General features: G+C 41.1%; 3 protein-coding genes and 1 pseudogene across 3 annotated transcripts; 2 read left to right on the forward strand and 2 right to left on the reverse strand.

Moving 5' to 3' along the window:
• The first annotated feature begins 54817 nt into the window (after nucleotides 1–54817).
• On the forward strand, nucleotides 54818–211705 carry LOC135702830 (calcium-activated chloride channel regulator 1-like). Its single transcript, XM_065223870.1, has 3 exons — nucleotides 54818–56318; nucleotides 207059–209102; nucleotides 209171–211705. The coding sequence occupies exons 1-3, from the start codon at nucleotides 56079–56081 to the stop codon at nucleotides 210754–210756; spliced, it is 3870 nt and encodes a 1289-aa protein (XP_065079942.1). The 5' UTR covers nucleotides 54818–56078; the 3' UTR covers nucleotides 210757–211705.
• On the reverse strand, nucleotides 111085–112871 carry LOC135702828 (uncharacterized; annotated as a pseudogene).
• Nucleotides 211706–222765: 11060 nt separating the features above from the next.
• Nucleotides 222766–232877, forward strand: Rnb (R and B). Its single transcript, XM_065223873.1, has 4 exons — nucleotides 222766–223093; nucleotides 223203–224022; nucleotides 224084–225246; nucleotides 231904–232877. Exons 1-4 carry the CDS (start codon nucleotides 222845–222847, stop codon nucleotides 232870–232872), a joined length of 3201 nt encoding a protein of 1066 aa, XP_065079945.1. The 5' UTR covers nucleotides 222766–222844; the 3' UTR covers nucleotides 232873–232877.
• Nucleotides 232878–233089: 212 nt separating this feature from the next.
• LOC135702833 (uncharacterized protein C2orf42 homolog) lies at nucleotides 233090–235588 on the reverse strand. The gene is made up of 5 exons (XM_065223874.1): nucleotides 234870–235588; nucleotides 233874–234810; nucleotides 233744–233809; nucleotides 233527–233688; nucleotides 233090–233469 (listed from the first exon to the last, which is right to left on the reverse strand). The coding sequence occupies exons 1-5, from the start codon at nucleotides 235505–235507 to the stop codon at nucleotides 233098–233100; spliced, it is 2175 nt and encodes a 724-aa protein (XP_065079946.1). The 5' UTR covers nucleotides 235508–235588; the 3' UTR covers nucleotides 233090–233097.
• Nucleotides 235589–243559: the final 7971 nt, after the last annotated feature.

Consider the following 243559-nt stretch of genomic DNA (forward strand, 5'->3'; position numbering starts at 1 on the left):
GGCCTAAGCGCGAACGAGTTGACCGAATCATTAGCAAGGGCATGTGACACAACTATGCCGAGAAAACTGGAGCCAACAAACAGGCGGCGTCCAGCTTACTGGTGGAACGAGGAAATTAGCACCCTCCGTGCTAGTTGTCTTCTAGCCAGAAGGCGTGCTCAGAGAGCAAGAACAGAACCAGACAGAGAGGAGCGCAGGGTGGTGTTCCGAGAGGCCAGGGCTGCACTGAAACGAAAGATAAAGCGGAGCAAGTCAAATAGTTTCAAGGAGCTGTGCCGCGACGCCGATGCCAACCCCTGGGGCAACGCATACCGAGTCGCGATGGCGAAGATCAGAGGTCCAACGATGCCGGTTGAAATGTGTCCCAACAAGCTGAAAGTCATCGTGGAGGGACTTTTCCCACAGCATGACTCAACGCTCTAGCCACCTACACCATATGGCGAAGTAGATGAAGACAACGTTGAACAAGTCTCCAACGAGGAACTCATAGCAGCAGCGAAAGGGTTGAAAGCGAATAAAGCTCCCGGCCCGGATGGAATTCCCAACGTGGCGTTGAAGGCGGCGATCCAGACGTTCCCAGACATGTTCAGGATGATGCTGCAGAAACGTCTGGACGATGGTCAGTTCCCTGATAGGTGGAAGGTACAAAAGCTTGTGCTGTTGCCGAAGCCCGGAAAACCGCCGAGGGATCCTGCATCGTATAGGCCAATATGCTTGCTGGATACTGTCGGAAAGCTCTTGGAGAGGATCATCCTGAACAGGCTGACGAAATGCATGGAGAGTGAACACGGATTGTCGGAGAGGCAGTTTGAATTCCGGAAAGGGAGATCGACGGTGGATGCAATTCGGACAGTGATTGACAGAGCCGAGAAAGCTTCCAAACAGAAGCGGGGAGGAAATCGATACTGCGCCGTGATTACGATTGATGTGAAGAATGCATTCAACAGCGCCAGCTGGGAGGCCATCGCCAAGGCGCTACATTGCAGACTACCTCTGCAGGATTCTGGTCCTGGTCTACGCGACAGACACGGGGCAGAAATCGCTAAGAATCACGGCGGGAGTTCCACAAGGTTCCATTCTAGGTCCCACGCTGTGGAATGGAATGTACAATGGCGTGCTGATGCTCAAGCTGCCCAAAGGAGTTGAGATCGTTGGCTTTGCGGACGATGTCGTCTTGACGGTAACCGGTGAGACGCTGGAAGAAGTGGAAATGCTGGCGGCCGAGACGATAGATACGATTGGTAACTGGATGCAAGGAGCGAAGCTGCAGATAGCTCACCACAAAACAGAAGTGATATTGGTCAGTAACTGCAAAGCAGTACAGCAGGCAGAAATCACCGTTGGAGAGCACACCATTGTTTCGAAGCGCGTGCTGAAGTATCTGGGAGTGATGATCGACGACCGGCTAAGCTTTAACAGCCACATCGAATATGCTTGCGAGAAGGCGGCGAAGGTCATCAACGCAATAGCCGGAATCATGCCGAACAATTCTGGTCCAAGCAGCAGCAAGAGGTGTCTTCTGACTAGTGTGTCTTCATCGATACTAAGGTACGGAGGTCCAGCCTGGATTGAAGCGCTGAAAACGAAGCAGAACCAAAGAAAATTGAGCAGCACGTTCCGGCTCATGGCCATGCGAGTCGTGAGTGCGTACAGAACCATTTCGATTGAGGCAGTATGCGTTATCGCCGGTATGATCCCAATCGGCATCACCTTGGCGGAGGACTACGAGTGCTATATGACGAGAGAAACCAGATAAGTACGAAAAATGGTGAGAACGGAGTCGATGGCTAAGTGGCAGCAGGAGTGGGATGCAGCAGAGAACGGTAGATGGACACACAGGCGAATACCGATTCTTTCGACCTGGATGAACAGGAAGCATCGAGAAGTCAACTTCCACTTGACGCAGTTCCTGTCTGGTCATGGCTGCTTCAGGAAGTACCTGCATCGGTTCGGACACACAACGTCACCCTTCTGTCCGGAGTGTGGGAGTGTGGAAGAATCACCAGAGCACGTGGTCTTCGAATGTCCTAGATTTGATGCTGTGCGAGAAGAGATGCTCGCCCTTAGCACGGAGAATGTCGTCGAAGAAATGTGTCGAGAGGAGGGCACCTTTAACACCGTCAGCAGAGCAGTAACGCAGATCATTTCAGCGCTGCAGCGAAAATGGCGAGAGGACCAGCTAGAAAGTAGTAATATGCTCACACAAGTGCGAAGTGAAAGCCGACGCCGAGAGAACTCTCCGTCAGAGTAGGCTGAATCCACCACCGGGGGTTAGCCGAGTAGATCGCGACGCTGGGAGCTAAATGGCTCACAAATTGGAGACGATCTGCAAACTGAAAGCGCTAATTAGCTGAAGTAAAATTAGGTGCGTAATGCACGACCCCCTCCGAAGTAATACGACAAGTGGTTCCGGGGGAAAAGGGCACCTGTGGAAGCGTGTTATTGTAATCAATGTATTAAATTTTTGTTTGTGAGTTTAATGCAATCGAGACGTCATTTGAATCTGTCAAAATAACAAGTCAGTAGAGAGCTGTTCAAACTATTCTGTATACTATACAGGGCGTTTCCGAGTAACTGTCACCGATTTCACATATATGCAATTTGCAAAGGGTAAATATATATTGTAGTAAGTTCAAGTTTTAAAGTGTGTACAAATGTGTTGATAGATGATTATAAATTTCATTCCTTTTCAATTTCAAGCATCCATGGACGTGAATATGGAGGATGTTAGAAACCTGTATACATTCGTGAGCTATCTTCTAGGATCTAGAAACTGGAATCTCCTCGAGTGAATGATTCATTTGGGTTTAAACGCATCGCCAGGACTAAGTGCTGGGACTAAAACGTGACAAATGGTGGCAATTAAAGGTAAAGGGAGAAAGTTTTGAATTTAAGTGCTCTAAGTTGAACGTTCTATTTGTAGTGTACCTGAAATATATTGATATCAAAAATTCATGCAAGAGTTCAACCTTATGAGCATTTCTTTAAGTGATAGTTACTCCGAATCACCGAAATCGAAATCCGTAAACAAACCCACAAAACGTAAATATCGGATCAATTTGTACGATTATCAGCCAGCCATTGACGGGAAACTAAAAAAAAACCAATGGTCATCCTTCCTTCCGACCATAATTTCCGCGTGAAGGGAATGGAACTCGAACGGCTAGCATATGTGCAACATCGACGGCACACACCGTCTAAAGAATCAACCTCCAGGAACATACGCAAACATCAAAAGGTACCGCGACCAAAGGAGAATCTTTATCGCATGCACCTTGCGCGCACAGCTGACGGCAATTATGCCCTTTATGTCGGCTACCGGAATTTTATGCTCGGCTTATCCCCTTAGCATTCCCAGCCCTACCATATGTACCAATGTTTACGCAAGATGCGAATGCACAACTCGCAACAAGTGCTAACCTGACATGACTGTTCTCGGTTAAGAAGAACCACACGTCGTCGTCAGCCACTGTTGAAAGCGTGCAATCAAATGTGCATTTATGCACTGAAAGCAATTGATCCTTTAGTGGATCATTGTTATTATAATTGTTGCTAACCCGTTCGTTTTTGCGGCTTCCTTTGCTGTTGAGCAGTGATTTCTGCTGCCGTTGACGGAAAACGGTTCGTTTTTTTTAAGTTATATGCGCGTGAAAAACTATGTAGGTACACCGATGCAGTTACGGATGTAGGGAAGTAGTTACAAACGGCAAAAACAAACTGCAAAATGCCGGTTCATGTTTTCACGTGAAGCGTAAGCTTACAATAAACGCAAATACGGTATGGCTGAGAACACGGGTGGTGGATAAACAATACCGAGACCAGTTGGAAAAATTATGCTGCTGGCGTGTTTCAATTAGGCTGAGAACCACCCTATCGCAATTTTATTCCTCTTTAAATGCATGCATTTTTCGCATGCATTTGTGCACTTTATCCCCATTGGAGAGAAGCTTAACGCTGCTGTAGTAGAAGTTCTTGCTTACAAAGTGAATTTTGATATCGAGTATTCAGTTTTTTGTTTCGCCGCCACCGACTGTTTTCGAATGCTGAATAGCACTTTTGTCGTCGTCGTCGTTGTCGTCGTCATCGCTTCTAAAACAATATGTGTTCAACATAAAACGAGCAATCATGACATCAATGTGGAGGAATGTTTTTGCAACTTAGTGCAAGCGTGGTTTGAGTGCAGCAGACTATTTTGTGATTCCACGTAGAACAAGTTGGTAGGAATATGAACTAGTTTGGCTGCGAGCACACATGGAATACATGATTTAATCGGCCTATGACAAAATAATGAATTCTTCAGCGCCAATTATGCATTTTATTATTATTATAGTCCATCTGACTTGGTAGACTCAATGAAACACTTAATTCTAAATGTGAACACGCATTAAAATTAAAAATTGGCCTACGCCAAACGATGACGAAATATATATAGAGCTTTCCCCTGAAAAACGTGTTGCCTACTGAGTTCTACCCACCGCTTTGTCTCGGTGGGTTTTCAACCAAGCACTTTGATTTTCTGCGAGTGACTAGTTCTCCATTGGCACTACTCACATGCAAAAAATCAGACCGACTGGTTGAAACCCCGCGAGAAAAAGCGGTGGGTACAACTCAGTGGGTAACGCGTTCTTCGGGGGAAAGCTGTATATATATATTCTACTAGATATTCTACTTATTTCTACTTTATATTAAATTACTTAATCTAAACTACATAAGCTCAAAAGCTTTTCGCAAGCTCTACCGAATTGCGAATCACTTCTGAGTAAGTTCCGCAGACGTAGGCGCGTTGAATCCGACAGCCGCGAAAAGTTAAACATGCATCAATATCACATAAGGAAAGATCGATTTTACAGTCACGTAGGGTTTAGTTCATATATTAACATTGACTGTTGTTTGCAAATGTAAGTACTTGAACAAAAAGAAATAAGTTAACTCAAATGCTTTAACCGTATGTATCAGAGATTTCGCATATTGAAAGAATAATATAAGTAATCGAGTAACATAAACTCAGGGGAAAACAAAACCTACAAAAGATTAAATGATATCTATTGCCACATACCTCTAATTTTTATTATTTCGTAACCTATTCCTCTCCTTGTTAATTTGCTCAATGCAATTGGTCTGCTTGCATTTTCATATTGAAGTTCAAGGCTAAATAGGAAGATGTATTCTACAACTTTAAAGGTTATGTATCGATCAGGAATTTTGTATAAATTTGTATATAACTTAATAGGTTTAAACTGTTTGAATTAAACTCTTTAGTGTAGGCAGTAGGAAGACACAAGCATTTTTGCTGAAATCTTTCCTAAGAGGGGTAATTTAATTTATGGATAAAGTAGGAAAGGGACAGCCGCATGATTAAACGAGTCAAGTTATTTACCTGTCTTTAGATTCACGATAGGACACGAAGAGTTTCGGGAAATGATGGTCTTCCGGTTCGTCCGAGCTTCACTTTTGACGTAGGACTACGTCTTTCATTTATATATGGGGGTACACTTTGTGTTAAACCGAAAATAGAACATGAAACAAAATTATGAAAGATTTTGAACATTAATAACTCGGCTGCCCATAGACCAATTTCAAAAATGTTATCACCTATCGATCAGAAATATTTCTACAAATCTTTATCAACTGATGATTTTTAACAAGAAGCTATTGAAAAAGTGGTAATGTCCAGCGTTGTCCAATGTACACATAAAAAGTGATCATTTTATCACTGTCAAACGTTCTTCCAAAACCCAGTCCTCATAGTCGAGTACCACTTGGTTGCACATCATTCTGCTTTAACCTGAAAAGATATAAAGCAGCGCTGCTGTCTAGCAATAGCAGCAGCAGGAAGGTGGTGGCTAGTCCACTCTTGTACAACCCAACAAGCAACAATTGACTGGTCGTGGCAAAGGAGGTGCCAATCGTCATCGCAAATTCTTCGAGATAACCACCATCCGTCGTCTGGCTCGCTGTGGCGGTGTCTGACGTATCTCCGGTCTGATCTACGAGGTGTGCTGAAGGTGTTCCTGAAAAATGAGATCCGTGATGCTATCACCTACACTAAACACGCCAAGCGTAAGCTGCCATGGATGTCATCTACGTTTTGAAGTGACAGAGACGCACTCTGTACGGTTTCGGAGGTTAAATCATCACCAAATTTGGCATCAAAACGGTCCTTTTCAGGGCCACCAAACTCATTACAGTAAAGAGTAGGAATAGAATTCGTCTGCCTGTTTGTCCATATTCAGAACCAAACGCCTCCAACGACCACACAAAATGCTCATGTAACCAAACTGGAAGCAGGGGTTCAAATGATTTTGATCAACTTTGATCGATATTTAACCCAGGCCTGCTGGGGTGAGAGGTATCTGTAGTAGATGGGATGAAGGTTAGAAGAAATATTCAAGTGACCATTTCTTCTAGCCTTCATCCCATCTACTAAGATGGGATGAAGGCTAGAAGAAATGTGCACTTGAATATTTCTTCTAGCCTTCATCCCATCTACTACAGTATCCACGCTTACCACTACACAACCGGCGCCGCTAACTTTCCAGGTGTTATAACATTGGCAAACTGCGCAAAAGGAAAGGAGCCAGTGTCGCTACTTGATAGCAAACTACTCATGATGGGAGGAGTCTTTGTAGCTCACCGGCGTTGTCATAATCGAGTACCACTTGGTTGCACATCATTCTGCTTTAACCTGAAAAGGTATAAAAAAGCGCTGCTGTCTAGCCTCAACTCATACACAAGCCTGGCAAAGATCCTACCAGTGCCAAAAGCTATCGCCCCATCAGCCTCTTGTCCTCCATCTCGAAGCTATTCGAAAAATTGATACTCAGCTGTCTGCTGGTATTTTCAAGTGATAATAACATCTTTCTCAAAGAGCAATTCGGGTTTAGGAAAGGCCACTCTACCATCCACCAGCTCGCACGGGTTACTAACATCATCAAGCGGAACAAGTCCGTTTCCAATACATCTGTCATGGCATTGTTGGACGTCGAGAAGGCGTTCGACAATGTCTGGCATGATGGTCTAGTGTACAAGCTGCATCGATACAACTTTCCGATCTACCTCGTGAAGATCATCAAAAACTACTTGTCGGGCAGATCATTCCAGGTCTACTTGAACAATGTCCCCTCTGATACGTTCAACGTTGATGCAGGGGTCCCTCAGGGTAGCCTGCTTGGGCCTATCCTATTCAACATTTTCACGTCAGACGTTCCTCGAGGGTCGAGTGATCCGTGCTCTGGCGAGTAATCAGGCCTGGATGTTTTGTCCGACTATTTTAAGAGCTGGAAGATTTGTATCAATGCAGCTAAAACACAAACCATTCTGTTTCCACACTCGTATTCACCTCGGCTTGTTCCGCCTGCTAACGTCAAGATCCATCTTGATAGCACTTCCATTGAATGGTCGAGTGAAGTAGTCTACCTTGGTCTCACCCTCGATAACAAATTGCTATTCCGATCCCATGTTTACAAGACATCCACCAAGTGTAACATCTTGATCAGGTCGCTCTACCCTCTGATAAACAGGAAGTCCACCCTGTCCCTCAAAAACAAGCTTGCTGTCCACAAACAAATCATTCTGCCGGCTATTGAGTATGGTATGCCAATCTGGGAGAGTTGTGCTAAGTGCCACCACTTAAAGCTTCAGAGGATCCAAAACAAGATCCTCAGAATGATCCTTAACAGTCCACCGCGAACTCGTAATTCTGAGTTTCAACATCTGGCCGGTTCTCAAAAACCCGAGGAGCGAAAGACTTCCACGCTGGAAAGGTTCAGAGTCGCCTGTCTGCGATCAAACCACCAGATCATTCGTGATTTGGCAACCTAGTTTAAGTAGTTAGGTGCTCAAGTAAGTAGGTTATCAAATTTTTAAATTCAAACCAAAACAATCCCACAAAGGGTATCCTGTAAATTAGCGCTAAACGCAATCATCACATTAGAATAACCAATTAACTAGAACAAAGATGAAGAGCCAAAGGCTAACCAATTGAAATGTTAAATCAAATGTTGAAACCAGTGTTGGAAAAGTTCGCGATATTTCACGAAGTTCACCAAGGGAAAAGTTCGCGAGTCATAGTGAGTTTTCGCGAACTTTTCCATCACTGGTTGAAACATAAAAACCCAGAAAATAAACGTAAATTTTACTACTTACTACTACTAGCCTCAACTCGTTTTCGCTTCGGACGCTGTGGTGAGCAAACTTGGAAGCAGGGCTGGAAGTTATTTTGACTGATTTTCTTCATCAACTTTCTCTTTGAAAAAAAAATACTACAAATTTGGTACGCCTACAAATCAAAAAAGAAAACAGTTAAGATAATAGATGATCGATCAATTAAAAGAACATATTCTAAAAAACACAACATCAGAAAAAGTGTAATGATATCCGATATGGATCCCAAACAATCCTGGTGATACGAGCAATGGCATATAACGAATTTTCTTTTCACTTCCAGATCATTTGCGGTTTTTTTATTGAACATAATAAAACAGCCAATGTATGTTTGAAAATCAGGATAATCATTAATAATAATAAATAATAAATAATTTTGCAATTATTTTACAAAAATAACAGACGTTAGCACATCACTATGTCCGCATACTTTGCACCACTCTGAGTGTAGAACTCTTTTTTTTTTTCAGATGTGGAAATCACATAAGGTTTACGTGAAACGCACATAGAAACAGTGTTTGTCAAAATCACGTAAATTTCATTGATTAAGTATGTGCGCTTAACAGGAATTCCCTTTGATATTCAAGGGGTATTACATACATTCTACGTGATTCATGTAAAACTGAGAGGAGTGGAAAAAGAGAGAGTTTACGTGATTTTTCACGTAGTTTCAACGTGTCGATTATTTTGAGTACAGGATTCTTATGACCTATGCTCGTAGTTTTCGGTCATAGGGGAAATGCAGGTAATGTCGGCCTAAGTGTCCCTAATTTGGGCCCATACATAAATTCAGCAATAAACTAAATTTTCAATAGCAACCAAAAATATCCATTAGTAACGTCCCAATAACGCGTTCATCTAGATAAAAATGATAAATAGCAGATTTTTAGCGATGGGCCCAATCTTAGATCCATAAGTCATCATTATAGACATTTCCCCTATATTCCACTTCTACGTTTGTTTTGTTTTGCACGATCCAACTTTAGTGTTTCCCGGTAACGTTTAAGCACGGTATTTGCAGTCAATATTGAAAATTTGAGAGCATTTGCAATCATTCCTCCTGATCACGTTGGATTTTGCACGTTTTGCAATTTTTCCACGTCTGTCACGTTCCATCTTCGATAACTTTTGAACAAGTATATGAAACCTGATTAAATTTTCATTACTAAATAAACAATCCTTCCGGATCAAAACGCTGTCAATAGTTTCTTGCTACGACAACTAGATGCGCTACAGTAATTCAAAAGAGGCCAAATACTAACTGGAACAGACTTTAGTCTGGCGGATAGAACTTCGGGGACCAATTGAGCTGTCAAATAGCGGAATGGAACAACAACCGAGAAGAGCACATCACATCAAATCTTCGGAAGTTATTTTCTTGTGACTCAAGGCTCGCCTACACAAACAACAGCATCATTAGATTGGGGAAAGTTTCACCTACCCGATGAAGCTGTTCATGTGCATTCGGTTGGCGAAGAAAGAACTATCACAGTCTTGTTATAAAAATTGATAGTACCTTTTCAATTGTTGATCTACAATATGTTGAATTGGTTCCGCTTTTTGATATATCGAATTTTTATCCGCTAGACTATAAATATAGGACTATAATCTTTCCGTATCTCCCTCTCTCCTCTCTCTCTCTCTCTCTTTCTCATCCCGTTCCACCTCCTCTTCCCGAACTCGCCCGTATGTGGAGTGTTGATAAATCCATCATTTCGTCTTGTCTCTGCAGTGCACTCAAACCCTACACCAGCGTTGCCAGATATACCGATTTATCGATATTTATACCGATTTCCCAACTAGATACCGAAAAGATAAGGTTCCACAGAATACCGATTTTTGCGATTTTATACAGATTTTTTTAAATAATCAAAATTATTATTGCCTGCCCGCGCTCGAATTAAGGAGAAATTCTTTTTGAATATCTCATATTTTTTGAGCCTTCAAAATTCTAAACAATCATCTCTAGAGATACCTTTTGCTTGATACTCTTTCGAATAATATTTGCAATTCCTCACCGTTCATCACTACCCATCAATCGAGAAATAGTCGATGGCTCTTCCCGGTAGTTCCTAGGGAATTGAGAAATATTTTTTGAACATTATTAAACTTCCGGAAGTTTTTATTCACTTTTAAACTTCCGAAAGTTTCATCCAACTTTTCCTGGAATTTTCGTCCACCTTACCTTGGGAGCTTCTTCAGCCTTCGCTCGAATGATTCTTTCATCTTCTCCCGCCAGTTTTTTTTTTTTTTCAACTTTCCCGGAACTTCAAGGATGCTATCAGATTTTATTGCGGATCCACACTAGCTGCCGGAATATTTTAAAAGTTCTGAAACTTCAGAAAAGTCCAGACTTTTGTGTAAGTTTCGATAAATTAAAGGCGGTTTCATTGAGTTCTGTTAACATTCGAAAACCCGGAAATTTCAGAAAAGTCCAGCAAACTGAGTTCCGAGAAAGTCAGGAAATTTCCGAAAACTTCAGCAATGTCCTGAGGGACTCATGCATGTTTAGGAAACGTAAGGGAAGTTACATGAACATTATATTGTTGTGAGAACATTTTATGGGAATCTATATGCTTTCTAATAGCACTGTCGATAACTATAAAAAATTAAAAAAAAATCGGGAAGATCAGAGAACTTCAATTCTGATGTTGCAATAAATTCAAGAAAATTGTGAGAGCACTTAAGAGATTTCGTAATCTTCCAGAAAGTCCAGTGACCTTCAAAGATGATTGGAGAAATTCCAGTAGTCTTATTATAATCAGGGAAGTTCCGAGCGCTTCGAGGATGACCAGAGAACTCCAAAACAGCCCCTAATTTCAGGAAAATTATAAGAACTTTTAAGGAGTTTCGAGGAATTATGAAATATTCCTAATGCATTTCAGGAACTTCAGGGAAATTTGGAAGTCTTCAGGGATGGTTTATGAATATCAGGAATTTTTTTCTGGATCATTAGAACATCCCCCAGGAATATCTTTCTTCCGGAATTATGTCCTTGTTTCTTTCGACTGTTCCGTAAGCGCTCTGGCTTCCGACTTTGTTCAGATGTTTCTTCCAATCTACCTTAGGAAATTTCTGCCAGCGTCTCCAGGAAGTTTCTTTCGTCTTCTCCAGGAAGTTCACTTAATTTTCCCAGAAATTTCTGTCGTCTTCTTCTGGAAGTTTGACCATAAGCCAAGGTTTTTTTTTTGTTCGACTTCCATTTGTAGCTTTTTCCGAGCTTCGTCTGGCTTTCCCTGGAAATGGATACTTCACCACAAGTTTCTCAATTCGTGTCGTGGAAGTTTACAACTTTTCTTAGATCTTTTCTCGAACTTCACCCAGGAGTGCTTCTTTCGTCCTTCTCTGGATGTTCAGAAGCTAATTCAAACATTCCCTGGAGTTTTCTTCCGGAATTTTCCGATCATAGTTCAAAACAGTGTTGGGACAATATCAAAAAATCAAATCTCACCAACGCCCAAGATCAGGCTTGATTTTAGTAGACAAAAATCAACAAGCAAACAACTGCGGTTGATTTTGCAAGCTGTGATATCGCAGACCGGAATTTCAAACTAACAAACAAACTGTGGTGAGATTGAGTTTAATGATTTTTGCTTTACACCCGAATGGAACCGAAACTTTCATAACGTCTTGCAGCAGTTCCTTCGCGTCTGCCATCGGTGAAGATTAAAAAGAGATAGCAAACTATGCTTTCTCTTTCTAAGAAAACGATATGCAATGGAATCATTTTTGTGTCGTGTGAACTCTCAGCTTGATTTTTGCACGTTGTGAATAGTCTCGCAATATCATAGGAGCTTGTAATATCAATATCAAGCATGATGTTTTGTCATATTGCGAGCGCATGAGAGCGGAAAAATATCAATTGATTTCTGGTTTTGCCAACACTGGTTCAAAAGCAAAAAGTTGGAAGGGTTGTATACTAGATACGACCGCAGGGTTGGCGTTGGATTACGTCTGTTATGTTTTGTACTTAATTGTGTATATTATATTTTAGGAATATTCCTTAATAACTCTTTTGCGAAAGTTTGGTGGCCCTGAAAAGGGCCGTTTTGTTGGGCTGATGTTGTTGACAATGATGGAACGGGCGACCTTGTTGGACGCTTATATAGTAGAACAGAAAATATCAGAGGTGTCAGATACTCGTATCTGATGTCTCGGTTGGAGAAAGTATAAGAATATAAACAAATCAATCGATTTTCACCATCTTTAGACAAAGGTTGACTTTTAATCATTTTTCAATAGTTTACAGAATGAAATCAATAGTTTTGAAACATTCAGCAAATTGCTAGAAATATTTCCAATCGATTGATGCCATTATCTCGTTAATCTATCGAGAGACGGTTGAGTTATTATCAAAATCTTTTAATTTTTCGTAACGCATCCAAAATGACTGTTTTCAATTTTGTACCCCCGTATGTTGCCGAAAGACGTTATCCAACGTCAAAAAATTTGCTTTGATTAACGGCTTTCTCGGTCTTAAAACATTGCAACGACTACGAGGAAATCTGCTCGACATTTCAGTCATGGGTTGTGGCCTTTTACAAGGGAAAATATTGTTTGTCGTTATTGTCAATAGTTTACTCGTTGTTGTGGATGATTTTCCATATTTTGGTTTCATTTAATGATATTTAATTGAAACAAAAAATTAAAGGGTTGTGTCCTCGATACGACTGCAGTATGACGTAGAACCACGCAAAATTGATGTTTGTCATGCATTTTTGACTATTATTGGGTTAACTACCCCATTTCCGGCCTATTAAGCACAACTCGCACTTAGTCTTTCTTAATCTAGCGCAGTTTAGCACCAAACGAAATGTTATTATTACTGATGACTTCCAAATTTATTTACCTTTCCGTACGTACCGTAAGATTTGCTAAAGAGAAACCAATAGTTGAGATATTGTCAAAAGTCTAACACTGCTTTTTAACGCCAAACTCGACCTACGGATTCTCAACTCGGCCTAACGCATTGAAACGCCATTGAAAGGCCAATGAAATCTTTTCGGCCTGTCGGATAAAGATAAAAATTGGTTCGTTCGGAGCGCTTCTTTTGTTTTTGGGAATAATGGGTGCAAACTTTCATATCACGCGTTCTCATTGACTTCGTTCGGTAGCTTATTAGCTAAAGTATCATACCAAATGCATAATATTTGTTGACTCTGAAATTATGGATTTATTTGAAGTTTTCTGCTCGATAGGCCCAAAATGGGCAATTAGGCCGAAGTAGTTCTCTACCCTACTAATTATTATGAATGGGGCGGGGCAGAATGTTTCCTTTGTGCAGAATATGGAAAAAAGGATGGACTTTGGATGTTAATCTAATTACCTCTGTACCAGAAATTTTTTACAGTCGAATGTATGTCTCCTCTTAAGCAATTTTTTTTAATTTTGGCTCTGCGTGTAAAAAATTGTTTTTACCTATGAGGGATTGTTCATAAACTACGTAGCCAGAGTTTAAGGGAGGGAGGGGGTTTGCAATTATCCACAGCCCATACAAATTAAAAAAAAAGTATTGTCCACGCAGGGGGAGGGGGGTCGAGAATCCCAAAAAAAAACTTTCTACGTAGTTAATGAACAGCCCCTAATTGTGGTTTGCTTAAAATTTATTTCCCGGAAAAAAAGTGATCGTCAATGTCTATGTCTTTTTCGGGTTGTTTTTAAGGGGGTGGAGAGGTTGTTGTTAAGGGGGGAGGGGGTTTTACATACACAATTTTCCAAGTTTCATTCCTCATTGTGGTGGTCATGGTCACGCCGTGATCCACAGGACCTAGTACCACGCCGTCCGAAGCGGTTATGAGCAGAGTCAGGAAAGCAGCGCTGTTTTATATTTTTCAAATTCAAGCAGAATGATGTGCAACCAAGTGGTATTCGTTTATGATGACTGGGTTTGGGGAAAACGTTTAGTTCATGAAAACAGTGATAATATTATCATTTGCGCATTTTACAAATGTTTTCTGATTAAAAATTGGTATTTATTTCAGTAGATTCGTTAAGTAATCCTATCGAATGGCTTATTTGGATTTTAATTTCATCTTTAAATGACAAAGCTACAAGCGTTCAAAACCTAACACTATTTCACCACACATATTTTTTGATTTGTGCCCCAGTATAGTCGAAAAAGACGTAGTTCTACGTCAAAAAACTACTTGGTCACAATTTCGATCACCATTTAAGGACAACGATTATTTTAAAAATTAAATGTTTAAAGACTGAGAATGCCGTCAAACAAAGCAATTCCCCTTAAGTCCCAGTCGTCACCATTGTTAAAAATTTTGCTTTCAAAAACGGCAAAAATATAAAATTAATTCAATAGTAAATACCGATAAATACCGATTTTTTAATACCTTCGATACCGATAAACTTTAAAACGATCTTGCAACGCTGCCCTACCTATCGACCCATCAACTCATGAACAGGGGACCAACGACTTTACTACCCTTCCGAAGGAAGGCGCGATCAGAGATGTTATGCCTCAGAACATCCCGGCAGCGCCGACTGGGATTAAACCCAGGCCTGCTGGAGTGAGAGGTAATCACGCTTACCACTACACCACTGGCGCCGCTAACTTTTTAAATGTTTGGGATTTTTAAAATTGTTCTATTTTTAATGCTGGGGTCTTCTCTATTTAACAAAGCTCCACAATCATAAAACTTTTGTTAATACATCAGTCTCTTTCGGTCCTAGCTTTAATTTCACCACCTTGCCTTGGACGTGGTCTTGTAGTATGCTCTTTGGTATTCCAAAAGCCTTAGAGGCACGCTTCACAAAAACTCCACTATCGATTGCGACCTTTGCAAGGCTGAGCTGCTTCTGGCTCCAACTTCCACCAGAGGTTTTCCTTTTGAAGTTACGCGGCATCTATTAGATAAAATGGACAGTTTAGTTTACCATCTTTAGGATATTCAAAGAGCATGCCGGTCTTACCCCACTCAGCGAGTGACGGTCTTACCCCAACGGCACAAATTTTATAAACAACTCGATAATCAATTAATTATTGCTCAAACTTACCTTTCGTTGAAATCCGTTAACAATGCAGACGAGAATATGTAGAGGTTCAAAACTGAATTCTTAACTTTGTTTATTATAATTTGCTTAAGTTCTGTCAGCGAAAAATTACATCCGGATGCGTCTGGACGATGCTCACATTTGTTTTGATTGTTTTCTTTGCATTTGACAGTTCACAGTGGGTTTCAAAATGTCAACAATAATAAAAACTAACATGGCCTGTGCTCATGAAGTTTTTCAAAAACAATTTTCAGGTAAAAGTGCAGGGGTGACGGGCTTACCCCCAGTTCCCCTTTGACGAACTGGTGAAGAGTCTGGATCCGTTTGTAATTCAAGTCTCAAAGGCGGACTTTCTGGAGTAGGTATCGCCGTTTCCAACTCAATGAATGCTGCTGCAATCACTGTTCATCCAGTTTCCCGACCGGTGTTGTATCGCATCACTCATGGAGGTGGAGCTCCAGTTTATGAATTTGAACTGGGAAATTCTAGAGCTGCACGAAATTTTCAATCGTCTGATGCACCGAATTAAGGTAACTTGTACTTCAACCAACAAAACGCTTGTGAAAGTTTCAAACCCGACGAAATTTTGATGATGCTGCCATCCTTTGCTGGGGAACCTCACGAAGATGTGTACCATTTTGTACCTGTACTGAAAAATTCAAGACGAGCGCTGTTTGTGAACGATTTTGTCATGAAGCTAGTGGTTATCAAAAATATCAAAGGTAAAACTCTAGCCTGGTTACATTCATATCCGGATTTTATGTTCAAGGACTATGACGAAATAATAAAAAACTTGAAGGAGATGTTCACTATACCTGTGAATACGTTCGACCAAGGTTGTAAATACTCATTTCTGCTAAAACAATGTTTTTTTTTTTATTTATGAAATAATTAGATGCTATGATCATATTTTGAATAGGTAAGATACAAGAAGAGATTGCAAAGAATGTGTTTGACATATTAAACCTATTTATTTCACTTCATGAGAGTCACAATCAGCGATTTTTCACACACTCACTCAGCGATCAGCAAATCGCTGATTGTGACTCATAGAAAGCAAAATTTACAGGTTTTATGTTTCAAACGCATACTGTGTAAGCTCTTCTTGTAAGTTACGAGTAAAACATGTCATCATACCATATTTTGGTTTTATTATTCCGAAAAACATTATTTTAGCTGAAATGAGTATTTGCAACCTTGCGTTCGACGTTTGGAGAAGTGCATCTGGTCTGGAAGAGGTGAATCTTTGGCCATGTATTGCCAATCAAAACGGATACTGGCCCAGAAACGGAAATTATCTGCAGGAGAACTTTTGGAGTACATCGTTCTAAGACATTGAAGAATCAAGCTCGAATGGAGAATTTTCGGACCGGTTTTGATGCTATTCTAGCATTTGAAAAACCGCCAGAGAAATTCTGGATTTATTTGTGCAGAATTGCTCGTCATGTAACGGAGGAAGATATATCCGAACTGCTAAAAAATGCCTACAAACCCAACAACCTGTCGATGTACGGAAGCTCGTGCGTAAGGACACCGATTTGAATCAGCTTGCATTCATCTCGTTTAAAGTTGGTGTGGACATGGGGTTGAAAGAAGCAGCCATCGATCTGGCCTAAGGGGATCTACATCAGGGAGTTTGAGAACCTACACGCCTCTGAACCACGATGGACCTCCGACGAAATAAGTAAAACCCTCAGCCGTCACCACAGTTTGCAGACCACGGAACGCACGTCAAACAGCATGATGGAAGGCCCCGAGCCACCCGACACAGTCTAATTTTGCCGTTCTACATATTCAGGAGCCTGTTCCAGCCTTCCAAGTCGTTCCGTTCCTGTGTTCGGAATTGGTGAGGGGGCTATCCAGCTTGCTCACGATTTTTTTAGAGCTTCTTCGAACCCTGAATTCCATCTCGTTTGCAGCACTATTCTATCGCATCGTACTACAGCTACTCCTACACCAGTTTGCCATACAGACGGTAGTCACTCGAGAATCATTCATCTTCATTCATCACCGGGACGCGTGGTTTCTACAAATACAATGGAAGCCCCTAGTTCCCTCAACGCAGTCGCGCTTTTCCAGCCAGCGTACAACAGTCGTCCCGGGCCTGTGTTTGAGATGGACGATGGGGTCTTCCAAACTCCAACCGAAGGCAAGTACAATCAAAAACGGCGCCGGTGGTGTAGTGGTGACCGTGATTACCTCTCACCCCAGCAGGCCTGGGTTCAATCCCAGTCGGCACCGCCGGGATGTTCTGAGGCATAACATCTCTGATCACGCCTTCCTTCGGATGGGAAGTAAAGCCGTTGGTCCCCGGTTCATGAGTTGATGGGTCGATAGGTAGGGTCCAGGTGTGGGAGCTGCCTTCCTGGCACGTCGGTAGCATTGGTGCTCAGCACGGAAAACAAGATCGACGGAAAAAACAAAACCAAAGGAAAAAAAAAGTACAATCAACCCTGGACGTCAACTCTGCCTGATAATATTTCGGTTTCTAGTGCTTCCGCTACACTATCGGCTCCCGAACAACTGTGTTTGGTCAACGACAACAGCGCTATCCCGACAACACGTAACGATAGCAATGTTCTCGCAGAACAACTTTCTTCTAACGCTAACGAGCCAAAGGGTGATGTGTTCATCGTTTATTATCAGAACGTTGGTGGTTTAAATTCTCGTTGTGTCGATTACTTGACCACCAGTTCAGATTGCTGTTATGATATTCTTGCACTAACTGAAACGTGGCTCAATCAGAACACTATTTCGAGTCAAGTTCTAGACCGTCAATATGAAGTATTCCGTTGCGATCGTGGTCCGCTTAATAGTAATAAAGTTCGAGGTGGTGGTGTCCTCCTAGCTGTTCGTCGAGGCATAAAGGTACACTTAATTGAGAACGATGCATGGACTGCGGTGGAACAATTGTGGTTAGCGATTGAACTCGTAGATCGTACTCTGTACTTGTGTGTTGTCTACTTTTCTCCTGACAGAACGCGTGACGAATCATTGATTGAAGCCCACACGAACTCAGAATCAGACGGGCTTACAACGACGACTCAAATCCCAAATACAATCTTTCTGGGATTATGTCAAACAGCAACGTAACGAGTGTGACCTGACTTCTTCAATGAAGTGGAATGGGACCCTAGCCTCTGAACCACAAGCCATATGTGACATGTTTGCCTCGAAGTTTTCTAGGATTTTCTCCAACGAATTGCTATCCGATAGACAGATATCATCAGCATCTAGTAACACACAGCCGTCAAAGATAGCTATGCCTGAAGTCACTGTCAACAATGATGCGATTATGGCAGCTGCACGTAAACTAAAAGTGTCAACGTGCTTAGGTCCCAATGGAATTCCGTTGGTGTTGTTGAAGAATTGCATTGACAGCTTGCTCGAGCCACTTCAAGTGATCTTCAGCTTGTCGCTTTCATCCGGAGTGTTTCCGTCCTGCTGGAAACGTGCATACACGTTCCCTGTACACAAAAACGGCGATAGGAAGAATGTTGATAATTATCGCGGAATATCCTCGTTATGCGCTGTTTCCAAACTCTTTGAGCTTGTTGTGATGGACCAATTATTCTTTCATTGCAAGCAATTTTTAAGCCTAGACCAGTATGGTTTCATTCCCGGTCGTTCAACCGCGTCAAACCTTTTATGTCTCACTTCTTACGTTACCGACAGTATGCTTGAACGAGCACAAACGGATGTACTATATTTGGACTTAACCGCAGCATTCGATAAGGTCAACCATCAAATTGCTGTAGCGAAGCTTGAAAAACTTGGAATTCATGGAACTCTTTTGGATTGGTTCCAGTCCTACTTGAACGGTCGTCGCTCGCAAGTAGTCGCAAGTAGTCATCGGTGAATCCACTTCAGCTTCATTTCCAATCAAGTTAGGGATTCCGCAGGGAAGTCATCTTGGACCACTCATTTTCCTTTAATACTTCAACGATGTCAATGCAGTGCTGGATGGACCAAGGCTTTCGTTTGCTGATGACTTCAAGCTATATTTCAAGATTCGTTCTGCACAGCAAAAAAATAATTTTGATATCACGTCAAAGTGGATGCACTACAATCATGTCGAAAATATGGTGTAATATTACTTGCTAAAAAGGACAAAATTATCATTAATACAATGCATGAACTGACATTACGCTGCTTTTACTGCATTTGTTTATTTATGTGGTCATAAAAATTACATGAAATTTTCGACATGATTGTAGTGCATCCACTTTGATGTGATATCAAAATTATTTTTTTGCTGTGTGAGGCTGACGCTCAGTTTCTATAACAACAACTTGATGCATTCGCTCATTGATGCCAGATGAATCGTATGACCGTAAATCCTACAAAATGCTCAGTTATTACGTTTTCTCGACTGAAAGATCCAAAACTCCACGATTATTCATTTTCTGGAGTACCACTGTTAAGAGTGAACGAAATCAAGGACTTGGGAATTATCCTCGACTCCCAGTTGACCTTCAAGCAGCACGTGTCGTTCGTAGTGAATAAAGCTTCAAAATGTCTAGGCTTTATCTTCCGGTTAACAAAAGAGTTCACGGACATTTACTGTCTAAAGGCGCTCTACTGTGCATTAGTTCGGTCAACATTGGAGTACTGTTCGACTGTTTGGAGCCCTCAGTACCATAATGGAATTGAGAGAATAGAATCAGTGCAACGGCGGTTTGTTCGATTCGCACTTCGCCGACTACCATGGCGGGATCCATTTCGTCTCCCAAACTACGAGCACCGATGTCAGCTAATTCGTCTGGATACACTTAGTACACGAAGAGACGTTGCTAAGGCTATGCTGGTTTCTGATGTCTTGCTGGGTCGAGTTGATTGTCCTGACATCCTACAACGAATCAAATTGTATGTGCGATCAAGATCTCTACGGAACAATGCGATGCTACGACCTCAACCTCACCCTAGGCGAGTAAGAGAGGTGACACAGTCGGAAGAAGTGTTAGTTTGTTTACTAAAATGAACCATTCCCATTTTGTTATGGCAAGTTTGCTATAAGAAATGCTCCTCGTGTTTATTAGCGAAATTCACATCAAGGATTAATTAATTGCGTAGGAAATTAGTTTGGCACGGCATTTGTGACCAGCATTTACCTGCCGGTCGTATGAAACAGGTCAAAAACTGTCCAAATCCGCCCATAAAAAAATTGTTTTGAATTTCTGTATGGCAAAAAAGTAAACTTTTCGTGAACATTAACCGAGACGGCTAATACATAGGTGTAACAGTGGGAAGAAGTGTTAGTTTGTTTACTTAAATGAACCATGCCCATTTTGTTATGGCATGTTTGCTATACGAAATGCGCCTCGTGTTTATTAGCGAATTTCACATCAAAGATTGATTAATTGAGTAGGAAATCAGTTTGGCACGGCATTTGTGACCAGCATACACCTTCCGGTAGTATGAAACAGGTCAAAAACTGTTCAAATCCGCAGATAAAATTTTTGTTTTGAATTTCTGTATAGCAAAATAGTGAACTTTTCGTGAACATTAACGGCAAAGAACTCACCAACACTGGGAGACTGTGAGTTCCTGCCCACCTGTTCATTTTCCATCGTGAACATTAACGGCAAAGAACTCACCAACACTGGGAGACCGTGAGTTCCTGCCCACCTGTCATTTTCCATCTCGAACCTCACCGCACCAATTACGGAATGAACAGTGCCATTACTGGGATGCAGAGAGTTTTCAACCGGGTTGCCAGTCAATTTGATTTGAACGTTTCGCTTGACTTGCTACGTGCTGAATTTCTTAATGTTTTTAGATAATTTGAAACATATGTGTAGTTTGTACACAACTACAACTATTAGTTTTAATGCATATTAATTAAGTTCATTAGCAACAACTTATCCATCATTTTGGCCACGAAGCCTGTTGATGAAGAAATAAATAAATAAATTTTGTATGACAACAAGCGAAGTTTCAACTAGTTCAATGAGACCAATCTGATGATTTTCCTGCAATCAACTCGGACATGTATCTACTGTTTGTCGCCTCAAATCTAGGGATGCTGATCATCGAAATGACGTCCATCGTAATCAAAAATCAAGCTCGATCAATGCTGTTGTTAAAAATTCATCTGACTTAGAAATTTCAAGAGACGGACATGACGGACTGGTAGCCCTTTTAAACCAATGAGGTACAGAGAGAGGTGGCGCAGATCGTGAAATAGGGTTGTATTAGTAAACCAAAAAATCAACGTAAACGCAAGTAGTGACGTCACTACTTGCGTGTACTTGCGTGTACTTGCGTGTATCGTACAGTGGTTGTGTGAGTGATTGCTTCACCTTGGTAATCCAGCTCATTGCTTTTAAACTACCATGAAGCCTGTACATACACACTACATGTGCTGTTCCAAAAAGCCATCATAGCCTTCCCTTGCTATTTCCCTTAATTGTAACTAAATTTCCACGATTCTTTCCTAATCCTAAAAATATTTCTACCACAGAAGAAGCAATATTCTTGCAATGGTTTCATGCAATGGCTTTAAGGTATCCTTCTTACCAAGATACTCGTTAAATGTACAAGCGCCAAGACTACCTTAGCCCATTGCTCCACACAAAAAAGGCTACCAAATTTCGGTGATGAAGTTTGAACAAATTTACATTAATGCCCATCAGCCATCATCAGCAGATACTCCATCACGACGCGTTGCTGGCTCCATCAACCGACACGGGATACCTATATTAAAAATATGCTCTCGCGCTCAACGTCATCATCATCAACATCATCATCGTCTTCATCTTCGTCTTCAAAGAAACCATCCAAAGTGGGATGGGAAAGAAATTGAAGAACGAAATTGTGAATTACTGGTATCCGGGATCCATGGGCTTTCATCTTTTTTTTTTTCGTTCGGTTGTGTAACTCGGTTGTTGTGCTGCAGCATTGTTGACCTCTGCCGGGGCGGTACTGGTCGCGGTTCTCCACGGGGAGCCGCCTTCTGAATCCGGTGAACTTTACTCTCTGGAGGTTGAACCTATTTAATGGTAAGTCTTAGACTTAACAGCTTCCCTTCTCGCCCAGATCAGAATGGATGGATGAATATGAAATGAGAAGGCTGAGATAATGATGGCTTCAAATTACACAGTTCGATGTGCGTTTATGGGGTGGAATTATGTTAAAATCTAGCATTATTCAATGTTTGCGTTCGTGGAGTGTTAAGTAATCCGAGTGAACACGTAATTATTTTTATGGAGTGATTTGAGCACTTGTAGGTAATCATGTTCTGACCATTTCAAAATAGTATTAATACTGAAAGCATAGATTCTGAATAAGTGCCTTCGCATCAAATCAATCCCAAACCGTTAGCTGCCGCCTTTCGCCACCAATTAATCATTTTGACTGATTCGATGAAATTGAGTTCATCCCGGGCGGCACCTTAAAACTGTATCCCCGCGCACTTCATTATTCTGCATGTTCTCCCCTAATGGATGGTCGCTCATCATTTCCTACTCTCTCACAGTGCCCCGTAAATTGAAAACGCTATTCATGTTAATAATCAATTATCATTTCCCAAAAGCCAGATTCACCCCCTCTCCGGCTAACCCCCTTCCGCCAGATCCAAGGTGGAAAAAACTAATTTCGGACCTCATATTCGTTCCGCGATCGTGCGCGCCAAAGTCCGCAGAGCCGCGTAGAGCGCAGCGATGCTCCAGATATAATTAACATGACGGATTAGGCACCTTCTCTTTTCACCTCAAAGTGCCCAAGTCAGCGCCACTCTATTGCAACGATCAACTGAACCATTCCGAGCGAAAGACAATCTGTTGAGTCATTCGAAATGTGATGCCCACTCGCTCGGCCGAAGAGAAACAGCCGCTAACCGTTGTTTTCAAATCGAATCACGGCGTTAAAATCAATGTTCTGGCATCGGTGATCTTGGGATGATCATATACCTTCTGGTAAATCGAAATTGTGATCGTAATAACAGCATGTCATTCCTTCGCAGGTATTGTTCGGCCACATCACGAATTGCTGTTCCCCGGTGGACGTTTCGTGAAAATCATGACATCCCTTCCAGATAAAGAATCAAACCAAAGCCGACGATGACGGTCGGTCGGTGGTTCTCATCGCGATGTCAGCAATTTTCTTGGTCTAAATGTGCCGTATATTGCTAGAACCCGATCGGTTTCCGAGTGATTAAATGGTTGTAAGCCGGCGTGAAAATGATGCCTCGTGGAGAGTCACGATGTGGGCCGATACCGGACGATCGATCGTTCTGAACGGTCCAAATGTGGTACGGTGCCATTTGCGGTGGATAATTAGATCAACCGAGGATCGAATTGGAGAAATGGCGGTGAGAAATTTGAGACTTTTTGGGACGGTTGAAGCAGCTATGCGGTTAGGGGAATTTTATGGGAAGCTTTATTGAATGTTATTGATTTTCTGACTCGGAGAAGCAAGGCAAGTGTTCCGTTTTAGTGCGACACCATTTTGGCGATATGCTATAAACTATTCTGACTTTGGATGTGGACCACAGGATTATGAATATTGGTCTATTATGAAAACAATTATGGGGAACTCTAACGGAACTTTTAAAAATAAGATGCACGGGATTGTACAAATCGTGATTTCAGGAGTGCTTTGGGATCGCAATCTTCGAAAGAGGCTTAAATTGTTATTTTCTATACCTTCACACTTAGAAATTATTACCGACTTCGGTAATGTTTACCGAACTTTCAACAGCTGAACTCTTCGGTAAAAATTAGTCCTTCTAATTCATTAGCTTTAAAGCATCGAAACAAGGAAAACTTCACCGCAATGAAAAGACTCTATTATTTAAACAAGGCTGACAGTGTTTTGAAATTAAAATTTATTAATACAGCTTTTGAAAGGAGGGTCAAAGTTTTATCGAACGTTCAGCTGCTGAAAGGTCGATAAAAAATTACCGAAGTCGGTAATAATTTCTAAGTGTCTTCAAATTTATTTATATTCGTAAATAAGACTTAACTCTTAATTTAAGGAGTGTTTCAAGGGGTATTCAACTCTGCACATCCCAATCTATGCCGAGTCAGGGATGGAAAATCATTTACATTAATTTCGTGCATTCATTTACATTCATTTGCCTCTAACTTTTTTCATCAACAGAATTCTATAAAATAGTGTTTGAAAGTTTTGTAGACTTTGATGTTAGCTACATCTTTTGTAAACAACTTAAATCTGTATGTCTTATGCATGATGAGTCAGAGTGATAAGAACCCACCTTTGTTGTTCAGTGAATGTAAATTGCATTCACTGAAAAACAATAACATGTTCTGCCAGCTCTATTTCGTCATGCATAAGAGATACAGATTTTAGTTATTAACAAAAGTTGTAGTTCATATCAAAAACTACAAAAGCTTCATACATCATTTTACGGTATTCTGTTGATGAAAAATTTAGAGGCAAATGAATGTAAATGAATGCACGAAATGAATGTAAATGATTTTCCATCCCTGTGCCGAGTACTTTGTCTATGCCAAAAGCTAGACCGTTTGCGTTTTGCTGAACGTGCCGAAGTGTGGCAATCAAGCTATCAGTCTCAGTAACCCATGAGTTTGGCAACCCTGTGTGGCAGTCGAAGATTAGCCTCTCCGCGAGAAGGAGAAGGGTGACTGATGACAGAAGCTGTCCATCCAAGAGAAGACAGTTCTCTACCGTGCGTCATTGTGGCAGACGTTTGCCAAAACCAAGTACCCAACCGGCAAGTGGAAGATGAATCTTGTCTGCAACATCATCATGCTACTAGGGCAATGCTACAATCAGAAAAATAAGAAGGACTCGACCTAAAATGCCCTCCGGTGGTAGTAGTACCAGCAATAGACCTGTAGTAGCTTCCCAGTGTCAGCAGTCGTGATTAGGTACTAAATTCGTCTGACTTCCCCCTCCCCTTCTATGGGGGGTCAAACTACTTCGTTCATGGTTTATCCAAATTTCGGTCCAGAATCTCGATACAGGTTGCAGTTGTTTGATGATTACCTCCTACTTGTATCTACCTGTTGTTCCTTCATATGTTTATCCTTGGTAATGCCGGAATCGCGTATTATCTCCCTGAAACTGCTGCCGGTTCCGGTTGCGTTCATTATGACCGCGATTCAGATTTGCTCTGTAACCTCCGGTGTGGTTACCTTCACAATTCTGTTAGAAGCATCTTTGTTGCTGTTGCTATCGGTGATACGAACAGTTGCGAAAGAGCGTAAAGAGATCTCCAAAGTTAATCAAATCCGAGTTCAGTTCATAGAATGAGCTATACAGTATGACCCATAAAAAAATGCGACATGGGACATTTTTTCCAATTAAATGTGATTCCTTCTAAACTGCTGATTGAAACAAATATATTTTTGCTTTCCCATGTTTATTTGACATGTTTTGAATACATTTATTCAATGTGTCCTCCCTGGTTCTCGATCACCTGCTCCAGGCGGGGTCGAAATCTGGAACACACGGTCGTAATATATGACGCTGGCATCGAGTTCCATGCCTTGCGAATGGATGACTTGAGCGAATCCACACTGGGATGGGGGGTTTCACAGGCCTTAGCCTGAACATAGGCCCATATTGAATAATCCAATGGATTCAAGTCCGGGCTGCTGGGGGGCCAAAGCTCCTTCGACCAAAAATTCAGGTTCTCGGTGAGCCAAGCTTGGGTCCTGTTAGAAGTATGGCAGGGCGCTCCATCCTGCTGGAAAACGACTAATTGGTCTTCTCCAAAGTTGACCTTAATCCATGGCATCAGATGGTCCTTCAAAATGCCGATGTAGACCTCCGTATTCACTTTTAGACCCTCTTTGATGAATACCGGAGGCATTTTCAAGCCGTTGGACGCGACTGCTCCGAAAACCATAACTCCTGCAGGATGCTTGGTGGTAAACTTAAATTTTATGTTCTCAGGAACCTCCTCGATCTTCTTCGGCGAAATAAACCGGTCAGTGCGCGTGTTGGACACCGGATCGATGTTGAAAAGTTTTTCGTCAGAGAACACGATTATTGGTTTTTTCTTCTTCAAGATGGAGAGAAGCCGCTTAGATCTCTCAAGCCGCAGTCCCTTAATCCGGTTCGTTATCAGGTGGCGCTTCACTCTAGCCCTAGACGAAGCCTTCAAGTCATCTTTGACCAACCGTTGCATCGAGGTGTTGGAGATATTGGCTTGTTTTGCCAATTTCCGGATCGATCTTACCGGATTCACCGTTATTTTTCTTTTGACCGATCTGATGACCCCTGGAGTGCGTGCCGATCGCGGACGTCCACTTCCTGGCTTCCGTGGATGTGGTCCAGCAAGGAGAGAACGTTTAATTCGATGAACAGTGGACCGGTGGCATCCTACGATCTTTGTTATCTCTTTCACTGACTTTTGGGCGAGAAGCAAACTGGTAACAATTTCTTTTGCGTACATTTTTGCAAACTTTTAAAACGAAAATCACTGTTTTGTTTACATCACTTGACAGTAGAGATTCTAACGAATACTCGCATATAAAATAGTGGTAAAAACAGTTTTAAAATAAACCCAAAAATAAGCTGTAATCAATGTCGCATTTTTTTATGGGTCATACTGTACGGCTGACTGATTGGTGACCCATCAATCGTACCGGGGTGTTCTGCGGGAGAAACAGCGGCGATTGCAGATACACATATGAAGAATGGTTGGATCGTTCGGCACCGAGGTGTTTTTAACACCGTACATTTTCGCTGCAATGCTCCTTACCCATACAATTGATTCTCGGTCCGGATCGTATGGCCATCGAGTTAATTCTTAATTCTGGCCTATTCTGCGGGGCGTGGTGACTCTGACAAGTTAGTTTGGACTTCCCTGAAACTATAGACATCTCTCATTAATGCATGGGCCCAAAGCCATGTAGACTTTCTGTAGAGGATCATCTTCAGTAGGCATAAGGACAAATATAGTCTTGTCAATTAAACAATCTCTCAAAAAAAGACAATTTCGCTGGAAAATGGTACTGTCAAAAAAAAATCCCTTTCCCCCTTACTTTGAAGTAAACGAATAAGTAAACCCTAGAAACGATTGGCAAAGTGTCAACACAAAACAGTTATGTCATTTCATATTATATTTTGTGTCATACTTGTCATCGTGTGCCATGACGCGCCGATCAGTGTGCCACGATGTGTTTCGGCACAATATGCATAGTTGGATACCTCGGAGATGAACTAGCCATAGGTTAAAAATCTCCTTAATAAAGAACTAAAAAAAATAGTTGGATACCCCTTGGAGTGTTTTTAATTCGTATTCTCCACTGTATTTATCTAGAGTAAGATAGCAGGCTGTGCTTTGTTGTTCTAATTTTTATTTTCTCTACTTGGGTGCTGATCGAGTGAAATTTTTTTGAGGCTTTGGCTCTACAACTAGAAGTCAAGCAAATAGAGATCTGAAGTTTGTGTAGTGTGAATCTGAACCGTGAAGTCTGAGCAGTGATACTCAAATTGGATGGATCTGCTGTGATGTTTGTCTAGGCTGGTCCCACATTTCCTTTGTGGTTCGACTTCCAAAGGGCTGTATTGCAATGGCTACTTCGGAGCCCCGGGCAGCATGTATTTCTACAAGCGGTTTTAAAACCAAGGTGGAGCCTCAAACAAACTCGTGACTTCCCGATATTATGATGAAGGTGTGACGGATCGCTGAACCTATCAAAGGAAAACATTACTCGGAGATTTTCAAACAGATGAACCGGAATGGTACATGGTGGTTCCTGACAAGAAGTGGACCATCTACAATTGGGATTGCTACCAAGAGGTAATCAACTCTGCCCACTGTGTCGAAACACATCACGGCACACTGATCGGCACGTTAGGGCACAAATTGACAAGAATGATAAATAATATAACATAAAACGGCATCACTGTTTTTTGCTGACGATTTCCCAATAGTCGCTAAGGTTTCACACTTTGTTGACAGTCGTTGATCTTCGCTTCAGGATGAATTTAAAAATTCATCGGGCTAGACGATCAGATTCCGGATTAGAAGTGGGACTTTGTTCAGGTCCCTCCTGTAGCCAGTACTTCGTTTAATTCCCTGCAAGAGTTGTTAAAGTGTGATGATAAATAGCAGCAATAACTAGGTCACTCTCAGGGTCATCCACTTTTGCAACCAACTTGATTGCAAAAGTTGCTTGTCGGTTCCGATAGCGACAATATCGAGGATCACGGTTTACATGGGTCAATTCCACAGGAATGGTGGCCAGATACATAGCGTCATACAAATCATCCTCCTCGGATGAGCGATCTTCATAGCCACCGGTAGCTCACCCTGTTCCGTTCCATAAATTTTATGATACCCTATTGTGCAGTCTTCGACGTATTAGATAGGCTTTCTTTAAACATCCTCCGCTTGCAACCGATTGAACAGTTCCATCTCACAGTTGTTATCACTGTCGTATTGTTCCGTAATCAACTCAATGGATGAAAAACCACATCCAGCTTGCCGGAATTCATTCTACGGAGTATAGCTAAGGAAACCGGCATGAACCATAATTCTTTAATAATATGATATAAAGCATAACGAAATTCGGTTGAAAGGATGAGTACGAAAAAGAAGTAATATTTGAAATTTAGAAAAGACTTGTTGATCAGAAATCCATATCAAATCCTTCTTAATAGCAGTTGTTATCGTAGCCGGTGAGGTTGTCGCCGGGATCGAAACGTAGTAACCACAAGTCAAACGGTAACTTCGCAATTTTTTTGTGATATAAGGAGCTCGGTGGCCTAGTGGTGACCGATTCTGTTTATCGATCAGAAGACCGTGGGTTCAAACCCAAGCTTCTTCGCGATTATGATTCGTTAGGACATCAATTCAGCATATCGCTTACCAAAACGAATCCTGCTTCAATCCCAACCCTGTTAGCCAACATCCCAGTGATTTCTCGTGAAAGTGCAGATGTGTTCTCGCCTTTAACTAAAGCGAGTATTATGTCTACATATACCTACCCATTCCTTTGTTGACCAGCATTCAGTGGTCATCACTGATATTGTCTAGTTTTAGATCACCAGTATTTACACATTTAGGATGATTTCTAGTCCCAATCAACGTATGTTGGTCCTCTGTGTCATTACAACTGATTTGCCAACAGATTTGCATTGGTGGTGGCGTAGCCTGGGCAATGCGGCTGATCACCGTCCTAGTGCCAGCGTGGGACTCTAAACAAAGCTGTGCACGATGGTCCCCCGGTGAGACAGGGGGTTGGGACAGGCCCAACAAGCCGCCCTAGAAAAAAACATAAAGTTGCAAATACTGAAGAAAGAATAGATAGGTTAATCTATGACCTGCGGACCCTTTGCAGACTACGAGGCTGGCAAAGTGTGGCCATGGATCGAGTAGAGTGGAGACGACTTCTTCGGACAGCAGAGGACAACAAGGCCTTAGCCTGATTGGTAAGGTAAGTGTTGTTTGCCCAAATATAATTCAGCATTACGCAGAAAAGATCAATCCTACAAAAATCAATTAAATCGATGGATCGATTCTAGTGCCGTAAACTTGATGTAAAGATCGCCCAATCCAAATTTCAACTTCAGAGGTGATCCACAGGATTTTGAATGTGGGTGATTATGGAGACAATTTTGGGAAGTTTTAAAAGCAAGACCTCTCGAAGAAAGCTTCTGAAAGCAAGATGCACGCAATTGCACAAATAGTGCTTTCAGAAGTACTTTGGGATCGAAACCTTGAAGGTCTAAATTTATTTTTTAAGAAAGAGTGTTTGAATGAAGCAAAAGTTAAAAAAATATACTTAAAGTTGATGTTGTACGATTTAGGTAATTTTTTAAATGTCCACTGTGTCCATTTCATAAAGCTAGATTTATATAAAAGCTTTAAAATAAACATAAGTAAAAAAATCTAAAAAATTATACTTTTCTGATAATTAAGCTAAAACAGTCGTTTAGAATATTCAGCGTATATTTCTTTTTCAATGTTTCCTGTAAGGCAATCCAGTCTAATCGTTTGTTCTTTACCTCAAAATATAAGTATCTCGGTATATATAGCAAAACTCTGGATTTATGGAGTGGTTTACAGATCGTAATCCTTAAATGCGTAAATAAGGCCTAAATTGCAATTTATCAAGTGTTTAAGGTCAAGGTTAAACCAGAATTTAACAAGAGGCTCACCGCCCGATTTTGTTTCTGGAACGATATGATTTTTCTTAAAATATTGAAAAATGTTACAACAAACCGGATTTTTAACCCCATAAATTCTTAAGAAAATTTACATGTAAAAAAATGCTATCTATCTTATTTAAAAAAAATGCACTGAAATCAAAACCGAAAGGTCCATTTTTTGCGATTTTTCAAGTTCAACTATTTGCTATGATGACGTAGAAAAAATGTTTGTACGCGTAAATTATCTGTTTTTATTTTCAGATCTTTTAATCTCCATCCAATATTTAAAGAAAAATCAGCACATTTTTTATGGTGATAGGGGCGACCCCGGCGTAGGGGTTAACATCCATACCTCTCACGCCAAAGTCACGAGTTCAAATCTCACCCCCGGAAAAGTCACGAATGACCCAAGAGTGTTAAAGTGACTATAATAAAAAAAAAAAAAAAAAAAATCATGGTGATAAGGTTCTGTTAAGGGGCGATTTAGGGTTCGAAATCTTCATCGAATTTATCTTCGTAGGCCTATGGTTCTGAATTCCGATTGATATTATTATAAACAAATCAATATTAACTGGTTAACATCGATCTATACTTACGCTCCTCTAATAAAAACAAAAAAACATAAGGAAATGTATGGACCCCCTTACTGATTACTATGCGCTTATACAGGGTGTACGGTTCGTTAGAGTAAATATTTTAAGGAGTTACAGAACATCATATTTGATGAAAAACATTGTTCTAAGCATATCATCAAATCTCAAAGATAACTGAGTGATTGAACTTTTTCGGTTTTGAGCTATGCTTGCCATAAATTAGCTCTTACTGAAAAATATACTACTTAGCACAAAATTACTGTCTGCATTGGACAGCTAAGAAAATGTCCTACTTGATAGTGTTCTTTTAACTTCAAGTAAGCTACATTTAGTTACAGTTAAGAAATATGTCTAAAATTGGTGTTTTTCTACGTTTTTTCCATTATAATTTCAAAAGATACGTAACAAATTGTATTGCTTTGTCCAACCAAAAGATGCTTATCAAAACGCTCTACAACTCTCTCTTTACAACCAACTTTACATCTCGTTTAGTTTTGCTGCAATTTTGTTTTGAACGCATCATGTTGGGTCGTTAAAAAATACGAACTTAACCCCACCGTGTGTTACTGTTGGGGTCTCCCTTATCTCCGTCGACAAAGCACAGCTACAAAACAAGACCATGCTGAAGGTGGATGGGTTCGGTTCCCGCTCCGGTCTAGAATTTTTTCGACTTCCCTGGGCATAGACTATGATTGTACTGTCCACACAATTAAACTAATGTAAAAATGGTACAGGCATCGAAAGCTCTCAATTCATAACTGTGGAAGAGCATCGCTAAGCTGAGAGCACTCAATAAGCTAACAACAATGCTGCTGACAGTTCAATTGAATGCATGATGAAAATTGAAAACGTTGCCCAATCGTTGCAGAGGAGTACGACGCGGATGATTAGGACTTTCACTTAGAATTCCTAGGCCGCTCTCATCGTCACACCCCAACTATCCGCTAGAGAAGTTGGAAGTGCACCGCGAAAAAACTCTGATTACAATAGAAATCAGAGCATAGAAGGCCGCCTAATGCCGGAAGACATTAGTAAACTTAAGCGTTAATTTGAGATTTCTATCCCCTAGCGCGACATGCGAATACAGGGAACCCGAATTGGAACCGGAAGCAGATATCAAACTGATAGTTCCCAGCTCCGGTTCGGATGATTTTGATCCGTCGTTCAGCGAATCCGATTCAGATTCGGATGACCTGCTTCAAGAACGTACAGAAGCCCCATGTCACGCAACCCTTCCCACTATTACAGCCAGGAAAACATTACTTACTTACCTGATAAAGCTTTTCAAATTTCAAATATATGAAATTAGCAGTAAATTTATATCGATTTTGGAACTTGAACATTCTAGGAATATTCCACATTCTGGACGCACACCTGGAATCAAACCAATTCTTTCAAACATCTCAAAAAGAAAAACAAAGCTTTCTAAATTCACACGATTCAGTAACATAGCAAATATTTATCAACTTTTTTTTCGAACAGGTGGCTGTACGTGTTATTGATCGTGACGTTTGTTTTTTTTCCGTGGAGTTTTTGTTTCTATAAATAGTAACTGATCTGGTCAAAACCAGGCTCAGGACACGATTTCTAGTTCCTCAACGAGTTCACTTCATTGTCAGTTCAGTTCATTCCATCATTCCTAGATAGAGCTGGAATTAGGGCGTAACAGCTTTTGTAAACAATGACTTTTCTTGTTGATTTCTCGGAATTCAAGGCACGCCTACACAAACCAGCATATCCATCGGGTATGAGAAGTCTTCCTCTACTCGATGATGATGTCGATTTGCGAGGGAGAGACATTCATTCCGAGAAATCATCGAGAGAAGTCATTGTTTATAAAATCTGTTACGCCCTAATTCCAGCTCTATCTAGGAATCATGGAATGAACTGAACTGACAATGAAGTGAACTCGTTGAGGAACTAGAGCTCTATCTAGAATCGTCTCATCGTTGAGTCGCAGCGCTGAACCTGACTAACTTCTTCTTCTTCTTCTTCTTCGCATTTCAAGCTTATTGCATATCGCATATTAGCTTATTGCGTGCTCTCAACTTAGTGTTCTAGATGCACTTCCACAATTATTAATTGAGAGCTTTCGATGCCTGCTACCATTTTTGCATTGGTATAATTGTGTGACAAGTCCAATCATACTTCTATACCCAGGGAAGTCGAGAAATTTTCCAACCCGAAAAATTCCTAGACCGGACCGGGAATTGAACCCAGCCACCTCCAGCATGGTCTTGCTTTGTAGCTGCGCCTTTACCGACTGAGCTAAGGGAGGTCCCGAAACCTGACTAACTACTGACCACGAAAAAGCTCAATGAACATCAAAAATCAACTATATCCGAACATCTTTTATCTCAAATCGAGGGAAGACATTCCGTGCAAACTCTACTACAAATCAGACTGATTAGTGTTGGTCTTTTTTATGTGGGGACCGTCTACAATTTGGACTTCTAAATTAACACATGTCAAGCTGCCTTTAGGTTCAATCGGCTATACTAGGGAGTTCGTTCCTTTTTGTCAATTTTTATCTTTTCAAGCCAGTAACGCTGGTAGATCACCTTTTCGCAGTGCGGTGCTGGTATAAGATCGATCACGGAACCCCACGGAATTTCAATCTAGGGGAACAGGATTTTTCAGTAATCAAGGGAACACATTTTGGTTCTTGTCATTGTGCATGCCTTGTTAACCGACATAATCCTAAGCCATCGAAACTTCCTCAAAGTACCAAGGCTGCAAAATGCGTGTCGATTCAAGGTTGGCATGGCTGGGTATCAACAATGCACTGATCAATTGTTATGATTCAGCCATCATTCGAAAGGTATGGCTATCTACTTTCATATGTATCTAATAGAAACCAATTTAAACCTGTGGTTGACCAGCCGGAACGGAAAAAAACCCGGAAAAGTCCCGAGCAAAATACGTGTCAATTCATGTTGACATGACTGAATTTGGTTACCACATCTTAAAATTGAGCCACTACTTGAAAGGTATGATTATCTACTTTCAAAAGTAACAGACAAGGAACCGATTGGAGTTGTGAGTCACCAATAGGAACGATAAAACCCGTGAAAGGTAGCTCTATGGAAATTCGGATTTACCGGGAAAAAGGCCATTTCCTGAAAGTAGACCTAGAGATCCGCGATTTTTTATTAATTGCATATACACTGGAGTCGCTTTTTACGCGGTTTTTTTTTTACACGGTTTTTTTTTACGCGGTTTTTTTTTACGCGGATTTCGGAATTTACGCGGTTTTTTTTTACGCGGATTCCGGAATTTACGCGGTTTTTTTTTACGCGGATTTTGGTTTTTTTTACGCGGATTTCAGAATTTACGCGGTATATCGCTTTTTACGCGGTTTTTTCTTACACGGTCTTTTTTCACTTGGTTTTTTTTTACGCGGATTTCGGAATTTAGGCGGTTTTTTTTTACGCGGATTCCGGAATTTACGCGGTTTTTTTTTACGCGGTTTTTTTTTTACGCGGGACGTATCACCCGCGTAAAAAGTGACTCCAGTGTAATCATGAGCATAGAGGAAATATAGCATCACCATATCGATTCTGCTACCAAGTGGCTAGAAAACGGTCCTGTGGATATCCGGAATCAGCGGGAAAATACTCAATTCTTAAGAACCCTTAGTTGAGAAGATATATCTCAGTGCCATATTGATTTGCTCCCACAGTGGTTTTTGAACGCCCTTCAGGATATCCGGGTTCACCGGGTAAATGGCCAATTCCGGAAAGTAGACCTAGAGATCCGCGATTTTTTCCACACCTTCAGATGATCTTTAGTAATGAAAAGAAGTTCAACCTTGATGGTCCTGATGGATTCAACGAATACTGGCACGAGGAAGGAAGAACAATATTTCTCCACTCGGAACTTTGGTGGTGGTTCATGGATGATGTGGGCAGGATTTTGCGCACCCGGAAAGCTCACAATAGCTTTCACGTCGTTCAAAATGAATAGAATGGACTACATTCATGTGCTGCGATGTTCTCTTATGCCTTTTTTGCACAAATATCGTTGCAAAAAGTTCACTTTTCCGCAGGACGACGCCACTATTCACATAAGCAAATAAACCAAACAGTGGATCAAGAACTGGCCAGCTCACTCTCCGGACTTGAATCCTGTTGAAAACCTTTGGGGAATCCTCATGTGCAGGATTTATGCTGGGGGTAAGCAGTATGCTACTGTAGATGAGCTCAAGTAAGCTATTTCAGAGGCTTGGGAAAATATCGTGAAATCTGTTCTGCAAAACTTGGTTAGCAGTATGCCAAACTGCAAGAATGGAGAAGTTACTGACTTTACTGACTTTACGTGGTTAAAGCCCATAAAGTAAGATTTATTTATTTATTTATTTGGAGGGAAAATCCCACACTAGTGGGCGCAAAACCTCATCATTTCAGTACCAACATGGAATCCAACAGATACATTTGCTTGAACTAAATCCTAAACATATAAAAAGAAATTAATGTAAGTTATCATTAACTTAATTTCAATACAGAAAACAGAAACCGTCAGGAAGTTAAAAGTACATTATAAAACAGATTATTAAGCCTAACGCGGGAGATATTAAAATCAAAGCAGTTATAACATGTGTTGAAAATCTTGCATATGCTAGTTAACGGACGGCTCATTAGCACCGTAGTTTGTGCGAGAAGCCGGGATGTTGAAAAAATAATAAGAACGTAAATTTACGCGTCTGATAGCCTTAGAGACGCCTCGGCGAACACTAAGCAATTGTAGGAACATCAAATTACAGCGACTTTGATAAAAGGAGCCCATACTACGGAACAGTACTCTAATGTGGAGCGGACTAGCGAACAATAGAGTGTTTTCAAACAGAAAATGTCCCTAAAGTCTTTGGCGAAACGAAAAATGAAACCAAGTTGAGAAGATGCCTTAGCGGAAACATAGGTCACATGGTCCTTTAAGGTTAGTTGTGAATCAAGTAGGACGCCTAAGTCTTTAATGGTAGATTCACGGCTTAATATTTGCTCCTGCAGGCTGTAAGCATAACAGCATTTCCTGGAAAACGTTATAATGGCACATTTAGAAGCATTTAATACCATCCTGTTCTTGTCACACAAAACAGTAAAAACGTCCAGCTGCTGCTGAAGAAACAATGCATCACTTCGATCTTTGATGACAAAGTATAGTTTGAAAACATCAGCATAAGACAGCTTCAGGTATTGGATCGAAAAGTGAACGTCATTCAGATACAATAAAAAATATGAACGGTCCCAGATGACTGCCTTGAGGTACACCAGAAGAAACAGCGAGCGGTTGAGAAAAATTATCTCCAATCTTCACTGGATATGTCAAACGGTGAGGTATGAGCGAAGCCAATCAATAAGGGAACCGTGAAAGCCAAGTAACTCTAGTTTGGCCACTGTAATCTCGTGATTGATTTTATCAAAAGCAGCCGAAAGATCGGTTTCGAGATAAGCGGATGCGACCCAACAGCAGAAAGTACGGGAACATCACTTACGGCGGCTACGATGTGCTCGTTAGGTAAATTTTCTTTGACGAAGACACTGCTGAATTGTGACATGAACAGGTCAGCGATTATCTCCGTATCTGATTCTTCTTGATCCGTATTATACATGGTAGAAGGTAAGCCCGTTTCCTTCCGTTGATCGTTCACATGATTCAAGAAGCTCTTGGAATTTGCTTTGAGAGTTTGTGGATGGCGCTGATGGGCTTGATAAAGTTGTATGTTGAGTCGCTTATAGTGTTTGTTAACGAGGTTGTACTTCCTCTTCGATGCATCCGTTCGAAGTTTACAAAATGTCTTCAAGGCAACTCGTTTGGATGACTTCAGTCGCTTGAGTCGGTGGTTGGTCCAAGGAGGGTTACTAGATATGGGTGGTGTTGTCATGGATACAAACTGGTCGATCGCATACACGACATTATTCGAGAAAATAGAATAGGCAGCATTCGCGTCACGATCTCGGAGTTCATCGTCCCCGGTGATGATTTCGAAAAAGGTTGTCATTCCCCCTTATTCTGCGAGTCACGTGACTCTCTCTCACCGGTGACACATGGACATTTGATTTACATGGAGAGTCACCTCACACGAGGTGACAATTGTCATCTCACCGGTGACAGAGAGTCACGTGACTCGCAGAATAAGGGGGATTCCCTTGAAGTCAGTCCTACGGTAGTCATACGATACGCTGTCTACGGTAACCCGAAAAGTGCAAGGTGGATGGTGTCTACAACGTTTAACTAGTGGTTCGGGTGCCTCTTGAACCAAGCAATTAGAGGCGAGTTCACGGCTAAGGAAACATTGTCTATGATTTTCATTGGAGATCCCGTTCCGTTGCAGAAGCTAAGCAGTATTGTAGCAATCTAGGAGAGATGCTACTAGATGAGTAATATATGAGCCATTAGAGCGAGGATGAAAGAACCCTGTTTCATTCAATGACCAGTTGACTGAAGCAAGATTAAAATCACCAACAACAAGGATTTCGTCAGTCGCATTCATCTTGGATACAACCCAAAAAAGTGAATTATTGTGTTGATCGATCAACTCAGAATCGCCGAGTTGAACACCCAAATGAAGACCACTTTCAACGGTAGGGTAACAACCACCCGCACCTGTTCGAAACCTGAGCTATTAAGTGGATTTAAGATTTAAGATTTGGTCTTATAGTAACTAGGTAGATTAAATAAGTAAAATGATTCCCCAAAAATGAATGTTTGATATATTTTAAGTGAATTGGTTTCAAATAAAGCATATTTTCAGCACTCAATAATTCACGGAAAGCTTGATTCTGTCTGTCTGTCTGTCTGTCTGTCTGTCTGTCTGTCTGTCTGTCTGTCTGTCTGTCTGTCTGTCTGTCTGTCTGTCTGTCTGTCTGTCTGTCTGTCTGTCTGTCTGTCTGTCTGTCTGTCTGTCTGTCTGTCTGTCTGTCTGTCTGTCTGTCTGTCTGTCTGTCTGTCTGTCTGTCTGTCTGTCTGTCTGTCTGTCTGTCTGTCTGTCTGTCTGTCTGTCTGTCTGTCTGTCTGTCTGTCTGTCTGTCTGTCTGTCTGTCTGTCTGTCTGTCTGTCTGTCTGTCTGTCTGTCTGTCTGTCTGTCTGTCTGTCTGTCTGTCTGTCTGTCTGTCTGTCTGTCTGTCTGTCTGTCTGTCTGTCTGTCTGTCTGTCTGTCTGTCTGTCTGTCTGTCTGTCTGTCTGTCTGTCTGTCTGTCTGTCTGTCTGTCTGTCTGTCTGTCTGTCTGTCTGTCTGTCTGTCTGTCTGTCTGTCTGTCTGTCTGTCTGTCTGTCTGTCTGTCTGTCTGTCTGTCTGTCTGTCTGTCTGTCTGTCTGTCTGTCTGTCTGTCTGTCTGTCTGTCTGTCTGTCTGTCTGTCTGTCTGTCTGTCTGTCTGTCTGTCTGTCTGTCTGTCTGTCTGTCTGTCTGTCTGTCTGTCTGTCTGTCTGTCTGTCTGTCTGTCTGTCTGTCTGTCTGTCTGTCTGTCTGTCTGTCTGTCTGTCTGTCTGTCTGTCTGTCTGTCTGTCTGTCTGTCTGTCTGTCTGTCTGTCTGTCTGTCTGTCTGTCTGTCTGTCTGTCTGTCTGTCTGTCTGTCTGTCTGTCTGTCTGTCTGTCTGTCTGTCTGTCTGTCTGTCTGTCTGTCTGTCTGTCTGTCTGTCTGTCTGTCTGTCTGTCTGTCTGTCTGTCTGTCTGTCTGTCTGTCTGTCTGTCTGTCTGTCTGTCTGTCTGTCTGTCTGTCTGTCTGTCTGACCCTTATAGACTCGGAAACTACTGAACCGATTGGCGTGAAAATTTGTTTACAGGGGTTTTTGGGGCCGTGGAAGGTTCTTATGATGGTTCGAGACCCCTCCCCCTTCTGTAAGGGGGGGCTCCCATACAAATGAAACAGAAATTTCTGCATAACTCGAGAACTAATCAAGCAAATGGAACCAAATTAGGCATGTGGGGGCGAGTGTGGGGGTATAAGGAGATAATCATAGGGGGTAGCCCCTTAGATAATAGTGGAGGGGGGGCTACGTACAATATAGCATGCTTTTTTTAATCGGTGCATAAACTCAAGCTAATATTGAATCCCGAGCAAGACCGGGCACACTCAGCTAGTTTATATATAAAAAAGGATCTATTGGATCTATTTGAAATGGGAAAACGTTTTTGAACGCAAAAAAATAGGTCCAAACAGTTTCATAGAGTTGATGCACTTCATTTACGATCGATCCATATGTATAAGACGTTCTAGGTTCTCCAAATGGGATTGTAAGTCAGACTAAATGATGTATGTCAATCATGACAATGACAGCGATCCGAGAATCAAGAACATGATATATATGGAAATTGATCATTGTCCTTCCTCATGATTTTCACGGAATCCTGCTCAGGATTCTAATTGAATCTTCCTCGGGATTGTAACGAGAAACCTTGCATTGTCACTTACGGTAATTATCTTTTCTCTCCACGATAGATACCATCACAATCGACTCACAGGAAACAGTCACATTCCATCAAGATGAAGCATTCCAACGGCCACATCATTAAACACATCGGAAACAAGGCTTTCTCAACGATTCATGGTTCAATTGTCAACCCGTCCGATTATTGTGGGGGGACACTCATTGCGGTACAGTACTTTGTCTGCATCGTCTACGCCACCGAACCATTGACCGTCCTGAAACTTTAGAAAACTAAAATTTGAATACAACAGCCCGAGCTTTGATAGAAGTTGCTACAGGAATACTAATTTGTATCTCTCTATCTCTGAAAATCCTACAAAGTTGAATGAACAACTCATCGGCTACCGATGTCTCGATACGTACGAGACGGTGCATTGCGTAGTACCTGCACCGACGGAACAATGCGGGACAGAGGCAACGATTTCTTCGAAACTTGGAAAGCCGATCACTGTGCGAGTTTTGCATTTTTGATTAGCCTCTGCCATTACTCATTCGAAGTGGAATTCCGTCTGTCACTGCTGCTCTGTGAAGTGTTCGAAAGTATTGGACTAATAATCGAATCAATCGGCACGTATTTCAAAGCTGGTGAAGTTTTTTTTTTTTCGAACCGAGATGTGTGTCGAATGCCATGCGTTGCTGAATCTGACTGCCAGTCCAGCAGTACTGCTTATAGATCATAAACCACAAGCAAATTTTTCGATTCAACCAGTAATTGAGCTAGGGGAAAACCGACATTATTATTCCCCTTTCCCGGAGTTGGCATGCAGGGGGTAACCATGTGAGCGTGTATTATGGTAATAATTGCAGCATAAAGAGCAGCTAGCATTTAAATGCGTATAGAACCGAGCATCATAATGGAATATGATTGCTTCCGGGACGAGTCCACTCTTTGTTGGTTACATTCTAGTTACTTGACTCGATAGCAGTAGATGTGAGCACACCTGTGCGAGATTTTGGAGCTCCATGTTATCGATAAAGGTCAACGATCTTCCAAAGGGCTTCTGGAAAAGGGGAGATAAAACTTTGAAAATTAAATCAGACTGTCATCCAAAAAATCTAATTAATCAGCTTTACCGAAACATTTAACAACCTGAATTTAAGCTCTGAAAAGCGATCAATCTAGGTGACCGTCGAAACTTTCACAGCAAGAAGTGCCTACCTTCCCCAGATCCCCCTTTCCGTGCCCGGGAATTGTTTCCCTTCCGCAAGCGCGCAGCTCAATTCCCAGGAATCCAAAAGGGCCCGCAGCAGCTTCGCTACTCCAAAAAAGAGCTTTCGCTTTATTGAGTCGCTTCCTTCTCCGGGAGCGGAGATGTGGTGTGGCGCAGTGGTTGCGAAGCACCCAGCGGGTAGCATATTAAATTCAGTTCATTTCATTTCGTTACTTCACTTTGCTCTATGTGTTCTCGATCCGTCAGAGTGTATAGAGACGTGTGTCTTACAGAATGCTTCTTTTTTATTTCAAACGAAGCCGAAAGGCATAGGATACCTTACATTGTTGCTGTTCCGGTGAGTGTTTTATATTTGTCTGTGGACTTTCTTTTCACTGAACAAACTTTTCTGTTCACACACAAAAAAAAATCTCCCTCTGTACATACTTTCAAGGAGATAGCATGCTGCCTGTTTTTGGGAAAATCCCTCGAACAAGATGGATTTGGACGTGCTTCTTCTGCAGCGGTGGCCCTATAGTCGAATCAGTCAAAGGAAGGACATCTTTCCCGGCAAGATTTAACCTGTAGGGCAACAAAATGAAAAGTTTCCTAATGCAGTTCCTGAATGAGATTTGCTTTGCTCCAATTGCTTCTCTCAATGAATCCCCGTGTCTTGTAAGACGACTTGAACTCCCGTTGCCATCGTGTTCGTCGTTGCCGGGTTCAATTCTCCTCTCGTCATTCAGCGACGACGATGGTAAACGGATTTGAAAGTTTTCCTTGGTGAAATCTATATCCCTCATCCACGTCCTCGCTAACAGCAGTGGTTCGGGATGCATTGCTGGTGCATTCTAGGCAGCTGTTCTCATGTGGAAGCAATCTTGTTGGGATTATGGGCTGCATGTTCGTGGGGGGGGGGGGGGGGGGGTAGCGTCCAATAATGGATACTACTCAAATCGATAGTCGATGGTTGTCCAATAATCTCTCTTTCAATGAACATCCAGGCAGACAAGATGGTCGGAGAAGCAGAAGCAAATACATATATGGGATGTTCATGGTGGTACGATTTGAAACATGCAATCCCGGATCGAGTGAAATGATTATTCGGAATGTCATATGCAGGATCAATGGAGCATTCACTTGATAGGTTTTCACTAAAATAATTAAAACATGACATTCGAGCCCACATCAGTAAGATCTAAAATAGCCAATGGAAAAATGGAAAATACTCTGAGGTGAGATGTGTGATACGAACGATCCACCCACTCATGATTTATGGATCTCAAAGTGTTGTCTTATATGAAGACTGTGCCAATGTTGTCCTTTAACCTATCATGATAATAATAAGACCTGTTGTAGGACAGATGAAATGAAGCTCCGATCACTTTTTTAAATATAATTTCCATCAGCTGTTCTCGCTCAAAACTGAAAATATTGTTCTATGACCCATGTCAATTCTTTTAACCTTACATGAGCAATTTTTGCTTCAATTTCTTCAATAGCTTTTGTGTGTTTACTTATCTGTGAGCGATGTATCGAAAGGCCTTTCATTTTTTATGGAAGCATTCTTAAGTAGTTTCCGAACCACCCTGAGTTTATCTTCTGCCCCAATCTCAATCTAATAGGTCCCTACAATTTGGAATATTCTAGAGTTGTCATCAAATCCCAGTGAAGATTTATTTAAGTGCATCTTGAGTTATGCTTGAAGTGGTCAAGAGACCCTTTAAACTTGTTGACATACTTGTGAAGTTTTTTATCATGCATCAAGGCTTTTTCCGAAGGAAACAGATTACAATTGAATTATTCTAGAGTTGATACTGGGCACAGTGGTCCATGGGAATTTCAGCCAGAATAGTTGTCCTAGAGCTAAACAAAAATTGATATTTAAAAACTAGCTTTTTTATTTTTGAAAATAAAGGCATATGTTGCTCAGCAAAGTTTGCTGAGTTAACCTCAAGCAACTTTGTACATTCAAATTGGCTTTATGTTACGTCATACGCGAAGTTTGCGATTTTCAGAGGTGGTTGGAAATGCTATCTGGGGCCTCCCTTAGCTCAGTCGGTAAAGGCTCAGCTACAAAGCAAGACCATGCTGGAGGTGGCTGGGTTCAATTCCCGGTCCGGTCAAGGAATTTTTCGGGTTGGAAAATTTCTCGACTTCCTTGGGCATAGAAGTATGATTGGACTTGCCACACAATTATACCAATGCAAAAATGGTACAGGCATCGAAAGCTCTCAATTAATAACTGTGGAAGTGCATCTAGAACACTAAGTTGAGAGCACGCAATAAGCTAATATGCGATATGCAATAAGCTTGAAAAGCGAAGAAGAAGAAGAAGATGGAAATGCTATCTAACATGAAGCTTTAGTGTGATAATTTATTAGCTAGATAATGGTCTTAGAAGAGCGTAGGTGGATAGTACCCTTAGAGTACGGTAGTATGAAAATTGAATAGAAGCTGAAAATGAGCGAAGGGCCATTAATGCGACAGTACAAAATCAAATGTACACTTCTAACCCGTAGGATGTACGTGGAGATTTGAAGTATGTCTTCAAATCTACAGGCAAAAACTGTGCGCCCGCCTTTGCCCATTACTGTCTGCGGCTGTGGAATAGTTCTAGCGACGTTTCATCACTACCTAAAGCCCCACGTTGCTGAAAGCATTGTGTTCCTCATCTAATCATGACCAACGTAGACATTTTGACGTAGGACTAGTCTGTGATTTCTATATGGGGGTACAGTTTGTGAAAACCGAATAAGGAACATGTAACAAAATTATGAAAGATTTTGAACGTTAATAATTCAGTTGCTCCTGGACCAATTTTAATAATTTTATCACCAATTTGATCAGATATATTCCTACGCATTCCTGAGCAACCATAGAAGGAGGAAGAAACCGCACCGCTATTGATCGGAATCAGTAGCTCTTCGTGAGTCGCTGTGGGCCATCTATATCAAGCGCGTCACACTAAAGAGTATACACAGAGAGAACCCTGGTCAAATTCCTATTCCTACACAAAACACAAGCTCCTGCTGCTGTTAACAAATACGATTTATTATATAAGACCACGTAGTCCTACGTCACCATTGCGTACAACCCAAAAGGGCTTGCCCTTATAGTTTTGACGTAGGACTACGTCTTTGATTTCTATATAGGGGTACACTTTGTGAAAACCGAAAATGGAACATGTAACAAATTAAGAAAGATTTTGAACGTTAATAACTCAGCTGCCCCTGGTCCAATTTCAATAATTTTATCACCAATCGATCAGAAATATGGCTACGCATCGATAACAATGCCTCCGAATGTTGATTTTCAACAAAAAACTATTGAAAAACTGGTAAATGTCCAGCATTGTCCAAAAGCGTCGAATTAACTAACAAATCCACCAATTACCGACATGCATATGCTGCTTCCCCAGCACAGTCGTCAGAGAGTAGTAAGTAGACGAAACAAGTCGAAGTGGCATTCGCCTCCCATCCTCGGTCGCGTGCGAATAGGGAGGATGGAATTGCGTAATACTTTGCACACTCATCGCCATATTCAGAACCACACGCTCCCAACGAACACACAAAATGCTCTCCAGAGTTGAAATCTTGTAACCAAATTTGGAAACAGGGGATACACTCAAAAAATATATCACATATATAATGCATGAAATCCATGTGAATTTCACATAGCTTTCCAAAAAAGGTTTCCTCGTTGTTTGCCGTTGAACGGGTGCATCGCAACTAATGCGAACGCGCAGTTAGCTACCTGTTATATAGACAACCAGCTCTGCCGGTACCATCCATCCTCGTCGTCTGGTCCCTAATCTTCCACCGCTACCTCTCAACAACAGTCAACGAGCCGCCCATTCAGCTCAGCATCGCCTCACTGCTGCTGCAGCTCTGCCAAATCAAGCTTCTGCCTCGTCACCTGGAATATCGTATGCCCGTGTTGCCTCAGGTGACTCAGTTGACGAATCTCCGTTAACATCAGAGGAACTAGTAACGCTGGTTGCCGAGGTGATCGTCATTTTGCGCACCTGCAAGACTCGATCTGAATAGCTTCATGCTGCCTTGTCACTCGTCAGCAAGTATGGACCGTGAAGCTATAAAAATTGCAAATTGGAACGCTTACTCACTGACGAACAAGCATAGAGAGCTACTCGATTACCTCAACACCATTGCTATCATCACCGAGACGCACTTGAAGCCCGAACTGAACGTATTCCTTCCCGACTTCGGGCTCGTCAGACTTGGCCAGCGAGTGGCCATCGCTACAAGACGGAACATCAGTTGCCGGCTGCTACCTGAAAACAATTGAAGCCATCGGAGTGGAGGTGAGCACATCACTTGGCCCGACCACCATCATCGCGGCCTACTGCCCCAAGCAAACCAACATCAGAGACGGGTCGTCAGTGGCCCTCCGGAAAGACATCATCAAACTCACCCGGAGGAGCGGGAACTTTATCATCGCTGGCGGGCTGAACGCAAAATACCAAGCTTGGGGCAACGGTCGGAGCAATAGAAACGGCACCATCCTGAATGAAGACCAGCAAGAGGGCCACTATACCATCTTGGCCCCGGACTCTCCCACCCGGTTGAGTCGGTCTGGGGTCCATGCGACCATCGACATCTTCGTAAGCAACATGGGACACAACGTCTGGCAACCTGTGGCATTCCAGGAGCTGAGCTCGGACCACTACCCGGTGGTGGCCGAAGATGGATCCTCGGTAAACCGATTCGAAGCTTCCCGGTGCAACTACCATCGAGTCAACTGGGCGCTATATCAACACTGCGTCGACACAACCATCGACTACGATGTCCAACCGGGGAGGTCCGAAGATGTTGACCGGTGTCTACAAACCATTGAGAAGGCGATTTCCCGGGCCAGGGAACAACACGATTTTGCTAGTAAGATCTGCTCTCTCCCAGATTGTGCTAAGTCCTTCTGGAAACTTACAAAAAATCTTAAAAACAAGCCTATTCCCATTCCACCACTGACCCCACTGGATCGTCCCGGCGACCCAGTGGTTCATCTGATAACTCCTGAAGAGAAGGCTGCCGCTATAGGTCAACACTTCGTCAGCTCCCATAATCTCGGACAAAACATCGTCAGCCATCATGAAGCTGAGGTTGCTGAAAAAGCAACCAATCTTCTTCAGATTCCTAACATTTTTCCAGAGGAATCTGAGATTACGACTGACGAACTGTTGGCCTATATCAAATCATCTAAAAACATCCCAAGTAACACAAATTAATAGAATTATGTTGAGTAAACTGCTTTACAACCAAAGCCAGTCATATGTAGGTTATATAAACTGATATTACGACAACATCCTGAATCTGGAACTCAAACACTTGAGTTCCAGATTCTACAACCATCTGGCACTGATTTTTAATCAGTGTCTCAGACTTGGCTACTTCCCCTCGTGTTGGAAGCCGGAAACCTGGGAAGGATCCGTCCTCCTCTCCTTCAAGTTATCGACCAATCAGCCTTCTCTCAGGGTTATCAAAACTGTTTGAAAGAGCAGTCTACCACCGGCTCCTAACATCTGCCGCTGAAAACAACTTGTTACTCGAGGAACAGTTTGGTTTTCGGAAAGGTCGTTCGACCGTCCACCAGCTGACTCGAGTGACAAACATTCTCAGACGGAACAAGTCTGTTTCGAAAACATCTCCCATGGCGTTGTTGGACGTTGAAAAAGTGTTCGACAACATCTGGCATGATGGCCTGGTGTTCAAATTGCAGCAGTATGATCTTCCAATCTTCCTAGTGAAGGTAACAAACAACTATCTATCAGACAGGACGTTCCAAGTCTCTCTGAATGGCATCACATCGGATGCTTTCAACATCGATGTTGGGGTTCCACAAGGAAGCATCCTTGGCCCCATTCTATTCAACCTGTTCACCTCCGATATGCCGGCTCTCTCTGATGGTGGATCGTTGTCTCTGTTCGCAGATGACCTATCCATCGTCTACAAAGGTAGGGTCATCGGAGCTCTGACTGCCAAACTTCAGAGAGGCCTGGACGTCTTGTCTGCATATTTCAACAGCAGATTGGTATGAACGTGGCAAAGACCCAGGTCATCATCTTTCCACAATCTAAATCTCCCATACTTGTTCCGTCAGAGAATAACAAGATCTGCCTGAACGGCACAGTGGTGGAATGGTCCAAAGAAGTCGTGTACCTCGGGCTAACACTAGACAGCAAGCTTCTTTTCAGGGAGCACGTTGACAAGACGAAAAACAAGTGCAACATCTTGATAAGATCTTTGTATCCACTTATCAACAGAAAGTCAACTCTGTCCCTGAAAAATAAGCTTACTGTCTACAAGCAAATCATCCTTCCTGTAATCGAGTACGGTATGCCAATCTGGGAGAGTTGTGCAAAATGCCATCACCTTAAACTCCAAAGGATCCAGAACAAGATCCTTAGGATGCTTTTAAACAGTCCCTCGCGAACTAGAAATTCTGAGATCCACCTCCTGGATGGAATTCAAACATTAGAAGAACGGAGAGTATTCATCCTGGAAAGGTTCAGAGACACCTGTCTGAGATCAAGTCACCAGGTCATACGTGATCTAGCACGTTACGTTAAGTTATGCTTGTAGTTAGGTAGGTTATCACTTTTTTTCCAATCCAAACAAAACGCACCCCTTAAGGGGTATGCTGTAAACTAGTTGCAAAACAAAAATATTAAATTAGGATAACAAATTAAACAAAGATGAAGAGCTGGGTAGGCTAATCAATTAAAATATAAAACCAATGTTCAAGCATAAACAAACCGAAATAAACATAATTTTAGTAGAAGCCGGTACCATATTTTCTCACTTCTCATTGGTTACTGTGTAAAGCCAATAGGAAGCGAGAAAATATGGTACCGTCAGAGCTGGTTGTGTACATAACAGGTAGCTAACTGCGCCTTCGCATTAGTTGCGATTCATCCGTTCAACGGTAAACATCGGTGTCGATGTCATCGTGTGATAACATCCAGGGCCTGCCATTCGTTGTCTGGCTCGACGTGGTGGTGTCAAGCTCATCTTCAGTCTGATGTACGAGGAATCCCGAGGTGTGCCGAGAAAATGTGATCTGTGATGCCGTCACTGAATACGCAGCTGCCTACACGTCATCATCATCTTCCAAATGCTATAAACCTGTACTACCAACGGACCTTTTCAGGGCCACCAACATTTTCCAAAAGAGATAATTTTCTGAACATGTCCCTACTAAAATTCATATCAAAAGGTTCTTTTCAGGGTAATCATAGTCATACTAAAGAGTATAAACAGAGAGAACCCCGATAAAATTCCTATTCCTACACAAGACACAAACTCGTGCTGCAGTTAACAAAAATATTTATTATATCATACCTCGTAGTCCTACATGACCATTGCGTAAAACCCAATAGGGTTGTCCCTTATAGTTTTTCTTTCTATCTCTTAACGATCTCATTTTAGAGCAATTTTACAGAATTGAAGTAGGGTTTACCAAATATTATAAATTAACAATATGGTTCACTCTTCTATTATCCCCGAAACACGATTTTTCCCGACGCTAACGGCTCTAGTGACGCGAAAGGTGACTAGTACACTGTAAATTGAGCGTAACAAGGCTATCAAAAGCAACTCACAGTTGAGTTGAATTTTACTCACACGGTTAGAAAAAAATACCCCCTTGAGGTATATAATCTCTGATTACGAAGGGTGCATGTGGAAGCTGCTTCCCTGGTGTCGGTAGCATTGGTACACAGTACGAAAAAAAACTTTATTTCAGCCAACTAGGTACTAAAGTGTGGGAAGCAAAAAGTAAGTAAAGTCCCATGTACCCAATTAACCATGTTTTGTTGTTTTTGGCATCATCCACATCCAGAGGGCCCGTCGTTTTTGAATGTATGGGAATGGATGCATGAAAATTTTCAGTTTTTATTCATTATCGTCTTTATGAGCAGTTTTAGATGCACAAAAATTGCACGAGTGCATTATTATAGTGATAAGGTAAAAACTCGTTAATTTGTTTCCTTCTGTGAAAGCATGTTTAGTCACAAATCGTGGATTTTCTGATATTCTCCATTCTGCAAAAATGATTTTCCTACCAATGAAAGAGCGACATCTCTCGGATCTTCAGTATAGCTACTACTCAAATCATATAATAAATTTTAAGTACTCGCAACAAAGCGCTTGGATGGGTAGAAATTACTGGATGGTTGGAAGGAATGAATGATGTTGGACGATTATTAAGCCTGTGTCTTCACCACTCGTTTGTCAATACTTCGGAAATCGACCAGTCTTAAGGCATATAAGAAGCGTTTTTTCACGAAATATGTTAAATTTTACACATTAATGTGTTTACGCTGGTTACCGTGTAAGCTCTATCAAGGTGATTAATCATGAGTTTTCGAAATGGAATTCAACATTGTATTCCCCAAGTAGGGATATCGTATCGAATGCTTTACCATATATGTGCTTTTGAATGATTTTTTGTAAATTGGTTAACAACCAACAATAAACATTGGCCGGAAATGCACTTCTGTTAAGAATCAAAAAGATTTTCAAAGTTCAGTAGCTTATAATATACTTACCAACTTCCAGCTGGTAGCTTCGCCTTCGGTAGTTCCTTAGCTGTTAAATTTTCAGCAGTACCGTGGATCCCCGGTAATCTGACCGTTCTTAATTTGTATGCTTCTTAGTTCTAGCCTCGCTGTCATCTAGAGCATGGAATAGAGTATAGGCCCAAACGCAATATTGGCGGAAGTGGAACGGAAACGGCAAGTTTGACAGTTGTCACAAATGACATCAAGATGCTTAACCGGAGTCGATTTGGTTCTAAATAGTTTTCAATCCGACAAGTAGGTTTACTCAGATTGGGCTCCACAACACTCAATGATGGTTTTGACGTATGATAGAGAAAGTTAGTAACTAGAGAAACATGTAAAAAGGCATATTTACTAAATGTAAATATGTACTCAATCTGTCAAACCGACAGACCGACCGAGTTAGTCCTGAACTATTCTCTTCCAGTTGCAGTATAAAATTCTTGACCAGGAAGCTGTTTGAAATCAGCATTTGCAGAATTTTAATAACCTGGTTTTCTTGTTTGGTAGCCATCTTAAAAACTAAATGCAAAATCCCATAGCCAATCGAAAAGATTTCGCATACCACACACCATCGAAAATCAACGTTTGTTATTTCTTAAAGTGCACGCTAAATAGAGATCACTAAATTTGAGTTGACTACTTTTTGAACGTTCCACCCTTAATCATCGAAATTCATGACCTCAGCATAAATTTGTAAATTAATACAGTAATTTTATGCTCGATTCCACTATATTTCAGTTATGTCTGTAAGTTTCAGGTATTTTCAAAACCCTGAGTTTTTTATCTGAATTTGGGATCACGCTTTTTTCCTCTGTTTGGAGAATTTTCCTGAATTTCATATAAGATGATTCTACTACAGAGAGCAAAATTAAGAGAAGCTCAAGAAACTTCATTCAGAGTATTTCAGTAGCCTCAGATCTTATAGTATCTTCTGTGCCTGATGTTCCTTATTATTTAAAGTGATATTGGGACTTTATTAAAATAAAATTCTTAGATTCTGTTAGAGTTTTTTTCATAAGTGCCATAAGTATTTAATTTACAATTTATTAGCGAACCTATTCAGACTAATATAAAAGGGTTATAAATATGATTTTGTTTTTTTTTTATTCTGAACATGCAAGCATAAAATCTAATACAAATGTTCAATATTTTGGAACTTTGACGAATTTGTGATACCTGGCTAAGAAAAGTATCCATAAGATTCTTAAGTTGCTAAACTTTATTAACATCCCGCACTTGATCAAATGTTTCATATACTGGCATTAAGGTAATTGTTAATGAGCTTAAGATAATTTTGCTGATGCTAAACTTAGTTTTTAGAGCTTGAATTTCGAGCTAAAATCAGTTTATTTTTGTCATTATTCTAGACTTTGAACAATCCCCAATATTAGGATGTTTATAATTTAGGGAATTTAATAGTTGCGAAAATTTTGATGATTCCGGACAGAGGCTTTTTTAAGTTCTCAGTTCTCTAAAAAATCACAATTTACGAAAATTTCAAAATATCTCGAACTTCAAACTTTTGGACTCATTCATTTTGGTACTACTTTGTTAATCAAAATACCCATGTATTAATTTAGATGAGTTGAAATATATATATAACGCTTTTTATACATAGTCAGATCCAAAAAAGTTGATGACAACCAAAAGAAATCATTCATGGACATTACCGCTCAGTTTTTTTTTATGGAAATTATTGTTGAACAAGCTGCAAATGTGAATGATTGACCTTTGTTATTGTTATGCAAAGTTTCATGCAAATCGGAGAAGGTTGAGCCTGATTTTTTTTATTTGCCGTCAACATGCTGTAATGAAGTAACGCATTGCACAGTGGGCAAAAATTGACATAACCGCGACTAAATTGAATATCTCAGTTGCCAAACGGTTTCAGTCAACATGTTATACACATTCTCAAAGAAAAAACTCTGCTGAATCGATTGGTGGTAATTTCATTGGCCGGAGACTTTTGCGTACCGAGATAGTGGGCCGGGATCAACCCAAGTTCCCGGTAAAGTAAGAAATGCCACTATCTATCGACATAAATTTACACCTAACTTATCGTATATTACTGAAAATTGATAGTACTAAGTATATATGGTGTAAAAACACCATATACGCCTTCAGGAAAACTCTACGGGTCTAAAAGAAGATCCGGAACGACCGATAAAGTGGCCACATTATAAGAAATGCCCTAGAACCATGCGATTTTTTCTATGTTGTTCAGAATCAAGAGATCAAAGCGTAGATATTTAATATGGAAAACTTTGGTGTAAAGTGGCCATATCCTGGTTCTCTGGATAATTTGGATTGACCGATAAAGTGGCCACATTATAAAAAATTTCCCAGAACCTTGCGATTTTTTCCCATATTTGTTCGAATCATGAGATCAAAGCGAATTTAATAAATAATTGAAATTTTGGGATAAACTGGCCATATCCTGGTTCTCCGGATACTCTGGATTGACCGATAAAGTAGCCACATTATAAAAAATGTTCTTTATCGGTCAATCCAGATTATCCGGAGAACCAGGACATGGCCACTATATTCTAAAATATGTATTCCAAGTTAAATACGCTTTGATCTCTTAATTCTGAACAATATAGAATAAACCGCTAGGTTCTAGGACAATTTTTATAATGTGGCCACTTTATCGGTCAATCCAGATTATCCGGAGAATCAAAATATGGCCACTATACCCCAAAATATAGTTTCAATATTAAATACGCTTTGATATCTTGATTCTGAACAACATAGAAAAAATCACAAGGTTCTAGGACATTTTTTATAATGTGGCCACTTTATCGGTCGTTCCGGATCCTCCTTTACGCCAGTAGAGTTTTCCTGAGGGCGTATATGGTGCCTTTACACCATATATACTTAGTACTATCAATTTTCAGTAATATACGATAAGTAAAGTGTAAAATTATGTCGATAGATAGTAGCATTTCCTACTTTACCGGGAACTCAGGTTGATCCCGGCCTCTATCTCGGTACGCAAAATTGTCCGGCCAATAAGACCACTATCAATCGATTCAGCAGAGTTTTTTTCTTTGAGAATATGTATAACATGTTAACTGAAACCGTTTGGCAGCCGAGATATTCAATTTAGTCGCGGTTTTGTCAATTTTTGCCCACTGGGCATTGGAACAAACGTGTTTTTGATAGCTATAATTAATGTTTTCTGTTCGATAGAACGAAAATGAGTTACACAGCAAATCCTCAAAACTCTTAACGTTACAGTATGTAGATAAATGCAGTTTGTTGAATTGTGTTCATTAGCATGTTGTAAAGGGTGTCCCACATTAAAATGCATCACGGAAAAACGCTGTACAAAATTAAACATTGGGTATTTTCTCTTGAAAATTTGGGTAGAAGTAGTTTACAGTGTATTGTTTACATTGTATTTTTATTGCTGTCAGTTTTTCTAAAGTTGCAAAAAATGGCGTCACCCTAAAAGCAACGTTCCGAATTGATTTTGTGCAAGGACCTGGAAAATCCTCAACTCTCTCATCGGGACATCGGAAAACAACTGGTTACTTGGTTGTACAACCAGATGCTGACGAAGCCCGAACTAAGGCCCATAGAAATTTCTGGGCTATAATGAAGCAGGCACTATGGAAACATCCCAAGGAGGTCAAATCTGAGAAAGACATGAAGAAAAAGTGGGTTTCCGTACAGAAGAAGCTGTAGCCAGATGTTGTACAGAACCTAATGAGTGGAGTTAAGCGTAAGGTGCGAGCTTACAGCTATGGTATAGAAGTTGAATGAAATAAATATGCCAAAAGCTTACTATTGGATTAAATTTTATTGTCTGAAAGTTTGAAAAAGATCGGTCAACTAGGTAATTTTCTATAGCGTTTTTTTTTCGTGATGCAATTTGACGTGGGACACCCTTTAATACAGTACAGTCGGTATGTAAGAAATAAACCATGTTTTTTTCTGATCTAACGAGACTAGGACTTCTGACGATCTAATTTTAACTATTGTAATTTGCGAATTTTGTAGTAGTTCAATTTTGAAATAGAATTGGGTTCTTTAATTTTGAAAAATGTATCGTTTTTTATACATCTTCTGAAAAAGCTTCGTTTTCTGAGCACAGCGATATTTTTTTCGAACCCACACACTTTCATCTCGATTTTTAAATCAAGATTTAAAGCAAAATAATAACTTCACTGTTTGACACTAACCTAACAAACTGACAGCTCGCTTCCATACAAAGTGACACCGAGGGGCGCTGATAAGGTGATTTTTGAAAATATAATCGTACTTATTTAAAATAGTTCCAGTGTACCAAAAATGTTGAAATTTTGGGTTTAAGTTCCATTTTTAATGCAGATTACGAAAATGCATTTACCTCAATACCCTTAAAGAACCCGATTCAGCAATATTCAGTGCATAAGAATCAAACGGTGAACACTCGTGTTTATTTTAGTTACCGTGGCGATTTTCATTCGAGTATCGATTATCGAACCGAAAAGTAAAACATTTGTAATCGGTTATACAATGCCGATATAAGCATTAACATCTCCAGAGGAGAATCACCGATCGTTTCAAACATGTTCTGCACTCTCATTGGTGGGAAAATGGCAGCACAGCGAACAAAAAATAATCGATTAGTTGTTAATCGAGTAATTAAAAAATGGGACATTGTGTGATTGTTTTGATCGAAATGAGCGCAAAATTTCATCTCTACCGAGGGGGCAGCAAAACCACAAAATTACCTTGAATACGGGGGGTATTCATTGGATGAAAGGGACCGTGAAAGAGGACACTAAAATAGAAAGTTTTTCTTCCGACAGTTTCATCTTAGTATTCTTGGTATCTTGGTAAGAATCAAACACCCTTAATTTATAGGGAAATGCCCTTTAATTTAGTACACAGATGAAAGCAGTCAAACTTTTGGATAATGATACCGTACTTTTAAAAGATGTGACAGGACTCTTTTGTCACGGTGTAATCTAGATTCCGAATTTAGTTGTCCGATATAGGAACATAAGCCATTGTTCGATACTGCTGCTCTAATCGATAGTTTTCTAATTTCATCAACGCAAGATTCACAATCTGCTTCAGACAAACAATCGCTGTACGCCGACGATTTAAAAGGCTTTAATTTATCCAAAAAGCAACCATTCACCATTCATTCATTCTTGTAAGAAACAACCACGCGTTCAGGTGCAACATGAACAATGTTGCATAAACCCCATCAACATGTCGCACGACATGCTCCAGAAGTGCGTTCATTCCCATCCCATCACATGAACACCAACACCGGACCACGTGACAAACACCGCATCATTCACCCGAAGCTCTTCAATGAACATGTTCATCCACCTCGCTCGGTCAGGGGTGACTTCATCGTAGCGCATCATCACCACACAGCCGAACTCCAAATGCTTGACCGAGAATCATTCACAGACCGACGAGCATGAACCCCCACATGCACATGTAGCGTTCATTCATGTTCCAATGTTGCACAAAACAACAAACCCGTTTTCACCACCCGCTCTCACAGACTCGCTGCTCTCTCCCATTTTATTTGTGTCTTCCTCCTCTTTCGCTCTTCGTTCGTTCCCTGAGGAGGCGATCGTGCGCGCACATTGAATGTTGTTTTCTGGAGGCGGTTGGTGAGGGTGGGTGGTGATCGCCGATGCTTCTGATGATGAAGCGGTAGTTCACTGCTAGCTGCAGTCATGCTTTCCGTTTTGCTGGAGCTTCTTCCCATGATTGTCGCTCTCTCTCTCTCCCTCGCTCTCTGTTCTTGCCGCGGTTCGTTCATTTCGGAGTTTAGTCCGCCTTCGACGTTTGCCGCAACTGCACGTATCCGGCCTCTGTTTGTCCGTTCGCCGGCCGTTTAGATCGCACGCGTGTGTCCTCTTGGTCGTGTTGTTACGACGACGACGTAACCTACCGGTAAAAACATTCTGACTGTTCCGTGTGTGCGCGCTGTTCACCAGACCGTGTAGGAAAAATAAAGAATCGCAATTCAGAAGCAGAAAAAAAGAAACACAACCGAATGATGAATCGAATCTGAAATCGAAGAGTGCTAAATTGAAAATTGCCCGGTCGGTCGGTCGGTCCGTGTGATATGGTTTCGTTGGTTTGGTGATCGAGAAACGAAATGTGACCTAGCTGCACAAGAATCGGGAGTATTGTTTCGGCGATAAGAGAAGTTGAAGTGAGGAAAATTGAGTGATAACGAAACAAGTGAAACAATTGTCTCCGAGTTGGCGACAACACGGTAGACCGACCAGCAGAAGTGGCAGTGGTGATGAACAACCATCATCCGGTCGTCACGAAACACAATATACCGTAAACAAAACAAACAAAAAACGAATTTTCACCTGCGAGCGAACCGAAAACGGAGAAACACAGACCAAAACAGAAACGCAACTCGATTGTCAACAACTGAGTGTATGTGTGTTCGTGGGTGTGCGGGTGGAGTTCTCGTATGAATATTTACCCAATTATTCTGCATTCAACGCGAGTAGTTCTCCCAGAACCGGAAGTGGCCTAGTGGAGCATGAAGTCGTAACAACTCCGCGTTCAACAACCGAAAAGCAATAAAGTGGCGCGTGTATCGCACCAACCGAAAAAAAATCAGATAGCAAGATTCGGTGCTTTCGGCGAATGTGTGTAAAATCATCAATTTTTGGCGCATTATTACGCCGATTAATCACGGTTACGGCCGATCCGTAGAAATCGACAACAGCAGTTTAGGTGCGAGCTGAACGCGGAAACCGTGGAGGAAAACAATTCAATTGAGAGTTGTTTTTTGCTTCTTTTTGTGTTTAAATCGACGAAGCAAAAACAACCCAAACAAAACCTGAATCGACGAAAGCCCACGGTTTCCATGGTGACTTTCTTCAAACAAAACTTGACAGCAGGGGTATTATCGATTTAAGCCAAAAGACCTCCATCTATCAGGTGGATGTAGGTAGTGATTACTTCTTCTGTCAGTATTTGAATGATTCCATCCGTGCGGATTCGGCATGAAAAGAGCTTTCTAGCGAAAGTGAGTGTCAAATTTTTCGCAAAGTAACCCAAGTGTCCCAAGTGAAATCGTGTACATGTGCTGTGAGGAAAAGAAGAACCCCAAAGTCAGAATGACGACGACGACGACGACAAAGACGACGACGGCTCGAAGGCTTGTGTTGCTTCTTTGGGCCTCGCTTTCGATCCTCCAGACGGCAACCGGAGCGCACTCGTCGTCGGTGTACGTGGACAAATCGGGCTACAAAAATATCGTCGTCGAGATACGGGATAACGTACCGGTGGAAAACTGCCAAACGATACTGCACAATCTAGAGGTTAGTACACGATTCTCGGAATTTTTCCTTGGTATACAGAAGCGAGAGGCGTACCTACTTATCTGGTTGTTGAAATCTCGGAAAGGCCCTAGGGCTGGTTCTTTGGAGATTCGAATCAAGGTTTTTTCTTTTTTTTTTCTGCGGGGGTTGAAACTGCGTTGGCGTGGGAAATCGGAACACGTTTTTTGGGAAGGGTGGTTGGAAACGCATTCTGATAGAGGGCAATTGAGCTTTCTAATTTGCTACAGTGTGGAAATAAATGGGAATTTCTGGCGATAACACAGCTGTCGAATTCTCCGGAATATTGAGGCTGATGTGGTCAAGTCACGCAATGTAGTTGGACATTTCTGGCTGTTTGGTATGTTTGGATGGATTCAATCTTGGTAGGACATGGATTAGAAACATTTTCAGTTGACCCGGTGAGGTCACACAGTGGCACCGATTTGGCATTAGATGACTTGATGTCCCACTCTGAATTTGGACAATCAGTAGCAATATGGGAAATGGATCCTCTGAGAGCATGTTTAAAAATCATTGGATTTGCTGAAAAGTATTTGAATTTCTAGTCATCTTGAAATGAATTGATCAAGATTAATTAAATCACAATTTGTAAGAGTTTTAATATATATGTGTTCCAGCTGGATTATTCTCAATGTAAAATTTAATATTCATTAAAATTAAATAAATTAAATTAAATACACCCAACCGGAAAATGTAGGATTCTATTTCAGATTTGCATAAGAGGTATACAGATTTAACATTTTGTCTAGAAAATCATCTCGTGATGGTTTCATACAAAAAATATGCATTCTGAAAAAAAAAACTTGTTTGTACGCTGCAATCCATCGCAAGAACTACCATTACAGTTGTCGTATGAAACACATAATGTAATAAATCCTATCTTACATTGGATGTAAGAAAAGCTTGTTTGGCGCTTAATAACAAGAAGATGTTTTAAATAACATCATAAATTAAACAGATTTATGACTGAAAGATAATCATAGAAATTGAAAGTACCCTCCCCTTGGCTAGTTTTTTAACCTGGACGTTGGTAGGCGGGCCTAATCTTATGCTTCATAGTGGAGCGTTGGAGACGGTTGGTTTAGGTCCGGCATCATTGGCTCATGCCGTGACAGAATAGCGTCATGAGCATGCGATGAGGATTACTGAGCTTCTCCTCTCCGATGAATCATTGCATAAGAGAACCAAAGTTCTAGCCTGAAGTGATAGTATCACACTTGTTACTCCTTTATTTGAAAGCCGCGTTGTAGTACGCTTACGTATAGGCACTGACGTTGGGTGCGATACTGGCGGGTTTTGCCGCAAATCACTCTTATTTTATTTATTTTTACGCAGATAGATTTATTTGGGTTTGCACGGGAATTATACTATTGAAATATTTCCGAAAGTGCCCAACAGTGCTCCTTCTACTTGCGTGACAAGCTTTCGTTGTTGTTTTCATTGAGGTATTACTCAGGAAACAATGTTAAACATCATTTTTGTACATGGTATTGCAACTAATCTTCTATGTGCTTCATTTTGATTTGGGATAAGTGTTTGAACTATGGCTCGGGATTTCCACTGTGACGTGCTTCTATTGTGACATAACCATACGTATTTTTGTGGTGCGACATAGTGGAAGCGTGTGAGCGTAGTTGCAGCATATACCCTATGTAATTTAAAAATCAGCTAGGAAACTAACTTCAAAGTGAAGCATTTTAGTCACTTGAAGGTGTCACCTGGAACGAACTAATATATATTAAATATAGGTCAAAGTCAAAAACAACTTGAAACACGTTAAATTTTAGATTACATTAACAAGTGCAGGTACTTAATAAAGCCTGGTAGGTAGATTAGAGATTTCAATTATTTATTAAATTAGACTAGAGATATCATAATCATCAAACGAACATAAATATGAAAATTTAGACAGCCTAGTAGTATTAAGTGGATTAACAGAAGAGTTAGGATGCGGAGGGTCCGCTTAGGGAGGCAACTAGCCTTTAAAGCAACTGGCAACTAGCCTTTTCATGTATTGTTTGTTTATTTTGATTATTGCTTTAAAATATCAATTTGGTATATATGTGAAAGGATGAATCAGTGGGAGATGGATTTTCGGTTTCTTTACATTTAGCATCACTATGTGTCATTTCCTCAAAACCCCCCAATAACCGGCCTCTTCAATCCCTTCCTTTTCCCATGGCGTTCAAGTGGTCCGCATAGACTATTCAGCCATTACCCGTCCTTTATCCTCGGCTTTGGATTGACTTGCGCTCCCATTGCCCCACCAAACGCTGCAAAATGAAAATGAAATGAAAATGAAAGATAATCATAGAAATTGAAAGTATGCATGTCAGAAAAATAAGAATTCAGACCGCAAACCCTCGAAATCAGCAATTTCTCCTATTGAAATAATTAAATTTTAGTTAACCGTTGTCATACTGAAGAAATGAAGAAGGTTTCCCAGCATCTTTTTAGATTTTAAAACTAATTAATTTCGTCTTTTTAACCTGCGCATATCCATGTTTTTTCGCCTATAAAATAAGATTGTTCTCCCATTTCCTCATTTCATGACCGATTTCGATGAAACAAATTCCAATCGATCAGGAATTGAATCTAGTTGTCGATAACGGTTGGGCAAATTTTTGCTAAGCTATAAAAAAAAACTAAACAAAAATTGCGTGTGACAAAACCATTCAAGGTAATTTGCTGTGAAAACCTAATTTCTGATTAATCTTGAAATATCAAGCACACAAATATTAGCTCTTACAAAACATTCCACAACTGGAACTGGAACTCCCCGTTTGCTCTAGTGCTGCAAACAGGGAGTACCAATGTCATGAACGGTGTTGCAATAGTGTTCGAGATTTGTGCTCTACAAAACTGAAATGATACGGCATATCAGTCATTATAACGGTCATTTATGAACTTTTCAAGGGGTCACGTTAAAAAGAATCATTTTGACTCCAAGATTTTTTCTAATGATTTTTAAATAAAACAAAAATCATCCACCCCCTTTCAAGAATCTGAAACTAGAAGTTCTCGATCGGCTTGGAAGCTGTTTCATCAAAATCGGTAAAGAAATGTCAAAATGGCAGCAAAATCTAATTTTTAAGCCAAAAGCTTGGCTACGCAAAAGTTAACATTTATTTCATCTCTAAGCAGTGTTTTAGTGTTTTGTTTCGTTTTTTTAATTTATTTATTTGTACAGGCTCAATTGAATAAACTTAACAGATCCAAACTATCTTTTGCGTTAGACTTTATTAATGTCTTAAATCTTAAGTTAAAGGAATTGAACCGATTCATGCAAAATTGGTAAACATTGTTACTTGTTTGATGATTCTTTTTTGTGTTAAATCTCAGCTTCAAAATCTCAGAACCTATGAATTTTTCTAAGAACAGGATCATGAAAATAAGTTCGCTATTGAACTAAATACTGCCAAGACGGCAAAGTGACGTAAACGCCACCATGTTTGCAGGGTGGCAATTCAACCAGGAGAACCTGGAAAACCGAGAAAAGACGAGAATTTCAATAACCTATCAGGAAATAAATCTAGTTTCAATAATTTCAACAGTTTCTGAATTTCACATATGAAATATGGGCACAAGTTTCAACACTAATCACTTCGTTCAAACAAAATCGTTAACGCAACTTAAAATGTGATGCAATTTGAACAGGATCAGTGTTAGCAAAATCATCAATCAAATGATGTTTTTCCGTTTGCATATTGCAACAAAATATCATGCTTGATATTGATTTTACAAGCTCCTCTGATATTGCGAGACTATTCACAACATGTAAAAATGAAGCTAAGAGTTGACTCGACGCAAACATTATTCCGTTGCACATTGTTTTCATAGAAGGAGAAAGGATGATTTGCTATCTCTCTTTGCTGTTCACCGATGGCAAACACGAAGCTACTGCTGCCAGCGGCGACGGTAGTATCGGGTCGCGTTCCGGTATAAAGCAAAAATTATGAAACTCAAACTCACCACTTTTTGGTGAGAATTTAAGCTGGTGAGATTTGTTTGCTTGATATGCGTAGCTACGATATCACAGCTTATAATATCATCCGCAGTTGCTTGCTTGTTGAATTTTGTCTACGAACATCATCATCGTGATCTTGGGATTTGGTGAGATTTGATTTCCCAACACTGAACAGGATGAACTTCAAGTAAGGATTTAGCAACTGTATTTTGCGTGTTTAACGTTCTTTTCAAGACTTTTTTTTCGAATGAATTGGTTTGACGATAGCGGTGTGCTTCGTTGATCGTACAATTGAGTGGAAATTGACAATTGAATATGTTGTGGCAAATTTCCGTGTCACTTTTAAGTTTATTTACAGGTAGCTAGACATATCAAATCAATCCCAGCTCCCCGCATAATTGTGATGCTGGTATTGACATAGTGACAATTACTATGTTTTGTAGATATACTCAATCCCATTGCTTAGAATCTGAGCCAAAAACGACTCACCAGTGCTGTCATGGTAAATTTAGAACTGGTTGCTTTCAGATTTTTCAAATGTGCGCCCCCTTTAAGGAGCGCCCACACTTGTAATTTCGGAACGTACACACAATTAAGTTTCCCCTAATTAAAACCAAGATGCGAGCTACCTTGTCTGCTATCAGCTCCCCGTGAAACTTAAAAATACTAAATTTGTCTAAATTACTGTTTTAAGTTTAACGATGGATCAACAATGTTTTATGGCCGACGTTTCGAGCTTTGAAGTCCATCTTGGAGGGATACAATGTTGTCCCGTCTATCATGCAGTGCCAAAATGAATAAAGTAAAACTAGTCTTGATGAAGATTCCAACTCCTGGATCGAGATAAAAAACAATGATAAAACTGTAATCTACCATTTTCTAGTAGAATTAAAAGCGAAACCAAATGATTAGTCATTATTCAAGATCTTTTTCTGAAGTTTTCGGTGCTTACTTGAGGAGATTGGAGCTGCTCTGAATCACAAAAGATCCCGCAAGTTTAAGCTCGTGGAACTTTCTTTGAAATCTCTTAACTTACCTGAACTTTTTTCCGGAACTTCTCTAACGTTCAAATAATTTTCCAGATAATCATTGAACATTCCTGAAAAATTTGCAAATTTCTAGAAATTTTAGGATCATTCTTGAAATTTTTGGAATGTTTCACAATTATTGTAACTTTTTGAAAGTTCATACATGGGAATAATGAAGCTGCTTAAATATATCGTCTGACGTTCTGTGGGCTTCCCTGAAACTCTCAAAACTTTACTGAAGTTCCGGAAAGTCTTTGAGTTTCCTCGAACCTCTCGAAGTTAAGTGAACTGCTAAGAAGATCTCCAGCTTCCCTGATGTTCATGAAGCTACCCTGAAGTTCTTCTGTCATGAAATGAATAGAACTGTCTTAAAAATCTTTAAACTTTCCTGAAAAATTCTGGGCATCAGTAAAGTTTTCAAAATATGTCAATAGCGCAGCCATCTCATAGTAAAACGGGATAGTGGTTCTCAGAATTTCGTAAAAATGGTAGTTTTGTTATTTATCGCAAAATATTAAACCGGTATTATTTTATTCTGTCATTCGGTTGACCAGTTATCGAATTTTGGGTTTCCGCTCAATACTCCTATGCAACTAGACCATCTTGCGTCTCCATTGATGTAAAGTGACTGTAACATGGTCACGACGCATGATAGACTTGTCGCATAGGAGTATTGAGCGGAAATCCAAAATTTGATAACTTCAAACAAATGTAACTAAAAATCGAAAAAAAAACACCATGCTCATTTTGATGTGTTGTGTAAAAAGCCTAAATTTTCAAAGAAAACTATAAAAACATATTGCGCCCTCTGTCTACATACCATGAAAACCATTAAAAACAAATACAATCAATGTTTTCTAAACAACATCTTAACTTTTTAATATAATTATATTTTTTTTATATAATTAAAATAATTTTTGAATACCTTTCATTTGATATTTTGATCTTTGAAATCATGATGGTGGTTCAAAATCTATAAATATTTGAAAAAAAAAAGTATTTTTGAAATAAAAAAAAATGATTTTTGGACCATCCCAACATGAAAATGGTCACCTTAAAGACTAAATTAAAAATACGGGTCTAATATTTCCCGATAAGGGACAAAACTACCAATTTTTAAGAAATTCTGAGCTAAAAAGTGCGGTAGATCTCAGGACTTCCATGAAATACCTGGAACTTATTAATGAAAATAATAAACCACCCATAAGGGACGAAACATTTTTGAACAATTTTAAACTCCTCGCGCTCCCCTCGTATCATATTTGTCCATACCTTAAACATGGTCGGTCACAACTTCTAATCTCTCAAAATTTTCCTGAATTTCATATTTTTCTGAATTTAATGGAACAGCTAATGAAAAAAATTCGAAATTTACCTGAAGCTATTGAAACTACCTTGAAGTTCCCGCAATTTTCCTGATCATGGACCTGGCTGAGTTCTTAGAACTTACAAAGTTACGTAACTTCGCTTACGATTTTTAAACTCAACTGAAGTTTTGGAATCTTAAGTAATTATCTTGGCGTAATGGAACTACCAGAAGCCCATAGATCTTCACTGAAGTTCTTAAATTTTTCCTGAATTTCCAAATGTTCCTGTTTTTCTGAATTTAATGAAACTGCCCTAAAGTATTCAAAATTTACTTGAAGCTATCGGAACTTCCCTGAATTTCCCACAATTTTTCTGATCATGTTCATGATCATGAGTTCTCAGAACTGCCCGAAGCTACGTAGCTTTCCTTACGATCTTTAAACTAAACTGAAGTTTTGGAAACTGCCAGAAGCTCATAGATCTTCACTGAAGTTCCCGAAATGTTCCTGAAATGTTTTGGAACATATCAGATCTCGGATCTAGAAATTCTTGAACTACCCTGCAGTTTTCAGAACTTCATTTAAGTTCTTTGGATTTCCATAAAAAATCCCGCAGTTTTTAAGATGCTAATGGAACATATGTATATAGCTCCTACAATTTTTCTGAAGTAAAATGGGCGCACTTGAAGTTTTCAATGTTTTCCAGAAGTTTTCTGAATTTCCCTCATGTATCCAAAATATTTGGACATTCATGGAACTGACCTGAAATTTTTAGAACTAAAGATCTTTGAAGTTGCGTGAAGTATTTTGAAGTTTCTTGAAGTCTCTTGAAGTTCTTATGAAACTTCTGTACTTTTCCTGATGTTCCTGCTTTCTTGAAATTTATGGATCTGCATTGATATTCTCTGAATCTACCCTTGAGGATTTATGAACTTCACCAAATTTCTGTACTTCACTGTACTGCTTCTGTGCGACATAACAGTCCCATTAGCGAAAATCAGTTATACATTGGAATCGATTGTCGAGTACCATCACTTTACAATGTACACAAAAAGTTAAAAGTGCATAGTGGACGTACTTACTACTTTTATCAGAAATTGTCGCAAAAAATACCAAAACTATGTTGTCTCATCCACAAGAGACCATGGAAAAAAGGCTTCAATAAAGTTTTGCTCAGCTTGCTGTTCTAACGAATAGGACAACTATGCTATAAAGGGCAGTGCACCCAAATAACCAACAAGCCCGCTAATTCACCTTTTTGCAATATAAGGTTAATATGCGTCTAATATAAAGAATATAAAGCTAAGCATGCCCTATGTTAGCCGTATATCAGCCTTATATTGCAAAAAGGTGAATTAGTGGGCTTATTGGTTCCTTGGGTAGTTGTCGAAACTTTTCTAAGGTTTACCAAAGATCTCTCAATGATACGGATTTTCCTAAAGTTCATGGAACATCACTGAAGATTTCAAAATTGATCGAAAAAGCTCTGAGCTTCCCTGGTTTTTGCTGGACTTCCTTCATACATGTTGAAGAAGGAAAAGCTCTTTTCAGGGTTCATATTTTTAGCTTCGTCTTGATCATATTCATCGCATCAAATCAAATTTTGGAAAACATTACGAGGTTTAACATAAATATCTGCTTTCTGAACAGTTCACCAAGTGGATTTACGTCACATTGTCATCCCACGGCAGAACACCGAAGTAACAGTTTTGGCTTTATCATGGTTGTAAAGAGGTTGATAATGTTTAAAATAGACTTGAAGACCATAATAAAACCGGAAATGTTGCTTGGGCATTAAACATTAAACATTGCATGCTTTATAGAGGTTTAATAGCATTCTACAAGTCAAAGTTATGGTCTACAGAACCCTCATAAAACCAAAATTGTTACTTGGGTGTTTATCTAAACCAATGAATTTTCATTCCCTATCCTTCTTTGAGCCTAACTCATGGGTGTTAAACCCTTATATGCGTGAAGATTTTGAAGCTTTTTGCTACATCTTGATATTCAAATGGGACCTCAGGCACTTCTTCTTCTTCCTCGCATTTCAAGCTTATTGCTAATCGCATGTTAATGCGTGCTCTCAACTTAGTGTCCTACATGCACTTCCACAGTTATTAATTAAGAGCTTTCGATGCATGTACCATTTTTGCATTAGTATAATTGTGTGGCAAAGTACGATCATACTCTATGCCCAAGGAAGTCGAGAAATTTTCCAACCCGAAAAATTGCTAGACCGGACCGGGAATCGAACCCAGCCACCTCCAGCATGGTCTTGCTTTGTAGCTGCGCCTTGACCGACTGAGCTAAGAGAAGCCCTCAGGCACATAACCGTTAAAAACGGTCTATATTTAAAGGGATGTAAGATATTTTACATGAAAATAAAAACTAGTTTAAAGTGGAGGTCTCGTAGGTCCATTCCTCTTTTGATTCTAATCTGTGTATTTTTACGTTCCACCTGAAAATTAACCCTAGCCTAAAATCAGAATTTTTGAGCATTTCCATAATAACATTTAATATTTGAAGCTGTCCGAAATTCGAATCATGACGGCAGCCCAAGCTTTCATCTTCCAAAAGACGACCACACGATGACGATGCGACACTATACATCTCTGACCCCTTTGAACGAAAAGAAGAAATCGAAAGAAGAAAAAAAAACTCGCTAATCTGATCTGGTACGCGCGTGAAAACATATATTGAACGCTTTCACCTTCTATATCGTCGCTAGGTACCTCTACATGCAATCCACCCGACCGACCCGCCAAACAAAGTGAACGAAATGAGCCCCGAGGCTACGCCACCACACACGGCGCAGTGGGAGCTCCATGTTCGCGTGTCCCTTTATGTCTATATTCGAAGTGGACACGTGAACCTCTGCTAATAATTCATAACCATTTTCTGTGTAATTTGTGTCCAACCCATGCTTTGGCACCGTAGCACACCATCCGACCGACGTCGTCGCCGTGGTTCAGCTTTTGGCCCAAAGTCAAAACTCAAAAGTTATAGCTCCCTCAGGATGACCCTACCGCTCCACGATTTTACTGGGAGTTCATTTACGCAAACCTGTCCCACCTCCTCCCTCTGCATCTTCCGCTCCATTGCAACGACCGCGTCTACACAATGCCGAAAGCAAGCAACTGACCGTGACACGTTGAATATGTCGGTTCTCTATGGTCACTAACTGGTGGAAGGCAGAACACACCGTGCCACACCGGATGATAAATGCATTCTCTCCGGATTTTTACGGCCTTTTGGGCACTTTTTCCACCGAACGCTGAAGGCCTACACGTAGTTAGAATAGAGTAGAATACGGTGGCTGGTCTGCATCTGATACGGTTGAGCTGTCTCTACTACTGGTTGAACTTCTGAGCGCATTTCGGTGACTTTTGATGGCTAAACGCATCGCTCCCCCGGGGGGAGGAAGCTGGCATCATTCGGTTGGTTTCCGGTAATCCAGAGCTACGAAAACATTGCAGTCCGGTTGTCATTTTATCTAGCAAATTATTAGCAATAACAGTTAAACAATTTGCTTTGTCCTTTAAAAAAAACCTGCCATCCGAAAACAAACTGTGCTAAACGCTGCGACTCTTTCCCCACTCTGGAGCGGATCTTCGCAAGCAGCTCCATAAAGAGGATAATGTTCATTATTCCTCCTTCAAATTCATTTTCAAAGCAACTGTCTTCAGCAGGTTCGTGCCTCCGCATCTCGTTATCTCTGGCCTTTTGACTGTATCCATTATAAACTATACAGTACCGACTTCCCTTCCACCTAAAAAAAACAACATTCGACGACAGCCGTCCGAAATTTAGCCCGGCTCTCCCCCTGCTGCCACCCTCCGCGAAACATAGCGCACATATTTAAACATGACAAAACAACTATTCGTTTCATTTGCGTTTCATCTTCGTCTGTGTGCATTCCGTTGTTTGCGACAAATTTTCCTCCTGAGATGCGACGACCGACATAAGCCTCTCATCCCCCGTCGTCCCTCCCCTAGAGACCGACGAGAGCTCGCAAAGCGGCTTATAAAGAAAGACTTTTGTCACGAGTTTTATTACCTATTTGAATATGAAAGCTCATCCCGCGCGCCCCGGCGATGCGTCCGTTCGGTCGTTCGGCCGTTCTTGATCCCCTGACGGTGAGGTCGACGTCGTCGTCGTCGAGTGGATAACAGGCAAAGCGATTCTTATGCTAAGAAGGTCTCTTCGGCCGGTCTTTGAGACATGTTTGGCATTGCCAAAAAGTGTGTCGTGTGCACAAGGCTGTGGGGTTGTTGGAGATGTGGAGGATGGACGATTTTCGGGGGCTTCTTTTAATAGGTTTTCTTTGGAGGCGGATTTTTGCCGGACGAAAACGGATGAATTGAATACTGCTGGTCGCCTCTATTGCTGAGTCAGTAAAAGAACGGCCATTCCATGCCGAAGACGGCGAGTTCGATTCCCTGTTGGATCGAAATGGTTTCCGCTGCGGTATAGCCACTGGGAGTCTCTTTAATAAAAACAATAATAATAATAACTATAATGAAAAAAAAACTACGAGGAACAGCCCTATGGGGTTGTACGCAATGGTGACGTAGGACTACGTGGTCTTATATAATAAATCTTATTTGTTAACTGCAGCAGGAGCTTGAGATTTGTGTAGGAATAGGAATTTGAGCAGGGTGTCCTCTGTTTAGTATGACTCGCTTGACATAGATGGCCCATAGCGACTCACGAAGAGCCAGTGCTGTAAATTCTCAAAATCATTTGAACATTTTTGATGAAAATGAGAAAAGTAGCTATTCGCTATCAAAGGGGACCTCCTCCGAATGGGTGATATCAGTTGCTTAGTCATTTGACGAAGGCATGGATCATTCTCATTTGAGAAACGCTATACATCATTCGATTGAGTGTAACCTACACACAAACGGAGCTCTGGTCGACATTCCGGCGAAAAAGCTAAGCCAACCCGACACCAACCTGACTTCTATCAAACCCCAACCCGATGTTGACCCGACATTGACCCGACATTGACCCGACATAAACCCAAAATTGACCCGATATTAACACGACATTGGGTCGACATCGACCTTAAATTAGCCTTACATTGATCCGACATCGGGTCGACTTGTCTGTTCGGGACCATTTTCCTGGATTTCTTCCATACTCCACTGTCGTATATCAAATGATACTGAGTGACTCAATTGACAGTGACAATGAGCTTCGAATGAGAAAGGGGCTCTTCAAATTATGGTCATGTGAGAATTCGTTTACACAGAATTGATTGAATGGTTGTAGTGGTTCACCTTCAATCGAATGATATGAAAATTTACAGCACTGCGAAGAGCTACTGATTCCAATCAATAACGGTGTGGCTTCTCCCTCCTTCTATGGATGCTCATGTTGGCTGCAGCTCGCTGCTTGCAGGCAGCCTTACGTTGTGTATTGGAGAACAATGTTCAACGCCACGCGCCTAAACCACTGCTGCTGCTGCTGCTACTAATGATGCCGATAGCTAGCTGCTTCCGGGGAGCCTTTCGTGGTGTACTGGAGATCAGCACCACTCACCACGCGGTGATTGAATAAACACCAGGCAATCGGTGTTAATTATCATAGCAACAGTTGCACATTCGTGCAATTTTCAATAGTGACATTAAAAAAAAATGATAAAGTCTTTAACAGATGCGTAGAAATATTTCTGGCCGAATAGTGATAAAATTATTGAAATAGGTCCAGGGGCAGCTGAGTTATTAGCGTTCAAACTCTTTCATAATTATGTTACATGTTCCATTTTCGGTTTTTACAAAGTGTTCCCCCTATATAGAAATCACAGACGTAATCCTACTTCAATAATAATAATGCGGTATAACCAACAATCAATACGAAACTAACGATTTTAAATTGGCTTACTACTTGACTAGCCTATTGGTCCCAAGCAAACTATTAACGTACCCCATTCTAGTCGAAATTCTAGTACTACGCAATGTTTGTTTTGATTCGCTATGAAAGTTTGACAGATAAAATGAGGCGTTATTGGTTTTTCCTATGTTTCGAGGGGTGAATCGATTAGCTTGGGACCGAAGAGAGTACCAGAGCTGAGCCAAAAAGTTGAGCACGTTATTTCGGGACCTTCTAGTCTTAGAGCTACCTCTATGGTATAACCAAGCATTTACTGAAGCTCAGAGTGCACACATAATTGCAAACATTCCTTACTTAGGCGGTTTGACTTAGTACACTAGGTTCAGGGGGGATTTAAAACTATTGGATGGTTTTTTAGACTGGTAATTAATTGTTCAGAGCAACTTTGATTAGAACTGTTAGAATCGATCCCTTGAAAAACTTAGGGATTTTTCTTTAATCAGGGAACTTTGTCAAACTTCAAAAACTTTCAAGAAGTTCAGGGAACATCGTAAAAACTAACGAAGCTTTCTAAAAAATTCTGTGCACTTTATAGAGCTTCCGAAAAAATCGTAGAACCTCAGCTAGCTTTGGAAAAGTTCTGGAAACTGCGTAGAAATGGGAACTCTATTTAAGTCTTGAGTTCTTCGTAGAAGTTAAACATTATTTAATTTCAAGGAACCACATTATTGTCCGTGGATCTTCATATTATTTCAGGATACTTTTGTAAAGCCTTATGAGCTTGGAATAGTACAAGTACAAGTTCATGAAATGTCATACGTGGAACTTCGCGGAAAATCAACGAGAAGCGTAGAAGTGCAGCAAACTTTGTAGAAGTTTTGGAAATTTCGTAGCATTGTAAGAAGCTGCATTAAACTTCAAATAAGTGCAGGGAATTTTGTAGAAGATCTAATAATAGTTCGGCAATCTTCTAAGATCTTCAGAGATCCTCGCTTCAGTTTAGAAAACTTCGTTTCAGTTTGTCAGAGATCTTACTAAATGAACTTCTTGGAAGTTTTGGTAACTTCGTTACATTTCAAGGAACTTTCCAGATGTTCAAGAATATATGTAGATGATAGGGGTCTTTCCAGAGGAAGTAGAATTAAGAGAGTATGTAATTTGGAATAAATTCAGGAAACTTCGTAGCAGTTGAGAAAATTTTGTAAAACTTAAGGGACTTTTGTGTAGATTTTGAGAGAACGTTTCATAGGTTAGGTTAAATTCTATTCTTTTAGACATCGATCCTAAACAGCCGGTTATATTCAAAAGATTTCCAGATAGACGAAAATATTAGTAAAGTTCTTTGGATATTTTATTCAAGACTTTAGGTTGATGAAGTTCTGAAGATCTTCAACTGTTGGAAAATACAAATGAAGTCTCTCATATATGCTTTCCAGACTGCAGGTTGATCAGAAAGTATTCAAAAGTACTCCAGCTTATAGAAACTGATGAAATCTTGAATGATGAATCTAGATTTTAGGAACATGATTGTACATTTTCTATAGGGAAGACTGGTGATTTAGCTATTTTGTCAAGAATTAACACTATAGTGGCGCCGGTGGTATAGTGGTAAGCGTGATTACCTCTCACCCCAGCAGGCCTGGGTTCAATCCCAGTCGGCGCCGCCAGGATGTTCTGAGGCATAACATATCCATAGCCCTTGGTCTCCAGTTCATGAGTTGATGGGCCGATATGTAGGGTCTAAGTGTGGGAGCTGCCTCTCTGGCGTCGGTAGCATTGGTGCTCAGCACGGAAAGCAAGATGGACGGAAAACAAATCAAGGGAAAAAAGAATTAACACTCCAAGATAGTGTGGATGGTTTAGAACATTAATTAAAATTTCCGTCCTATTATGTTTCACATCGGAATGTTTTGGAGCTCAGGCAGCTCCTAGTGCTTATTAGGAAAAGTTGAAAAAGTGACTGGGGTTCCAAGATCTGCAAACTTACACTAAAAGGCATTTTCTGGTAGCCATTCGCAGATTCTTTCGAATGAAGACAAGGCCCCCTGCTTAGAAGTGCAATGTAGTTGACATTGTGTTACATTGTGTATTCAACTATTTGCGTGCCGAAAAAACACCATACCCATGAACTACGTACAAGCTCGCTACTCACTCATGCCATAAGTTGCCCGGTTGGCGATTGTCTGTAGTAGTTGCAGTGGATCCTTGCACTGTTTATAAACTGACACAGTCGACACTGACTTTGAACATGGTTGAGGATTGTACTGTCTGCCACCAGAGTAGTTACAAAATATCATAAACATAAACAATCACCACACCACCGCTGCAAGCTGCCGTGGTTGTTTATTGCCTGTTCTACGACACACCGAAAAATGACACAAACAGTGTGACAGTGTCTTGCCCATGGCGCAGATGACGTGCTGTTTTCAGGATCCAATAGCTCCGAACGAGAATCGTTACGAACATATATGTAACTTACTTATTGTAGCCAGTTCACACGTAATAGGATGAGAAAATGAAAACAGTACTTACGGCGGGGTGAAAAACTAACATTTGACTCAATGCTCGTTGATAATTAACCTAGAAAGCCCCGATTCGACTAGTCGAGACTAACTAGTCCATACAATCCAAACTCGGAGAGAAATTCACCTCCAAGTCGACGGCCGCCGCTCGGCAGGCGGTAATCTTCGGTAAAGTATACATGGTCGCGGAAACGGCCATCTGTCGGGCATAATTGATTCCCACACTGGGGCTCCACAGTCGAACCGATGCTGAGTAGGGTGTTGCAAAACTGAAGAGCACAACTTCACTGAAAGCCTCCCACCAAATATGCTTAAACGCGCACGTACTATGTGCGGGGCTGATCATAAACGTAACAACCTATTCCGCTTCCAATTTCGGACCGGTAAATGGTGTGGCAGGGTGTAGCACACGTGTTGGTTGCTCTTTAGTGCAGAAGTCTGGTTCAGGAGAAATACAAAAAAAAACGGAAAATGCTACTCACTACAGTGTTGCGGCTCGTCGTAATCATCGAAAGCCTAACTAAAAGCATCATCACTCCCGATGATGTTTCCGAAAACAGATGGGTGCCCACCCGGCGCACTGGATGCTGTGGAAAAAGGTAGCGCAAAAATGGGTTAGCCCAAAAGTAAAAAGCACTCTCTGCAGCCGCCGCTGCCGCCGCCAAGCTCCGGTTGCTGTCGGAGGAATTCCGGGCCATTTAATGGAATCGGAACTGGTGTGGCCGTAAAAAGTGAAAGGTTCACGAATATGTAGGCTCATCATCGCCGACCGGTCGTTGCTTAAACGCCTTCCACCGGCAGCGGCACCACCACCACCTACGACTCGTGAGTTCGTGCAGCGGCCCATTAATGGCTTTTGGGGTTCTCTCGCCATTTAGAGTACGCGTGTAAATCAATTATATCCGAAACAGCAGAATCAATCAGGGGACGATCTTTTTCTTGCTCTTTGCTCCATCGAATGCCGTGACTACAACATGCGTGAACCGTACAAAGGCGCGTGGGTTGCATGCGGCAATCACCTACCCTTGCTCCGGTCGTTGCACAACGGTTGTGGGTGAGTGGCGTGTAGTTTGAACGAATTTCCTTTTTCCTATCCGCAGCGTAGGTTACTGGCGAGAACCTTATTGGACTTGTTTAGATGATTCTCTACCGACCACTAAGAAAAGTTTATGCATTTTGTGATACAAAATGCCTTCCAAATTCTAAGCAGTGATGCAAATGTCAGCCATAACAATCCGAGAGGATCCATGTTGATGCAATACCTGAATAGTACAAATTTTGGATTACGAAATACAGAAAACGATATGCAGAACCATTACGGTATCATCTAGACGTATTCCGATCTTAACACGGATGTAATCAGAAGAATATATCTCTGATCATAGATAGAAATGCTTCGAACAGTTGAATTCTACTTCACAGACTTTGATAGACATTGCCAGATTACATCTTGGAGGGACTTCTGGCAGTCCATCGTACTAGCTCTTGAAAATTAGCGTTAATTAATGTGCCACATGCCTATATTTTAGTAGAGAGAAAAGTGATCTCCAGAACCGGATCCCGGGATATTTTGAAACTGACCACTTTGACCAAACCTCAACTAGAAGAGACGTCCAATGTCTACTTCGTCGGTCTTACTTTTTAAAAATTATCGAGCATCAAATACGTGGCCTGAGGTGGTTCAATGTATGGCTGCTCTTGCTCTTACACAAATGCTTAAGAAACACGCGCAATTTTTTAAAAAAATACATGAGCAAACTTAATCGAACTAAACATTTTCAAACATGAATCCTGATGAATGTGGGCGTCTTAGTGGAATACCTGTATAATGAGAGAGAGAAGGATTAGTATTTTCCATTTAATTCCACTACTTTATTTGCTTATCCTTGACAGATACGCGTATTTCGTCTACAATGTGCAGACTTCTTCAGTGTCTTGTACTAATACTCGACTAGTCGAGTCGTCGAGTATTAGTACAAGACACTGAAGAAGTCTGCACATTGTAGACGAAATACGCGTATCTGTCAAGGATAAGCAAATAAAGTAGTGGAATTAAATGGAAAATACTAATCCTTCTCTCTCTCATTATTTTCAAACAATTCAAACTTGTGAATGTTTGGTAAGAAATTAAAAAAAGGGTTTTGTCGATCTATCAACTGTTTCAATGAAATCTTATCGACAGTTACTTACGCTTGCCAACGTTGTTTCAACGTAAACAATTAATAATGCCTTGTAATGATTTTACCCTCTTGAAAACATGCAACGGCAACGGTGCATTTGAAGCGTCCTCCTCGATAGACAACAACAGAGCCCAAAGCATGACCACTTCGATAGCACTATCACCCCCACACAGTAACTGGAGCAAAGCAAAACTTCTGGACATGGACTTCCTCAAATGACACCAAGTTGAAGCATAGAAATGAAACCCCGAGAGAGAAGGAGAAGAACGTTGACGCTGACGAAGACGACGACGACGACGACGTCGGTGAGAAGGCGGAAGATCAGATTACAACAGAGTACAGTGTCGTTCAGAGCGCTCAAGTCTTGAAGTAACACTACTAAGGCATTGTTCCGTTTTCGTTTAGGTAAATTTGCTCATTTCCTGCCCCTAGCAGCAGTAGCACCAGCCGGGTTACACACCAACTACATACAACAAAAAAAAGGCAGTTTTGTCCAACCAGGTTGTTTCATGCTTTGGACCGAAAAAGCGAAGGAGCACTTGTGTTGTGTATTTTGGTCGTAATTTGCACTAATCCGGTTTAAACGCGGAGGCCTTTTTTGTCCGACTCGGACCAACGAGAATGTCATTGGAACTCGAGAAGCGCTCACAGTGATCTGAGGGAGGATAAAAAGCTTTGCTCATTACGTCAACGTCGTTGTCGTCGTCGGACGGAAGCTCGTGTTGAGCAAATAGCTTCGCTGTCATTGCTTCTCGCGGGAAAATCACTCTTCTTCTTTTGGCGAAGCAAACAACCTGACGAAATTGATTGCGCTTCCCGCGATAGAAAAACCCAGAAATTCTTCAAAACACCATCTGCCATCGCCATAAATCACATCAATCATGAATCGTCGAAATTTGTCCGTTGCGCGGCCGAAAACAACGCAGTAATTCCCGCTTCGATTGGGCAGCCCAATTTGGAGGGAATTAAATCCCTCCAATCTATCTTGTAGTCCATCTAGTTACAAGAAGATATCAACGGAACGGAAAAGACCAAATTGAAACCGCGTGTACCGATTCTCTGCTGCCCGCAACCCAACACCTGGATGGAATAGCGGCAACAGCAACATCAGCAGCAATTGAGATAGAGTTACTGGCGACGATGATTGAGGGGCGGTGGCGGTATGGTTAAACGGCAAAACCTCAAGACCTCAAGTCACAGAGCCACGACAACGTCTTGAGCCCACACCACGGTTCTCGAAACGAAACCGATGACGACGAAGATGATGAACGAGATGGAAGAGCATAAGCGTGTGAAGGATTTCGTTTGAGGTGAAAATGATAGTCCTCAATTTTAAACTCTGTATTTGGAGAACAGAGGTTACAATGTTTCGCGACTTGAACTTATTCTGTAATTCGGTCGTCGGAAGGTTTTTAGGATAATCTTGTAATTTTTATAATAGCTTATTTTTTTAACAAAGTTTGATTCCCCAAATGCATTGCGTCGAGAAAATCATCTCGTGAAGGTTTTATACAAAATATGCAGTCTGGAAAAACTTGCTTGTACGAACTGCCATTACATTTGTTGGATGAAATATATGCACAGAATGTAATAAATCCAACCTTACATTGGAGGCATTTGTAGTGTGTGTATATTAAAAATTAAACTCAAATACAAACCAACCCTGTGCACACCACTGGCTCTCACAACTAGAACACAACGGCCAAAGCCTAATCGAGTGGAAAAGTTTTGATCAACTTTTGGGCCTGTTTCATTATTCTGTTACACGCATCTATCTTTCTCAACTTACGCACCGTCCATCATTTTGGCTTGTATCCAGGGATGCCAGATTAGGCGATATGTCTACATTTTGAAAATGTGTGAAGACATTCGTTTTTCACAGACGCACTGAAGACATTCCATATTTTACAGATAATTTTGAAGACATGAGAAGGTACTTGAAGTAGACCTTTGATGATCCAAAATGGCCGAATATTTGAAAACGTGAGTGCAGTGTTCGGAAAAACTCAAAAACTCAAATCTCATGCATGAGTTTATGCACCTTTGAGTTTTGCCTTGCAAAATTCAACGTCGCAAAAAACACCGATGAGTTTCCAGGTTCAAAAATTCATTGCTTTATATTTTGGCGTTATTTGTTGTTATTACTATTGTTTGTGCATCAGGGGTTGAAAAACTAACACAACATGCATAGGCATCATATCAATTGACGTTTGAGTGGTTTTTTTTTATGATTTTTCGGCGTTGTGAGTGTGAGTGCGTGAATATGCATGAGAATCTCAAGCGTGAATGTTGTTTGCCGCATTCGCACGCGAGTTTATTCTTGCAGGGAGGCTCAATGAATGAGATTTGAGATTGATTTTCCGAACACTGCGTGAGTGATTTCCATAACACATAATTATACAAAGTTTCATGCAAATCGGAGAAGGTCGTGGTTTTCAACATTCAAACGGTTTTCCTGGTTTTACAGGTAGTAAACATTCTTGTTAAGTAAATTTTTCAAAAATTTTAATATAATTTTTTTAACTTAAAATATTCAGTTACATACACAATTAATTTTATAGATCTCGCTGATGACTTTTGCTAAAACAAAAAAAAAACACCTGGCACCCCTGCTTGTATCGGCTGCGAAGACAAAGATGAGCGACGGTGCGGTCGGTTTGCTGGTGCTGCAACATGATCTTGGGTCGTCATATCGCTGTACTGTGCGGCCAATGAACGAACCATATGGCGTGCGCGGCGGACGAAGAAGCCCAACAAGAAGGGAAGCACAAGTTGATGTGTGATCGAGAAATTTGATTAACCTGGGCACTTCTGCTGCTGCCGTAAACTTCGGCATATGTAGCCACGAACAATATGGACATACGCTCGGGAAGTTTGAACTCGATTTCCCTTTTCATGTGACTTTTGGAGCCGCTGGTCAATGTGGGGCCTGCCGATGGAGAATGTTCTCGTTAGACAGCTTTTGTCGGTTATCCATCGACATGAGCGAATCAACGAGCACAGCTTGGGACTGGGGAGCGGAGATTGGATTACATCGAACCCGGCTGATGGGTATGCTGACGACATGGACTGGCGGATAGTGAGAATTTGTGGCACTATATGATTGCGGTCAAATAGCATGTGCCATCACTGAGATAGGTTTGGGAAATCTTCTTGGAAGGGGCTTGGAAGAAGGAAGTGAAAAAGGTGACAAGAGTAAGATTTCTTGTTGCCGATGGTGGTCACCATTGAAATAAGCATATCGATTTGTGGTTTATTAGACTCATGATGTAAGACAGCGTTTCTTAATCTATGGCGACGCGCCCACCGTTGTGTTGCGAGCTGTGCTCAAATTTTAATTCTTGAATATAAATCAATTTGGTTTTTAGCTTTGTGTTAGTAATAACGGCTTAATGATCAAAATTATAAACAAAATTTCATAAAATGTTAATAGATTTAGAAAAAAAAAGTTATACAAAGCATTTCAAATTTCTTATAACAAATCATCTTTTAGTGGAATGCTTCATATTGAACTAAAATGGGACAAATGGTCAACATAAACTCAATTGGACAAAAGGTCGAAAGGACACCCGAGTAGCACACTTCCACTACAATAAGTTGCAGCAACTTGTTTATGACTGAAATAAGTCGTATAGAAGTTTCCACAACCGATTAGAGACAAGCGTGCTACTAGGGCAAAGGATCGAATGGATAAAACGTCGAATGAAATGTTCGATAGCTTTTCTCCGGCAAAGAACTGCTCATGTTATAAAGAATGAGTCAAAGTTGGGTTCTTCATGTATGAGATTAACCATTCGAGTATAAGACCGTTCATAAACCACGTAGACACCTTAGGGAGGATAGGGTGGTATGGCAAGTCCATACAAATTTCCTAAATGTGTATGGAAAGCTATCTACGTGGGGGTTTGAATCTCTAAAAAAACATCAACGTAGTTTGTGAACAACCCCCATTTTCAGTTGAATCTATGACAAAGGGTTGAAAACAAATGGTCCAAAGGGCAAATGGTAGAAAGACAAACATGCAGAATGGACAAAAGTTCGAAAAGAGGTAAAGGTTGAAAGGACAAAAGGCCGGAATCCCAAAACTGTTTTTTTCATTCAAAATGAATGGATTTTGGATTTCTTAACAAATTTTTAAATCCTTAAACTCACAAGTTTTCCAAAATTCAGAGTGTACATTTTAAATCTCAAAACCTTAGGCCTTAACAAATTTCAATCACAGTATCACAAATAATTTTCATGATTAAAATTTCTAAGAAGGGTATATTGAATGGATAGTAATTTTTATTATATCATTCAAAATTACAGCAAAATCGATGCAAACCAAATTTCAAAGAACCAACAGCTTTCAAAGACGGGAAAATAGTATAAAATCATATTTTACTATTGAGAATTGAGAATTTTTTTGAAGTCATGACAAATCAAGAGCAAATTTTCATTATGTCGTAAATAACATTCGCACCGATCCGAGAAAAATAAAGTTTTGTTTTGATGACCGAAAAGTTATTCCTATTTCCAATTAAACACGTATAATCTCATAGTGATAGCAATGTTTAACATATTTAGCCGGGTTTTAATCATACAAAGGCAAATCGCTAGCTTTCATGCTAAGAAATACTGGTTTTTGAGTCAAAAGTTATTATACGTCGTTTAGTGGCCCCTATTGTTACTCAAGTCAAAGTGTATTTACCAGGATATTCGGGAGAATTATCAATTACGTCTCCTTACGTGCAACCCATTCATCATTTTAGGACCACCGAAATCATCTTAGCAACAAACAGTTCGATTTATTCACTTTAATAATGAGAAAGCAAAACGACAAAAGTACACTTTTCACGGGTTTCTCAGTGCTGTTACTTAAGGCAAACGGCATCTCCATAGAAAACGGGTGACTTAAGTAACATCGAAAACTATTTTGATCGAAAGGTGATTACGTCAAAAAGCAATTCGACTGGTAAATAAATTTAAAAATGGGATGTGATCCTATATTCGGACAGTATATAGTGTAATAGCAGGAGCATCGATTGACACTGATAGCTCGACTTTGTTTACCTTTGTTACATTCGATGTAATGAAAATTTGCTCTTGAAATCAGCTTTTGGCCATTTGCCCATTTGACCATTTGTCATTTCGACCTTTTGACTATTTGTCCTTTCGAAATTTTGTCCCTTTCGATCCTTTGTCTTTCGACCTTTTGTCTTTCGACCTTTTGTCTTTCGACCTTTTGTCTTTCGACCTTTTGTCTTTCGACCTTTTGTCTTTCGACCTTTTGTCTTTCGACCTTTTGTCTTTCGACCTTTTGTCTTTCGACCTTTTGTCTTTCGACCTTTTGTCTTTCAACCTTTTGTCTTTCGACCTTTTGTCTTTCGACATTTTGTCTTTCAACCTTTTGTCTTTCGACCTTTTGTCTTCCGACCTTTTGTCTTACGACCTTCTGTCTTACAACTTTTTGTCTTCCGACCTTCTGTCTTTCAACCTTTTGTCTTTAGACCTTTTGTTTTTAGAACTTTCGTCGTTCGACCTTGTCTCTTTCGACCTTTTGTCTTTTGACCTTTGGCCTGTCGACCTTTTGTCTTTCGACCTTTTGTCTTTCGACCTTTTGTTTTACGAACTTCTGTCCTTCAAACTTCTGTCTTATGACCTTTTGTCCGAAAAGGACAGATTCTACATCTTTTGTATTTTTTTAAATTTTGTGATCCCGTAACTTCGACCTTTTCCATTAAATTTCATTTGCCCTTTTGTCCACGCAATTTTATGTTCATTCAACGTTTTTTTTTTTCTTTAAATCTTATTCGATATTTCGTCTCTTTGAATTTAAATCGACCTTTTGTCCATTTAAATATTTGTCTAGTCAACCAATTTGTCAATTTGTCCATCTGACCATTTGTCCATTCGACCAGTTGTGCATTCGAACATGGTCCAGAGGTCGAATGCAATGTTCAATAGCTTCTACCTGTAAAAACTGCGCATCTTATAAATAATCAGTCATGGTTGATTTCTTCAAGATTAACTAGATACATCTAGAGCAGTTCCAGGAAAATTAGCGAAAAAATATTGAATTATCTAATCAACCAAGTTCGAGTTGTATGCATTTTTGCATAATTGTTTGATATGGGCAATAGACTGATACAAAATTTGAAATTTTCGCTCCACAAACGGTGTTCAAACGGTTTCAAATCGGGTCCTGATTAGCCTCCGAAAGTTTAAACGCATTTGATAAGAAACTGACTTGGCACAAACCATTTGAACTTTATATGGAAAAAATCGTTTTTCAGCCAAACGTCAAATTAAATAGTTATTAATTGTTTAGAAGATTGATAATCTTATGGCAAGATTAGGCAACTGTATTGTGTGCAACACTGTATTCTGTATTGTCGTCTATTCTACGCGCCATAAACAGATTAAACCAAAATATCTCAAAATATACTTGTCCGATTTTTTAATTTATTTAGTAAGAAAATCTTATAGAAAATTAAAACTTTTGAAATATTTAAAACCATGGATTCCTGAAAACTGTCAATAATCGTAGAACAAGAACTTTTGAACTTCGTACGCTTATTGAGTATTTTTCACAGAAAATTATTTGAAATGTCTCAAAAATTGTTTTCTGACTATAAATTTCATTAATGGTTTTAACAAACAGTTCAAAATTTTGACCAATAAAATTTTAAGCAATTGTCCATAATTTTAAACATTCCAAAAGTTTCCATTTTTCACAAGCTGTTTTAAAACAAATCAGTAATCGGCAATAGACATTTTAAGATATTAAGGACCTCCCTTAGCTCAGTCGGTAAAGCCACAGCTACAAAGCAAGACTATACTGGAGGTGGCTGGGTTCGATTCCCGGTCTGGACTAAATTTTTCGAGTTCCCTGGGCATGGAAAAAATAAAAAAAGGTGCATGCATCGAAAGCTCTCAATTAATAACTCTGAGAGTGCATCTAGAACAGTAAGTTGAGAGCACATAATAAGCCAATATTTGACAAGCAATAAACTTGAAATGCGGGGAAGAAGAATAAGAAGAAGGAGAAGATTATTTTTCAAATGTGTACTTGAAATTACTAAAAACCTTTTTTCCTTGAAAAACTATGTATTTCTCTACAAATTTGTCTCAAACGTCATTGCTATCAAAAGTGTCGTGTATCCGTGCTACAAATTTTTGAAAAATTTCAAAGAATTTTAGTGAAAATGTGAATCACTGCGCATAACAAACAATTATGCCAAATTTCATGCATAGCGGAAAACGTCGAGATTCGTCTTTCGGCGTCCAAATAGTTTTAGAGTTTTCAAGTAAAAATACCAAAAAATATTAAAAGCCTAAAATCTCAAAATGTCCTTAATTGATTTTAAAATGTTATATTTAAAAAAATGCTTATTAAGCAAACATTTGAGATTTTTAATACTAAGGTAAGTGTGCCAGTTTTTGGCTTTAGTTCTTTTCCAAATTTATTTTGATGCAAACTAGGAACATAGGGGAAATGGGTGTAATGTCGGCCTAAATGCCCCTTATTTGGGCCCATACATAAATTCAGCAATTTACTAAATTTTCATAAGCGATCAAAAATATACAGTTGGGCCAAAACTTAGATCCATACGCCAACATTAGGGCCATTTCCCCTATCTTTTGCCGTATATCTACGCATGTAAAAACAATGAAAATTGATTTTAAATTTGAGTTTGGCCCTTGGGAAATAATCAATTGAATTGCAAATCTTTTCGCGGAAGAAATTTATACAAATGTTAAAACAGTGTTTCCCATTCACCATGTAGGGTACAGATCTCATTTCCGTCATACTAAACATAATCCGCACTATATCTCGCATTTTATTAGCGGGGTCGAAAAATGTCCATGCGTACCGAACGAGTGTCATAAATTACTCGTTTGATATACCTGTGGCATATCCTATGTACCTGTGCTCGGTAGACTAATTTTATAAATTCCTATAGGTACCAATGTTTTCGGCAGTCAAAGGCCTATTTAAGCTCACGCCGGTAACTTGATTACTATCCCTTTCCTCCTGAGCTCCAGGCGACTAAGAAAACGACAGTCATTCAGCTTGGCAGATCTTGACTAAATCCATCATCAAACCATGGAAAAATCCAACCGAGGAGCGCTGCTTCTTCATCGTCCCGATCCAATTTGTTGCCAAAACCGAACCGCCTCCCGTTAGGCGTTCCGTTTCTGGCAACAAATTTAATAGAAATTACAGTGGTTGGTATCTTTACACCATTCGCTTGCATTTAGTTTGTAAGTTTGACTAGGGTAAATGTTGGCTTCGGCACCCATTGACTGTTTTCGGCAACCAAAATTTAAACGATAATTTCACTATGTTTTCCCATCAACACACTTCCCTGAATGTATTCAAACGATTCTTTAATCTTTCAGCTTCAATCTGATTATATTTGTACGACCGAACAATCCTATTATGCCAGATTTTTCTTCAAATGAAGTATACGCACTACAAAATGGGGCTGATTTCGAGTTGCCGATAATAGAACAGCTGGTTAACACGCAGTTCTAATGGGAAGGTTGCCGAAGAAAAAGAGGCTGCCGACAATAGTCACACTCACCTGAGAAGTTTGGAGCGTTGTAAAATCGCTTTCAAACCGGTTTGAAAAATTCTGTCGATTGGAATGGATAGAGAAGCAAGCAGCAGATGAATGTTAACAAACAGACACGTGATATATGTGCGTAACGCTGACAAAATGCTAATAGAAGTGCGGACGCTGCTTAGATTGACGAGAATACGTAAATTCCCCTATGACAAATAAAGGCATACTCTGAAACTTCAAAATCCATGTTCTATTTCTGAAAGATCCACCCCATCCAAGTTCGAAAATTCCACCGAAGCAGAACCGTTCCTAGCGACGAACGACCGGAGAAATCTCATATTACGATGAAATATCGTTTTAATAAGGAAATGTAAGAAACTACCCGTCTACGACGGCGTCAAAACGTGCAAGCTAGTGGGTACCAGCAGCAGCAGCACCTTCACATCAGCGAGAGAGAGCGAGTGTGAAAAAAAAGTGCTAAAGTACAAAGCGTTCCGTTCTGGCTCTAATGTAACACGGCACTAAAATTTAATGTGACATCATTTTGTACCACACTGACTGGATAAAACTGACGTCGGAATCATCCCCCCTGAACGCCATGGAAGATTGTGTTGGGATTTTTCATCACTAAGGAACTATCTCCCGGGCGGTATCTGGTTGCGTTTTCGTAGTCCAACCATATGGCGTTATTACCATCCTTAGCCGGGGAAGCTTGCAATGCCAGCAGCACACAAGGAATCAACTAATAAGCGTCAGCGGATGAATTATGTGCTACCCAGAATGGCGGCCGGCGTCCGGATGAAGTTGTGACAAATTTTCCCACCTTGTGGGAGAAGAGCGTTCTGGTTATCCTGTCTGTTGGTGGACTTCCTCCAGGAGGAAGCCTGTGAGTGATGAGCTGCATCCGCACTGATGGAGGTAATTAGTGCATCATCGGGTACTCACCTGGAAAGGAACAGAGAAAATGTGGTCGTTAAAATTACGTCGATTTAAATGCAGGAGGATTTAACGGTCGCTTAATTGCGGGATGAAAATTCATGCAAGTTTCCAGTGCCAAAGAGGATGCTCGACTCTAACGATTTCGCCTCGGAGCACTACAATATCGTTAGCATTAAATTTAAATGCTGTCAAACTTGCTTGGCTAGGGGATGGCTTTTGGCTACACAGTCCCGGGATCGGAAAATCTTTGACCTCGATATGCAATGCCAAATAGTTCTGCTCCGTACAATGCAGATAAATTACGCTTTGAACCATGGATCCCATTAATTTTCGTTTGCGATGATGCTTTTTTTCTTAATCCACTTACATTTTCAAGAGGGGGAAAAAGTCAGATTCAATTTGAAGTTTCTTGCAAGCGATGGCGGGCTGTGTGATAGCTTAAAGGGCGGATGCAATTTGCAAACATCTTTAACAAACGCTTGTTTTGGAGTGAATTAGCAGCAGTTCCTTTCGGAAAGTAAATACACGAATGTACCTGACCGCTTTGCCGATTGGAAGTGACGTTGAAAATTGCCTGTGGAGCTAGCAAATGTGTTCATGAGAGCATAAAGTTTCTGCCTGGAATAGAGTGTCATTCAACCCGAGGAATGATTTGGGTTAAAACAGTGCAAACAGAGTTGGTGAAGGATTCTGGCCATCTAGGAAGCTATTGCAGGGTTGACGCGCATTTTGTACGTTTTTATAGATCTGTGACGCGGATTTTTGTAGCGGTGGTGAAAACGACCCACGCCAAGGGTGACGTGTAGGAGGGGCGAATCCAGCTAGTTTTATTTACTTACTGTTGTATGAATGCACTCCAGAGTCACAGGGGCAAAGCGAATTTCAGTTCTTATGTACCATGAAAATCGATTTTCAGAATTAAAAAAAAAAATGATACCCCATAATTGCAAAACATATCTGAGATTTTGAACAACGAAAAAAATATGGAGGAGGCTCTAATTTGGTGGAATAAAAATAGTTCAAGTTTTGGCCACATAGATGGCGCAGCGATACAAACTTTTTTATTTCGCAAGATAGAGGTTTGCTGTCTTCGGCTAAGTTGTAGAACGTATTTTCTTTTTCTGAAAAGTTGTCAAAGACGTAGCTGTGCATATTCAAACAACTGAGACACACGAAGTTTTATAATATTTGCCTGAAATTCACGTTTTCGGTATTATATTTTGAAGAATGGTTCACAAGGATCTTTTTCGGGAACTATCTGCGTAACTGCTCACAATACATCGGGAGAAAACCGCCTGAAAGAACCCTGGATCCCACAGCGCATCTATTGAAAGATAAACAATCTTTGACGTTTATCTTTTTGCAGGCAACTTTGCCTCGATTAATGCTGCCATAAATCTGAACGGGTTAGAATCAAGCAAAATGGTTTTAGATAAAAACAAGTCAGTCTGCGAGATTTCTTCATAATAGCCATTTTAAAACTTTATGAATTTGTTAAGGATTTCTTGAAAGCAAATCAATTTTTTCACAAATGACCCATGAAAATCAACTTTTATGCCAATTATTTATGTTACAATTATTTTGCTTGTTTTTTACAATCTTCGATTTTCAATCTATGTTTCCTTGGATTTAACTATATTTTGGTAAATTAAGCAATGAGCAAACATTTAAATACGAAAATAATTTAAAAAAATCTCGGCCTAGCTCGAACTGAAGATTTTTTTTTTTTTTCAATGTAAAATAATTAGTCAAATCGACGTTTTACGAGGGCGAACTTATCTTTTTCGATGTTCTCAGGTACATTTCACATGACATTTATTAAGGCACTTAAAACTAGGCCACTTAATGAGAACTATTGTAATAAATTTGGATATTCAACAAGATTTTTATACCATCAATTTCTATTTTAATTATTTTGATAAGATCGGATTCATAAATCCTTTTTTATCTTGATTGATGCTTTATTAGTGGATTTAGCAAGCGGCTAGGGGAAATGGCATGGAAAGGGTTTTTAATGTTGCTAAATAGCTTTTGTTTAAGCTTTCAAATGGTTCTCAATGCGTTCGTCATACAACCTTTTGAATTAAATCAATCTTGAGGAGCTTCGAGAATACACCCTTCAGAACCTTCCCAGGGTGGGCCAACTAGACATATTCTAGTCTTAATAAGGTTTTGGTTGAGGCATTAATGACAAAATAGCCTTGACCAGGGTTTTATGAATGTTGTTTATAGTTGCTTTGTAGTATTTCATAAAACTTAAAATGTTACTTGGGTTATTTAATTAAATAATAATTTAAAACCTTCGCTCTTCTCACATAATTTCCACCATCTCGGATAGGTCCACTATCGCAACTTCTTCCTCTTGCACCGCCTCACAACTATTTTGCCTGCGATGTGGTGACATCCAAGAAGACGACACGCAAGATAACGATGACAGTGATGGTGGGGAGAGAGACACAACGAAAAAAAAATCCATCGTCATCGACGACGACGCCGAGATACCAACTTCGCTGTGCACCATATAGCAGCAACACGACGATAGTGGTTGGTAGGTACGTTTCAGTGGTAACTTGAGAGAAGCAACCTTCGTGATGGTTGCTTCAGTTGGTATACAGTGCGTGTCAGAACAATAGAACCAGCTAAAATATTGCCGTCGCTAAAATCATTGTATCTCTTTTGTTTATCAATAAATTTTGGTGGAATGTTCAGGGCTAGTGACTAATAGTTTTAATGAAAATCTTTAGAATGTTTGGTGAGTATGTAATATTTGACAGCTGTCACTTACATAACTAGCTGTTTCTCTTCGTAATGCCAAGTAAATTACACTAACAGTTTCATTTATTTACTACTAGATATTATTTCCTGTACGCTTGAATTTTTTTAAATTTTTGCTCTGAGATTAAATTTGACGATAAATTCATCAATGTTTTGATCATTCCTGGGTAATTTTTAGTAGGTCAACATCATGAAGACAAATAACTTTTCCAGTGAGGGTCATCCAATATTACATGTTCACCAATACCTCAGGAGGTTTACATTCAAATTAAGTCTTATTCTGCGCAACGATGACATTTTGGTCATAGGTCCCTAAAATTTAATAATAGTTGGTTAACAATCAACAGAAATACAATGTTTTTAATGATCATAAGATTTAAGGTGGCTCAATTGTTCCGACACGCACTGTAGATGGTATGGCACACATCCATCCGAGAAGAAATAAGCCAGATATGGAAAGGAAAAATAAAACTAGAACAGTAATCGGAGCGTGTAAACACGATAATTTATGCATGTGACTTACTAAACGGTCACACGACCTGCCTACATATGGGTACCTACTTAGTAGCGGGACTCATCAAGCCACAACCAGTCTGTTGCTGGCTCAAAGATATAACTGAAAGGGACTTGTAGGATTGGTCGATCAAAAGACGCAAAATCTTCAAATCCTTTTCTTCGGAATTAGATGCCATGCAATTTCCCTTCAGACTGCCATATTAATATGGGATCCGTAAATGGTTTCCCCCTATCAATCGCTTTCAATCTATGAAAACCGGTTGATGTATATATTTTCCATTTTCCCTGTAGATGCAACGAGCTCATTCTGCCCGCTTCTCAATATCTTCTCAATAAGGTGTAATCCTAAATAAGAAATAATCATGCTTTGATTCCTTCTGCACTGATGTGGGAATCACCCCCAATGGTACTGCAGCTGCCGTTGCTCAGTTACTTGCTCTGCACCGCGAATCAATCTATGAAGCAAGCAATTTCTCCAGTCAATACCAGTTTCGAAGTCGCGAGTCACGCCACAACCTACCATCTACGGATTAATCAATCCCCCGTCCCTTGTATAAAATTCGCTCTGCTAGCTCGTATTTCCATCAGGAAGATATGTAGGTAGCTCATTGTGCAAAAGACCCAACACAAATCGTTGGGGATCAATGTTGATATCAATTTTTATTTGCCATAAAAAGCAGCAACCATATGACGACGACGAAAAAGGAGCATCCTTAGCAAGAGTCAGCTTGTCTGCGTCGGAGCGACAACAGCAGCAGCAGCAGCAGCAGCATCAGGTTGGATTGACACAAACACTGGCTGCTACTGGAACTAGCCCAAAAAGGGTACATGTGCATCAGAAAATCATGCAATCATAAAATACGGTCCTATTGATTTGTATCTTGTGTACCAAGAAGGTGGGCAGATTTGCGGGAAAAAGAGCTTACCTCCAAGAATAGGGAAATCGACAAAGCACAGCACTACTGGTTGAGGAAAAATGTAATCAAATAACAGACAATCTCACCGACCCCCTTCCCTCCGCGTGTTGGAACGTTGCCAGAGCCTGAGGAGATTGATTTTCAATATATAGACAGACAGTGTGTCTTTGAGGTTGTCTAGCTTTGAGCTTACAAAAGAGGATGATGATGGTTTAAAGGAAACCGAATAAGGAAGGCTTCGGTTGTTCGCTGTTTTGTTATGCAACCAGTATTGGCGTTGAAGACTGAGTCAGGAGACTGTCTGTACTCCAAAGGTGTTTCTCATTTACGTGTGTGAAAAAAGCAAACATATTCTCTCCTTCACTATCGCACTCAGAACCGCAAACTAATAGTGAATTTGTTTATTATTCAGTTCCAACCTGGATCGGGTATCAAGATTGGGTCTACTTGTTTTCTTGCAAACGTCAGCTTGATCGTTTGTTTTTAAAACCTAGCTCAGGTTGAGGTTCGCACTGACAAAAAGTTCGGTTTCGCACTGGGTTGGAACTGGTTCCAACCCCGATAATAAACAAATTCGCTATAAATCAACACACTCGTCAACGCACATTTTAGCGATAGCGAGTCCATGACAAACCTTTAGGGTTGTGCGATATTATTTTCTTCGGGAAGGATTGAAAAATTCTCGCGTCCCGTTTCAATAGATCCTGTCTAAAGGGTGTCCACGATGAAATTGCCACACTATGAAATTGCTCTAACTTTTTAACCGTTGGGTAGAATTTAATGAAAATTTGGGTGGATTTAGTTCATAGTGCATTACTTACATCCTGCAAGTTTTAAAGTCCTGTGATCAAAACTCGCGGAAATGGAGTCGAAAGAACAGCTCGTGCGTGATAAAATCTTGCGCATTCATCACGAGAACAAGGATCTCTCGCATCGTTCCATCGCTAAAACGTTGGGAATCGCGAATTCCACGGTGTCGCGAGTGATTAAGCGGTTCGAGGAACGGTTGACCACCGATCGGAAGCCCAGAAGTGAAGGAAAAAGTATTCCGTACAACACCAAAAATCACAACCGCGTAGTTGGGGCCTTCAACCGAAATCCGAACGCCTCCGTTAGGGATGTGGCTAAGAAGCTGCACCTAAGCCGAAGTTTTGTCCAGAAGGCCAAAACTAAGGCTGAGCTTCGAACGTTCAAGGTACAAAAGGCCCCTAATCGCGACGAGAAGCAGAACAAGTCCGCCAAAACCCGTGCCAGGAAGTTGTACCTCAACATGCTGACGAAAGTTGAATGCTGCATCATGGACGACGAAACATATGTGAAGGCCGACTTCAAACAGATCCCCGGCAACCTGTTTTTCACGGCCAAGGATAAGTTCAGCGTTCCGGAGCATGTCCGCACTCAGAAGATGTCCAAATTTGCGAAGAAATTCCTGGTTTGGCAAGCCATCTGCACGTGCGGGAAGCGGAGTGCACCTTTCGTGACCCAGGACACGATGAACGGACAGGTGTACATAAAAGAGTGCCTCCATAAGCGGCTGCTTCCTCTTCTGAAGGCCCACAACGTCCCAACAATCTTCTGGCCGGTTTTGGCCTCATGCCACTACTTCAAGGACGTGCTGAAGTGGTATGCGGACAATAAGGTCAATTTCGTGCCGAAAATGTTCAACCCTCCCACCACTCCGGAGCTCCGCCCCATCGAGAAGTACTGGGCGATTATGAAGCAGCACCTTCTTAAACGACCTAAGGTAGTGAAGACAGTCGAGGAACTGAAGAAAGTATGGGTTTACATGCAAAAACGGTTGATTCACAGGTTGTGCAGAATCTTATGGCCGGGGTTAAGGCCAAGGTGTGGGCATTTGCGTATGGACTGTAAATAAAATACGAATAAAATGGTAAAATGAAGTTTAATAGTTATTTCTCAATCCCTGAAAATTTGATGGCAATCGGATGAAAACTCGAATTTTGCGAATCAATTTTGTGTGTGGCAATTTCATCGTGGACACCCTTTACATTGATCGATTCACTGAATCGACGGCCGATAAACAGCCGACAGCTAACACGATAAATACGAAGATGAAGAGAATCGATCAATGTTAGATTGGTCTATTTGAAAAGTGACGCGAGAAATCGGTTTCTACAAGAACTGAAATGGAATCGGTTATCAAAACTTAGCGCATACCACTAGATAACCGAGTCATAAACATCGATTTACACAAGATCGACCTATCCTACGAGCAGACCGAAAGGAGTAAGGAGAAGTGAAGTAGCTGATTGTGTAGGATTCGATACTGCTCGGAGGAAGATTAATAGATTATAGAGCTTGTCAGATTGTTCGTTACGGGCGAGGTCTAGAGAAAGTGATTATCGAGTGGGAGTGATTGGGAGAGATTATAAATTGATACGTTTGTTTATCTTTGTGCAATCGGATAAGTGATGGACATAGGCAGTTATGAAATTGATTACGTTGGTTTCCTGCGGTACGTAATACGTGCTTGGTGGCCTCTCAATTGAATATCGTATGGGAAGCTCGATCGTCGATGTCATCAGAAGCCGAAATCAACAGAAACTCGAAAACGTAATTTTATCAAAAGATTTCGTTCTAATTTGAAATTTGTGCTGCTGTACCTGGATTTGCTTATTTACGTTAAATGCAGGTATTTTTAAATCATGATGAAAGGCAGTTTGTTGTCTATAAAGGCCAACGATGTTATTGAAATAAGCATCATTTACTAATTTTCGTATCGTCAAGATAATATCTACTAGGATGCTGTAATCCGAGCAAGGTTAGTCGATTGCTGAATTTATGTATGGGCCCAAATTAGGGACATTTAGGCGGACATTACATCCATTTCCCGTATATACAATACGCTTGTTTACGTTGGTATCCCAAGACATTCTTTCCTTTATAGTATTCAATTAAATGTTATTGTGACGGAAAGGAGCAATGAGCACAGGAGGGAGGTAACAGAAACCTTCAAATGTTGCTTTATCGGAAACGCAAATAGTGACGTCATTGTAGGGAGCGATGCTGATGTTGACGTTATGTTCGTTAAATTTACCAAGCAGTCTGGGGTGAGAGTAAATCGTTTTTTCGATGTGATAACAATTACAAAATTTAACACCTACATTTCGATTTGTCGATCGATTTGTTCGATCTTTCCGTGAACAAAGAATCGATTCGAAAAATCGAAAATCGGGATGAAAAGATCGCATCGCGTCGCGTCGCGTGTCGCGTCTACCCTGGCTGCGGCCTAAGATTGTCCACGAGACAGTTGCGATCAGCTGACGTTTTTGTTTACCAAGAACATTTGACAGATCACAGTAGAACTGGAAATTTATTCTCATATGAATTTCTGCTTTGTTTATGTTTACATTCAGCACCATTAACACCAGATCACTCACACACTCTAGATTTAGAGCTGTCAGTTCCACTGAGAAACGTCTCTTGGATCACCTTATACGAGGCTAATAAGCTGGATTGCCAAGCGGAAGGAAACCATTACGTTGCAAGTGCGTTTACAAAGTGAAGACAAATTCGGATGGATCGTTGAAGCGATACAAAGCCCGCCCAGTCAGCCAAGTTCACCTGTTGTTCGGTACGCCACCATTCGTTACCTTGTGTCAATGGCTGCAAAAATGGACTTCAAGATTCACCAAATGTAAGGAAATCTAGATGAGGAGGACATTTACATGATTCAGCTGGAATGATTTTTCGACCCTACTTTACCCAGGAAGGTTTGTCGGTTGAGGAAAGCATTATATGGCCTTAAGCAAGCCAGTATAGAATGGAACCAGAAGTTGGTTGCTGAGATGAAACGCATTGGTTTGAAACGATCCGCTTACGACACATGCGTGTACTTCAAGATTAAAGGCGGAATGGTTCTGACTGTTGCTGTGTACGTGGACGATTTGCTGGTATTTTCGAACAACCAACAATGGGTGGACATGTTGAAGAATGATTTGATGACGAATTTTACAATGAAGGACCTAAGTTTAGCCAGCAAAATCTGTGGAATGCGGGTGACCAGAGATCGTAATCAAATGACGATAGATCAGGAGTATCAATAGTATGCTGCAGCGTTTCAATGTTGCTGACCCAAATCAAAAGCTAACCAGAGGGGTGTGTCCAAACAACGAAGAGGAACGTAAGCCGATCGAAAATGTACCATTCCGAGAGCATTTGGGGCAATCTGCAAGGCCTGATATTAGTATTGCAGTCAACATGGTCAGTTAGTTTTGTCAGAACCCAGGAAAGGCACATTGGATAGCAGCGAAAAGAATCTTACGATACTTGAAGATTTATTTTCCAGGTGATTCTGGATATCCAGAGGACCGTTGTTTGGCCACCCGGTAGCAGAATCGATAAGGTGATGGTATATTTTCTCTATGCTCATGATTGTATGCAATTTAGAAAAAATCTCTATGTCTACCTTCAGGAATTGATCATTTGGTCGGTGATTCCGGATATCCAGTGGACCTTTGTCTGGCCACCCGATAGCAGAATCTCTACGGTGATGGCAATTTTTTTCTGTGCTCATGATCAAGGAATCTAAAATAGAAAAAGAAAAGCGATCACCGAGCCGAACGATAACGCTTTGTCATAAATGGAAAGCAATAATTATATAATCTTCTCCATTTTTTCACATGACAATCAGCGACCAAATTGTTGGAAAACTGCTTCTCAATTACGATCAACCTAAGTAAACAAAAGTTCCGATAAAAGGCTATTTAAGGCGTAAGCAGCTTGCTTGAAGATGGTCTATAGGTCTAGGGTTCTATAGACTATGATTTAGACTTGTAGAATGCTTTAAAATCTCGATAAAACTTGCAATCCTACTTGGGCAATAACGCTCTGGGATTGCATCCAATCGAGTTGATGTATTGAGTGAAGCTTCTTGGATTAGTTTGGACTAAAATGTAATGGCCACAAAGGTGGCGCAGCGAAACAAACATTTTTATTTCGCAAGATAGAGGTTTACTATCTAGGGCTACAACGTAGAATTTTATGTAATTTTATGCAACAGCCCTGAACCTTGCGGCACTTCATTTAAAATGATTCCGCAGTTTCCTAATGTTCCAGATGTTCTTGGATTTTCTCTAAAGTTCTTGGACATTTCCTATCTTTCTCTGAACTGCCGGAATTTGTTTAATGTTCTCTGGTTTTATCAATTTTCCTGAAATTTTATAACTTTCCTGGAGTAATTTGGGTTTTCCCTGAAATTTCCGGTAATTTCTAAAGGTTCCCACTGTTTTTTCTGAAATAAGAAAAAAAATATTAACAAAGTTCTTAGATTTTTTTATGAGGTTTTCGATTTTTTTCTGAAGTTAATGGAACTACCCTTAAATTATCAAAACTAATTCTTTAACGTACTTTTCTGATAATATTAGAACTGCACAAAACATTTCCAATCTTCGCTATGTTCTCTTGACTTTCTCTAGAATTTCTTGGATTTTTTTAAAAGTTCCCGCAATTTCCGGTAAGTTTTCTAAAGTATTGAAAACTCCTATAAAACTCTCTTATCTTTCCCTTAAAATATCTTATTTCACATAACTTCACTTCTTCGAAGATGTCTCTTTTTGACGTAGGACTACGTATGTGATTTCTATATGGGGGTACACTTTGTGAAAACCGAAAATGGAACATGTAACAATATTATGAAAGATTTTTAACGTTAATAACTCAGCTGTCCCTGCACCAATTTCAATAATTTTATCACCAATCAATCAGATATATTTCTACGCATCTGTAAAAGCTAAGACTTTCTCATTTTTCACATTGTCCCTATTGAAAATTGCACGAATGTGCAATTGTTGCTTTGATAGTTAAAATTATAACTGATTGCCTGCGAAAAGCGATTATCCTAACACAGACTTCAAAGTTGAATTTCATCCGGTCTCACCAAACGGTGTTTATTCAATCACCGTGTGGTGTTCTCCAGTACACAACGAAAGGCTCCCCGCAAACAGCTAGCTATCAAGACTGGCCACAACCGCTGATCGGATTCAGTTCCAATCACCGTGTGTGGTGGTGTCCGGTCGTCGGCATCAGCAGCAGCAGTGCTTTCGGCGCGTGGCGTTGAACATTGTTCTCCAGTACGCAACGAAAGGCTGCCTGCAATCAGTGAGCTGCAGCCCACATCAGCATCCATAGAAGGAGGAAGAAGCCGCACCGCTATTGATCGGAATCGTGAGTCGCTGTGGGCCATCTATGCCAAGCGCGTCACCCTCATTACAAACAACATACAGCTCACCAGCCTCGTCTGTGTTGAACACCCACAGCATTACTCAACCATCACGACAAAACGGTCCTTTTCAGGAGCACCATAAATTTGTAAAAGATTATTTTTTGGACAATTGTCAGTTCCCATAGAAGATAGAGCTGGAATTAGGGCGTAACAGCTTTTGTTAACCATGGCTTCTTTCGATGATGTCTTGAAATTCAAGGCTCGCCCACGCAAATCAACATCACCATCAAGTAGGGTAAGTCGTCCCCTACCCGACGGTAATGTTGGTTTGCGTGGGCGTGCCTTTAATTCCTAAAAATCATCGAGATAAGTCATTGTTTACAAAAGCTGTTACGTTAATTCCAGCTATATCTAAATATGTTTAAATCTTACATACCATGTACTTTAAGGCAACATTTGGAGTGTGATTTCAAAAACCAAAGTCGGTCGCGGCATGAAAGTGGTCTGATTTTGATCCAGAGATGATGGATTTTAATTCTTAATACGCCAATCGATAGGATTTTTTTCTACGAATCTGTTAAAATTAAGGCTTTATCATTATTCAAAATGTCACTATTGAAAATTGCACGGATGTGCAACTGTTACTATGATAGTTCAAATTATCACCGATTGCCTGCGAAAAGCGATTTCCCTAACACAGATTTCGAAGTTTAATTTCATCCGGTCTCACCAAACGGTGTTTATTCAATCACCGCGTGGTGAGTGGTGGTGTTCTCCAATACACAACAAAAGGCTGCCTGCAAGCAGCGAGCTGCAGCCCTCATGAGCATCCATAGAAGGTGGAAGAAGCCGCACAGCTATTGATTGGAATCAGTAGCTCTTCGTGAGCAGCTATTGGCCATCTATGTCAAGCGCGTCATACTAGAGAGTATAAACAGAGATAACCCCGCTCGAATTCCTTTTCCTACACAAAACACAAGCTCTTGCTGCAGTTAACAAATAAGATTTATTATATAAGAACACGTATTTCCTACGTCCCCATTGCGAACAACCCCTAACGCTACGGCAATTTTCTTGATTTTCTCCTTAGAAGACCACACAATGTTCCTGGAGTTTTGGAAAATTCCTGATCTTTTTGGAATACCTCATTCCTCGGAACTCCTTCAAAGTTCCTGCACCTTTTTTTCCGAATAATTATCTAACATGGGACTGCTGTGAAGTGCTTTGTGCATCCTCGAAGTACTCCAACCTTCCCTGAATATAATGAAACTACCTTAAAATCTCTAATATTTCTAGAAGTTCTGTAAACTGTGAAATCAATGCAACTTCAAGGCTTTGATCTTCGCTGAAGTTCCTGCATTTTTTTATGCTCTCGAAACTGCCATGCAAATCCCGGAATTTTCCATAAAGTGTTCAATCAGGTGGTACAATATCATGGAGTTGTCGGAAGCATGCTGCAGTTGCTTTGTCTACTATGGAGGAGGAGTATATGGCTGTTCCGAAGGAAAAGTTAGAGCTCTTTGAAATTTCATGGAAAGATAAAAAATTTACAATGTATTATTTAATATGTCCAGTCCAGTAATGTAAGAGGAAATGTCACTACTCTTCCATTGTGTGTTGTCCGTTGTCCGTTGGCTAGTGTTAAGAGTTCAGTCCATGCAGCCTCTGGTTAAAGGCGGTGTCAATAGTCTTTTTTTAAGTGTGCTACTATGGTTGACCGTTGCTGCAATTCCTTTTAAATTCTTCGAACATAACATCCAAGCAGATATAATTCCGAAGCCATTTTTTAAATTTACTACAAATCCACAAACCGTTCCAATGGAACAAAAGCAAAACCGTGTCATATCCAAATTTAAACCCCAATCTCCGTTTCCCCCGAAACGACTGCTCTCCCAAGAATGACACTTTTTAGCTCTCGGTGAAAGGAGTTTTCAACACCCCAAGTTGCATCTTCCGACACCGACCGACCTACGTCAGAAAGCCACTGAGATAAGCAAGCAATATTTTCCCATGGGTTAACCATCTTCACTTGACCCATAACGGGGGGATAAGTCGACGACGACGACCGACACCGCACCACCGCGATGCTGTGGAAGAAGATGGGTACGCAATATATAATCGCTCGTAAAAGCAGACTTTATCGTTGCTTCGACCCAAATTCCGGCGGTTAATACTCGCACACACATCGCACCCGAAAAAAGATGCAATTACCCCCGCCACCAAGTCAGTCAGAGCCTCTACCAGCCTACAACTAAAATTTAATTAGCAGTAATTTTTTCATCCCAATCACCAGTGCATCGCTGTTGGAGGGTAGCACTTGCTGCAATTTCAAAGTTTCAAAGAAAAAAAAAGTTTCACTTTCTTCATAAAGTTAGAGACCAAAATTGAACCGATCTAAACGAAAATGCGAGCCCCATCTACGTGACCGGAAAGAAAGTGAATCATCTTTTCATCGATCGACACCGTACGCCCAGACCTTGATCATAATGAACGGATCAGTCTTTAATTTAATGTAATTTGTTTTGTTCGTTTTTTTCGGCGTTAATTTTTTCATCACCTTTTAAAGTTTCCCACCCCCTATAATGGATGGGTGAAGGAAAAAAAAATAAAGTTGCCCGATCAATCAACTCCACCGCGGCGCAGCACATGTACAAGAGCAGCTCGTGCTTCGATTTTTACCTCCCCAGCGGCCTTTAGCGTCTGGCGCTGACATATTGCTGCACTTCCTTTCGCTTGCGAGAAGCCATCAGAAAGTCAAATTATTTCCCTATACAGGAATCCCCCGAATAGCGCGGTGGGTGGTGCTCCAACCGATTGAGCTGTTTTTTGTAGGCGCTATTCGAAGGATTCCTGTACATACAGTTGAAATTAGTTTTTCTCCTCGATTAGTGGAACGCGACGACGACGACGACGACAACGACGACGGCGCGTTGGATGGTTGGTTGGCGACGAGATGTATTAGAAACTAATTGAAACTCGTTTCTGGTTTGTGCGCGAGATCTGAACGTGATACCATCCTCCGATCAGTTCTTTTTATCTCTCTTTCATATTGTGCGATTGGGTGGTAGACAAATCTTTGCGTGATTACGAAGATTGAAGGGTGGAAAAACGGGCCGGCGAAGGGAAATCGATCCAGCAAATAAGATTGATAATTGCATTTTCTTTAGCAATCTCCCCCTCACCTGTGATTGAATGGTTCCGTGTTTTGCTGGGATTGGACTCGTAATCGCTTTGCTTTCTTTCCTATCGATACCTCTTGGGGTGTCATCAGGGAGGTATCAGCGAACGAATCCAGTTGCGGGCTACTACTGAGCTGACTGGCTGACTTTAACGACAAAGTATTGTTGGAAAAATGTTGATGAAATCGAGAGAAGCGGAACGGAGATCGGCAGATGTCACGTAGATGCTGGGATTGTCGTAGTTATCGGTCGAATAACTGACGAAGGGTGAACGGTTTGCAGTGGATTGAGTAATGAAATTTGCAGTGATTTCGTTCGCTTCAAACTTATCAGATTTCAGCGAAGAGAGTGAAATCGGAAGCAACAAAGTGTCTTTTTACGTTCACTTTGATCCGGTAATCGGATAAACGGGAAATGAAAAGGAAAGGTCTTTCGTGCCGGTTGATTCGAAAATTGAAGAAATGTCAGTGCAAAACAGTTGGACATTGAAGAAAAAAACACCTTAAAACTTCCAATACCTAATCGGTGGTTGCACGTGCTTTTATCATAATGGTTATGTACGAAACTATTCGTTTCGATTTTCACATAACCATAGCATTCACCAATCATAGGCAAATTTTTCAGAACATATTTATGCATCAAGGAATTCATAAGAGATTCCAAGGACAGACTTCTGGAGGTATCCAAAGTGTTCTTTTGGTACTTTCTCCGATGCTTCTGAATACTTCATCAGGTTCAGCTTCCGGAATCTCTTAAACTTCAATATTGACTTCGCCATCACGAATATATTTCAAATAGCTTATACTCATCGCGCTGAGCATTCATTTCAGTTCATCACTGTAGCGTTGTTAGCGGGTGACTTTTTAGTGAATATGTCACTTTTCTGAAGGTGGTCACTTCAAAGTCCCTTTTTACCCGGTGCTTCCGAATATCCAGATGACTATTTTCTGACCACTCGATAGCGGAACCGATATGGTGATGACATATCTCCTTTATGCTCATGATTGAATGTAATTCAAAAAAAAAATCACGGTTCTGTTGGTTTTCTTTCGAGAATTAACAATTTTCCCGGTAAATCTAAACTTCCGCAGATCACCCTGTCACAGGTTTTCCCGTTCCGACTGACCAACCACAGGTCCAATCGGTTCTTTGTCTGTTCCGTTCGAAAGTATATAGGCATACCTTTGAAAAAGTGACTCAGTCTTAAATCAAGCATTTTTCTCGGGGCTTTTCCGGGTTTTTCCGATATCAGACTTAAAGTGAACATTTTATACGATAGATGAGGTGATGAAAATATAGAATTGAAAGTTCTAACAGCAGTGTGAAGATTGTATATAGAAAGTAGAAAGCAAGCAAAGCACAGTTTTGAGGACAGTACGAATCGGATCGAGCATCCCTTTTATTAAACTCACCCGTTGGTGAGGAGTGGTGAGGGGTATTTCCTCTAGCCTCCAATGGCAAAAGGAATGATCGCCGATTCGCTCATGTGCCTCTGATCTATCGATTGTTACACATTCAAGTCGTCATCGGAGGTACATAAGCGAATAGGCGACCATTGCTTGTGTCAGTGACGCCATGAGGAAATACCCCTCACCGCCCCTCACCAACGGGTGAGTTTAGTAAAAGGGATGCTCGATCCGATTCGTACCTTCCTCAAAATTGTCCTTTGCTCATTTTCTACTTTCTATGCAATTTTTACTCTACCGGGGTCCAATCTTGGCAAATAATCTAATTGTGCGGGTGTCTAACAGTGCCAATGGATGTGCCCATGTGTGCCAAATCTGTTTTTGGCACTCTGTGTGGAGTGGCCACCCCCTTGACCCTCTGTACCTAATACATCTGGACCAACAATAGAAAAGGTCCTCAAAGCAAAATGTAAACATTGTGTAAATTGCATTAGAATTTATGAAACTAGTTTTGACATCCTATTTTAAGATAACAATCAAAAATTTTGAAAAGAATCAAGCCATAAGAAGCCAATCTATGTAATCTATGAATAATGTTTTTGATTTTTCGAAAAAAATCACTTTTCAATAGTTAATTTTAATAAAATATGCGTAAAACCCTTTTTCTATATTCATGCTGCATTGAGCCCTTTTGACAAAAGCCTTTTTCCATTGGGTCATTTTGACATGTGCCTATTATGGAGAAGTGTTTGCGGTTAGGCCCTATTTTCTATATAAAAGTTGGCAATAATCGAATGGATCCGTTTGAATTGAATAACATTCAATCATAATATCGATCCACCATAAATAAGAATCGGGGTTCTTTTGTAATTTATATAAAATAACTAAATGGAATTAATGATTCAATGAGTTTTATTTGGTTAAAAGCAGCATCTTAGTTAGCATATAGTTATAATAAAGGTATTGTATAAAGTTTACAACATTCGTTCCACATCTTCCAAGTATTCAAGCGACCAGGCTTCTTCCGGGACATCCATCGAAATTATTATTTTCTTCAATCAGTTTCCTCCTTCCACGCTTCGGGGCTGTCAAACTCTTCAAGAGCGTAACTTAATATTGTTTATTCGAAATGTAAGGCATGAGTTTTTTTTTCAAATCATTGAGCTTTTCCTGACTTAAAGGAATTGGACTAGTTTCTATTGGATTCAGATCCGGCAGAGGAGATTTTGTATCCTCGAGAATTGTGAAACTACGATAATCGTGAGTGGGATTCGTTTTGAAAAACACTTTTCCGATTTTTTTGCTGCGGTATTCAAAGACTTGTATTTTATTGAAACGCACCTGGACGCCTTCATCATTGAGCTTTGGTCGTTTGAATCTTTTGTCCAAATTTTTCAGAACTAGGAACTGTGACTGCTTCATTGCGATAACATCCAAAGGTGTTTTTCTACGAATTTGCGATATTAATACAGCGTAGTCACGTGGCGTCTCGATATTCATGGTTGTTCTTTTCTTGGATTTATCAATGGAAGCATGAATTAAATCTACTTCCATGGGAGAATGCCAGGATACCATAAAATTATGTTGAACAACCACGTCTTGATTGTTCTTCGAGCATTCCTCGACAAAGAGTGCGAGCGTCATGCAAATCACTATGTTGTGGTTTTGGCCACTGCATCGATCTGAATACAGATTAATGGTTTTCAATTCGCGCTTCATGAGTGATCTGAGATACAACAACAAACATGATCCAACTTCCTGCGATCCACGTCTAGCCTTCGATTCGTCCCATAGGTAACAGCGCCCAATATTTGCGTCACGAAATGTTTCATAAATCGTTAGATTCAACGTATACAGTTGTCGACTCTAAAACGCTTGGCACATACTAAGTGAGGAGTTGGCAAACATTTCTGCAGATCAAACGAGGCAGTACACACTGTTTTATCGGTTTTTGCAACCTGCACATCACGTTTTTTTTTCTATCGTATACCTGCTGGGCATTCGCTTGGTGAGCCTCGAGATCTGCCTGTAAGAGATTTTTTTCATTTTCCGAAGAATTTTTCTTTATAAGCACATGTAGCTTATCGCAATCGCAACAGGCATCGAGTTGTGGTCTTCGAAAACTTATATTGAAAGTTCCATACGAAACGTGTTATAATGAACTGACTGACATTTCTCGTTCGAACACTTCTTCACATACAAATCATATATTTTTGTTATGTTCAAATCACTTGACAAATATAATTTGTCAGATTTTGCTCGACCCTAATGTGAGGTATAAAGCGGAAATGATTTGATATGATCTTCAACTTTCTTTTTGGCCTCGAGCTGATGTGTTTATGCGAAGAATTCGTCATTCGCCCATCATCAGGGCACGCACCGGCACGTTTACTTTTCTTGGTTGCCAAAACTCTGATTATTTTTATCTGTAACGTCAAAAGTTGCGAGGAACATAGCTTTACAAACATGAACACTTCCCCCGACGCCTGGGAGATAGTACTTTCGTGAAAATGAGCGTTTTGAATTGAGGATCTATAAATAGAAAACCATAAAAAAAGTTAGACGGCCTTAATATATTAGGAAATCTTTTAACTTTTATGCTGACGGTGCTAGTTTCAGAAAATTAGTTAAAAGTTTTTTGCGTATTTCATGGTTGACCTTTGTGGGGCACTGTCGTTTCCAACAAAAACATGCTGGTTTGACGCGCTGCAACTTCCTTTCCGTTCGGTCGTGTAAATGCCTCTTCCCTCACTTTAAGATTCTTGTTCTTCACAATATCGTAAGATGCAGTACGTTTTTTAGTTTTTACCATGTTGCTCTCGTTCAGTTCTTCATATCCAAAATCGTTACCAGGTGCAGCATTCTCGGCATCAGTCTTGACTGCAGGGTATTCTAGGAAATATTTAAATTAATAAAAAAAACACTTATTTTTCCAATAAAAAGTTTAATAACTTACCTATTAAATCTTCAGCATCAGAATCGCCTACAATCACCGAATCGATACGATATGGTTCAAAATATTCCATCATTGAAAAATCGTTCAACAGCTCAACCTCACCGTTACCAACACTATCGTCATCGCTGTCTTCTTCGTCAAGAGCGTTAGTTCCGGGATGATCTACGTCGGTTGCATTAAGCTTTCTATCAATTTCAGGTATTTCTGCCGACCTGTTATTCAGTTCATTTGGCTGCGGTTTGCCTTGTGTAACACCATTCTTACCATCATTTCCAGAAATTAAGCCAACAAAATCGTTTTTAGAATGAGCATTATGACTATCCGGGTGGCGTAGCACATACAGCATGAGCATTTTCGCTGTTTTCGTTGAAAACAATATCTGCTGCCTCTGAAAGCAAAATAAAAAAAAAACAACATCCATATTTATCTAAATCGAAATTCGTGAAATGGATGTGATTTCGTTCTAATTACTCAATTTGGTGTAAATTAAACCATTTCTGATCACAAATGTTATTACTAGGACATCGTTGCTTGCTATTTTCAGAATTCATACAAGCACAACACAGCAGCTCTTATTATGAGAAAAACTAAAATACATGCATTCGTGACGGCCTTCGGCGACAGTGTCGTACGACAGAGCCTGTTGTATAACATTTTGAAGAGAAAGTACGAAGGCCGCCATGTTTCACGCACAGTCTGACGTTTGCTTACGGGATATTTCATAGGAAAGAAGAGCTACAGAGTCGCCGTCAACGCCAATTCTATCAAATAGCGGATAAGTGAGCAAGAAAACGGTTGACAAGTTGCAAGGGTGTATTTTACTTTATGCTTCTTTCCCTTCGGAATCAGACTATACTCTAGATTGTAAAATTCGATTCTGAAGGGAGACGTAGAAACTGTACCGAATTCCGTAGATTTTGCCTACGGCTCCGTATTTCCGTAAAAAATTGTAAAATCCGAAGATCTACGGAGATTTCCGTAGATCTGGCATCTCTGCCAGCAATGTGTGTGCAGTTCATTATTCGTGTGCGATCGCTTATTTTGACGAAGCAATTCGTGTTATTTTGTTTCTCCCACCCTTCCCTTCATTCGCTGAGTGGCCACAGGCACCCATTGAGCATGGGTCACTCACTCTCAAATTTCCAGCAACACGATCCCAACAATCGCTCTTCGCGAGCGATGCCACTCGTAAAAGAATACAGCCGGATTGATCCTCTTCATGACGAGCCTCATTGCTATTATCGTTCCTGAACGAGGCTTTGTGTGGTTGCTTGTGATGACGAGTGTCTTGATTTTGATAGTGGGTTTACGCAAGCTAGTGCAAAAGGGAATGTTTTTTGTTTCATTTACACAAACATTAATGACAAACATCGTTAGAGAAAAAATAGCTTCCCGACAGAGAGACGTTGTCAGGGCCCCAGGCGAGAAAGAGAGGTGCCACAGTCGGAAGAAGTGTGAGTTTGTTTACTCAAATGAACCATGCCCATTTTGTTATGGCAAGTTTGCTATAAGAAATGCTCCTCGTGTTTATTAGCGAAATTCACATCAAAGATTGATTAATTGCGTAGGAAATCAGTTTGGCACGGCATTTGTGACCAGCATACACCTTCCGGTCGTATGAAACAGGTCAAAAACTGTCCGAATCTACAGATAAAAATTTTTGTTTTGAATTTCTGTATGGCAAAATAGTGAACTTTTCGTGAACATTAACGGAAAAGAACTCACCAACACAGGGAGACCGTGAGTTCCTGCCCACCTGTCATTTCCCATCTTGCATCGGCACGCACACTCCTCACTCACCGAGCATTCTTTATGATTTGCTCAAGCGTTTTGCTGAGATACCGATGCTTCGAGTACCGTCGCATACCAAGATGGGAAATGACAGGTGGGCAGGAACTCACGGTCTCCCAGTGTTGGTGAGTTCTTTGCCGTTAATGTTCACGAAAAGTTCACTATTTTACCATACAGAAATTCAAAACAAAAATTTTTATCTGCGGATTTGGACTGTTTTTGACCTGTTTCATACGACCAGAAGGTGTATGCTAGTCACAAATGCCGTGCCAAACTGATTTCCTACTCAATTAATCAATCTTTGATGTGAATTTCGCTAATAAACACGAGGAGCATTTCTTATAGCAAACTTGCCATCAGGGTTACTTCCACTCACTTGCTATAAAAAGATGTTTTTCGGAATTGTGCAATCAGTAGATGTAATAATGATATGTTGTACTTTTAAGTAACAGGAAGAGGGTGTAAAGTATGTGTATGACTCATAAAACCTGTCAATTTCGCTTTCAGAGCGTCACAATCGGCGATCTTATGATTCGTGAGCGTTCACTCTGAGTGAGCACTCACGAGTCGTAAAATCGCTGATTGTGACGCACTGGAAGCAATATTGACAGATTTTATGTGTCAAACATATACTTCATGACCTCTTCTTGTAACTTACAAGTACTAATGGGCATTATACGATTTCATGATTTCATAATTCCCAAAAACATCTTTTTATAGCAAGTGAGTGGAAGCAACCCTGCTTGCCATAACAAAATGGGTATGGTTCATTTAAGTAAACAAACTAACACTTTTTCCGACTGTGGCACCTCTCATACTCGCCTGGGTCGCATACGATGAACGAATATAAGAGAAATGAAGCGAACATCATGGCTTCACCGGAGCATGCACGTCACACTCGAAACGAAAATGCCAGTCTATCCGCTCCTGGCAGGATCAACCAAGGATCAAATTCCTGGGCAGGAATTTTATACCTTGGTTGGCCGGAAGAATAGTAAATCAAAAAAAAGTTCAAATTCCTCAAAAAGTTCCTTATCTGGCAAGCAATCTGCAGTTATGGGCTGAAAAGCGAAAATTCCGTTACTTCTGGGACCATGAAGCAGCAAATTTACCAGGAGGAGTACCTACGGAAGAGACTATTGTCTTTTTTGGAGCAGCATGAGGTGGATTGGCCATTCTGGCCGGACTTGGCAAGCTTTTACTACCAAACTGTGATACAGCGAAAATGGCGTCGCAGTGGTTCCCAATACTAAAGAGCCTAAATTTATAAAGAGGCGACATGTCAAAATTGGAACAATCGATTGTCTGTCAAAGTCATAGGAAAAGTCATTCCAATCGAGCAGAAGACCTGTCAAATTGATAAGATGTCGTCTCTTTATAAATTCAGGCTCTTTACCCAATACCTATGAATCCAGCCAATACCTCGGAACTAAGGCCAAGTGAGGAATACTGGTCAATTGTGAAGCACATACTGAAGAAAAAAGGTGGAACTGCAATTGACCTGAAGGATTTCTAGTAGATATGCAATTTGGCAGGCAAACAAGTGGGAAAAGGGCTCGTACAAAAGATTATAGGCCGTGTACGAAGAAATATTCGAGCAATGGCCTATGGTAAGAAGGAAGACTGAAACAAAGGTCTTACAATAAGCATAATACCCACTAATGAATATCTGCTACAATGAACTATGACAAACAAAACGGATTTTTAAACCCCAACAAGATTTTCGTGTCCAGATGTTTTCGTTTTCAACCTTTACACCCGAAAGAGCTACCGCTCTTTGAGTTTTTTATCCGATACTGTAAATATCAGCTTTTATTCGTTAAGCAACATGCTTCGGATAAGAGTTGCTTATTACCAATTAGGGCTGAAAGTCTCCTTAATAAAGATATAAAAAAAATATTACCAATTATTTATTAACGGTGAAGAATCTTGCAGACAGAAAAAAGGATATAAATCGACACGGAAAATATGCTTATGGTAATTTTTAACTTGCAACATTGTCAATTCACGATATTTGGTTTAAATTTACATGGATTATCATAATTGTTTGCTGTGCTGATTCAAGATTTCATCATTGAGCCTGCTTACTTGCCCTTTCTGGATTTTACATTTGGCAATAATTTGCCTCTTGCCGTTGATCTTGCTCTGAAGATCATCTGAACTTGACCCGCAAATTATCCAAAATCGGTAAAGTCTACCGAGAAGGTCTACGTATTTTACCCTGAGATTAATTTGTACATACCCATGAAAACGTCTACGATTTCCCTTAGGGTGCTCAGAGCCAGTGTCAGAGAGCCAGGGAAACTTCCATTTGAAGATCCTCTAGATAAGCTAAACATAACAGTGTAAGTACTCGAAAAAAAAAACTCTAAACAGATAGCAGGATCCAGTTCGCCTTGGCACATAACGAACAAAGAAAAGTAAGCATTATCCCTCCAAGTTCAGTGAGAACCGACGGATAATCCCAATTCAAATTACCAAGTACAACTTCCAGGAAACCGAAGCAGCAAAACATTATCGCTCTTCTCAACCCTCCTGTCTCAGAATTATTCCAACTTCAAAGTTTTCCACTCTATAAAGAATAACTTCCCAGTTGCAGGCGACAAATTCCAGCACGTCATCAATCCCATTAGACATTAAATTCCACAAAATTGAAAGCAAAAACCTCCGACGTTGAAGATTTAGTGCAAAAGCGTAAAAACCGTAACTAATTAACGGCAAAAGGCGATCGTCCTTCTCTCGGCGAAGCCCTACAAAGTTTCCTGGTCTAGCCGTGCATCGGCTCAATTCCTTCCCCGCAAAGTCACCATAGTTCGAACCGTTAAAAGAAAGTTCAATTTGTTGTACCTACCTACCTTCAGTGTAGAGGAAGGAAAAGTGAACATATAGGGGAAAAAAGAATTATTGATTTCATTTAACGCACACACACACATATGTGTTGATGGGTATCTACCTCGCATCGAGGGAAGAAGGGGTCGCGCGAGTCGCAGGTGTAATAAATTACGGTTTGAAAAGAAGCACATCGAGAGCCTTCAACAAAAGAAAAGGGTACTCTTTCGGCCTTCGTCGTACTGTTGTGCTTCGGTAAAGGAGGTGTGGGGGTGATTGAACGATTCTCGGATCGGTTTCGGTGCGAAGGCTTACGACTTGGCGTAATTCGACGGGTATAGAGACAAAAGCCTCCAGACGCAGCTTGCGACCACCATATCCAGAGGCATTTTGCTTAGAAAAAGAAAAGAGCTAACCAACCTTTCTCAGAGTAAAGGACAGGAAGCATTTTCCTTCAATATTTATTTATATATCCCCGAAGGTTGCTTAATGAAGTTCTTGGCACATCTTCATCTTCGGAGAAATCCGGGTTGATGAAAAATTCAATTACTCGAACATAATGGAGGAAAAGGTCTTGCGGCAGGGGAGTAGACGTACGTACAGATGTTGCTTATTCATCGTGCCAACAAATCTTGTCTTATTGCAAGGTAACATCCTTCGACAATCGAAATCTTGTAACGCCGTAATGGGGCCCACTTTCAACACACAGCGCTCACGAGCGGGCGGAAATGCGTTCGTTTGTTCGCACAGGAAACTCCATTTAATAAATCTCCCGCTCGCTCACTCATATTTACATGCCGAGGCTTAATCTAATATTTATGTTTGCTTCACGCACATTTACGGTTTTACGACCTGTAACGAATGACACAATACCCTCTCGTCTTGAATGGGCATTTTTGTCTTCAAAATTCGAATTTGACTAGCGAGAGAAAGATGTGCCTATGCCTATGCTCACCCCAGGAGGTCACAACAATATTTCCTCCCTCTCAGCGATAAGAAACGGGACTCGAGATGAGTGTCGGAGGAGATGGCGTCTGTTTATGGCAGCACTTCACAAGAGCCCTCGAAGCAGACGATGACGCCAACGACGACGCCGGACCGAGAAGGAAGGTCACTCTTCCGATTGTAAATGGATTTGTGCTGTTTAGTTGCTTGATAGTGCAGAAATAAGCACAAACTCGTCGGTCGGTCGGTCGTTCGGTCGGTTGGGTTTCCGATCTTAAGCTTTATGGCACCAGTAAAGAAAAACACGACAAGCTTTTCGTTTAGTTTTTTTTTTCTGCCTTCATGGTAAATAATAGTCGGATTGTTCTAAAGTGCCACTCGCAGGGATTAAAGGCTGAGAAGAGGGAAATTGCATTAAAGTGTCACCAAGGTTCGGGATGATGAGTCAGGTAGAATGGCATCCATCCATCAGTTTCCCATGTCACTGCGCCGGCCCAAGATTACATCCCATTGATTGCGCCAAGGGTCTAAGGGATTTTCAAAGAAGATTTGTTTTTTATGATAAGCAGAAAATTTTGCCAGTGCCCAGGAACAGCACCACTATCCGATATGTTTGTGAAAAAATCTCACGTTCGCACTGTCTACCCGGATTCCCATTTGAAGAAGCAACATAGTGTACTGATGAAGGAATCGGAAATAAATCAAAAAGTCATCCCCGAACGCAGTTTTCATTCGATGATCTAGCGTGGCAGATGTGCGTTTTGTTCTCTCCGATCTGCTGGCAGCGTGGAGAATCACATGGGCCCATAAAACCGCTATTAAATCGATAATTTCACGCCCGGATTTACGAGAAGCCGTGGGTACGTCCAGCATTAGGCACAACATATGCCTTCTTAATTGTGTAATGTTGATCGTTATCCTGAAAACGTTGTTGCGGTATGTGTTCTATGAGGGAAAGCAACTGGCAGGTTGGATGAGGATCGTTGAGTATTCAAATGTACTAGTAGTGGACGCTCAGTCCGCATCGTGCTCTTTTGCTGTGCAGATCTATTTGCTAGGAAGTGTTACTACTACCTAAAGCTACAAAAAATTTAAACAGCACTTTTCAGTGCTCAACCTGTAACATTTCTACCTTTGCCATCTTTTATTCCTCTTCGATCCTTGTTTGGACCCTACCCGAGGTAATCCTTCTTGAATATCGATTTGGAAAATTTCTCTTGGATCCTTCAGATTCTTACAATAATCTGCTTGGAGGTCGATTTTGATAAAAAAAAAAAAATTACTGCCGCCATGGCGCCTAAGAAAAGGGCAACTTCTTGACCCCCCTTCTGATGTAGCCGTGTATTGGCTGGGCGGATTTAAATGTCTTCTCAAGTATCTTACTGAGAAGCAGTACAAACTTTTTACTTACGACCCCAAAACTGAAGGTTGTCATGAAAGGACTGCCCAGTGGTGAATCCCTGGATCAGATCAAAGATGAACTGGCAAAATTACTTGGAGTTGTGCCACTCCAAGTAATCAAAATGAACGGGATTCAGTCCTGGCGATTCAAGCAACAGGATTTCTAATGAGTTTTATTTAGTTCACTTCAAGTCTAGTGAACTAAACAGCCTTAAGGCCTTGGAAAAGGCTAGCCTTATGCTCCATGTCCGAGTGAAGTGGGAACACTTCAGAAAGACTGGAGGAAATTTCCAAAACCTCACCCAGTGCCGTAAGTGGGGTCACGGAACTAAAAATTGCTACATGCCAGCTAAATGCATGAATTATGGTGATTCTTCTCACGCAAAGGACCACTGTCCTGTGAAGGAAGATCCCAAGAAATTTAAATGTTCAAATTGTGGCGAAAACCACAAATCCAATTTTTGGGAATGTAAGACTCGCAAAGCGATCCTACAATATCGTTCTAAGCGACAGGTAGGAAACGCACCACGTTTCCGACCAGGTACAAATTCCTCTGCTGTTAACAACGGTCAGCGAGGAACAAATTCTACATTCGTACCCGTAGGTACAAATATCACCCCTGCTTCAAATTTTTCAACTATACCTACTCCCCTCACTGCTAACAATGTTCAGCGAGTTAATGGAGCTACCTATGCTGCTATTGCAGCGGGTAAAAATCAAAAGACTAGTAACAATTGGGTTTTATGAGGGTTCTGTAGACCATGATTTAGACTTGTAGTGTGCATTAAAACCTCAATAAAACTAGCAATGTTACTTGGGCAACGTAAATCTAACGGAAGTTTTGAAAATTTTGACCTAGCAAGCATTACTGCTCATAAAATGGATTTTTTAAAGAAATTATTAATTGAAATGATTACTGATATGCTTAAATTTAACTTCATGTTTGATGCTATTCAAACTGGATTAAAATTTGCGAACAATATCATCATGACTTTGAAATACAGTAATGGATTTTAAATCATTAAATATTTTAAATTGGAATGCTCGATCACTTAAAGATAATGAAGACGAGCTATTTAACCTTTTGAGAGTTCATAACGTGCATATTGCCGTTATAACTGAAACGTTCCTTAAACCTGACCATAAGGATAAAAGGGACGCAAATTATTTCATTTATCGAAATGATCGTCTTGATGGATCCTGTGGTGGCGTTGTCATCATTGCTCATAGACGAATCAAACATAAAATTCTTTCTTCATTTGAAACCAAAGTTTTTGAAACTTTGGGAGTTTCTGTTGAAACAAAATTTGGACAACTTACGTTTATAGCTGCCTATTTGCCATTCCAGTGCGTAGGCCAGCAAAAGAATTTTCTCAAGGGAGACCTTCAGAAACTTACCGTCGTAAGTGATTGGTGATTTTAGTGCAAAACACCGCTCATGGAATAATGCTCAAAGCAATTCCAATGGTAATATTCTGTTTGATGATTGTTCTGCAGGTTATTACACTATTCAATATCCAAACAGCTCAACATGCTTTTCTTCTGCAAGAAATCCCTCAACTATTGATTTGGTCTTAACTGATTCATGTCATCTTTGTAGCCAATTGGTTACCCATGCTGACTTCGGTTCTGATCACCTTCCAGTAACTTTTGAAATATCCCAAGAAATAATTTGTAATCCCAACAGCTCTACTTTCAATTCCCATAGAGCTGATTGGGAGCAATATCGAACATTTATGGAATATAACTTCGATCCAAACATTCCTTTGCAAACCAAAGATGAAATTAATTATGCTCTTGAATCTCTGACTACTTCTATAATTGAAGCAAGAGCAGCCTCAGTACCAAAATGCGAGGTTAAATTCGATTCAATTATAATAGACGACGATCTTCAGCTCTTGATCCGTCTTAAAGATGTCCGTAGGAGACAATATCAAAGAACACGCGATTCTGCCATGAATGTTATCCGGCGGGATTTGCAAAAACAAATTAAAAAGCGAGTCCCTGCCCTGAGGAACAAAACTTTTGAAAATAATGTTTCTAAATTAGACCCGAGTTCCAAACCCTTTTGGAAACTCCAAAAAAATTGAAATAACCTCAAAAGCTTATTCCAGCACTTGAAGAAGGTGGTAAAATTGTGATCACAAACTCAGAAAAAGCTCAGAAACTTGCTAAATAACACGAGAATACCCATAATTTCGGATTAGGTCTTACAAGTCCCATTGATAATCTGGTCGCTCGGGATTATCTGAATATTTTCTCTAGGGAAAGTATTTTTGATGATTCCTGGGGGACTGATTTGGACGTAGTAAGACCTATAGCTAAAAAGTTTCATAATATGAAAGCTCCAGGTGATGATGGAATATCCTCATCAAAAAAACTCCCAGAGAGAACCTTGTCTTTCTTGGTTAAATTATTTAACAGATGTTTCCATTTGGCATACTTTCCTGATAAATGGAAAAATGCAAAAGTTGTTCCAATTTTGAAGCCGGATAAAAATCCAGTTGAAGCTTCTAGCTACCGTCCAATAAGTTCTTCAAGCTTTCTTCAATAAGTAAACTTTTTGAAAAGATAATTTTAAATAGAATGATGCTTCACATCAATACGAACTCAATTTTTGCAGATGAGCAGTTTGGATTTCGCCATGGGCATTCAACTACTCATCAACTCTTAATAGTTACCAATTTATGTCGTTCAAACAAATCTGAAGGCCACTCAACTGGAGTTGCTCTTCTAGACATAGAAAAAGCATTCGACAGTGTTTGGCATGAAGGTTTGATTGCTAAATTGAAAAAGTTTAATGTTCCACTCTATATTATGAAATTAGTTCAAAATTATTTAACTGACAGAACTCTGCAGGTAAATTATCATAATTCCAAATCTAATCGACTACCTGTTAGAGCACGAGTTCCTCAGGGTAGCATTCTTGGGCCTATATTGTATGAAATATTCACTTCGGACCTCCCTAATTTGCCTAAGGGTTGCCACAAATCTTTGTTCGCTGATGACACAGGCATTTCCGCTAAAGGAAGAAGTCAATACAAAAATGGAAGATTTCTCCCAACGCTTTCAAAAACCCAACTTATAATATTTCCACATAAGCATAGAGTTTCCTTTTTGAAACCAATGTGACAATTTCCTATTAAGACTGGAGAATTGTCAGATATTGACCTAATGTCGTTAAGATATCGGCAAACCTAGTCAATTTACCGTGCAAATTATAGGCATCGATATTGCGGAAGAGAACAGTGGTTCAAAGTGTAGTACCACACTGCTCTCGCTCAAACTTTTACTCAGGCCGGCTAGCCACTCACAAATAGAAAGGTGCACTAGCAACCGATGGACTAAATGCAAAGTGAATTCAATTTCATTGAAGAAAGATTCAATTATGGCACGGTAATGTAACGTGGTATTTGTGGCTCATCCTACCTCTACTACGCCTAACATACATACATTAATCTCCTCTCCCAGGACTTCTTCTTCGTTGCATTTATCGTTGGGGGCCCCGTCAAACCTTCACCTGCATGGTTGTTGCGAATTTGTTGCTGGCCTTTCTCTCCAGTTGTTCTGCAAGCGAACTGCATTTATTTCCTCCGAGGCGTTTGCAGCTGTTTCATTCTGTCTAGCGATGTTCTGCTGAACAGCTTCACGTTCTCGAATGTCCAGTGGGTTCCAATCTTCCTCCTCCTCTGGGTTTAGTTCTACCATGTTGACCTGTGCTGCGTTCACTTTCACGTTCCCTTGACACTTCAAAGTATTTGCAGACGGTCACTGCTATGGCTCGAGAAGCTGCGGCTATCGGAGTGTAGTCCGCATTCAGGTGCGATTTCACGATAAACGGTTTCTCCGACTCCGACATCGCTGGTTCAACTATCCCAAAGGCAGCTATTAGGTCCCTGTAGAACGCTGTGAAGGACTCGGATGGACCTTGGAAGCGTAAGTAAAGGTCTTGCTTCATGATCTCGGAATAGTCCGGTGGTAGAAACTCTTGCTTGATCTCTGATTTAAACACTTCCCAGCTCGTCAGGTGGAGATAGGAGCGAGTGTACCACTGAAGAGCTCGACCCTTGAGTAAATGTTTTATGGAACGGACCAGGGTTTGCTCATCAATGCCTTCAGTGTCATCGTAGGTGTTCACGTGATTAAGGAACTCACCTAACTTAATGATATTAGGTTGACCAGTGTACTCAAACGGCCATTTGTGAACCGGTTGTGTGAACCTGTCTGCTGTCGGTTGTTGACTAGAAGTTCTAGGTGTGATGGGCCTACCTTGAGATCTCAAAAAGCGCATGAAGTCATCACTAGGTGAGGGGGAATATGTTCCAATTCCGGTACATGATGTGGTATTCCTGATTGATTTTGGAGGTATGGATCCTAATAACCTGGAATCGTGTTGTTGTTGTGAGGTCCCGGTACTGGAACCTGTTGTTGCCCTCGTAACTGCGTTTCAATCTGCTGTCGCCGGATCTGTTTCTGGTGTAATTGTTGTTCCAACTGCTGTTGTTGATACTGCATCTGTGTCACCAACTGTTGAAGCTGCTGTTCTTGCCGTTGTTGTTGTTGTCTAAGCTGCTGTTCTTGTTGTGATTGCTGCTGATGCTGGCGTAACATCTCTCGTTGTTGCTGTAATTCCTGCTGCTGTTGTTGGATTTGCCGTTGAAGTGCCTGTTCCTGATCCTGCTGCTCATCGGGTATCGTCGGATCTTTCAGTTGTTGCAACTGTTGCTGAAGTAACTGCTGCTGGAGTTCCTGCTCTAATTGTTGTTGCTGTTGGGATGCTTCTTTGATACTTGACTGCAGCTGCGCAATCTTCAGTCTCTGCTGAGTGTCTTGATCTCCGGGTGTTTTTTTAATGGATCGTGGTTGTCTTCTTCATGATCGGGATTCGCACATGCCAATTTTACTAGAAATTCATCAATCTTTTCCAGAGCTGTGTCGATCTTGGCGAGCGTTTTCTTGGCGTTTACTGTGATCGTCGGATCCGAAATGACGGACAATCTGAATCTGTAGTGCAAAAGCCTGGATCTGCACATCCTTACTTGACCATCGTCGTTTTGCCGTACAGCTGAATCCAACGCCTGACTAATTGGTGGTAGTTTCGCTTGGCACTGGTATATGCTGTCGACGTCCGAAAGCACATGTGAGGACGATGTTGGTGCGGCTGCTCCTCCTCCGTTCTCCTTGCTCATCAGTTGTAACAGCCGTGACGTCTTCCAATTTCGGTCCTGACCTCTCAATCCTTTTGCTGATCTTACCGCCAGTTCGAAGTCCAGTTTCTCTGTGACGAGGTGTTCCAAATCCATGATAGTTCTGCTACTTCACACTCGTATCACCAAATAATCACCGATCACTCACTTGACCGAACGCGAATTACTGTACGCGAAAGTGGTTTTTTTTGTCTGGGCGCCAATGTCACATAGTCACTATGAACGGAGTTCCAATTTGTTGGTCAAACCAAGCAAAATATCTTGGGTTAGTACTTGACCAAAAATCAACTTTTAAAGATCACATTGAGTCAAAAAAAAAACAAGTCAACCGGCCATGTTTATGCTGTGCCAATATGGTCTAGTTGTTGCACTACCAGGAAAAAAGCACTTCAAAGGATTCAGAACAAAGTTCTGAAGATGATGTTGAAGGTGCCTCCCTGGTACAGTACTATCCAGGTACATAGAATTTCGAATGTTGAACAAAATAATTAATAATTTCATGCAAAAGTCGTAGCAATCCTCAATCGCAATGATTAATTCCCTTTATACTTAGATAAGATTTAGTTTAGTTTTAAGTTTTAAGAGTTCAATTGTTATAGAGCATTTCCAGCCCAAAACGCAAACCGGTTGGTCATGAGTGTTTCCGATTTGAATGAAACATTTCTCACGTGTTCGCTGCTACTAATGGTTGCATTTTTCATTTAAATATGATTTTTTCCTCCAGAGTAACTTTTGAAAAGGGCGTATAAAAAAATGGATAATTTTTTTTTTCAAAAAATCATAACTTGAAAACTATTGATCTGATCAAAATGGCATATGAGAAGAAGTTTTAGGTAGTTAAAATATCTTTGCGGAAAAAAATACACTGAAAGAAAAACTTAGTAAATTAGTATTTAAAAAACTTAAAACGATGATTATCTCAAAACACCCCCCCTTCGATCTTTATAATTTTTTTTTTGAAGAAAACTGAAAAAATGCCTTTATATTTGGTAAAGAATGTATGCTGGTAACTTTCTTAAAAAAAAATTTATAATTTTTGAAATTTTTGTTGGTTTTTACAAGTTGGTGAAATTGCATATTTTTTAGTAAAATAGTAATTTATTTGGATTCTACGCATAATTTTCAAAAACATTTTATATAGAAACTTTTTTCCTAAGTCCAGCCGTTCTCAAGTTAATGCAATTTAAAAAAAAATAATTATAATAATTTTCTACATTTTGGGCCATTTTCAAATGTTAGTCGTGATGTCCAGCAACGAGATGTTTTTCCATGAATATATATTAAAAAACAGACAATTCATTCTCAAATATGGTAGCTGTCAGACTTACCCGTTTCTATTTAGACGCAGCGGAAAAGAAACAAGTTTATAAGTAAATACTCTCAAATATACCCAAATAATCAACAAACCCACTCATGTGCCTTTTTTTCTGTCCTCTATTAGTTGTATACCTGGATAGAATTGTGTATGTCATAACAGAGGCTCAAAACATAAACAGGTAAACAAATATGTTATTAAACCTGTAATTGAGATAAATTCTCTAGGTACTTCTCTGACGTATACCATATTGTGCCTTAAGAGCTCATCCCGCGATATAACAACTACATAAAAAGGCACCCCGTGGAGGCTTCTTACACTCACACTTAAAAAAGTTTGCTATAATCAATTGTACCTAATGAAGATAGGTATAATGTCAACTTTGTAATTATTCAGCTACATATATATATATATATATATTGGGACGATCTTCACCTGTTCCATTCAGTTCATCTCTCTTAGCGTTTCAAGTTAAAAAGCAAGTAGTTTTTTTACGATGGATAACAATTTCAAGTGTTGTAAACCTCCACCTAAATCAATTTCAAAGCATGACACAGTAGCAGTTCAGTTGTTTATCTCAAAATTATTAGAATTTTTAAAGTAAGTAAGTAGAATTTTTAAAGTAAGCAAATAACAGTCCAAAAGTGTATTTTTATGTCAAATGGAGCAGCATCACAATACAAAAACATAAAAAAATTTGCTAGCATTTGTGGATTTAAAGATAAGCATAATGTAGAAATTGAATGGCATTTTTTTGCAACTTCACACGGCAAAGGTCATTGTGATGCGATTGGCGGTACCCTTAAGAGAATGGCAACCAGAGCAAGTTTAGCTAAGCAACACGAGCACCCTATAATGAACCCTTAACAACTGTACGACTGGGCAAATAGTCGAAAAGAAGATCTTCAAACAAAAATGTCATTTTGTTATGTTTCTACGGAAGAATACAAAAAGGCTGACACGGAATTTGATCCAATTTTTAAGAAAGTGAAACCAATTCCTGGAACTCGAAAATATCATTGCTATATTCCAGTTTCAAAAGATTTCATTTCAATTCAAAAGATACACCCAAATTATTCAATGTACACTGGAGTCGCTTTTTACGCGGTTTTTTTGTACATGGTTTTTTTTACGCGGTTTTTTTTTTACGCGGATTTCGGAATTTACGCGGTTTTTTTTTACGCGGATTTTGTTTTTTTTACGCGGATTTCAGAATTGACGCGGTGTATCACTTTTACGCGGTTTTTTCTTACACGGTCTTTTTTTACGTGGTTTTTTTTACGTGGTTTTCGGAATTCACGCGGTTTTTTTTTACGCGGATTCCGGAATTCACGCGGTTTTTTTACGCGGTTTTTTATGCGGTTTTTTTACGCGGGACGTATCACCCGCGTAAAAAGCGACTCCAGTGTATTCAAATAATATGAGTTGTAAAATAAAATAATAAATATATACATACTGTTTTTTATCTCAACAAATCTTTCATTTGACCACATCAACGTGCTCCTCTTCCGCTGCCTCTAGATAGAAACGGGTAAGTCTGACAACTACCATATCTGAGAATGAATTGTTTGTTTTTTAATATACAATCATGAAATAAAATCTCGTTGCTGAACATCTCGACGAACATTTGAAAATGGCCTAAAATGTTGAAAATTGTTATAATTATATTTTTTTAATTTGCATTAACTTGAGAACGGCTGGACTTAGCAAAAAAGTTTTTGTATGCAAGGTTATCGAAAATTAGGCGTAGAATCCAAATAAATTGTTATTTTTCAAAAAAAATATGCATTTTCATCAACTTGTAAAAATCAACAAAAGTTTAAAAAATTATAGATTTCTTTTTAAGGAAGTTACCAGCATACACTTCTCACAAAATTTAAGGGTATTCCATCAATTTTCTTGAAAAAAAAAATTATAAAGATCGAAGGGGGGGTGTTTTGAGATAATCATCATTTTACGTTTTTTAAATACTAATTTACGAAGTTTTTTCTTTCAGTGTATTTTTTTCGCCAACATAATTTAATTACCTAAAACTTCTTCTCATATGCCGTTTTGATCAGATCAATAGTTTTCAAGTTATGATTTTTTGAAAAAAAAATAATCAATTTTTTTATACGCCCTTTTCAAAAGTTACTCTGGAGCAAAAAATCATATTTAAATGAAAAATGCAACCATTAGTAGCAGCGAACATGTGAGCAATGTTTCATTCAAATCAGAAGGGGTCGAGACAAAATTGACATTTTTTTTAACGATTTGAGCTAGAAATGCTCTATACTGACATGCAGGTTTGAAAAACCTGTTTAAAATACTGAATTGCCAAGGCAGGAACAATGTAAAAACACTTAGATATATATTAATATAATATAACATTACCATACCAGGGGGCGACCCCGGCGTAGTGGTTAGCATCCATACCTCTCACGCCAAAGTCACGAGTTCAAATCTCACCGGACAAGTCACGAACTACCCAAGAGCGTTAAAGTGACTATATATAAAAAATAAGGCTGGTAAGTTACTGTAGTAGCTGAAGCACCTGGGTTAAATAATTATGCCATCCCTGATTGTACAGAACATACATATAAGAACATAATAATACATATTTACACGTTAGTTATAACCGTTTGCATGAACAATACCAAATTGATTGTCATGTGAGCGGAATTACAACCTGCGTGCAAACAACTCACGTTCAAGGTAATTTACAATATTTAAAAATGTTGCATTTTTCATACACTTTTTATATGAAAAAAAAAATGCTACAATTATTTAAAACATGTCAAACACGATATTCTGAAGAAAAAAAAAAATAAAAACGAACGAATTTCAGCACACAGTTGAATGATTGTCCACAACAAACAATCATACAAAGTTTCAAGCAAATCTAACAAGGTCAAGCCCAAGCAACACACATGTTCTATAACAGTTTATATAACCTTTATGGGTCATTCCAGCTCAAGTGGGTTCACCACCTGTGGTCAATGTCACCGATTTGAACTTGGCCAAAACGCTTATTTTGGCATTCCCCCTTTTGCTCTGAAGTGCCAAGATCCCTCTCGGCTACAACCCTGGATTTTCGAGATTTTTAAAAATTTAATCTTTCAGAAGAGATTACTCCACAACCAAATCAGCTATTTGTGATCTTAGAACGTCCATTTGAAGGTTTTTAATGTGGATTTTTATAGGTGTACCCATATTTTTTTCCTTGAATTCCTTCACGCCGATGGAACAATAATATATTTATGTTATTTTTCACATGTTCTGGGCAGGATTTTTTTTTCCTTTGGTTTGTTTTTTTCCGTCGATCTTGTTTTCCGTGCTGAGCACCAATGCTACCGACGTGCCAGGAAGGCAGCTCCCACACCTGGAACCTACCTATCGACCCATCAACTCATGAACCGGGGACCAACGGCTTTACTTCCCATCGGCTTTACTTACATTCCCAAGGAAGGCGTGATCAGAGATGTTATGCCTCAGAACATCCCGGCGGCGCCGACTGGGATTGAACCCAGGCCTGCTGGGGTGAGAGGTAATCACGCTTACCACTACACCACCGGCGCCGTTATGTTCTGGGCAGGATTCACACTATATGAAATCATAACTAGCTCATTTATATACTTCTGTCCATAGTTTAATTGTGGTCCTAAAAGTGAGAAATACAAATATCTAGCGCTTTAGAGTAAAATCAAAAAAAGGCGTTTGTTCAGAATGCCAAAATAAGCGTTTTGGCCAAGTTTGGCTCAAATCGGTGACATCGACCCCAACTTTTTTTGAATTCTGTACTCACTTGAGCTGGAATGACCCTTATGTGAATGGTTTTGGTTGTAAAGCAGTTTACTCAACTTAATTCTATGAATTTTTGTTACTTGGAAGCATGCTTCGCAAGTAGCAATTCTGCAATCATTTGGCATCCACTCTGATTTATGATGGTTTTATAATGGCAATTAATAATCCATTTAGTTTAAATACAGCATTTCACAGTGTAAAACGTTCCTGCTTAGTAGTTCACCTTTTCGCTGTTTTAAAAATCTTTTACAGTCTGGCGAGAAGTCAAAAATTGTCTTGTTTTATAATTAAATTTAAAGTAGTTCTCAATCCTACCATAAAACTGTTCTATAAATCAATCATAAACTGCACAACTGCATTGATAAAATACTCTATAAACCTATTCTATCATTATAAAAGCAATCATAAAACCATCGGGTTTTAAATGAGAGTAAAATGCATATATTGTTGCCTTTTAGGCTTTTAAAAGTGTATCGTAAAGTCTCCTCTGTTTATAAATTGAACTTTAAGGATGGATCCTTAAATGAGTGAATAAAAACCAAATTTATGACAAGGATATCTCGAAAGATAAACGAAGTTGAAGGAAACATTCAAGCGATGGTAACGACCGAAGGAAAGTCGATTACATGTAAAATTTAGCTCTTTAGAAGAACCAGCGCGTCCGGTACCATCAACGACTGAGCATCTGGTGGAGAAGAGTGTAGTGAGCGTGGTCCTCAAATTCGTAAAACATTGTCAAAACAGTCTGAAAACAGACCAGCCTTTTCCAGACCTTGCGAATAGATGAAGATCGGACTAACTTGTGTCAGTTCCGACAGCAAACCACTGAAACTGTCAGTTAGCGGACACTAGTTGGTTTCCGATCCATAGCTGCGATTTTATTCGGCGAAAGGGTCATCACTTGGAAAAAAAAAAATCATTCAACCGTACATGGTACAGTACTACCGAAGTACATAGAATTTCGAATGTTGAGACTTTAGCACAAATGTCCAACAAAATAATTAATAATTTCCGGCAAAAATCGTTACAATCCTCAATTGCAACGATTAATTCCCTTTATACTTAGATAAGATTTAGTTTTAGTTATTTAGTTTTAAGCTATCAATTGTTATACTGACATGCAGGTTTAAAAAACCTGTTTAAAATACTGAATTGCCAAGACAGGAACAATGTAAAAACACTTAGATATATATCATAACAATTAAGGCTGGTAAGTTACTGTAGTAACTGGAGCACCTAGGTTAAAAATGAAATGTAATTTATTTTGAATTTGGAACAAATAAAGAGTTAAAAAAAAAAAAAAAAAAAAAAAAAAAAAAAAAAAAAAAAAAAAAAAAAAATTCAACCGTACATTCCTGCATCGTTTGATGGTGCACTTCCAGAACCATCCGGACGAAAGGGGATCTTTTCGGGAATCGAGGTTACAGCTGTGCAAAATGTTGTGAACACTTTCTGAGTAACTGCTTCCAAGCTATCGGGAGAGAATCGCCTGGAAGAACGCTGAATCGCAACGAACTATCGAAAGATAAACAAACTTTGACGTTTGACATTTTTTAGGCAACAGTGCCGCCATAAATGCTGCCATAAATTGGGATTGGGATCAAGCAAAATGGCTTTAGATAAATACAGTTCTGTCTATAAGTTTTCTTCATGAAAGCCATTTCAAAACCTTATGAATTTGTTGAGGATTTCTCGAAAGCAAAATAACTTTTTCACAAATGGCTCATGAAAGTCAACTTTTATGCCTCCGCCATATTACAATTATTTTGTTTGTTTTTTACAATCTTCGATTTTCAATCTATATTTCCTTGGATATAACTTTATTTTAGTTAATTTAGCAATGAGAAAATATTTAGAATGCAAAAATCATGAGAAACAAAAATCTCGGCTAAGCTTAATGATCGATCTGAAGAAAATATTTGTTTTTTCTTAATGTAAAATAATTAGTTAAATCGATGTTTTCCGTGGGCGGACTCAAGTTCTTCGATGTTTTCACGTACATTTTACATCAAATTTTATATGGCACATAAAACTGGGCCACTTCACGAGAATTATTTTATAATTTTGGAAATTCGGCAGGATTTCTATACGATCAGTTTTTATTTTAATTATTTTGATAAGATCGGATGGTATTTATGAATCCTTTTTTATATTGATTGTTGTTTTTCTAGTGAACTTAGCAAGCAGCTAGAGTAAATGGCTCGGATAATGGTTTTAATTGTTGCCAAATAGCTTTTATTGTAGCTTAATAAATACGGTTTAAAAATGGATCTCAATGTGTTTATCGTACAACCATTTTGCAGTAAATCAATCTTGAAGAGCTTCGAAAATATACCCTTCTCCAGGGTGGGCCAACTAGACAGATTCTAGCATCAATGAGGTTTTGGTGGATTCATCAATGGCAAAGCAGTATTGACCAGGGTTTTATGAATGTTGTTTTATAGTAGCTTTGTAGCATTTTAAAACTTAAAATGTTACTTGGGTTGGCATACACAGCATTGGTCACGAACTGCGCATTAGCTAATAACTTTGCACACAGTTGACTAAACATAGTTCTTTTTGATCTACTGCTTCAATAGAATGGAGTTAAAGCTTATTATAGATACGTAACAAAAAGTGGATTTTAATGCTAGTAACAAAACTGTATTTGTTTTTGGATTGTAAAAATTAAGTGAGAAATGCACATCTCAGACTTTAACTGTAAAAATTCATTGGTGTTGATTCAAATGTTAAGTTTTACCTACTCTTTGCATATCTTGAGTAAACTATGATATTAATCTGTCAATTACTTTAAAGAAAAACAAATTTCAACAACTGAGTGAAAAGTTAGTAACAAATGAGCAGTTGGTGTGTACAAATGTGCATGGCAAGCATGCTTGAAAGTCTGACCGATTCTTCAGTTGGGGTGGAACTGCTCAATTAGGTATGGATCTTTTCGTCCTAATGAATGATAGGTATAGGTGATATCAAACAGGGTGGTGTTCTTTGGAATTTTAGATAACATTGGAATTGATCGTAGAATATAAGAAAAGAGCACTAACGTCTTGCAAGAGGAAGGTAGGGCTAACAATGATCGAAGCACATGATGGAAGTACAGATGACGCTCTGTATCAGCATAATTTTTGTCAAATTGCCTCGCAAGATGAAAAGCAGTAAAAAAGACTTTTTTTAACAGATTAAACAACCTGGAAAGTTAGAGTAAATGTTTGCGTTTTAAGAAGGACTTCGGTTTATCGAAGGGGTGAATAACATTGGATTCCGATACCTCATTTCAAATTCCACAAGCCAAACCTTATGCAAATTTCTTACACCTCGCCTAAACGTGATAGCAACCGCGAAAGGTGAATCCCAAACCCCGCAGCTGCAATAAAGCAAAATCCTCATTGTTCTAAATATAATAAATGCAAAGGTTCGTTTTTCTCGAAATTGTCCCTCGCCTCAGGACATCACGAATCTTCCTCGCAAAAACAAAAACTTCCTACACACAGGTTGACTGTACGTGATGATCGATTGTTCGTTTATCGAATCGCCCGCGCCCCTCGACACCAGCCATGATCTGCTGTTTAACAAAACAAAATTGCAGCTGTATAGAGCAACATTCTAAGTTGCACCGACAGGGAATCAGCGAAACCCTCGCTGTATAATTTTGCGATTACTTTGCGCGTTTTTGCCCCGCAGGAAGAGCTTTCGTGTCGAATCGGTCCAGCGGATTGGCGTACCAGAGCAAGTTCTGTCCCCCTAAGGGGGACAACAGAACATTCGTCCAAATCGCCATGGATTCTTGCAGAGGAGATGAAGGAAAACTTTTTTTTTTGTATCTATGTTATTTCGTTTTCGCCTCGTCGTCGTCGCCGTCGTGGGAAATCTCCTACGAGTTTTATCTCCCACAGGGGTAAACATTAAAAAATTTAGCATATGGTCCATTAGGGTCGTTCAAATGTTGCAAATATTCAAAAATTCTTGCTTCATGGTAATTGAGGCACTGCTAAATTTGGAGTGGTGGGAGCTAGGAGTTAGGAATTCCAAAATTTGAACGACCCTAATGGTCGGAGGCACCGACAGTCGCACGAAGACTGCTACAGCATAAGTTACTATGGGATAAAGTTTTCGTCGGTTTTGGTCCAGTTGAAAACATAAAAAAAAAACTTTTTCAGTTTCATCTACTTTTGAAAGGCTTTTTTTTTTCCTGGATGCGCACCCGTAATCAGCAGGATCCCAACCTGAACTTCGCTATCGCTTAGCATATCACAGAGCTGAAGCGCAAACGCTCATCGGTTGAACGAACTTCTCCAACTTGTGTTGTGCCAGTTTAGTTTGGTCGCTCGGTCGGTCGGTCAGAAGCATCAGCCAAGGAAAGTAAACATAGCATCTCACTGTTAATTAGTTTAATTAAAGCATTTAGGTTCATCTCGTCGATAGTTGAAGAAGTAGAGGTACTTTCTACAACAGCTCGACGGAGCAGTACTTTGGCCCCAGAAAAGGTGCGTTTTGGGAGCAAACTCGATCAAAGTAAGAAAATTCCCGAGAGATGGAAAATTGGATTTTATGATCCGAGTGTTGGTACTTTTAATTATCTCCGCAGTTTTCTAGGTGCGTCAGTGAGTGATATCTTTTTTTTTATTAACTAAGTAGATGACAACCAACACTCTGTGAAAGTTTGGTGCTTATCTTTCTCGGTTTGGGTTGGTTGAATGTGCTTGCTCGCGCCGCTGCTGTTAGAGTGAATGGAGGGGAACCGAGCAGGTGGCCTCTGTCAGTTGTAATAAATAAGGTAAACTCTCCCGGTGCGGGATTCAGAAATCTCAGAGGACGCTAATTAACGGTGAGGCGGGAGAATTATAGCAAGGTTCGTCATAATTAAATAAAGCGACATCCCTCCCGAGAAGAAGGGGCTAGATGGGACGACGGTACTTTTTTCGTGGAAGTGTTTCTTTCTGTTGTGGCTATTTTCGGTTGTTGAATGTAAGAGAAAAAAAGATGTGAAGATGCTAGTGAACCTTTTAGAACGGAATGTTTCCGGTGCTCTAGATTTGGGTGAGTGGTGGAGCATGGAGCTTGGAGTCGGGAGTTTTTTTTTTCGATCCGTATTTTCTAGGAAGGTTTATCGCTACCGCACGGGTAACTGACTTGACTGTTTGGAAAGCTGGGTTACTCAAATGAGACTGGTTATTAACTTGTTTATCGATAGGACTCTTTTGCAAGTGGCGATTGACTGAGAAAGTCCGAGATTTGGTGAGAAATTTAAGCAATATTTGGATTTTCGGTAAGCAAATGAATAGGATCGTTCCGTTTCCATTCAAAATATAAAATTCTCCTGCAAGATTATAACCAAATCTGTTAAAATTTTGCTCAGTTGTTGGGGACCTCAACACGCATTGAGTGGGAAGCAGGGGGTTGTAAGTTGACAAGAGTACATACCGTAGACCCCCATTAAATTGAACGACACTTCGTGCATATTAATGAGATTCAGATTTAATTTGAACTTCTACTAACCCTACGAGCATCAGAAAAGCTTGTTTCTGGTAGCCTCATTTGCTGTTTGGATTTTATTTTGCATTCAGTTTCGCATCGTTCCATTAAATTTTACCCCATTCCATGTATTTCTTTATAATAACTTTATTGTTGAATGCTAAATGACATTTCAGTAATTTTTAGTTAGCACGGCGTGGGGTGTAACGGGGTTCAAAAAAAGTGTTCAGATTAAAAACACTCGCAGCTAACCAGCAAGATAAACCCCTTAAAAGATAATGTTAAAAAGTAATTAAAACGTGCGTAAATCATCAAAACGAAGAGATCACGATTTGCTTCCTGCCGTAAAAATGTGCATATTTGCGAGATTATTCACATCGTGTACAGTTGAAGCTGAGACTTGAATCGACGCAAAAATAGTTCCGTTGCACCTCGTTTTCTTAGAAAGAGAAGGTATAATAATGCTATCTCTTTTTTCTCTTCACCGCTGGCACGCAAGCGTGATTTTAACCTTTGGTGAGATTTAATATTTTGATATTTTCCCAACACTGTGTTCAACTGTCAAAAACTTCCAGTTTTTTTTTTAATATTTTAAAATATACAGAACAAAAATAAATCGAGCGAGTGGTTCTCAACACGTCATTTCAACAGAATCTGTTAGCATTTAAACTAAGAACCTACCTCGTAAACAACTACTTGGATCACCATTTAACATTAATATTTTGGAGTGAAAAGGTGTTGCACATGTAAAAACAAATATTCTCTGCCATTTTCAAGCACTAGTGTGCACAGGAATCTTGTTAAGCAGGGGCAGTTTTTTTTCTATTGTGCATTTAATCTGGGGATGGGGAGAACTCCAAAGTGCATGGGAGATGGTTATATTCACCCACCACTGTTTCCCTGCGGTTTAATTTAGCTAATTTTATTTATTTTTTGATCCGGTGGTGGTTCATCTTCTTCATTGCAAACTGCTTTCAGACAGCCAATGATGCCGATGATGAACCGTCCCAAAGTACTACTACAAATTATTCCCGGAATGATCGAAATAATCGGTGAAATTTTCCTTAAAATCCCTTTGGAATTTCACTCAAAATTAAATTTTCTCGGTATTTTTTTCGGAATTATCTTGGAACTATTTGCAGGACTCACTAGAAATTGTACGCAGAATTTTCTTGGAATACTCCCCAGAGATCCTTTGTAGCTGTCCTCAGAATTCAATATCCTTGAGGTTCTTTTCCGATTTTTTTAGAACTCTCCTGAGAGCTCTTTTGAAATTCTTCTCAGAAGTCCACTGGAATTATAATTAGAACTCTTAACGTTTTTTTCTCAAAAAAACCTTGGAACTGAATGAGCTAGAAATTATCCTCGATATTCGCTTGAAATTTTGCTTAAAATCTCTTTGGAATTTCACTCAAAATTTGACTTTCTCGGTATTCTTTTTGAAATTATTTTGGAACTATCTGTAATATGCACTAGAAATTATCCGCAGAATTTTCTTTGATTTCTCCCCAGAAATATTTTGGAACTGTCATAAGAATTGAATATCCTTGAAGTTCTTGGCGGAATATTTAAAAAAAAAATTTCTCACAACACCTTGGAACTGAAATTCCCCTAAAGTTATAGAAGAATTTCCTCTGCATTCTCCAGAAATTCTTCCCAGAATGAGCTTGAAATTATTCTCGGAATTCCCTTGAAATTATTCGTAGAATTTTCATGGAATCATCGCCAGAAAACTTTTCTTTTAGAACCATCCTCAGAATTCAATACCCTTGAGGTTCTCCTCGGAACTCAAGTTTAAGTTGCCCGCCCATTCACCATTTCTACAAGAAATGTTCAATAAAGCATGTCCCTCCATTCACCAGAACTGTGCAATTTTTACATCAGGAATTATCAGTTTAGATTGCCTCTCCATGCAGCAGATTGTTGCAAATCTCACACGGGAAATTTTTAATACAAACTTGCCCCCATAAAATTTTACACCAGAAAATTTAAATTGATCAGAACGATGCAAATTTTCCACCGTTAATGTTCGATAAAAATTGCTTCTCTAATCTTCTTATTGGTGTAGATTTCCTTTTTCCATTTTTCACCAGACATTTTCAATGTAGCTTGCTTCTCCTATCATCAGAATGTTCCAGGTTTTCCACCAAATAAAGTTTGCTCCTATTTTCACATTTTTCATCATAAATTTTCAGTAAAGCAGCTTCCCTCCAATCATCAGAATGGTGAAAAATTTTCTCCAGAGATTATTATTGAAGTTTGTTTCTCCATTCAGCAGAAGGATGGAAATTTAAGACCTAAAATTTTCCAAAAAATCTAGCCCATTCGTTCACCAGAACGGTTCAGATTTTGCACCAGAAATTTCAATATAGCTTAATTTTAAATAAAGCTTGTGCCTCCATTTACCAGACCAGTGCCAGTTTTCCACCAGAAATTTTCCGTTCATTTCATTTATCAGAGCGATGCAAATTTTGCCCCAGAAATTTTCAATAAAGCATGCTTCTCCATTCACAAGAACGGTGCACCAAAAATGTTAAGGGAAGTTTCTTTCTCCATGCACCTTTGTAGTGCAATTTTCAGGCACCATCCAAAGGAATTGACACAATAAAAGGTCCTTAAAGTGCCCTTATTTTATGAAATGAAGTAATTTTACCTTCAAATCAAGTCATCAAGAAATCAATTTATTTTATATCATTATTTTGTGAATGTTGAAATAAAAATCTTATTTATAAAAGGTTGAAATTGCCCCCACCTTGCCCCACTCTGTGCACGCCAGTGTTTTCAAGTCAAATTCAACTAAACAACAGCCATATAATGTTTTAATTACAGAAATAGTTGTGCGTGGAAAATGGGGCAGCAGATTTGTTGGTGTTCATATTTCCGCTCATATGCATAAAAATTATGTCCATATAGAATGTCATGCAGTGCAGCTCCGAAAACTTAACAGACGCTCTAGAAAAGGCGAGGAAAGGTTCAATACATACATAGTTCAGCAAATATGTAAAAAATACATTCTACCCAAGTAACAATAATTCAAGCTGAACAGCAAGAACAGAAGCTGATTATTGGTTGATTTAAGGTGTACAAAGCTGATTAACATTAGGCTGCATATATAGTTGATTAGTAGTGCATGAATTGTATCCCCATAGTCTAACCTCAATAAGTTAGCTGATCTAAAGATTGAACAAGCAATCTTTATGCTTAACAAAACTCCACAAATCAGCAATGCGTTACACATATTTTGATAGCTTGATTTGTTAAATGTCGTCAATATCTGTGTCACCCGTTGCATTTCCGGCATTTTAGTTCTTCTAAATTCACTACCTAACTTTCTCATTGCAAGCAGTCGCAAAATTATTACTTGATTATGGCACTAAAATAGCATCCAAATGGCCATCGAAATAAATCAAGCACTTGTGTCTACATTGTATTAACTGCACTTGAAAATGAGAGGAATGTTTTACTGTCAGCAGTTGTTGTTTACAATACTCTTCCGATTGCTGTTATTCAACTTAAATTTGACGTGCTTCAAGTCAATGATCATACCTTTTGCCTCACATATGCTTAACTGGTCCAGGAGGTATGGTTGACGTGTGTGAATCTGCGACTGCCGGTTCGAATCCCAAACTGCAAAAGTAATTTTTAGACTTATATTAACTATATAAATATGTAAATCCAATTACTCAGTAACAAGATAAAAACAGTTCGCATAAATGCATAAGATATGAAGCGGTCTTCCATTATTATTTCTGAAGTAGAACTAGAAGGCTGAACAAGGGATGAAAAATACTGTTATTTAATGCCTTAAAAGCATAAAATGTATATAACTGTTAAGTTTTTGGGTGATTAAAATCAAGCTGAACATTGCATTAGGTCCTAAGTAAAATTGATCGATTCTCTTCGTCGACTTTCTCTTTCGTTAATAACTTGATCACAGAACCGTTTCTTGATGTGTTTGTCATATTGGATGCTAGATAAAAGCCTGGGAATGTCTTTACATGGCCGTGGGGATGCAAAGAGAAAGTCGACGAAGAGAATCTGTCAATGTTACTTAGGACCTAGATGTTTAATAGCTGAACAAAGGTTAACGTGGCCTATGAACAGCAATTATTCAATCTAAGGCTGGATTAAAATCGATTAATCAACACTTGTTCAGAATCAAATTGTTACCTGTGTAAGGTAACAAGTTTAATTGCGAACTACGCCGCTATAGGTGCTTCAATTTTATATGACTAATGAGGGGTGATCATGACCATATGACAAGTTACCGTTTTGGGCAAAGTTGTTCAGGTAACCAAATCTGGATGGTGGCCATACTAGTTCAGAACTCACATGTATGTGTCCATAAACTTTCTCCACAGGCTGTATCTTGAAATCCTGGCTATATGGAAGGTTACTATCTTCGTCTAAATTGTTTAGGTGACCAATTCCTGTCGGATGGTGGTCATACTAGCTCAGTATTCTCTCACTACGTGATGCTAATGTTCATGCGAACTTCCTAAATGTGCTATGTCTGGAAAGCCTGCCCATATAGGATGTTGCTGTGCAATTTTCGAAACAGGGGGTGACGTCTAGAGGTAAAAAATCGAAGTTGGATGCCATTTTGGAATCCAAGATGGAATTCGACGAGAATACCGGGAAAATGTATTGATCATACCATAGGAACAGATTTTAAGCCAGAATTTCAGAATGACCCAGTAATATTTCAAATTGAATTTTGTCGTGAAATATTGAAGATGCTGGACTTTGGAAACAAATAAATGTAAAATTATTTTCCGGGGTTTTAATTTTTAGTTTTCAGTACGAAATCAAAATAACCATGCAATGTTCAGAGTTGGTTTGAAATGCTGTCCAACATGAAGCTTTAGTGTGATAATTTATCAGCTGGAGAATGGTCTTAGAAGAGGGTAGGTAGATAGTCCCGTTAGAATTGAACAGAAGCTTAAAATGAGCGAAGAGCCATTAATGCGACAGTACAAAGTCAAACGCACACTTCTTTGCCTAAACCGTAAGTATGTCTTCAAATCTACAAGCAAAAAAGTGTGCGCCCGCCTTTGCTCATATACTGTCTGTGGCTGTGGAATAGTTCTATCGACGTTTCATCACTACCTCAAGCCCCACGTTTCCAAAAGCATTTCCAGTTGATGGTGTGTTATCATGCAATTCGGCAGTGAGGGCGTAAACGCGATGATCGATTCTCTTCGTCGATTTTCTCTTTTATTAATAACTCGCTAGATTTAATGTTTCTCGGTGCGTTTGATGTTGATTTTGATATCCAATACAACCTGCTACAACTCTGCATTGAACAAATTCTAGAATATTGTTTTGCTTAGCTGTAGCTATGAAAAGAGAAAATCGATGAAGAGAATCGATCATCGCGTATACGCCCTTATGCATGCTCACTGTCTAATTCTCTTTACCCAACTATTGTGCTGCTCCTCTCGTCATGACCAACTTGGTCGTCTCAGAGAGAAAGTAGTAGGGTGGTTGTTGCGTGCTGTACCATCATCAGCGGCTACTCCTGCCTTGAGTTGTTACATTCAAAGTGTTTTTATGTTACTTCATAAGCGAAGTTTGCGATTTTCAGAGTTGGTTGGAAATGCTATCCAACATGAAGCATTAGTGTGATAATTTATCAGCTAGAGAATGGTCCTAGAAAAGGGTAGAAAGATAGTTCCGTTAGAGTACGGCTGAATGAAAATTGAATAGAAGTTGAAAATGAGCGAAGGGCCATTAATGCGGCAGTACAAAGTCATACTAAGGCTTCATGTAGCATTTCAGAGTGTTCACTTGGCTGTCGACAGAAGCAGACCAATGTGTGTCACGCGATCGTCTGTTTACTCGGCAGCGACCATTGTTTGGTCCTCCTCATTGTTCTTCATCAGCAGTAATTTCAGTCGATGCGTCGTCGACTTTGGAAAGCAACCGTTTCGTGATGAATGTGTGAGTGCTGACCACGTTTTGCGCCCATTGCTGCAATGGAAGCGCTCTGACCCCCGTTGGCGAATCTGCCATACAATAAAACCATTAGAAGCGGCTCCCGTTCTGGTCGAGGAGGCTTATTGGATTGGAGTTTTAAAGTGTATTGTATAGTGAACAAGAACCGTCGGCTCTGTAAAGTTAATTCGATTGTGCCTTATCAAATAAATTAATTTAAAAAAAATGATAGGTTTTCCAACCAACTCTGAAAATCACAAACTTCGCATATGAAGTAACATAAAAACACTTTGAATGCATCCTATTTTATTCAAAATTCTCATGATACTAGTTCCAGAATTAATTTGGCATTCTGCTCTTTTTTTTCCTTTTATTAACGAGACTTTCAGCCTTCACATTCCGCTCTAAATTATTAAGGAACACTTCTGAAATTAACCAGAAAACGCTTCGCGTAATAATCACCGTTGAATTCTTTTTGGAATTTCCTTGAAACTCCTGAATTTGATTGGAATTCTTTTTAAAATTCCCTTGAACCTATGTGGGACTTTGATTCCTTTGAAACTCTTTTCAAAATTTTCTTTTAACTCAATTCAAAACAGCAGAAATCTTTTGAAATTTTATTTATAAGCTTCTTGGAATATTTTGAAAAATGTCTTTCTAATTATCAGAAATTTGCAATCAATTTTGTTGGAGCTCTTTGGGGAATCTTTCTCAGTAGGGTTGAAAATATCCTTAGAGCACGCTCAAAACTCTGTTTCTTGTTGAATTCTCATCATAATTCTCTTTGAATTCTTCATTTTCCTCACGATTTAATTTAGATCTTGCATTCTTCTCCACAGAAATCCCTCCAAATTTAACTAAAAATTTCTAAAGACTTCATGCCAGCATAATTATGGCATTCTACTCAGAACTTCTCCTTCGAAAATTATGTGAAAATCCTCCTCAATATTTGTTTGAAATCAACACTTTTAATACATTTAAATTTTACTAAAAAATACAGGGTTTGTCCACGAGATTCTATGGATTGTTCTGTAATTGGTTATCATCCTTAAAATGCTTCCAAGTCTCAGAGCCTTGACAAATATGACTCTCCGACCCATAAGTATGATATTTTTATTTCAAATGTGTGATCAAGAAACAATTTCAAAATTTCACATATTGTTTTTTTCCAAATCCTGCATAACAAAGATTTTGTTGTGATACACAAATGTAAAAGCCCCGGAATCTTGGGAATCTAGTATCTAGTCTTGGGAAATGTTGGTCTATTGGACGTGGATATTAAATTTTATGAACCATGTTTAACTTCACGTTGATCAAGTTCCAAAGTCAGTAGGTTTTACATATTTGTCCGTGTTTAACTTTGTAACCCGGGAAAAAACCGGGAATTTCAAAACGAAAATGCACTGGCCATCCTGTAATACAGTAATGACCCGATTTTGACAGTCGCCTTTTTGAAAATCCTATCTAATGTTCTTCGAAACCCATGCACATTTTTAGTGGTCCTATTGCACCATCCATCTGATGATGTATGAGAAATATTTGAAATTACGGATGTGTGAATGTATTGAAAGATAAAATTCTGATGCGCTGAAGGGGTTGAAAAAACCCGCTTCATTGCAATACTCCATACCTGCCTCTTTTCACTTTACTGCAGCGTGAAACTAATCCATGCATTGATCTTCTCTATTTCTTTCAGGTGAGTCCCATCGATGGAACTGTAGGCTTGCATCAGGATAAAATCCCAAAAAGCAGCCGAGCGTGAGTCATGCTTATCAAACTCTGAAACCCAACATCAACCAAGCAGAAACAACATTTAAGGACATCCTAATCCTTAAACCATTCATTCTATTCCCAAAAAGCGATTACGATTAAAATTTAAAATCCCCAACGTGAATGCCAGATACCGTCGGTGGTCCTGTTCAACTACTTTGAGAATTTTCCGGGAACGAAATATCCCTGCCACATTCCACTTCAGCACGGAAGCACGTCCATCCCGCACGTACCCAGCCTCGGCGAAAATCGATAGTCCACTTCCTGAGCTTTGCTGCTGCTCTTGATAGTGGCGCAAAATCCCAGTTCAAACAGAATCCCACAATCACGGCAATATCGTTCCGTTTAGGTCCAGAATTCAATCAGAACCATTACATCATCATTACAAACACTCGCACCCGGTTCACAATGAGATGTGCGAACCTTTTATCAAACGGAGGAAACCCATTCCCGTCAACATCAAACGCAAACGGACTTGAGGCAGATTAGCTCGGCAGAGGGCTGCGTATGATTTCTAGCATTACTAGGAACTGTGGCTAATAGGTAAGAATCCAGTCCAGTCAGGGCCATCCACTTTTCGAAAAAAGCGATTGTTGGGATTCGTGAGTTACATCCCCCACTTGAGCACACCCGTCAGTGTAGAATGCTTCTCCCGCGATAGAAGATTCGCTTCTAATTGCATGCGGTGAATGGAATCGTCCGTCAGGGCGGCGTAATCATCCCAGCAAATCGAAGGGGCCTTCCACGAGTTTCAAGCAGTTTGCTAAATCCACACGCTAGCTTTCGTGTCTAACTGGGCTCTATCGCGACTAACCCACAGTCTACTACTACACGGATCAGGTGGTGGTGGCGGTGGTGCCATCACAGTCAGTACCGTCCGGAGTGCATATTACCGATGCAAATGTATGCCAATGTGCGCGCGATACTATCCGCTCCCCCCCACCGGTGCAGTTTTCAAGTTCTACTGATCAGCTCACGATAGAAAAGTGAATAGCGAAAAAATAGCTTCTGATGAATGTGTATCTGCACTGCATCCGGCTGGCTGGCTGCTTGCTTGCCTACTTGCAAACATGCAACGAGGGCTCGATTGCAATTCTACCATCTCATTCCAACGAAACGGAACGGATCGCGGATGGCTCGTTACTGGAATGCTTAGTAGGGGGAATATTGCTGCTGCTGCTGCTGCCGCAGCACTCGCCATGATTGATTAATTAGTCACATCACACCGGACTCAGCCGAGCTGAATACCTGACAGCTCGGGGTGCCCGACGGGTGCTATGAGGCAGGTTGAAATTGAGGGAATCGTGAGTGTGGAATGAAGTGTGACTCGATGAGACAGTGCTGCTCGCACGATGTTGGAGCGATTATTTTCAGGCCTATGACAAAATCAAGGCCGTCGAGTCGAAGCTTCGCAGATCAGCTGCTTGATAGCTTTAGATTGCCGACGGAGGGTTTATGCTGGATGAGAGCCGATGTGCTTGGTGCATGATCTTTGGTACGATGAAGTGGCTGCGGCAGTAATTTGAATATCAATCATGGGGTCTAGGTTTGACAGATTAAGAATACACACTTAGAAAAATTCATGTGAATTTAGGTGCTCTGAGAGTGACATATGCGAGCGACAATTTTGATATAAATTTGAGTCATAATAGACGCGAAATATAGCTAAATCAAACGTACTTTTCGTCGAGCAACGAACTTTTCAGTCTCGGAGCACTTAATATTACATGAAATGTTTGTTTACGTCTCATCTTTTATGTCAAAGATGGATTCCATCACGTGTAAAATTAGTTATTTCTAAGTGTATAGCTTGTGAAATATGTAATCACATGAGCAGAATCCCATTCCTAATTAGTCTAGCATAATTTTTTAATTTTTTGTCAAATGAATTTCCATGCAGGGCTACATCATAAATTTTGTCATATTTCTACGCGAATAAAGCCATGAAAAATTATTTCAAATTTGAGTTAGACCCTAGGGCCAAACACTGAAGCACTAGTGCCATAGCTGGCACACTTACCCTACCGTGTATATTTTGCTAAAACTACGTCTTTCGGCAACATATTGGGGGTGCAATTTCAAAAACCCAAAAATGACCGCATTACGAAAAGTGAACCAAATGGAATATAATTCTGTCAATAGTGGATGGACAGTTAAATGTGTAACGGGAAATTGGCAATGTTTGAAAAATCCTTGCAGCAATTTATCGACAGTTTTTAAATCAATTGATTCTGAAAAAAATCTTTATAGTATTAAGTTTCAAATGGTGCCAGTATATTTTAAATTTGTGAATAAATGGCTGAGCTATGATTTTCCAAACATTGCAAGTTTACCGTCACACATTTTACCGGAGGCATCGTGTTCGGAGTGTTAATGGGTCCCTACTGAAAATTACACAAATGTCCAACTGTTGCAATAGTGATCAAAACTATCACCGTTTGCCTGCAAACAGCGCTTTCCCTAACACAGATTTCAAAAGCGAATTCCATCCGGTCTCCCCGAATGGTGCTTATTCAATCACCGTGTGTGGTGGTGTCTGGTCGGTCTTCAGCAGCAGCAGTAGCAGTGCTTTCGGCGCGTAGAGTTGAACATTGTACACAACGAAAGACTGCCCGCAAGCAGCGAGCTGCAGCCCGCATGAGCGTCCATTCATCGAAGAAGGGGGAAGAAGTCACACCGCTGCTGATCGGATTCAGTCGCTCTTCGTGAGCCGCTGTGGGCCATCTATGCCAAGCGTGTCACCCTCGTTCCAAACAACATGCAGCTCACCAGCCTCATCGGTGTTGAACACCCTAATAGTTCAGCATTACTTACCCATCACGACAAAACGGTCTTTTTCAGGGACACCATAAATTTGATAGAGTATTTTTTTGGACATTTGTCAAGGTCATCAATTGGATGTCAATTCCCATAAGTTTAAATCTAACATACCATGTATTTTTAAGGCAACAGTACAATTTGAGAATCCAAAGTCGGTCGAGCCATAAAAGTGGTCTGATTTTAATCCAGAGATGATGGAATCTAATTCTCTTTTACGCAAATCGATAGGGAGTTTATCTTCGAATCTGTTAAAATTAGGGATTTATCATTTTTCTTAATGTCAGTATTGAAAAATTGCACGAATGTGCAACTGTTGCTATGATAATAAAAATTGTCACCGATTGCCTGCGAAAAGCGCTTTCCCTAACACAGATTTCAAAATTGAATTCCATCTGGTCTCACCGCGTGTGGTGAGTGGTGGTGTTCTCCAGTACGCAACGAAAGGCTACTCGCAAGCAGGCTGCCCTCAACCGCTGATTGGATTCAGTTGCTCGTTGTGAGCCGCTGTGGGCTATCTATGCCAAGCGCGTCACCCTCGTTCCAAACAACATACAGCTCGTCAGCCTCAACCGTGTTGAACACCCTAATAGCTCAGCATTACTCAATCATCACGACAAAACGGTAATTTTCAGGATCACTATAAATTATTGTCGTTTTAGAGTTAATTTACTTTGAACGTTCGCTCACCCTGCTGTCCCGTTCGCTCACATAGCCCCCCAAAGCTTTTTGATAATGTACCCCCGTGATAATTTGAGTTTGAAAATGGGGGATCGTCGTCATGCAGCCATTAAGGTTTTCTCCAGGACGCTAGAAAAAGCAAACAAATCTCGAATTTATTAGACTGATCACGTATATCTTGCAATCGGAAAATTTTAAGCAAGAAATTCCTCCAGTCAATTTTTGCTTTTTTTTTTGACGTAGGATTACGTTTTTCGGCAACATATTGGGGGTGCAATTTCAAAAAACCAAAATCGACCGCGTTACGAAAAGAGGTCAGGTTTTGACCACTTATAACTCTGTCAATATCGAATGGATTTTAATTCTAAACAAGCCAATAGATTGGAAAAATTTTCTACGAAGCTGCTAAAATGAATACTTTATCAATTTTCAATACGTCACTATAAAAAAAATACACAAATGTCCAACTGTTGCAATGGTGATCAAAATTATCACCGATTACCTGAAAAAGGTGATTTCCCTAACGCAGTCGCCAAATATTTAAACCGAGCACGTAATCGTACGTTAAATCTACGGTCGTGTCTTCGATACAACCTCTTACTTATTAATACACCATCAAAAACGAGGCGTTTCCGTGATGGGAAAAATGGTTTCCCTAACACAGTCGCCGAACATTGATACCAAGCACTGATCGAGCCAAACGGTACCTAGCTTTATGCCTTATGATTTGAAAGATCAGAGACGTTTTAGAAACATCAGACCACTTGAAATAACGTAAGAAGCTAAGGAAAACTGAAATAAAAAAAAATCAGATAAAATCAGATAGAAACTTAAAGAGAAGCTCGAAGATGTAAGACAACTTCTGGGAGCTCTAGAGATATTTTGGGAGCATCAGTTGAATTGAGTGATCATCAGGAAATGTCAGATGGTGTTATGGAATGTCATAGTTTGGATCTTCAGAGATGTGCAAAACATCTCGAAGCTACAAACAGCACTAGCGTTTATTCTTAATGAGCAAATTCTGGTGATTTTAAGAATCTCATGCAATACTAGCACCGCAAACGTCTCAATGCAGTGTAAAACTCGTGTTATTGGAAGCCAAAACGTCTTCTGCACATCACCACGAGCATCACAGGCAGGCATCGTCTTGGTAAACGATTTTCTGCTGTGTTTAGAGGAAAAATGCGGACCTCAACTCAGTAAAGAGGATTGGGAAAGAACTCACGATCTTCGGCCCAGTGAGTAAAAATGGTCGCCACTAGTCCATTGAGCCCCTAACATCACAACAAACCACTGCGATTGATGATCGTTCTAGTCCGGCATAAAGCTATTCTAATCTAATAAATGTAAATCTTCGGAAGGAGTTGATGATGTTCTCAATCTTGCATGGCGAGGATTGACATCTTTCCAACAGAGGAATAGTATTTCCAAGTTGGAATCATGAAACAAACTAACAGAATCTATTACGGGATCCAAAAATCCTTCGGATCAGTTCTCATCAGCAGATGAAACCAGTTTCCATACATAGTTAGTTTGACTAATAAACCCTGCCATCTTCAATTGGCCTCAAGACATGTGTTCAAGCCAAATTGATGCAATCTTATCTCCACATGCCTAACATACGAAATCAAAGCAACTTCTCAAGTATCTCATCAACCCAAAAAAAAGACTACCACAAAAAATGAAAACATCCAATCCGAACATTCGACTCTAAATCATCTGCTTGAATCTGTCACAACTCTGATGTCATGCATAAATTTCCCTCCACTCCGTACCCCGTACGAACGGCAAAACGCGACAATATGCTTTATTCTTCCGCTTATTTGTACTCAAAAAACACTAATTTTCGGGCCACTTGTGCGTTTTTTTGTGAGTGTGTGTGTGTGTGTGAGTGTGTTGAACCTCTTTGAACCACCATTTCTCCACACTTTGTCTGTCAACAGCACAGCAACCAACAGCGACAGCAGAGACGACACGCTTGGAAAACTTCCGGAAATGTGTGCGCACTGAGGACTCGAGAGAATTGGGCCAATTGAAGCTGCTGCGGCGTCACACATGTGTGGTTGGTTCTCATTTTTTTTTTTGTTCTAAGACATTTTCTTTTACTGACCCGCTTTTTTGCATCATGAATTTAGTTAGTTTTGGTTTAGTTTAGTTGGGAAGTGGGTGCGTCGTGTCTATTTCTGCCTATTTGCACACACAGCTCTCTCTAGAGACATGAATTGTGCTAGCAGCAAGTGATAGTGAAAGTGCAGCTGGGGAATGATGGAAATGTAGGTCCCCTTTGCTCTGTGCAGCTCCAACTTGAGCAGCAGGAATTTATAGCAAGAAGAACGAGCGCCAAAGTTCTGAGGACACATGAATGGTTGATGGAGCCAGCTGATGGCACTATGCAAACACGCAAGTGGCTCTGCTGCTGCTGCTGCTGCTGCTGCTGCCGGTTGGTGGTGGGTTTCTAGGTCCTTGTAGTTTCCATATATATTTTTTTTTTTGTCGTTTACCGATGCTGACGACGACAATGACGATGAGGACGTGATGGGAAATAGAGTGCAGGAAGAAGCGCATCTGGTGCGAATGGTTGCATATTTGCATATTGTAGCACTTGGAGTTTGAGTTTTTCTTTTCGAATGCGGGAGTTTGTGGGATACGAAATATGGGACGTTGTGTTAATTGCAATGATTTGAGTGGATACTGCAGGAGGCAGGAGGCGACTTGGTAGCTGTGACCTGTGATCCTATCGTTTTCAATTTCGTTTAGCCTTTAGTTGAGTTGTCAAATTTTGGGTGGGAAAAGGGAAAGAATTGTTTTCCAATAACGGTATAATTGTAGCCTTGTTTGTGGTTGGGGTATATGATAGCTCCCGATTTAGAGAACTGATTTCACCTGCTAGCAATGGTCGAGCTTACGTAATCGTCACATAATCACGAGCGATAGAATCTCTCGATTATATATTCGTTTGTCGCAACGCAATTCATTCACTCGTGCAGGCCTATGGCCATACCGTCGTGCCGTGGCTATTTAGATCGGTCAATGTCAACTGGTCACCAACAAACTCATTAGAATCATAATGAATTTAATGCACATAATCTGGTTATTGCTGTACCACTGATGATGGTCAGGCTTTGCCGTGGCGACGCGGCCGTGGATTTTTGCATTCATAGGATGTAAATGAGATGAAATTGAACCCCCATCTCCGCTCCATGTTTGTGTCTCATCGGAATAATTAATCAAGATGATTACTGAAACTAAATTTCATGCAACATACTTGTATGCCTCTAACTTCGATCGAACCACTCCCTCCTTCGACGACGACACAGTTGCAGCAACGACCTAACGATCGAATACCCATCAACGTTACCCACGGCGGAGTATGACTAATACTAATAACTCGTTTAATCTTCGTTTTATTAGCATTACAATCAACTCGCTATGTAGCTACCTTGCACAGTCCCTCCGATTCGATTCGCGTTCCTCGCTTCCATGCCGTAAAACAGCGGAGCATTTGTTTACCTTCTCCCCTTTGTTGACGACATTTTATTACTAATGGAAGTAGGTAGGTAGTTAGTAGGTACCCAGCAGTTGCAACTGCGCGACACAAATTTTCCCAAGAACTTCCATAATCGAAAAAATGTGTGCTTGTGTGTGATGCCAAGCCCCTTCTTGGCTCAATAACATCGATTCATGGAATTATGTTGTTTTGGAGCGTGGGTTCGTCTCTCCAACGAGTGCAGCAATCATGCGATCCGGTCATCAAATTTGTTATTCAAAAAGCTATTCGTAGCCATTCCCCCACCGAGCCAAACTTTTCCACCCAAACCAGAATCGGAAGCATAAATTTATCGGACCAAGCCGCAAACTAAATAAAAACAGATTGACATTTCTCTCGCGGGCATCAGCCTAGCAGCAGTAGCAATTGCATGCATATGCAAAAGCCCATTTCATGGTCCGCTCCTATTTGTAATAAACATTGACCGAAATAGTGCGCGCTTCAGCAGCCCACCATCAACGGTTGTAAGCTCGTCCGCTCGCATGTGTAGGTCACTTTTTCTGCAATCTAGTGTTTTGCTAGTGATGGCTAGATGCAATATTTACAAAAGTGATGTAGTACAACACCCATCACCGTCAACACAGTCAGCTAGAGAGAGAGTGAGAAGGTTCGCACTATCTCCATCATGGTGTACCTAACGAGCGCTACCAACCGAAGTACAAGTACTAATCACACCCCGGACGAGTCGAATTCGCTATTCACGATGGCACTAACGAGGAGTGTGATATGCGGAATGCATGAAACCCTAGCATCCGGCGTTTGTGAATACTTTATGTTTGGTTTTGTGTTTTAATTCGCACTTCAGAGCTGTAAGCCAGTTGGTTCTATTACTTATGGAATGGAAGTCATACGGTTATTTCAGTTGATTTAACCCACTGGTACTATCTGTCAATTTCGACTTTTGGGTCTGAGTTTTTTTTGATGTAGGACTACGTCTGTGATTTCTATATGGGGATACACTTTGTGAAAACCGAAAATAAAACATGTAACAAAATTATGAAAGATTTTGAACGTTAATAACTCAGCTGCCCCTGGACCAATTTCGATAATTTTATCACCAATCGATCAGAAATATTTCTACGCATCTGCAAAAGTTAAGACTTAATCCTTTTTTCAAAATGTCACTATTGAAAATTGCACGAATGTGCAACTGTTGCTGTGATAGTTTAAATTATCACCGATTGTCTACGAAAAGCGATTTCCCTAACACAGATTTCAAAGTTGAATTCCATCCAGTCTCACCAAACGGTGTTTATTCAATCACCGCGTGGTGAGTGTGATGTTCTCCAGTACACAACGAAAGGCTGCCTGCAAGCAGCGAGCATCCAGTGAAGGTGGAAGAAGCCGCACAGCTATTGATTGGAATCAGTAGCTCTTCGTGAGTAGCGCGTCATACTAAAGAGTATAAACAGAGATAACCCCGCTCAAATTCCTATTCCTACACAAAACACAAGCTCTTGCTGCAGTTAACAATTAAGATTTATTATATAAGAACACGTATTTCCTACGTCCCCATTGCGGACAACCCCATAGGGCTGTCCTTTGTAGTTTTTAAACAATGCGTTTATTTTTCCAGGCTCATTTGCTGCAGCTTTGCAGAGCCGATATTCATTGCTTAGATAACAAAATTACTTAAAACTAACGTTAGTAAAGCGGGGGCCGATTACTCGCGGCAATCTCGAGGTTAGGGGTAACAAATGGATGGTAGGGTAGGGATTGAGAACACAAGGTTTGGAGAGTAATGTGCTCTTGATCTCGAGCTAAGCGACATACTGATGAAAAAGACAAACACGGAGATGGGTCTAAGGTTCAAATTATTGCAATAGAGCAGTGGCACGCCAAAAAACGAATCGATCTGAATCAACCTTATCCGATTTGCACGAAAATGTGAATAATTGTTTGATATGCTCACTTAACTCGAAAACGTCACATTCAATCAAAATGATGTCTGAGACAAAGTTGAAGAAAGAAGTATGAGGTTGTATGCAAGACACGACCGTAAATTTGACGTTGCGTTACGAAAGGTAGTTTTGAAGTCACAGCAAAAGTATAGTAAATATTAAATTGATTTCTTAGCTCGTTATTAGTGAAAAAGTTCGATAGGTTGAAATTCGGAAGCAATGTGAGAGTTCTGTTTGTGAGGTGCTCTGTCGATGTCCATGTAGTAGAAGCCAATCCTGGACGATTGTCTTGGATACAAGCTCTTAAAGAGTAAACTCTTTTAACAGTCATTTGTGGTCCTGAAAAGGACCGATGGGTTGGAAGCTTGGATGCCAGTTAAGAACAATGCTGTGGAATTTTTTCCTCGATGTTCTTGGAGATGATAGCGGTGCGGAAATGAAATTTAGGGCTGTCACAAAATTTTCTAAATTCTAATCCGCGACAAAAAAAAAATTAAAGGGTTGTGCCCTAGACACGACCGTAATATGACATAGAACCACGCAAAATTGATGTTTGTCATGCATTTTTGACTATTATACTTATTATTATGTATGGGGCGGGGCAGAACGTATCTTTTGTGCGGATAAGGATAAAAAGGCTGGACTTCGAATGTTAATCTAATTGCATATACAGAGGTACCAGATATGTTTTACAGTCAGTTGTTGGTAATTTACCAACATAATATCATGAAATCTCTTCGGATTACACCTTATTCAGATGTGACCGCAGTGAATTGACCAGTCAGTACTCGCGTGGAGGAGGAGTGCTCGTCGCGGTCAAAAACAACATCGTTTGTGAACCTGTCACTTTGCCGAACTGCGACCAACTGGACCTATTCAGTTCATGCAAAAGCAGTTCAGCATATGTCAATCCGTTCTTCAGAAGGTGACATTATTCTATCACTGGGTGACTTTAACCTGTCGAATTGGCGCTGGCATTTGGATGGTGATATAAATGGTTACATTCCCACAAATGTTTCTTCGAAACACGAACAATTCATCATCGAAAATATGTTTGTTAACGGCTTCCAGCAGATAAACAGTTACGTCAACATGAACGGTAGACTTCTCGATCTCGTGTTCGTCAACCTACCGGGCATCTGGACGTCATCGCACCCTCAACTCCACTGTTACCCGTTGACAATCATTACGAGCCATTCATTTTACTACTCGACGAGAGCAGCAACGATCTGGCTGCAATGGACGACCAAGATGAGACGCGTTTGCTGGTATCGACTGGGATCTTCTACTGCAGAACAGAACAGTGGACGAAACACTTGCAGTTTTTTATGAAAAGCTGTACGAAGTTTTTATCGAGCATGTGCCTCGGAAAAGGCGACCCATTACCTCAGTTTTCAGCAAACCATGGTGGACTACCGAGCTGAGACATCTCCGGAATAATCTCAGGAAATCGCGCAAACGGTTCTTCTTAACAAGGACTGATAGCGACAAAGTTAACCTCCGCGAAGTGGAAACGTCGTACAAGGAACTTCTTTTCTCGTCATATAGAAACTATGTATCGGGAATTGAATCTTGTGTGAAACAAAACCCTGCATCTTTCTGGGATTTTGTTAGGAAACAGAAATCTTCCATCCGGATTCCATGTAACGTTCATTACGACGGAACTCATGCTTGCACCAACGCTGAAGCTGCTGACCTGTTTGTTCGTTTTCTTCAGAGGAAATTCAAAAATCTCTTGAAGATGTAGAAACGAACAAAGGGCCTGGGACAGACGGCATTCCTTCACTGTTATTGAAAAAATGTTTGTCCACACTAACATCTCCAATCGCTCGATTGTTCAACCGTTCGCTGCAGGACAGGACTTTTCCAACTGCGTGGAAAACGGCATCAATAGTACCAATCCATAAGTCTGGCAGCTGTAATCGGGTGGATAATTATCGTGGGGTGTCTAAACTTTACTGCCTAAGCAAGGTTTTCGGAATAGTTGGTCCACAAGGTCTTATATAATGCCTCTTTCTCGATTATTTCGGAGAGCCAGCACGGGTTCATGAAACATCGGTCTACAACAACAAATCTGATGTGTTACGTCACCAAACTGTCTCGTGATTTTGCTAAAGCGTTCGATACTGTACCGCACATTCTAGTCACTGATAAAATGAGGCACATAGGATTCCCCGATTGGATAACAGAGTGGCTTTTGTCGTGCTTATCGAATCGAAATGCTTATGTGGTTGTTAACTCTGCACGATCCCATTCACTCAACATCATGTCTGGTGTACCGCAAGGTAGCGTTATCGGTCCTCTAATCTTCAACATTTTTATTAACGACCTGTGCATACTACTTTCATCATTCAAACTTTCCTTTGCCGATGATCTCAAAGTGTATCGCATCATTGCCTCGTCTTTAGACTGTGACGCTTTGCGGGAGGATATAAACGTCATGCTTGTCTGGTGCGGTGACAACGGCATGCGCGTTAACAGCAAGAAGTGCAAGATTATATATTTCACTCGCTGTATCGGGTAAATTCGATCTGCGATCTGGGAGTCACCATCGATTCAAAGCTGAGGTCATGTAGGGATTATATCAGCCAAAGCTTTTTCGGTATTAGGATTCATCCGTCGACACGCTTCTGACTTCACCGATGTATATGCTCTAAAAACACTCTACTGTTCGTTGGTGCGCAGTATCCTGGAGTACGCTGCACCAGTTTGGTCGCCGTATTACGTAACACAGACTCTGACGATCGAACGTGTGCAGAAAAGGTTCATAAGATTCGCTCTGCGTCAACTTCCTTGGAACGATCCAGAAAATCTTCCTCCCTATGTCGATCGATGCCAGCTGATTAAACTCGAACCTCGTTCTGCCAGGCGAGTCAACATGCAACGCTTGTTTGTCTTTGACCTCATCAAAGGATCCATCGATTGTCCTGCACTTCTCGAAGAGATTCCACTGAATGCTCCACCCAGACGCTTCCGCCACTCGCCACTCCTAGCGGTTCCTTATCATAGGACAAACTACGGCCATAATAATCCATTCGACTCGTGTCTTCGAGCATTCAGATTCGTAATGTAATATCCTATCGATTGGTTTATTTGGATTTTATTTTCATCTATAAATGACAAAGTTACAAGCGTTCAAAACCTAACACTATTTCACCAAACATATTTTTTGATTTGCACTCCAGTATAGTCGACAAAGACGTAATTCTACGTCAAAAAGGGCATCGCGAAAAGTACGTATATTGTTTTGGTGGGTCGTGCATTCAAAAAGTTTGGAAATCTCTGCTCTAGTGGTACTCGGGAGAGCATCTTCATTGTTTCCAACATTGATTCTGATAAATCAAATCCAAGTGTGAACTCCTTTAAGGTCATTGAAGCAATTTTGAGATCTCCATCGGTGCAAAAACAAAAAAAAAAGCTACAGCCTTATTTTTATGACCGATCGAAAATTCTAAATCTTAATATTCAAATAAGGACCACAAACGTCTCAAGTGACTTATAGCTCGAGATCTTCGTTATATACCCTGAATATGTCCCCGTGCTACCAAACGGTCCGCTAATGAAATTTAATCAACTCCCATCTCGAAATTTGTTCGCCCCGCCTTCCATTTTGACCTCCAAAAACCGTTCCCAACCATCCTCACCAAACAGGCAGGAGTGAATTACAATCACAAGTTTCATTGCGCCAGATCATATCTCAGTAACAACAACAACACACGACCAAAAGGCGTCACAAACCAATTGACAGCGCATGTTTATAGTATGAAATAAAACTATTCTATTATCTGGCATCTGCTTCCACTCTCCACATCCAAGCGGGGGGAAATGATAGACGCACACGGCGACTTTTTCCCGTTTGCCGTAGCTCAAACTAAGACCATAAATCTTTCGCTTATTCTGGCTTGTCCTCCACCGTTCTCCCCGTCCCGGCATCAAAGTGGATGTAATTTAAAACACATTTTTCATCGCGCAACAAAACGTTTTCCGTGTCTCTTCTCCCCACTTCGGGTGCAGAGGGGGGGGGGGGAGGTGTGGCGGCAGATGGACGACGTTAATCCAAGGGAGAGTAAAGTGATACTCATTTTTATAGTGTTGAAATAAAGATAAAGCTCTTCTAGTGCTAACGCATACAGTTGGACGGATGGACGCACTCAGTCACGCGTTTGGGGGAGCTTTTGGATGACCAACGGCGACGCTCCTAAGCAGTCCGTTAAATATCCGTTGGGATATCTGGGAATCAGATCTCATGATCCCTGTGCAGCAGTCGTTTTGATTGAATATACAGGAAAAAATAAAAACAAAAACCCAGGCCACCATAGTACGGTACAAACATTTCGTGAGTCAATAAAAACTTTAATTTGAACTGAAACTCGCAAATGATCTCGGAGGATCTTTCGGGGTTTATTTTCGCGTTCGCTAAAAGATATTATGTTTGTAGCACCTTCTTCCCGGAGGGTGCCATGACCCACCGACATCATGATCGCGATGAGAGCGCATCATCTTCCAGTCGGTAGTGAAAAACCCTAAGGGCATCATCCAGCTTCGACGGCGACGAAGAAGATGAGACGCGAAACATGCTAATGTGTAGCAAAACGTGACTTTAAATCACGACAGTCATTATTATTTCACTGCTTGCCATCCAGCCAGTCTGTCAGTTGGCAGCGGTGTGTGGGTCACGGGTTTTTAGTTGGCAGAACGGAGTGAATGGTGATATTTTACCTTTCCTTCCTCGTCTGATCCCTGTTTGACGGCAGATAGGTCCTTGCAGCGGTGGTGGCTCTGCAACTGCACTAGAGTTCTGTCTTGTTGCATCTTCCTACCTTACTGGAACTGGGATGCTCTCTCATAGGTGTAAGCAGGATTTGCCTTCAAGGGGTAAATTCTATGCACCCTTGATCAGAAAAACCTACGCACACCCCTGCCCAGGTGTGCAGTGTTTAGCATTCCATCTGCTGCTGCAGAGTGCTGCGAGCGCAACGGAACAAAGTTTTGCTCCTTGAATGTCACGCTCTCCTCCCCCGCACACGAACGAACCTTGCTGTACATATCTTCGGGCGATACTGCACTATGGTGTATTATGGTGTCTTGGCGGAGATAAATGGGTGCCACAAATCTTTCGGGTTTTCCCCCTCAGCAAAGGCGCTCCATCTTCCTCCTTCTTCTGCTGTTCTGCACTCGATTTGATGTTAATCTTTACAAGTGGGACGAAGGTTTGTACAGTTTCCTTGTGCAACAAGCTGTGCAGCACAGTCTCGAGAGCGAGAGAGAAGATTTATGTCTGACAGGAGCTCGAGCTATTCAATTCCAAAACGTCACCGCAGGAAGCACCTGACTTTTAACGGGGGTTCGTCACTGTCCGCGTTGATGTCTCCCGATATGAAAAATTCATAAATTTCGGTCCCAAACCACCATCAATCACCGACCGACCGTCCTGTTATGATAAGAAACTTAATTTTATAGAGTGACCACAGAGTGTCTTAAATCGATTAATCGTCAAACTAAATTGCCACAGCCAAATCGCCTGCTCAAATTTCAGGCTAATTTATTTAGCCCATAAAAGCGCAAACAGCACTTCCTATTTCGAGCCGGTTGGTACCGTAATGCGCCGAAATTCCGGACACTTTTAAAAGTTGATTATCAATGCCTACCATGTTTTATGTTGCAAAGTAAACATTAAATGTCCGCATTACCGAACCGTCCGCCAATCGCAGCATTACGGTACTGGCATGGCTGGGGTGTCGTCTCGTACCGTGCCGTACCGTACACTGCGATATGGGGGTTGATTAAGTTATAAATATTTGATTTTGTCCACCTGAGCCGGTCCAAAGCGTGAAAACTAGCTAATGCAAACATGGGCCAGGCTCTGCTGGGCCGTCGCCGCCGCCGCCGCCGCCGCCGCCGCTTGCCTCGTTCGTTCGCGCCCATTTGATGGTTCGTTTTGACGAACGCCGCCATAAATTAGTTTGGTTAATTTGAAATCTTCGCGGCTCAAGCTCCAACCCTGGGGGCCGTTTGTGTGCAAATGGCACAATTCTGAAATGTGATATTGGAGCCTAGCCATCCATCGATGCTGGTTGGTTGGTGGTACATTTCAAAATTGTTTAATCTCGAACAGCACCGATCCGATGATGATGATGATGATGCTGATGGCGTGCTGGGCATCGATTTCGGACGAACGCAATATCATCATTTCGCTCATTACGGTGATGGTCTTCGATTCGATTATCATAAATCACTCTCCTGCTCGTCAGTCGCTGACTGGCGGACTGCAGAGGTGGACTGACGTGGCGACGTGGGTATACCGATCGAGAGATGGATGCGTTTCGGATTGGAGAGATTGCTCCAAGTTCAGTTTATTGATGGATTAATTCCGATAAGAGCTTGTGTTGGCTTGTTCTATTTGTAGGTGTTTATTTTCAAGTGATAGCACTCAAGGGATGAGCTCTGGATTGGATTTGTTGCTGGTGCATTATCAGATTGGGATACGTGATCCATTTGTCTGGATTTGTCAAATTATGGGAAGCGTTTTCGAAAGTTTGAACAGCAAACTAAGCAGTCCTGAATACTCACACTCATATAAAACTTATTTACATTCAGTTCGTCATAAACTTACCTGAGGGGAACAGAGCTCTAAGGAACCTGGCCCATCAGGAGCTCCCCCAGTGTTAAGACTACATTGGACCGGAACCAGAGGATGGGCAAAACCAAGCCTTCACGTTGACCTCTCGGTTGCTAGACTATTCCAGGCTGGTAACAACTCACGAGAAATGCACGCATACGTGACTGAACTGCTTCGTACGAAATACTCCGACCACCACCACAGTGATATACGGATAGCTCTAAGACCTTGGGAGGAGTCGGACTCTGTGTTCTCTGCGGAAAGTGCGGCAATCTTCCACGCCATTACCATGCATGCCAGCAAACCGCTATGTATCCATTCGGACTCCGCAAGTGTTCTAACAGCTTTGGAATCCCAGACATCCAGATATCCTTGGATCCAAGGGATCCAACGGGAAGCTCCTTCGAATACTACCTTTCTATGGATCCCCGGGCATTGCGACATCCGGGGGAATTGTGAAGCAGACCATCTTGCGGCTATGGGCCGATCTGGAAGGCTCGCTACTAAAACCGTTCCAGGACCTGATATCAAGACTTGGATGAAGTTCAAACTTCGGAATGCTTGGGCCCAGAAGTGGGCCAGCAAAAGGGAACCGTTCCTCCGTAAAATCAAAGGGGAAACCACCAAGTGGCAAGATTAACCCAAACCGTCATTACCAACTAAATTTTTCTCGTCTCCGCTCAGGACATACTCGGACGACCCACAATATGGGACGTGCGACTTCGTTCCGAAATCACTGGGATATTTGCAACACAACGATGACGGCCCAAGTTTCCAAGGAATTAGGGATCTTTATGGGATCCCGACGAACATTAGAAACGCCTTGGCCAATGACCCTTCAACCGCAGCAGCTGTTATATGTTTCATCAAGGACGCCAACATGTATAAGAACATTTGACCTAACTCACAGACAAGAACCAACCATAACTGACCCTCTGTATCGAACCAGGACCAACCTCTAAAACGGACTCTGAATACACCACCATAACAATTAGCCGACCAAATGCACCAAACCAGGAACATCTACTAACTACGACAGTACCTCGACAGCCAACTCTGATAAACAAATACTCTGTTACTAGGAAGGTCTCTGTCCATTCCTTTTAATTATTGGGTCCCTTCTGGATACCCCGACCTCATTCCCTCTATAACTAGGGGGTCCCTTCTGGCTCCCCACCGCTATTTAAAACTCTGTCACTAGGGGGGACCCCTTCTGGATTCCCCAATATTCGTCAACCGTAAACTTATCTGAGACGTAGTTCTCGGAACTGTTCAGAAGTTCATGTAACTGCCCTTAAAATATGTCAACATTTGTGAAATTTTCTAGACTTCTTCAAAGTGCTAAGGATTTCTTAGCGTTTTTCAAACTTCTTTGCAGTTCACTGAAAGTCATTAGAACTTCTTAAATGCTACACAAATTTCCTGAAATTAATGGAACTGCCTTGAAGTTCTTCTAAAGTTTTCGAAAAAAAAAGTTATCATGCTCACGGTACTTTCCTGGAAATTTTTAAATTTCCCTGGAATTCTGGACATTTCCTAAACAATTATGTATCATGATGTATGTATTGAAGGTTCTGAAGTCTTAAAAATTTCCATGCAGTTCTAGAAACTTATTTTATTTTTTTGTAATTTCCCTGCAATTGATAGAACTGTCCAAAGGTTATCTGATCTTCTCTGAAGTTCTCGGAACTTCTCCAATGTTTTCAAAATTCTCATTCTTTTGAGTTCCCCAAAATTTTCAGATTTTTTTAAACATCTAGGGTAAATGGCTCCAATGTTGGCCTATGGGTCTAAGATTGGGCCCATCGCTGAAAATTTGCTATTTATCAATCTTATCTAGATGAACGCGTCATTGGGACAGTACTAATGGATATTTTGGGCCACTATTAAAAATTTAGTCGATTGCTAAATTTATGTATGGGTCCAAATTAGAGGACATTTATGCCGACGTTTTCTGGAATTCTATGAAATTCTCACAGTTTTTAAACTTCTTTAAGTCCCCGAAATTTACCTGAAACGGGAATTCTAAATATCATTCTAAGATGTTTACTTAAGTTCTCAAAATTTTCTGAAGCTCATGAAAACGCCCAAAAATCAGAGATGTAAAATATCACGACACTCACTCGACACTCGTCAACGCATCAACCGACTATCGCTGACAGAACATTTTGTCAAGCAGTGAGAGGTTAAGCACCAGTAATGGTTGCTGCTCACAGGCAAAACGTAACACTCGCTGCTGATGATGTAAAACATAACGAAAACAGTGAATACTTCTGCAGTACGATGATGAGAAAAAGCGAAACGACAAAAAATGGAAAACAATGTCTACGCATTCCAAGTTCGTCTCGGCAGACGCGACTGTGTGAGTTACAAACAAAGCAGGCAACATTATACGGAAGCTGGTGGGCTCACTCGCCAACACACTCACATATGCAAGCAAAGCAGCAACTGCTTCAAAACAAGCACAAATGAGTGTCGTGATTGTCGGGAATGATCAGAACAGTGATGGATCAACACCGAAGACGACATTCACCAGTTGCTTTTTACTTCTTTCGTCAACTTGATGGATGGTCATGGGGAGTGCTTCGACAAGCACATCGATAGGAATGTATTAAGCGTTACTACCATCAGCTGTTTCACGATCGTGATTGTGATAGGTCGCAACTCTGCCTAAAATTATGAAAACAATATTAAACATAATTTTAAAATCTCTCCGATAATGATTATCCTGATGTTGAATACTAGCTTTCAATAACTCATTGCAGTAAAAATGTTGTTATTTTTTTGTAAGATGCAGGAAGAAGAGTTATTGTTTGAGTATGATTCATAAGACATGTAAATTTCACTTCGAGAGTGTCACAATTGGCGATTTGCTGTAACGATGAGCGCTCACTCATCGCGATTGCTTATTACAGCTAAAACCTCTGATTGTGATTTTTTGAAAGCAGAATTGACAGGTCTTATGTGCCATATACAAACGTTACCTCCTCTTCCTACATCTTACATATAAAATATATTAGTATAATTTATCAAAGTTTCATGATTTCTAAAAGTAGCATTTTAGCAGTAATAAACATTTGCAGGCTGGGTTCATATGCTTTCCTTATGTTATTAGGACAACCAGAAAGATCTCTGAACTTCCCTAAATTTATCAATATCATATAATTTTACTGAAGTTAATTTAATTACCTTGAAGTTCCTTGATATTCATTGAAGTTCTCGTAATTTTCCATAAGTTTTGAAAACTTCTTAAGGGGGTAGTACACTTTGAACGTCCAAAAAGTAAGGCATTTTCGTTAATTTTTTTAAGCAATAAAACACTCAAGGAGGGCAAATATGTTATAACCCATTTATTAGTCATCCTTCGAACTACAATTTGCATTTTTTTTTTAACTCGATTGGCGTCTCCCCGTGGCCAGTGCACCAGGTCGCGCGGGCGTCCTCGCGCGGAAGTCGGAAAACGGTGTGGGAAAATATTCCTTTCCATGTGATCCTGGAACATAAATCGAACACAAATCCTGATTAGTAATGAAATTTGGGTTAGAAATACGTATTCCGATTTTTTTTTAATTATTTTTTTCAAAAATTGTGGCCTTAGGAAAAAAAAAGTCTATTTTTCACCCTAAAAATGCTTACAAAATCATGGATTAAAAATCAATTTTTGACAAAATCGAAAATGTGGATACGTATTTCTAATCAAAATTTAATTTTGAACAAGAAAACCTAGGCGATATCCAAATTTGATGATAACTGGTTAGAGTTATTTCCCACGCCAGTTTGAAAAACCCCGTTTCGAGATAAACGCGTTTAAAGATAAAATTGCTCTCTCAGCGCGCCGGCACATGTTTTAGGAAATCGCATCGTAAAGCGGTAAGGAATATTCTGGCGGACTTGGAGTCTTTTCTAAATTAAAGTATACATCCCAAGGAACATTTTAAGCCAAAAAATGCATTTTTTTTAAATCAAAGTGTACTCCCCCCTTAAAAGCTCACGGAACTTCGCATAAAAATTATAATATTTCCTGAACTTCTCTGGACATCCACGAAGTTTTCTTATTTCTCGGAATATCTCATAATTCCTTGGAAATCCATGAAACTTGCTGCAATTTTCCTTACATTAATGGAGCAGCTCTGAGGATCTCTGATCGTACTTGAAGTACTCGGAACTTTTCTGAACATAATGAAACTTCCTTTTCAGAAGTTCACTGAGCTTCGCTGAAGTTCCCGCTATTTTTTAAGTTCTTGGAACTACCATGAAAATCACGAAAGTTCCGTAAAATCTGCTCACTGCTTCCTGATGTTCATGTGTCTTTCCGACATTTTAACGAAACTCTCGGAGCTTCATAATTACCCGGAACTTCTTTATATATCCCGCATTTTCGTTGAATTTGATTGATCAGCCATTATAGGTTCGATGATTTGCCTTAATATTCTCGAAGCATCCCTAAAGTTCTCTAAATTCTCCTGAAGTTCTTGGTACTACCCTGAAATTAATGCCACTGTCCTAAAAATCCATTAACTTTCCTGATGTTCTCCGAGCATCTTTGAAGTTAACGAATTTTAAGTTCTCTGGAGATCTCTGAACTACTTTGAAAATCTCAGAACTTTTTTAGGATTCTCTAAATTTTCCTGAAGTGCATGAAACTTATCGGAACTTATGCTTTCAGAACTTACGCTAACGATTATAACTTCCCCGAAAGTCTGGACTTTCTTGTAGTTCTCGGAACTTCTCTTAGTTTATTTAAACTGCCCATTCAGAGGCAAACCAGCCTTTAGGCTGAAAGCATATTTTTTTCCTTTTGGTTTGTTTTCCGTCGATCTTGTTTTCCGTGCTGAGCACCAATGCTACCGACGCCAGGGAGGCAGCTCCCACACCTGGACCTATCGACCCATCAACTCATGAACTGGGTACCAACGGCTTTACTTCCCTTATTATATATAGTTAATTAAGCTCCCTTGAAGTTTCGAAAATGTTCCAAAATTTTTCGGAACTTCCCTTATGTTCAGCGCTGTGCAGTCGGATGAAAATCGATCTACTCCGACTCCGACTCCTCTGATTTGAAATTAACCGACTCCGACTCCAACTCGTCGATTTCAACTCTTTCACTCCGACTCTTCGACTGCGATTCCAACTAGCCGTAAGCATGTTATTTTGCCTTTTTGCGAAGACTACAAATCAAGAAGACTGGCAACTGTTCCCTTCTCCCATACAAATGTCAAACGTCACTAATAACAGTGCCTCGGACAATCAAAGGTGGAACTTTGAAGTACAAGTGTTAGTGGGACTGCTCATTAACAGTGACTGTGTGGGTGTGACCTAATATCAAACGAATAATCATAACACCATAGAGGTAGCTTTAAGACCCGAAGGTCTCTATACGGCCCGATAGCACGGTATTCGTTGTTGTTTTTGTTTTGCTCTACAAAATTTCACGGCAATTTGTATCCTAATCCCAGAAAGCCGGTGGTTTTCCTACTCCAAACCGAAAAATGTGTCATGGTGGATCAAGTAGAGGATTGAAACTCGGATCGATACCTAGGAATTTCCAACAGTGTCCGATTGGCCAGTGACATTCAAATGGTCAGCGAGTACTGTGCCAAGTTGCCGAGCGTCACAACTTAACTCCCCCCGTTGTGGCCAGGCCAAAGCCATGCGGAACGGACATGCATTTTACTAATGCACCATGCGAATGCCCATAAACCCGGAAAAAATAACCATACAATTACCATAAAATTAAATACAATTACAAGCAAATCTATTGCCAACAATCGATGTTATTGTGCGTATACAGTACACGAAATTTTGACATATTGTTATTACAATAGATGTACAATACGTCCTATTTAGTAAGAGTTTTCAACAATAGAATAACAATAGAATTGATGGTAAATGGCTCAATTTGTTCGGGAAAAAGTGACTTTTCGTATGGTTAAGATACATAACAACCCTCTTGTTATATTATATATTCCTTATATATTCCCCCATTTACTTTTGTTTAACTTGAAATTACTAAAAACATTTTTTTGTATATTTTCCCAGAAAAAAAAACATTATTTTTCTCATCATCTTTTTCTTATACGTCATTTTGATCAGAAATGCCGTTCCGTTCTACAATCTTTTGAAAAAATTTAAAGACGCCATTTCGAAAATTTTACAAGATCCAAAATGGCTGAACTTATGCAAAACTGTCCTTGTTAATTACCCAGATCAAACAATTATGCAAAGTTTCAAGTAAATCGTAGAAGGTCAATTTTTCCGATTCGTCATTTGGCGTGGAACTGCTCCATAGAGCTTTACGCAATTTGCAAAACTTCTACAAAGTTTGATGAACTTCTGAGTTTCTCGTTAATTTTCCGCGAACTTTTACGCACGAAATTTTTGGAACTCGTACGGAATTAGCTGAACAATTTCAACACCACTAGGCCTTTAAAAATTATAAGAGGCCCTGAAAATATAAGGTCGCCGATCATTAATGAGGTTCCCTGAAATTAAGCAATGTTCCCTTAACTTCTACGAAGATCCCCAAACTTGTATAAAAATTCCATTTCTACGAAGTTTTCTGAACTTTTCCAAAGTTCCCTGCGCTTCTACGGATTTCTCTGAAGCTTTACAAGTTTCCCAGAATTTCTACTAAGTGATTTTTAGAAGTTCCTGAAGCTAAAGAAACATCCCTGAACATCAAAGAATTTCACTGAATTTGTATAAAACGCAATGAAGCTTAGCTTAGCTTAGTTTAGCTTAAACTGAGTGAACATATCAAATGGTTGTTACTCCGTGATTGATCAGAACCAGTGAAATCGCACAATGAATCAACTGAATAGAGTTGGGAGTGACCTTCCATTCTCATTGTACAAGTATCAGTAGCTCCAAGGAATATTAGAGCCACCTTTGTTGTTTTGGGGACCGTGCATACCTCGGCATCCCCACAATGGTCACAGGAGAGATATTTTGTTAGTAGGTTGGGTTCGTTGGATCAGCATTCACCTTGATAAGTGATGCGATCGTAGTTTTGATATAATGAATTGGTTTCCGAAATTGACGCGAATAAGACTTGCGATCTGTGGAATAGCTGGAAGGTAAATGAATGGACCCTATCAATTCAGTAATGTAAAGGGGCTTGGGTGCTAATCCACGGTGTTCTGCACAGTAAACAAAAACGGTTAGCCTAGACAACCAAGCCCCTTGCATAAAATTACATTACATAACCAACGACGATTGTTTATGTCCGGCAGCATGAAGCTATTCAAGTGAAATGATGTCCCGCATCAAGCATATGTCATATTTTACCAAGAAAACTATATTTTCGCCGAGTTATCTCATTAACGAGTGTCTACATACCGGCGACGACGGTCACAAAATAAACATGAGCATGAGCATTGACGACCATACGAGTAGCAACGGCACCGGCCACGTCCCTTAGGTCGTCCTGGAGGAAAATAATTGTTAGTTCGATACCCGTTGCTACCAGAGACCGTAGACCTGTTCATTATTGCCCCGTCCTGTCCACGTAGTTCCTTTAGGTTATAGTTTTTGCAGACAGATCGGAAAGCGAAGTCCTTGCTAGTTGGATTCCTTTCTGATGAATGTCTAGGCCAGGGCTTTACATTTTCGAAGCTCTAAAATGAACTCGAGTTTTGTTTATCTCATACAAACGTGTTCAACGCTTCATTTCTATAACGCCTAGCTAGACTATCAGCAAGAAACGATAATGAAAAAGAAGCACGCTTAGAAGGAAACGCTGGCTGTGGATCTTCTCGTCGTTGCTTTGCTCATCGCTTTCAATGCAAGTAACGTTGATTTTCTAGTTAAACGAAACCTCATTATGGCTTTTAATCCCCTTTCACGAACACTCTATCACCGCTCTTTCAATTTGTTTAAAATGCGTTATGTCCCGTTTTCGTTAATTTTTTTTAGATAAATATGTGGATGAAAGATAAATTAAACATATTACGTGTAATCTTTCAGTGTTTTCACGTGAGAAATGCTTTAAATATGTAATTTCATTTTCCGTCATATACGTCATGAAACCTCTGTTGATGTGTTTCATGAAAGAGAAAACTATCAAAGTCGAGCGCTCTTTCGCTCATCCGTTTCACCGAAGCTTGAAAGGAAGACCAATGTAGCGACGGGAGAAAGAGACACAAGCGATTGAACATTTGTTTGTGCACGCCGACTGAGGTTCTAGAATGCTGCGAAGCTGTTCGACTTTAACAGAAAAAGAAAGCCAGCAGTCTCTTCGTCGCATCGATTTGGTCGATAGAAGCTGATATTGTGACGCCCTGGTCTAGGCATACGGTACGGGACAAGGAGACTGCTCGAGAAATGTGCAAGGCACTGGAAGATACATAGGCGAAGAAGTCTGTAGCAAGTCAGACCCTGTTGCGGAATCAGTTGGTCAGGCTCCGTATGAAATAATGAACTTCTATGCGGCATCATTTTCAACAGTTCGACGATATCATACGTCAACCTCAAATTGGCAGGCGCGAAGCTCGAAGAGAACGACTTGGTATCGCAATTATTTCTCATCCCTCCCGATAGCTACGACTCCTTTTTAACACCTCTAGAAAATATCAACGAGAATGACCTCACATTGGAGACTGTGAAACAGCGGTTACTGGCTGAAAAATCCAAGCGGTCTGATAGGATGGAAGATTCAAGTGAAGACAGAAATAAGAAGCAACGAAAGTTCAACGGAAAGTGTCATCGATGTGGCAAAACTGGCCACATGATGAAAGATTGTCGTGTCAAGAAGACCGATTGTAACGTCACCGCAACGGTTGGAAGCAAATCAGTTTCGTTCATGGTGAACCAGAAGCAATCGAAGGTGCAGAACAAGCGAACCATCTTCTACGTGGACTCCGGATGTAGCGACCATCTGGTTAACAGTTTAGATTGCATGCAGTCGGTCCGGAAGCTCAAACAACCTTTCGTTATTGATGTGGCCAAGGATGGTGTATCGATTGTTGGGAAACATGAAGGCGAAGTCAAGGGGATTTCCAAAGAAGGTATTCTGCAACCTGAGAGGCAACCTGCTTTCTGTCAAGAAGATGTCCCAAGCCGGGATTGATGTGTTGTTCACAAGTCGCGGCGAAAAACATCAGGCGCTGACGAAGCAAGGTGATGCGGCGATCTGAACGGACCTACAGCAAACAGTGATGCAAAATATCATGACTCTCACGTGACACTCGTCTACGCATCAACCGACTATCGCTGACAGAACGTTTTGTCACGCAGTGAGAGGTCGAACCATGGCAAACAACAATCACCAGTAATGGTCGCTGCTCACATGTAAAACGTTACACTCGCTGCTGATGATGAAAAGCACAACGAAAACAGTGAAGACTTCTGCAGTACGATCATGAGAAAAAGCGAAACGACAGAAGAAAATGAAAACAATGCCTACGCATTCCAAGTTCGTCTCGAAAGGCGCGACTGTGTGAGTTACCAACAAAGCAGGCAACATTAAACGGAAGCTGTTGGGCTCACTCACCAACACACTCACATAAGCCAGCAAAGCAGCAACTGCTTCAAAACGAACACAGATGAGTGTCGTGATTGTCGGGAATGACCAGATCGGTGATGGATCACAACCAAAGACGACATTCACCAGTAGCTTTTTACTTCTTTCGTCAACTTGATGGATGGTCAGCTGTTTGACGACTGTGATTGTAATCGGTCGCAACTCTGACAGCAAATCTCTGCGCAGCGGAGTTCAGCAATCTCTGGCGTCGTCGTTTGGGTCACGCCAGACAGACCACGATGAATACGTTAGTTCAACACAATATGGTGGAAGGTCTTGGCCCAACAGTTGATTCAATTGGACTCTGTGACACATGTGTGCTTGAAAAGCAGTGCAGAGAACCCTTCAACGGAACTCGTGAGCGAGCCAGTAGATTGCTAGAGCGGATACATTCGGATGTGTGCGGACCAATCGATCCGCCAGCTTGGGATGGATCGAGATATTTCGTCTCCTAAGAACCTGATGAAGAGAAAATCCGAAGTCTTCGTACATTTTCAAGAGTATGAAGCCATGGTAACCACCCAGTTTGAAAAACGAATTTGCAAGATAACTGTCGACCAGGGACGTGAATATTGCTTCGAAGAACAGAAAGCGTACTACAAACGAAGAGGAATTCAAATTCAGTCAACCGTTGCATACTCGCCTCAACAAAACGGCGTGAGAACCATGCTTATCGACTCAAATATGCCAAAGTTCATGAGGCAGCACTTACTGGAACGCACTTGTTGAACCGGTGTCCTACTACTCCACTGTCAGATAATCGTACACCTGCTGAGCACTGGACAGGTGCGGAACCTGATCTCTCCAAGCTGCGTTTCTTTGGATGTAGATCGTTTTCGTGGGTTCCAAGCCAGCTGAGGAAGAAGTTGGACAACAAGAGTCGGGAGGCGGTCATGCTCCAAATGGCTACCGCTTATGGGACAGAAAAGCAAGAAAAGTATTCATCTCTCGTGACATCAAGTTCGATGAAGCTTCTTTACCATACGCAAATGAAGAAGATGAAGGCTCGAAGGTTCCCTTAGTGATTCCCACGCTGTATCCGGCAGAGGGGGACAATTCGTGGGCCGAACAAGAAGCAGTAGCTGTTACCGAAAGCGAAACTCAAGATGAATCCGGATCCGGATACGCAAAGTACCGTTGATCTGGATGAAGAACCAACCGAAGAAGCTTCATCCGAAAACCCTGGGGCGCTTCCTTCACAACATAGAGGTAATGACTATTCAGAGTCTGACACTAGGCGCAGTGAACGGAAGCGCTGGCTCCCAGGTAAGTTACTTGACTTCTTTACTGGGTTTAGAGCAACATCTGCTGGTAAAATTTCAACTCTCCCAGATCCCCCGGAATCGAAGATCGAGAAAATCAATCGACAGCTCTGGATGGCCGCAGTTAGAGACGAGTTAAAATCTCTTGAGTAGAATAAGGTGTGGACGACGGTGGAATGCCCTGCCGATGTCAAGCCCTTGCAGTCGAAGTGGGTCTTTCGCGTGAAAGGGGATGAAGAAGGTAACCATGTGCGATCCAAGGCAAGACTGGTAGTCAAAGGTTTCTTGCAGAAGGCTGGCCTGGGCTACAATGAAACATATGCGCCCGTTGCGAAGTTGACGGCGATTCGAAATTGTCCTGACCGTTGGCGTACAAAGGGGATTCCAGTTCCATCAGATGGACGTCAAGACGGCGTTCGTTCATGGTGAGCTACACGAGAGAATCTTCATGGCTGTTCCGGATGGCGTCAAGGCATACCCTGGGCTACAGAAATCGTTGTATGGTCTGAAGCAGTCTCCTCGTTGTTGGAACGAATAATTCAATCAAGCGCTGCTGAAGCTAGGTTTCACACGTTCCAAGCACGGCTATTGTCTATACTCCCGTATCGACAAGAGGGGAAAAGACGTTGTTTTCATCGTGCTGTATGTCGATGATCTCCTGATAGCAGGTATGCAGCTGACCACCATAATAAAGCTGAAACGCGAACTGTCGGCGATGTTTGAAATGAACGATTGTCGAGAGTTGACTCACTTTCTTGGGATGAAGATACGGTACGATCAACAAAATGGTAGAATGATGCTGTCTCAAGAAACCAGCCTGGAAAAGATCTTGCAGAAGTTCGGCATGGCGGAGTGCAATGCAACAAGGATGCCCATGGAGAAAGGATTGAGATTGGATCGTCAAGCGGCCGAAGGTGTTCAAGAACCGTACCGTGAATTATTGGGAAGCCTGATGTACGTGATGATGTCCACAAGGCCGGATATTTGCTTTCCTATCGGATATCTGGGAAGATTCCAACTTCAACCTGAACAACAACATTGGGCAGCTCTGAAACGGGTTGTTCGACACTTAAAAGGATCGATAGAGTGTTGCTTGACGTTTACTCGCGACAATCAAGCGGCGCCACTCATCGGGTTTGCTGATTCAGACTGGGCCACCGATACTGACGACCGGAAATCAGTAAGCGTGTTTTCGGATGCACTGTTGCGTGGTCAAACAAGAAGCAAACAACAGTTGCAACTGCTTCAAGCAAAGCTAAATATGTAGCGTTGAGTGCTGCAGCATCTAGGCGATCTCGGTGAGCTGAACGTTGAACCAATCACCATATACGAGGACAGCCGTGGATGCATTGGTATGACCAAGAACTTGGAGAGTAAGAGAGCCAAACACATCGCCATTAAACACCATTTTCTTCGTGATCATGTCGCTGCTGGTAAGCTATTGGTGGAGCCGATTGCCAGCAACAACCAGTTGGCTGACTTCTTCTCTAAATCGTTGGACGTCGGACGATTTGAGGAACTTCGGACGATGCTGGGACTATCCAAGCGAGAGGGGGTGAAATCAATGTAGTCATTCCAATTCAAGAACTCGATGTAAGAGATTCAAGTTTGCTTTGATATAACATTATTTTGTTCGTTATGTCTCGGCCTGTTCATTATTGCCCTGTCCACGTAGTTCCTTTAAAAGCGATATTAGACACGTGAGTCTTAAATTATTAAAAGGATTCATTAGATGTTTAAGCAAACACCGGAAGCTCTATGTAATGTTGCTATTTTAACAAAATTTGGCTCCATTTAGGCATACATTTCAGCCCGAAGAAGCTTCAATTCAGCTGTAACATCTACAAAGAACAGTACATTCACATGAAATTGAGTTTTTATTTTTCAATTGTTTGAATTTGTAGTCCAAATTTTATTAAAACACTTGATAAGTCATACAGTAGATGCCACCAGATATAATATTTTCTAAAGCCAAGTAAAATATAACCATGTTATGAATCATTTTGAGTTGAGTTCAGTAATATTTCTCCATCAATCTACCATCCATTTGGATTTAGATCGTCATGCTCTGGTTCGGTGGTTTAGGCAAAACCACACAGCTGCAATCGTATCGACGCTCCACTGAACCCGTTGGACTGCATTACAGCACATACCTACCGTCATCATAATCTATGAGATGATAATTTTCACATTCAAATCCCAACTCGGTCCCAACTCAATGCAAATGAACAGGACGACCAACACCTAGATACCTACGAGCCTTAGCCTCTGTGGCAGGGGACCCAACGGACCTTCAAACCTCGTCGAATGTCGTAGCCATGGGAAACTCGCAATTTCGGTCACGGCACACAGCATCCCGGCAAACTACGATGACGACGACAACGACGACGACAACGGCGATTGAAATTGAAATCCCAGCGTGGATCCCAGCGCATTGTGCTTTGACCATGCATCCGAATGTCTTCTGTGTCTTATTGGGCTATGTGCTGTTGCCTCTATTGAAATTGTACTGGCAGGCACCACCGTCATCATCATCACTAGAGACCATCCTGGTCGCCCGGCAGACAGGCAGTCAGCCAGTGTGATGAATTGGAAATTATGATGCAAATTTTTCTCCCTCGGCGCAGCCGAGTACCAGAACTCATGGAAACCGCATCGTAACTAAAATTGAATATTGTCCCGCCGCCGCAGAATGCATTGGTTCAATGTCGTGATGGTCCACAACAGTTGCTGGCACACCGAGGGACGACGACGACGCGTGAAATGCCCCAGGATTGAATCGTGCGGTTTTCGTTGCCTCCATCAGCTTCAAACGACCCTGCTGCTGCTGCTGTTGTTCGTGTATAGGCAAATGGTCGCGATTTCAAAGCAGCCCCAAAGAGAAAGAGAACGCGAAGCTGCCTTTGACTGCTGCACCAATTGAAAATGTGGCATTCGCGAGAAGGATCGAATGGCCCAGGAGAGAGGCGAGGCGCGGGACGCTATAGAAGACTATTAGCATTTTTCTTTGCTGCAGTAACGACGACCGCAAGCGGCACAAGTCTCCCTCTCCTTCCCAGGGTGAGCGCGCGATGTGAGTGACCTTTAAACGACTTCACCTAGAAACCGCAGAAAAGCCACATAGGCCACGATGGGCCACGGAGGACGCTCTTCACGATATAGTCTCAGAAACAGCAGCAAAGCTGAGCGCTATGGGGTTTTGGTGGAACATAATGACATGCATATACGACAACGGCGACGGTGCACTTAGAGTCCCCATCGAAAGCGCCCATTCGCCCGGGAACGCGGATGCTTCGTGTTATTACCTGTGAAAAAAAACGGAGAAAAGAACCGTGTGATACTTGTCTTGAACTTTAACGGAGATTTGCTGCTGCTGCTGCTGGAGTGTATGCTGATGTGAGATACATCTTCAAGTGCGATGGAAGAGGGGGTACTTCATGAGCATAATGAGATTTTCCAAAATCGCACGGTGACCCGTAGGCAACACGATTCACGGCCTGGAACATTGGCATTGGATGTGAGACGATGATCCAAACGGAAATGGCTGGGGTCTTGAGGAGAACAGAGGGTTAGGCTTTTAGAGGGTTCTTAGGAGATGTTCTAAGCAACGAAGGAGAACGGAGAAAAACTCGTTAAATTAACTCAAGAACAGAACGCCATAGTTATGGGTTCCATGCTGCCGTTGAGTAATCTCATTAGGTATTTACATCTGCAGATGACCGAGTAAGAACGTTCGATAGGGAGCAGCAGTTCCACGCCAAATGATGAATCGGAAAAACTCGACCTTTTTTAGCGTGTATTTATTTCAAGATTGATTATTCTTTGCGTGGTGACGTTTAATCGTCTTTCTATACAGGATGCCTACTCATTTTTCTGGATAAAATTACATGAGTTTTACATAGTTGAAGATGCAAATTTCAAATAACAGACTGTAGTGGTAATTTTTATACGATAGATGGAGTAGATGAAAGCATAGACACCCCTCACCATCCCTCTCCAAAGGGGAAGTTTGGTAAAGAGAGATGAAAAAACCGATTTGTACCTTCCTTGAAAGTTGTCCTTGCTCGCTATTCTAATATCTATATGCAATCTTCACACTGCCGTACTCTAACGGAACTATCAACTCTATGCTTTCATCTACTCCATCTATCGTATAAAAATTACCACTACAGTCTGTTATTTGAAATTAGCATCTTCAACTATGTAAATCGTTAACTTCACGTAGAAGTAATACTAAAATATATAGTCAAAATTACATGAGTTTTCCAAGTAAATAATTTCAAGATCTAAAAATATTGAATGTCTTGAAGTCTCGTATTCCATGTACAAGTTCAAGATATTGAAAATATTCAAAGTGCCAGAATTAAGTAAAAACATAAATGTTATATTTCAAGTTCATAATTAACATTATGAAAGATTAGAGATCTTCAATGCAGTCCCATTTACTTTACAACAATTGTAGGAACTTCTTCTTGTAGAAGTTTGGAGGAATGAAAGGAAATGCTGAAAATTTCAGTGAAGCTCTACAAACATACTGCAGGAACATAAGGGAAGTTAACACGCTGAAAATATGGGAAAACTTACTGAATGCTGTAAGAACCTCAAAGCGGTTTTTTTTAGCATCCGAGACTTTTCAGGAACATTTATGAAGTTCCTAAAATTTCAGAGAACTTCACAGGTGTCAAGCGAACTAGAGAAATTAAGAAATCTTGAGGGGTATTGTGCAAATTTTTAAGAAATTCTAAGCACCTTGGAAAAGCTAGATCTAGAGATCTTTCGGGAATTTCAGATCTTAAGAGCAGTTCCCGTAACTATAGTTCAGACTATTTGAGCAGTTTAAAATCAATAATCGATGTGCTGAAAAACAAATCGAGAAACCCTTAAGATGTTCCGCGAATTTCAGGGAAGTAAAGAGACCTCAAGAGAATTTATGAACACTTCAGAAATATTTCAGATACTTCACAGAAGTTCAGAGAATTTCAGAGAAATTTAAAGGTGTTTACGAGAATTCTATTTATTTCCGAGCAAAACTGAGATCTTCAATAGAACTAAGAGCTTTATGGAAGTTTCCAGAACATCAAAGGGCAGTTCAAATAATTTCAAGAAAATATTAGAACGCCTAAAGAAGTTTCGAGAAACTCAGTGAATTTCCGAAAACTTTAGCAAAGCTCCGAGAGATTTCCTGGAAATTTTATGAACATCCGTGACGTGAGAGTATTCAAATAAAAAATCATGGAATTTTCAAGAACTTAATAAAATGCGAAAATTTAGCTAAGTTGGTAAGAGAACATCAACGAAGTTCCATAATAAAAAAAGCAAGAACTTTTAGCAAGCAACGATATCTTCAAGAAATTCCAGAGAACTAAATTACCCTGGGCTTTGGCAAAACCTTGAGGTAGTTTAATTAGGCTACCAGGTCCCAGGGCTGATCTGAATATTTACCACATTGGAAAGATGCACACTAGTGTTGCCAGATCAGTGTTGATGCTTACCAAAAGTGCATTTGAACCCGCTTATAAAAGCATATTAACAGATTAATCATCACCGTACATTGTTTATTGTTCTGTACTAATAATAAATGATTAAGCACAGCATTTGATATTTTAGTAGGAATGCTGGATTTAGTCGCAGAGGAAATCATCTGTTTTTTAATCCATCCTTTATTGAATTGGATTTATTTCTATGGGTATGCACGTTTGGAAAGTATCATCACAAAGATTCTGCACTCGGTCTACAGCTTGTGGGTGGGAAGCATTGTGTTTGTTTTTTTTTTTTCTATTTATAGAGTCAATTCTTAGAAATACGAAGCGAAAGACAAATCAAGCATTAAGCACAAGATCTTCAAGAAAACTAACAACGCGAAGTCTGGAAATGGCAATGTTTCATTCAAAACGTCAAGTATTTCAAGAATATCGGGTGAGACCAATCTTATTGTATTTAATCTTATTTTTGTGTAGTAGGATATTGAATTGAACCGCTCCGGGTTATTATGAAGCCCTCCCCTTGGCTAGTTTTTAACCTAAACGTTGGTGGGCGGGCTTAATATAATGCTTCATAGTGAAGCGTTGGAAACGGTTGGTTTAGGTCCGGCATCGTTGGCTCATGCCGTGGCAGAATAGCGTCATAAGCATGCGATGAGGATTACTGAGCTTCCCCTCATTGCAAGAGAGAACCAAAGTTCTAGTCTGAAGTGACATTATCACACCTGTTACTCCTTTTTTTAAGAGCTGCGTCGTGGAACGCTTACGTAAAGGCACTGACGTTGGGTGCGATACTGGCTGGTTTTTCCGCAAATCACTCTTATTTTACTTAGGGAGGCAACTAGTCTTTTCATACACACTTAGATTATTTTACCGAGATCTGTGAGATTTATTCGAGGTGGTTTTTCGCGGGATTCCTGTAAGTTTTCACAGATATTCGGTGAAAAATTACAGGAAATCTGTGAAAAATCACCAAACTGTTACCGAGCGTTCGGCTGTTGAGATATCGGTGAAATTTCCCGAATTTCGGTGAAGTAATCTTAGTGTGTATATTGTCTGTTTATTTTGATGGTTGCTTTAAAATATCAATTTGGTATATATGTGAAGGGATGAATCAGTGGGAGATGGATTTTCGGTTTCTTTACATTTTGCAGCACAAATAGTACGATGTGTCATTTCCTCAAAACCCCCCAATAACCGACCTCTTCAATCCTTTCCTTTTCCCATGGCGTTCAAGTGGTCCGCATAGACTATTCAGCCATTACCCTTCCTTTACCCTTCCTCGGCTTTGGATTGACTTGCGCTCCCATTGCCCCACCAAACGCTGCAAAATGAAATGAAAAATGAAATTCCAGAGAACTAAATTAAGATATTTTTATATAGTTTAATGATATTCAGTAATGTTCCGAGCACTTCAAGGACGTTCAGATAGCTTCAGAATCAGGGCTGTCATCTGATCACTCAATGTGCGCAATGTACGGATTTTCTGAAATAAACAAAGTGAGAACCAAGCAAACCCAAACCCTTCGCAAGTGTAAAGCAGCGGAGAAGAGAAGACAGACACACGCCCAGAAATATCGAAAGCTCAATGTGTAGCCATCGCTCCGACGACTCCGACACAAAGAGCGCCACTCAGTGTAGGGTTGCAAGTGGGAAACCCAGCAAAAAGACAAAATTCTTCTTCGTTATGCTCTTCTTCATCTCCGACATGCATGCAGTCGTGGTGAGCAAAGTCTGTAAAGAATTCAAATAAGACATTAGCGCTTGTTGTAATATATTCGCTCCCTGAGCCGCACGGAGTGTACCGCTCATTGTGTGGATCGCTTTCTCACAGATTATAGTTGGAAAAGAGTGTGCGAAGTAAATGGGAGAATCACACACTCTTTGTCGAGTGCCGTGAGATGCATGCACCAAGTTTCTTTGCTAAAGCTCTGAGGTGCTTTCCAGCCCTGTTCAGAATAATCCCATTAACTTAAGCAAATTTGCAGCGACTTACCAGGAGCAGTGCTGAGATTTGTCATTGTCATTGACAGACTTTTGCGCGATATTGACAAAATTGTTTTTCACATAGTCAATGATAGACTTGATCTTCAAAAAAATCTTTGTCAAAATCTCATTCATTTTTTCGTCAATGACAAAGATTCACCTGGTAACAGAAAGTGTAATTTCTTGAATTCTGAGACACATTATTTTTATCCAAGCGGTTCAGGACGTAGATGCTTATTCACTTTAATGGCTCCATGTAATTGTTTTGCTTAAGCCATTTTATTTCATTTCAAATTTAGCTAATAAACAAATCAGCACATGTTCGTCACTGACAAAAATGCTACTGACAATTGACGTGGTTTGCCTTGACGATGACTGTTAGCTCAAACGAGTGACCAAAGCAGAATTTTGAGTATCACCGTGTATTGTCGAAATTTTGCAGCACTGACCAGGAGTTCCGTGGAATTATAGGGTGTTTCAAGAATTCTATGATAGATCCTAAAACGTCAGAAGCATCAGCGACTTATGAATATATATCGGAAAATTTTCTGGATTATTAAACAAATTTAGAGAACTTCTGGTAAGCATACAGCTGTGTTCGATAAAATAGCAGCGCATGCCGATGTTCATACAAAATGGTTAACTTTGACATGATGTAACTTTGTTAACTTATGATCAATTGAGCTGAAACGTTCGCCAAAGAACTACAAATATCCAAATTGAACACATTTTTAGTTCTTTGGCGAACGTTTCACCTTAATTGATCATAAGTTAACAAAGTTACATCATGTCAAAGTTGACCATTTTGTATGAAAATCGGCATGCACTGCTATTTTATCGATAATTCAGGGAAATTTCAGGGAAAATTAGCGAGTGTTATAATACTTAAGGAACATTTTCGAAACTTCAAGGCAAATTGATTAATTTCAGTAAAGTTGCGGGTTCCTAAAAAAATACTGATAAATTCAGGGCAGTCTAGGCACCAGGAAAGTCTAGAATAAGTTTTAATTTATTGTCGATAATTTAAGGGAAGTTTTATGAACTTCAGAAAAATCTTGTGAACTTTAGTGAAAATCTTAGAACTATATTAACTATTTCGTTCCAATTCCATAAAAATTGCGGGAGCACAAAAGTTCCAGAAATTTAGAAAAGCCTTCGAAAACTTCACAGAAGGACAGTCGTCTTCAGAAACACTACTCCATAGAAATTTATGGAGCTTAAAATGAGATCCGTGAACTTCAGAAAATTTTATGAACATTAACAAAATGCGGGGGCATTTAAAAGATGTTTAGTAAGCTCCGAAAATTAGTTTGAGAAAATTAGTGGGGAATTGAAAGCAGTTCCCAGATATTCAAATAACTTCAGAGACGTTAAAAAGTTATTTGAGGTCTTCGCATAAGTTCAAAAGTTCACTGAAGCTTAAACATTTTTATAGCGACTTAATTAACAACAAGCTTCATGAGAACTGCAAAAACTTAAGAGAAGTTTTGAGAATTTCAGAAAAGAACAGAGAACCTCAGAGCAGTTCCGTCAACATTAGAGAAGCCACATAAATTTTAAAGAAGTTTAGCGAACTTCAGTGAATTGCTAAGCCTTTAAAGGAGATCCATGATCGTTGGAAAAGTTGAGGAAACTTTAGGAAGTCCTATAAAGTTCCGCATTTGAGGAGAAGTATTGTGAGCATCAGGCTAGTTTATCAAACTACAAAATAGTCCATTCCATATTCAATGGAGATTTCTTCAATATCTTGATGAAGCTTACTTACCTTACCAATCAGGCTAAGGCCTTGTTGTCCTCTGCTGTCCGAAGAAGTCGTGTCCACTCTACTCGATCCATGGCCACAGTTCGCCAGCCTCGTAGTCTGTGAAGGGTTCACAGGTCGCCTTCTACTTGGTCGATCCACCTTGCCCGCTGTGCGCCTTTTCTTCTTGTTCCTGTTGGGTCACTTTCTAGAACCATTTTCAGTGGGTCGTCGTGCGGCATTCTCACGACGTGCCCAGCCCACCGTAGTCGCCCAATTTTTGCAATGTGGACGATGGATGGTTCTCCCAGCAGCTGGTACAATTCGTGGCTCATTCACCTCCTCCACGTTCCGTCATCCATCTACACTCCACCGTAGATGGTACGCAACACCTTCCGTTCGAAAACACCAAAAGGGCACGTTGGTCCTCCACGAGCATAGTCCAGGTCTCGTGGCCGAAAAGGACCACCGGTCTAATCAGCGTCTTGTAGACAGTCAACTTCGTGCGGCGGCGAATTTTATTCGACCGGAGTGTCCTCCGGAGTCCAGGCACGATTCCCTGATACCGTCTGGAACTTCACAATCTTTCGGGGAAAAATCATCCTCATATCGAAAACTGGAATCGCAGGAATCACACTGCACTGAGAATGCTGACAGCAGCTATCCAAGTTAAATGATAAACGTGAGAAATTCACAACACTACCTGCGAGTGTTCCATTTGCCTACATTTCTAATACAATCCATGTCTTCATTAACATTTAGCACATTATCAACATGTGTGGTTATCTTTTATTTGTTTAGCAGATGATTGAATCCTGCTATCTTTCGCAACTCAATCATCATGGCTCAATAATTTAGCCTTCAGACAGCAAAATCCAACAATGCCGTGATTAATCTCCTTAATTGAACGCGATTTCCGACCCATTACAATCGCCAATCAAATTGCACCAAACTTCTAATTGACCTGGACCACCGCCGTTCAATTGCAACCCACCAAAGGAAACCGCAACCAAATCAACACCTTCCTCCCGTCTAGGTCGTATCGCTAATCAGTAATGTTAGTCGGCTAATTAGCCAAAAATCCACAACCTCTGCATTAACCGACTGACCTCTTCTTAGTACCAAGGCCGAATGATGCGCCGGCAGGCATCGCACCCAACTGCCCCCTTGCGTATAATATTAGATATGTCCGAGCTACAGCACACACACACACGTCCTACCTAATTTTACTAGCCATCAACCCTAACCTCAAATTCGACATGAATAATCAACGGCCATAAGCGGTCGGCCGGGCGAGATAGCATCTTCAGCAGTGGCTCCTCTTTTCTCCTCTGTGGTCGGCTTTCGTTTCGACCTACTGTTCTAGCTCACACAGTTCAGCAATCTCAGACTTATAGTTCACCGGAGCCGATAGTTCAACACGAATGTTCCACATTTTCCCTCGGCTGCGGCGAAGCCCATTTCTAATTCCGGAATCGTTGCTGTCACGGCAAGAACAACGTCCACCCGACCGGTACACGATGGACGTGGAAATCCCACTTCTGGGACAGTTGTCACATCCATGGACGTCGAAGGCGCTTGACTTTGCTTGGCCGGCTAGCTGGTTGCTTTCTGCTCCCTCTATATCGACATACGTGTGTTGCAGCGCAGTTGTACAACGGCGGCTGCTACAAGTCCCAATTCCCGACCGGTAATTACCGCTTGTTGTGCAATTTTCATGGGTAATGACTATATAAATAAAAACAAAGCAAAACAAACAGTAGGTTAGTGAGCTGTCGGTCGGAGAAAACCCTCTGCTCCCCAATTCGACCGAGCGACAACATGGATAACCCAGTGAACCAAGCGAACGATGACGAAGACGGCGACGCAGACGGTAGCGAAATCCTCGCCCGTTTGGTGGCGATGAAATCGAAAGTAAACCATTTTAATGAGCTATAATTTATGTTCGTCGATTAGAGTCAGAGTCTCGGCGAGCTACCGCGCGAAGCTATTGCATTGTTTCTCGTATGCGACGGAGATCGGAAGTTGGCCAAAAGAAGACCTAATCGAAAACTAATTTCGGTACGGGAGAAGCGATACGACGAAGAGCATATATACATTACAAACCGCTCTTTGAGGTGGAAATTGAGTCCCGGGTTGCGTGGCTACATGACGAAACAACAGCGCTCACGGCACATCACCAATCATCTCGGGCTCAGTGTAGAATTTAAGTCGAAGCGGAATCGGAATAGGTCGTAAAATCAGCCGAACGAGGCGGCGCACGGTAGCAACGGTAGCACATGGTAGATATGCACCTTTGGAGCCGTCCCGAAGAAAACGGAATAAAAATCACACATAATTGACAGTTTTTGGCAGATGCTGCCTACTAACTGAGCCGCCATCGGGGTTCCCGTTGGGGAAGCAATTTCAGACGATTTTACGATCACACGCCACCGGGAGAAGGAGAGAAAATATTTGTTCGAATTTGTGTATTCATTAGGTGAGTGGTTGGGGGGGGGAGGAAGAGGTGGTGCTTCATCGGTTCGATTGGCGGTGATTGTCTTGAAGCAATGATTTACACACGGACGGAGACCATGATTAAGAGGTAAGACGTGTGAGTCCGTGAGAATTTCTTCAGGAAAGTGAGAAAGCCTCTGTGATTGTTGCGCTGACTGGGATGAAGGAAAGAGAGTGGCTATAAAGAGTTCTAATAATAGTAAAGAAAGTGAGCAGCTGAGGGCACTGAGATTTAAAATTAGATCAGTTGTTGATTCATCCACCGAGCATCGATTCTTCGGCATCGGAATCGGGTAATTTTTATGGACCCTTTGATACTTTTTTGAGATCAATGAGAATTGTCATCCGCTCAGTTCGATAAATTGAGAAAATATGTTTAACTCTCTTATTTATTTTTAGAATTTTAAAACGAATGCCAAAGAACTCTATTGAGTATTTTACTGATCGACTAACAGTGTCAATAGATATGGTCAGCCAGAGGGAGGGCTTGTTGCTTCAACAGATGAAGCAGACGCTTCAGTAGACACTCCTTGAAGTAGATCTTCTCGTTTACAGTCCCGGTAGTCCCGAACGGCGCACTCCGTTTGCCACATGAGCATATCGCTTGCCAAATCATTTATTTCTTGGCAATCTTTGAAAGTTTCTGCTTCCTTACTTCCTCCGGAACATCAAACTTGTGCTGGGCGGTGAAGAACAGTAGCCCCGGAAGCTGCCGGAAGTCCGCCTTGACGTAAGTCTCATCATCCATGATGAGACAATGAGGCTTCGTCAGTATCTGGGTGTACAGTTTCCGGGCCCGTGTCTTTCCCACCGTGTTTTGCCGTTCGGCACGATTTGGAGCCTTCTGCACGTTATAACTTATAAATTATAAGTATGCAGTCCCTCTCGGTCCTTGGCTCTCTTAACAAAAGACTTGGACAAATTCAACTTTATAACCACATCCCGGCCCGAAGCATTGGAATACCGCTTAAACGCTTCCACGACACGCTTGTGATCCTGATCACTAATAGAACATCCATTCTGACCGCAGTTCTGAAATTTAAGAAAGAATAATTCAAGCTTGAATAAAATTTCAAGATTCTGGAATGAAGATTCCATATTCAGGTCATGAAATGTTTTCCAGGATACCAGATTTCAAAACAAATATCAATATACTGGATCTTAGCTGGGCTTGAAAAAATATGAATGATTCTGGAATTTCGTAGCATTGGCTTGAGAGTTTCTGAAGAATTTTGAAGCGAATTTAAAGGGAATTCTAAGGAGTATTCTAAGAAAGTTTCTGACGGAAATTCCATTTTAGATTTGAGGAGAACTTCAAGCGAAATTTATGGATTGCTTCCAAGGTAATTTTGGGGACCTTTTGATTCCTGGTAAATGCTCTGGAGAGTTCCAAGGGAGTTCTGAAAAGAATTCAAATGAGAAGAGCTTCAATTTAACACTAAGTATAATTCCAAAGTGAGAAGAAAATTCAAAAGAATATTTAATCTTAATTACTAATCAAAATTTAATGTCAGCATAATTCCAAGGGAGCTCTGAGAGCATTCCAATTGCATTCTGAGGATTAATTCATGAGGTATGTCCCAGAATCATGAGGTATGTTCGAAAACCGGAACAGTGAAAAAAGTAGTTTTAAAGTCAGGAATTCGAACTCTTTCATATTTTCCATAACCATTACATAAAAAATCTTTGCTCAGCATGAAACCTTAATATTCACCAAATTGCCACTACATGTTGAAAATTCTAGTAATTGCGGAATCTTAAAAATGTTTAGTAAGCTCAGGATCAATTCATTATTTTTCTTAGCCTAAGATCTTGGCAGGAAGGCACTTCTCGGACATTATCGACGTCAGGACCTATCGCGGTGCAAATATCGATTCGAAACACTGCCTTCTAATGGTCGAGGAGCGCCAAAAACTTTCCGTTGCCAACAACATTCGGTACCGATGCCCGCCACGGTACAATCTGGAGCGACTGAAGCTGCCCGAAGTCGCAACTGAGTACGTGCAATTCCTCGACGCAGTGTGCCCGGATGAGGGAGAGCTCACCGAAGCCCCTCTTGAGGACTGCTGGAGCAACGTGAAGCAGCCATTAACAGCGCTGCTGAAGGCGTCGTTGGGTTTGTGGAGCGGAATCGACGGAACGATTGGTTCGACGAAGAGTGTCAGACGGTTTTGGACGAGAAGAACGCAGCGCGGGCGGTGATGCTGCAGCAAGGAACCCGTCATAATGTGGAGCGATGACAAAGACAGAAAACCCATCTTTTCCGGGATAAGAAAGAAATGCCGCCTGGAAGAGCTGGAGTGCGTAGAAATGGAGCAGCTGTATCGTTCTCAAGAAACACGCAAGCTCTACAAGAAACTCAACGCATCCCGCCAAGGCTTTGTGCCGCGAGTCGAAATGTGTCGGGATAAGCAAGGGGGTATCTTAATGGACGAACGTGAGGTGATTGAAAGGTGGAAGCAGCACTACGATGAACATCTGAACGGCACAGAGGCGGAGGACCAAGGCGGCAGGAAGAATGGCTTCGTCGGTACAGCGGATGAGGGGGACATGCCAGCTCCCACGATAGGTGAAGTTAAGGATGCTTTCCGACAGCTTAAGAACAACAAAGCAGCTGGGAAAGATGGTATCGGAGCGGAACTTATCAAAATGGGCCCGGATAAGTTGGCCACTTGTCTGCACCGACTGATAGTCAGGATCTGGGATACAGAACAGCTACCGGAGGGACGAGATGAACTAGCCTACAACTAAAAATCTCAAAAATAAAGTCTAAAAATAAAGTCTAAAAAAAGCAACCAGAGGAGTGGAAAGAGGGAGTAATATGCCCAGTATATAAAAAGGCAACAAACTAGAATGTGAGAACTATCGAGCGATCACTATTCTTAACGCGGCCTACAAAGAGCTTTCGAAGATCATCTTTTGTCGTTTATCGCCGCTAACAAGCTGATTTGTGGGAAGTTATCAAGCCGGTTTTGTGAACGGGCGATCGATAACGGACCAAATCTTTTCGTTGCGGCAGATCCTCCAAAAGTGTCGTGAATATCAAGTCCCTACGCACCACCTATTCATCGATATCAAGGCCGCTTATGAAACTATTGACCGTGAAGAGCTATGGAAGGTTATGGACGAGAACAGTTTTCCCGGGAAGCTGACCAGACTAATCAGGGCTACGATGGATGGTGTACAGTGCTACATGAAGATATCGGGTGCCTTATCAGACTCCTTTGAAACTCGCAAAGGACTTCGATAAGGCGATGGTCTTTTCTGCCTCCTGTTCAACATTGCGCTAGAAGGAGTTATGAAACGTGTGGGCTTCAATATGTGAGGCACGATCTTAAATAAGTCCAGCCAGTTCATCTGCTTCGCTGACGACGTGGGCATTGTCGAAAGAACGTTTCAGGCCGTGGCGGAGCAGTACACCAGGCTTAAACGTGAAGCAGAGAAGGTTGGATTAAAGGTGAATACGTCGACGACAAAGTATCTGTTAGCTGGAGGAACCGAGCGGGATAGGGCTCGCATAGCCAGAAGCGTGACAATCGACGGAGATGAGTTCGAGGTGGTGGATGAATTTGTGTACCTCGGATCATTGGTGACGTCGGATAACAACTGCAGCAGAGAAATTCGTCGGCGTATTATTGCCGGAAGTCGTGCTTACTACGGACTCCACAAGACCCTGAGGTCGGGTAAACTTCACCTCCGTGCTAAATGTACCATGTACAAGACGCTTATAAGACTGGTAGTTCTCAACGGGCACGAGACGTGGACGATGCTCGAGGAAGACCTGCAAGCACTGGGTGTTTTCGAACGACGAGTGCTTAGGACCATCTTTGGCGGGGTATGTGAGGACGGTGTATGGTGGCGAAGGATGAACCACGAGCTGGCGCAACTCTATGGCGAACCCTGTATCCAGAAAGTTGCGAAAGCTGGACGGGTACGGTGGGCGGGACACGTTTTAAGAATGCCGGACAACAATCCCGCAAAAATGGTGTTTGCCTCGAATCCGACCGGTACACGACGAAGAGGAGCACAGCGAGCAAGGTGGTTAGACCAAGTGGAGCAGGATCTTGGAAGTGTGGGACGGTCAAGAAATTGGAGACAAGCAGCCACGGACCGAGTGAATTGGCGTAACATTGTGATGCAGGTGCAATCCTGAGGGATGTCGGACCAGGATAAGTAAGTAAGCTTTGTCTCAGACGTCATTTCAATCAGAAATTCAGTATGCGTGCTTCAATTTTTTGAAAAAATTCAAGGATGTCATTTTGAAAATTTTATAAGATGGAACTGCTCAATAGTGACTTTTCCTTTGTCAAGTGTAGAATAACCATCGTAATTTGACCTTTTGGCCACTTGAACATATAACCCTTCATTTTAATTACAGATGACTTACGGCCTACTGAGTGGCCCATGTGAGAATATTTAATCACATCAAACGAATTAAGTCATCACAAGACACTATCCACAATGACCATTTTTGTTTTGGTAAAAATTCTGGAAAATGTGGAAGCAAGCGAAAGATTTGAACAACTCAACATCCTTATGAAAATCAAAAAAATTCTACTGCACAAAACTCGACGACCCAACGAGCTGTCCAAAAACGGTCCAAACGGGTACCGACTGCATCATTCGTACGGAAACGTACTAACGTACCTATTTTGCCTGTTCACGATTGCAAGCTACCATTCACTTCACCCTCACCTTGTGCATTGTTTGTGTGTATCAAAGACTCCGCACCGTGTCGTTTTCCTCTCCAAATAAGTAGGACTGCATCAGCGATACATTATTACAAAATCTCATCCACCCATCTTCTCTCAATCATCATTAGCGGTCCCTCGGTTCAATTGCTGTACCCGGCCACCCGATGAAGCCGAGAGTACCTACATTACGTTCACTTGCATCAGCAGCAATCGTCATTGGCAAGAGCATCAGCATCAGAACGAACAAAACGGTTGTGGTTGTGAACCAGCTGTGTAGCAGCACCAGTCAGATAGGTGAATTTCTATACACATACAGTTCGTTCACAGGCCCCCAGATTCAACTGGCCAGCTATAGATTTTCATACACATTCATGTCTGTGCTTTCTGCCAGCCAGATGGTCAATTGAATTAAAAAAAAAATAATACGCTCCATCTACGTCCTAATATTGCGCGGGGTTCAGTGGAGGTGCGGAACCGGACAGGTATGAAATGTGAAATATCTATAGAAAACACATCTCTGGAGAATTCGAACCCCGGGAGAGAGAGAGAGGGTTGGGAATTATTCATGAAAACAAAAATGAACTACGGCGGCGGCGGCATGAGCGTAGAATGGGAGAAAAGGCTCCGATCGATCCCTCCGACTGGGAAAGGCAGACAGAAGCAGGTAGATCAGTTGTGTACACTTGAACAAGCTCGGTTTGAATTGCTGGATTGGGGGAGGTGGGAGCGGAAGGAAGATGAGGGAGATTACATGATTTTTCTCACGCTTCAGGTTGCATTTTTCCTTTCTTGAACTGGCTGAGTCGCTGTGGCAGAAGAGAAGAAGGACTCGCTAATCGTTGAAGGAATTCTCGAATCTGGATCGCTTTTGTGTGACAACTTGTAACCCGAAATTCCAGATCGAGACTCAAATTTCAATGCAACAACACGGCTTCCGGGGTGCAAGACGGTGCCTTATTGATGGGAAATATCCGCGGGGTGCTGTCATTCGATACTTTGGATGTTTATGTTGGGACAAGAAAGCGACAGTGTTTTGGGAGATTGCATTTTCGCGGCGATGTGACGGTATCCGACTCTAAGTGAGGTAATTACATAAATGTATGAACACCTGCGCACAGAAAATTCAAATCACATGAAATAAATTGTACATTATTCAAGAAGACGTCACCGTCGTCGCGTTTCTCACAGGCCTTCACGACCCACAGAGAGGGAGAGAATGCCTTCTTTCACCATGATTGAAACTGAACACAAGCTTGGCTCTGTAAAGGTACCTTCACCAAAGCGCGCGATTCCCATCGAAAGCACAGTGACTGACTGACTATGGTACTGGTTTTGATATTGAATTGTACTGGGAACAAGTCGCCGTCGTGGTCGTAACCGTCTACAACCACGACGTGAGGCTAGGGCTCAGGGAAGTGAGGAGCAACCATATATGCTCCATCAATTTTATTTTATTTCATTAGGTAAACGGGCATGCTATTCGAAGATGCTGGGGCGGCGCATCGCTTACGGCAACAGTAGAAGAGACATCGGTTGCCTAACTCGGTACCAACAACCGGTTGGTTGCAATTGCCGGTGATCACCTGCACGTACGTGGAAGACAACAACAACAACCACAACCGCAAGAGCTTAAATCAAACCTGACAGTGATGCGAATAAAATGTAGATAATTTGTGAAATAGGCTTTTGCAGGTTGGTTGGTTGGTTAGTTAGGTAGCTGCCCACGTCGTCGTCGTCGTCGTCGTCGGAGACGATCTGCTGTCGTTGGTTAATAGTTGCTTAATAAAATATCCTCACCTGATGTGCGCTGCCATTGTTGGAGTGATTAAGCGCTCAATTAGGGGAACTATTTGGTTGGCATGCATTAGGTACGTGTGCGGTTTTGGAAAATGAAATCCTTATACGGGAAGCTGAGTGATGAGCGCTTATGGGCCGCCGTCGTCGTTTTTGTAGGGCCTAATGGACAAATTGACACCTTCGGTTTGGTCAATGTAGTCAGAAAGGTGACTTTCTTGCAAAATTGTTTGTAAATGGTAGTTTACTTTTGTCGAATTTGAATACTAAACATGCTTAGAGATGAGAAAAAAAAAATCACCGTAGATGGTCCGCAACACCTTCCATTCACAAACACACCGTGCATAGTCCAGATCTTGTGTTCATAGAGCACCACCGGTCCAATGAGCGTCTGGTAGATAGTCAACTTCGTGCGACGGTGAATTTTATTCGACCGGAGCGTCCTCCGAAGTCCAAGGTAAAGGCTGACTAAAAGTAAATTGGTACGCACATAAAGACCTGTAATTCAATAAGTTTAAAAAGTCCATTAATGGTTGCTTTACAGTACTTTTATTAAAACTTCAAAGTTACAGCATTAGATGGTTACATTTATCCAGTTCGAACGAAATCTCGAACCTTCCTCTTGATGGAGCCCATCAGCGCCCGCACAGTGGAAACGGACACGGAATCAGCGCATTTCTTCCATTTTGCCCGCATTTGCTGGATGTCCTTGAATGCCTGCCGCTTTGTCGAAGTCGCTGCTTTGAAATTGCCCAGTATTTTTCGATTGGTCGAAATTCCGGGCAATTCGGAGGATTAATTAGCTTGAGCACAAAATCAATCTTGTTGGCAGCATACCACTCCAGAACCACCTTGGAGTAGTGGCAGCTGGCCAAATCGGGCCAAAAGATGACTTTACCCCTATGCAATACACGCTTTTTCTAGCATTCTTCGATGTAATGTCATCGTCGAGGATGTGACAAATGGTTCCGTTTTCAGGCCACAACTGCCAATCGCTTGCCAAATCATGGCCTTCTTCGCGAACTTGGCGGCAAACACGAACTTTAATCTTCCCGGCACATCCCCACGTCCAGTCGCGATGTAAAACTGTTGACCGGGAAGCTGCCTAAAATCGAGTTTGACGTATGTTTCGTCATCGATCACGGAATTCTGCTTCATGTGCCGGTTCGGATGTTTACTGGCTTTGTACGACTTGTATCATTCCCTGGCAAGGAAGTTCCGCACCGTTTGAAAGTTGGCGTTGTACCTTCTGGCCACATATCGGATCGAAAGACCGGGGTTGGCTTTAACGCACCTCAACACCTTGCTGCGCAGCTGACGATCCCTGGTTCCAGTATTTTCGTAGGTCCGCTGATTCCTTTCCACACTCAGGGTTTCCTTGTAGGTTTTGAACATTCGATAAACTGTTGTTTTCAGAATCTTCAGCACTTAAGCCAGCTTGGAACCAGACCACTCCGGATTTTCCAGGTGTTTTTGCACAATATGTTTTCTTCTTTCGAGTTCCATTTGACGTTATTTCGCGATCGACTACTTTGATCAAACTTACACCAGTTGTTCTCTATAGAAGTGTAAACAAACCACTGTCAAAGATTTTCGATTCCCAGCACTAGAGGCGTGCTAGCGGCGCGCGAGGGGCGTACCAATTTACTTTTAGTCAGCCTTTAGGCCCAATTCCCTACAACAACGCGTCTTTGAAGTTCTCCGCTGGTTTCACTATCGGCGATCACCCAAATACACGAACTCGTCGACCACCTCGATTTCGTCAATCTGAACTTGAGGTGGAAGGCTAACATTTCTTCCCTAGAATCACTTCCTCTCATGTTTTTCGTTTTCGATGCGTTGATGGCAAGTCCAATCCGCCTTGCTTCAGCCTTTAGTCGGATGAACGTTTTCGCCAACGCCTCAATGCTCATGAGGCCATGCTGTCGAAGTCAAATCGGCAAATCCAAGAAGCTGGATGGACTTCCTGAACATCGTGCCACTCGTGTCCATCTGCAAAATCCGAAACGCGCGACCCAGCAATATTTGCTAAGTGAAAGACTGAAAGTATACTAACTGAAACAATTTTCAGTTAGATTCCATATGAGCAGTTCCACAACAATCAGGCTTTAACTTTGACTTTGAATTGTTGAACAACTGGATCATCGATTGCCTTGGATAGCAGACGTCACCGGGAGACTTGAAGTATAATCATATATTCCTCATCGGTCCTTGCATGGAATTTCATCAGTCGGAAAAGGACATCAGCGTGTCCAAATTCCTCAGTCGGCACAAACTGGATGTCAAAGTTGTACAGCATCAATGTGAGAGCCCAGCGTTGTAGTCGGTTGGCTGTGTACACCGGAATCCCTTTCTTGCTTCCGAATACCTGCAAAATGAACTTTCGGCCGAACAACATCTTGTGGAATCCTGTTACTGCAAAAACGAGAGCCAAAGCTTCTTGCTCGATTTAACCGTAGTTCTGCTCTGCAGCAGTCAGTGATCTTGATACATGCGCGATAGCCTTCACTGATCCATTAGAGAAGCGCTGCATAGTAACAGTGCCAACCCCCTCTTTGCTAGCAACAAGTCAGAAGTTAGTAGAGTTTTAATCTTCTCGAATGACTTTTGGCAGCTGGCAGTTCATTGCCACGTCACGTTTTTCTTCAGCAAGTTGACAATAAGAGCCCTAAGCTCCTTCATTTGCTTGACAAAACGTCCATAATTATTGATTGCCCCAAGGTATGATCGAAGTTGAGACACGTTCTTTGAGGAATCTGGTCGTAAACAATCTTTGTCGATGATGTGGCCTAGTAACTTGATTTGCGAGAGACCAAAAAAACACTTGTCAAGTCTCAGGTGGAATTTATTTGATAAGGCTCAACCGAATTAACTTCACAGAGCCGAGGATTCTTGTTCACTATACAATTCATCTTAAAACTGTAGTCAAAAGGTACAACACAATAAACATTTTATCTTCCGCTATCCAATAAGCCTCCTCCACCAGAACGGGAGCCGCTTCCAGTGGTTTCGTTGTATGGCAGATTCGCCAACGGGGGTCAGAGCGATTCAATTGCAGCAATGGATGCAAAACGTGATCAGCACTCACACATTCATCACGAAACGGTTGCTTTCCAAAGTCGACGACGCATCGACCGAAAGAACTGCTGATGAAGAACAATGAGAAGGACCACACAATGGTTGCTGCTGAGTAAACAGACGATCGCGTGACACACATTGAGAGTGGTCTGCTTCTGTCGACAGCCGAGTGAACTACCTCCAACCATGCTATCAATAATCCTTTGGAACGCGCCAAGGGCCGTATTTATTTGTATTCAAACAATTCTCGATGCGTGTACTCTCGACTTGCAGGTAGGCATCAGACAGGTCGAGTAGGGAGAAATACCGTCAACAAAAATATCATCTGGATGTGAAAGTGGATGAGCATCCGATTCCAGCGCATTATTCAGCCCCGTAGAATAGTAGCCATAGTTGTCGGATTTCCGGACCACAACTATCGGAGTTGCCCAGTCAGAAAACTTCACTGGCGAAATGATTCCTTTTTCTTGCAGTCGTTGAAGTTCGGCATGGACCTTCGCTTTAGTGCACCGAATAAGTAAGTGTGCTCTGGAACACTTCAGGAAACTTCGAGCGTGATTTTTGGACAGTGTTTTCCGGTTTCTGGAAAGCAGCGGCGTTGACCAGCGAGCTAAAAGGAATCGACCACAGATCAAATAACTCGATTGTATCAATTCCCAGGACATTCAAATCAGGTTTTGATGACACGTAGACAGCTCCTGTATTCTTCACACCTTCTTCTTCTTCTTATTCTTCTTCTTCTTTTTCTCCTTCTTCTTCTTCGCATTTCAAGCTTATTGCACATCGAATATTACCTTATTGCGTGCTCTCAACTTAGTGTTCATGATGCACTTCCACAGTTATTAATTGAGAGCATTCGATGCCTGTACCATTTTTGCATTGGTATAATTGTGTGGCAAGTCCAATCATACTTCTATGCCCAGGGAAGTCGAGAAATTTTCCAACCCGAAAAATTCCTAGACCGGACCGGGAATTGAACCCAGCCACCTCCAGCATGGTCTTGCTTTGTAGCTGCGCCATTACCGACTGAGCTAAGGGAGGCCCCTTTCTTCACACCTCGGATGGTTAATACTGCGGAGAACTCATCAACAATGCTGATCTTGTCTCCAGAAGCGCTGATTGCCGTTATCTCAGTTTCCATGATGCTTGGTCTTCGGATTGCTTTCCACGTTTGTATTGATAGGATCGTAACATCGGAAGCGCAGTCCAGTTGAAGAGTTGCATCGTTGCCATTGATTCCAACAGAAACGTATTTCCTCTTGCCTTGAAGATCGATACACTTCATGGAAATTCCTTTGGACTTGATGAACTCCTTGGGCTTGGGTTTTTCGAACTTCTTTCCAGGTTTCGATTTTGATTCAGCAGTTCAGCAATACCCTTCTTTATGCCCCTTGTTTTTGCACTTGTTGCAGTTGTGGACTTGGTAAGGACAGTTCTTCACAAAATGCAGATCACCGCAGGGATCTGTTAAGTACGGATTTCTCCGAAACGGGAATTCTCTATCATTTTGGTGTCCTGCTTCAACAGATGGCACTCTTCGATGAAACATTGCAAGGTGAGCTTTGAACCTTCAGCCGACGGAGTATTCTCTTCAGCTTCCAACATACCGATTAATCGGGTGCGGATGTCTGCATCTCGCGGAGAATGTAGACCACAAACAAAACGTAGTGCCCTGAACTGTCGGATAGCCGGCGCCGGTGGTGTAGTGGTAAGCGTGACTGCTTTCTAACACCCCGATGGGTCTGGGTTCAATCCCAGCCGAGGTCGGTGGGATTTTTCTGAGGCATAAAAATCTCTGGTCACGTCTTCCTTCGGAAGGGAAGTAAAGCCGTTGGTCCCGGCCCATGTGTATTGTGAATGGGTGCGATAGCCTACGCAGGTGTGGAAGCTGCCTTCCTGCACATTCGGTTGCCGTCAATGGATGGCAATCGATGTCCGTCGGTGATTGGCACTAGATTGCGGAACAGAGACCGACGTTAAATAAAGGAAAAGAAAGAATGAACTGTCGGATAACTTGGAGAGCCTGAAACGCTTCACAGTGTTTATTCACGGAGGCAGCAAAGCTTTAAAAATCGTCAGCATCGTTCTTCATGTATTGAAGGCACAGGAACCGATCGTTGAAAAGGGAGGGCTTGAAGCCGTAAAGCTTCTTTAGTTTCTTCACCGTTTCGTTCAGGGCAGAATCGCGTGGATGATTTAATAGGAAACTATTGACGTGCACTGGAACATCAATTTACGAACCCAACCGGGAGTTCGTAAATCGAATTAGTTCGTAAAAAAAACCTCGTGAAAAGAGGTTTTTGAAAATATAGGAGTCGGAAATCCGTGTCTGACGCCCTTTTGAAATTCAAGATGGTGGCATCCAGTTACAGAAAAACTTGAACATTCTGTCAAATAACCCACAATATTGGAAGTTTTGGAATCGGAGTGACGTGTAGGGTCTGAAAATCGATGTCTGACGCCATTTTGAAGTCCAAGATGGCGGCTTCCGGTTACAGAAAAACTTGGAAATTCTGCCAAATACCCCATAATATGGGTATTTTTGGAATCGGAGTGACGTGTAGGGCCTGGAAATCGATGTATGATGCCATTTTGAAATCCAAGATGGCGGCTTCCGGTTGCAGAAAAATAGAAAAATACTGTTAAATACCCAACAATATGCATATTTTTGGGATCGGGGTGACGTGTGAGAACCAGCAATCCATGTCCGACCCCATTTTGAAACCCGAGATGGCGGCATCAGGCTAGATAAATACTGAGAAATGCTTTCAAATACTACCCAATATGGGTATTTTTTAATCTGGGTGAAATCCATCCACCATCTTGGATCAAAATGGCGTCAGACATCGATTTCCGGTTTTTTCTCGTCAATCCGATTCCAAAAATACCCATATTGTGGGGTATTTCACAGTATAGCCCAGTTTCCCAAAATCGCAAAATCGTTATTTGGAATTTACTTCGTAAAAAGAAAACTCGTTATTTGGAATTTGCTTCGTAAAAAGAGGGACGTAAATTGAATACTGCGCAAAAAAGATTTTGTAAACGGATGTTTCAGTGTACCGTTCATGGAACTGGGTGCCATTGTTCCTCAAGAGTACCCAAGTAACCAAAAGTTCTGATAAAAGGCTTTTTGTGGCTTAAGCAGCTTGGTTGAAGGTGGTCTATAGAATTCTAAGCAGCCTCATTATAAAGTCGTTATAAGAAATTGAAAGTTCCGGTATCATATTTTAAGAGCATTCTAAGCAGCTTCTGGCGGAACTTGAACGGAACTTTAAGAAAATAAGTTGAAAAAGGTTTTAGTTCTCTGCACCAATTTTACATTTAGTTCGCACTTGTTTCTAAAGGCAGGTATGAACGTGTATTGATTTATCAGCATTAGTGTAGTATTGAAGCTGTTTGAAGAATTAAACCGAATCCTTTTGCGTGAGAGCCCCAGTACGAACCTCTAATTCGTCTGAGATACATTAAAATGAGCTGTTGTTCCGCCTACTGTTGGAGTTTTCAGTGCCATCTCTTGAATACGAAACACCTTGATGAATTTTAGCCATTGGCTACTTCTTCACTTAGTAGGAAAAATATCAGAGGTATAAGGCCTGCCTTGGGAAAAAAACACAGTTGGAATTTACAGAGTTTTGGTTGGACCACATTTAAAATTTGGGAAAGAACAGAAGAACAAACTAGACCATTGACATTGAGTTAACTTATTGACTAATCCGAACAAGGCAGAGCTCCACCGTTGGGGGGGGTGCCCCCGTCCGGTAGAGATGCCCCGACGGCCGAAAGGAAGGAATCAAACATTGAAAAACAAACCAGCGTCCTTCAGGAAGGAGATCAGGGAAGCCAGAATCGAAGGTTCGTCGCCCAGTATGTCGCCGATATTCCCCAAAAGGCCGTAGTGTTGCCGCAGGAGCTCGTACTTTGAACACACGCAGAGGATGTGTTTAACGGTGGCTGGAATATTACAGACGACGGAAAACTGCTCCGCCGAAATCGTGTGAGAGCCGGGTGTGACATGTTCGAAGCCTGGAGATGACTCGTTGCTCCGTCAGGTTCCCAAGGTCCTTCCATGGACGCGTGCTCTCCTTGATTTTCCTTAGAAGCGGTCCTTGGTTTGCCCACCATTCTACTTGCCACCTAGCCTGCATGGAAGTTTCAACCCATCGCTTGATGTCACCAGATGGTCCCGCCCCGGCCAGTCTGATAGCGTCGGAGTTGCCAGTGATGCCACAATGCCCCGGAACCCAAGCGAATACTGTGTTGGGGGGGGGGGGGGGCATGTCTGATGATCCCCTGAATCCACGGATGAGTGGGCATGTGGGATCGGAGAGCAGAAATTACACTGTGTGAATCAGTGAGGATTAGGACTGGTCTACAGAAAAAAAACAGAGCATTGTGGCGGTAGACTCAAGCTCGTTGGCGAGATCTTTCCCGCAATGCCTATCCCAACTTCGTTGTGCGCTTTGGACCCGTCTGTAAAACGGTGCGTATGCCTGGGGTACCCGGAGTTTAGCATCTTCGCGACGGAATGTCTGAGCGCCGCCGAGTTGTCTCCTTCCCTAAACTGGTCCTTAATTCGGCTTTTGATGTTTAATTGGTCTCGATTGCCCACTTTTTCCTCCCAGCCAGTGGCTCTTGGCTATTGGGGGGGAGGTCGGTATTGGCTGCTGTACGGAGGATTCTGTTCCTCTCCTCGAGGAGATAGATCCATTCGTTACCCGATGTTTTTGCCAAGTAGGCAGCCGCTTTGATGGAATTACCCCGACTTCCGCGCAGGCTGTGTCGGCCGGCGTCGAGGTCTGGAGACGGATTGCTCCATGTGGGCTATGACGGGCCTTTTTTAGAAACTTTCAAGTTGCTAAGAAGTTCCGCAGAGAACTTTTAAGATACTTTAAAGTTGCTAAGAAGTTCCGCTGGGAACTTGTTCGGAACTTTGCTGTAGCCATGTTTTCAGCCTTTCTTGAAGTTCCTAAGAAGTGCTTAGGGATGCTTTTTGGAACTGTTTTTGAACTTCAAGTTGCTGAGAGTACGCATCGGAACTTTTAGGAGCCTGAAGTTCGTCGTGTGCTTTCTATAGGTTCTAAAGTAGCCAGGAAGTTGTGTTGGAACTTTATATGCATTTTATGGAACTTGAAAGTGAGTTTAACCGTTAAAACCGGAACTTTTGGCTGCTTGGGAAGAAAGTTCTGTTGGAACTTTCTTTGAATTATATGGAACTTGAAAATGAGTTTTATCATTGAATGCGGAACTTTTGGTTACTTGGGTGGCCTAACCTTCGCGTAGTCTTCCAGATTCTTGCCGTCGATCTTGAAAACATCTTGAAACCCGCCAGCCTGTCGAGCTTTCCGTTCACAACATGGGTGGTTTAAGCGCCACTCCCAAAGGGAGACCACCCAGCAGATTGCAGGTTTGCCCGGCCTGAGACCTTCCTGAGGATTGGGTCGATGTTTCCCAAATACGGGGAGAATGCTGACTGGCTGCGGAAAAGATTCGCCTGAGAAGATTTCCCGCGAAGTCCCTAAAAATTACAGGTGCACAAGAACAACAATTAATCCAGAACAGAAGTCACGTGAGCGGGGTTTTCATCACGGGCCTAACCAGAACGATCTATCGTACCAACTGTTAAGAGTCGAGAGACGCCAGAGATCAGAATCGGGTTGATCATCCCAGTAAACTACCAAAGCGAACGGAACGACATGGAAACCCCCGAAAACGTTAAAACCAAAGAGCTTTTCCTAGTGCGCTATCATAAGAAAACCATGTAATTGGGTGTTCAACGGTATTTATTTAGGGAAACAGCACAATTGTTGCCCTTTACCTAAGCTCATCTCGACACCAAAGTTCCACTCGAATAAAACAAGCTTTTCCGATCGGTACATTCGTTTGTCTATTGTTTGCTCTCTACATGTCTGCTTGACTAGGCCTTTATCTTCCCTTCCCTTTCCTCTCCTCTTTCCTATCCTTTAGTGTCCACTACCAATGCTATTTCCCAGAAGTGTGTTCAGCGTGTGTCCTCCTAACCATTCATGTTCTTCGGGTGCTTCGGGTTTTCACTGGTTAACCCATTCAGTGAGACTCTCACGGACTTTCGTTCGGTCTCATGCGCATGGACGATACAACGAGAAATGGGTTACATGCATGTACTCACGATTGACTACCTAGGGTTTATGTCGCTACAGCTTGATGATGAGACGGCGGCGCGCGGTACCGAAGCTGCGTACGCACTACTTCGGCCCAGAAACTATCGCGGATGCGATCATACGATGCTGATTGGTCTCACTCACCGGAAGCGCGGGCTTACGCGGGAACGCGGCACGTGCGTTCATTCGTCCGTACCCACGACCACGTGTTGCGTTGGTTGTTCGGTGTTCCGACAGATGTCCATCGGTGATTGGCACTAGATTGCGGAACAGAGACCGACGTTAAATAAAGGAAAAGAAGAAGTTCCGACAGATACCGGTGACGGTTTCGTTTGGCCTGCCTGTCCAGGTCGCGTAGATTAACGGATGCGACCTCTTCCGACCACGTGTGCCTCGGGGATACTCCGAAGTCGACAGGTGGGGTCAAAAGCGGTTTCTCACGAAAGGTGGTGTGTCGGCAAATGGCTTTCGCTGCCACGAACCCATGGGGATAACACGCGCACGCTAGTAAGTCGACCTATTTTGTAGTCTAGGAATTACTACCTTTACCTCATGAACTTCTGGGTCCACACACTTTGCCACCCACTGCACTGCACTAGCTAGAGTTTGCCTAACTTGTCTCTAAAGGAAAGGGAAATGTTTTAACCATCCTACTAGGGATTCTCATGTCGTTAACTACCTGTTTAAACACACCACGACACGATAAGAAAACTGACCACTCTTGCCTCTTCCACAAGTCGATTCGAATTGAACGATTCAAGCTAGGACATTCCTCAGTTAGCCGCTAGTACCTAACTTTGCCCCGGAATCGTGGAATTGAACGAAGTCCAATTTCACGAACGCCAAAATTCTCGCAATTGTGCACCTGATTGTTAGGGCTTCGCAGTATCTCTTTCCAACGAGCTGTTCAAGCATCCAGACAATTTCTCTCCGAAATTCAGGGGGAGGGCGCAAAGCCGAACGAAAAAAAGGTCAACGCATTTTAAATGGAAATTTGGCGGGTCGATGTCCGCTTCTCGACGTGGTCGCGTCGCACAGTGGCACGAATATGAATAAAGACGGTCAAAAATATTTTCTACCCTTTTTCGACGTTTTAGAGACTGGGTGTCTTGGGAGAAGTTGCTCAAAATTATAACTCGCATCTTTTGAAATACACACCTGAATAATCTTTAAGCTAGTATTACACATCCAAATTCTAACTTTTTCCAGTTACGAGATAATGGTTCCATGTCTTGGACAAAGTTGCAGAGCAGTTGATTTCATGAACATTTGCTAAAGACACCAAATTTCTACATCATAACTCTGTAGAGCTATAATAGATTTTCTTTTAAGACTACCTTAATATTGGTTTTTTAAGTTAATTAGTGCTTTTTTTCAAATTTGATCAATTTATCATGTTCTAAGAAATTGTTGGCATCATTAAAATATACAACTTTGCTGAATACACTAATGCTTTTCATTGACATCCATGTGATATACAGCCCATCAAGCGTTTTAGTGACGTCATATTCAACGGCTCGAAAAGAGGGTGGGCGGGCCCTGGCGGGGTCTAAAACTGGTTGTATTTTGAAGATTACCTTTTAAATAGTACTTCTGAAAATTTCAGCGTTGGGTACTGAGGGGTACCTAGCCAAATCTCGATTCGAAAATGTCAATATTATATACAGCCCATCGGACGGTTTTGTGACACCATATTGAACGGCCCGAAAAGATGATAGGCGGCCCCTGGCAGGGTTTAAAACTGATTGAATTTCGAAGATTACATTATAAAATAGTACTCCTGAAAAGTTCAGTGCTGGGTTTCCAGGTGTATCTAGTCAAATCTCGAGTCGAAATAGTCAATGTTATATGTACCCCATCATGCGTTTTTGTGACGTCATATTCAATGGCTCGAAAATAGGGTAGGTGGGCCCTGATGTAGTCGAAAACTGATTGTATTTGGAAGATCACCTTATAAAATAGTACTCCTAAAAATTTGAGCTTTGGGTACCGAGGGGTACCTAGTCAAATCTCGTTTATATATATTTAGTACAAGTTATAAACCAATGTGTGCTACGAGTGTGCTACTTACTCATGATAAAATTTACAACTATATAAAAAAAACGCATTATCTTGAAATGTAATCAATGGGTTTGTTCATCAACTGCATATTCTGAACTTTGATATTTTGAGTATGCCAATATTGAAAAAAATATGTTTTAATTACTCCTTACCTGACTATCTTCGATAATATTTGACATGACGATTTTCCATGAATCTGCTCCGCCCACACTTTGAACAATTCCATCCGACAAAGATTGAATGAATTCATTTTGAACCACAACTTCAATACAACTTGTTCGTGAAAAAAATCACACCTAGATAATTAAATAAACTCTATCGCTCTTTGCTATCGCCAAAACGTCAAGCGCACGCGGAATTTTCAAACATCTGTTGTGAAGTCACGTTCCATGTTCTGAAAAGAGGGTGGGGTGGGTAGGTCCAAAGTTGGAACCCTTTAGAACCGTAGTCAGAATTTTATCATTTATTCTAGTTTTCTTGAAAGTTATACCGATATTTTAGTCCATATTGTATATAATAAAGGGCAAAGAATATACCAATATTATTAGCTTGCATCATAATATTTGCAACTATCAACATATGAGTATCAATATTGCAATGAATGTACATATCAATGTAGGTACACTGAAGAACAAACACATTAAGAACAAACCCATTAAATACATCTCCAGATTAAGCTTAATAATTTAAATAATTTGCAAGTTCAAACATGTGTAGGTTAAAATCATTGATTCATAGCTCCCAACGCTGAATTTTTCAGGAGCACTATTTTATAATGTAATCTTCGAAATTCAATCGGTTTTAAACCCTGCCAGGGGCCACCTACTATCTTTTCGGGCCGTTCAATATGGCGTCACAAAACCGTCCGATGGGCTGTATATAATATTGACATTTTCGAATCGAGATTTGGCTAGGTACCCCTCAGTACCCAACGCTGAAATTTTCAGAAGTACTATTTTATAAGGTAATCTTCAAAATACAACCAGTTTTAGACCCCGCCAGGGCCCGCCCACCCTCTTTTCGAGCCGTTGAATATGACGTCACTAAAACGCTTGATGGGCTGTATATCACATGGATGTCAATGAAAAGCATTAGTGTATTCAGCAAAGTTGTATATTTTAATGATGCCAACAATTTCTTAGAACATGATAAATTGATCAAATTTGAAAAAAGCACTAATTAACTTAAAAAACCAATATTAAGGTAGTCTTAAAAGAAAATCTATTATAGCTCTACAGAGTTATGATGTAGAAATTTGGTGTCTTTAGCAAATGTTCATGAAATCAACTGTTCTGCAACTTTGTCCAAGACATGGGACCCTTATCTCGTAACTGGAAAAAGTTAGAATTTGGATGTGTAATACTAGCTTAAAGATTATTCAGGTGTGTATTTCAAAAGATGCGAGTTATAATTTTGAGCAACTTCTCCCAAGACACCCAGTCTCTAAAACGTCGAAAAAGGGTAGAAAATATTTTTGACCGTCTTTATTCATATTCGTGCCACTGTGCGTCGGTACGCTCAACAGGCAGTTACATTTTATTTTGCGCTTGCATCTGAACGCAGGGAACTCATTTGTATGACAAGTGTAACTCAACATGAGTGGGTATTCTTAGGCGGTGAACACATTTATGAATTTAATTGAAAAAACGAAACTTCATGCAATTTGATTAAATGAGTATATTGTATAAATATGAATTCTGAACTAACTAAATAAATAACTAAATAAATAACTATCTATATGGAAAGCGTACTTGTTACAATCTTCGTAGTGTCGAAGAATACTCCACCGTCAGGATCGTAGTAGAAGTCTTTAATTCCCGTGGCCAACGATTCGATGATCTTCTCGCTTCCCGGTTGGTTGACTTGACCGGCGCGGTTGATGCGTTGGATCTGTTCTTGTTGACTGGCTACCAGCTCGGTGAGCCGAAGAATTGCGTCCTTAAAATCCTGGATGGACATCTTCAAATTACTTGATCTGGATTGAATTGAAGTGACTCGAACTTGTCCTCGTCGCCAGATGTTACAACAGACTCCAATAAAAGACTGGTTAACTAGGTCTACATACTTAGGAGGTCAGAATATTAATCAATGTAAAAAATAGTTGTGTCAAACAGCTTGATTATTCATTGGCTTCTAGGATGTTCGTTTCATGTGGTTACTATGGAACAATAATCATTATTCACAATCATTCACAATGTAGATTTATTCATTAGTCATAGAATATCATAGATCAATCATAGAAAAAAAATCATTCATTGGGAGCCTTTCGTCTTTAACACTCTGATTGGGACATAAGCTGGTCTCATATCCCAAGACCAAACCGTCGAAAAAATCGAAAACAACAAATAATTGAGATAGCTTTACCCGCTTTCGGTCAAACATGACAACTCAATCATAAGAATCTCCACTAATTTGAACACAAATATCTAATTTCTTGTCTCTATCGTCTATTTCTGGTGAGTTTCGTGTGTGCAGCAATCCGCTCGGTGAGTGGTAATCATCCAAGCGAAAGGTGATAATCATCCACCTGGCTGTCGGCGAGCTATCGGAGCCAATCAATACTGGCCAAAACACCGAATAATTGTCATCATTAGCGACAATTTACGCGTGCTTGATTTTTTTTTCTGGTGTGTGCGATAGGCTCAGACAGTAGTGCTGCTCAAGCAGAGAAAACTTTCAAAATTTAACATCTTATGCTGTGTCTTATGCTGCGTTACGTATCTGTAGGGATTGCTTCACTGGGCACTCAGTATCGTATTAACTTTTTTGAATGAGACTCTTCATATCAATTGGAAAATGGAATAGAATTTGTATTGAAAAGAAACAGATAACAATCAAGACTACAACGCATTAGGCAACAAGATGATATTGATGATGGCGAGATACATTATGCTATAACTAGAAACATTTTTCCGTGCACCACTTGCTCGGAAACGGAACAACAATCGCAAATGCATCAACGTTCCCTTGCTCAGATTTAGACGTTTACCTAGTTTGACCTGAATTTAGAATTGACAGACCTGAAAATTATTACCATCATGAGCCTGTGAGTATGAACCCACTCTATCTTCCGTTCGAATCACGACAACGACAACTAGTCTCATTGCCAGCGACAACAACAACAACAACAACAACAAGAACGGCAGCCACTTCTACGTCCATACCTCTGCTGCGGGGACCCCATTAGAAGAGGCCCCTTATGCTGAGGGAGAAGTAAGTAGGTACCTACAACACCATTCGCTCTTTTCAATTCGATGGTGTTTGCGCGAGCTGCTTCCACTTCCACACTGCTTGGCACGACATTATTGTCGGATTCTATTCCCATATCTATAGGTATTTTCATTTCTCACGGGGTCCTCTTCTGCAGCCGCATGCATTCTCTTATGTTGTTGGTCCATAAAAGAGCCCTCTAAGCAAAGCAAACAAGATATGAATAAAATGCCAGATTACATGGATAGAAAAACATGAACACACTGAGCGACCGACGACGACGACGACGACGGCTTACAGTATGTCGGTTAAAGTCATAGGGAAAAATAAAGCATATTGCATCCTTCCACGATGACGAACCTGATCTGGAACCTGACCTGGGGTTGCGTCTTTTGATTCGCCTCTCTCTCTCTCTCTCCCTCTGTTTTGCCATCATGGTTCGTTGGATAAACAGAATTTGTTGCACCGCAGAAGATATTCGATACGATCTTTTAAACAGTCGTTTAGATATCCTCTTTCCCTCAGGAAGAGGACTAGGTCGCTTTCGAGCTGTTTTGTCGTCATGACTTTAAACCGAAAGTTATGTGCCGTCCCCCGTTAAGATCAAAACTTAGATATGTCCCTAGATGCATGTAGGAAGCAGGTTTCATTCATACGAACAAGCTTGGAGCATCATCTTGGTGGCTACGTGTTCATCCGCGTCATTCTATTCTTCACCCCACCTCTCGAGAGCAGACACTATGGTCACGAACAAAAACCGAAAAGGCCAGCCGAAAGAACAGCAACAGGTGGTTAAGAGATGAGCCGCGGCGCGCTTTCCAGATGAGCAGCGAGAATGATTGTTTATTTTTACGGAAAATACATAATAGCAGTCAGACAAGGCAGCACCAGCACCGGCAACAGGCGAGCAGACAAAACGGACGTGGTTGAACTTTGAAGTGGATCTCCGTGTTGCCGCCGTGTGGCGTGGCCCTTGAACCTGACACATGGGAGCTACTGGCTGCTGCTCACTATGTTGCGTGCCGTGTCAGGTACCTTTACCGAGTCGTCTGGTTCTACTTTTCTGGGAGGGAATTTATGATGATTGAGCAGAAAAACGGCCAGCTCGGGTTAACGAGAAATGTTATAATCACGGGCCGCCTATTTCAAGAAGACTGGAGATTGTTTTTTTTTTTCGTGCATCGCTAGACGAAATTGATTCTTTACGTTTGTCAGGTGATGAGTAATTGAAATTTTCGGCTGCTGTCGATCCGAACAGTGAATTGGATGACGATGAAGAAGTGCCTTTTCGTGGTTTATTTTTTGTCAGATTTGAAAATATCGATTTCAAATACAAACAGGTGAGCGCACAGTGGAGCATCGATTTTATAAACAGAGAGTTATGAGGGTTCCATGAGGAACTTTTCGAAAATCTCAATGCCCAACCCACTAGAAGTTATTCTAATCAAACTAAAAATGCAAATTTTATCACATCAAAATTGTTAAGCGATGCAGTTAAAGTAGTTTAAACTGAAGTTCGCTACATCTGCGAAAACGTCGCTTCAGAATGGATCATTGCAAGCAAAAGCTAGCCTCATATTTCGCCTTCCTTTTACTATCCGTTCTTCATGAGAGTAAAAGAGATAACAACGAATGGGAGCTAAAACTGTAGACATTCGCAGGTGAGGAAAGGGAGGTTTAGGTTAGATTTAGTAATTTTCGTAGCTACGGGAGGGCTGCAACCCCCATAGTATTAACTTAGCCTCCTCTAGAATTGTTACAACATTTTTTTTATTTTCCTTACATAACAAAATTGTTCACTAATTGCTTAATTGAGATATTCGAAATATAAATGTAGCCTTCCCTAGGATTTTTCCATAGCTTCGCCAATAGGCTTTAGTTCACTGATCTTTTGCACCAGCAGCGTTGCCAGATATACCAATTTATCGGTATTTATACCGATTTCCGAACTAGATACCGATATACAGATAAGATTCCTCAGAATACCGAGTTTTGAAATTGTGTACCGATTTATACCGATTTTTTGAATGATCAAAATTTTTTTTGCCTACTCACGTTCGAATTTCGGACAAAATTACTGTGAGAGACTTGTATCTTTTTGAATAACCTAAAATTTTGGAGCCCTCAAAATTCGTAAAAAAAATCATCTTTGAAAATGTCATATGCTTGACTTTTATTTCCATTTCTTCACCGTTTTTGGCTACCCATGAATCGAGAAACTGTCGCTATTTCAACTTCCCTTGGAAGCTTTTTCAGCCATCACAGGTACTTTTAAGAAGTTCTGAAACTTCAAAAAAGTCTAGACTTTTGAGTAAGTTCCGATAAATTAAAGATAGTTTCATTAACTTTTGTTCAAATTCCAAAACCCGAAAATTTCAGGAAAGTCCAGCAAACTCCAGTGAACTTACGAAAACATCAGAAATATTTTGGAAACTTCACTAGTTCAAAGAACTTCCGGAAAATTTAATGGTTTTAAGCAAGGTTGCAAATACTCATTTCAGCTAAAACAATGTTTTTTTTTTAATTATGAAATAATTAGATGCTATGATCATATTTTGAATTGGTAAGATACAAGAAGAGGTTGCAAAGAATGTGTTTGACATATTAAACCTGTTTATTTCACTTCATGAGAGTCACAATCAGCGATTTTTCACACACTCACTCACTCGCTCACTCACTCACTCACTCACTCACTCACTCAGCGATCAGAAAATCGCTGATTGTGACTCATAGAAAGCAAAATGTACAGGTTTTATCTTTCAAATGCATACTTTGTAACCTCTTCTTGTAAGTTACAAGTAAAACATGCCATCATACCATCTTTTGGTTTTATTATTCCGAAAAACATTATTTTAGCTGAAATGAGTATTTGCAACCTTGGTTTTCAGGAAAGTAAAATTTGTTTAGAATTATGATAACTTTAGGGAAGCTCCGTGAACATCAGGACAGATCAATTAATTTCAAAGAAATGCTGATATTTTAAATAATTTCCAAGAAACTCAGGCAATGTTCCACAAATTTAGGAAACGAAAGGGAAGTTACATGAACATTAGAACATTGTGAGAACATTTTATGTGAAACTCCGTGCTTTTTATTGGCAGTGCCATGAATTAAAATTTTAAAAATCGGGAAGATCAGCGATCTTCAATGCTAATGATACAATAAATTCAAGACAATTGTGAGAGCACTTCAAAAAAGTCCAGGTACCTTCAAAGATGATTGTAGATATTCAGGTAGCCTCATTATAATCAGGGAAGTTCCGAGTACTTGGAGGATGATCAGAGAACTCTAAAACAGCCCCATTAACTTCAAGAAAATTACAAGAACTTTTAAGAAATTCCGTGGAATTATGGAATATCCCTACGTGCATTTCAGGAATGTTCCGAAAACTTCAGGGGCATTGCGGGGTCTTCAGAACATCCTCCAGAAATCTCTTTCTTCCGGAATTATGTCCTTGTTTCTTTCGACTGTTCCGTAGGCGCTCTGGTTTCCGAATTTCTCCAGAAGTTTCTTGCAATCTACCTTAGGAAGTGTCTGCCAGTGTCTTTAGGAAGTTTCTTCCGTCTTCTTCTGGAAGTGTGTCTTTTTTTCCTTGATTTGTTTTCCGTTGACTTGTTTTCCGTGCTGAGCACCAATGGTACCGACGCCAGGGAGGCGGCTCCCACACCTGGACCCTACCTATCGACCCATCAACTCATGAACCGGGGACCAACGGCTTTACTTCCCATCCGAAGGAAGGCGTGATCAGAGATGTTATGCCTCAGAACATCCCGGCGGCGCCGACTGGGATTGAACCCAGGCCTGCTGGGGTGAGAGGAAATCACGCGTACCACTACACCACCGGTGCCGGTTCTGGAAGTGTGTCCATAAGCCATAGATTTTCAACTTTTATTGGAAAGTTTATCCGAACTTCTTCTGGCTTCCCCTAGAACTGGCTACTTCTGGAATTTACTTCTATTTTCCGAAACTTTTCTGGCTTCCTTTGGATGTGACATCCTATTTTTTCCGATGGTTTCTTTGAATATTCACTAGAAGTTTCTCAATTCTTGTCTTGGTAGTTTCCGGATGTTTCTCCGACTTTTCTTAGAACTTTCCTCAAATTTCATCCAGAAGAGCTTCATTCTTTTTTTCTCTGGATGTTCCTTCAGAAGCTAATCCTAACATTCCCCAGAGTTTTCTTTCAGAAATTTCCGGTCATAATCTAAAAGTTAAAATTTTCGCTTTCAAAAACAGCTAAATATAAAATAAATTAAAATAGTAAATTCCGATAAGTACCGAATTTTTAAAACCCTTGATACCGATAAACTTTAAAACAATGTGGCAACGCTGTGCACCATTGTCAACTAAGGGGGTTATTCCGAGAATCATAGTGACGTGAGGTGACTAGACTTATTTTCATGGTCTCTTAGGTGACGTGGGTGGACTAGAATAGCCCCCTAAGCCTCATTCGATCAAATCATTCGATTGAAGATGAACCAGTTCTGTGAAAACGACAATAATTTGAAGAGCCCCTTTCTCATTCGAAGCTCATCGTTACTGTCAATTGTGTCACTCACTATCAACGACAGTGGATTATGGAAGAAATCCAGAAAAATTGTCCCGAACAGACAAGTCGACCAGATTTTGGATCAATGTAAGGTAAATTTAAGGTCGGAATGTAAACCAGAGCTTTTTCGCCGGAATGTCGACCAGAGCTCCGTTTATGTGTAGGTTACACTCAATTGAATGATATCAAGCGTTTCTCAAATGAGAATGATCCATGCCTTCGTCAAATGACTAAGCAACTGATATCACCTATTCGAAGGAGGTTCCCCTTGATAGTGGATAGCTCTACCCAAATCAACGGAGTTTTAAATGTAATTGTGAATGTGACCTAGTTTTGATCATGGATTCATTGATAGTAAATTGCAAGTTACTCAAAAATATTGAACCGCTAGTTCCCATTGACACTGGTCATCCCGCCGTTTCAGTGAAAGTTGAAGTGCCAAGTCCACCAGTTTTTTGAACAGTTTCCAAACGAGCCAGAGCTGAATTACAATAAAGCAGATTATGAAACATTGAACGAAGTTTTTCATCACACGGATTGGACGTTTTTAGAATCGACAACGAACATTGACGCAGCAGTTAGTCATTTCTCACGTGCTGTTAACACTGCCATAGCGGAACATGTTCCTATACGTAGAACCACTCCAAAACCACATTGGGGAAATGCTCATTTACGACGGCTCAAACGTATTAGATCGAGAACACTTCGGAGTTATAGTAGAAACCGCTGTCCTTTCTACAGGCAGCAATTTACCCGTGCCAATTATAACTATCGTCTTTACAACCGGTTCCTGTACAAACTTTCCTCTCTACGCACACAAGACAACCTTCGGAGATACCCTAAGCAGTTTTGGACTTTTGTGAACTCTAAACGTAAAGAAAATGGCCTACCTGTAGAGATGATTCTGCACCATGATATCGCTAAATCCGCTTCTGAAAAATGCGAGCTATTCGCTACTCACTTCAAGAGTGCATTCAATAGCTATATCGCTTCTACTGAACAAGCTGCAGCTGCCTGCAGGGATACACCAAATAATGCCTGTGGTTTGAGGAATTTCGTTGTTGACCACCAAAATGTAGAATCAGCTATTTCTAAAATGAAGTTCTCTACTTCAGTTACCCCAGAACGAATTCCATCCTGCATTTGTAAACGTTGCTCGAGTGCATTGAGTTATCCATTGACGCTTCTTTTCAATATGTCCCTTCGAGAATGCAGATTCCCATCAAGCTGAAAATTGTCTATTATGTTCCCTGTTCACAAAAAAGGAGATTAACAGAATGTAAAAAAAAAACTATCGCGGCATTACGTCATTGTGCGCTTGCTCCAAGGTGTTTGAAATAGTCATCTACGAGGTGCTGTCTGCGAGCTGCAAACATTATATATCAGTTGATCAACATGGTTTTTACCCAAAGCGATCTGTTTCCACCAATCTGGTGCAGTTTACTTCATTTTGCTTGCGTAACTTAGATGCCGGCTCACAAGTTGACGTGATATACACCGATCTCAAAGCAGCCTTCGACCGAGTTGATCATCGAATACTGCTATCAAAACTGGATAAGCTCGGAATCTCCGGAGATCTCATCAGATGGTTTGAATCGTACTTTACAAATCGCAGTCTACATGTAAAAATTGGATGTGAATCATCGGAATGTTTCTCCAACAAATCTGGTGTCCCACAGGGGAGCAACTTAGGACCACTATTCTCCATTTTTATCAACGATTTATCGGAACTAATACCACAGGGATGTCGCCTTTTCTACGCGTACGATGTTAAATTATACGTAATCGTAAATTGCATCCCGAGTGTTATTAACAATTAGTATTCCTAAATGTAATGTAATAACGTTTCATCGGAAACTGAATGACAACATTAGATGACAACATTTCCAACCAGTCTCTCGTACGCTTGAATCATATACATAATTTGAGAGTTTTGCTAGATTCTGGACTCACATATCGGCTTCACTATGATAGTATCATGACAAAGGCCAACAGACAACTAGGATTCATCTTCAAAGTTGCTAATGAATTTCGTGATCCTAACTGCCTCCGGTCACTTTATTGTGCACTAATAGTACGTTCGATTTTAGAATCCAATGCAATCTTGTGGTGTCCACATCAGACCACTTGGATAAGTAGATTTGAATCAATTCAAAAGAAATTTGTGAGATATGCTCTTCGTAGTCTTCCATGGCAAGATCCTGTGAATTTACCGCCGTATGAACATCGATGCAGGCTCCTTGGGCTTGATTCATTGGAACGTAGAAGATTTATGGCACAGGCTGTGTTTGTCGCGAAAATTATGTTGGGCGAAACATATCCAGTAGAAATACTGGCCCTACTGAACGTCCACGCACCCGAAAGAGTTTTAAGACATTGAGATTTCTTGTCACTTGAAGCACGTTATGCAGAGTATGGCCAACACGATCTGATTCGATTTATGACGGCAATATTTAATGAGCTTTACCAGTTCTTCGACTTCAACTCAGCATTTCAACGTAGTTTACTGGACAGATGACTCATGAGACTGACGATCAGGCGAGCTTGCATACAGAATCGCCCACCGCAGCATGGATCTTCGTTCAATTGGACATAGGTATAATTACCCATTTACATTGTTTGAAGTTTTTATCTTCTGGCCTTTGATAATATATTTTGTTAGAATGAACTTATTTAGTTTGTGTAACTGTTCAATGTAATTAGCTTTTAATGTGATTAGAACAAAATATATGAGCTTTTCTGCCCTTTCGAATAAAGTCAACCTGCTCAAAAGGGCTTTTCCTCATCGTGCTACATTTCATTAAAGCGTCAAGCTAGATGAAAGTAAGTTAAAAATAAAATAAAATAAAAAACAAAATAAAAATAATCGCATATCAGTCGCATCTTTGCTTGATTTCCTATCCATATGGGACTGATATGTGATTATAGGCAGAGCTGCTTTTCTCATTTTCATCAAAAAAGTTCAATTGATTTTGAGAATTTACTGCATAAATCCTTCCATCGTTTAATTTTAAGCTATTGTTAGCACAAACAATTAAATTGGTTGCGAGCTTAAATAGGGTAGAGAACTACTTCGGCCTAATCGCCCATTTTGGGCCTATCGAGCAGAAAACATCAAATAAATCCATGATTTCAGAGTTAACAAGTCAATTATGTGTTTGGTACGATACTTTAGTTAATAAGCTACCGAACGAAGTCAATGAGAACGCGTGATATGAAGGTTTGCACACATTATTCTCAAAAACAAAAGAAGCGCTCCGACCGAATCAATTTTTATCTTCATCCGATAGGCCGAAGTGAATTCATTGGCGTTTCAATGGGGTTTCAATGCGTTAGACCGAATTTAGAATCCGTAGGTCGAGTTTGGCGTCAAGAAGCAGTGTTAGACTTTTGCCAATATCTCAACGATTGGTTTCTCTTTATCAAATCTTACGGTACGTACGGAAAGGTAAATAAATTTGGAAGCCATCAGTGATAATAACATTCCGTTTGGTGCTAAACTGCGCTAGATTAAGAAAGACTAAGAGCGGGTTGTGCTTAATAGGCCGGAAATGGGGTAGTTAACCCTACAACGATGCGGTATTGCGATTAAATTAACACGAAATCTAGCATTGATTACGTGTGCGTTATATATCACAAAACTCTAAAAAAAAACATGATTTCGTGATCCATGAACCCATAAGTGTGATTTACGTTCATGAAATCCCTAAAAAAGCTGCAGCTGTCATTTTCAGTTGGTGTCGATTTTACCTTTACAGAGTGCTCGGATCCGTCGTGTGTTGATTATTAGTGAATGCAGGTGAGCCGTATTATCGGAACGGTGGTCCGACACAATTCCAGGTCTGAGACGTAAACCTCGAAGAAAAGGATCCCAAGCTCATCTGGTGTTCTTGCTCCCGCCTCTCCGATGGAAGTCGAAGGTGGTTTTGATTAGTATGTATGATGATGTATGATAATTGTCTACCACTCATTGTAGCACGGAAACTAAGTCCGATAGCAGTGGGCGCTCCTCACTGTTTGATTTGATCAAGCTTAATAGCCTCTGGTTGTCCTCAACAACATGAAGGGCCAAAAACGGTTTTGATGGATCGATAGGTAATTCACCTATATGCCTCCACGGGATGATAGAGAATCTCCTTCCAGCCACATGAGCATACAATTGGTCAAAAAACGAGCCGTCCGACAAAAGGATACCCCAATGGGTGTGGAGAAGAGCCCGCCCTTTTTTCCACGAGATGTTAACAATAGGAAGTAGATAATTTCACTCTCCCCATCCAAATCGCTTCAATTGGGTGCTCTGGTGGTCCCTCTCTCCCATTTATTGGTTCATATAATAATATAATGTTTTATATGCATATGCTATCATTTTATGAAAACCCATACGGTGACTTACCTTTGCTGATGAAGTAACTTACCTAACTGATAACCATCTTCCTTCTTGTCTTTTGTTGGCCTTCTGGTAGGTGGTTGGCCTAAGGTCTCCTATCCTCTGATGGGACTGCCATCTTAGGTGTAGCTTACGGGGAAGAGCATTTCTTATTCAGCCGCTGGATGCCATTCAGAAGTTTGTTGAGCCGCACCTCCGTAGTGGATAGACGCTCGGAGGCGAAGTATTTCCTCTACCGCCGTGCTAGAGTTACCGCACCAGTGTTCGCTTCGCACGTCCTCACTATGCTACTGTCGGATTGACAACATTGTCCAGGCTACGCCACCCAACTGTGTTCATGTTTCAGCTGGTAGTTGTTTGTAATCATATGACTCGTGGAGGCGTGTGGTAGGGACTTGTGAGGACCGGAGCTAGGAATCACTCTTCTTTCAGGTTGTCAACACTCCATTTTGTAGCCCACGAAGGTGGTTTTGATTTGTTGAGCTGAAACTGTGTCCATTCCCTTTTGCTGGACAGATGCCTGCACCTACATCAGTTTCCACAGCAAAAAAAAAAAAATTTTGATATCACATCAAAATCGATGCACTCCAATCGTGTCCAAAATATGGTGTAATATTACTTGCTAACAAGGACGAAATGATCATCAATACAGTGCATGAACTGACATTACGCTGCTTTTACTGCATGTGTTTATTTTTGTAGCCATACAATTTCATGAGATTTTCGACATGATTGAAGTGCACCCTCTTGGATGTAATATTAAAATTTATGTTTTGCTGTGTGGGATGTGGGTGAAACCTGCATCAAGTCTTCCGTTGTTTACCTTCCACTTCCTCACTCCATTTAAAATATTGACAATTATTTGAATGTTGACATTTTACAGTCTATGAACCATGATCTGGTTTTCGAGAACAGGCTTACGATATAAAGCACAACTCATGAACATAAATCACGTTCACCAGAACTAGATTATAATTTTCAACACAGATTTCAATATTGTAAAACTTGGGTTGCCTTTGCAGGTGCCCAGTACTCCATAATGCAGGCGTTACGTATATTTTGGGGAACAATGTGCATTTTTATTCAAGGTGTACTTTCGTAAACGAAAAATTGACTTGTTCCGAACTTCGTGGCTTGAGGTTCACGAATTTCGAACCGGATTTTTTTTTTTCCGTGTTGATTAGAATAGCTTTTGGCAGACATCCAAACATTTACCATAGGGCTTTAGCGTAAACAGCTAGGTACCTTACACGAGAGCGAGACATACGCTTTCTCGTGTATTCTCACCAGCAACAGTTACGGGAGACTAATCTCAATGAATAGATTATCACCAACGTTGCCATATTGTTCTCAAGATTATCGGTATCAACCAGTAAAAAATCGGTATGTTTCAGTTTTTAAGAGAAGATCCATAAATGACTTATAATTTTAGGGTGACCAGACATGTAAAAAAATAGACAACTAGAGGGAGGGGGCCCAAATTTAATACTTCATCGCACGTAAAGAAACGTTTAACGTTTATTTAAGTTTCATGAAGCACCAGTAAGCAGAGACACTTACGCGAAATCCACGGAAGTGATAGGAAATCTTTTTCCAGAAGCAAGTTCATACATCCAGAACCCAACTCAATTCACTGTGTAGAATAATATCACAATAGGCGGGGAGAAGATCCACTCTCAATCTACGAAATGTTAGCAGCAGGAAGTTGGCAATCCCACTATCCCCATGCAAATCGTTTCAATCGGGTGCTGATTATCCCTCCCGATCTCCGATAATTGAAATATGTGGTTCAGCAAGAAGCACCCAGCTGTAGTTTTTGTAATATATATCAAAATCGCAAGATTATTTAAAATTCTGAAAGCTCCCAAACTGAGCAATCTGAATCATGTTTTGAAGCTTTTGAGTCGTGAGCTTTATAAAAAGAATACGTCGAAACCATTTAAATATTTTTAAAAAGAAAGTAAAAAAAACTAAATAATGCTTACCCAGCAAACATTTGAGCTGATTTATAGCTGAATAAGCAATATTTTAGCTGAAGAAACATATGTTTGCCTAAAAAAAGCTCTTATTCTCTTTCAATGTTTGTTGGGTACAGCTGAGTACTTTTCGTATTTAATCAATTGTGAATCAACCTTACCTTACCAACCACTTACCAATGTTGTCACTGATGTTTTTGACGTAGGACTACGTCTGTGGTTTCTATATGATGGTACACTTTGTGAAAACCGAAAATGGAACATGTAACAAAATTATGAAAGGCCTCCCTAATAAAGATAAATTAATTAATTAATTAATTAAAATTATGAAAGATTTTGAACGTTAAAAACTCAGCTGCCCCTGGACCAATTTTAATAATTTTAACACCAATCGATCAGAAATATTTCTACGTATCTGCTAAATTTAGGAATTCATAATTTTTCAAAAAGTCACTATTGAAAATTGCACGAATGTGCAACTGTTGCTATGATAATTAAAATTATCGCCAATTGCTTGCGAAAAGCGATTTCCATCTATGGACCATCTATGTCAAGCCCGTCATACAAAAGAGTATAAACAGAGAGAACCCCGCTCAAATTCCTATTCCTACACAAAACACAAGCTCCTGATGCAATTAACAAATAAGATTTATTATATAAGACCACGTAGCCCTACGTCACCATTGCGTACAACCCCATAGGGATGTCCCTTGTAATTTTTTTTTCCCATGGACGGATTCCTACTTCGTTTGCCTAAGTCAATTAATGCTATGTTGAAAATAGACAATGTCCATCTCCGGGTGATTTCTTAACGAGCATCACTCTATTTTCGTATCGCATATGCTCCATTTTGCTGCTCTCCTTTCACTTTTACTTTGTTGACTCCATGGTATCTGGAAAAATATTGATGTAAGCACTATTAGCAATGCTGTGATATAACCACAACGGGATGGCCGTTCAGAATGGTTCAACGGTTGTGAAAAGAGGGCACATTGAAATTTGACACAATTTAAAGTATTTCAATGCAACATTAAGGGTTTTGACTAAAAATAATCCCATTTTTCAATATGATATCTTAACTAAATTCTGGAAGCATGTATGTACTTGTGTTTTATATAAACATTTTAAATATAAATGCAAGCGCCACATTCAGACTCTTTGGAACAACTTGTGGTGAAATATAAAACGCACCTTTTAAAGTGAAATGCACATAACAATGGCCAGTGTCATCACTTACTTACACATGAAATCTGCTTCGAGCAACCTGGTAGAACGTACCCTAACCCTCACTGATTCAAGAGGCATTATTTTGCAATGCTGCGTCATTTATGCTCCTTCCCTTACTATTCTAACAGCTATGGGAAATGGCTTCAACGTTGGCCTGTGGATCTGAACATTGGGGCCCATCGGTGAAAAATCTTCTGATTTTAAATTTTTCGTAGAACAATGTGTCATGTGGACAATACTAAAACGGATATTTTTGGTTGCTAGTGAAACATTGTCAAAAACTGCTTTCTTTCGAAATGTATGTGTGGGCCCAATAACCAATAACCAGTGAATTTTTGATTCGAAAATCTCATCGGTGATTATTTCCTAGCTGAATTTTGCAAGGCAAAGCTCGTAGACGAATAAACTCATGCATGAAACTTGATATTTTGTGGCTTTTCGACCACAGTGCGTCATTGTTCTCTGAGTATTACGAATCATGTAAACATCCATGCATGCAAACTTGTATTGTTTTACACACAATCTATGAACTTGCAAGAAATATTGCAATATTTGACAAATTTGAGCATTTCCTGCCCAAAACGCACAAAATGTAATCGTAGGATTACGTCTTTCGGCAACATATTGAGGGTGCAATTTAAAAAAAACCAAAATCGACCGCGTTACGAAAAGTGGTCAGGTTTTGGCCACTTATAACTCTGTCAATAGCGGATGGATTTTAATTCTAAACAAGTCAATCGATTGGAAATTTTCCTACAAATTTGCTAAAATGAACACTTTATCAATTTATAATAGGTCACTACTGAAAATTACACAAATGTCCAACTGTTGCAATGGTGATCAAAATTATCACCGATTGCCTGCAAAAAGCGCTTTCCCTAACACAGATTTCAAAATCGAATTCCATTCGGTCTCGCCGAACGGTGCTTGTTCAATCAGCAGCAGCAGCAGCAGTGCTTTCAGCGCGTGGCGTTGTACATTTTTCTCCAGTACACAACGAGGCAAGGCTACCCTCATGAGCCCTCGATTCACCGAAGAAAGACGAAGAAGCCGCACCGCTACTGATCGGATTCAGTTGCTCGTTGTGAGCCGCTGCGAGCCATCTATGCCAAACGCGTCACCCACGTTCCAAACAACATACAGCTCGCAAGCATTATTCGTGTTACTAGTGATTAAAATAAAAATTAATTCTATTTAAAAAAAATCACTGGTTAATTCTATCAGAAAGTGAATTCCAGTTAGGTACATTGGTCATGACCAATCATAAAGTGTTCCAGGGATATTCAGAAATAATTTTTGAAAGATATTTAATCATTTGATCAGGTTTTCGCTAATGTAAAAATCGAAAGAAATGAATTCTTAAAATAATATTAATTTTTATTTAAATCACTGGTAAATTCTATCAGAAAGTGAATTCCAGTTAGGTATGTTGGATATAACCAATCAGAAAGTGTTCCAGGGATATTCAGGAATAATTTTTGAAAGATATCTGATCATTTGATCAGATTTTCTCTAATGTAAAAATCGGAAAAATTAAATTCTTAAAATAATATTAATTTTTATTTAAATCACTGGTAAATTCTATCAAAAAGTGAATTCCAGTTAGGTGCGTTGGTCATGACTGATCAAAAAGTTATCAAGGCATTTCTCATGATGGAGTTTTTCAAGCAGCACCGTGCGTCTCCATAATTATTCATGAAATTAACGGTTTTGTTCGAATGCAAATTCGGATGCAAATATAAAAAAAAACGGTTTTTGGCCCTCAAATTGGCTCGAACGCACTTATGTATAATGCTTTTTATATGAAATCGGGCTAAAATTTTCCAAGAGATCCAATGTCGTGCCCAGAATTTATATGTAAACCGATTTAAAAAGTTTAGTATAAGCATTTAAGTGAAATTAAGAGGTACGTTAAAAATGAATTACAGATTCGTAAAGTACGTATTTGGTACGTCACATTTCCGTAGAAATCTGGTCGATCGACTTGGTCATTGCTGAAATCGTATGTCTATCCAGCGGGACACGGGTTTTCCGGGAAGCTTTGAGGTACGTTCAAAATCCTTAAAGGTACGCTATGGTACGCTATTGGTAAATTGAAAATCAAGTCAAAACTTTGAAATTCGTTAAGTTTGTCCCGCTGGATAGATTGACGTCGTTTTCGTGATGGAAAAAAAGTGATTTCCTTAACACAGGTGCCGAATATTGATACCGAGCACGTAATCCTACGTCAAATCTACGGTCGTGTCTTGTATACAACCTCTTACTTTTTTCGATTCGTCATTTGACGTTGAACTGCTTTACTTTTTAAGTTTGCAAGAGGTAAGGGAGTGTTCAATACTTCAGATCTATAAACCTAATCCTTTAAAAAAGTTATAAAAGCTTCTTATACGTCAACGGCAAGTCGTATAAGTTAAGAGATCATCATATGCATTTGTTTTCAAGGAACTTGTTAGTATTTCGAGGAACTTCCTAAAGGTTCAGGGAACTTCATAGAATTTCAAGGAATTTCATATATCTTCCGGAAACTTTCTACAAGTTTCAGGAACTGCAAAAATGATCAGGGTTCTTCGTAGTAGTTTAAGGATCTTCATAGAAATTCGGGAATCTTTCTAGAAGTGCAGAAGACTTATTAAAGTTTCAGCTAACTTTTTAGAAGCCCAGATAACTAAGTGGAAGTTCCAACATCATCGACCATTGTAGAAATCTAGTGCACTTTAGAGAAATCTAGTAAATGTTGAAGAAATTCTGGTACTTTGTTGAAGTTTAGGGATTTCTTATTAAATTTATGGGAGTTCGTGAAACTTGAGGAACTTTGAAGAAGTTTAGGGAACATCGTAGAAATTCAAGATACTTCGTAGAACTTCTGGGAGCTTCGTAGAGGTTCCAATAACATCGTAGAAATTTCTTAGAAATTCATGAGACTTCGTTAAAGTGGAAAATTTGTATACGTTTGGGGAACTTTGTAGAAATTTAGGGAACATTGATTAATTTTAGATAACCTCATACAATATTGGGAACCTTCTTTTAATTACATGGCTTTTAAAGTTTGATGGGCTTGAAATAGTTCAGGGAATTCCCTTAAAAGTTCAAGAAGCATCGGTTTACTTCAGGGAGCTCCACAGAAATTCAACGAGAAAGGTAGAAGTACAACAAATTCTAATGTAAAGTAATTAAAAAAGAGAGAAAACGAACTTCATTGTAGTTCAGCAAACTTTGTGGATGTTTAGCGATTTACGCAACAATTCGAGGAACTTCATTAAACTTCATTGAAGTGCAGATAAGTTTGGGAAGCTCTTAGTTCATAGATGTTCTAATATCTTGGAACAATTAAGATAACTTGTTAGCAGAAGAAAATATGGAACTTGGAATAAGCTCAGGAATTTTTGGTGAAGTTAAGGAAATTTTATAGAAATTCAATGAACTTCCTAGGAAACTTTGTATGAGCTATGGAAAATCGTAGAGATTGTCGGAACTTCCCATAAATTTAGGACACTTTTAAAAGGTCAAGAAAACTTTAAATAACCTTGGGAAAAAGTTCTGAGAGATTCGTTTGAGTTCATTGCCCTGAGTATGTACACACGGTCGTTCAGACCTACTCAAAATTGAGTCATGTCGACTCAATTTCGGCAAAAGTGGATTTACTCCAAATTGAGTTGAATTTTGAACGCTGTCGTAATTTCGTCTTGTGACACAACATTCCAGCCACGTGGCCCACTAAAACAACCATCCTGAAATTCAGCTGCCCTCCCAAAATTACACACCCCGCCGGATGCAACTGGAACCGTGCAAGTTTCCCCCGTCCAAAAAATCAGACCCCTAAATTAGCGAAATCGCCAGGCGAAAACGTGTGCCACCTGCCGACCACGCTTATGTCAATTAGGCCCTCCGAAAAAGTATACGTTTATTTAGTCCTCGCGATCGAGAAGAGGCGCGCGCTCATACTCATCTTATGCCAATAATATGCCTACCTACCGGCGAAAACCAGTTTCACTCCCGTGGCATACGTAGAGGACCTGCTGCGCAAAATGCATGCATGCTGCTCTCATCAGCTCTCAGCGGTACATCGCTAATAGCAGATTTTACAACCAAACATCATGACCTCAACTCGAATTTGTCTTCAATTCCAGCTGGCCCCCCACTAATAGGAGAGTTTCTAACCTTACATCAGCGCAATGTACCTAGCCCCTATAATAGCCAGTAGGCCATAAATAGACACATCTTCTCCTAGTGAGTGGGTAGATCATCAAATCCTCTCAATTTGCCGGCAATCATATATGACCACCAACCGCCGCCGACGCCGTTGGCATTTCGTCAAATGTCGGTCATTACGGAATTTCGCACAATTAAAATTACTCAACTGAACCGTTAATAAGCGACGAACCCGCTCACGGCGGGCGCGTTCGCTTCTTTTTTGTTGCTGTCAGAAAACGCGGCTTTGACTCACCGGCTCCGTAGAAGAAGGCAAAAATTGTTTGTTTTCTTTTTTTAATTACCATCACAACCACCGCAACCCGACCATCCATCAAATTCCCTTTTCGGGTCGGGTTCGTCGTCTAATCGTTTTTCTGGCAAATCAAGTTCCTACCTCCCCTTCTGGATCAAAACGACGATCGATTTATTATTATTATTTGAAAAGCAATCAATTCTCACACTCGTTTCATGTGCGGCCAGCGACGAGGGCACTCAACAGAATGCTCTTACGAAATCAATTTCCTCCTTGTCTGGCGGCTCAAGTCTCTTTCAAGGCTTTTTGTTTTCAATCAACAGTTGTATTACCCGAGTGCAGACGAAGAAGCGTGAGAAACAGCTCAACTAATTACTTTCTCTCTTCTGTTTTGCCCCATTTCAGATTATGCTAACATCTGCCTCGCAGTACCTGTTCTCGGCACTGGACAGTCGAGTGTACTTCGGTGAAATATCGGTGGTATTGCCTTCCCAGTGGCCAAACTCCTGCATTCCGTACAATCAAACCAGAACATCGGCCAGCGGGGAACGATCGGATGTGACCATTAGGTCTCACACCAAGGCGGAGTCGCTCATCTGGACCGATCAGTATACCGGCTGTGGCGAACCGGGTGATCAGATCTACATCGACTCGGAGATCCTGGGGCGGGACACGATCGGCCGGGAGTTTGTTCGGGAATGGGCCAAATATCGTTACGGAGTATTCGATGAAATCGGGTACGATAAGGATCCGGTTTATCCAAGGTGCTACATCAACGATGATCATGAGATCAAGCTGACGGGATGTTCGGACGCCCCTGTGAATGATCATGGACTGTGCGGTAGTCCGACGTCTCCACCCGTCCCTTACAACATAAGTGACATCCTGGATCGGAACGCCCGAACCAGCATCATGTTCGCCGCCGAAGCTCCAAGTGTATCGATGTTCTGCGACGAGGGCACCCACAACCGGTACGCCCCCTCCAAGCACAACCAGATGTGCGATCGTCGCAGTACCCTGGATGTGATCCTCAAACACCCGGACTTTATCTCCGAGAGCCCAATCGCTGTTAACCCTTCGGTAATTATCAACACCACACCCAAGTTCAGCTACAAAACTCGCAAGTCCACCCGGTACGTCATAATCATCGACGAAACCTTGGACATGCAGCTCCGCGAATCATGGAGCTTCCTGCGCAGTGCCATCCGCAAGTGGGTCGTCTACGACCTGCCTGGCAACACCGAAATCGGAATGGTCCTCGCCAACGACACTGCCACCGAGAAAATCCTCCAAATCTCCCCGCTGCACATCCAGGAAAACAAAGATCTCGTCGCATCCTTCATTCCCTATTCGCCGAGCGATTCGCGCCAACCGGCCTGCCTAACCTGTGCCATATCCGACGCCATCAGTATGCTCAACGAGCGCGCTCGTCTCAGTGGACCTGCCAACTCGGTCATCCTGATCGTCGCCCCCGGCATGGACTTCTCAATCGACTACAAACCCCTAGCCAACGCTGCCCGTACCAACAAAATTCGCATCACCACCATCAACTATCCGAACGTCATCCGCAGGCAACCCCTAGACGCCCTGGCTCACGGAACCGGAGGTTCCGCCTTCTCCGTCTTCGAGTGCAAATACAATGGCGAAAAGACCTATCTGACCACCTACTTCGAACTCACCAACGTCCTGTTCAACATCGGTAAACTCTATTACGAAGGCAACGCAAACGATCTGCCCGTAGAAATCTACCGTAAGGAACTGGTGGACGTGATCGATGACTCCAACCAGATCTCCAAACGTACCAGCCGAACCGTAACCGGTAGTTTCATGCTGGATTCCTTTATGGGCCCTCCGGCGCACTTTTTCGTCTACATCCACAACCCGGAAAACCCGTTGATCACAAATCTCAAGCTCACCAGTCCGAACGGAAACGTCTACACTTCGCGAAGCGACGCACGTTCACTGGTCAAACAGCTGATGATTTCCGCCGTCCTCAACGAGACCGGCACCTGGACGTACACGATCGATCGCTTCAATGGGAACCCGCAACCGCACTACGTTCAGGTGATCGCAACTCCACGGTCCAAGTATGCTCCGGTGATTCAAGCCCGCTCGTGGATCCACCAGAGCAAGTCCGGTGGCCCACCGATCATCTACGCCGAAGTGAAGAAAGGTGACCTGCCGATAATCTCCGCTTTGGTGGAGGTTACCGTTACCCGACCGGACAAGGTGTGTCAGGCTGGCAGTGGAATGGTTCACGAGTGCCGTGAGAAGCTGAAGCTGCTGGACACCGGTGCCGGTGATCCGGACATAACCAAAGGCGATGGAGTGTACTCGAGATATTTCAATGCGGAAGAGTTTGGTGGGTCCGGAGCATATCAGTTCGAGGTTACGGTTAGCGACAATGGCAACACGGCGTACTCGCTGTCCGAGAGTGCCAGCTTTGGAGGTAAGTTTGATCTATGGGATCGGTAGGAGTTCTGAGAGTAATGTTGTTTTTTTTCTAATTTGTTACAGCGAGCACATCGAAGTCGACAAGGTGCTGTGGAAGCTCCATTGCGATTCCATTGAAGCAACCGTTGACTCCGTTCCAACGGACGTTGCAACCGATGACCGTATTCGTCACGCAGGAGCAGTTGAACGACGAGAACCAACGGTTGGCTGGTAGGATCAGTGATCTGAGCTCCGATGTGGAAGGAATGCGTGTTCGACTTAGCTGGACTTCGCCGGATATGGGAGGAAAAACCGTTGCCCGGTATGAGGTGAAATATGCCACTACGATCAAGGACATTGTGGACAACTTTGATACGGCAGCTGTCCTATGGCATCACGATAGTCCATTGACCTACTCGATCGGAGATGACAGCACTTTTACGATGAACATTACCCACGAACCGCATCTTATCGGTCAGATTTTGTACTTCGCCGTCAGACCGTATTCGAAGGTAACGAAGGATGCTGAACCGGGTCCAATTTCTAACTATGTTCGAGTGTTCGTTTCAAAACCGAAACCTACCACGCTGTATCCTTCGTCTAGCTCGAGTGGTACGGAAAGTTACGACTCCATTTGGTCTTCGTACGACGGGATCAACAAACACCATGACGACGGTATGGACATCATCCCGCGGATCGCTAAGAGCATGGATCTTGGTCTGGAGTTGCTGCTGCCGATAATCGCCGGAGTTATCCTACTGCTAGCACTCATCATTGTGTACTGTTATTTCTGCGTCGTCAAGAAGCGTCACGACAATCACGATGACGAGCAGAAGAAGCCCATCAAACCCTTCAAAAGCGATCACAAGTCGTCCAGTCACAATGTCATCGTAACAACCGCCGGAAATGCATCTTCGCCTTCATCGAACTCCACCACGTCGTCTTCTTCGTCACCGAACCATGCCAATCATCAACCGCACATCCCAACGTCCGTGTCCTACGACATGAATCTCAACGATCACCAAACTGTGGGCATCCCAACGATCTACAACATTGACGACGACATGATGATGTCCAAGAAGCGCTACAGCACTATGGGTTCAACCCACCCTATGGAACAGCAGCTCATCGAAGAGCTCAAGCAACAGCAGCACATAATCGATACCCAGTCCTTCATTGTCCCATCAAACATCAACAACAACAACAACAACAACTGCGCCGTCAGTATCATCTCCACTGCCTCCAACAATACCACCTTGACCCGAACTTACAACCCAAATCCCATGATCCCGGGAGGTCGAACTCTCAGCCCATACGAATCCTGGTCGGCTTCCCAGCTACTCCAGGAACACGACCCACACCATCCCCATCACCCTCAACCGACACTCATGGACGACCTGGTGGACAACAACGGGCCCCAGCAGTTCTATAGCACCCAGCCCCACTCCCAGCACGATCAAATGTCTCTCCTGAACAACAACCACATCAACGAAAGCACTCCACCGGTCCCACCGCTCCCGATCTACACCACGAGCAGCAGTGGCAACACCACCAGCTACGTCTACGGGCCGCATTCGAACAATGGGTCGGTGAATTCCGTCAATAGCAACTCCGGAGGCAACCCCAGCGGCACCGACACCAAGAAACGGCGGAACGTAACGATGGTCTAAGCGCCCCACCCAAGCGGATAGTGATACAAGCGTCTCGCTCTTTTTAAGGCAAATGTGTACATTACACATTCAGTGCAGAAGCGAGATCGGATCGGATTTCAGAACATGAGGAAAATCGTTTGCTTTCAATCAATCGAACTAGTCAAATTGGATAGAACTTCGTCTGTTTTCTTATATTTTAAAAGAGCGCATTATTAGACATTATTGTGGTGACCTAATTCGATTTCCGGTTTTGAGTTTTTACACAACGCAACTTCCTAACTAGTAAGCGACGTAAGAGGAAAAGAGACACCTATTATAGAGGCAAATCAACAAATCAACTTTCGGTAGAATTAAGCAAAACAAAACAACTGTCAGAGCATTTAACTATATTTAAAAGAAGGTAAAATTTAAAAGATAAAGGTAAGAGTTTATAAAGTAGATCATAGAAGAATGATTTAAACGCACCACGATGTTTAAATTAGGACAACAGCCAGAGCGATGCAAAACAAATCAACTATAAATCCTAAATAGGCAACAACCAGCAGAAATCTGTGGCATTATGAATATTTATTGTAAACTGTAAACGGAGAGTAACACACTACAAATTCTACATTAAGTAGGGATTTTCCAAAAGATCCCACCAAGTGATGAGCTTAGGATATTTGGAGGGGACGAGATATGGCAAGTATATGGTAGGAAATCCTATCCGAAGCATAAAGTGGTCAGTTTCTACCGAAACATCAGTATCAGTAGATAAGTCAAAATATTTTCTTCTGTTAGAGTGATCTGTACGAATGGTGTGCTGTAATGGAAATAAAATTATGACTATAATTGTAACTTTTTGGAAAATTTTAGTTCGGTTTGACAAGTTCAGAAATCTCATTAGGCAGTAAGTTTTATGTTTTGACTCTCATGTAAATATATTTTAAACAATCGAATAAAACACAAACTTCAGTTCAATTTAAAACAGGAAGCTTCTTTTTTAGTTGAGAAAATTACGTGCAAGATTGGCGTTGGCAATCTGGGATTATCGAATATGTGTCGATGGAGACTATACGGGACGAATGAGATTAACCACCGTAGAATAACTAATTTCAAGTGCACCTAGGGCACCGACAAACCGGCATGAAACTTAACTCTGGTCTAGAATCCATAAGGCGGATTCAAATGTGCAGCAATCCCATCTGTCAAAACTAAAGAGCCTGAATTTATAAAGAGGCGACATCTTATCCATTTGACAGGTCTTCTGCTCGATTGGAATGACTTTTCCTATGACTTTGACAGATAATCGATTGTTCCAATTTTGACATGTCGTCTCTTTATAAATTCAGGCTCTTTAGTCAAAACCATAAAAAAAATTTATCTAGATAAAAATAATTAGACCGGAATAGATTAGACACAAACCAACTCATACATTTTGCATGTGTGTTCGTGAGGATACACATTTTTCGCGAACACGGCGACAGATGTCAGTTTTGTGGTTTGATCAGAAATTTGATGGTACTTTGTATGGTGTTTCATGTCGGTTTGTCGGTGCCTAGGGCCTGTGCAAATATTACATAGCGCCAAAATCAACAACAAATCTAAAAACGCGGCGAGTGTCGTGAGCGGACCGAGGATCCCAGGGCTACACGAATCTGATATTCTCCTTCCAATACTGCTTCTGCTGCTGCTAATCCGTCGCCTGCAAAGTTTGTGACAAGAATGCCTGCTGTGAACTTAGGTAGCCCAAAGAACTGCCCTTCTTACACAGCGCTGCTAGTTGTCTCGGGATTTCCTCTCACAAAGCAATGCGCAAAGGTTTTCCTCAAATTAAGCATTCCATTACTTGACTCATTTTTTTATCAATATAATTCCACACCAACTCTATCCAACCACAGCAAAAAGAACTGCAGCTTCCGCGTCAGTGTGCGCATTCAGCTCCATCGTAGTTTACGTTGCACGGAATGCGGTTTCTTTATTTTTGCTTCTTGATGTAATCTTAGAAACGCGATGGATCCTGCTTAACGCTCTCCTGGATTCTCGATAAAAATTTCTCGTGGGTCAAAAAACTCTCAATTAATGTCCATGTGGATTCTGTATAGCCCCCATAAGTGACTCATTAGGCATAATGACGTTCTATCCAGTGACATTCGACATAATGACATTTGACCTAATGACCAACAATCGTGTTCATCTGCGGCTGCATTCAGTGACGATCCAACAGGATGCTGAAAGTCAATTTGTTTCGATTTTAAACCGCAATAAATTAAGCTAGATGCAAATGAAAATTTTAGCAGCTTCCTGCACAGCAGTACTGAACAAATGATTGAAGTGACTTTCTAGGTGAATTTCTCTAGAAATGATGACAACCAGTTGATGAACGTGTTTAGCAACTTCCTGATGAAGATTGCTTCGTATCTTCCTGGAGGAAGTTTATACAAAGTTCTGGGAAAAAAAACATCCCAAAAACTTCTTGGAAAAAGCTTTTGGAACTTCATAAAAAATAGTTATAACTATCTGAAGAAAGCTCAAAAATCGTACAGATTCCTGGAAAAAGTTTAAGCTAACGGAATATATGTAAACGGCGCCGGTGGTGTAGTGGTAAGCGTGATTACTTCTCACCCCAGCAGGCCTGGGTTCAATCCCAGTCGGCGCCGCCGGGATGTTCTGAGGCATAACATCTCTGATCACGCCTTCCTTCGGATGGGAAGTAAAGCCGTTGGTCCCCGGTTCATGAGTTGATGGGTCGATAGGTAGGGTCCAGGTGTGGGAGCTGCCTTCCTGGCACGTCGGTAGCATTGGTGCTCAGCACAGAAAACAAGATCGACGGAAAAAAACAAACCAAAGGAAAAGGAATATATGTAACTTACTGAAGGAACTAGTAGAAAAATTCTCGCTACAAAGAAAAACGTAACAACATCTTGGATGGAAAGAAGTTTTTAAAACTTCCCGGTAGAAGTTGTGAGAACGTTTCCCCCAAGGGGTTGGTCACTCCGCACAGTGTGCCAAAAACAAGCTTGGGCACAGCTGGGCACAGTCATTGGTACTATTTGGTACCAATGCTTACAATTGTTCTGATCTTTAAAGTTACTGGCAGCACTGAACTTTTTCTGCGCCTGCGCAGTGTGCATGTGTCAAAATTTGTTATTGATGTTGCCACAATATAATCAATTTACTTCAAAACACAACCGTGAATCTCCACCAAGTCTCGCCCAAGGGGGGGAGGTGGCTGTCAAATACGAACAATCGTCGCCTACCTCGTATAACTGGTTCCAAACGTAAACAAGCCATAAAAAACCTACAGGGTTTGTTTACGTTTGGAACCAATTTCATACCAGAATGATCAGTAGGCTGATTTGACAGCACGTCCCACCCCAGGTCTCGCCATGGATTCTCCTAAATCGAATTGTCAGCGCACATCCTGATGCCTGTCCGAAGAACTAGGTAAACCATTTCGTGCCGGACTGCGTACAATCATTCCGACCAGTCGACCACCCAGCATGAAGGAATCAGGGCAATCGCTTGCATAGCAACACTCCGTTATCAAAATCGTTACACCGGTGACGGCACATTTCCTCCCAGACAAAGAACAGCTGAAAGCGGTATCGTGTGTGGACCAAGGATTCCGGTCACGGCTACACGAACTAGCGATGCAGCTCCCACGGCTGCGGCTGCTTCTAATGCTACTGCTGGTTCGTCTCCTACAACATTCTTTTGACGAATTTTAGAGGAGACGGACCAGAAGCAGCAACCAAAGCAGCAGTAGCATTGGAAGCAGCCGCAGCCATGGGAGCTACCTACATCGATAATTTGTGTAGCCGTGGCTCTAGCAATATACTATTTAGGTTATGTCATGCCGGACGTTGGACTTTATCTTAAGCGAACCCCACACGTATCAATATATTGACGTAAAGGGGAATTATTGACAATAATATTGATGATGTTAATACAGAAATATTGTCAATACCGATGTATTGACGTCAATATTGAATGTATTGACAATACAATTATTGTCAATAAAAGCAATTGTGTAGGGTCCACTTTAAATTTAGCTTTGATATTGTTTCAATGTTTTCTCCCTTCAAGCTTGAAGCTGCTCAAATTTCCCGGCAGGGTGTAGGATGGACTCTGACAAGTTATTCTGCTTGGAAAATGCAATCTCAATTTTGCTACCATCATTATCGATTGGAATGTTGTTCAAGTGCTGGATGGTGCGTTCGACTGGTTCGACTGCGATGGCGTCTCCCATCTGGACCATGGCGGTACCCTCTTTACTCTTCAGGAACTTTATCCTGACATTTCCGTACAGGCAGAACAAATTGAACAGTCGAGTCCGTAGACCATCCTCACTGCGCCCTGTTGCTGTGCCGGTTGAATGAAGTTGGCTAGTCCATTTCGGGTCAGTGGTGCGTCCATGAAGGTTTCCGTCCGACGTGTGTTCCGGTCCATGTTGGTTTCCAGTTTTCCGACGGATGAAACTCATGCGGTGAAAAATTCGGTGCAAATCCGTTTCCTCCGCCGGCTTCCAGAGGGGCTGGTTTAGGACTATGATTGACTAAAGATTGACGGTCATTATACGGGGTCGGCTTTCCGCCAAAGATGGTAGGATCGTGTAGAAACAGGGCTCGTCCGTTGCAGGCATCCTTGGAGACGGCTGCTTTCAATGTGTAGCCAAAACTGGAGTGCGTGTCGTTTTTGTAAACCTTAATAAACAAAACAAAAACAAGAGCTGTTAAAATACCGGGTTGCCAAACAAGGCATTATTCACAAGCAAACAAAAGTCAGTTCAATTACTTCTCGGCTCTCTCGGTAAAGCTGCGGCACACTGAGACACACTGAGAAAAAAGCAAAATAAGTGTGTAGAGTGATCAGTGATATACGCTGTAATGTGAACGGGGTATTAATGAAGTAATGAAATTGGGTTGTTAGCGGGATGCTAAATAAAACAGCAAAAAAGGTTATCTTCCATTTAATTCCACTTAATTAATTTTGGTATCCATGACAGATACGTATTTCGACTACAATGTGCAGTCTTCATCAGTGTCATTCCCACTAAAGAACTTATCAAAATCTAACCCCCTTAAGTACTCATCCCCTAGGTAATGTTTCTTAATGTTTTTGAAGAATTCCCTTCGGAAAGTTGTGCGTGGTGTTTGACGGAGTTGACCAATGATGCCATGAATGTAAAATATTTTTTTCTATTTTAATTTGGATTTTATTCGGAGTTTCTACTGCAATTTATCAGCTTGTACATCATTTTTGCTCAACACAATAAAAACAACCATAAACAAACAACAATATCTATCGCTTAAAACACGCAGTGGACTCAATTTTTCAACTATCCTTTCGCAAATATAAACAATTAACATTGACGTAAACATTGATTCCGGCATCACTGCCAACCAGATTGATGCGATCCCTCTTTCCTTTTTATTCCACGATTGCTACTGTCGACCAATCAGAAACTGGCTCGGATTTGACAGCAAATTGGCTCGAAATCGCTACCCGATTGTCAAGTCCCGTCCCAGGCTACGACTACCATGACAAACTATTTCCGCAACACAGCTCGATCGGACTGGTAGAACGATAATGATATACTGCTTGCCTGCTTTGTTGCAATATACATGGTTGAGAACAATATACATGGTTGAGAATAGCTTGATCGGAATCGAGAAAAGACATAACACAAAGATTTCCACTAACACACGGCTTTACTTCGTGAAGCAGCTTGTCAAAAATTTGGTCGTTTACTTCTGCCAAGCGAGCTATATTGGAAATGTTGTTTGTCGCGAAAAAATAGGAAGAAGATTATATCATTATTGTTTTCCATTTCTGACAAAGCGTTATCGTTCGGCTCGTTCATTGCTTGTCATTTTGTCATTTGAAGATATTTTTGATGCCTTGGGCATGTGATTTATCCCATAGAAACAAGGGGTAGGTCACTCCACACATCAATCTTGGGTCAACATCAGGGGTGCAGTAGGTGTGCCGTTGGTGTGCCGATTGTGCCGGTCATAGAGCAAGCTGCGATTTTTTTGTAAAATACGAATATTATGGTATATTTTGGTTTGGTGAAAATGTCGAATATCGTGCTCGATAAGGATTCCTTCTACCGACGAATAAAACGCCTCTTCGCCAACTAGAAGGAACCAGAGTTTTCCTTGGATTTTTTCATGATGATTCGCTGCATAAAGTGGATTGCATACTGACGGCAGTCGGCGTAGACGAGGAAACCATATTCAGCAAATCCACCTCGCTGCAGACCAATCTGACTGATACGATTACGGTGCTGTGCGAAAAGTCCATCTTTTTCCTGACCAGCAAGAAGAAGAAGATCGATTTCTTGAAGCAGATCGAGAAGGACGGTGAGGAGGGCATTCCGTCAACAATCAATACGAAACTAACGATTTTAAATTGGCTCACTACTTGACTAGCCTATTGGTCCCAAGCAAATCGACTAACGTACCCCATTATAGTATAAATTCCAGTACTACACTATGTTTGTTTTGATTCGCTATGAAAGTTTGACAGATAGAATGAAGGGTTAGTGGATTTTCCTATCTTTCTAGGGGTGAATCTATTAGCTTGGGATCGAAGATAGTACCAGAGCTGAGTCAAAAAGTTTAGCACGTTTCTTCGGGACCTACTAGTCTTAGAGTTACCTCTATGATTCCGTCGTTGAAGCTGTGGTTCGGGATAAGAACGACAAAGACAAGGCCAATTTTGATAAGCTGCTGGAGGCGATCAAGGGATCCAAGGATGGCAAAACGTTAGGCGTCTTCTCCAAGGACAACTTCCCGGGTGAATTCTGTGAATCGTGGCGAGCCTTCGTCAAGAACAAGAGCTTCGACACGGTGGACATGATGTGCTCCAACGAGGACTCCGAGGTTATCACCATCAAGAAAGCTTGCCTGGTGATTATAGACGTATTCAACAAGTACGTCAAGGATCCCATCATGGAGAATGGAGACTATCGATGATGATAAGAAAGTAAAACATGCCACACTCTCGGAGGGTGTCGGACAGGCTCTGACGGACAAAATATATGTCTCCGGTGTGGATACCAACTAGTTGGACATGTGCTACCCGGCGATTATCCAGTCGGGTGGCAATTACAGCTTGAAGTTCATTGTATTCAGCGACAACTGCACTTCGGATTGATCATCTGTGTTCTGGGTACGCGTTACAAGTCCTGCTGCTTGTATTCCAAAATGGAATACCCCAAGCTAAGACGTTCGGTTTTGCCATCGGGTTGGAGTTCCGGGATAATTCGATCAAAAAACGTTATGTTGAGGCAACGGCTCGAGAGTGGCAAGATGTGGCCTTGTAAGGATTCTACTTTCAGCAGCAAATCACCAGCACTTGGGTGATTTGCTGCTGAAAGTAGAACCCTTACAAGGCCACAATTGGTAATCTGCCAAACCAAACTCACTTGAACAATAACGAACAATCACAGCACAATACAAAAATCAAAAAACCACTTATTCCATCCGAAAATAAAACTACTCTTTTACTTAATTATAATTTAAATATAAATCTCACTTCAAATTTACATACTTCGCATCGGTGGTTAGGCCACAGAAGTTACCCTTCACCGCCATCAAAGCATATCCATCGTTGCCCCAGTAGTTGGACCAGGATTTCTTGATTAGCCAGTAATCTTCTCCTTTGGACCACTGCATGATCCAATCTATCAAAATTGTTCTTGCATTCCGGTTCGTAGTACACCTCATTTGCGTAGTAGCTGAAATACTTGTGACCGGCATCCATAGCAATCGACAGCCCTCGGAAGCCTACATTTCAAATTTAAATATGAACCGAGAAGTGAATTGCTGAGTATATTTAATTAGAATATGTTTCTGAAATACACAGTGAATGTTGTGAACAACTTCAATGACAGCTGTCCAGCAGTGCTCCCATTTTATGTAATGATCAATCCAATGCTTAAGAGGTTGTACCAAAGATGTGCCGATTGTTTTCCCAGATTCGGCACACTGTACTGAGTGACTTACCCCTTGAATTCTATCATATGAATTTTATGTGAATTTCCGACAAAAATCATTCATTGTTTTATTGGAAAATATCACAGCAAATCTGTGCATTTTGACGGTTCAATTGGAACAACTTTAGACAGACGTCCATACTTTTGCTAAGAGGACTTTACCATACAGTCGTCCGATAAATCATGGCTCATAACGTGTCGCTTTGAATGCTCCCTACACCAAAAACATATCGTAGTACACTGCGTGTTGAGGACGGTAAAAATTTCGGACAGTTTTCAACATAGCTTGATGAAGATTAGACTTAGTTTTTGTTTTATGATCTACGAAAGATCAATTCAAGCAGAACCAAGAACCACGCAAGCCGGAATAGTTGTTTGCCAACTTGTGGGCAAGAAAGTCCGACTCCGAAAACGTCGCACAAGAGGAGAGTCATGCTCTGGACGGCCATGGTTCGGTTTGCTACCATCCGATGTTTGATGTCGTTAGCTTCCAGCATCCATTTCTAGTGGATTTTTGCAAAAGGTCTTATTTATTTCTTGACAATAATTCGAGTATAAAGTTCGTTTAAGACTTTTTGAAATCTTCAACTAGATATTTGACATCGTTTGTTTTGAAGGCGAATAATAGCAGCAGAAGACTTATACTTCACTGTTGTTGATTTTAACTGCCTTGAATACTAAAACCCAAATCAAACATCGAGATGCAGAATAATGTTTCCTCATCATCGGAGTCACAGTCAGGTTGCCGCTCCAAAATGCAGCAAGAAGTTGCAGATGTAGCTCTGCATCTTCAAAACATCATTAACTTCCAAGAGCTGATTACAACTCAATGCAAGAGTATTGAAGAGGAAATGCGATGTGCTTCCACCAGAATTTCCAGACTGGACCGAAACTCAGATCGATCCCTAAAAATATCAGATTTTTACGGCAGTTTCGAGTAAGGCCCTGAGCAGTTCACATTTGAAAAGGGCCTACAACTAAAATGTAAACAAACCAGAAAGTAGGCTGTAAATAATCTATGCCATTTTCTCGGCTTTTTAATCATTTTAATTCCTACCTCGCGTTTTAAAAGAGCCAACAACCAACTAAAACAAACCAGAAAATTGATTGTAAATAATCTGCCTATTTCTATTCCTATATCAGAAAATCAAAGGTTTCTTGGTTAGCTTTTCTATAGTTCAGTATGACAATAATATCTGTATCTCAGCATACAACATTTAACTAATACATGGTTGGCTTTTTTAGCATTCGGGCCAATACATGATTTGAAAAATTTCTTTGATCGGCTGTTTTGAAAATCGAGTTATTTATAATGATTTTTACTGGTTATGCGGAACATTCCTACACAATTGGTAGCTATCAAGCGGTGCTATAGAATGCTATCAAAAGCCGATTTGTTTACATTTTGATTATAGGCCCCTTTTACATGTTACGTGGGATATTAGACTGATGCAAATTTTGACATTTTCGCTCCACAATGCTCAAACGGTTCCAAATCGGGTCCTGATTAGTCTCCCTAAATTTGAACTCATTCGATAAGAAACTGACTTGGCACAAACCATTTGAAGTTTATATGGAAATTACTATAGGAAAACCAAATGTTTTGTTCATATCCATCTAACAATTTACCATATTGCTCTACTTTAAAAAAAATGATAACTGAGCTCGTAACAAATTTTCTCAGCTACAATTTTGTCCACAACCACTTTTCAATATAATGTGAGCATCAAAAGTTATCAATAATTCAAGCCACTAATGTCTTATGATTATGCTCAAACAACTGTTCAGCAGGCAACATTGGTGTTTCTGGCGCTTGGAATAGAGCACAAAAATCATGGCTACTATGTCACACTGCAAGATACAGTGTTGCTCACAAAACAGCTGCTTGATCATGCCATAAGATTATCAATCTCTTAAACAATTAATAACTATTTTATTTGACGTTTGACTCAACAACTTTATTCTGCTAAGTTGAAGCTGAGAAAATTTTCCATAATTATAGTTTCTGAATTTTTGAACAGTGCAATATGGAAAAAGGTAAGAAGACAATGAACAAAAAGTTTGGATTTCCCATAGTAATTTCCATATAAACTTCAAAAGGTTTGTACCAAGTCAGTTTCTTATCAAATGTCAAAATTTGCATCAGTCTAGAGGGATATGCCTTGTTCTTTATTTTTCCGATGCAGATCAGAGCAAATCAGAGTTACTGTGAGTAACTCTCAGCTAAAGAGACACTCGAATTAAAGCCGTCTTCCCCCTTGGTACAATATACGTACAATAAATCGATTGTTGGCAATAGATTTTGATGTAATTGTATTTTATTTTATGGTAATTGTATGGTATGGTTATTTTTTCCGGGCCGCTTAGTAATTTACCAATGCATGGAATGAGCTCACGAACAAATTTGACGTTTGAGCGGTGCCGTGTTTACTAAAAATGAACGCATGACGTAACACTCGCGCAATTTTAGAAAAGGGCCTATTAACATTTACAAACAACTTGTTAGGCCCTTTTCGTGCGAACCGAAGAACGCCCACGCAAACCAAGTAAGCACGATTCCCTGCCATAATGCGTCTTAAGCTGGGTTTAGACTAGGCTAGTCAAATGATCAACTCAGTTGAATTCAATTGGCTTGAAAAGTTGAGCCTGGTTCAAGTTTTTTCAATTCAAGTGAGTTGATCAAGTCAGTTGAATGGCGTGGTTTACACGTTCAATTCGTGTTCAAGTCAGTTGAATTCAACTGACTTGATCAATTGACTTGCCCTGTCTAAACCCAGCTTTAGAGTTAATTCCGCCGGGTGTTTAATATTACGTTGTTCGATGTATACCGATTTTGCCAACAAAATTTACATCCATTAATGTAATATTGTATCTGCTTTTTGCCATTACATCATTATTTCATACATCTGCTTGAATTACGTTGATTGATATTAGATTTTACTCATTGAGTAAAATTTTCCGAGCTTTACACGGCACATGAGAACAACCTAAATTTGAGTTTAGTGGACTCATAAATCACATAAAGTGCAGGAACTCAGAGATTAGTACATTTGCCTCATGATTTCCAGGTTTCTCCAGGTTTTTCCAGATTTTTCCAAGTTTGTTCAGGAAAAACTTCCAGAATATGAGAAATTTAAAGATTGGATTCGCTCAGTCTATTGTTACTACCCCTATACTGAGTAAAATTTTCGACAATTTTCCTCACTATCCGGCAGATTTTTTTTAGGTTTTCCACAGGAAACCATGAAGCCAATTCACTCATCGCTGAGTTTCTGCACTTTTGCCGATAATGAGTGAACTAAACTCAAATTTTGGTTGTTCTTAATCGCCGTGCAATGCACTAGGTAAACACGGCGAATGAAAATAACCCAAATTTGAGTTTAGTTAACTCATAAATTATATAAAGTGCAGGAACACAGCCACGAGTAAATTTGCCTCACGTTTTTCCAGGTTTTTCCAGGATAAAAATCCCGAATATGAGAAAAGTAAAGTTTGGATTCTCTCCGTCATTTGATACTTCTCCTAGACTGAATAAAATTTTCGACAATTTCCTCATTTTTCGGTAGATTTTTTAGGTTTTCCACAGGAAACCATGAGGTAAATTTACTCATCGCTGAGTTCCTGCACATTTGGCGATTATAAGTGAACTGAACTCAAATTTGAGTCGTTCTCATTCGCCGTGTAGCAAAAACGTGATGAAATTTTTCCTTAATTAAATAATAATAAATAATAAATGGATCGCCCCTAGGAGGAAATCGTATGAGGTTTCGCTCTGTATATTAGTATGCCCCTAGAGTGAGTAAAATTATCGTCGATTTTTCTCATTTGCACGAAGTTTTTCCAGTAAAACCTCGGAAAATTGCACTTAAGTGACTAAAATTATCGCTAGTTTGAGTGAAAGGATATTTGAAAAAACGGAGCTCAAATATGAGGGAGCTTCAACGGCCGTGCACCGATTCCCGTCTCCGCTAGAAGCTTTGCATCGCAATCGCCATCTATCCGCCGACACGAATTATCAGTTTTGACAGCCAAAGTGGGAAAAAGTCGTGCTCAGATCGATAGTGCATTCAATTTCGTAATTTTTACATGAAAATATCCGTCTAAAGGCTCCGGGAATCGACGATGAACCGTGCGCAGGTGGTCAGCCTGCTGGAGGAACTGAAGAAGTCACCGGACAAAACCACCATCTACCGTAAGTTGGTGCGAATACGCACGGAGGTCATTGACACGGAAGCTGGAACGCAGCTCTTCTACGCCCTGGATGGAATCCGACTGCTGGTGGCCCTAATGGCCAAACCGTACGAAAAAGTGCTGGAAGTGGCCCTCAGCATCCTGGGGAACTGTTGCATGCGGAAGGAGTGTGCCAAACAGGTAAGCTGGGTTTCGGGGATTTTATTGATTTTCAGCTTCCTCCATCAGTGGCAACCACTGAACGAAATTGGAACACTGGTTTTCAATGGATTACATGATTTGTTTTTAGGCATTCGAGGAAGGGATCCTGCCACCGCTTATCTCCATCATTGCCAACATTCCGAATCCGGCCATTCAGTGTCGTGGTTATCGGCTGCTGGGAAACCTGGCGCAATTTCCGGTAATCGCGTACGCCATTGGAAAGGATTGCAACAACACAACGTACGCCATATCGTCGATTCTGACCGACTCGAACAACACTGCCGTCCTGATAATGGCCATCCGAGCCGTTAGACAACTGTGGAATGAGAAAACCGTTCGCAATCTTTTGATAAGCCAGGGATGCATTAAGAAGATCATTGACTTGCTTGTTAAATTTGCTCGCAATGAAGCCAAGGAATTGAATAGCCCGGACAGTCCCACCGAAGAGGAAACCATGGGAGAAGAAACGGAACGAGTCGTAATCAAACGGATGCACGCTCCGGATCGGACGATTACGAAGGAAAAGTTTAAAAACATCGTACGCCACATGGAGAATAGTCATCACTGCGACATCGTTGGGTACCAGCTGATCAAGAGCTATCGCTGGAAGGATTCTCTAGATTTCAAGATGCCGGAGGCAAAGGAAACCATAGAACTGTTTACCGGGATTTTAAAATGTCTGCAAACGATTACAACTACGACGAGTGCGCAGGTTGCCGAAGAGCTTTACGGCGAGCAGGATTGTGGAATCAAATGTCTGGTGTTCCTGTGCTCTGAGAGCAGCCAGTTCCGGACGTTGGCCCTGAAGATAGTGTACCATCTGGCGTCTAATCCGGATGCGATCAATAAACTCACTGCCTGTGATGTGATAACGGTTACATCGGATCTGATTATGTATGCCAATCTAGGTGGGTTCCCTTTGGAAGTTATAATTTTGCAGTTTTGTGACTAATCACTTTCTTTTTTCAGATGATTCCGAGAAGCGTTACTGTACGACTGTGATATGTCTGCTGGCGAAGGAAGCTTGCAACCGGGGTCATATCCGGCGCAGTGGCGCCCTGCAAGCCCTCATGAAACTAGCCAAACAGTGTAAAGAAAAGCACGAACTTAGTATAATCCTGTACGCACTCTACCAGTATCGGTTCGATAATCTCAGCTACGAAATTCTCCTGAACAACGGCTTGGTAAGCTTTCTGGTAGGAGTCCTAAACACCATAATAGCCGAGAAGGAAGTGAACCACATCAAACATGACGACGAGGAAACTATGAGCACCAGTGTCTACTCGAAGCGAAGGTCCAGCAGCCAGAAGGCCAAATTGAAACGGAGCGATGAACTATTCAACTTTAAAAAATCGAGCTACTACCGGCATTCGAAGGTGGCCAAAATTGATCCGTACTGTTCGGCACCGGAATCGCCGGAAAGTGGAAGCAGCGGGTACGCCAGCACCAGCTACAATGGCGTTCGAAACCCGCCAAGTAACACTTCCAGTCCGGCTAGGACCGACGATAATGATGATTTTGACGACGACGATGACGATATCTATTCGCCGGTTTGTAGCGACACGGAAGAAGATCCTGACACGGTGGTTGCCAATTCGGAGGAACGTGTTGCTGCGGAAGTGGAAACAATCGACGATAACACTGAGGATGCCAAAGCCGTCGAGTTTGACATCCTAGCCTATCTGTACGATGACAACTCGAACACGAATCTGATGTCCGCTACGGACCTGGACCGGGAAGAGGAGGCACCCCTCACCCAGACCGAACATCGACCTCGGAACCATTGTAGCTTCGACGACGCAATTGACGATAACGAAATCCATGACATCGAGCTGGAGATTGTCTCGTCGAAGGCGTTCGAGAAGAACCCGATGCAACCGATACTGACGCTGCTGTGGTCGATTTCCAAATCGCACAAAGGCTTGGAGTTTGTGCACCCGGGAACGCTGTCGACGATGCTGAAGATTTGCAAGCTCACGAAGAAGCCCCGGGGACGGGCCTTCCAGACTATTGCCAACATTATAAAGCACGTGGATCATTTCTTGCCGCTGCTGAAGCAGGACTTTGTGTTCCGGCTGCACGATTGCAAGACGCCGTACAGTTCGCACTCCAGGTGTTGGAGCTGTGATGAGGTGAGTGGTGGGTGGGTTTGTTGCGTTTGGGTGTTTTTCCCTTTCTTACAAAGAATGGTATAGAGTATACGCCTTTTTAACACAGTGAACAGACGTTCAAGTTCGGTCAGAAACTTGTGTAAAATAAATGGGAACGTCGCCGTTACGTGGTGTTAGCATCTCCTGATTTTCTCTATAAAATTTCCACTTTCGACCAATTTGCCGCTAGTATCGATAAATTTTCTTAGTGTCTAGTGTAATTTGTGCAACGCCAGCGCCATCATGTTGTCAAAGAGAGTTTTTAAGTGGGGAAGTCGCCGTTAGTGGCGCTTAAGTCGAATAGGAATCTTTACACAAGTTTTTAGAGAAATTTTGTTCGAGTCTCCATGTCTGTTCTCTGTGTCTTATCTTTACACAAGTTTTTGACCAAAGTTGGACGTCTGTTCTCAGTGATCAAAGTATGCTCACCAACAAACCGACATGAAACTTAAACTTAACTCTTGATCGAGAATCCATAACGGCCGATTTAAATGTGCAGCGATCCCATCTGTCAAAGCCATAGAAATGTTTTATCTAGATACAAATAATTTGTCCGAAATAGGTTAGACACTAACCAACTCATAAATTTTGTACGCGTGTTCGTAGATAGGATACATATTTTCCGCGAATACGGCGGCAGATGTCAGTTTTGTGCTTTGATCAGAAATTTCTTTGTAATTTGTATGATCATTCATGTCGGTTTGTCGGTGATACCAGCACCAAGTAACCACAGAGAACAGACGTTGAGGCTCGAACAATATTTCTGTTGGAAAATGTATAGAGAAAATCAGTAAGTTGACCAGTTGACAGCTGGTAGTTCATCGTACATGTAAAATGCGCACGCTTGCTGTGAATTAGTTCACCCGTTGGCTCTCATCATTGAAAGAGGCGCTGTTTCAGTGATGCGAAGTTTCCTTCGAAATGAGCTCTCTATTATAATTATTTCTCTAAGCTTAAAGCTAACGCTGTGCTAGGTGGGAGATGTTGAAACCTGGAGGGGGACGTGCTGTAAAATCAGCCTACTGATCATTCTTGTATGAAATTGGTTCCAAACGTAAACAAACCATGTAGGTTTCTTATGGCTTGTTTACGTTTGGAACCAGTTATACGAGGTAGGCGAAGATTGTTCGTATTTGACAGCCACATCCCACCCCTGGTTGAAACCCAATTTCCTCTTGCATCGACTGAGTTCGTTGATGCGGAAAAAGGGGTATTGCATTGATAGGTAAAAGAAGATGGTCCTCTCTGGTCAAATTAACGAGGAAAAGTATAGTGGCATTATTTCAGCGGATGAGCTTCCTGTCGTATGGATCGATAGCAGATAGGGAAGTGAAGTAATCAGTAAGAGCATCGGCAACGGTTGAGGCGAGGGATCGCGCATAAGGCCGTTACGCAGACAGACAGAAAACCACAGACAAACAGACGTAGCTCTTAAATCTGGATCATCGTTCACGAACTTAACGATTGATTTGAAAATTATCATTTCAGCGAACTACTCACCGGTGCGGAATCGGATAACTTTCACGTTTCATTCTGTTCACCTGGCATGCAACACTGTTTATGACTTGGCCAGGGCTTGAAAGGGGATCGCATATCGACTGTGACTGCGTGATCGCGTACGTTTTCTGCATTCAATGTGCGCAGCAAGCACGTTGGTTTGGCTGGCAAAATGGCGCAGTTGTTCTGTGTGGTATTTGCATGTGTGGTGTTTGCCGCAGCAGCTCGGTGGAAGCCGATTTTTCAATTCATTCATTCTCCCGCTTATCGTGCATGTTGAAAGTTGAAGCTGCAGAATGACCGGGAGTACGCTGCGTATTTTGTTTTCATTTCTCTTTTCCAATGGTGAGCTATGCTATACGAGTCTCTCGATAAACGTGGTAGGAAATATGTTATATTCACCGCTCCGCTGTTTTCAAACCAATCGATCTAATTTTTAATATTTGAAGTCTCTGGTTAATACTAATTACGTACAAAAATGAAATCGACTTCTTTCTTTCTACCAAGCTGAACAATGAATCAGATCCTTTGTAACATTGACAGATTCTCTTTGTCGATTTTATCTTTGCATGGCCATAAATATTCATTTCCAGCTAATCGCATTTTGACAAAAGAAGGTATTATCGGCAACGGTTTTGTAGTCAAGTAATTAACCGTTATGTGATCGACAAAAAAAAAACACCTTTAGGAGCTCGACAAGGTACTTCCACAAATTGAAATACTTGCTACTACGGCCAAATTTGACCGATTTTGAATCTTTTGGCACCATAGGATTCAGAAGCTTGTCTTCTTTCTGGACATTGCCAACAATGTCCATTTGGAATAGTCTGGTTCCCAGAAATCCGGATTGTTCCAGAATTAAGCATTTTCTTGCCTTTCGCTAGAATTTTGAAGGAATCGATATCAAAGTAGAATCTCCTTCAAGAAACAATTTCAGCTTACTTGAGGACCAGTTTAAGGTTTCTCCCCGGAACGGCCATTCCGGCGCAGGTTCCCGTAGGGCCTCTAGTGGCCATAGAAGTGTTTGGGAAGAAACCGCTACAATATGGGTATCAAAATTCATGAATTTTCGGAGTAGATTCCCGTATGACCCCTAGTGGCCATAGAAGTGTTTGGGAAGAAACCCCTGCAATATGGGTATCAAAATTCATGAATTTATAGCAGGAATTTTACAGCAGGAGACTGTTTATCATCATTTTGTGATCATCCGATGGATTGTCCTGTAGTTGGTGCCCGTAGGGCCTCTAGTGGCCATAGAATTGTTTGGAAAAAAAAAAACCCCTGCAATGATTTTGCAGATTTTGCTCCACCTCCACCAAAGCAGGTCCGTCCAGATTATTCTTTTGCGTTTGAGTTTGACCTGACTCGAGAACTAATCAAGCAAATGGAACCAAATTAGGCATGTGGGGGCGAGTGTGGGGGTATAAGGAGATAATCATAGGGGGTAGCCCCTTAGATAATAGGGGGGGGGGGCAACGTACAATATAGCATGCTTTTTTAAATCGGCGCATAAACTCAAGCTAATATTGAATCCCGAGCAAGACCGGGCACACTCAGCTAGTTTCCTTATAAAAATCAAAGAGCAGTATGAGATCGCAACCAAATGGGTTCAAATTTCAGGAGAATAGTTAGAAATTATAATCGATTGAGCAGGGTAGAGCAAAATCTATATTTTTAAACACCCTTGTATAGAGGTTAGTCGTGGATTAGCTAAATATAATTTATGAACATTTTCAGCCTGTTGTTTAGGCAACCTAGCAATCTCTAGCGTAAAAAATGTATCGAATTTGAGGGAAAAAACGGTAAAGCATTCGAACTGGGGTCATTTCTTCATTAACTAACAGGTTTGTCCTAATAAAGGGTGGTTAGGGAAATGTTACGTTTATTTTCTTTGCGAGTGGGCTAAAGGGTATCAGAGTATCAAAATTTAATAAAATGTTGCCCTTGGGTAGAGTTTATATTAGATGGAAGGAAAAAAATAGAGTTTATCTCAGCGAATTTCAGTTCAACTTTTCGAGGTTTTCAGAACATCACATGCTATAAGAGTACATAGCTTGAGAACGAATGCTCTTAGAAACAAGGTTGTAGCACAGAGAACAGACGTTCAAGCTCGGTCAGAAACTTGTGTAAAATAAGTGGGAACGTCGCCGTTACGTGGTGTTAGTATCTCCTGATTTTCTCTATAAATTTTCCACTTTCGACCAATTTGCCGCTAGTATCGATAAATTTTCTGTTGAAAATTGCCACTTGGCGCTACTAGCACTTAGTGTCTAGTGTAATTTGTTCAACGCCAGCGCCATCATGTTGTCAAAGAGGGCTTTTAAGTGGGGAAGTCGCCGTTAGTGGCGCTTAAGTCGAATAGGAATCTTTACACAAGTTTTTAGAGAAATTTTGTTCGAGCCTCCATGTCTGTTCTCTGTGGTTGTAGGGTAAAGCAATACTTCGGAATATTGGAAAAATTTCTGTTATACGCGTCACAAGTTTAATTAAAAAAGCTGTGTGTATGGCGCTGTCGGAAGACTGATTTTTGGGGGTTTGCCGAAGTGAAGTGAGGTATGCTGCAATGGAATCGCACCTTATATTTAAATGATGAATAAATTAAGAGTGATACTATCTGCTCACCGCTTTTTCTGCGCTTTCCTTCAATCAATTGAAAAACAGTGGAGACAGGAAAAACAGCGATGAAATAGTGGTGACCACTAGCACAACACCATCCAATTTGTTGAGGGACTACGGTTGAACAAAAATATATATCTTACCAAGGGTTCTTATGACGATTTGGTCTTCATTCTCAAATTGCACGTTAATCCCCAAAATATGACGACCATTTCGCGATGCAGAGTCGATCTTCAGTGAAATTAACTTTCCTCTCATCTCATGTGCAATGTTTTTCTGAATTTTATCAGCATCGATGTTAATGTATTTCTTGGTTTTCCCCGATGAAAAACTGGTACCTAACGCACTAGCTAGCGCGTCAAGAATCGCACGCATTTCGGGCCAGTCAATCGAAGACAAAGGCATATTCCTCACAGCCACAAGCTTCACGCACGAATCGACAATGATGTGTTCATTAATAGCCACGGACGTTTTTTTTTTCATTTTCTTCGATTTTGCTTCCACTTCCTCACCCTCCTTAAAAAAACCCTTTCCTTGGCCAACGCGAAATGTGTACTGCGAAAATTACGCACAAAATTTCCCGCATCAAAATTCTTCTGGAAATATTTACAACTTTCATCACCACTCAACCTACACCACACACCCACGTAATTTTGCACAACCAAATCCTTCGCCAAATCACGAAACTTCCTCTTGCCTGCGATTTTTCTTTCCAATTTCAACCAGTTTCTTATTAAAAACAACACTGCTAAGTTTGCAAACACTACCTGCGCTAGAGGTGACTGCGGAAGAGGTAGAACTGATTTTTTTTTGCAGTCATTCACTACAGCAAACGACAAAGGGAACTTGACCGAAATGAAAATGTGAAAAAAAATCAAGACGAAGCAGAGTGACTAAACGAGAGAGGATTTTTTACGAGAGGGAGCAAAAACTGATTTTTCTACCTATTCGTAAAGCTGTGCATTTGGAATTGACAAATCCAATTTTCAATCGGCAACCGTGGCGCTGCAATCGCAGCGGTGATAAGTCCGAAATAATGTGTCAAACCACAGAGAACAGACGTTGAAGCTCGGTCAAAAACTTGTGTAAAATAAGTGGGAACGTCGCCGTTACGTGGTGTTAGCATCTCCTGATTTTCTCTCTAAATTTTCCACTTTCGACCAATTTGGCGCTAGTATCGATAAATTTTCGGTTGAAAATTGCCACTTGGCGCTACTAGCACTTAGTGTCTAGTGTAATTTGTGCAACGCCAGCGCCATCATGTTGTCAAAGAGGGTTTTTAAGTGGGGAAGTCGCCGTTAGTGGCGCTTATGTCGAATAGGAATCTTTACACAAGTTTTTAGAGAAATTTTGTTTGAGCCTCCATGTCTGTTCTCTGTGGTACAAGGTTCATCCATGCTGACAAGAAATGTGCATGAAATTACATTGAAATTAAACAATTTTGCAAACAATCAATGAAATTGTCAAGGGCTGTCACAGACTTATCACCGTCGGTTAGTGCTTATTCCTGCCACCAGGCGCGCAGGAGTTTAAGTTGGATTTCTCAATGGATCATTTTAGATGGCTGAGTTTTGAACCCACCACAGTTTTCATTTGGCGCTACTGTATACGGACGAACCAATGTAAAATACTGTGGTAGCCACAGTACGGTGCTGTCAAAACCTCAGCATCTTCAATGATCCATTATGAATGCGAAAAGTAGCGTGGAGCAACGGATGGTATACGAAGTACCGCACACAAAGGACTGCTTGAAGTTGAATGAATGGTTATGTTGACTGCTCATGAAAAAAGCCCGACAGATGTGAAAAACTTATTCAAAGAGTAACGTAAGTTTGTCTGTGATTCAGCTATATTTTGATCGGTTGACACATACGACAAATAGTTTTTTGATGAGAAAATGAAACAGGTAGTGGTTCCACATTTTGCCTTTAGGAAGAGTAACCAATGAGCTGTAAACAAGCGAGGTAGTATAAAAATGTACATTTGTTTACGTTTGTTATATACATCCTATTCAAAAAGCACTCCAGAATTATGCTAAGTTTCATGTAAATCGGAGAAGGTTGAATAAAAAATAGTTTTTTTTTTGCTATTTGGTCTGGAACTCATATTTATATATTCAATAACGAAGGGAATATTCCATTCGTGCTGGACATAATTACAGGTGCTCATTATTCCACCCAGCTATTCTATTTTGTAAAATACTGGCAATGAAAAAAAAATCGGCACAATGTGTTAATCGTGGTTAAATGGGACAATTGATTCATCGATGATCGTGCCACGTGTGCACTCTGGAGTCTGAATATCTTAAATGAGCCCTGAAACACCTCACAGCCTTGATCAGTTCCCCAGAAAAACGTCTCGTCAACTTTTTTGCAAATCGAAATTTGTGTGATCTATGGAAAAACCAGAGTTCTTACCACTGTTGAGAGTAGTAATTACAGCAGATATTTTTCGATCGATACCGAGATTTATCCTAACCGACCCTGGTACCAAACCTTTACTAAAACCTCACCGTTTCGTTTACAGATGAAGTCCGCTTGCAACGAGCTGATGTCCCTGTTCGGGAACATTGGCGAAACCGGCTACGGCCAGGGTGAAATAGCTCACATTCTCCGCACCGGCGAACGCACCCTACAGCTGCAGGTCTCCATCATCGTGATGTACGTGGTTCGGGATACCAAGTTGCTCCACAAGCTCCTGTATGATATGAAAATTTTGAACACTGTGATGAACATTATCCTTAACGAGAATGACGACGAAGAGGAGGAACTGTACGAGCAACGGTTGAGCGTGGCTGCCTGTTCCGGGATCACGACGCTGGCGCAAAACCTGTCCATCTGCGGTGAGGAAGAGGACACCGGAACGCCCAGCGAAAAGCTGGAAGCCAAAGAGTTTGACAACACCCTGACGATTTGCAACGAGAGCAACAGCAGCGAGGAGAAGGTTACGTTCAAGGTGAAGAATGCGAGCGGCGCGATGGACAGCGTGCGGGTGAGTAAGAGTTTGCTGATGCAGGGAAGCGACGTCTTTCAGCGCATGTTTGACGGGGATCATTTCATTGAGTCGAAGAATAATGAAGTGTATCTAAAGGAGAACATCAGCGTGGACGGGTTGAAGTACTTCTTCTACCTGATAAGGCTGCAGACGGTTAATAAGCTAACTGGGATGGCACCACCTCCGAAGCTGATCGAAGCCAGCTTGGATGCGCTTAGTCTTTCGCAGAAATATCTGCTTCCCGGCGTGGAGCGGTCGGTGCAGAATATCGTTAAAACGTTGCTGAATGACGATTGCGTATTGAATGTGTTCGAATGGTCGTTGAGGAACTACAACCAGGAGCTGTTGGATGCATCTACTTATTACTTCTTGTACTCGGACATAAGTGGAGCAGCTAAGTGCAAGCTGTTCCGATCGGCGAATAAGTCCATTTACAGGAAGGAATGGCGCCGATTGATGAACGAAACTATCCTATGTCGAGTGCAGCCGAACGTAGAGTAGTAGCAAGCACGTGTTCGCGAGGAAGCTTTTATTTTTTACACTGTTTCCTATTACATTAATAGAACTGCTACTGGTTAGTCATCTTTGCTTATTTGTAATATGAAATATTTATTCGCATTGTATACGTTATGTGAACGGTCTTAGTTAATCATTTCGAATGTATATTTTACACATTCCAGCAAATTATAAAGCTACTTGTGAATAATTGTCATAATCCCACACCAATTAACTCTGCAATTGCTGCAGTTCATTTGATGCCGAAATATCCCTGTCTGCCGACTTTGGAGTTGGAGGTCCAACGTGTAGATGGTTTTCTTTGTGTCCGTACTGGAAGGCAACGCGCAGTTCACCGAAACGACACTTGGGAAGCACCCCCGGAATCCACTCGATGCTAAAGTAGTGTAGCTTTTCGCTAGGATCGCTCCGATGCGTTCCCATTTTGATGTAGGTTTTGTACTGGAACGGTTTAATTGCGACAGTCTTCTTGCCGTTCTGTGCTGTTTGATCGTGATTCGTAACTGCATCGTCGCTGAGATCTATTTCCTGGAAGGTACCGGCGGAGGTGCGACAGAAAGATTTTTCGAATTGAAAGGCTATCTGTAAAATTGACAGGTTTGTATTTTGCTGTTCGTAGTTGTAGAACTTTCGACCAACCTTATCAGTCTTAAGTACGTTTCTCAGACTTTTGTAACAGGTAAACTTGTAGATGTGACACGTCAACCCGGTTCGGGGACCTTCCATCAGTATGACACTATGATCGGGCGTTCTTAGTCTATGGCCAACGGAAAATCGAGCTCGAAGACACTGGAAAAAGTTCTGCAGAGGAGAGTAAAAATAGACTAAATTGACCGAACAGTTTTTATCGACTTACCTCATGAATACTGAAGATCTGCGTTGCAGGTTGCCCGTCCCCATCGTAATGTATCACAGAATTTAGCTAAAAGATTAAGATAGCATTAATTCAGACAAAAAAAAAATCAAACCACATTGCCAACTCCTACCTGTTCTATCACAGACTCCAACCAACTGGTAAAAGTCAAATTGCACAGCGTCGCCTCGAACGACGGTAGGGAACCATTTGGATTAGCAGCAACGGCAGGACTAGTAGCTGCCGCCACCACCGCCATTGCACTAGCTTCCGTCTTGTTCAACCTGTTGAACACAACCCCATTCGATTCTAGCACCCGCATCAACCGCCGCACATTGTAGCTGCCCTTCTTCATTTTCTCTTTGGCTATCTTGCTGGATTGTCTCAAGGCAGCCTTTTTCGTTGTCACTTCCAACAGTTTCAACTTCTTCATCTTTGTTGTCGTTGCCGTCGCGGGGGCTTGTTTCGATTCCGCAACTGCCGAGGGTTCCTCCGCCGGTTGAACCGCCAACCCGAGCTCTTCGTCAGCTGGGAATACGACATTATCGTCACTAAGCTCGATATCCGACGGGCAGAAATCGATCTGATCCGTTAGGTTAAACTGATCCATCAGTTCAATTTGGCAATCCATCAGCTGCAGATTTTCGTCGTAACAGGGTGCAAACGCCTCCGCGGCTGAGATACTATTTTCCGTGCTGTTTATCAGCTCAATGACCGGCGAGTTGGAAACGTTTTCCTTCTTGCAGGGTTCGTCGAAGTCTGCCGTTGCGAGATCTGCTTCAAACTGAAGTCTACAACTGATCAGTTGCATATTAGAATTGGTCAGCATAGAAGGATCGTCAACAATTGTTACGAGGAATTGATCCGTGCTTTCCAGGTTTGGACAGTCATCCGGCGAGAGTTCGTTTTGCAGAAGGCCCAAGCTGTTGTCGCAAAACTGACTCGATGGTGGTAGCAGTAGCTGTTTAACAATATCTTCGTATACCGACTGGTATTGAGGACTACTGAGGACGGCAGCAGCTACAGTTTTCTGATGGACCATGTCCGGACTTTGGCAGTCACAGATGATACTGAAATGAACCAGCGTTGTAACTACAACATGTTGTAACAAGTATTGAAAAACACAAACCTAGAAGGCAGCTTCAGTTCCACGTGGCAGTACGGGACCAACTGGTGCGGATCATCATCATAGCATTTGACCACAAACGTATCGAAGGATATCCTTTGAACCAACGGATCATCCTCACCGCTGTTCATCTGATGCTTCCATATGCCTACCCTTTCCACGTTCGTAGCATTCAACCTCTGCAGCACTTCCTTTCGAATCGGCAATGCTTCTGCCATCTCACTGGTAGCCGCAGCAACGCGAACATGCTGGCAAGTTCCTTCCAAGTCCGTATGGGGTTCACAGTCCACATAACAAATGCCCGTCTTCAATTCCAATTGCTCATCAGCCCCGTCCACACAGTCTCGTATTTCTACAAATCCTCGATCCTCTCTTGCCCCATTTAGCTTTCGAACGCTGTAAAGCTTGGCAGATTGTTCCTGTAGTCCGGATTGCAATTGTACCCCAACAAGTTGGTCGCATGTGTCGATGATTTTCCCACTGTGTCCCGCAGCAGCAGCAGCTGCGGCTGCGGCTGTATTCAGGATCTGACGACACTGCTTGTTCTTGCACTGCACTGCGCGATGTCCATTGGAGGTGCCACATTTGGGACACTTTCTGATACCCCGTTTGCTCCAACGGGATTCCAGCTTAAAGGGCATCGCGGTTTCGATGGTGATTAGTTGAATTTCACATTCAGAAACGTGATAAGCTTTAAAAAGCAAGCAGCAAAAACAGCCCCCAACGGGAGTTTGCTTCGATTTTGCTTTGTTTACATAAACATTTACACTGGCGTTGATGTCTGTCTCTGAAGCGGGCACTATCTTTACACGCTTACTTCAGCTTACTCACCGGGTGAGTCGATCGTACTCAATTTCGTCTGATACATTGAAGAATCAAAATGACGACTAGCATCTCCTAATTTTGTCTGTAAATTTTCCACTGTCGACCAATTTGGCGCTAGTATCGATCAATTTTCTGTTGAAAATTGCCACTTGACGCTACCAGCACTTAGTGTCTAGTGTAAATTGTGCCACGCCAGCGCCACCAGGTTGTCAACGAGGGTTTTAAGTGGGGAAGTCACCGTTAGCACAGAGAACAGACATGGAGGCTGGAACAAAATTTCTCTAAAAACTTGTGTAAGGATTCCTATTTGACTTCTGCGCCATTAACGGCGACTTTCCCACTTAAAAATCCTCTTTGACAACATGATGGCGCTGGCGTTGCACAAATTACACTAGACACTAAGTGCTAGTAGCGCCAAGTGGCAATTTTCAACCGAAAATTTATCGATACTAGCGCCAAATTGGTCGAAAGTGGAAAATTTAGAGAGAAAATCAGGAGATGCTAACACCACGTAACGGCGACGTTTCCACTTATTTTACACAAGTTTCTGACCGAGCTTCAACGTCTGTTCTCTGTGACTTAGTGGTCTTAGAGTTACCTCTATGGTTATACCGTGTCAGCGGGCCCAGCACAGAAAAATAAACGATTTGAGCCTGGGACATGCTGCCTACTGTCACAGAGAACAGACGTTCAAGTTCGGTCAGAAACTTGTGTAAAATAAGTGGGAACGTCGCCGTTACGTGGTGTTAGCATCTCCTGATTTTCTCTATTAATTTTCCACTTTCGACCAATTTGGCGCTAGTATCGAAAAAATTTCTGTTGAAAATTGCCACTTGGCGCTACTACACAGCAAAAAAAGTTGTTGAATATTACATCGAAACTGCTGCAACCAGGTCAATCCATCGGTTGTGTAATATCACATTGTACGATGTACATCGATTTTGCGAACAAAATTACATCCATTGATGTAATATTGTATCTGCTTTTTGCTTTTACATCATTATTTCATACATCAGCTTGAATTACGTTGATCGATATTACATTTTTTTTTGCTGTGTAGCACTTAAAGTCTAGTGTAATTTGTGCAACGCCAGCGCCATCATGTTGTCAAAGAAGGTTTTTAAGTGGGGAAGTCGCCGTTAGTGGCGCTTTAGTCAAATAGGAATCTTTACACAAGTTTTTAGAGAAATTTTGTTCGAGCCTCCATGTCTGTTCTCTGTGGTCGTAGGCAGTACCGTTAGTATATTTAAAATTAACCACCAACCGCTGAAAATATGAATTATCGCGTATTTCTGTTGTTCATTACATGCCAAGTAAAATTCGAGAACGTAATTTCATTTGAATAGCTTGTTCAATCAGGTCTTAAACAATCGTCACGTCGGTCATAGCTTGTTATGATTACCTGAACCATGCGTAAAGAGAAAATCGAAACATTTAACGTCGCGTGAAAATGGATCTTAATGAAGGCCTCTTTCATAGCTTTTAGTTTAAGGATTTCAAAGATCGTCGGTTGCAGTGGCTTGCTTACTGAGCAGAAAAACGCGGTCCCAAATCCTTTCATATTAAAAATGTATGGTTAGATCGCTTGTTTATCGTGTATTTCGTAAAATTTTTTGTTGTCGTCGGTGCCGGGTCTGAATAGTCATAAAAACTTGAATAACGCTATAATGTGATATGAGGGGCTCGATGGCCTTAGAGCAACCGGTTTTGCTTACTGAGCAGAACATCATGAGTCTAATCTCAGGCCCATCCACATTCAAGATTCGTCAATCGTTTTATTTGTTAACATTACTACATGGTAATAACAGCAACTCTATGATAAAAAAGGAGCTCGTCTGCCTAGTGGCAAACGTTTTTGCTTACTGAGCAGAAGACCGTGGGTTCAATCCCAAGCTCCTTCGCGTTATATGATTGTTAGGACATCAATTCAGCTTATCGTTTACCAAAACGAACCCTGCTGCAAACCCAAACCTCTTATCCAACATCCCAGTGATTCCTCGTGGAAGTGCAGAGGTGTTCTCGGCTTCCATCAAAGCGAGTGTCATGTCAACACATTCCTACCCGTTCCTTTCTTGACCTGTGTTCGGGCGCGGCCGGCGCTGGTATTGCCTAGTTTGAGATCACCAGTTTTTACACATTGAGGATGATTGCTAGTCCCAAGCATCGTCTATTGGTTCTCTGTGTAATTACAGCTGGTCTGGCAATAACAGAGTAGCAACCGTGGGCGGTCAATCATGCTCATGCTCAACGTGAGAAAATTCCTAGAGCACCACTCTTCGAAAATATCGATCAGGTGCTGCAACCGCAGGCAGTCAGTGAAGCATCGCACAACCACGTACATCTTGACATCGTCTGCATAGAATGAGGTTTGTTGAGACCGAACGTTTGGGGTGGAAACCATGTTGGTCAGTGTAGAGTTGATAAACGTAAATATGGCAACCATTCTCCACCCCCGGAAGAGACCTATGTATATCGAGCGGAAGAATCAAGGAGAGTGAGAGAGAACGGACGACGACAAACGAGCGCCTCGGTGTAAGGGAGATTTATTGAGGCAGAAGCCGATGAACGATTGTTGCGACTGGTAGCACAGAGAACAGACATGGAGGCTCAAACAAAATTTCTCTAAAAACTTGTGTAAAGATTCCTATTCGACATAAGCGCCACTAACGGCGACTTCCCCACTTAAAAACCCTCTTTGACAACATGATGGCGCTGGCGTTGCAAAAATTACACTAGACGCTAAGTGCTAGTAGCGCCAAGTGGCAATTTTCAACCGAAAATTTATCGATACTAGCGCCAAATTGGTCGAAAGTGGAAAATTTAGAGAGAAAATCAGGAGATGCTAACACCACGTAACGGTGACGTTCCCACTTATTTTACACAAGTTTCTGACCGAGCTTCAACGTCTGTTCTCTGTGCTGGTAGTGAATAAAACGGTCTGTTAAAGTTAAAGTGGTTAAACGAGTTTTATTGGCGAGTTCCGAAAGTGTTCCTTCTGGTGAATTCGATTGTTGCCTCCTAGAGGGACTCTACAATTTGGCGCAGCCGAACGGATTAATCAAAGTAAGTAGGATTTAATGAATAAAATGGATGGGGATTTTTTTTATGTATTTGACATGGTTAAGTTGACACGACGCAGTTTCGGACGTAGGGAAGAGCAGCAGCTATTTTGTTGTCGTATGAAAACGGAGTGTATGAGTACTGGGGTTAAGTTGTGTCAATTTTGTTAAATTGAGTGATGGTAGAATTTTTTTTTCTCGTTTCAAAGTGCAATTTGAAAAGCCGTGAAGGTATGAAGTGAGTGTGGTAAAGGTAAAATGGCGGAATCACTAGTGCATAAGGCGCATACACACACAAATACAAGATGATGCGAGTCCGGTGGTAAACCGTAGCGCACACGAACACAAAAGATGCGAGCCCGGCTGAAGACCGAAGCGCACACCAACACAAAAAGATGCGAGCCCGGCTGAAGACCGAAGCGCACACCAACAAAAAAAGATGCCAGCCCGGCTGAAGACCGAAGCGCACACAAACACAAAAAGATACGAGCGCGGCTGAAGACCGAAACGGTCAGTATGCGTTGCCTAGTATTGCCCTGATGATGCGAGCCTAGTGGAAGACCGAAGCACACTCTGATGTGGGAAAAAAGATGCCTGATTGGCGTTGACGGCACCGTCGAAAAATTCGCTCTTCCAGCAAATATAGACAGTTTCTTATGGGAATTTTCGGTGGAGTGAAAGGATAGTACAAAGTCCGCCATGTTTCACGCACAGTCTGACGTTTGCTTATGGATTTTCTCATAGGAGTAAAGAGTTACAGAGTCGCCGTCAACGCCAATTAGGTGCAGGATGAAGTGTACGTGATGAAGAGCAGACTGTGTGATATCGTGCGGATGGGGAAGACAGAGCAAAACAAAGTTAATCGATTGTTTTACAACATCCTACGTAAATCAGTAGGGAGACGAATTGTGGATATTATCAAGAAGTAAGAAATTTTAGGTCGTTATTTCAGTGTGAAAATTTATTCCAAATCGATCATCTCATTTGCACTTCACGGAAACAGTACCTTGTAAAACATGATCCATTAATGGGACAACGTTTATGGTTATTTCAGATGGACTTTGACAAGCATTGTTCATTGGAACCATTCAACGATGCCGTTGACGCTTCGGATCTTCGACGAGAATGGGAAGAGTGGCTGAGAGCGTTTGAGCTCTTTCTGGAACTAAAACAAGTAAACAGTCAACATGAACGACTGGTCCTCATGCTTGCTCGAGGTGGTCGAGGCCTTCAGCGTATTTATTATAACCTGCGGCCAGTGTCCGGTGAGATTCATCCGGAGCCAGCAAAAGTTCCGTTTGCTCCACAAGAAACTCCCGAATACGATAACGCCGTCAAACGTTTGAACAACTTTTTCGTTGGTAAGCGTAATGAGAGAGTCGAGCTCGAAGTCTTTCGTTCGCTGAAGCAATCCCCCGATGAGTCGTTCAATCAATTCATCCTCAAGCTTCGCATGCAGGCCACCCGATGTGACTTCCGGGATCGTGAGGAGAAAGAGATTTTACAGCAAGTAACGATGGGTGCTCGGGATGATAGAGTCAAGGACAAAGGTCTCGAGGACGTTATGGGCCTAGATGAGCTGACGAACTACGCCATCAATAGAGAAATCTTGATGAAGCAAAAAGAGAAAATACATCGGTTCAAGCTTGATCCCGAGGCTCCCAGTGTTTCCGCAGTAAAGCAGATGTGGGATCGAAAACCTCAATCCAAACAAGGATCGTTTGGATCGCCGACGTTTAAACGTGAGAAGCCTTGGAATACAGGTAATCGCTCTCGAGTGGAATGTGATCGTTGCGGTTCTTGGAAACATGACAGGGATTCACAAGGTTGTGTCGCCCCAAGTTCACGATGCAACAATTGTGGAGTTAAGGGACATTTCGCCAGAAAGTGCACAAGAGAACGGAAGACGCAGTTCAAATCCCGTAGTACCTGGAAACGTGCCGATATCGAAGCGAATGCCTTGCGAGAAGGATATTGTAACGATGAGGAGCCATCACGTCGTCACCCGATGTCGGAAGGATCAATGAAGGTAGAATGATTTCATCTGTTTTCCTTTATTTTTTTGGTCTCTTGTAATGAAAATGTACACCTTTTAATTTGTATTACCTATCCTATTTGCTATCTACTCACATGACTGAATTATTTTGTGGAATTGAATCGTCTCTCAGGACGATGAGGTGGAAAAAAATTTAAACTAAAATGAAATTAAAGCAGGTTTGAAACTTCTTTTTCATTTCCTTAGATAAGCCCGAAAAATGAAGGAAATATTACATGCAAAATAGATCAACATCCAGTCGAATTCTTAATAGATTCAGGGGCAGCTATCAATACCGTCACTGAGCAAGTATGGAACGAACTTGTTAATGCCAATGCGACCCTTTTTAAGAAAAGGTTTCAATGTGACCGCAAATTTCTGGCATATGCAAGCCAAGAGCCATTACGCGTTGTTGCAATATTTGAGGCGTGGATTTCGGTAAATGAATCCAAACCAAAAAATTATGCTGAATGTTTTGTCATCGAAAAGTCTCAAAAATCACTCCTAAGTAGAAGAACGGCGGAGGACCTTAAAGTCTTGAAATTAGGCCTTGAGGTTCAAAACATTGAGATTAAAAATGAAGCCTTTCCGAAGTTCCCGAATGTTGAAGTAAAATTATCAACCGACAGTCGTATCCCCCCGAGAAAAATTGCGTACTTGAGAATCCCTGTCGCAATGGAAGAGAAGGTAGATGAAAAGATATTGCAAATGTTGCGCAGTGATGTGATAGAACCAGTTGTGGGACCTCCGGAATGGATATCGCCCTTGGTTGTGGTCCCGAAAGGAAAGGATGATATCAGGTTGTGTATCAACATGAAGTATCCCAATGAAGCGATACAGCGTGAACACTATCCGCTTCCGATGATCGATACTTTCCTAAATAAACTCCGAGGATCAACTGTCTTTTCGAAACTTGACATCACATCTGCATTCCACCATATTGAGTTGCACCCAGAATCTCGCGGAATCACTACCTTTATGACAAGCAGAGGATTAATGAGATTTAAACGATTGATGTTCGGCATCAATTGTGCGCCGGAGATTTTCCAGCGAGTGATGTCAGAGATGTTAGCTGGCATTGAAGGTGTCATAGTTTATATCGATGATGTAGTCGTATCGGGACGAACTAAGGAAGAGCATGACGGACGGCTTCAGGAGGTGTTGAGCGTTCTGAAAGAGAATAATGCAATGTTAAATGAAGCTAAATGTTTGATTGGAGTAGCCGAGCTTGAGATCTTGGGATTTAAAGTAAGCGCAGCTGGAATCAGCCCGTCGGACGAGAAGATCTCCGCTATCCAAAATTTCCGAAAACCGGAAACTAAGGAAGAAGTTCGTAGTTTTCTCGGGCTAATCAACTTTGTCGGCCAATTTATCCCGCATTTGTCGACACGAACTGAGGCGTTGCGTCAATTTATCAGAGGTGACGTTGACATCTTTGGCGAGGATCAGCAGAAGGCTTTTGACGATCTGAGAAATGAGTTATCGAACACGGTCAGCAGATTAGGATTTTTCGATCCGAAGGATCAGACGGAGCTGTACGTAGATGCCTCCCCGGTGGGTCTAGGGGCAGTTCTCACCCAGCGGAGTAATGGAAAGGCACCGAGAATCATAAGTTTTGCTTCAAAAGGTTTAACCAAAACGGAGAGAGTGTACCCACAAACGCAGCGCGAAGCGTTAGCCGTTGTGTGGGCTGTCGAAAAATTCTATCCATATTTGTTTGGTACCCGTTTTACAATATTTACTGACCACAAAACATTGGAATACATCTTTGAAGGAAAGCATCAGCAAGGCAAGCGTGCTTGTTCAAGGGCTGAAGGATGGGCGTTGCGTCTCCAGCCGTACGATTTTTGTGTGAAGCACATTCCAGGATCTACCAACATTTCAGACATCCTTTCGAGATTATGCGAACAATCAGAGCTACCCTTCGACGAAAGCTCTGAGCATTATCTGTGTGCACTAGGAGAGGGTTCAACAGCCATCGGTTTGCAGGAAATTAGAAGCGAAACGAGTCGGGATGAGGTCCTGTGTGCAGTAATAAAGGCAATCCATAGCCATGACTGGCCATCGGATCTTTTCCGCTACCAAGCTTTTTCAAAAGAATTGGGTATCATTGATGGCATCGTAGTGAGAGACGATAGGATTGTCCTTCCGTCAAACCTACGGAGGAAAGCATTGGCAATAGCTCATCGTGGACACCCAGGAGTAGTCACCATGCGGCGGATTCTTAGGGAAAAAGTGTGGTGGCCGTACATGGACCGAGATGTCGCGGACTACATTCAAGAGTGTGCTGGATGTGCAGCAGTTAGCTCACAAGGCCCACCGGAACCCATGTTGCGAAAGGAAATGCCAGATCGAGCATGGCAAGAAATTGCAATTGATTTCTTCACGGCCAAAGAGTGTGCAACGTTCCTTGTAACCGTTGACTACTACAGCCGCTTCCTTAAGGTTATTGAGATGAAGGGAACTAACGCAGTTAAGACAATCGATGTCCTTGAAGCCATTTTCCTAGAGCAGACATACCCGGAGACAATTCGAAGCGATAATGGGCCACCTTTTTCCAGCGAAGAGTTCTCTAATTACTGCGCAAGGAAAAATATCCGGCTAATACGTACGATCCCATATTGGCCACAAATGAATGGCCTAGTGGAAAGGTAGAATCAAGGCATTTTGCGAACCTTGCGCATTGCTAAAGCAATTAATGCAGATTGGCGCAAAGCGATCCGGGACTATGTATATGCATACAACACAACACCTCATTCGGTAACGGGTAAAGC

Source organism: Ochlerotatus camptorhynchus, unplaced genomic scaffold (genome assembly GCF_037179485.1).
Source record: "Ochlerotatus camptorhynchus isolate MF236.1 unplaced genomic scaffold, CSIRO-AGI_Acam_v1.1 ptg000201l, whole genome shotgun sequence".
NCBI classification, from domain to species: Eukaryota; Metazoa; Arthropoda; class Insecta; order Diptera; family Culicidae; genus Ochlerotatus; species Ochlerotatus camptorhynchus.

Excerpts from the sequence above, each read along its gene's own strand:
- LOC135702830 (XM_065223870.1), top strand. The coding sequence starts at position 56,079 with ATGTGCTGTGAGGAAAAGAAGAACCCCAAAGTCAGAATGACGACGACG. Across the intron at positions 56,319-207,058 it reads CGATACTGCACAATCTAGAG|ATTATGCTAACATCTGCCTC; the intron begins GTTAGTACACGA and ends GCCCCATTTCAG. Across the intron at positions 209,103-209,170 it reads CGAGAGTGCCAGCTTTGGAG|CGAGCACATCGAAGTCGACA; the intron begins GTAAGTTTGATC and ends AATTTGTTACAG.
- Rnb (XM_065223873.1), top strand. The coding sequence starts at position 222,845 with ATGAACCGTGCGCAGGTGGTCAGCCTGCTGGAGGAACTGAAGAAGTCA. Across the intron at positions 224,023-224,083 it reads GATTATGTATGCCAATCTAG|ATGATTCCGAGAAGCGTTAC; the intron begins GTGGGTTCCCTT and ends TTCTTTTTTCAG. Across the intron at positions 225,247-231,903 it reads GGTGTTGGAGCTGTGATGAG|ATGAAGTCCGCTTGCAACGA; the intron begins GTGAGTGGTGGG and ends TTTCGTTTACAG.
- LOC135702833 (XM_065223874.1), bottom strand. The coding sequence starts at position 235,507 with ATGCCCTTTAAGCTGGAATCCCGTTGGAGCAAACGGGGTATCAGAAAG. Across the intron at positions 233,689-233,743 it reads AGATCTTCAGTATTCATGAG|AACTTTTTCCAGTGTCTTCG; the intron begins GTAAGTCGATAA and ends TCTCCTCTGCAG. Across the intron at positions 233,470-233,526 it reads ACGTACTTAAGACTGATAAG|ATAGCCTTTCAATTCGAAAA; the intron begins GTTGGTCGAAAG and ends TCAATTTTACAG.